Here is a 288,358-nt window from a genome sequence, read left to right as displayed (position 1 = left end):
GTGGCCTTTCTTGTTGTTACTGAACGCTGGGAAAATTTAAGCACTTAAATCTTGGCATTTATGTTTAGATTACTGGTTTTTGTTTTTATTTTGTTTCTTTTTCACTCTTAGATGTACTCTACAGCAGCTTTCCACTACCTCTGTGCTCCAGGAGCCCTTTCACACTAAGCTATTATAGTACTATCATTCCACTTTAAATGCTATGGCATCATCCTATGGAATCCTGGGGCTTGTACTCTGATGAGGCACCACATCTCTCTAGCCAAGAATTCTAAATACTCCACCCTCAACTACAAATTCCATGATTCTCTAGGAAAATGACATGTCAGTTAAAGTGGAATCATAGTGCTATAACTGTACAGTGTGAAGGATCCCACACCATACATTACACTATAGCTTCCACCTTTCTCAGCCTACATCGCTAATGGCCAAAAAAAGGGAGAAGGAAAAGGAGAAGGAGAAGGAGAAGGAGCAGCAGCAGCAGCAGCAGCAAAAACTGGTGTTCATCCAGTGGACTTTGGACACAGCAAGAGAAGCCATGACTCACTAGAAAAGAGAATAATGCTAGGAAAGGTAGAGAGTATTAGAAAAAGAACTATTGTCAAAAGCCAAGGACATAGTCAAGGTAGAATGAAAAAAGACACTAACTGTAGCCCAGTGGCATCCCTGCCCCAGTGTCACCCAGTGTGGGGGTGGGACTTCTGATCCCTGTGTAGGCAGGGATTCCAGGGGGCAGCCAAAAGGACACATTCACCTCTTTTCTGCTGTTGCTCCTCCTGCAGTGCCACTTTTCTCATGAGTAGAGTGACCCCATGGTAGCTGGGTAGGGAAGGCCATGCTCAGCTCTCTCCTTCACTGCCAGGACATTGTTATTTTCAAGAGTAGGGCGATGCTGCAGCTCCAGGGTCAGGTAGGTGCAGAGGAGGCCAACACTGCCATAGCAAAAGATAAGGGGCACACATGCCCCTCCTTACCCCTTAGCAGGAGGAGGGCCCAATCAGGTGTTACCTTGTGCAGGTTGCACCCCCTAGTGACATCACAGCTGTAGCCAAAAAGAAAGAGCAGAAACAAGAAAATTAACACATTTGAGATGTAGTGATAACGAAGAGTGCTGAGGATACCATGGATGGACAAAAAGACAAACAAATGGATCCTTGAACAGATCCTGAACTTTCCCCGGATGATGAAACTGAGACCGTTGTACCTTTATCACATCATTAGAAAGTATGACGCATAAGTAAAGGCATTACTGCTAGGAAAGGTGGAGGTCAGTACAGAGAGGAAGATTGCACACCTGATGGCTAGACTCAATCAGGCAAGTGACAAGCTTGAATTTACAGGACATAAGCAGAGCAGCAGAGCATAGGGGATCTAGATGTCTCATCCACACGGTCACCATAAGTCAGCAGTAACTCATGGGCAGTTAAAAACAACAAAAAAGCTGCACCAGTCAAAGAGTTCCAAGGCACATGAGTGTGAGGCATTGAACGCTGATGTATCCAGACCTCACCTTTTAATATGAGAAGGAGTGCCATGGACTCCATACAGTTTTCAAAGACTTCTGACAACGTGAAAAAAAATGCTAAATTTACTTGCTGATCCCTGCAAAAAGACAAATAGCTAAGAATGACACCCCTAACTAATGTATGTGTGTAGAGATTAGACATCTCTTGTTTCTTTTCCATAAAACACACACAGAGACACACACAGACACATATAGAGAAAGAAAAGATGAAATAGGTGAATAACATCTCTGATAAGTATTATTGAGACAATTCTTTGGGAAACAACCAAAGGCCATAATGTTTTTGTTTTTTTCTATCTTAAACTGATCCATCCTCAGAAAACCAGAGCAAATGAAAACAGAAGAATGAGGAGCTAAACAAGGAGCTAAACTCAGCAACTATTTTGTCTTGTGTCTTTTCAAAGTTTAAATCACTCTTGTTTATGCTTTCTCTATATCTGGATGGTGTGAAAATTCTAGTGAATGCCACAGACAGAGGAGATGTTTGTAAAAACCGCAAACATGGAGGAAACATATCCACAGCTCATTTAGTAAAATGACAACATAGAAGGATTCATCAACTGTTTTGAGCCAAGCAACACTTTTTAAAGACCTATGGCTCTACAGACCCACTGAATAAATTCCTGTATGGTGAGTCAACACATAAGTAAATCCCATCAATACAACAGGTGTACTCTAGTTGGGACTAGAATTTAGACATCAAACACTTGTTCTTTACACATATTTTAATAATGGTAGATTTAGACCTCACTAAAATGATCTTATTGGCTGGGACAATAAGCAGCAAGAATTAGACAGTAGTGTCTAAATTTTAAAAAGCATACTTCACTTCTGAATCAGAGGAATGCATGGTTATGAAATGATTTTGACCAAACTTGGTATTTATAGTGAAGTTGACATCCTGTATATTTTGGAGCAAGTCTGGTCGTGATTCCAGAAGTATTTAATGAGCCAGACCTATAGTATAATACATGCATTATCATAATTGTCTAATCTGTTTTTCCAAATGCAGTCATGGGGAAATCAGGATCGGAGCACAGAGGAAAGGGAGAGGATAGCCCATTCCATCTGTTCCATGTCTTGCTTATGACCATGCCATCAACTGCTGCAAGAAAGAAGCTGGTAGAAGTTTACTATAAACTATTAAAGAAAAGAATGAAAAGAAGGTAATGCAGGCTCTACTGCTATGGAGTACAATCTGAAAACTAATGTCCACATTTCAAAACAATTTCACATGCAATCCATTTCTGCTGGATTACAAAACAGGAGAAAGAAATATAGGTCAGGTTTTCCACATCAGCTACTCCAAGGAAGTGACACCAAGGAAGAACTTGTCTCGGAAATTATTCTATTTATTTCATTAATTAATTTATATCTCACCTTTCACCTGACATGAAAGATTAGGATTAAATTTCAAGTCAAAAGCTGTTTGTGTTGTGATTCTAACTGAACAGAATTAAATTTAAAGGTCCAAAACTGTGTTTAGAAAGGCAATCAGTTACTTTTGAAATACAACTTCTTTATAACTACCTCAACCTCCTAAAAGTAACTTTTGAAGGTAACTACATGTAATTACCTCTAAGCTCAGGCTACAACCATCTTCGTAAAATAAATGCTGTTTTCATTACAAGACACCATCAACATATTACATTTAGACAGAAGTTCAGAACAACATTTCTTGTCTGGGCCCTGATACTATGTAATAAGATCAACAGAAATGATGTGGATTATCACAGAGCTTTTAGCTTTTTCCTAACATTATGACATGATTTGTAATTCTAAAACTTCCTTGGTTATAATTTGTGAAGTGTATTATTAGTAGCATGCTAGAGCTTTTTTCCATAACATGGCAAATTGCTGTATTACAACAAATCAGTGATTTACCCAGACCTTGGCTGGAATCAAATTGGTACACTCTGCTTGTATAATGACCCAATTATGCAAGCAGTGGTACTTTTTCGCCAGGGTCACAGAGCAGACGAAAGAAGATGCTGTCTTCAGGCAGCGTATTTCTCCTTTGCTTTGGTTCTGATGGTGCAGAGAGAAATCCTTGGAGCCTTGGAAACTCTAGGCAGGCAGGCTTAGAAAGTCATCAACCCCATGGCAAAGACAATTGTCCAAGCCAGACTTCCGAATGCATCTTGGTTATAAGTACACCCAAGAAGCCAGGTATAGGAGAGATATCCTGCTCTGGACAATCAGATCATAACAGCCCCTGATCATAACAGCTTTATCTTCATTCCTGCACTGCACCCACAGTCTTTTTCCTTCTGCTACAGCCATGTGACCTACAGCAGTATAGTTACTCAAAAGGATCTTAGCCCAAAGATCTGTCTAGTCCATTGTTGTGTTTCTGCCATCAGCCAGACACAATCAGAACTTGGAAACATTACTTTTTGTAGTACATCTTCCCAGATCCCTCAACCAGCAAGGTCTGGCTACGCTACCTGGGGGATTAAGGGGTTTCAAAAAAGTAACTTTTCTAAGATCTGGCCACATTCTTTTTAAAACAGGGAAGGAAGGCAAGATACTTCCCAGATGTGAGATGCTGTATGCATGGTATCTGACATTCATAGCGTTGACAGCTCTGAGCATGGAATCTCATGGGGTTGGAGTAGATTTAGAGTCAATGTGACCTATTAGTCAGAGTGCTGCATGCGAATTTGGCATATCCAGATTCAAATTCCTACTGAGCTATGCAATTTAATGGATAATCTTGAGTCAGTCTATGTTGGTGTCAACCTGATCTACCTCATTAGGTTGTTGTGACAATAAAAGGGCATGAAAAATAACCATTTTTTATCCCTCTCTCAGAATACAAGAACCCAAGCTGGATCACCCAGTGAACACAGATAAAAGGAAGGCATTCTTCAAACCAAACTTCCCAAAGTGCAATCTACATATGTGGTGTTCACCCACACTACAGTAGCCCCTGCAGGTTTATATGTAAATGATTTATATGCCAAACAGAGTGTACACAACTGTAAGTGAGTGCCAGACTAGGACAAAAGAGTTTAGTTTCCCCAGCCACTGGAGGGGGCCAAGATGAAGCTGACAGATTACAGTACTTGACTACTTCCATGTAAGGGATTAGAAGCTTGTAGCTTTGACCTTGTAGCTCTTTTTGTTGAAATGAAAAGTTTACAAAGATGAAAGCAGTTTCTCATTTTTGTAAACACTAAAGTTTCCCTATGTACTTCAGAGAAAGAACAAAGATGCAGCCTCGAGAGGAACAAGATCTTTGTCAAAACAACCAGAACTCAAAAGTCGTCACAGGCAAATTTCAGCACCCAAAACGTAATCTTTTTATAAGTAATTCTCTTGATCCCCAAAATGTTAATGTCATTTATACATAATTGCTGAAGGGAAGGCTTTATTTATCATCATTGTTATTCAAAATATTTCTGTATTATTTCTCATTTGCACAAACCTCAACCAACACTATACATTTTTAAAATCCAATAAAAATCCAATAATTACAATATAAGAAGAAATTCATATATTGTAATTGTGTTATTCTTGGCTTGAGAGCCAATGTGGTATAGTGGTTTGAGCACTGGAGCACTAGAGAGCCGGGTTCAAATTATTGGAAAGCTGGAAACCTACTGGATGACCTCAAGCAAGTCACACTCAAACTCAGAGGAAGGCAAAAGCAAACCCTCTCTGAACAAATCTTGCCAAGAAAACCCCATGACAGGTCGTAGGGTCTCCATAATTCAGAAACAATTTGAAGGCATACAACAACAACAGTGAAGGAATTCAAAATATCTTATAGTTGGGAGAAAGGCAAGGTTTTTCCAACAACACCTAAATGACCAAGGAACATTCAAGCAAGCTATTTTTTTAGTCAAGACATGGCTGATTCAAGAAGATAGATTGGACCAGATTCATCTGACACAAATACGAAGGTCATTCAATAAATACTTAGCCTACAAAAGAAAAACGAAAATTTTGGAAAAGTGGCAATTTATTTTTCTTTAGCTCGATACACTTGGCCCAGCGATGATCCAACTTTTTCAACCCGTCCGAAAAATACGTTTTCCTGAGGTCTGCAAAATAGACCTCCTTGACGGCAATGACCTCCTCATTCGACCCACATCTTTTCCCGGCGAGTGACTTTTTCAGGTTTGGAAACAAAAAGAAGTCACAGGGGGCCAAATCTGGAGAATACAGTGGATGGGGCAGCAATTCGTAGCCCAATTCGACCAATTTGGCCATGGTGACCGCAGAAGTGTGAGCCGGCGCGTTGTCGTGGTGGAACAGCACTTTTTTCTTCACCAAATGGGGCCGTTTTTTCTTCAATTCGGTGTCGAATCAGCCCAATAAGTCGGCATAGTAGAGCCCCATGATTCTTTTACCCTTCTCGAGGTAATCGATGAGGATCACACCTTGTGAATCCCAGAAAACAGTGGCCATCACCTTTCTGGCTGATAGAACAGGCACCTGGGCGTGGCTCATCAAAAACCAATGTGCGGCCACCAACAAATTTGTTGAACCAATTCTTGATGGTCGCCATCGAAGGAGAAGAGTCACCGTACACAGCATCCAAGCGCTCTTTGATTTCGCTGCACGTTTTCCCTTCCAAAAACAAGAATTGAATCACTGAACGATACTGCTCTTTTTCCATTTTTGTAAAACCGACCGACACGCTCGCTTCCAAAGGCTATCAAAACAAAACAAATGAAGGGAATTGACTGAAACTTTGACAGTAGGCTTCTAAAAGAATGTACTGCACAATGGTAAAACTCTTTTGTAACAGCAGCGCCATCGGGCAGTGAAGCTAAGTACTTGTTGAAAGACCCTCGTATCTCAGAAATAATAAGATCAGTGTAGAGGCAGTTCCAAAACTGGAAGGATGTGGGCAATTGGAAAAAGAAAAAGATGGTGAAGAGTTGAAGCTGGGAAAGAAAAGATGCTGAACTGTGAGGGGGAAAGTGGTTATACAACATTGGAAGCGTCTGTGGAATAGGTTGGAACTGTCTAAGGAGAGAATGGATGTGAGAAGAAGGGCATCTGGCAGAAACCAAATTGGTTTAGCAGGAAAGCATCACCTTATGAAAACAGTGAGGCAACATTGTGATACAGGTTGAGCATCCCTTAGCCGAAATGCTTGGAAGCAGAAGTGTTTCAGATTTTGGATTTTTTTTTCACGTTTTGGAATATTTACATATAAGATATGTAAATATCTTTAGATATCTTAGAGATGAGTCCCAAGTCTAAACACAGAATCCATTTATCTTTCATATACACCTTATACACATAGTCTGAAGGTAATTTTATACAATATTTTTAATGATTTTGAGCATGAAACAAAGTTTGTGTATTTTTGTGTATAACTTGTGGTGTTATGTTGGTGCATAAAACATTTAGGATTTTGGAGCATTTTGGATTTCAGATTTTTGGATTAGGGGTGCTCTACCCGTATTTTAAAGGACTTCATCCATTAACAAGGACTGGAGTGTCAATTCAGCATTATGAAAGCAGGATATAGAATCTTTTTCAGTCATGGGAATCTTTTCAGTAATGGCTGTAATATTATCAAAGGAGTTGATGTTACAGAGAATAGGCTCTTTGGGGGTGAAATTGTTCTAAGGGAACAGCTCCTAGCCTTTATCTGAGCATAGCTTTCATTTTCACCCTCTAAAGCTCTTCTTGGTGGCATGGTGGCTGCTACATCCTTTTATTCACTATTTAAATAGGCCTCCCATTGGAGATTAATCTTCAGGCCTTCAGTGATTAGAAAAAGCTAGCTAAATGGGGTATTTTAGACTGTTTAGACTGGTATTTGGACCACTGTTGTAACAGTCAGCTTATCCAATTATTTTAAGAATAGGGTTTTTTTTTTAATAAACCCAAAGTACGAAGCATGTAACTTACTATTAAAATCAAATAGGTATCAGCCTGGAAAATTCAATTAAATAATCCAAGAAATACAAGATGCTAAAAAGTGTGATGATTTGGTTAATCCATGATTTCATGTCATGATTCCATGACAAATTTTAGACAAATATCTCGCACTAGTTTTCAAATCTATTTTTAATTTGTAAATCAGTTTTAAGGGAACTCATTTTAAAAAGTATGTAATACTTCCACAATGAATTTGGAAAGTTACTTTTTAAAAGGTGTCATTACCATTACATGTTATAATCTTTGTAGAAAGGGATTTACATTTTACAGGTACTCACTAACAGTTTTTACATGACTTGCTAACTGCTTTTTGTTAACGTGAAGTCGAAGGCTTTCATGGCCGGCATCCATAGTTTTTTGTGGGTTTTTTGAGCTATGTGGCCATGTTGTAGAAGCGTTTATTCCTGACGTTTCACCAACATCTGTGGCTGCAGGGACGTAGCCGGGGGAGGGTTCTTGGGGTCTGGACCCCCCTTCCGTTAGAAAAATGAATGGTGTGTGCTGCTGCACCACCACAACCAAGCCCCAATATAATGGTGGCACTTAGTCTGGACCCCGCCCCTTCCTAAAATCCTGGCTACGTCCCTGGTGGCTGACATCTTCTCTGAAGATGCCAGCCACAGATGCTTGTGAAACATCAGGAAGAAACGCTTCTAGAACATGGCCACATAGCCCAAAAAACCCACCAAAAACTATGCTTTCTGTTACTTTTTAGTTCCTTTTAAAAATATCTTTTAAAATCCTTAACTGCCCTCCAAAGCATTTTTTCTCTCTCCAAATCTAACAAAAGTAACAAATACTGTAAGTGTTAGTCTTATATGAAAAAGAAGAGCATTACCAGCTGTGATACAATTTTCAATAAGGAACATAGTTATGCACTGGTAACCTCAGAAGTAAGTTACAGCAGATAACACCATGGCTTTAACATGCCACATCCAATTTTGCTTCCTTTGAAGAAATAATACACTGCACTACATGAATGGTATTTATGAAATATTTCTGTGGTATAGGCCATTGTAGTTAGGCTCAAACCACAAGAGAGAAGTGTTTTTGGAAATGCAGGTATCCCTCACTTAATGAAGTAGATCTGTTCCTGTTTCTGTAACAGAAAGTTTGGTATGAGAGCAGTGGCGTCCCTAGGGTTGGTGTCAGCTGGTGCGGTAGTTCATGGTGTCACCCCCCCCCCCCCCCCATTGACCTCCTCCCATTTCACACCATACAGAATCCTTTTCTGGGCTAATGTTACTATAAATTGTAGTTCTCATATACCAGTGAATGTAATGTTAATAGTTGCGATATAAACAACTAGCAAAATTAAAATTATATCTTCAAATTACAAATATCATATACACAACCAAAATGTATTTACATATACATGGTGAAGAGTTGGTTAAAATGTAATTTTTTAAAGAAAAACAATTAAAATTTTGAAATTTGAAATTTTAATTTTAAAAAAATCTGGGGCATTCTCCTTTCTCCTCCCACTGAGCTTCACCCCACTCCCACCATCTCTTAAAGCATTTAAAAGGAAGCAGATAAATGACACAGTCCATTTCTGCCAAAAAAAAAAATAGGTGCTGAGGAGCAGTGCTGTCACCCCCTCTTTGGGTGCCACCTGTTATAGTCCGCACCCCCCTAATGATGCCACTGCATGAGAAAACAAATAGGGATAGGTCCCTACACCACAAAAAAGATCAGTTCATCATATTTCAGCAAACTCTTTGACTTGACAGCTTCTTCCAAAAAGCATCAAGAGTAATAATAATAACAATAAGCTTTATTTGTATACCGCTTTTCCGTGGACGATCAAAGCGGTTTCCAATATCAGATTAACAATACATAACACATCATGACTCTGCTTCTCTCCCCTCAAGATGGTGGTCGGGAGGAGGGCTTTTCTTCTTGGCAGGCAGAGGTCTGTTGTTTCTTGCCTGCTTCTCTCCCCTCAAGATGGTGGTTGGGAGGAGGGCTCTTCTTCTTGGCAGGCAGAGACCTGTTGTTTCTTGCCTGCTTCTCTCCCCTCAAGATGGTGGTTGGGAGGAGGGCTCTTCTTCTTGGCAGGCAGAGACCTGTTGTTTCTTGCCTGCTTCTCTCCCCTCAAGATGGTGGTCAGAAGGAGGGCTTTTCTTCTTGGCAGGCAGAGGCCTGTTGTTTCTTGCCTTTCTTTCACCAGCTTCCACTTTTCTTATAGTTTCCATTTCGGTGACTAAACTTGAAGATCTATGCTTTTCAAAAATATGCTGCATATATTTGGTGAGGCAAGCTTATCTGCTCTCCCCTTTTATCTCTCTTTTGCTGTATGCATGCTAAGTAAAGAATTATAGAGGCAGTTGCTGTTTAACTTGCCTGTTCTAGGCAGAAACACATGGCTATAGTAGAATCATATACTCTCCAAGTTCAAGCTTTGTGTATTGCATTGTTTTCTGTAGACATACTGCTGCAACCTGGCACCAGACTTCCCAATGCTGCTAAAAATTCCAGCTACAAAAAGAATAAGGAGGAATGAGGGGTGGGCAGTTGTATAAATCTTTTACCGTATATAATGCCAAAGAACCTACAGAATTGTGGTAGGCATAATTCCTTGTGTTCACTCATAAAGATGAATGGAAGAGAGAGTAGAGGGAGGTCAGTGCTTCCAGGACAGATTGCATTCTTGCCTTTCCCCAGGAGATGGTTCCCTTTTTAAAAAGAGTTAAAGTATACTATTTACTTTGACCTGTGGACAAGTCAACCTAGGTTTTTGGGTCAATTTTTTGACTAAAATTTCTAGACTTATGCATGAGTATATACAGTATTTTTATTTAAGAGCCTTCATTGGTAGAAGCTTTTTAAACAGAGTTATGCCTGTATTATTTTTCATTGCCTTCAGCCTGATTTTCCAACCACAGCAGCACATCTTAAGCAGACCCTATTAAACTTATTAATTGGCCACACCGATTTTTCATTTCAATGCACAGAGATGGCCATGAATGGTTTAAAAAGTTGCCTGATGTGTCTCTGGGCAATGTCTGAGAATTTTATCTCACTCTCTAAATTGTATGATCTCTGCACTTGTGATGGCATGTGTTTATATAATAACATCCAAATAGCTGTCAATCCCTCAATAAACAAGCCTGAGATAAGGATCAGCTATGCAGGCTCACAAAGAAAATGTGTTACAAGAGAATAGAAGTGATTGCAGAATCTGAAACAGGTTTCGAAAGCCCTTCTGTCAAAGCCAGCTGGAGGTGCTTCTCCAAGATGTCACATATTTATTTAGTGGTTTTTGTGATAAGGTTTCTTATTTAATGCCCTGCCAAAACTTGTAGGCTCTCATGGAAGATTATCCTATGAGAGCAGCTAGAATGTAAAAGAACTATTAGTAGCCTTAATGATACAGTGACTGTGAAAATCTTTCAAGAATGTCAAACACTGCCTCACTGATTTGGTTTTCAGACATAAAGAAATGATGATGAACACCTCTCCTGATGACACTTGAATGAAAAAAAATATAGACCAAAATATGAACAGAAAATGGAGGCTTCTTTCACCCTTTCACTTTGGAAAGAAACTGTAAATGTAAGAAGCATTTGAAAAGGACTTGATATGAAAGGTGACTGAGAGTCAGGCTCTGTAAGGACTAGACAGGGCCACTAAACTAAACAGAGCTGCTGCCATTTTAGGATTTCTAGGACTCAAGGTGTTTACTGAAGTCTCAGGAAATTGCTCTGCTTACCAGGATCTTCAGGTAGCGAGGCAAATTATCTGTGAAAACCTACAGTGTCCATCTCAAGCATGCACACAATTTTTTGCAATTCTTTCACAAGACCCACCACCTGCCTTCAGGTTTTAGACTTGAAACTGTAAGGAATAGCATACTACTGACTGGCAACCCTAGTGAGCAAGGCCTAAACAGAATTTAACACTAGCATATTGAAAATCTCACTGTTCTATTATTTGCATATGAAATGTTGCAAAGGAGGGGAAAAGCCTGTATTGCATACCCACCTACCTTATGCTAATTCTGAACAGACCTTGAGCTGGCACAAAGAAATAATGGGATACAGGCCAAGATCACCAGTTTTATTAATATAATAATGATTGTGCCCTCTGTTATCTTTTATTAGTGTTTATTAGTATATAATGGCTCATCAGATTTGATAACAGGAGGGAGGCCTCCTTCCAACAATTTGGAAGCTGCTTGAGGGGAAGAATTCTTGGTCCTCTCTTGCTGCAGTATCTATAGTTAGGTTAGGTACAGTGATCAGATTGTGCTCCCACTGCAATACCAGCCCCTGAATATGCACACAGACCTAGGCAAGCAGGTTGAGACAGAAGGTAGGAAAGCTACCTAATGATCCAGAAGAAAAGTATAGACCAAGGGAACATCTAACAAGAGATGACTTATCCTACAAAATATAAGCAGATGAATAGGAACAGAGAAATTTGCATCTATAAATCTATCAATAAAAGTATAGTGTCTAGATCAAGGGAAGTAATAGTGCCACTATATTCTGCTCTAGTCAGGCCCCACCTGGAATCCACAAAAAGGATGTGGAGAAACTGGAGCATTACCAAAGGAGAGTGACTAAAATGGTGAAGGGTCTGGAAATCATGCCCTATGAGGAACGACTTAGGGAGCTGGGGATGTTCAGCCTGGAGAAGGTTAAGAGATGATATGATAGCCCTGTTTAAATATTTGAAGGGATGTCATATTGAGGAAGGAGCAAGTTTGTTTTCTGCTCCTCCAGAGACTAGGACCCGGATGGATGCAAGCTACAGCAAAAGAGATTCCACCTCAACATTAGGAAGAACTTCCTGACAATAAGGGCTGTCCGACAGTGGAACACACTCCTTCGGAATGTAGTGGAGTCTCCCTCCTTGGAGGTCTTCAAATGGAGGCTGGATGGCCATCTGTCGGGGATGCTTTGATTTGGATTTCCTGCATAGCAGGGGGTTGGACTGGATGGCCCTTGAGGTCTCTTCCAACTCTATGATTCTATGATTCTATGATATGCTGGCCTAGTGTGGGGATTCTCTCAAACATAAAACTACCATTTCCAGATGCTTCAAGGACTGGCAAACCCCACTTTTTAGTACTCTGGGGTGCTTGTGGGCCACAAAGAGTCCTCAAAAAGCTTGGGGTGCATGTGGCTTACTGTACCCACTTTGTCCATCACTGTTCTAAACTCTCTTGAATTAACAACTTCATTTATCTGAAAAGTCTGATGGATTGGGAATTTCTAGAGAGAAGAATACAAAACATTTGTCAAGCAAAATGATTATTTAAATAAACTAAAATTATATTTATGTATTTGCTTCATAAATGTACATAGGGCTCTCATACATATTAATACACCCAGGGCAAGTCAAAAGAGTAAAATACCAGCATTGTAAAAATGACAGCAAAATATAAATAATCAATACAATGGGAGCATAAAAATAGACAATGTCTAAAATGCTTCAGATGTCAATAGCTCAGTGGTTGAGACACTGACGATGGCAAGACTGGCAGGTCGGCAGTTCAAAGGCCAGGTGCCACATGACAGAATGAGCTCCATTCACTAGTCCCAGCTTCTGCCAACCTAGCAGTTCAAGAGCATGTAAAAGCGCAAGTAGATAAATAGGTACCACTTTGGTGGCAAGGTTACAGCATTCCATTCAGTCATGCTGACCACATGACTATGGAGTAGTCTTTGACAACACTGGCTCTTTGGCTTAGTAACAGAGATTAGCACCACCCCCTACAGTTGGACACAATTTGACAACCTTGTCAAAGGGGAAACCTTTATACACACACACACACGCACACACACACATTAAAGATGTGTTCTTGGCGCTTAAGACAGTAAAGGCAATCCTTGAGATAATTCAAAAAATAGGGTGTCCTAACCATGAAGACCCAGCTCACTTTAGATTAGGCAGGGGCATCCTGATAAAGGTTAGGATGATTTCAGTTTTTAAAAAATGTTGTAAGGAAATATAGAAGCCTTCAAGTATCCTAGTCATCAGGTCCTCCACACCTTTAAAGGTGCACTTTTAAAGTGATTTAATTTAATTTATTTTAATTTAAATATATTGTGCCTGTTCTGAATACTGTACACTGTGTAGCATGTTCAGTATGTATATGATATATTTCCAGTGTCACATTCCAATAAGTATCCTAGCAACTGTAGCAAATGCATTACCTGAGTATGTTCCTTTCTGTAACCAAAATGGCACCAACCACAGACAAGACAGAAGTATCCAAACACACAGGAGGCCCCCTAGACTAGCAGAATTAAGAGTCAAGAATAGACGGAGGGATAAGGAAAAAAAATTCTATGTCATCAATCTAAAAATACAGCACAATGAAACCTGAACATGCTGATGGCCACAAAAGGCTAACTGCTGGAACAAGGTTAAAACAGAAAATGGAGTTAAAATATCGTGGAAATTGGTGAGGATGTCTGGTCAGATCCTGGCCATTAAAGCTTTACATTGTACTCTACCACAGGTCCCACCTGTTTGCTTTGGCTACAGTTTTGAATGGTCTTTGAAGGTAAACGATTTATAAAATATTGCCTTCCCCACAGTTGTACATCTAAAAAAAAGTTAATGTTACTGAGTCATTTTTAAGAACTGTGGTTCAGAAATATGACACTCAAGTCTTCAATCTATGATGTTTATCACACTATACCCTTAAAGTGCCACAATTCCAGTTTGACTCCTTTAGCTGCCTCCTGTTGCATTCTGGGATTTGCAGTTTTAAGGAGGGGTATTTAGAATTCTCAGGCAGAGAACTTCTCTGCCTGAGAATTCTAAATACCCCTCCTTAAAACTGCCAATACCAGAATGCAACAGGAGGCAGCTAGAGGAGTCAAACTGGAATTGTGGCACTTTAAGGATATAGTGTGATAAACATCTATGCGATTCAATAAGCCAAAAGCAGCTCACCAATCATACTGTCAGAAAAAATATATGGAGAAACAGAATGTTCCCAATTGATATAGGGGTCAGACAGGCTGCATCTTATCACCCTACCTGTTCAACTTGTATGCAGAATCATAGAATCATAGAATCTTAGAGTTGGAAGAGACCGCACGGGCCATCCAGTCCAACCCTGTGCCATGCAGGAAATCTAAATCAAAGCATCCCCAACAGATGACCATCTAGCCTCTGTTTAAAGACCTCTAAGGAAGGAGAGTCCACTACACTCCGAGGGAGTTTGTTGCACTGTCGAACAGCCCTTACTGTCAGGAAGTTCCTCCTAATGTTGAGGTGGAATCTCTTTTCCTGGATCTTGCTTCCACTGCTCCGGGTCCTAGTCTCTGGAGCAGCAGAAAACAAGCTTGCTCCCTCATCAATGGGACATCCCTTCAAATATTTAAACAGGCCTATAAAGGCCTCATTCACACTGGCAGCATTGCTCTGGAACGAACTGGTCAAATTCGGGGGGGGGGGGGGGGCCTCCCGAATCTCTCCAGAAAGGAAGTGCTGACTACCAATCAGGGGCATTTTAACACGAATGCCCTCTTGGAGAATTCGGGTTTAAGGTGAAGGTGCCTGGCTGTCAATCAAAGTTAGTTCCGCGATGGTCATAGGTGACGTTTCCAGCACTGATAGGGGCATCAGAAGTGTGCTTTCCACCCCTCCTTTTTTTTAAAGGACCAGCCACCACTTGTCAAATTTAAAAACCTCTGGGGTGTGTGTGTGTGTGTGTGTGTGTGTGTGTGTGTGTTGTGGGCATTTGGGTCAGTGTTGTAGGTTATGATCTGCCCTTGGCCCCATTTTCAACCCCAAAATGCAAGCTAATGCCATCTCTGTAGCCTGTATCCCACTCCCTTGGCACCCCAGAATGCCTCATACACAGGTAATAATAATAATAATAACAATAATAATAATAACAACAACAACAACAACAACAACAAAATTAATTCCTCACCTCGGAATGTCAGAAAAGGATGCTTTTTTTTTTTTTTTTTTGCTTCCCCTAGGCTACCCCTGAATTCCTTAGAGACAGTAGCAAAAGCTGTATCAATTTGCCAATTTGCCTAATTGGAAAGAGAAGCATTACATTTGAATTGTAACATTCATTCGCATTGCAGCAGTCATTCCAAAGGAAAAAATAGGTTACCCCTGAATTCCTTAGAGACAGTAGCAAAAACTGTTTCAATTTGCCAAGTTGCAACATTACATTCAAATTGTAACATTCATTCGCATTGCAGCAGTCATTCCAAAGGAAAGAATATGCGCATAGACAGCCAAAAATAATTTAAAAAATAAAATCCAAAGGAAAAAGGTCTCTGCCAGATAGCAGAGGCTTTCCTTGCTGTAGCGCCCTGCCCTGCCCTGTATTGACCCTTGCTCCTGCTCATGATCTATCTATATATCTATATATGTATATATCTTTAGCAAAAAGCATGCACATTTTTTGCCAAAAATAATTTTAAAAAATTAAAATCCAAAGGAAAAAGGTCTCTGCCGGATAGCAGAGGCTTCCCTTGCTGTAGCGCCCTGACCTGCCCTAGTCACCCCCTTTTTGCCTCCTGTCACCCTTTGCATCCAGATCCCCCTTTTTCCTTCGGCTCTTTCCTCCTCCCCCTCCCCTCGGATGAGGTGAGGGAATGCTCTGCCCTCTGCCTGCCCTCTGACCTTAATCCCTCCCTGAATTTGCCTCGTTCATGATCGAGGGCAAGTTCATATTTTGCGGAACCCGGGTCTTTTCAGAAAAGACAGATTTTAGCCCGATTCCCGATAACCCGTGGTAAGGGGCATTTCCTTGTAGAAGCCTTGACATGGATTGTGAAAGAATCGGGCCCAATATGAACGTCACGTGGAAGAATCGATTTCAAAACCGGATTAAAATGTAGTGTGAATGGCCCCCATACCAGGCTAAATATTCCCAGGTCCCTAAGTCGTTCCTCATAGGGCATGGTTTCCAGACTTTTCACCATTTTAGTCGCCCTCCTTTGGACAAGCTCCAGTTTCTCAATGTCCTTTTTGAATTGTGGTGCCCAGAACTGGACACAGTATTCCAGGTGGGGCCTGACCAAGGCAGAATAGAGTGGCACTATTACTTCCCTTGATCTAGACACCATACTTCTATTGATGCAGCCTAAAATCGCATTGGCCTTGATCTATCTGTTCAAGTTGTATGGAGAACATATTATAAGAAAATCAGGCTTGGACACAGAAGAAAGAGGAGTGAAAATAGGAGGAAGGAAAATCAGCAATTAAGATATACATTTGACACCATAATACTGGCAGAGAACCTCCCAGACCAGGAACATCTACTAAGGAAGATCAAGGAAGAAAATGCAAATGTAGGCTTACTATTGAACATAAAGAAAACAAAAATAACAACCTTGGAGAATCTACATAAATTCAACCTGAACAATGAAGAAATAGAAATAGTAAAATAATTCTTATACCTGGGGTCAAACATTGATTGGAATGGGGACTGCAGCTAGGATGTTTTCAGAAGAAGATTAAAAATGGGGAGGGTGGCTATGAAAGAACTAGAAAAGATCCTAAAATGCAAAAATATACAACTAAAAACAAAAGTTAAAGTAATACAAACCAGTATATTCCCTATTACCATGTATGGATGTGAGAGCTGGACAGTTAAGAAAGAGGACAGGAAGAAAAAAAATTCATTTGAGATATAGTGCTGGAGAAGAGTGCTGAGGATTCTGTGGACAGCCAAAAAGACAAACAAATGGGTCCTGGAGCAGATCAAGCCAGAAATCTCCCTGGAAGTCAAGATGACAAAATTGAGGCTGCTATACTTCAGATACATAATGAGAAGATACGACTCACTGGAAAAAAACAATAATGCTAGGAAAGGTGGAGGGAAATAGAAAGAGAGGAAGGCTGCATTCTAGATAGATCAGGGGTTCCCAACCTGGGGTTTGCGACCCCTTCTGGAGGGTCGCCAGGTTGGGAATTCCCCCCTCCCCGTGGGTGCCGGTGCTGGAGCAGGCATCGTGCAGGGAGAAGGGGAAGGAGGCGGGGCTCCCTCCTTTCCCTTCTCCCTGAGAGTGCCCGCACTGGTGCAGGCCCGCGCAAGGAGGAAGGGAATGGAGGCGGGTGTCCCTCCTCCTCTCCCTGCCTTCCCCTGGGTGCAGGCACCCACAGGGAGGCAGGGAATGGGGGCAGGGGTCCCTCCTCTTCTCCCTGCCTTCCCCCAGGTGCAGGCACCCACAAGGAGGCAGGGAATCGGGGCGGGGGTCCCTCCTCCCTGCCTTCCCCCCCAGATGCAGGCACCCACGGGGAGGCAGGGAATGGAGGCAGGGGTCCCTCCTCCTCTTTCCCTCTCTTCCCGCGGATGCAGGCAGCCATGGGGAGGCAGGGAATGGGGGCGGGGTACCTCCTCTTCTCCCTGCCTTCCCCCGGGTGCAGGCACCCACGGGGAAGCAGGAAATGGGGGCGGAGTCCCTCCTCCTCTCCCTGCCTTCCCCCGGGTGCAGGCACCCACGGGGAGGCAGGGAATGGGGGCGGGGGTCCCTCCTCCTCTCCCTGCCTTCCCCCGGGTGCAGGCACCCATGGGGAGGCAGGGAATGGGGGCGGGGGTCCTTCCTCCTCTTTTCCTCCCTTCCCGCGGCTGCCAGACAGCCGCGGGGAGGAAGGGACGGTTGGGGATGCCTCCTCCTCTTCTCCCCGTGGTTGCCAGGCAACCATGGGGAGAAGGAGATGGGACTACAAGCCCCAGAGGCCTTTGCGGCCAGAAGTCCCGCCCCTTCTCCCCTGGTGGCCTCCCTAATTGGTTGGGAGGCTGGGAAGGGGCGGGACTTCTGGCCACAAAGCCTGCTGGGGCTTGTATGCAGCCGAAAATCCCACCCCTTCCAGGCCTCCCAACCTGTCAGGGGGGCCAAAGGAGGGACTTTCATCCCCAATGGGGGTCGCGGCCAAACAAAGGTTGGGAACCGCTGAGATAGATGGAGTCTATTAAGGAGGTCACAGGTATGAGTTTACAGGAACTAAGCAGAACAGTGGAGGACAGGGAGTCTTGGAGATGTCACATCCACAGGGTTTGCATGGGACAAGATTCACTGGAGGGTGGTTAACAACAATGTGTGTGTGTGTGTGTGTGTGTATACACACACACACACATACACACATACATACATACACACAAATTTCCAGGTGGGAGATTGTGGAGATTATCACATACAGCTTTTGAACTGCAATTAAAGTAGGAAAACAGTGCCATTGGTGATACTTATTGATGTCAACCTGACCTGTAGCTGCTGTGTCTCTGAAGAGTGATTAGAGCATTCCTTTTTATTGTTGGGGAAAACCTATTAACAATCTTCGAATCACTGCAGTCCCATTAGTCCTAAGGTGTGAAATATGACTGCTATGACAGTTCCAATACTGTTGGTCATGTGGTGCCAGTCTCGCCCCTTCTCTCCCTGTTCCCTTCCCCCCTTGCTATTCCCAAACAAGCTGATTTCCATTATTATTATTATTATTATTATTATTATTATTTTCTATTTCTTTTCTTTTGTTTTTCTTTCTTTTACTTAAATTGCATTAACATGACATTAAAAAGTAATGATAAAAATAAAATTTTAAAAATGCCAAAAGATATGCTGCATAGGGCATAGTGTAGGGACTCGGGGTTAAGTGTGAATGTGGAAGAGAACACACTGGCAAAAACAGCACCAGTCATGCTATTGCAGAGATATGCAATAATGGCTGCTCTCAAACCACTATGTTCCTGTTTTCATTAACTAGTACAATTGTGGTGAGAACAGAGCTTGTGTAGTAATCTCCTGTGTCTCTGTCTCTCTTTTCAATACTTTCTTGTTTCCTCCTTTGGGATGTTGCTGTCACAATAATAAACCGCATAAACACTTTTGTTGCTGAGTGCCCCTTACTTGGTGTCATCCCTTAAAGTTATGATGAATAAATATCTAATCTTATGGTAAATATGTTTCCTTCTGTCATATAAAAGAACATTGGTATAACCCAGGTATCTCCTTGAACTCCAGAGGGTAGGATCCTGGCTTCATGCCTTATCTGGCAGGTGCTTGCTTAGCAGGCATTCTGGGATGATTTTGCTGACTAAAAGTTTTTATCAGAGCTGCTCTGTTATCTTTGTCTTGTTCATGAATTTGATCTTGTTCCAATACTTTCATCTGTTTATTTATGAGGAGTTCAACTCACAAGTGTTCCATATCCAATAGATCTTGTGGAGCTGCTTTTGTTTTAGGGTTATCAGTACAGTGACACTGTAGAGTCACACTGGATATTTTAAAAGGTAAATTCTGCTAACTCAGCATCTACTTCTAGGGGTTAGCTTATAAATAACTTGTGATATCTTTTTAATGATGCTGTATTTTTTTATGAATCAGAGAGATCCTTCCTAATTCTTCATGGTAAATTGTTAAGCCTTTTCAGCTAACCTTTCCTATGAGAAGTTACAATAGATTGGAAAAAAGTGAGTTAGACATCTCTTACTGGCTTTCTCACTTTTGATGATAAGGAAAATCTATCCCACAAGTAGGAACATATGTAGACACCACGTTTTAAATGTTCTGAAGTTAGAGAGAGCTTTGACAAGTAACTTTTATTATTGGGGAACAACATGTTGCACAAACTCTATACCGGTTGCCCTATTATTGAAGAAGGTTCCCAGATCTCAGGACCTGGCACTGAGCCTCAAGGCCTTAGTTCTCTTCGCAGCCCTTAAGGGCCATGAAGAGGTAAGGAATCTCAAAGCAAGAGATTCAAGTGTTTTGAAAGAATAAAGGAATGAATATATGGGCGTGCACATATACACAGGATATGGTCCCTGGTATTTCAGAGCCAGATTTGCTATGGACCTGGCAACCATAGTTGCAAGTACATTTCTGGGCCAGTTCAAAATACAGTTTTTGACTTTCAAATGATTAAACAATTTAGGTCCAGGTTATTTGCAGGACTGCCTATTACCTTGTCTTCTTGCCCATGTTTCAAGAACATTTTTGGAATCCTTGCTTACTGATTTGCAACCAAGATTAGTAAGGCTGGCAAGCACTAGTGACAAGGGACAAGGTTGTCCCCCATGGTCTAGAATTCCCTCCCCAAAAAGATACAATTGTCTCCTCTTTAAGAGCATTTTTTAAAAAAAATGTTCCCTCTGGATTTAATTAAATCTGTTATGTTATCCATTGCTTACAGATTTTATTTCTGGACATAATTATTTTAAATTGTACTTAATTGAAATTGATTCTATTTAAAATTATCTTTAGTATTATTGTATTGTATTTTTTTACATTGTATTTTTATTATTTTTACTATTTATTATTTTTACACTGCCTTGCAAAAACTATAGGCTTGAAAGGGAGCTAAGAAATTGGTAAGATAAAGAAAATGCAAGGAATTATGGACCTCACTGATAGACATTTACTGATGAGTTTGTGAACAGTCACTTTCCAGCCAATATTATAATTGAAGTTATATCTGATCTTAACCTGGAAGGAAGTCAAACTGAAGATAGTGGTGCAGTGGGCCCTTGCTATCTGCAGGCTTGACATCCACAGATTTACCATCCTGGGATGGCAATCCTTGTTGCTTTCAATGGGTGTACAAATCATTTTTTTTAAAAAAAAAATTAAAAAGCTGGAAGTGAATGTCCAGACACTTTAATTTTTGTTAGAAGGGGGTGATGCAGGTCTCAGTGGGCCTCAGGTGAATTTTCCTCCATATCTTCCAAAGCTGCCTACAAGTGTAATTCGTTCTGAAATTTTAAGTATCTGATCATACGTATTTGAGACCTGAGATGGCTTGATGCAGTTGTCTTAAACGAAGAGCAGATGTTCTTTCCAATTAGATTACTCTGCTAGAGCTCAAAAGATTTTTGATATCTTTGGAAAAACAACAACCCAAAAAGGAAAAAAAAATACTTCTTGTTAAAAATATACTGAACCATATAGAATGCCATATGTCATCTTTTTTAATTGCAAAAAAATGCCAGCTGGGATAATAGGGAACTACAGTTCTTCACACTGTTTTAGAAGAAGATTGCTCATACCTGTGACCTGCAAAGCTTTGAGCTTCCATTCACCCTGGATCAAACACAATTCAACATCTCCTGGTTTGGGTAGCAGCTTAATGGCTCACAATTTTTGCAAATACAACCTTTTCCAGAGCTTGAAAAGATTACTTTTTAAGGACTACAATTACCCACTATCTGAGGATATCTGGGACATATTCTCAAAAAGGTAACTTTTCAAAGCTCTCAATAAACTACCAAGTAAGGCTTTTTCTCATGCCATGCAACCATGAATTGGGCAGATGAGATTTCATCTAAGCTTTTCACAGCTGACAGAAAACTTTTAGAAGGAGGTCATGAAAACTGTTTCTTAAAATGTAATTATAAAAACAAACACTTTACTGTATGTAAAGCCCTAAGACACATATCTTACCTCATTATATGGTTACCATAAAAAGTGATTGTGCAAACAAGTGTTGGGTGTTTCATGCCCTCATATCCTTTGGGAATGTTTACCTTGGTGTTCTAGGCTGCATGGAGAGCCTTCTTGAAAAGAAAATCTGCTCTTCTCCAGATGGTCAACCTCCATTTATACAAGTTAATGGAACTGGCACCATAAGAGTCAGAGATATTGGCCATGACTGTCCTATGAGATCACGTTAAAAATAAACAGTATCAATACAATTTGAAATGTTTAAACACTTTACAAATACACACACACACACACACACACACACACACACACATATATATATACTACATTTTAATCCCCCATATATATAGTGTACCAAGAGCCAGTGTGATACAGAGGACTTAGTGATGGACCTTGCTAATCAGAGAGACAGAATTCAAAGATATAGCCATGTTAGTCTGTAGAATCAGAGATGTCGAGACAGCTTGTAGTATTTTTGAGACTAACTGAAAGAAAAAAGTTGGCAGCACAAACTTTCACATACTTAAGTCAACATCCTTCTTTTTAATGCAAATCTTTGGAATATTCTAATGTGTTTGCTGTACTCATTTTAAAAGTCCACAGAATCCAATAGAGAAGTGTGAAGAGAGAGCTGTAGAGCAGAAGTGGGAAGTCTCTGAGGTCTATAGAATGGTGCAAGCTGTAATCTAAAGGAGTAATGTCCTTGTCTCCAAAGTCTGGGAGTTCCTCTACTGAGGGGACTGCTTTCTTCTTGGGCTGCTGAAATACATTCCATCAACGCCTTCTATAATATTTATGAAGTCCATGTAATTTTCCGAACTGGATGAAAAATAGCAGTTTTAATGTTTGTGCAATTTGCATATTCATTTAACAAAACATTGTCCCTGTCAAAAATGCAAATTTCATCTTGCAAATGAATGTGCACATACATTCAGGTCAAGTCTTAGTTTCAAATCTCCTCAGTGAGAATATCAGTGAGAATATCTGCCCATAATGTCACAACAATTACTGTCAGTCTTGAAGTATATTTCTCTCCAGACCCTGTTATCATCTGCACTTTCTCTAAAGAGCAGAACATGCATCCTAGGTAAATGTTAAGACTGACACATTTCCTTAATTTGCACACTGTGCATTCATGTTTGATTATCTGTCCGGGGAAAAGAAGAACAGAAATTAATTTTTGTTCCAGCTGTTGCATTTGTTTTTGCTTCAAGCTAATAACTTCAAAAATTCAGAATGTACCTAACACTGAAAGCAAGGAAGAATGAGTATTTTCATGGGCAAGATGTATATTCATGTGAGAATGCCTTTTTGTTTGTAACACGGTTTGATTTTTTTATTAAAAAGGTAAACAGAGTTTGATGTGACATATACTCAGGAGGAACCATCTTTTTAAACTGGAATGAATTTGAATTTTGAATGAATGTCAGCATGGCTTCTGCATTCAGATGATTTAATGGATATCAGTTTTACTGATCATGTTACTAAATAAGGTAAAGATATATATTTATCTAACTTTCCATGGCTAAAAGTGGTGTTGAGTCTCAAAGTTAAAAAAAAGTCATCCATACCAACTAAGCACTTCCATGTAGAGCTTGAAAGTAATTTGTTATATGTCAAGTTTGCTATTAACTAGTCATAAATACCTAATTATTTGTAATTAACACCTGTCCCCAATAGTTAAGGTAAAACTACATATTATAAGTGTAGCAACAATAGATTACTTTACATCTTATGTAGTGTACCTGTAAGTTTTCCTTAGTTTTGTCTTGAGAACAGAGATCTCACTAAATATTGGAAGAGGAATATTATATGGCTCACATGCTGGCTCATTTGGTGCCTTGTGTTGCTGCCTTATGCTTTGTTGTGGGAACTGAGATAAGAATGGGATGGACAGGAGGAAAGTTTCATACTATAAATCACCAGCTTGTAGTATTCAGGGTTTTTTTTAATAACAGGTACATAGGTAACTATTTTATTTTCGTTGAGATATGAAAAAATAAATACCGTTAGCCCTCCATATCCACAGATTTCTTATCCATGGATTCAACCATCCCATCAGATAATAAGGTCCCACTTTGGTTGGTTGGTTGGTTGGTTGGTTGGTTGGTTGGTTGGTTGGTTGGTTGGTTTTAAAGTAACTATAATACTAACTGTGTCAAGAGGCTTGAAACTGTAGCTATCACTAATTATTTTTAAAACTCTTCAGCGGGGAAAGCATTTCCAAAGGTCAACTGAAAGGTTTGAAAATTCCACAGTACTAAGCAGAAAAATGATGGGAACTATGGCTTAGTGCTAATAGAAGCTAGTGGATCTGATGTCACTGAAATGGTAAATCCACATCAGATTTTAGTCCATGATGGCTATTTGAATCTGTGAATTTCAGACAGAAACCCAAAAGAGGTTCCCTGCTCTACTGATAGCCACCGTAGGTTTGGCCCATGCAACCATAGCAATAATAGTTTGTGATGCTACTTCCAACTGAGTATATTGGTAGAAAAACCTACACCATGCTTAAAAATCTGCTACCATGCTGGGAGAAAGGCAGGATCTAAATTAGATAAATAGGCGGGATACAGACGGGCAGGGGAAGACATCTTGGAGGTGTATTCTGCAGAATACGGAGCCTCCAGACCACCCGCCCCGGGGGCATGGCTCAGGAGATGGGGCTTCCACATGGGGGGCAGTGAAGACGCCTCACCTGGGGCCATTTCTGACCCGCAGTTTCCAAACCGCCGCCTCGGAGGACGCTGCAAAGAGAGAGGCAGCTTCCTCACGGGCGGCCAAAAACGGGGCTTTTTTTTTCCCTTTGCCGGCTGGCGGATGCGCAGCTGCGCAGCTGCAGCACTAAGCAGCGGCGGCAGAAAGCCTATGGGCACATTTAAAGTGCCCAAGCCCCTTTAAAACTTTTTCCCCCGCTCTGCCCAAGAACAATGGTGGTCTCCTGCCAGCTGGTGATCAGCTGGTGTTGGCATCCTTGTCCGCTTGCACTTTGCCAGTGTCACCAGCATCATGGATGCCTCCTCTCCTTTGGTCCCCGCGCTCCTGCTGAATCTGCAATGCGCAGCCACAGCTGTCGCCGCTGCCACCGCTGTCCCCCTGCCATCCCCTATCACCTCCCTTGTACATATGTAAATATTTAAAGTTTTAGCGGTTTTTATTGTTAGGTGAAAATGGCACAGGAATGTGTGTAGGGGTTCACTTTAAAGTCCAAACTTTCCAAGCAGCGCATGCGTACATGTTGCTCTAGGGTTAGGGTTAGGGTTAGGGTTAGGGTTAGGGTTACGAGTCTTAAAATGCGCTGCAGCTGTGCTGCAGCTTCCACACCTGCATGGCAGCTGACGCTGCAATTAAAGCCTGACTGCAAACTGCGCATGTTCCAGGACCCCAACTCATTATGCGACACAGCAGACACGGAGCTTTTAAATGGGCAACTTAAATTAGCGGCGTAGCAATTCTGACGTACCGGTGCAGCAGCTTACAGACAGAGCTGCGCAGCTGCGCATCAAACGGAAAAGAAGCGGAGAAAAGCAGCACCTTTTTAATGCCGCCTCTTCCCGCTTGGGGCGTGCGGGGGGCGTGTTCATGGCGGCATTCAGGTAAGGCCCGTCTGAAGGCTCTACCTTCATGACGTCATGAATACACCCCTTTTTGCCCGTCTGTATCCCGCCATAGTTACTGATGATTAATGACTGGATCACATGCTCCTTCCACTGTGTGGCTGTTTCCACAGGGCTCCTCTGGGAATTGATTATGGCAGTGGTTCCCAAGCTTTGGCTCTGCAAATGGCTTGGACATCAAACCCACAAAGGTCTAGCCAGCTTGGCCAACAGTTAGGAATTTAGGAACTTAAATCCAAAGTCCCTGTTTGTGACTACTGGATTATGAGATCTAATGATCAATGGTAACTTTAAAGTATTGACTGTAGATTATTTATTTATTTATTTGACTTGTATCCCTCTTTCCCAAATAGGACACAAATAATTACCATATTGTGAGTTACTTCACTGGCCCCTTCACCAACTGTGTCTCCTCAACCCCGTCTTCTTAGGGCTCTTCCTTCTCTAGAGCTCTTCCCCGGCAGGGTCTGTAGGACCTTTCAGCCAGTTCAATCCATGCTTGCTCGTGGTCGGGGCCTTGTGGTTCCTGTCTATGCCATCCCTGCGTATACTCCCACCAGGTAGGCGCCTCTCCTGGTACTCTTGGGGTGGAGCATCCCGCGTCGGGGTTAAAGGGCTCCCCTCAGGGCACACCCTCCCAGTGAGGGCTAGCAGGGTGAGATATGCCATGCAGCCCCACTCTTAGGCTGCCGAAGGAGGACGAAAGGTGCCACGCTGCCCCTTCCCCCTCTGAGTTTCCCCAGCTATACACTCTCCCTCCGCCGCCTACCTCACCACGAGCCCTTCTTTCACGTTGTCTCCTCCCCCCAGACGCCTCTCCCTCTTCCTTAAGAGCTACCTCTTGCCCCACCCCTAATTCAGGGGCTGAATTGGCTGCCTCCCACCTAGTCTCCAGCTGTGCTGACTCCTCGTTCCTTTCCCTCCTTTCCTCGTCTGGGTCTTCCTGTCTATCTCCTTCCCTCCTCGCCTGTTCAACCCTCAGCTCCTTTTCCACCTCTCAACACATGTATACTCCAATATAAGTCACCCTCATGTATAAGATGAGGGCAGGTTTGGGAGCCAGAATTATGGATTTTGATATGACCCATGGAATGAATGAATGAATGAATGAATGAATAAATAAATAAATAAATAATATCCCTCTTTTCTGTGACAAGACAATCAAAGCGGCTTTACAAATTTATATCCCAATTTCCCCCCTTAAAACAGGATTAAACAAGTTACAATTTAAAAAATCTATTAACATCTAAGTCGAGGGTAAAACTTAAGGGCATGTAACAAGTCCCATTATATGGAGCAAAGGATGGAGCAAAGGAAAACAATGTCAAAGTACTTACAAAACTCCAGCAGGCATGACTGTTTGTGCTTACCCTGAAAACTGGATGGATGAAATAATAGAGGGAGGTCAATGCTTCCAGGATAGATTACACTCTTTCTTTTCACCAGAGCATGATTCTTTTTTTAAATAAGAGTTAAGGTACAGTACTTACATTGATCCATAGATAGGTCGACTTTTGGATTAAAATTTCTAGATTTATACATGAGTATATACAGCATACGGGTGTCCATCCAAATATGGTGTGCCCTTCTTTTATGTGGGGGATCCATTCCGGACCCCCCCCCCCACGTAAAAAAAAATGCATATATGCTTGAACCCTAGTACAAGTAATGGGGCTCGTGCTCACGGAGGCGTGGAGGCACAGCGGCGCAATGGCGCAACAGCATACACGCACCATGGGCGCATGCACCGTTGTTCTTTCCAGGATATGGCACCACTTTTTCCAGCACTGCTTTAAGCGTATAATGCGGCCGCATATGATGCGGGCACACTGTAATTATTATTATTATTAACCTTTATTTATAAAGCGCTGTAAATTTACACAGCGCTGCACATAAATCTTGTTTAGTTCTATAAAGAACCAAAGCAGTACTGATTGATTGACTGAGGTCCAAAACACACTGCAGAAATAAGCCAGATTGAGACTGCTTTAACTACCCTTGCTCAGTGCTAGGGAATCTTGGGAACTCTAGTTTATTGTGGCACTAGAGCTCTCTAACAGAGAAGGATAAATGTTTCACAAAACTGCAGCTCCCAGAATTCCCTATCATTAAGCCAGGGCAGCTAAAGCAGTTTCAAACTGCATTATTTCTGCAGTGTGTTTTGGACCTGACTAATTGACTGACTAATAATAATAATAATTAATAATAATAATAATAATAATAATAATAAGTAGACTGCTATTCCATGTTGATCATAGCGGTGTACAGTAAAAATTGCACTGAAAAATACAAAATACAGGATAAAAATTGCAATACATAAATAAAACTTATAACAACATTCCAAAAATACACATTAAAACCATACATCAAAACCAGGCCAGCTGATACGCTCGATAATGTTGTACATATGGGGGGGGAGTCCCAATATCAAGGGACATCGGGGAAGGCTTGCCAAAACAGGAAGGTCTTAAGTCTCTTTTTGAAGAGGTCCAGGGACGTGGTGGTGTGGAGTTCCTCAGGAAGGGTGTTCCAGATCCCAGGGGCTGAGATGGAAAAGGCCCTTTGTGAGGTTGACCCATATCTCGTTGTTGGGATCCTCAGCAAACTCTTCCCAGATGACCTGAATGTGCGGGGCGGATTATATGGGGAGAGGCGGTCCTCCAAGTACCTTGGGCCCAAGCCATTTAGGGCTTTATAGGTTATAACCAACACCTTGTATTGTGCTCAGAAGCAAACAGGCAGCCAATGGAGATCATACAGAGTAGGCGTTATATGGTCGGCCCTGGAACGTCCAGTGACCAACCTAGCTGCCATATTCAGTACTAGCTGAAGCTTCTGGGTTTGGTACAAGGGTTGCCCCATGTAGAGCGCATTACAGAAATCCAACCGAGAGGTTACCAGGGCATGTACCACTGTTTCAAGGTCCTCCCAGCCTAGGTAGGGTCGCAGCTGGCGTATCAGCCGAAGCTGATAGCAGGTGCTTCTGACCACCGCAACCACCTGAGAAGTCAGCTGGAGCGACAAGTCCAAAAGCACCCCCAGACTGTGGACTGAGTCCTTCAGGGGGAGCGTGACCCCATTCAGGACAGGTGGACAAATATCCCCCCCCCCCCGGGCTGGGAGAGCCTATCGCAAGTACTTCCGTTTTCTCTGGATTCAAGCTGAGTTTGTTTTTCCTCATCCAGCCCATTACCGACTCCAAGCAGTTATTTTGCGGAGAGATGCCATCCCTAGTCACTACATCAGTCAGAGACACAGAGAAGCATATTTGTGTGTCATCAGCGTACTGATAACAACGTGCCCCGTGTCTCCGGATGATCTCTCCCAGCGGTTTCATGTAAATGTTAAATAGCATGGGGGACAGAATAGCTCCTTGAGGGACACCAGATGTAAGTGCCCTCTTATCGGAGCAAACGTCCCCCAGCTGCACCATCTGGAATCTACCCGAGAGGTAGGAACGGAACCACTGGAGCACAGTGCCCCCGATACCTAACTCCCTCAGGCGTTCCAGAAGGATACCATGGTCAATGGTATCGAAAGCCGCTGAGATGTCCAAAAGCACTAACAGGGACACGCTTCCCCTGTCCATGCCCAGACGGAGATCATCAACTAAGGCGACCATGGCAGTCTCAACTCCATAGCCCGCCCAGAAGCCGGTTTGAAATGGGTCTAGAAAATCTGTTTCTTCCAAGATCCCTTGAAGCTGTAAAGCAACTACTCTCGCGATCACTTTCCCCAGAAAAGGCAGCAGCGAAGCAGGCCGATAATTATTCCGAATCAGGGGGTCCAGGGAGGGCTTTTTTAGCAGAGGTTTTACTACTGCTGATTTTAAGCTTGATGGAAAACGTCCCTCCCTGAAAGATGAATTAATTATACGGCGTAACATAGAAGTTACCGCCGTTCCCCCCCTGGGCCGCCAGCCATGAAGGACAGGGATCGAGAGAGCATGTTGTCTTCCTAACACTTTGAAGAATCTTGTCCACTTCCTCGGTACTAACAAACTCAAAGTGATCCAGTTTAATAGAGTCCACGTAATCTCTGGAAGCCTCTCTTATAGGATCTGAAGAAATACTGGCGTCAAGATCAACCCTTAGCTGAGAGATTTTATCCGTGAAGAAGTTGTTAAATTCGTCACAGCAGGCTTTAGATGGTTCTAAAATAGGGTTCCGGGGGGGGGGCAGTTGTGTCAGCTCCCTCACCACCCTGAACAATTCTGCCAGGCACGACTCCGTGGATGCAATACATGCAGCATAGTACGAATGCTTTGCTGCACTTCTTGCCACTCCGTAAGCCTGCAAAAGAGACTCAAGGAGTGTCTTGTCGGCTAAGTGCTGATGTCTTCGCCAGTTGCACTCTAGTCGTTGCACGTCCTGTTTCCTTTCCCTGAGATCTTCCGTGTACCAGGGTTGCTTGTTGGAAGCAGGCCAGAAAGGACGCTTGGGAGCGATACTGTGTATAGCCCTGGAGAGATCCCTATCCCAGATGTTAGTCAGGGCATCAACAGAGTCGCCGTCAATTCCAACCATATTGCCCTCTAGGGCTTCTTGGAACCTTTGGGGTTCCATCAGCCTTCGAGGGTGGACCATTCTAATAGGTCCACCACCCCCGGGGGGCTTAAGGTGGAAGCCTTGATTCGAGCCTCGACCAGGAAATGGTCCGTCCATGATAGGGCAGAGATATTGAAAACCTCTGCCCACGGAGTATCCATGTCCATACTAAAGACAACGTCGAGAGTGTTACCAGCACAATGCATGGGCCCTGAAACCAATTGGGACAGACCCATGGCAGTCATGGTAGCCATGAACTCCCGAGCCGCACCAATTGGACCATGACTGGCCTTGAAAGGGATGTTGAGGTCCCCCAGGACGAGAAGCCTAGGGGACTCCAACACCAGTTCCGAGACCAGTTGTGTCAGCTCGGCCAGGGAGTCTGTTAGCGCACGGAGTGGACGGTAAACCAACAGAATCCCCAGTCTGTCCCTGGTACTCAGGGTCAGGTAGACACACTCGATGAAGTCAGTTTTACGGACATGGTTCCTGGTCAAAGGAAGGGTTTTCTTATGGACCAAGGCAACACCGCCCCCCCCCCCCCCGCCCACCTAACCTGATCTGGTCCTTAACTGAGTACCCGGCTGGAAAGGCCTGTGCCCACACTGCTTCACTCTCAGGCCCAAGCCAGGTCTCAGTAATGCAATACGAATTCTATTAAATGTATCTGTTAAAAGTTTTACTGTTTTAATCTCCTTGATATATCTGTAGATATGGGGACAGAGTACAACCTGTGAAATTACTTTAAAAACCATTTAAACGGTGTAAATAATTTAACACCATTTAACTCAAACAAAATAAAAACCAGGATGTTGAAACCTGAAAATCAAGTCCTGGGGCAAAAGCCAAGATTTAACTTTCTAAGGCCTTCTCCCATGCAAAGAAAAAAGGAAGAATTTTTGAGGGCCATCTGAGATGTTTGAAAAATTCCCTTATTCCAAGCAGAAACCTCATAGGAAGTATTTTTGGCAATGTCAGGACACCAAAGAGAGGGCCTTCCACCACCAATATCTGTTTAGTTAGGACAGGACTAGGCAACCTGTGGCCCTTCAGATGTTGATGGACTACAACACCCATCATGCTTCTCCATGAGGTATGCTTGCTGAATTTGATAGGAATTGCATTTGAAGAACACATGAGTGCCACATATTCCTATGTCTTGGTTTATGAAAAATTTTACAGATGGCTGTTTAGTTTGGTGTTTTAATAATATATTAGGATGGCATTTTTAAAAATCCAAATGGGAATAAACTGCACACAATTTATAAGTCTATAAAATTTCAATATCCTGTTTTGTTCTAATAGCAATATGAGTGTGGTGCATCATTGTGAAATGTATTTTTGAGTGGCTTTGATCATCATAGCCATTTCTGTTCCAAACAACCAACTGGAGGATAAATGTAATCCAAAATCAATTACTGGGCAAAGAAAGCAGTGTTTCAAAGTTTGTTGTTCTCCCTGATGCAATCCATTACTCCAGTCCTTGGTGCCAATGTTATGTCTCTATCTGTCTAGCTTAGAACCAATTTGATAGTAATGTACATATTTGCAGCTGCATTTAGTTCTCTCCCCACTCTCTGCCCATCTGCTTTATGGCCTGATCTTAAAGAAGCGTACATGAAAGGGTCCCAATTTATTCTGACTGATCTCCAGTGACAGACAATGGGATGGAAGTGGGCAATAATTTATAAAAGACATTTATAAATAGCTGACATTTTGCATTTGGTCGCTTCTGCTTCACAATCTGAAACGTAAAAAAAAAAAAAATAATAACCATCAAAGGTGCAGGACTTTTTTGCTATCTCTTTTGTGAAGAAATTCTTAAATAGATCAACCAGAAAAAAAGCTACAGGAGCATCTGCAGTCACTAACAGATACCTTAGTTTCCAAAAGGATCTTGTGGAACCTTTGAAACTAATAGAAATAGAAAGATTGGTAGCATGAGGTTTCGTAGACTTGAGCCTACTTCCTTCAGAAACCTTAGTTGTTGTTGTTTTATTTTTAGGCCTGCTATTCATCCAGTATTAACCTTGTCTATTATGACTCTAGAAACCGGTGTTCAATTCCCTGCTTGGCCATCAAAACCCACTTGATAACCTTGGGCAAGTCACACGCTCTCAGCTTCAGAAAACCCCATGACAGGTTGGAAATAATTGAAGGCATATAACAGCAACAAATATTAACTTTTTACACCTCCAGTACTTTAGATAGTATATTTCTTGATTACCTTAATGGGTGGGAGGCTTATAATTTATCTACTGTAATTTATCTACTGTTAATTCACAGGTTTAGTAATTCCAATAGTATATTTGTTTAAATAGAGAGAACAGGAAGAATTGATAGCTATAGGAAGCTAGTGGGGAGGAAGTAAGAGGAGGCTACTGGAGGAATTATCCTACTAATGGAAGAACCAGAGATATCTTTCACATGGTTTGCCATGAGAAAAGGAAAGTGGCCACTTCACATGCCAGGTTACACTACACATTAGCCATATTCAGGCATTTCCCTTATCATGTTTGTCAGCATATGAGTAGGGTATTGCATAGCATTGTCTCTCTTTGCTGTCATTTCTCTTATGTGGAAAGCAATGTGGATGAGGAAGAAGCTTTTCCGTTGGAAGTGCAACAACACTCTGAATAGAAAGAATTAATCAATTGGACAGTTTGAGTTACCTACCATGAGTTCCCTCTCTTTCTACCTATTCTGACCCCATATATGATGTAAACTGATACCCTTAAGGAATGTTTCCACTCCTCTTCCCAGAACTCTCTCAACTCTTCCCTAGAGATGTAGCTAGATTAGAATAGCTCCCTGAGTAACTTTCCTATCTTAGCATGGTGTTCCTGTCATAAAGACTTAATTTGCTCTCTAAACCATTGGATCTCTAACACTGCATGCACTCCACTAATAATTCCTGTCCATGTAGAGGCTGTCTGTGTGAGCAAGAGTAATTGAAAACAGATTGTGCTCTTATGAAAAGCCTTCAAATGAATAGGAACCTCTCCTCTTCAGACTTTTTTCTACATGTGGAGATGAAGATGTAGACAGTGGGAGGAGGCACTCCTTCTTTATGGGTTAAAGTGAGATAAGTAACACCAGAATATGGCTATTTTGTCTAGAAATTCTTTTAAAACAAGTGTGGGTGAAATCAATAACTATACTGTTAAAGTGCAGTGGTACGCATGTTTTTGAAGTAGCAGTGTTCTCCTAGTCAAACATGGGGAAAGGGCAACCTATGAGACTACCAACATACCCACAAAAACATTCCCCCCCCCAAAAAAAAAATTTTGCCCCATAAAGCTGCCCATGCCCCCTGGAGGATGAGTGACAATTTTGCCATATTTCTTTTGGAGGGGTGGGCCATTTTAGCCCCCTCTTTTACACAGAAGCTGGACCAGAATTCCTGTTGACTTCCTAATTGCCAGAACCCATTAATACCACATGTACAATGAATTAAGATGAAAATATCATGTATTCTTTTCTCCTCCACAGCACAAACACTACCAACAGCTCCTGCTCTCATAGAACATATTGAGTCAATGATCAAAGATGCTCTGGACCTATGCCAAAGAAAAATAGCAAAAGTAGCAAAAATGACAGTAATTGTGACAGTAACACTTTCTGCATCATGGGCTTGGCCATGTTCACTCTCCATCTTTCCTTCCTCTCCCCCTCCTTCTCTTGATTGGTAACCTTTGCTTCTCCTAAGAACATATCTTCTCTCTGTAATTGGTAAGTGGAGTAAAGAGAATTGTAGAGCAGTAGCAACCAGAAACCAGGGGCAAGTCTATACTAGGGGCAAAGGTATGAATGGAATCCCTGACCTGTTTTGCCCCGTACCTCACTGGGGCCACCCTACTACTTGTTTCTCCATAGGGATATTTAGCAGTTGTCCACATTTGTCCCTGATTCCAGATGCTGCTTTGTTCCATCACTACTACCTTTCCTCCATCAGAGCCAGGACAGATCACTGTCTGGCAGCCACTACCATTTACCTGCAATGTCCAGGTCAGTTCCTGGCCTAAAACGGTTACAGAAAGGTTATTCCCTCCTTGGTGCTACCACTGCTGGCATGCAGTTGCTCACTTTGATGTCATAAATAAGGTGCCAGATCACAGCAGCATCGAGGAGGGGAAAAGCTTTCTGTAACTATTCTGGACTGAAAGGTAGCCTGGATCTTGAGGTAAATTGCAGCTACCCGGCAGCGAAATGTTCAAATTCCCCATCCCACCCCCCAAATCCAGGGTTGATCCATTGGTCACACTACAGGAAATACCATAGTTTCCTGCAAACTCTGCAGAAAACTGTGAGTTTTTGAAACCCAGGTTAAGGTGGTATACCCCAAGATTGGTGTAGATAAGGTTGTACATCATGTGGCATTATTACATGAGATTCAGGGATAAAGCCACACATCATGTGGCCTTATGCCATATTTGGGGAAGTGGGTTCTCCTAGTGTAGACAAGCTCCAGGAGAAGGCAAAGCAGCATATTTACTGGGTGGAAAAGTAATTGATTGTCCATTGTGGAATGTCATTTCCATTCTTTTAAACTACTGTTATGGAACGAAGTTGAATTATGTTGTCAGTAAACTATGTTGCTTCCCATCTGCCCCCTTCTTAAATATACTCCATCTCTTTCCATTACACCGAAGAGACTAATCCTAACTTTATTGAATGGGTACCCCAAAACACCACACAAAGCTAGAAGAGTAATGAGAAAGTTCAGAGCATTATGGCTCTGCATTTCCAAATAGAAGGAACTTTCCCTGGGTTTTACATGTTTTTAAAGATAACACCCTATAATCTCTGATCACTGACCATGGTAGCAGGAATTGTTTTCTTAAAATGTAGCAGTACCAGGTTTCCCATCCTTTCGTACATTGTATAGTGAGATAGTGTAGAAGAAGCCAAATGACTTTATATCTAGTGTCCTGAGTAGGGATATTTTCTCTTTCAGCTTTTTATAAATGCTCTCAGATTCTACATAAACACTCCATTGATTTGTGTCTTTTTTCCCCCAGCAGGAATATAAACTTTTCATTATTTCCTGTTTAGGTGTCTTTGATGTGGTGGTAGCTGTTTCATTTTAATTAATCACTGCAGACATTTGAATTGATGGCAGCTATCAAAAATTCACTTTTAGATTAATGATACCCACTACTGAGTTTTGACTCAGAGCTAGCAAGGTAAAATGCCTAGGGAGTAATTATGACACTGATAATGAACCTCTACTCCTTGAGATTCTGGACTAATTTCTGAGTACAATGGTTAATTAGTCTACATTGTGTTCAGTGGTGGGAATCTCTGAATAAAGCACTAACATGAATGATTACTTGGAGCTCCTCTAAATCATAAAATATTAAGGTTCATCCCCACTGAAGATGTCTAGCAAACAGGAAACCTTCATTTCTATGTTTTCCTCTTGTTGTCTTTCTGAAGTCTTTAGAGTGTGTTCTGTCTCCAAAGAATTAAACTCTAAATGGTTGTAACAGACAAAGTAAGGTGTTGGACTACAACTACTAAGAGAGATAGTTAGGAAAAATCAACAAACAGCACTTTTATTATGTAGAACCTGACTCCTAGAAGCATACTATAAACTTAAAGTAGATCTAATAAGATTTAATAAAATTATTGAAAACAGGTTTGTTTTTTTAAATCATCAAACATTTTGCTTTCCACCTTCCTCAGTGATGTCTGTCAGAAATAATAACTGTGTATGAACACACAGACAAAATGTATTCTAGCAATTGTCTTCTCCAGCAGATACAGCTAATGGGTATTGCCATTAGCCACCACAAAATGCTTTGCATTAGCACATAACAGTATACTGTTGCTGGAACAATCCATTTCCACTCCAACTGCTGAGGGGATTGCAGTTCAATTCAAAAGAAACATTGGAGTTACGGAACATGGAAGAAGGATGATATCATAGACCTTGTTAATGAAAAACTCCTAGGACTCCAGCACTATAAACCTTTCCACCACTGTACCATTTCTCCTAACAGATCTACCCCACATCAGCAATGGTGGAGAATAATTCTGAAATTGGCAGTGCAACAATATCTAGAAGACTACCTTTGCCCCCCCCCCACCCCCAAAGGATTCGTTTTTGTTCTAGATTAGCAAGGTTGGTGAAATGCCCCTGCTTCCCACATAATTTCCCTTTCTTGCAGTCTACTGGAATAGCTACTAGTGATGACAGCTAAGAGTAGAAGCTTCAAGGAGATGGGCTTTCAACTAACTAGTGCTATGGTTTTGTTTGCCACTCATCCATAGCATGATGGAGTGGCTGATGATAATGGCACTTCCTAGAATAATGATGGCAAAATGTTTAGAGGCCAAGTGGCCAAACTCAAAGGCATTCCTGCACAGGGTATTACCCAGTGCCAGGGGGCAGGACTTCTGGGGGAAAGGACGTCTGGGGACTTCCGGGGCTGAGAATTCCCTGGAGACAGCTGAAGGCCTGGGAAGGTGGGAGCAAGAAGAGGAACAGGCATGCTCCTGTTCCTCTTTCTCCCCCCCACTTCCCATGCCTTAGCTGTCTCTGGAAAGGCAGCTAAAGGCACAGAAAGGTGGGGAAGAGGAGGAACAGGTGCACACCTGTTCCTGCTCTTCCCCTGCCCTCCTGTCTCTCTGCGTGCCCTCAGAAATGGCTTCACATGTCAGGGAGGGCATGTGTGACACAGATTCATCACCACAGTCCTAAAACATCCTTTACCCAAAGTCTCTTCCGGCTTTTACATTAACATAGGATAACCGATGAAAGTGAGAAAGATTTTTTTTAATTATTTTTATTATTGTTTTAAACCTTATGAAAAGACATAAAATGACAATAACATCCATACCTGCAAAACATCATACACACCTTAACATCCACATACATGGATACACACCATACACACCATAACTTCCTCCTACATTTTCATTTGAAAGGTTCTTCTGTAGCTTTCCTTCTCCATGCTATTTCTTCTTAAATATCTTCCGTTTCCTTTTGCTGTTTTTCTATATAGTTATCCAACTATGGCCAGCTATAAGCGGCGTCAAGGGAGTCCAAGGTCAAGCTTCAACAGCCTCATGGCTCTCCTCCAGACCATCCAGCCACCAGCCAAAGAAGGAAGATGAACCCAGAGCTCACCTCCTGCCCAGTACCAACTAGGGCCAGCTTACGCGTAGTGTGGCATTTTATTGGTTTTGTATTTTTTTAAGTGTTTAATTTAATCTAAATTGAGGAATTTGCTATTATCTTGCAATGTTTCTGGTGGTCTCCTGCCATTATTGTACTATTACTGTCCTAGTATTTGTATTCAACAGTATTTTTTTCTGCTAGGGGAAAGAGTTATTATTATGTAATGTTTTGGGAGTATATGGGACTATGGTCTCCTGCTGCTATTGTATTATTATTGTCTTAGTATCTGTACTGAACTGTATTATTTGCTGCTAGGGGAAAGTTGATATTTGTTAGTTAGATTAACTATGTTAGGGTATATTTTAATTTATTATGTTGATACCGTGGATTTTGTTCTCTGTATTTTTCTATATATATTTTCCTTGCTTTGGTTTATGTTTTGTATTCTGGCTTATGTTTACTGTATGATTATTTTTTGTATCTAATCTTGTTGTAATCCGCTTTGATTCCATGGGGAAAAAGCGGACTAGAAATAAATTATTATTATTATTATATTTAGCACACAGAGGTTATAATGGTTATAATGAAGAGGCGTACAAGATATGTAACTTGTTTTCAGTTGAATCCTTGTATTTGCTATTATGTTTAGTTGCAGACTATTTAAGTCCTTACATCTGGTTGCTGTATCTAAACATAACTCTATGCCTTCTGTCTCTTAATTAGGTTTATCCATCTATTCATTTAGAAAAACTTTAATGAGCCAGAGTACATTAAAATTATAAATTTATAACATTACTAAGATTTATAAATTAATAACATCAAATTCCCCCGTTCTTTCTTTAAGAAGTTTATCACTTTATACCAGTTTTTCATTAATCTACTTTCTTTCTGGTTTTGCAAAAGTCTTTTAAATCTGTCCATTTCCAACACCTCCAAGAGCTTTATCAGTCAGTCTTTTTTCTCGGGTGTTTTGGGTAGTTTCCATTCTTTCTCATAGATCATCCTAGCTGTCATTAAGATATAATATAAGATTCTCCCATTTTTTCTCTCTAGTTCATCTTCTACAATGTTCAATAAGAACAATTCTGGACAAAACTTCAATTTTACTTGTAATATTTTTGTCCAATATTTTTTAGCTTTTTATAGAGATGGAACAATGTCCCTTTCTCTTTCCAACATTTCCAACATCTTTTGGAAGAGTTTTTTTGAGAAAGTGAGAAAGATTGAGCAGATGAGCTGTGGACCAGTTTGGTCTGTCTTCAAGTGCTAATATTGATGGGTAACCTCAAAGTATTGCCCTCCCTTCATAGGGCTCTTCATATTTAAAATAGACTTGACTGGACACAGCCTTTCAAAGAGAGAGTACTTTCAAATAGAGGACTATCCCCTGTATAGGACACATGAGGTGGGGTACAGGTCATACAGGTTTTAGATAGCTTGACCTTCTTTTCTTTTCTTTTCTTTTCTTTTCTTTTCTTTTCTTGTTAATACTTTCTTTTCTTTTAAGGGATACTTTCTAAGATCAAATAGCTAAACAGTTTCTCAGGTGTAAGGGAATTCTTCATTGCATGTTGCATGGCAATACTCCCACCATTGAAATGTGACCTTTGGAGAAGATTATCCTAAGGCTAAAATAAGAATGCAACATAGTTTGATCCAACAAGCAAAGACTAAATCTCTATTTGGAAGGACTAGCTATAAAGATTTATAATATCCAATATCCACAAAACAGCAGTACCTGTATTGGTCAACCAAAATGCACAAAATACATGATGCAAGCTTTTGAACCTTAACTGCCTTCTTCATCAGGCCAAGGTGGTAACAATCAAACTGGAGGGGTTAAAAATGAAGATGCTGTAGTCATATGCATACATTTTTACCAAAATGTTGTTTTAGTTGTTCTCAGTTAAGATTGCACAGAGGAATATGCATGTAGGCAGAGACCATTACTTCTCCTTGGCCATGCAGGCTCTGGGAGAAAATTTATTTCATGGTAAGATGATACAGATAACCTTCTGTATCATCCTAACAGAAAAACACTATAAGAACATCTTGATAAAACGTGGGCAAATGTAGGCATATAAAGATTTATGTTTATCTAATCAGAGCCAGCCCTTTCGTTAGCCAAAGCCACCTCAAGTGGCAAATGCTGTAAGGCCACAAAGCAGTGGGAAGATATTGGAACACAGAATTGTGCATGCCTTAGATTTCATTCTGCAGTGCATATGTAATCTAACCTGCTGCTTCAGCAGTTCATAAATAATTATTAAAATTTATTTCATTTACTATGAAACTTTTTGTCCATGTTTTTCCTTCCCAAATGTCTTGTGCCAGCATTGTATCCATCTTCTTTTTCTGTCTTACTGCCTCACTTTCTCTCTTTCTCTCTCTTTATTGTCTGTTGCTTGTCTAGATATTGATGAGTTACATGGTGACCACAATCTTCAGTAATATATCATTGCACTGTTAATAGTTTAAATAATTTAATTATTTTCATGTTGATCCTTCATAGGTTTATACTATATTGTACGCATCTAAATTAGTAAATTACTTTGAATTCCAGTTTTAGGGAGAAAGATAGAGTCAAGAAGGAAGAGGAGAGGAGGAGAGGGGAATGAGGAAAAGCTTTGCAGAGGTATCCTTGGTAAAATAACAAATAGGCTATAAATGTTTCCCAGTTTTCATTTGTGCAAAGTTAGGTTTCTCCAATGCTAATCCCATTCTTCTGCTCCTGTACCATCAGAATCACACACTACATCTCTACAATACTGTATTGTAGAACTAGTATATTCCAAATTTCTAACACAAACCTATATTTTACAAAATTAATTATTTTGTTTTCCACCCTATAGCTGGGAGGCAGAAGAAAAGCATTACTTTTCCAAATGTCAGTATAACTGCTGATTCTTCAGAGTGAAATACAGTTTAATTATAAAATGGCTGGGTGAAATTGAATCTTTTCTCTCCAGAGCTGGAAGACAAGTGAGAACATCTGTTCCTGTTTTCCTACTCCTGTTCACAGTGTTTGTCATTTTGTGCCATGTGGCAGAATCGACTGGAGTGCAGGTTTGCTGTTTGTAGCAGTGGAGGTGGAGAGAGTTGCCTTGATCAATAAAAGATGATTTCCCAGCTCTTATGTGGCACGGTCTAAATTTTCAACAGGGGACTGAATCATTTCCTTGGCTCTTTGGGGTCATTAAACTTTAAGCACGAGCTTTCAATCACTTCATCTAGAGTTTCTGGAACTCTTACATCAGCGAAGGAGTTACTGGATCTTGTTTGGCACTAGGGGTGTAAAAATGCATGTAAAGAATCAGAGATTTCGTTTTACTCCTGCACAAGAAAAGGTGTCTCAGTATATAAAGACATACTGTTGAGAAAATGATCCACTCATGTTAGAATTTTTGCAAAAAAATAAAAATAAAAGTCAGAATCATCCCAGCTATTTTGTTTTTTGTGTACACTTCTGAAAGCTGGCAGCTTCTAGTCCACTTTTATTTCCTTTATGATTTCCCTTACTACTTTCCAAGATACCTGGCCTCCTCTACTGTGCTGCTCCTTCTTTTGCCTGTCACACCCCTTAGAGCTCCTTGTCCAATAGCTTTCCACATGTCCTGTCCCTTAATCCTCCAGTCACTGCCAGGCACCTTGGGACTACTTCCATAACATCCTTGAAAATATTATAATACAGATTCCCCATTAACTCTGGAGAGCAAAAGGAAACTCAGCATATTAAGCAAGCACAACAGATTTAAGAGTGGGAGTCTAAATAAAGGATGTCCTTGGAACTAGCTCTGTCTCTGTCACTGTAACCTATTTTTCCTTCTGTTTGGTATTTCCTTTTTTCTTTTTTCCCCCACATTCCAAATACACTGTGCTACCCATTTCTCCTTTACCTGTCATATTATGGAATTCAGCATCTTATCACCACATTCCCCCAGTCCTTCATCTTCCATTTTATTCTAAAACGCTCTAGGTTGCAAATGAACATACATTTTTGCCTGAGAGACACCTTCCCCCACCCATTCTCCAGCATACATCCATTTGTCACAGATGGCAGAATCCATATGAGCTCATCTCATGCTTAGCAGTGTTGCTTAACGTGAAGCTTACAGTACCCTCTGATTTGGCTGAGCTGCCAAAGCATCAAACTTGGCAATGTTGACTGAGAAATTGTTGTCACCAACTAAACTAGAGAAATGCAAGGAAGATAATTAACTAATTTGCACAAGGGGTAGGAGTATGACAAAAATGTAAAAAAATGTGGACTTTTTATGTGATTCAAATCTGTACTCATCACCTTAGCCTATAAATTGTCATGCTGGGTCCAGCCAAAACGTCATTCTAACTCAATTTAACCTTCTGGATTTGGCCATACCCTCTTTCCTCTGGCACCATCACTTTGTCGTTTCCCAGTTTTTAAAGGGATGAAACCGATCTCCTAAGGCTGCAGCCCCCATCATTCTTCACAATTACCTATTCTGTCTAGGGCTGCTGAGAACTGCAGTTCAACATCTGGAGGGTCAGTCATGTCTGAGCTAAATCCAAGTGTTAGTCTCAGTAGAATAGACTCATTGAATGAATAGGACCTGTTTCATCATCATGTGTGGGAGTCCCGTGGAATGAACTGAGACTTTCTCTAATTGGTGCTAATAGCTGATGTTAGCCAAAGGAGAGTAACATCTGGCTGTATTACAATCATTACAAATCTACATCTGTATTTTAGTTACTTATTATATCATCTGACTATCATTAAGAAGCCCATAAGAAAAAAGGGGAGAATAGTCTCCAAATGTTCTATAAAGGGTTTTTATTTTTATTTTATTTTTAAATTTGAAACAAGCCCTGTGCATTTCAGCCTATGTAATCCATCCGATGGCCTTCCATATTCACAGAATTTTTTATCCACAGATTTGAGCATCCATGTTTTGAAAATATTCCAAAAATTATAAATTCCAAAGGCAAATGTTGATTTTGCCATTTTATATGAAGGATACCATTTTACTATGCCATTGTATTTAATGGGACTTGAGTATCCGTGGATTTTGGTATCCATGGGGGAGGGGGGTGGAACCAAACCCCAGCAAATACCAAGGGCCCACTGTATCCTCAGGGGCAATATGTGAAACCAGCAGCAGAAATTTCTGGAGTGGGAAGTCTCTTTTTAATTGCTGGAATGATAAACTCATTAAGAAGTTGCATCTGAATATCATTGGAGTTTCCCCCTCCCCTAGATCTTTTATTCCTTTTGTACAATGTAATTTTAAAATTGTAAGACCAAAGGGAGGAACTATCTTGTTTTCAATACTGACCCAAGACATTTTGCTGCCTGAAAAACAGGATTCCACCCACTTACCCACGAGCATCCCACATATATATATAATCTAACTGAACTGCCAATAGTCTGATGGTGGCATTCTGAGGACAACGGGCAAAAATATGAGTTAAAGGCAGCTACACACAGCTCTGTTGTCTAACCTCTTGACCCCATAATCTATGCCTGTCCCTGCTATCTGCCATCTGAGCTGGCTTTCTCACTCTGAAGTTTATCGCACCGGGGTTAAAACATTCCCCAGTGCATTCTAACATGCCTGCACAGGGGCGCACATGGAACGTGATGGAAACGCGATGGGGCCAAGAACCCCATTTTACCGCACACTGGAACACTGCCTTCGCCGCTGGGCATTCCAATTGGGTTCCCCTTGCATTCCAGAGGGCGCCATTTCTGGAAACTGTTTCTAAGCATCCCCAGAAATGGCGGCCTCGGGGACACGATTGGTATGCCCAGCGGCAAAGACGGTGTTCCAGTGTGCAGTAAAATGGGGTTCTTGGCCCCATCGCGTTCCCATCACATTCCATGCGCACGCCCGCACGGGCACGCTAGAACACACCGGGGAACATTTAGTGAGAAGACCATAGCAGGACGAAGGTTGTGGGTAAAAAGTCCCAGCTGAAAAGAAGATGTTGATTGTACTACTAGCTTGTCCTTTCTTGCTTATGCAAATCTAGTCCTTGCATGTCTAGATAACAGTATGAAAAAAATATGAGTACAAGAACTTTGTGTAGTGAGGTGGGGGAGGATGAGGGAAGAGTTGGTCGGAGCAAGATGAGGAGAGTGAGAGAGGAGGTCCTGGGGGAGGAGCTGGAGGCGGAGGAAAGAGCCCTTGGGGCAGGTATAAAAGCAGAGGGAGAGGTAATCGCAGGGTGGAAGGGAAGACGCGGAAGAATTGGTTGTGGAGAGGCGGTCGGAAGAGGGAGAGGAAAAGTTACCACAAGCCCGAAGAGGGAAAGTCGCCCCGTCTCCTTGGGCTGTTGTGAGTGGGCCCCCACATGGAGGTAAATCTATGGGACCCTAAGGAGGAGGGGGACTTTAGATACCCTCGAGAGGGTGAGTGGAAAGAGAAGGAAGGCAGCACCTTAGAGAAGGAGTGGTGGGACCCAAAAGGGGAATGCTGGGAGCAAGCCCCTGCCCCCACAGAGTGGGACAAGTCGGAAGCAGAGCCGCTGGAGAAATACAGGCCTCATCAGTCAGAAGAAGCGGAAAGCAAACCCTGAAGAGGTGTTGTGTTGGGAAAATACGTTGTTGGTGTTGGGAAAGTTCTTTCAGAGTTGTTCTGTTGGAGTTAGTGTTGAGTAAACTTTGACTGCATACACATCCAGTGTTTGTAAGTTTGTTACTCACGTGGCAGTAAGTGAGAGACTCTTGGGCAAGATGCACAGGCCTGGCCCACGCTTTGCTAGATAGGTCAAAGTTAAATGTAAAAAGACAGAACGTGCTGATACACTAACATGCTGTGTAAAGTTGGACCAGGAAATTGTGTAAAGTGAATAATCAATTACAGAATGGAATGTATAGGCCGTATGTTGAGGCCAACCCTTGTATATTGATGATGTGTAAAAGATCTTGTCCCAGGGCAATAGAGGTTCAGGCTTTGAGGAAAGATCTCTCTGAGACACAGCTGGCTGGAAATAAAGTCTGTACTTTCCATCCCATCTGGGGTCTTGTTCTCAGTCTGTTCCAGGATATCTGCTACATCAGGAGTATCTATTTTAATTGTTTTAGAGAAATGTGAAAGTAAATTGTTGTTTTTAAAATTATAACAATAATGGTAACTAACTGCACTTTGGGGCCTTGGCACTATAACGAATTGCTTTTGAGAACTAATATTCTTAACTCTGTTCTCACTTCTCAGATGGATTTAAAATCAAATTTAATATATACACTAATTTGCACATTTACAAATGGCTGAGAGGGGGATCATATTAGAAATGTGCAGATAGAAAAATATGCATAGAATCATAGAATACAAGGGTCATCCAGTCCAACCCCTGTCATGAAGGAATACACAGTCAAAGCACTTCCGACAGATGGCCATCCAGCCTCTCTTTAAAAAGAGACTCCACTATGCTCCAAGGTTGCATATTCCACTGTCAAACAGCTCTTAATTTCAGGAAGTTCTTCCTAATGTTTAGGTGGAAACTTTTTTCCCCTGTACTTCAGAAAACACTAAAAAAACATGCTTTAGTCAATATATGCAACAATAAAACATGGGCACATTTGAAAAACATGGAAGACAAGGATTGATTTCATCCCATTAAAAAAGCACCTCAACAAGAGTGACAGGGCATGGACTGGATAACGAGATGAACAAAGAAGGAACTCTGGGCACAGACTTTGCAGATGTAGATGTCCCATTTGCAGTTGGCTTTGAGAGTCACATGTCATCCATGCTTGCCTCAGTTGAAACTGTCATTATTTCTCTGTTCCTTGCATTTAGTCAGACCACTGTTTTAGCTGATAGCTCTTGCTTTTATGAGAAAGCTCTCTGAAAATTACAACACTCTGTTCTCAGCTGAGTGTTTCCCTTGAGAATTTATCCTTCCTGCTTAGAGAGCAGGAAGCTTCAATAAATGGATATTGTTCTGCTCAAGGCAAAAATCAATGGAGTCTCCACCGAATGTCCATTGCCTTATTCTTAATAACACTTGCCACAAAGAGGGAAAATGGCCCAAATTTATTTTGGGGAAATGAGCATCAAAACTGCTTTGTACTTTTGCAATCTATGCTGCCATCACTTATATCATTCCTTCAGACTTCTGAATGCCGCCCCCCAAAAGTCATAAGGCTAAGTTATTAAAGTATAGTGAAAAGCAACCATAATGGGTCTACCATTTCCATTTTGTTTCTGTCAATTCTCCCATTCTCTCCCAAATGGCCTGCTGCCGTGCTTTGCATTAGACATTACCTCTTTATTCTTTGGAAATTTGCATTAGCTGGTTTCCACTTTTTGTTCATTACCTTCATATTTTCTTCTTTTTTTTATTGCTCAGCTTGCAAAAATCTATGAAATCCATTGGTAAATTTTACCTGCTTAATAAGTGTCATATATAGAGATCGGAATCCAAGTAGTGTCTCTGATGCACACAATGATAGTGATTAGACTAGGCATTCCCATCCGTATTGCAACAAAGGGTGAAATCTGTATCTCCACTGTGAAATGTCCTCTCAATGGGGGGGACATGTGGGGTTGTTGATATTTTTCAGTGCAGTTCCCAGAATCACCTCAGCCAGCCTCAGTTGGTATGACTGATGGTGCAGAATATGTGAGCTGTATTTCAAAACATTTGGAGGGCCAAAAGTTTCTCATTCTATTATATTGAATATGTACACTCAAACACCTCACAGGTGGCCATTTGGATGTGCATTTACATTTCTACTATTCCAGCAAGCATAAGTATTTGTCCTTGCTCCAAAGGCTGGATTGATGACAGAGTAAAGGGGGTTGGTGATTCTCCTTTCACCAGGGGATGGGGTTTTTTTTATAAGAGCTAAAGTACTGTACTTAAATTGACCTGTGGATAAGTCGGCCTAGGTTTTTACTAAAATTTGGGGGGGAGGGTTATGCAAATGCTGGGAGATGTGACTGGGATATGTTTACATCCATCATGAAGAATAGGTCCTCCTTGTGTTTCAAGATTAATTGTCAAGGGCTGTAGGTCTTGAAATAATTCTCATTCCTTTTTCTGTCTTGCTCTCATTCTCTCTTCCATGAACAGAGTCTTTGTTAACTGGTCCTGCAGCATGTCTAGATACTGATGAGATAACGCTGAAGTGCAACACTAAACAATACAAATACTTCCATGTGATTAATTATCAAGCAAACAGGACAACATTTGCATAAGAAACAAATGCCATAAGCAGCAACAACAAAGAAAGCAATTTTATCTTTGCTCAGCCTATCTGTAGATAGAAGTGTCATTATCAACAATGTTTATGTTTTTAATCAAAAGGTATCCTCATTTTTTAAAAAAAACTTTCCCTTCTCTAGTCTATTGAATTAAGAGTTGTGCCTTAGTGGTTGAAATTGCCTACTAATTTTGAAATATTTGAGATACTGAGTCTTGTGTGCAGAAATGCCTCTGAAACTCTGGAGTTCTTCCTAATGTTTAGGTGGAATCACTTTTCCTGTAGTTTGAAGAATCTTGACGTTGGAAGGGTTTGCATTGGGCCATCTTGCCAACACCCTGCCATGCAGAAATACAAGCATACAGTACAACACTCTTAAAAGATGCCTATCCAACATCTGTTTAGAATCATAGAATCATAGAGTTGGAAGAAACCACAAGGGCCATCCAATCCAATCCCCTGCCATGCAGGAAATCCAAATCAAAGCATCCTCGACAGATGGCCATCCAGACCTCCAAGGAAGCAGGCTCCACTATACTCCGAGGGAGTTTGTTCCACTGTCGAACAGCCCGTACTTTAAAGGTTTAAAGACTGTTACAGAAAGAGAGTTTACCACCCATTAAATGTTCCTCTCAATAATGTATCAGTGAAATGTTTGTTTAGCGATTATTTCAATATTAGAATCATTTATTCATTCACCCGTTGCCATGTATTATCCATTTAATATCTGTCTTAGCCCTTGAATACTTCAGCACACTGCAATCCAGTCCAATGATCATATCTGAAACAAAACAAAATACTATCCTCCTCATTGGTGTGGTCAGTGTTTGATGGCAGCTGAAAACAACACCCTGTTTGCCAGCATAACTACACCAGTGGAAGAGGAGAAGGCAGAGGCAGTGCAGCAACAGAGGGAAGCAGGCATTGAGACTATAGGGAGGCAATTGTGAAACCTCTGCCATCTGGAGATAAAATTGCTCTGCTGGCTCCCAGGCTGCTCTGGAGATGGAAAGGCAGCTGTATCCTCTGACTGAGATGCTTTTGCTAGCATCTCACAGCTGCTGCTACAATTTGATCAAAAAAGGACTTACACAGATAGAAGTGAGAATTCAACCAGTGTGAATCACCAACACAGTTCTAACCTAGGAGCCCTAAAGAAAGGAAATAATAGGTAGAATCCCATTGGGAACATCAACAGATGTCAGTTTCCCTACAAAATGTTGCCTGGACATTTCCCTGCTGAGGACTCAACATATTCAGTCCAAGGTTGTGGATGTGTGGTGACTTTTGTTGCGCTATGTCAAACTGGTGTTTTTGTGGTGCAATATCACAATTTTCTAATAGTGTTGCACAACTGCCATGTAACTCTATGAGCCTAAAGCTATGCTTTACCTCCTGAAGGTAGGATCTAAGTGAATATTTTATTTATACTGGACTGTATCCAGATTTAGATATTTGCAACTGGGCTGATGGAAGGATACTTCCCCTCACTCTCCTGTCCATGGCAGTCTATCCAGCACCCAGTCAATACTATACAGAGAAGGCTGGAGATTCCTGTTGAAAGAAGTGAGTTGTGTAGGAAGAGGACTCCTCAAAATGAAAGTGCCTTTCATGAGCAGACCCCTTCCACCAACAGAACAAGGGAGAGGCTGGGACACTGATACCACATGACTGGCAATCACATAACTGCCTTGGGAGCTATGGTGAAACCTTGGGACTTGTATGATTGTGAGTTCACTGATGGGTTTCAAGGACAGAGCAGTTATGGGCTAGAGGCAACAGTGTCAAAGACGTTTCACCAAAGCCACTTTTTTCCTTTGGTAATTGCAATTTAAAAGCTGTGTACAGTAATGTCCTTAAAACATTAGATGACTTAGATGAAAGAACAGGGAGCATGCTTATCCAATTTGCAGGTGACACCGGAACAGCTAATAGCCCAGAGGACAGGATCAAAATTCAAAATGACCTCAATAGATTAGAAAACTGGACCAAAGCTAACAAAAAAATGAAATGCATAGGTATAGGATGGGGGACACCTGGCTTAAGGAGACTACATGTGAAGGGGATCTAGGATTCCTAGTAAACCACGTTGAACATGAGTCAAGCAGCAGCTGAAAAGGCCAATTCAATTCTAGGCTGCATCAATACAAAAATCAAGGGAAGTAATAGTGCCACTCTATTATGCCTTGGCCAGGCCTCACCTGGAATACTGTGTCCAGTTCTGGGTACCACAATTCAAAAAGGATGTTGAAAAGGTGAATGATTTCTAGAGAAGGACAACCAAAATGGTAAAGGGTCTGGAAACCATGCCCTATTAAGAGAGACTTAGGAAGCTCGGTATATTTAGCCTGGAGAAGAGAAGGTTGAGTGGTGATATGATAGCTTTGTTTAAATATTTGAAGGGATGTCATATTGAGGAGGGAGCAAGCTTATTTTCTGCTGCTCCAGAGAATAGGACCTAGAACAATGGATGGAAGCTATAGGAAAAGAGATTCAACTTTAGGAGGAACTTCCTGACAGTAAGAGCTGTTCGACAGTTGTACACACTCCCTCAGAATGTAGTGGAGTCTCCTTCTTAGAAGTCTTTAAAGTCTGGATGGCCATCTGTCAGGGGTGCTTTGATTGTGACTTCCTGCATAGCAGGGGGTTGGACTGGATGGCTCTTGTGGTCCCTTTCAACTCTATGATTCTATTAATAGGGCTGGGAAAGAAAAGTTGTTAGAACTAAATCAAGAAGTTACTGAATGATGATGATGATGTACAGTTTTCGTCCACAGGAAAGATTTTATAAATTCACCTTAAACATACAGAGATAATTATAGCTTCTGTGGAATCGTTAATGAATAAGGACAGCCACTATAATGAGGCAGAGGACCTTAATTAGAATTAAAACAAACTGGAGAATGGGCAACAAAAGGCAGTGTACAGTTATGAACATGAAAAGATCTTGCGACCCAGTCATCCACATTGTTTGAAACAAGTGGGGGATGTGAAATTCCAAATTGGGCTTTTCTCCCTGCTCCCTTGCCCTCCTTCACTTATCACTGACAGTTTGTGACAAATGCTGGTTGCATAACAATTAGTGATGTTACAGTGCTTGTGGCAGCCCTGCATATATTCTTCAAGACAGAGTATGTGATAACCTGATTTAACTCATTCTTACTAAAATACATGGTAACATGGATCATATTTTCCCCCAGTAACAACATGTATTTTGTCAGGTAGTGATGGGTGGGAAGTACACATGTCTTTCCAAATTAATACAAACCCTCTGTATTTTGTACTTGGCATCTGTTCTTAAGTACAAAATGTAAAGTGAGAATTAGCCCTGGGGACATTTCACCCACTTGTCAACAATTTGGAAGTCTTGCAAAGAATGACATGATGGTGATTTCAGCTTTCATCAAAATAATGTAATTCGGCTTGTCTCAGATGCTAAGGAACATCAAAAATTTTGGGAATGTAATTTGGATTTGAACTATCCTGAATCAAGAATTAAACTGGACAGATTCTGGATCAAAAGTAGGATCCTTCAAAATGAGATACATTTATAACTGAATGCATCCAGAAACTCATTGAATTTGGATTCACAGAGACACAGTGGATCCAGTAGCATCACTGGGGGTGTGGGGAGTGCGGATTGCAGCACGTGACACCCCCAGAAGGGGGTGAGACCCCAGAAGGGGGGATGAGACCCAGCCAGTCCTCCACCCCTATGGAGTTTTCCTGTGGCCACAGGCCTGGTTTATGGGGCTCCCTGTGGCCACAGGCCTGCTCCCTGGGGGTGCATGGGACTTTCCCCCCCCCCCGGGGTCCCGGTGCCCTGGGGTTGCACGTAGCATCTCTGGCCAAGTGCTCACACTACTCCACAGACCAAAGGTTGCACACTGGAAGTCCTGCCCCCATAAGTCCCCTCCCCCATGAGTGGCCACACCGAGTGACACAAACCCTAGGGATGCCACTGAGTGGGTCCACAAAAACTGATAAAATTATCCCAATGTTCACCATATAAATAAAAGACCAGAGTTCAGAGATGAAGGGAATAGCTTTGTGATTGGCAACTTCAGCTTCTATTCACTATAAATGGTTTTATCAAGGCTCTTTAATCTGAGAACTTTGAGGAAAGGATATTGGTAATATATCACAAGACTGATCCAGGATTCAATGATTTTTGCTAGTTCTCCCTCATAAAAGGAGGGATATTGAAATTATTTGGGGTCAATCTATGGGTGTACATTGGGTCCTTGATCAGAAAATGCTGGTTGTCAAAGATGTCTTTCTTCTGCCAATGTATGTTCCATCATTCACTCCATCCTACTCCATTGTCTGTAGTTCAGGTGCTGAGCAAAAAACACAACAATGAAAGCAATCTTTACTTTCTAGTAACTTGCTAAGCTTCTGTGTGTATTCTTCTGAAATTTTGCAGGTTTCTTGGCAACCATTTTGTCATTTGCAATTGACAAATTACCAAAAAAAAAAAAAAAAATCCAGAGAGGCAGAAGAAATGGAAGCAATCCTCCCAAAATATACCATTTTGACACCACTTCTTTACCCCCAAAGTCTGTAGTAACCCTTTTGAAATTTTGCACATCTAAATAAAATGATCCCTCACTATAACTGTTGGCATAGGACAAAAATGAAGCATTGGAATAAATTATCTTGCTTGTGCAATAGAGTTGACAATTATAAAATGCCACACTTACTCATGATCTATATGTCAAAACATTGTACAGTCTATATATTTCCCTAGATAGTGCTTTCTTTTCCTCACTCCCTACCACAAATGTTGCAGATTAAGTACAAAATGAATTTTAGGACTGCAGGAAAATGCTTTGACCTTTACAATAACTTGTAAATTTTAAATGGTTAGAATTGTTTTGTGCAAACATACTGAGATATAAAGATGCAAAACACAAGGGAATGGTTGAACCAAGGCCTCATTTCTTTAGGTTAACAATACGAACAGCAGAGGTAACTATGGGGGTTGGTTCAAGACATTAATACCTAAATGAATGGCAAGCTAATGCCCATCCTCATCCCTACTACAGAAATTGTCCAGGCTACCAAATGAACCTTATCTTACCACTGATGAGTATCATCCACCTCACATAAGTCAAAAGTCCAATTTAGTCACCACAGAACATACAGAGCTCTGCTCTGACAGAAAGCAACCACCAGAATATTCAGAGGGAATAACTAGGAGGCTGCCACCACAGCGTCCAAATATCTGTTGCCTAGCAATAACGGAGCCCAGGCTTTGGGACCAAACCACTTTAGGGTCATGCCAGTGATGAGTTATTCAGATTAAATCTGCCCCTGTCCAGGAAGACAGGGGGCAATTCATTTGCATTGCTTAGCTTAAGCCAAGGATGAGGATCATGCAGCTCTCCAGATTTTGAATGAAACTCCCAGCATGCTTCAGCATTATTTTATTTTTTCTGGTAGTTGCAGAGCAACAACATCAGGAGAACCCTTTGCTTCACACCCATATCCTAAACAGATGCACAGTGTGTGCTGCACAACAAAGGGTAGATAGCTCCAAATGGGATCTGTACCCTTTGCATAGATTCCATAGTCCCCAGCAGCAAGTCTTGGGAATCACCAAGACCAACAGCATACCTCTCAAGTGCTACAGATTTGCCGGGATGATCAAGGTTAATCCTCTGCATTCCCAGTTTGCCTACATTGGCCAAAATACTCTAAACTGCCCTTGCAGTATCCTGGCCTCAAATTCCACTCACACCCCAGACCCCCCTTAATCTGCTCTTTTTTCCTGAAGGTGTTCAGCTCTTGCAGTGAATGAAGGGCAGCTCCCTTTCCACACGGTCCCCATTCATCACCTGGCACCATTGCTGATGTCAGAGCAAAGTGCCCAGCCATGCTATCAATGCTGGATGCCTTGTTCTGACCTCAGAGTAGCTTGCACTCGCAGCAACAGCACCAGGCAGCTTGCAGGGACTACGAGTGAAAAAGCATCTGTTGCCATTGATGCAGAGAGGGATGAAAATATGCAGCAAAAAGTGAGTTATTTAAATGCAAGTTAAAGAAGAAAAGATCAAATCAGGTGTGGACATCATGAAGACAGTCTGCACCCAGTTCAGGGTTTGGGACCTGTGTCATGTAGACAGGATGCGGTAAACCTGGGGGAAATTTGGGGTAAATCACCTGTGTAGACAAAGCCTCCATTTTTCAGAGGGGGCTTAAGTGCCCAGATTCAGCCACCCTCTCCTTAGTATTGTTTACTTTACTTATTGCTGGTTGTCACCATTAACTGCAAACTGCCACTAACTGCAATTTTTTCTCCTCTCTGGTGATGGTGATGCCTCTACATCTTCCCAGTTACAGGAAAAGGAGGAATGTGATGGAGGTAGCAAAGGTGGCAGTGCTACTACTTGTTTATTATGATATTTGCCACTTCATATCCCATGCTGCCTTATTTCCCACTAGCTTTACCTTTTCTGCAGGTGAACAGGAAGCTGTTCACACATTGCTTGGTGAAAGCAAGGGGAGGGAAGGTTCAGGGGACAAAAGGACTACAGCAAAGCAGCAATGATGATAAGAGGACAAGGGTTGCCATCCTTTGTCTGCAGCCGCTGTCTTGCTACTCACTCACTCACTCACTCACTCACTCACTCACTCACTCACTCACTCACTCCTGCCTTCCTTTCACCTCCACTATAACCACATCCAAACCAAATAAAGAAATAGGGCCACTTGCTTCTTAAATGCCTGGTTCTTCAACTCTAGGCCATTTAGAAAGGGGAAGTTTCCCCCTTTCCCCTTTCACAGACCCCTTTCTGAGGATTCCTTTGAGGAACTGCAAACTCCATACAGGAGAACCAGTTGCTGCAGCAGTGGTTCCTCAGTTTTGGAGGAATCATTGCCAAGAGAAAAGAACTGAGTGAGCATTTGTTCTTTCCTAGTTTTCATCTGTGAAAAGAGCTACGTGTGCAATGGCTTTATTCTGGGACAGCAACAGCACTGAAACAGAGGAAAGGATGGTAGAAGATGAGATGGTGTGGCATGGCATGGCATGGCATGGCATGGCATGGCATGGCATGGCATGGCATGCCTAGGCCAAATCCTGGCTCCCTGTGGCAACACCCAAGCTTTCCAGTTACATAAATGTCATCCCCATTCTGGCCCACAAGGCCTAATTCTGTCATTCTTAGTTGAATCTACACTGAAGAAACAATGCAATTTGACACCACTTTAACTGCCATGGCTCCATCCTACAGAATCCTGGTATTTGTAGTTTTGTAAGGCACACCAGCACTCTTTGGTGAAGAAGGTTAAATACCTTGTAAAACTAGACATCTCAGGATTCCATAGGATGGAGCAATAGCAGTGATTTCAAACTGCATTATTACTACAGTGGAGATGCACTGTCTGGGGTCCCTGAACCTCTGGCTTAATCAATCCTAACATAAGCCGCAAGTGTATACTCTCTTCTATATCTAAAATCTAAAGAGGGGTGTGAGGAGGCAGTATAAGTGGATAAGGGATAAATTATGCACTAGGTTAAATATGTATCATGCTACAAAAATCACTTCTTTTTAGCCAAAATTAAAAAGTGTCTCAAACTAGATCAGTATAGATGTATGAGGCAGGTTTCAGTCTTCCTCCATGTATTTGTAGGCTGGCACGCACTGCTACAGGAAGACTGGCCCTATTCTTTTCCAGCTTAAGCTTTAAGCTTAAGCTTTACTGTGTTGTTTACTGCCGACATGCTACTGCAACCTGAGGCTGAATGTCTGTGTTTCTCCCCAAGATTTTGTACAGCAATACTTAAAATTTTTCAGAGGATGATGATCAGTGTCACAGACCAAACCTAATGACTATTCCTCTGTAAACAGATAGTTAGGGTGCTCCACATATTATTTTTAATGTTTTTAATGTTTTCCTATATCCATTTTATGTTTAAACGGATGTCTGTTTTACTTTACACCTTTTCCTGATGAAGAAGCCAGCAGAGCATTGAAAGCTTGTGACATCTGTTTTGTGCATTTCTGTTGTTCCAATAAAGGTATCCCTGTTTTGTGGATTTGGGGTGTTATTGTACTTTCTATTTGGCTAACACAGCTACCTCTGGATATGTTCCACTGAATAAATGAGAGTTAATTACTCATAACTAATTATAACTAATTCAACCTGCTGAGGCTCTGAAATAAGTAAAAGGTAAAAGGAACGAATCACTTTAAACGGGCATCTAAATTCCATGTTCTAATTAGGGAGCTCCTGGGTGCTTAGGAAAGACAACATTCAAATCGTTCTTTCATACTGGGCAGAACGCCCTTTCATATTCAAAGGCTGAGGCCAAGCAACTGTCTGTTCTGAGGAAGTAACAGGCATCTAAATGTACAAGTTTCACAGACCATTAAGAAATGAATGTACAAGTTTCATGCAGTGAATCATTCCAAGTTTAGCCTGAATTTTAAAGGAGCTGTCCACTGTGCTGAACCTATTTTGAACCTGAATAAAATAAAGTTTTGTTATAAATAATAGCTTAACAAAGATAGGAGAAAAAAATCATCTCCAAGCATTTTATGGTATTTCCCCCCTTCATTTTATCACACACCTGTTGGAGGCTTGCAGTAGCACTGGCTCCTATTCTTTTCCAACTTAAGTTTTAAGCTGAAGCTTTACTGTGTTGTTTACGACAGACATGCTGCTGCAACCTGATGCGGAATGCTTTTCTCCCATTCTCCTAATGCCAAGGCTACTAAACAAACAAACAAAACCTTCCAGCTAAACAGAGAATAAGGAAGAAAGGAGGGGAGGGCTGTCTGTGTGTAAAAAGGCTCCCTAAAAAGGAGCTTCAGTGTCAGAGGCTTTGTTAACTGTGGAATCTTTGTGAGGATTTGCATTTTAAAAAGGTAACAAAAACAGCAAAAACAACACGGACATGCTCATGTTATGCCATGCTTAAGTCCCACCATTTAAACATGACTTAGGTTTTTGTCTACGCTAGTGAACACTTTTATTTAGTATTTAGTGAGGCTAGACAGCTTGGCAAACTGATTTTCCGTTGACTCAATCTATCCAGTCATACATACTAATCTTATTCCCATATGCCATCTGGTGGTCAATAGCAGGATTTTCCAGTGGGAAAGAAGTTCCAAGTACAGTGGGGTTGTACCTTCCTTGGCAGATAAATAATTTTGTACAATCTGCTCTTTAATGTATCCCATCTACAGCAGGTCCTCCACATTCACTGGAGTTGGGGGCACAGGACCACCATGAAAGTGGCAAAACTACAAATAAAAACCACTTTTTAAACCTAGGAATCTCTAGGTTCTTCAGGGCAACTCTGTGGTCAACATCTGCCAGGCATTGATCACAGAATTCTGCTGGAGGATCTATAAATGCCTAGAGATGTGTTCTCTCTATGAATCTCTAGGTTCTTCAGCATGACTTTTGGCAGACATTGACGACAGAGATACACTGGAGGACCTAGTGATTTCTAGAAAACAGATTAAGCAAATCCATGAATAATCAAATCCACAAAAGTAAAAGCCACAAATGTGGAGGACCAACTGTAATTTGTGTGTGTATATACACACACACACACACACACACACACACACACACACACAGTACTAGTAACATATTTGGCACATTTTACACAGTCAACATAGCAGATATACTAAACTATACTGATATAGAGTGTCAATCAGATCTACCTCCATCTCCAGCTTTTATTGTTAATGACTCTAACAGGTATTTTTGCCTTCTCCGTGGCATATTTAATTAATCTAGAAGTACCACAACATCAGAAGGCCTTTACTCTAGCCTTCTAGGCAGATATAAGACCGATATAACAAGTTCCCATATTTGGAGAGACCCTATGAGACTGGTCATACAGATCTGCAGAGTCATAGGCCAACACTATAACCACGACACCATGTTGGCTGAAGTATAGGATGTAAATAAATGAAAAATTACAAAAAAAATAGAAACAATAGAGTATGTGTTACTCCAGTGCCTGTACAATAGTGACATCTACATTAGCCTCATCTCCCCTTTTTGTATAAATATCCAGGATACTCGGGGCAATTTTATATTTTCCTGTTGCTTTCACATATTAATCCTGATATAATATACAATGTTGCTGGGTTCTGCGCAGCAGCACTAAAGATTTGTCAGATGGTGATCCGTGTCACAGACCAGACCTAATTACTATTGCCCGTTTAACAGATACTATTTTTAATGTTTTAAATATTTTTCTGCATCCATTTTATGTTTCAAACAGATATTTATTTTATTTTATACCTTTGCCTGACGAAGAAGCCAGTGGAGCTTCAAAAGCTTGGGATGTGTATTTTCTTCATTTCAGTTTTCCCAATATCTCTGTTTTGTGGATTTTTGATATTATTGTATTTTGCTATATGGCCAACATGGCTACCCCTGGATATGTTCCATTGAAATAAATGAGAATTTATTTCACAACTAATTCACAACTAATTACAACTAATTCAACCCACTGAGGCACTGAAATGATTAAAAGGACCTGATTACTTTTTAACTTTCCAAGTTCTGATTAGGGAGTTCTGGGGTGCTTAGGAGAGACAACATCCAATTGTTCTTTCAAACTGTGGAGAACACCCTTTCAGATTCAGAGGCAGAGGATAAGCAGCCATCTGTTCTCAGGAAGTAACAGGCATCTAAAGGCGCAAATTTCATTGACCATTAAGAAGTGAATCAGTGGCTTTCATGCAGTGAATCTTTCCATGTTTAGCCTGAATTTTAAAGGATCTGTCCACTGTGCTGAACCTATTTTTAACCTATTTTGACAAATTAAGTAGCTGCCCCACTGACATGGAAGCCACCAGCTGCCTTGGAATGAAGTGCCTCCTTTAGGAATGCAGACATTTTATGAACAAAGGATGATACAAGAGTGGGCCTGTCTTCAGATGGCTCTGAATGCCTAGAGCTGTGCCCCATGTGAGATCTGAAGGTACAGGCTTAAAATCTTTCAAATTCCAGACAAAGTTACTGAAACAATGCCTGCCTTTAGGTTCCAGATTTTGACACTCATACTTCCTGATTTCAGCTTCTCTGTCTCTGCACTGGCTGAAGTATTGTTGTTGCTGTGTCCCTTGAAGTAGTGTCTGACCTATGGTGACCCTCAGGCAAACCAAATCTATCAGAGAGTTTTCTGGGGCTGAGAGTATGTGACTCACCCAAGGTCACCCATGGCTCAACAAGCAATCACATCTTGATCTCCAGAATCATAGGCCAACACTCAAACCACTACACCATGTTGGCTGAAGTATAGGATCTAAACAAATGTAAAATTACAATGACAGTACAAAAATATGGAGACATTGATAAACCAGTAGTAAAATAAAACAAACACTTTAGCAAGCTAAAGCATGCAGGCTGGAATAGAAATATCTTCACAAATGGGTAAAAGATCTAGAGATGGGGCCACCCATGCTCTAGGGGCCAGGTGTTCCACAATACAGGGGCAGCCACATTCATTTTATAGCCTTTTGTTAAGTGGCATGTTGGCTATAAGACCAAGTCTACTTTGTTGCCTCTAGGTGTCAGTATTTGCTCTTTCCTTAATTTATTTCAAACATCTCATCTGTGATGGCTAGGTGCTCTTTCACATTTTTCTCTACAAGGAGACCACCATAAGGGCATTATTTGTAGCATAATGTATGCAGCTTATCAAGAGGGTTATATTTTGAGGGGGGGGGGGGAATGAAGGCAGAATCCCATAATATTTGATAAAGACAACAATAGACACCACTCTGGTTTTAGAAGATTTCCATTCTTATCAATTGCCTGAGATTATCTCAATGATTCAACTTTGATGAACCGCCCATTGTGCAGGTTGCTATACAACAAGTTACTATGCAATCATTTCTAATGTTTTGTTCAGGGGTGGGCACACACACACACACACACAAATAGTGACTTGAAAATATTGAGTTCCATTGAAAATAATGCACCCAAGGTGTTGGGGGGGGGGTTGCGTGCAGGTGTGTGCCTCCATTTTGTCCCTCCCACAAAGAGTGAGACTGCAAACTCTAAGTCTGTGAAAAGGAAGGGACAACTGTATATGGAGGGATGACTGTACTAAAAACACATCAAACATAATAGAATCATAGAGTTGGAAGAGACCACAAGGGCCATCCATTTCAACCCCATTCTGCCATGCAGGAAATTTAAATCAAAGCATCCGCAACAGATGTCCATCCAGCCTCTGCTTAAAGAACTCCAAAGAAGGAAATTCCACTACACTCTGAGGGAGTGTGTTCCACTTTCGAACAGCCCTTACTGTCAGGAAGTTCCTCCTAAGGTTGAGGTGGAATCTCTTTTCCTGTAGCTTGCATCCATTGTTCCAGGTCCTGTTCTCTGGAGCAGCAGAAAACATGCTTGCTCCATCCACAATATGACATCCCTTCAAGTATTTAAACAGCACTATCATATCACCTCTTAACCTTCTCTTCTCCAAGCTAAACATCCCCATCTCCCTAAGTCGTTCCTCATAAGGCATGGTTTTAAGACCCTAATAAAATGAAACATATTAAAATTAAAAAATTTAAAACTATGCCCACCAGGATTTGAGATGTATCAATCAGTGAGGTCCAAAGGCCTCGAAGAACAGCCAAGTTCATCAGTGTTGTTGCCAATCAGGCCTCCAAAGGGAGGGCATTCCACAACTGGAATGCCATGACTGCAAATATCCTTTCCCATGTCACAGTGTATTGATCTCACATGTGGGGCACGAAGGAAAGCCCCTCACAATGGACCTCAATCCTCAGGCATACATATAGTAGTTTTCCGGCTATCAGTAGCTAAGCCCCCATCCATTCCCTTATGTTGGGCAACAGAACAGAGTTTACCACACTGCCTCTCCTGCACCCCCAAAACTTGCATGCGGAACATGCAGTGGAGTACACTGTCGTTGTCACTGATGAAGTAAAATTCAGTTGCCAGTCCTGTTTGCTTCCATGAACAGAAAAGTGGTTTCCATCTCAACCTTTATCTTTATCTCAGGCAGTAAAATGCCTTGAGATAGTTCTAAGGCTGAGAGTTGCATCCTTGCTCTTTACTTAAGGAACAGAAAATGCACCCTGTCAGCACAGAGGTAAAAGTATTATAGAAATCCAGAGCTTAGAAATGTTACTTTTTGAAATACACAAGTCCCCAAATACCTCCAACCAGCAGGAGGGTACTCTGAGAGTAATAATCAGAAAAGTAACTATTCCAAGCTGTGGAGGAATGAAATAGTTGTTGGGGACTAGTGTATCCATAAAGGTGGATACTATTGCAGAACTAATGCAGAATCCATCACACTACACAATTATGGCATTCTTATACTACTTTAATTGTTATGCTCCATCCTATGGAATCCTAGGATCTGTAGTATCATGGGAAACTTTGAACTCTCTGCCAGAGATCTCTAGTTTAGTAGTTCTCATCATTTAGCCAGCCAGATGTTTTTGACTTCATCTCCCAGTAGTGACCATTGGCCATGTTGGTAGGAGTGTCTGAAGGTTGAAGTACAAAACAATATGGAGAACCAAAGACTAGGAATCCTTCACCAAACTACACATTTCAGGATACTACAAGATGGACCAATAGCAGTGAAAGTAATATTTTTTGTAGTGTGAAAGAGACAAATGTTATTGTGTCATCTCTTCATTCTGGAGTATGGGATCGCATGAACTGATGGAACTCTATGTGGAAATGTATGAAATGTCAAGCTCATAGAGTTGGAAGGAACTTCAAAGGTCATGTGACATTTTCTCTAACAGAAACCAACAAGGCAGAAATTTAGCAAACTGAAATGGCAATGTTGACATTTCATCTCAAGAAAATCCCAAACAAATGGTCTGTTTGGCCTTTTAATACAGTGAAATGTCAATATAAGAGGAACAGCAGTCTGGTATCAAGCAAATAAAAACATCTCCTTCTTTGGAGATCTTTAAACAGAGGCTGGATGGCCATCTGTCGCGTATGCTTTGATTGAGAGATCCTGCACGGCAGTGGGTGGACTGGATGGCCCTTGTGGTCTCTTCCAACTCTATGATTCTATGATTTTATGATCATTCCCACTTTGACCTCAGAAAAAAATAGCTGTATGGATGCTACATAAGTGAATCATCTATTAGAGCTTGGAAAAGTTATTTTTTGTGACTACACAATCCCTCAGCCAGCAAGTCTACTAACCATGCTAGCTGGTAAAATTCTAGGAGATATAGTAGAAAAAAGGGTTTGGGTTTGTTTGTTTTCAAGTTCTGCAAGCTACAGTGTTGACTGATTTAACACTGTTGAAATAATATATACTGTCTTAAGAAAATACTAAAGTATGAAGTTTTTTCTCATTATTAATCAACCCAGTTCTACACTTTTAAAATTCTTTCTGCTTCTATAAAATCCCTGATGTGCTTTGAATTATTTTCAAGGGTGAATAAAATAATTCTGAAAATTCTGTTTAGCATTCACTCAACATTCTGTCTAGCCTCCCAGACAGAGAAGTCATCGCTTTTATGGAAGCAGAAAAAAACATATTTAAGACAGAATGAAGCTGTGGATTTATACTGAAAATTTTTGATGGGATTCAAAGAGATTCCTTAAGCAGCCCAATATTTTGGAATATCCATAAATATTCCTTAGCATTTTCTTCAAATACAGGTCCCATTGTGCCACGTGATAATGATTTTAACTCCTTTTGGTTTTTAAAACCCCTTAGCATGTGATATGGAATGTTTTAGTCTAAAAAACATCTATAGACCTTCAAAGCCATGTGGGACATAATGTTGCGTTATACGAAAAACTGTCACATAAAGTATGGTTACTAAGAAGACAAATCAAAACAGACATATTTACTGAGGACATGAAAGTTAGGTTGTTTAAACAGCCTCCAATGAGGACAGACCCAACTGTCTTTGACAGCTTTTATGTTGCTTATAGTATCGGTAAGAGATAAGTCAGCCTCTTCTCTAAATATTTAATAGGCTGCATTACAGGCTATAATAATTTAGATGTCTACATTCCTCTACAAATTAATGTGTAGAGATGCCTGCTAGAAGTGAAGCAAATAACAGGTTCTAAGATGTTTGATGCTTACTAGAACTATAGCGTAAATATACAAGTTATGTAACTAGACAATGAGATGTCTGTGTTACCTCCCAGGAAGAGTAATGCATACATTTAAGTTCATTTTAATAAAATAGCCTAAAAGTTCATTAGGCTGCTCACTCATTCTCCCATATTAAAAATCCTGAAAGTCCAGTACTTAGGAGTCCTTGAGTGGAGTGTTGATACTAAATTTGTCTGTTTGGACTATACCATTGATCACAAGTTAGAAGCCCAGATAATCAGAAGGTGACAAGAGGGACCCCCAAACAGATGCAAGCTAACTGACAAACAGCAAAGGACCCTCAATCCCTCAATGTAAACAGTCAGAAGTGGGAACTATGTCTATTTCATAGGAAAGACTCTCTAGGCAAGACTTGATCTGAGTTGGTGGATGGACCAATAAACTAATTTAATGTGATGCAGGCTCATCTGCCTGCCTTCTTAGCATCCATTCCCTTAAAATCCACTTCAGTCCAAATCCACTGGCGCAGAAAGGCTTTCCCACTGGATTGTGCCTAATTACTTCACTGAGCATTTACTTTATAAGGATGCAGTGTGTGTGTGTGTATATATATATATATATATTAAAAAAGTAGCTTTATGCCTACACTGTAGTAAATATGCTGAGATGAGACTGGCATAATGAGGTCAGTGTGTTGCCATGAAATGCAACAAAATTGTCAGCAAATATTTGTCTCTTGAGCTTCCTTTGCTTTCATTCTGCTCACCAGCTGGAGGCATAGTGTTTTATGTCATATGCCAGCAGTGGAATGAATGTTAGGGAGAATTAGATTTCATATATTCTAGAAAGAGTCTTAGGCATGGACCTGTATCCAGCTGAGCTGGGTTACAACCTAATACAAAGGTGTGTAACAGCATGATATCCAAATCTGATGCTCAGTTTGTTTTCTATGAATAGCAAATTATTTCTAGGTTCCATTGCGTGTGTGTGTGTGTATCTTGGTGGGCAATGAACCTTGTCTTGTGTTGGGTTGATATAAGTACTTGATTAGATTAGATGCTAGGGAAACGGCATCAAATCCAGTAAATCAGGGGTGGGCAAAGTGCAGTCCTGTGGGGCCACATGTCGTCATCATTATCATCATGCTCCCCCCCCCCCCCCCGATGCTTCTGTGACTCTTGACGTCTCTAGAATCCTCAGACTCTGGTAAATCAAAATAGTGAAGTATTGTTCCTGGTTCAACAATTTACATTTTTTTAAAGGTTGCAAAGCCTCCCTATGCTGTTTAACATTTTTTAAAAAATCTCATTTTGGAGAAGCAGAAGTAGACTTAACTACTTTGGGGTTTAGGGTTTTTCTATAGTTCATGCATCCCCTAGAAGGTCCTGGGGCACAAAAATGCCCAACTGGATTTTGTTGTAGTTGCCCACTCCTGCTGTTAGCATTCACCAGGTGCTTGTTTTGAACACCTAACCATGTGAAGTCGAACTTTAAGTAGTTCTTGCCACCTTAACTAAAAGGACTTGTGAATTCTCAAAAGGAGCCTCCATGTGATAAAACATTTGCATTGTGTACCCACATACCAGTGATACTGTCTATATAGTAGTGGTGAATACACACACATTCTTATTCTTCTTTTTGTAGACCAACCATGTGTGTGTGTGTTTATCAGTGTACGCATGCATTCGTGTGCTTTCAAGTCACCTGTTGACTTATAGGGATCCCATGAATTTCATAAGGGTTTCTTAGGCAAGGAGTACTGAGAGGTGTTTTTCCAATGCCTTCCTCCATTACAAATGAAGGCAGTACAGGTCAACTGACATACAAAGCTCTGTCCTCCCAAAGAGGATAGTGGCAAAGTGGAGCTGGATGACATGGTCAAGGGGCTCCCACTAAGGCTCCCAACATCCCCCACTCTTTCCCAGGAGGTTCTGTTCGCTCTTTTCCTGTTGTTTTCTCACTAACAGGTAAAGACTTTTTTTTTACTTTAAGGAGGCATTTGTTCTGGAATATGTTGCAGCACAAATTTTAGATCACAGTTCAAGGATTCCCCTTGTGACTGTAGCCATTGGATCTGCTGGCTGGGAGATTCCAAGAGCTTTGTGACCCCCCCCCCCCCCAGGAAATATTCAAGCTCTAGATGTCAACACATCCTGAGGTTCCTTATGCTTTGCCTAGCATAGGAAACTAGCTTATACCAGTTCAGATATTTTTACGAGCCTGATTTGCTGGGAGCAGCTCTCCAGAACCTCATGCTGAGATCTTTCACATCACGTAATGCCTTCACTTCCCTGCCCCCCTTAGTTGAAATGCCTTGGAGTGAATCTGGCACTTCTGGCATACAAAGCAGTCCTCTGTCACTGAACTATGATCTCTCCCATGCTACGTTTCCTCATACATAATTTGAGTTTATCTGAAGGATTTGAACCAGAGGTGTCCTATTTGAGCGATCATCCTTACCCACCATACTGCTTCAGTTTTCCTGTGCAATGACAGCTAGAAGATGTGCAAATGATCAAAAGCAGTTTCATCAGGAAGCTGCAAAGCAGCAGAAAAAGTGTATCACCATGGTAACAGAGTAAAGGAAGAAAATGATTTAGCACAGAATCTGGGTCCTTTTTTGTTGTTTGTTTGTTTGTCCATTTCATGCTTCCAGGGGCTGCCATAGCTCAGCTTTCCTTCTACTCTATGGACTTTTCTTTTTAACATCAGTGGTATATTTAAAATAGAAATGTGTCATAGCAACAGAGAATCCTTTTGTGCCGCTTCTTGGGTGCCATCTGCAAAGGGTGAAGAACAGTATTATTGGGACCATCCTGGGGTCTTCCTAAATGATAGCCCTCCCCACCTTCTCAAGTTCAGCCCACATTGCTTTATATTTTAAATTGTTTTGGTTATGATAGCTTCATGTTCAGATGAGACATAAAATCTACAGATCTAGGACCATTTAGGGAATGAAGGACATATCAGGAAGCAGAGAACTTTGAAATGTTACTGGGGGCAGGACTGAATGCCCTCGCCCAGTCCATTACTGACAACAGACACTGGTTCAAACAGTTTACTTGGAATCAGATGGAAAGGAGAGATAGTGCTGGGTATCATCAGCATACTGGTGACACTGCACCCCCAAACTCTGGATGACCTGTCCCAGCAGTTTCATGTAGGTGTTAAACAGCATGGGAAACAAAACAGAACCCTGTGGGACTCTGCAGTCCAATGGCTGGGGAGTCGAACAGAAGCCCCCTAACATCACCTTCTGAGTTCACCTCTCCAAGAAAGACCAGAACCTCTGCTTAACAGTGCCCCAAAATCTCATCTCAGAGAGGTCAATCATAACAAAAGCTACTGAGAGCAGAACCAACAGCCAGCAGAACCAAAAAGGACACACTCTTTCATCCAGTTCCCTTCATAGATTATCCATCAATCCAACCAAAGCTGTCTCTGTTCCATAACCAGGTCTGAAGCCAGATTCAAATTTCATTTTTTACAGCTGCAAGACTCAAAATATTATCTGGCAGGAAATTTTTAAAGGCTTGCTTGCTGTTTAATTATACCATTAATTTTTATTTTTGTTGCTTATGCAGAAAATGCATCTGACATTAACAGTTTGGTTATTTAAAGAAATGGAAAACAATCAATATGCCTTTATGCTGTTCTCTGTCAATCCCTTAATGAGCAAAAGTAAATCACCTCTGTCTCTTCTTGTAAGAAAGAGGCTCCTGAGCAACACAGGTTCTTGGCCTGAAGGTTGAAGCTTTCATAATGATTAAGCTTCTGCTTTTGAATGGTGTCGTGTACAATAAGCACTTATTTCTATCTCCCAGCTTCAGAAGATACAGATAGCACACTGGCCTTCTGTGTATTCTTGCCTTAAGCTCAAAGTGAAATGATAAACCTGGTTAGAGAGAGTGAAGGAAAACAGAGCAAGAGTTACAGAGTTAAGAGGAGAAGGAACAATAATCATGACTGACAAGCAAAAAACATACTGCGGGTTGTATGTCCTAGATTTTTGCATGATTGCTAAAAAAAAATTCTCATAATGAAAAAGGGTATGGATAGAGCTACCAAACTATAATGCAATGATAGGAAACCTCTTTCACCCTGAGGGATGAATTAAAATTGGGAGAAGTTCTCAGAGACAACATTCCATTTGAGATCTAAGATCTAACATCTTCAGAAGATGTCCTTCTCTGTGTCCTACTACCTTCTTGGGCTCATTTGGTGGGAACAAGAAATAGGTCCTTCTTGGTGGGTGCTCCCAAACATATGATTTTTAATTTGTACAGGTTTTAATAACTTGTAAGTCACTTTGAGTCTCATCATTAAGGAAAAGATGGGATATAAATGAATAAAATAAGATGATGGTGACGATGATGATGATGATGATGATGATGATGATGATGATGATGATGATGATGATGATGATTCTTGGGTAGGGTCAAAAGCAAAAGGGTGGGACTAAACATATCAATATATTAGCTTAAAGCTCTTTCTGTAATTAACTAAGGCCCAATTTAAACGGGCGCTATGAGGCGCCCCATCACGTGCGAGGGGCGGCGCTTTCAAACACCCCTCGCACGTGATGGGGGAGTAAAAATGGTGGTGCCCTATACACATGGGTGCTGCCATTTTAACGTGATGGATGCCTAGCGTCCGCATGCTTCGGCGCCTTTATGATGCTGCAAGTGTGCCATTGGCACCTTGTGCCGTCACAACGGCGCCACAAAAATAACCCGCTTTTTGTGGGTACTTTTTGCTGCACGAGGGAGCCACACGGTTTTTTTACTGTGACTCCCTCATGCAGCAAACTAGGGCAGCGGGAGACTGCCCTTTTGAGCGGTCTGTATCCCGCCTAAGTCTCAGGAGAGGCATGAATGGGGGACATAAAAACCCTGGATATCAAGTGTGTGGCTATCTGAAGACCCTCAAAGGGTCATTTTCATTCATCGGATTTTACTACAGGACCTGGGATTCTGCACTTCTGTCACAAGGACTGTGAAGGCTTTCTCTTTGCTCTAGACATCGGGGGTGGTGGTGGTGGTTGTGGTGTCCTCAGTGAAGTCTTGATACTAGGTTTCCATGGGCTGAGTAAATTCCAGTAAATCAGTCCCTTTTTCTTTTTCCTTTTCTTTTTTCCCTCAGATGTTCCTGGAAGGTGGAGGTCACCGAAAGAAAATGATTCATGAATCATCCTGGTACCATATGGACTTTTTGATATTTCAGCTCTTGAGACTAGACTGATGTGTGATTTTTATATTGTAAATCATGTAAGCTGCTTAGAGAACCTCTTGACGCTATAAAGAGGGGAAGTGAGTATTCTAAATAAATACATAATAAATATGTAACATTCTATACAGTGGAATTGCAGTGGGTCATAGTTACTGAAGTGAACAATCTACTTTTTGTCAGCACTGACCTACATTTGAAAAGGCTTAAATAGTAGTCTCTTGCACATATACCTAAATTATTCATGTTAAGGAACTGGATTTCCTTGTGCACTACATTGCTTCCCCTTTTGTTTCTGTCTAAAGCTTCAAAGAGAAAAGAGAGAGAGAGAGAATCTAACAGTATTATTTTCTTGTGGAATGGAAAAGGTCCTTTTCATTCTATCTCCATTTCTTTCTGTCTTCTAATATATGGCTGCACATTGTGTGCATGTCAAATTTCATGGAACCCCAAAACAAGAAAGAGCCTTGTAGCACCTGAAGTAAAGATGAATATTTTGTAGCACAAAAATGTTGAGGAACCCCAAAGCCTACATACTCCTTTCAAGGTAGCAATGCCATCATGTTTGACAGCCAGAAGAGGGTACTAGTAAACAAGCATTCTGAAGAAGTACTAATGTGGTCACCCTTTATGCCTTTCTGCCAAAAATGGAAATAAAGTCAAGTGTATTTTTTTACATATTCATATTTATCACTCCAATGTGTCAAGTATTTCCTGAAATCAATCAGCAAGTCACATATGCAAAAAAAAGGTAGGTCACCACAGCTTTGTAGAGGATTTTACTCATATGCAAAGTTGCCAAGTTCAATACTCTTGCCACATTTGCCTGCCCTTTCTCTAAAGAACTATAGGAAGGATGAATGGGCATGAATAATGATGTTGGTGAATTACTCACACAAAAGTCCATCAATTTGCTGAGGACATCAGTGAAGCATAAATTCAAGTTTGGGAATATTGGTGGGGTTTTGTTGTTGTTGTTGTTGTTGTTTTGTATTACAGTTCCCAAAATGTCTTAATCCATATGGCCAGTCATAATGTGGAAGTTATTTTTTGTTTTATTTTTTGTTTTTTTAAAAAAATACCTTCCCCAGGCTCTGGCCGCAGAGTTTCTGGTTGTATGAAATGTCAGGGGCTTGTTTTTGCGTGAATTTTCAGATGATCTAACAGAGAAACATATTACATATTTGTAGTGTAAAAGTCTCCAGATATTTGTCTGAGTTGCTCAATACTGGCGGGATACAGACTGCACAAAAAGGGCAGTCTGCCGGTGCCTCCTTTTCCTCCAGCGGGAAGCCACAGCAGATAAACTGCACGGTTTACTGCCGGCAAAAAAAGAACCCTCAAAAAGCAGGTTCTTTTTGTGGCGCACTTGTGATGCCCAAGTGCGCCAATGGCACACTTGGGACATCACAGGTGTGCCACGACGTGTGGATGCTAAGTGTCCATCACGTCAAAATGATCATAGAATCATAGAATAACAGAGTTGGAAGAGACCGCAAGGGCCATCCAATCCAACCCCCTGCCATGCAGGAAATCACAATCAAAGCATCCCCGACAGATGGCCATCTAGCCTCTGTTTAAAGACCTCCAAGGAGGGAGATTCCACTACACTCCGAGGGAGTGTATTCCACTGTTGGACAGCCCTTACTGTCAGGAAGTTCTTCCTAATGTTGAGGTAGAATCTCTTTTTCTGTAGCTTGCATCCATTGTTCCGGGTCCTAGTCTCTGGAGCAGCAGAAAACAAGCTTGTTCCCTCCTCAATATGACATCCCTTCATATATTTAAACAGGGCTATCATATCACCTCTTAACCTTCTCTTCTCCAGGCTAAACACCCCCAGCTCCCTGAGTCATTCCTCATAGGGCATGGCTTCCAAACCCTTCGCTCCAGTTTCTCCACATCCTTTTTAAATTGTGGTGCCCAGAACTGGACACAGTATTCCAAGTGGGGCCTGACCAGAGCAGCATAGAGTGGCACTATTACTTCCCTTGATGACACTATACTTTTATTGATGCAGCCTAAAATTGCATTGGCCTTTTTAGCTGCTGCGTTGCACTGTTGACTCATGTTCAACTTGTGGTCTACTTGGACTCCCAGATCCCTTTCACACGTAGTTTCATTCAGCCAGGTGTCGCCCATCCTATATCTGTGCATTTCATTTTTCCGCCCTAAGGGCAGTACCTTACATTTCTCCATGTAGAATTTCATTTTGTTAGCTTTGGCCCAGCTTTCTAGTCTATTCAGGTCATCGTGAATCTTGATCCTGTCCGTGTGTACGGGGTGCCGCCATTTTGATGTACGGAATACATACTAGGGTGAGGGATCGTCTGCATGGTGCACACTCCCTAATCCTACTACCGTCACACCACATTTTGCCTGTCTGCACTGGGCCACTGTTTACTCTCAGTGGCAGAGACTTCTCTGGATCTCAGAATTTCACTTCACCTACCTTGGACCCCAACATGGTCTAGTGATTTGAGCGTTGGACTAGGACTTTGGGGATCAGGGTTCAAATCCCAGCTCAGCCATGGTGACCCACTGGGTGACCTTGGGCAAGTCACATGCTCTCAGCCTCAGAAATGCCCTCTGAAAAAAACCTTCCAAGAAAACCCCATGACAGAGTCGCCTTAGAGTCACCATAAGTCAGAAACAACTTGGAGGCATAGAACAACAACAACCATGGGCTCCATGGGGTCAGGGGACTTGAGCCCTTAAGGTTCAGGTCATGAAATGATCAGGCATGCAGAATAAAGACGCTGTATAGTTTTCTGTATAGTTGAGCAGCACCCTCTCAATCAAAATGTGTCGTCCTAGTTTATAGCCATCTTTATATTCATTTAATAGGATCTGTTTTCCTTGCTATATTTATGTTACACTTTAAACAATTTTATAACATTTCATTCATTATTTTGTCACTGTCTTCATGGCAGTCATGCTGTTAACTCCTTCAGCTGATATTACTTCTGCTAGCTGTATTGTGTGTTTTTACTGCACTACAAAAACATACATTCTGATTTCTGTGTGTGGTTGTGAAAGCTGGGCAGTGAAGTTATATGGTGAGCCTTGCTTAAATAGCAGCAATTTGTACTCAAGTTGGAAAAGGATCTTCAGGTCCTAATCCACTCTTCACTGGGTAGAAGTGGAGGGGGGACTAGGGCTGCATCCGCTCTGGGCCCACAACAAACTCCAACTCCCAGAATTCCATAGCCTTGAGCCAGGGCAGTTAAAGCGGTGCCAAACTGGGTTATTTCTCCAGTGTGGATGCAGCCTAGAAGTCCAAAGCAGCAAAGAGGCCTAGTCCAGATATCCCAGCTGTTGTGTTTCCTCTCCTTTGTAATTTAAATAAACAACAAATAAATATCTCCACCAGGTTACCATTTCACACATATGACTAACTGCTGCTCCAAGATGGCTTACAACAACACAATAAATGTAAAAGTGTTGCAATTCCTGATGTTGTTTTGTCTTGTTCTTGTCTTTGCTTTTTGCTTCAAGTGAACAGGGCTAAGAATCCTTCCTAGAAAGCAGCCTTACATTTGCAGTCAATATATTCCAGTGGTAGAGAGCTAAGCATGGTGTAGTGGTTTCAGCATTGGACTACAACGCTGGAGGTCAGGGTTTGGATCCTGATTGGCCACGGAAACCCACTGGGCAACCTTAGGCAAGTGGCATTCTCTCAACCTCCCTCTGAACAAATTGTGCCAAGAAAACCCTGTGCTAGAGTCACTTTAGAGTCGCCATAAGTCTGAAACAACTTGAAGGTACACAACAACATCTTGGTGATTGGCATACCAGATCATGGTTGTTCCTGGCCAAAACCTGAGACCTAGGAATGTTTACTGGTGATGTCATTAAGTGTTATATATTAAATACCAACCACAGCTGGTTACAACCTATCATTCAGACATGCAGAGAGAGACAGAGAGAGAGACAGAGAGACCATATGTTCCTGTTTGGACGTAGAAACAGAAATCTTAGCTGGGGGCTGTTCTCAGAGCAAACTGAAATGAGATTATGCCTTCTGACATATTTAGGAAGACAGGATAAGGAATGTACAGTATTATCTTCTAGCCTATTTGTTTCCACCAAGGAGCAGAACAGAAGATGAGCCCTGGCACCACAATGACTGGGAAGGAATGAGGAAGCTAAGTAAAGCCATATGCACACCTCCTTCCTGCTCCACAGAGTCTTTGAAAGTTAGAGCAACAAATCACTTAAGCTCCTAGCTAAACTGGAGATTTCTTCTTGACTGGAGTGGAGCCTTCCCAAGTCAGAGAAATTGTGTCTTTGGCACTATCCATACTGCAGAAATAATCCAGTTCGACACCACTTTAATTGCCATGGCACAATGCTATGGAATTCTGGGAACTGTAGTTTTGTGAGACATTTAGCCTTCTCTGTCAGAGAGCTTTGGTGCCACAATAAAATACAGTTCCCAGAATTCCATAGCACTGAGCCATGGCAGTTGAAGTGGCATCAAACCGGATTATTTCTGCAGTGCGGACACAGCCTTTGTCTCTCATTTGGAGATGACCCACAAAACTCAGGACCAGGCACTGAGATTTAGCAACCCTATTCAATGGCTTCAGTTAAAACAGTATTTCTCAGGGGTCTTTCATGCTGCCTTCAAGATGTGAATAAAAGTGCTGCCAGAAGAAGAGTGAGATCAGTTAAGAACAAGAGAGATCTTGTAACAACTTTGAGAGCAACTGAAAGAAAGAAGTTGGCAGCAGTCTACTTCCTCAGATGCATTTGGTGGAGTGGAAGCCAGGTACAGGCATATATAGGCCATTGGTTTGTGAAGATGTCAATACAAATTACAAATCCTTTCTGTATGGACGACATCACACGACTGAAATTGAAATTATAATCCAGTGTCATCCTGAACGGAATCATGCATATTCACGTTATTGCACAAAAGGTTACCACACTCGATTGCTAGCAGTCTGAACGCATTCCGAATGCAATCACGCACCAATCCACACTTAAGTAAATTCGGTGAACCAGCGAAGTCACAAACCCTGTTCCAAGGAACTTTGCACTCAGTGCGCTGTTGTTTGGTGTGATGTGCATGTCTCCTTTAGTCCTGGTTCCGCCGCCACCCCCCCCCCCCAATCTGGAAGGAGGGGTTTCCCATGAAGCCACGCTGCAATTCCACTTCAATTTTGCTTCTGCTTGTCCTTCAGCATTGCTGAAGGGGGGGCTGCTGCCTGCTAATTAAGGTGGATGGACCGGGAGCTATTGGATAACCATTATATTTATGTTTTAACATGACAAGAGTGAATATATGCTTGTTTTAATTTGTATAGTGCATGTTCTTTCAACCATTCTTCCCCCTCCCCAACCTCTTTTGTAAATTGTGGGGTTCCTTGGTTCCTCTCTCTCACTCGCCTAAATATGCTATGCTCCAGTCATCTGGGGTCTCACTGAGCATGCGCAAGGTGCCAATTCGCAATTAAGAACCCACAGAATCTGGGTTGCATTCAGGGAGGCCATTACAGCATATTTAAGGTGTGATAAGTAATCACGTAATTGTGTGAATTTTAGAATTGCCTGCGCTATCTTCTCTTTCAAAATTGAGAGCCTCCCGTCCCATGTGATAAATTCCTATGAATTCCAATAGAGTGTGTCTTTCCCTGTGTGATAAAGTCCTTGTGCTTTCAGCCCCTTGTTGTGCTCTGTGTGTGATAAGCATTAGCGAATTGGCTTGCTTTCCTGGGAGGCCAGCGCTTGCCTTGAACCAATTTTGGGATGGAAGCACATAGATGAAAAAGTCCTAGAAGCCTCTAGCCACACTGGCATACGGGTGGCCATTATAAACGACTTGAAGGCACACAACAACAACAACAACAACCGCTCCTACAGCAAGGCAATCAATCAGTCAATCCATCAATCTAGCAGCAAGTCCTCGTCAAAGATGCCTCCAAAAGGCACTCTGCCGCCACCAGCAGCAGCAGCTTGAGCCCAGCCACGGCAAGGCAAGGCAAGGCAGGGAGTAGGGCAGCAGCAGAAGCAGCAGCAGTGGCGTCTACACGTGCAAAGGCGGGGCGAGAGCGCGGCGGGGCTGGGCCAGGCGGAGGCTGAGGCTGAGGCTGAGGCTGAGGCTGGCAGCGGGAGCAGGAGCCGCAGAGCCCTTGGCAGCAGCAGCAGCAGCAGCAGCGCCCACCAGCCCCGTGCCCCCTCGGCCTCCAGAGGGATGATGGGGCCCCTCAAGGAAAGCAGCAAGGTGAGCTGGGGAGGAAGGGGACGGGGAGGCCTCCGGAGAAGCCCCTCAGCAGGCAGGCTGGCCGGCCGGGGGCCCTCCTTGGCCAGGACACCTCCTCCAGTTCAGCCTTTTCCCCGGGAGGACTTTGTAGGGGGATCAGAGGTCCTGCTTTGCCAGGACCTGTCCTCCATTTGGACCTTCTTTCCAGCAGGAATTCCCAGGCTGCCCAGGCGTCCTCCTTTGACAGGACAGGTCCTCCGTTTCAGCCTTCTCTCTCTCTCTCCAAGGAGGGATCCCCAAAGGCCTTCCGTTTGGAGCAAGACTGAGAAGCAGGCATTGAAGGAGCTTTTTGAGCTTTCCTTTCGGTCACGTCCTCCATCCGCCCGAATGTCCTACATTTTGCCTTGCCTTGGGCACCCTGGGCACCCTGGAATTCCCAAAGTGTCCTCCATTTGGAGCAGGACTAAAGGGCAGGGATTGTATTTAGGAGTGTTTCTAGATTTTGTTTTTGATTCATGTCCTCCCCCTTCATGGGCCTGCCCTCCATTTTAGGGTGCCTGGCTCTCCTTTGAGGTGAGGACACCTGGTGCCCCTGAAGCAGGTTGACACTCCCCATGGCTCTGGCTGGGAAGGGGCTCTCAGAGGGCCTCTGAGTCAGGAAAATATATTTGCATCCCCCTCCCTCCCTCCCTCTTTCTTTCTTTCCTTCCTTCTATCCTTCCTCGCCAGCCCAGAGAGGATGACGAGGCCATTCATTGCCCCCCCTCCAACCCACCCCCAAAATGCCCGCCAAGCAGCAGCAGCTTGGAAAAAGAAGAAGGGCTGTTCCTTTCCTTGGCGCCTGTGACAGGCTTGTGGCATCATTGTCCACTTGGAAGACCTGAGGTGGGATTTGTGTAGGATGGAGGGGGGCATGTTTTGGGTGGGTGTGAATTGGGGAGAGTGCTGAGACAGTAGTGTATATCGACCCCTATGGGGTGGGTTGGGTGAGTGGGAATTGGGAAGGGTGATGAGAAAGTGAGGTTTATGGATCCCTGGGGGCGGGGGTGTTTTAGGTGGTCTGAGTGAGATGTGAACTGGGAAGGTTGCTGAGAAAGCAAGGTGTATTGTAAGGTCTATTGTAATCCCAATAGAACCCTATTGGAGAAGGGGTATAAGGTTTGGGTGGGATAGTGAGAATTGGGAAGGGTGCTGAGAAAGTAAGGTGTATGGACCCCTATGGATGCATGGGAGAGTACATAGCTTGGGTGGGTTGGGTGGTGTGTAAATTGGGAAGGGTGCTGAAAAAGCAGGGAATGTGGACCCCTCTGGAGGGAGGGGGTTTACAAGGTATGGGTGTGAATTGGGAAGGGTGCTAAGAAAGTAAGGTGTAAGGACCCCTATGGCAGGGAACATAGCTTGGGTGGGTTAGGAAGGGTGCTGAGAAAACATGATGTGTGGACCCCTATGGATGGGGGAAGGAGTAAAAGGTTTGGGTGGAATGGGTGGAGTGTGAATTGGGAAGGGTGCTGAGAAGGTAGGGTGTAGGGAACCCTATGTGTTTGTGAGGGGTCCATCACACCACCACCATCACCACCATCACACACAGCAAAGGATGGTTTGCAGAGGGCTTCCTTTTCTTCTCCCCTCATCCTTCCTCCATCCCTGAAAGAGTCTGACATCATCCCTGCTGCTGTTGCTGCTGCAGATCTTTTTCCCATAGGTTTTTTTTTTTTTGGGGGGGGGGGGAATCAAGCTTAGGAATGACGTCACCCCCAAACTAGGGAGGTTCCTCAGTTTCTCCATTTGGCTTGACTCTCCTCCTCCTCCCCCCCCCCCCAGATCCTCACCCTTACCGATGTGCCACAGCAGTCTCTTGGGGGGCTGAAGGGACAGTACATGTGGCAGAAATGTGGATGCGGACTCAGGTAATTGCCTTGATAGACCCTTAGCAGCTGCTCCACTGCAAATGCAGCACCGTTATTCAGCTGGTGCACAGGCTCCATCGTTGTCTGGGTTAGGAAATAATTCATTTTTAATTAGTTAACATCTGCTCAGTCTCTCTCTCTCTCTCTCTCTCTCTCTCGTCCTGAAAATCCACCTCTAAATAGATTTCTTCTTGGTCCCTCAACCAAGTGTGGTTATAACATTGTGGTATTTACTGTTGATGACTGGAATTGTGGACTGTGGTGTTGCAGAAGGGCTGAAATGTGGCAGGGTAGGGATGGGCAACTGTAGTAGGTGCAGGGGACAATTTTATAACCCTGGGACCTTCTAGGGGCTCCTCCAAAAGGTAGAAATGCCCCCCTAAAGAAATGGGTAGAAGTCTACTTCTGCTTTTGAAAAATGAGCATTTTAAATGGTAAATGGAGTAGGCTGTCCTGTTTTCAACAACCTATTTAAAAGGCTGGGGTTTTTTAATCCCGAAAAAAATGGTCTTAAAGGAGCCAACAGGGTTTCGTAGAACTAAGCCACTACTGCAGTACTTGAACACATCCGCACGTTATTATTGAAGTCTCAAAGGACTTTTCATATGTGTCTGTGTTGTGTGCCTTCAAGTCATTTCCAGCTTATAGTGATCCGAGAACCCTAGCAGAGGGATTTATTGTCAAAATTTGTTCAGAGGACGTTTGCCTTTGCCTTCCTCTGAGGCTGAAACAGTGTGACTTACCCAGTGTCACCCAGTGGGTTTCCATCGCTGAGCGGGGATTTGAACCCTAGTTTCCAGAGTCATAATCCAATGCTCAAACCACTAAAACACATTGGCTTTCATTCATTTTCATAAACATTATAGTAAACTTGCCCAGAGCCCGCATACTCTTAGCAGAGAGCCGAAGCCCAGCCCAGCTTTGGACTTATATATTAGATATGCTTGCAGTGATATTTGTTGCATTTGGGAAACAGTGACCCAAAGCACCAGCCCTATCCAAGAGTTAAATGAGTGACACGACAACTGCTGAATGTTGCTTTGCTGTGGGCAGGCCTCCATGCCAGTGATGTCATGGTTAGTGAACAGTGCAGCATATTAACAGCATTGCACAGAACTACCCTTTATGGACTGTGACTCCCATAATCCCCCCAACCAGCATAACCAGAGTGCAGGTTGATTGTGGATTCTAGAAGAAATAGTCCAATAAAGTAACATTCCCAGACTTTTTGTTCTGCATTGTTGTAGGAAAATGCCTCATGCCAAGCAGACAACTCATTCATCTAGTTCAATATTGTCTGGCAGCATATCTCTCAGAGTCCTTTCCAGCCTTATCTGGAAATACAAAGAGATCAGTCCTAGGACCTTCTACATATAACTAGTACTGAAACATATCCCTTTTCACCTCTTTCCAGCTTCCACTGCTGTGTGCGTGTGTGTGCTGTGTTGATTTCATTCATTGCTGCCGAATCACATGGTTAAGTATTTACAACTGGGATGTTAGTCATATGAAGTTCCACCCATACGAAAGAAGCACTTTTCAGTGACAAACACTCTGTTAACATCACAATTTGAGTCAGACCTTTGATGGGACTGAGAGACAGGAAGGTATGACCCATCTTATCTCGTTGTCATTGTCAGGAGCACAAAATGCAGGACAAGGAGATGTGCCGCAGCCGTATCCCTCGCTTGATCCTCAGACCTCATCTCCCCCAGCAACATGCCCATCACCAGAAAGTGTCCCCAGCATCCGAGTCCCCTTTCTCTGAAGAGGAGAGCAGAGAATTCAATCCTCTCAGCTCTTCTGGAGGTTCTGCAAGGACAATCAGCAGCACCAGCTTTTGTTCAGGTATATGATGAAAATGCATACATGAGAATATTGTTCTTCTAACTTGATTTCAGTTTTCATTTTTTAAATATAATTATAGATTTGGAGTAGGAGTTGTTGGTCAGCTCCCTGTTGAATGCAGGATCTGCAACACAGGATGTAATTACAACATCCCTAATAGATGGCTGTCCAACCTCTGTTTAAATACTTCCACTATATGTCTGGCAGTTGTAAGTGTGCAGAAGATGTAGAAAGTTCTTTCTAGAACATATATTAAACAAAAGTCATCAGTATCATACCATGGTACAATGAGGAAACAAACGATTTTCTAGGCTGCACCACCAAAAGTATGGTGTTCATATAAGAGGAGAAAAAAGTATTATCTGTTTTTATCAGACATCACCTGAAATACTGTGTCTAGTTTAAGAGAGATATTAACCAGATGTAATGTATTTAGAAAATAACAATAAAGGATTTCTAAACAAAACCTTTTGAGGAACTGTTGAGTGAGTTGGGCATGTTTAGACTGGAGAGAAGAAAACTGTGAGGTCAAATATTTGAAAGGTTGGCACATATGGAAGAAGGGGCAAGCTTAGAATCATAGAACCATACAGTTGGAAGAGACCACAAGGACCATCCAGTCCAACCCCCTGCCATGCAGGAACTCACAATCAAAGCATCCCTGACAGATGGCCATCCAGCCTCTGTTTAAAGCTTATTTTCTCCTGGTCCAGAAAACCAGTGGGTTCAAATTATAAGAAAAGAGATTTCAACTAAACATTAGGAGGTATTTCATAAAGGTAAGAGCAACAGATCTGCCAACCTTCTTAATCTTAATTGGGTACCCCCTGGCCATGACATTAGGCTAGATATCATGATAGCCATTTCCACACAAATATATGGAATAACTTTCAGAAGGAGTCAATGCTAGCAAGTCTATAAACTGAAACTTGTAAAAAATCACAAAAGCCTTCAACTTCTCACTGTTTTTTGTTTATAATCATTGTATCTATCAGCAGTGTGTCACCCAGTACATTCTGTTTGTACTTTGCTGTATTTTTCTGTATGCTGATTTAGTTATGGCTAGGTACAGTACAGCTTAGAGAAAAACAAAGTTCTTAGTAAAATTCAGTTCTGAACATATTAAAGCACGTGTCTCTGACTGAAATCAGATGTTACTGTTTCAATTGCTAAGTGTTTATCTTAACTGCTGCATGAAAAATTGCCATGGCTGTTTTAACAGAGCTGAGGTTTACATCCTCTGACAGGTTTAAAAGGTTTAAAGTTCAAGGACTGCCAAACCTACATATAAAAAGTCAGGGGTAAGTGGGCTAGGGAATTGGGGACTTAGGATTCCTTTAAAAACAAACAAACGATTAACCATGTAGTCCATGAGTCAAAACAAAACCAGAGTTGAGTACCAGCCTTATTAAAACCACACATCACAAAAGTGTGTGAGCTTACCAATTCTCCATGGTAATTTCCAAAGAGGTAGTTGTGTTTGTTTTTTCTAGCAAAAACAACAGAGTCTAGTGTACATAAAAGACTAATGCATTTATTATAGCATATTGTTTCATTAATCAAGTAATTTGATACTTGAAATTCTGTACAGAATTCCAAGTATGTATGCTTCGAGTGGGACTATACACAGTGAATTTAGGTGGAAATTAATTACAGTGGCAGTAACATTATGTTAACAGTAATCAAACTGTTGCTTATAAAAGAAATCTTTAACTCAGCTCAGAATTCTGATGTTCATGAATCTGATGAAGTAGAATATTGTTCATGAATATTTGTGCTATAATTAATGTATTAATGTTTAAGATTCCAGAAGATTATTTATGTTATGATTTTGTAGGTTTTCTAAATTATCTAAAGTCTTTATCTCATTAATAAGGATTGACAAACTAGTCCTGAGTCATGTAATATTGATTTTCAAGATCGAACCGCCTGCTGTTCATTGCATCCATTGTGTGGGTCAATAGCAAAATTGGAAATTACAGTATACAAATGAAAACACTGGTGCTAATTGATTCATGGAAATTAACAATCTACAGCCATACAATAGCTTAAGAACACTGGTTCAGTATAAGAAAATCTGGAAAGTTGTTTCACTAAAAGACAGTGTACATAACGTTTGCCACCTTGACCACATTCTGATGTTGCTTGATCACCCCTGTCCCAAGTTTCATCTGTGAAATGTTGGAGGGTATGTAGCAGTGATGTATGTAGCAGTGCTGTATTCAAGTCTTTTAGTCGAAGCCTCAAGACAGATCTCAAGTCCTTGCAAGATACTTTCAAGTTGAGTCTCAAGTTTAGTCTCAAATCTGGGAGCCAGCTTTTAACAGAAAAAAAGGAAGCAGGGTGTGTTTTTCAGAGGGAACATTAAGTGTGCCAGGCAATGGGCTTGAAACAGGGTTTGGGATCTACTTGGCAGCCTGTCCCCACATCAGTGAAGCCTCCTAAAGTTTTTCTTTCCACCTCAAGTATATTGCCTAACATATTTGCTGTTCCCTTCCAAGAAATGTGCCCCACACTTTGGGGGCAGGTCTTGCATGCTGCTTGAAGTGAACGGCACTAGCAAATCAGTCACTGAGGGAAAAAAAATACAAGTCTTGAGTCAAATCAAGTCAGTGTGTCATTTTTGCCAAGTCAAGTCCAAATCACCAAAGTGACTAAAGTATGACTTAAGTCCAAGTTAATTGACTCAAGTCTACATCATTAGTATGTAGTAACTGTAGTGGCAGGAAAATCAGCCATAGCTTTTGATTTCTTGCAGCAAGTTCTAAGTAGTCCAATACTGTCCCCTGATTTTAGGCAATTACCCACTTCTGTCTTGTAGAGAAAGACCTATACAGACCCAAATTAAAAGGTAAAAAATAGATCAACTGAAATATGGAAATACAATCAGCCATGTCCATGTGTTCTGCATCCATGTATTCAACCATTCATGGCTTGAAAAATACACACACACCCCTCCAAAAAGCAAACCTTGATTTTGCCATTTTATATAAGGGGCACCATTTTACTATGCCATGGCATTTAATGGGACTTGAGCGTCCACAGATTTTGGTATTCATGGAATACCAAAATACCATTCATGGTAGTCTTGGAACCAAACTCCAGCAGATACCAACAGTCTAGTGTATGTTGACAATATATTATATCATCCTTTCCCAAACTGGTGCCTTCCAGGCATATGTTGGATTACAGCTCTCATAAAACCCAAGCACTGTTGGATGGACAATAATCAGCATTTACTTTTTGTAAAGTGTAGTCATCCACAATATTTTAAAAATACATAGAAATATTTGTTTATTCTTGACTTCGCCAGTATGGTGATTTTCAGATTGTTGGACTACAGTTTCCATAATTAATCAGAATAATAGGCAGATGGCTTATGGAAACTGTGGTCCAACACATCTAAAGAGCATTAGGTTAGGGAAGGCTATATTATACTAAACCAATATTGGTAAAAATAAATGCAATTAACATATATCTTCTACAGCATCAAGTGTGTGTGTGTGTGTGTGTGTGTGTGCGCGCATGCACACATACATGTAGTTATATGTATCCATGCACACACATCTATGCATGTATAACAAAAGTAACATGGAAAGAATAATTAGGTTCCTATGTCACACACATACAGAGATAAGCAGTTCAATGTATTTCACCAGACTTTTCATTCAAAACTAACAATAAGCACATGTAACATTAAAAAGCTGGGTCAAGTGAAGCCTTACATTGGCAAAGAAAACCATGTTGAGCCTTGCAGAGACCACTTGAAAGCCTGTTCCAAAATGTATCTAAGGGCCCAAACAGATAGGCCAAAATAAAGCTGCTTCAGGCCACTTTGGATGTATGCTGTTTGAATGATCCATGCATCCTAAGAGGCCGGAAGCTGCACCAAAGTTGTGCTCTAGTCCTAAGGACTGGAGCGCAGCTTTGCAGCAGCTTCTGGCCTCTTAAAATGTGTGTCATTTAAACAACATACCTCCAAAGTGACCTGAAGCAGCTTTATTTTGGCCTGTCTGTTTGGGCCCTGAGGTAGGTTTTTCTTTCACAAGCTTCCACTTATTAGTTCTATTTTGCTGGCCAAGTAAGGAGCCTATCACTCTGCTTAAACAACCCAGCTTATCTCATCCAAATTCAAGCCTAAATTGGGAGGCAGCCAAGTCCTACTGCAAGGATTTTGCCACCGAAGCTGCCGGGCAAGTACAGCCCAGCTGCAGCCTGGATCCCAGGTGAGCTCCGACTGCCTTATTTCAAAGCCAGAAGCTTTCCGACTTGGAAAAATGGCTGCCAGAGCTTTCCTGGAACTCAAGCTGCAGCCAGACTGTACTTGCCCAGCAGCTTCGGTGGCAAAATACTTGCAGTAGGACCTGGCTGCCTCCCAATTTAGGCTTGAATTCGGATGAGGTAAGCTGGGATATTTAAGCAAAGGGACTGGTTTTTGTTGTGTACCTTCAAGTTATTTCTGATTCATGGCAACCCTAACATGAACCTATCATGGGGTTTTCTGGGGTGAGAGTGTTCCGACTTGCCCAAGGACACCCAGTGGGTGTCCATGGCCAATTGGAGAATTGAATCCTGATCCCCAGAGTCAATAGTCTGATGCTCAAACCACTACATTATGCTTACATATCTATTTAAAAAGTAATCGTGCTTGGAGTAACCGGTGAGGAAGGCTTATCTGCTCTCCCCGTTTCCCCCTGTGTTGTGTTCACTTTGTCTGTTATAGTCAGGCACACATAACTATAGCAGAATTGGCTAGAGTAAGAATTCTGCTGTTTCCTAGCTCAGTTTGTTTATCACATTGTTTACAGTGGGCATGCTGCTGCCACCCAATATCCAAAGTCTGTTTGCCATCAACATCTTCCCAAAGCTGATGCTGCTGAACAAATGAGGAGGAGGAAAGGGGATGGGTGTAAAAAGCCTATGTAAAAAGGACCTTCACTGTCAGAGGTTTTGTTAACTGAAGTATGCTTGTATTAAGAACATGAGCAGAGGCTATTAGAACTTAGCATTCTGGAAGAGCTTGAAAGCTTAACCAATGTCCAGTCTCAAATGTTAAACATATAGTGAAGGAAGTCTCTGAGCATACACAAACAGTCTTCTGGCCCCATTTTTATGCATTCATTTTTATCCCACCCTTACACAAAGGAGATCCTCCAATGCAACAGACACAGTTCTGTGCCCCCATTTTGCCCTTATAACAGCCCTGGCAATTTCAAGGTTGAGTGGGGATTTGAATCTGGTCGTCCCCTAGTTCAGCACTCTTACCAATTCATGCATATAAGTATGACAGGGACACAACTTAGAAAGGTTACTTTTTGGAGCCATGATGGCTGGGGATTCTGATCTAGAAAAGTAACTTTTCCATATAGTGGGAGCAGAGCTTCTAGGACAGATGTCAAGCTGGCCCAATTTATTTTTGCTGCTCTGTTTGTGTCTCATTCACTGCCAGGATGTGTTATGTTATGATCTCAAAAATTGCAGTACTAAATCATCACTGACCAGGATGCTGTTTCCTTATTTTCTCTGTAAAGCTTCCATGTGCTCATTAACTTCATTTTCCCCCATTTCCCTTTGAGTTTAATTATTACACAAATGTTCTTTGAGCAGGAGAATTTCTCCCACCCCCTGATTTTGGAACTATTTAATTCAGATTAAACAATGTTATTTCCCAGAATAAAAGAGTTCTTCTCTGGCTTAAGTAACCTTTAAACTGCCTAAGGTATTTGCATCACTGCAGTGGCAAGTCTGGTACTCATGCATTTTACCACGCCAAGCCATTGTGTAGTTTGTCTCTATTGTTAATCTGACCTTAGTCTGTGAGTATTGCTTCCTGGCATTTTTCATTTTAGAAAATAACACTACTGAACTCTGTAATTGTACATTTGTGTTAGCAGTTATTCATTTCTCCTCCCTACCAAATGATGTCATAGGTGATGTGCAGGCTACAGTCTTTAAAACAACAACAATAATAAGTAGGTATGTTGGTACAGCTCTTATTGACAAATACGGTAAAATATGACATGAGACTGCTTGGATTTCCCCCCCTGCATAATATAATATATGAGCTCCACTCTTCAGCTCCTTTGAACCTATTTCTAAACTATGTATTATGCTAATAAGTGTTATTCAGCTTAGGTGGATCAACTCAACTAAAAAAGCCAAAGCCCTGAGTTTGCAAGCCCTGAGCAGGACTGTTAATAGGGTCTCTTGGATGTCTCTTGTTTCATAAGTTGAAACGAACTGGAAGGCACATAACAGAATAGGACTCTTATTTTCTTGCATTTCAGTAAAGTGTGTGTGACCCTGCTTTGGATCAGAACAGTTGTGTGCACCTGGAGGAGGTTTAACTTCTTATCCACTCCACATGGGAATTAGAAAAAGAGGAGAAAACCCATTGGTGGAAGTGAAGGCTTTAGATCCGATGTGGCGGTGTTTATGAAGTTTGAAAGGATAACCAGCTGGAGGGCAAAAGTTTAAATCCCTCCCCCCTCCCTTTGGATCTGCTGGTCCAAATCCAGACCTGGCCTATGCATTATTTGAATGTAAAAACGAACAACAGAGTGATCCTAAATTTCACATTCCATGTTTAATACTTATCTCCCAATATTTCACAGATGAAAACTGGGACACATGTGGACAAGCAACATCAGAGTGTGGACAAGATGGCAAAATGTATTAATGAGGAAGAACAGACAAGCTAGGGGAGGCTGCAGCATACTGCTTTTGCCTGAGCTTACTTGGAAGGGAAAGATTCCACCTCCTCTCCTCTCCCTCCTGCTGGTTTAGTGCACATGTACACTGTAGAAATAATGCAGTTTTACACCCCATTGTGTTGTAGCTGCCCCCTATGGAATCCTGGGATATGTAATTTTACAAGGACTTTAGCCTTCTCTGCCAAAGAGTGTTGGTTCATTACAAAACTACAAATCCTAGGTTTCTATAGGATGGAGCCATGACAGTTAAAGTGGGATCAAACTGCATTGTTTCTACAGTGTAGATGCACCCATAATTTAGTGCAAGTTACTTTTACACTTTGAACTCAGTGTGCAGAAAATGGAGTAAGCTGCTCATGAACAGGGAATGTGGGAGGAGGAGAAAGAAACCGAGACATCTGAAAAGCAGCTGAAAAAGTGGGATAATAGCAGATTAAGTTGAATTGTCCATGAAGACTGGGATGGAGGGTGTGCTATCACAGGAGCCCTTGAGTTGGACTTTTGATCATAGAGTTGGAAGAGACCACAAGGGCCATAAAATCCAACCCTCTGCCATACAGGGATACACAATCAAAGCACCTCTTACGGATGGCCACCCAGCCTCTGTTTAAAAACCTCCAAAGAAGGAGACTCCACCACATTCTGAGGCAGAATATTCCATTGTGAAACAGCTCTTACTGTCAGGAATGTCTTCCTAAGATTGAGATGGAATTTCTTTTCCTGTAGTTTATTATTATTATTATTATTATTATTATTATTAAGTTTTATTTATATAGCGCCGCTCCATCATCATTATTTTCTCTTAATGAAACTCTGAACTTGGGTGCAGAAGATCCCACAGGAACATGCAACCTGGATGGATGGATGGATGGATGGATGGATGGAGTTACTTTTATATGTCACCTTTCTTCCAGTGTGCCTAAAGCAGTGTATAGAGCTTTCCTCTTCTGTACTTTATGCTAAAAAGTATGGGTAGGTCAGACTGAGAGAAAATGACTGGTTCAAAGATCATGGATCAATGGTGACTTAAAACTGGACCTCCCAATTTCTAATTCAACTCTATAACTATGCCACAGTGCCTTTGCATAATGTTCTGTAGATGTGTAGCAATGAGAACACTGAGGATCCTTCCATTTGTAGGTGGCATCCTTAACAGTACCTTGATACTGAAAATGGATCAGCAGCATGAGAGCAAATCCTTTTGAATTTAGCAGGACTGCAAAAAGTTACAACATGCCATTTTAATAACACAGTTTCTTTCATGTTTATTAATGAGTGGGGACAGGGGGGACCTTTTAAAAATGTGCAGTTATTCTTGCAATTGTGTGTATAGTTCATTAATTCAGCTCAATACAAAACTTCCAGCAGGATGGCAGCATTCAATAAAAATGAAACAATTGCTTTGGGGCATGCTGTCCGTCATCTGACATTGAAACAGGCACCCTCCCTGGTTCCCTCCCTCCCCCTCCCTCTCCTGCCTTTCACCCTTTGGTTTGCATTTCAGCTGCAAGAGTCAGATGTCAAGCCGAGGAAAACATTCTCCCAGCAGCATCAGCTGGCTCATGTGCTGCGGGATTCCTCACATCGGAGCTGTTTTCTTCATAAACAGCACTGCTCTTTTTTTGGAGTGCCTCTTGCAAAGCACGACTGTTATATTATCAATCAGAAGAAAAGAGTATGCTTTAACAAGGGTTAGCCACCCAGTTTTTTTAATGTCCCCTCAGCTCAGTTGTTGCTTCCAACATAGAAAAAAATTGTCCCCCAAAACTCAGGAGGACATTAAACCTTCACTGTGAAAGAACTAGATCTTGAAGAAATTACTGTAAATCTTGAAAGTTCCACCACCATTCCCTCCCCTTGCTGTATCTCTTATCATTTTCTCTCCTGTCTCATTCATTTTGCTTTTTACAGGGCTGGCTTAAGATACTTTGCTGCCTGAAGCAAAGCAGCAAATGGCACTGTTCCCCCAGTCATACCATCTAAAGCTACCAAGTTAGTTTGGCCAGGAGACAGCAATTTCCACAACCACTCCTTTCCATCTAGTGAAAATATAGTAACAGCAGTGAAGAAAATCACTAACAGTTTTCTGTCCCCCAAGACATACAAAATATGCCAGTCTTACTTCTCTGCCTAATGGTAGAGCCAGCCATGCTTAAAATGTCTACAGCTGTCAGAATAGATGAGAAGAATACCAAGCACTGTTACCATTCTGAAACTATCTGTAAATTCTCTGGTCAGCTACTTCACAAAATTGCAAATTTCAGTGATCGGTGTAATTCAGCATAGAAAATTGTGCATGTCTATCCTGACAGGTCTTAAATATTTTAAAGACACCAGATCACATCAGATCTTGGAAGCGAAGCAGGATCACCTCTGCTTAGTTCTTGGATGGGAAACCAGCAATGAATATTAGTTGCAGTGGGCTACAGTTCAGAGGAAGGAAAAGGCAAAACAATGAGTATTCCTTGCCTAAGAAAACCTTGTGAGACTCATAGAGTTGCCATAAGTCAACAAGCAACTTGAAGGCAGATGCACACATATGTGGATATGCACAAAGACACACACAGAGTCTGTATTATCTTATATAAAATGCACATGTATACATCACCAAATATACACATATGTACTGATTGGATATATTGAGTATAGAGTCAGTGTGATGCAGTGGTTTGAACACTGGAAAATAGTTCTGAGGGTTCAAATTCCCACTCAGCCATTGAAACCCAGTGGGTGACCTTGGGCAAGTCACACTCTCTCAGGTTCAAAGGCAAACCCCCTTTGAACAAAGCTTGTCAAGAAAGACCTTAGGGTCACCATAAGTCAGAAATGACTTGAAGGCACACAACAGCAACAACTGATTGGTACTGATAGTTAGCATAGTGTCGTGGTTTGAGTATTAGACTAGAACTCCGGGCACCCAGGGTTTGGGTCCCCACTTGGCCATGAATACCAATTGAATGACCTTCAGGATGTTACACTCTCTCATTCTAAGGAAAAAAAACCAATGGCAAATCTCTTCTGTATAAGTCTTGCCAAGAAAATCCTGCAATCGAGTCACCATAAGGTAAAGTCAAATTGAAGGCATGTAGCAACAGCTGATTGGTAGAAGGGATGGGGAACATGCTGCCCTGCAGATGTTTTTAAATTGGGATTGTCATCATTTGTTTTCATCAGCTATACTGACAGGAAGCTGTGAGAGTTGCAGTCTAAAAACATCTGGAGGGCTGAACTTTCCCCACTCTTGGCAAACAAATGTGTGGATATGTACATATTTGCTTACTTAAAAAAACAAAAACAAATGACACTAGTATTTGGGCTGATGAACAGGAAGAGGAGTGGTGAGTATATGTACAGTCTGCACAGGGTATGGTGGCAGAGTGCAGATTTTGTCAGGAGGGACAGCAGAAGATGACAGTGTAGCCTTGAAGGACATGGTTTTGCTCCAGGCACCATGATAATAAAGGTAAAATCAGTCCTAGCGAGATTAAGCAGAAGAGAATATACCAAGCAGCAGCCTCCTGGGACAGATATACAACAATGTCTTCATAGAAATCAAGAAATATATGTATGTTTTCTGTTTCCCCAACCTGATCCAAATGAAAAGCTAAATGACCAAATATAACAAGCTAGCTCATACCAGATCAGACTGCTTGCCCATGAAACTGAGTATCATCAATCCCATGTTGGAGAACATGACACTTCCAGTTGCTGGGCTACAGCTCCCATCATCCCTAGCCAGCATACTCTATAGTTATAGACCATGGAAACTATACTCCAACAACAACTAGAGGGCTATATTTTCATTCTCCCTTGTCTATCCCAAGTAAAAAGATTCTTCAGGCTCTCTTCAGATTCCTCAGATGTCTTATTTCACACCCATGTTTCTCAACATTTGGCCCTCCAGCTGTTTCAGATTTCAGCTTCCAGAATCCATGACTCCTGGCCATACTAGATGGTGCTTATGGGAACTGAAATCCAAAACATCTAGAGGACTAATGACTAAGAACCACTATTTCACATCTCTTGCTTGCTCCCCCCCTCCCCCCCTTTTTTTACAACTAGAAGTTAAATGTTCTGAACATAAGATTCTATACAGAAATGTGACCACTTCATTCTGGCTGTCATAAGCAAGAGGGTTGAACTATTGTGGACAAGCTAAATTCATAGTGAACATGTGGCTCTCCAGATGTTTTAGTTTAGTCCCCCAAACCCCATGTCGTTGTCCATGGCTGCATCTATACTGCAGAATTGATTCCCATGGTTCCATGCTATGGAATTCTGGGATTTGTAGGCGCCTTACAGACGGGCCTAAGCGGTGCCATTGTTGCGCCAGGAATACGCGCGAGGGGCGGTGCTTCTGGACGCGCCTTGCCCCTCGCGCGTATTCCGTACGGCAAGATGGCAGCGCCCTATACAGACGGGCGCGGCCATCTTGATGTAACGGACGCACAGCGTCCGGACGTCTTAACCCGGAAGAGACGTCGCGAGTGCGCGCTTTGGCACTTGCGATGTCTCTTCCGGGTTGCCGGAAGGAGCGCGATTTTCGCGCTCCTTTTTTACAGCGCGGGGGAGTCACGCGGTTTGGCTGCAGCAGCTTCCCCACGCTGCAACCGGCAGCGGCCCAAGACCGCCCCTTTTGGGCGGTCTGTAATGGGCCGTAGTTTTGTGAGCCCTTTGGTCTTCTCTGTCAAAGCACTCTGGTGCCACAACAAACTACAAATCCCAGGGTTCAACAGTATGGAACCATGACACTGTCAAACTGCATTGTGTATTGTGACAGGAGCCCATGCTGACTGGTTTTTTTTTTGTTTGTTTGTTTGTTTTGTGAATTAAACAAACATGCTTCCCTTTAATTGGGAGGGCCAAAGGCAAAGTCAGAAAATGTCAAGCCTCTACTGCAACCCTAATGTTACAGCAACATTCTGGCTTGAAACTCCTGTGTGACATGAACAGAAATTAATCTTTTATTATTTTGCCTGGCACCTGCAGGTTTGCTTCATGTAGTCTGAACTCTGCTGCTGAGTGATTTTCTTCCTTTCAATGTCCTGTGCACCTGCTTGGGTAGCTGAGCCAACTGACCTTTGCCTCTGTCTTCACCTGCTTTGTCCATCCATCACCATATAGAGCTGAGAAAGAACACTGACTGCACTGTATCCTCATCCTCCATCCACTCCCTCCTTCTGTCAATTTCTTTCTAAATGTACATTGTACGCACAAAACTTGGTGCAAAGGTTTAATCACCAGATTCAGGCCTACAGATACACCCTATTATTCCATTGAAATGATCACAAAGCAGGCTTTTGTGTTGATGAAAGGTTGCAAAGTTCAGTAGACTTAAGATAAACATGCTTCCCTTTAATTGGGAGTGAGCTCTACGGGGCTTAGATCATAGCTTCATTGCAAACCTAAACTGGTTTAATAGGCATTTCCCTGACTTGCCAAGAGAGATGGGGAAAAATAAGACAGTTTTACACTACTGTACTTTTTATTGTTGGGAGTGCAAGGAGAGAGGATTCTTTAAGCCCAAGGGCCAAATTCAGTTTGAGGAAGGATGAGAGAGTATATTCCTGTGGTGGGTGGTGCCAAAGTGAAATGGGTAGGAACAAAATGATCAGCATGGTTTAACTTAACTCTTATTACCAGTAAGTAAGAGTATATCCATACTGCAAAACTATACTGGTTTGATACAATTTCATCTGTTCTGATTCCATTCTATGAAGATTTGTAATTTTGTGAGCTGTTTAGAAGGTACCAAGTGTTAGAAAAATTATTATGGTTTAGTTATTTGTGATTAAATCAGTTGAGTCACCGCTGCTGCAGCAACACAGCAACAGGTATTTGGTAAAAACAACTAGATCTGAGCTTCTGGCAAATAAACAGGATACATTGGTAGGTATAAAGAAACTTACTTTATTGCTACATCTAGGTTCTACAAAAATAACTACTCCGTAGAGAAAACTATACTTGATACAAGAGTCCTCAGAGCTGACTCTCATGTGTGTAAGAAGAAAAACATCTTTAGTAGCACAACCTGGTTTCTGAATCCATGCTTGGTGCGAGCAGAAAGAGGAAGAGAACAGAGAACAAAGGGTAATACACTTTATTGACCCCAAGAAAAGGGAGCAGTATGGGAAATGACCTCTTCCCAAGGACACTGACTAAATGGCTATAGAGATATACATCAGTGTTCCTGCACAGAAAACACCCCCCTTCTCAAGGAAAGAAACATAGATCTACAAAACAAGAATTGATGCCAATACTCACCAAGGTAACCTGAAAAGAGAGAGGAACTGTAGGAAAATTTCATTGGTGGGCAGAATTGAGCAATATCCATGCCTAGGATACTCCTGACTTGGCAATCCTAACCATGATGGTGTCGTGGTGTTGGGGGACCGGAAGGGACAGAATGGAATCTCAAGAGGTCCAGCTTTAGCCTTAGGGCCTCATTTTTCCCACCCTGAGATAGAAGATGGAATTGTGTAGGATATCATACAAACTATACTGTACTTGCTAAAATTTACACAGTCATAAAAAGTGTGGGAACCGTCTCCTTCTTTTCACCTGGCTAAGATGCCAAAAGGGAAATATATCAGGGGTTGCTAATTCTTAGTGTTTTCACCAAGAAAATTTCCCCTTGATTCTGAGGAAGAAATCCCTGACATTCAATTTAAGAATGTCCCAAATTTTCTGTTTCCCTTGATCTCCAGGACAAGGAATTGGTGTATATTCTCCTCTCTTTTCTTCCTCATATCCCAGCTGTGTGCAAAAGGAATGCAGTGATATTCTATGAAACAGAATGCTGCCTGCTGATAGTTTATTTGTTCTGCTAATTCATTAGTTCAATTGGCCTATCATCCATTGAGTTCAAAGTGGTATAATTTATACTAAAAATTTATACTAAAAAACCCCTCCAAAAACCCTGTGAGGTAGGTCATCTTGAGAGAGAATCACTGGTCACTCAAGTGAATTTCGGACATGGATCTCCCACCTCCCTAATCCAAAACACTAACCACTACATCATACCAGCTACTTTCTTTTAGACTGATACACTGAGTGCTCCCTAGCTTTGCCAATAAGAAGTCAGTTTTCCTTGCATCATTTCAAGTGTCATTCTCTTTCTTAATTCATGTATATTCCATCATACCCTCCAACATTTCACAGATGAAAACTGGGACACATGTGGCCAAGCAACTTCAGTGTGTTGTCAAGATGCCAAAAATTGTAAACAAGTGGGAAGAAACACAACCTAGGAATGGCTGAAGCACTGTGCTTTTGCCTAAACTTACAAGGAAGGATAAGATTCTTTTCGTTCTTCTCCTCTTTTCCATGTTGAATTGAGTGCAAACTCCCTTTGCACTCTGAATACAAGTTTGCAGCAACTGAAGTAAGCTGAGAGCAAAAAGGTGAGAGATACGGCGAATTGAAAAGGAGTTGAAAGTGTGAGAGGATAGAACAGGGGTAGGCAACCTTTTTGAGCCGGGGGCCGGGTTGGTGTCCCTCAGACAACTGGGGGGCCGAAGCCGGGGGGTGGAGCTTCCACCCCCCGGGGGCATGGCCGTGTGCCGGGGGTGGAGCTTCCACCCCCAGGGGCGGAGCTTCCACCCCAGGGGCCAGGCCACCTCCTCTTTGCTGGCCCCTGACGGGGCCCCAGGCCCTGTCAGAGGCCGGGAAAGAGCCGGCGGGGACCGCCAGCGCTGGAGGTCTCCCCGTCTTTGCTGGCCCCTGACGCCAGGGGCCCGCTGCCGCCGTCGGAGCCCTCCTGGAGGGCCCCTGCGAGGGCAACTGGCCTCCCAGGGGCCCGCTGCCACCGTCGGAGCCCTCCTGGAGGGCCCCAGCGATGGCAACGGGCCTCCCAGGGGCCCACTGCCGCCATCGGAGCCCTCCTGGAGGGCCCCAGCGATGGCAACGGGCCTCCCAGAGCTCCGGTGCGGCTCCTGGAGCCCCGTTTCAGGGCTCCGGAGGCCGCAGCAGGCCTCTTAATGGGCACCGCCATTTTGCCCTTCAAAATGGCGGCGAAATCTCGTGCGACCTTTTTGGTCGCGCGAGACTTCGCCGCCATTTTGAAGGACAAAATGGTGACCGAAGCCGCTGAAATCGGCGGCAGTTTCGGTGGCAGGAGGGACCGGGGGCCGGCGGAAAGGCGCCCGCAGGCCGGATCCAGCCCGCGGGTCGGAGGTTGCCGACCCCTGGGATAGAAGATTAATTGGAAACGTTGCTACCAAATTGGAACGGTTGAGAATGTACAGTATGTCTCAACTTTTCCCCAAGATGTGATATAGGTGAAGATGTGGGATTATATTTGCTCAAGGGCACCCTGTAGGGTTCAAGAGGAATCAAACCTAGGTCACTCTTACTCATCTTTTACTACTGCACCACATTAGATCTTTACTACATGTGGCTTCCAACCCTTTTTTTTTTCATCCTCAAAGTCTCTAGATCCCCAAATAAGAAATTAAGGCAAAATGTTCTAAAATAGCCCTCCCAAGGTCTCCAAATCACCACCAAATGTAGTAATTTGTTCTTTAATACCCCTCATCCCCACAGTTGCAAGAAAACCTTTTAAATAAAATCAGCCGGAAAAAACAAAACAGTCTAAAGTGGAATTTTGGGGTTGTATTTTCAGCAGATAATTTGGCCAAAAATGTCCTAAGTACCCTAAAGGCACAAGATGCATTCTGAACTTGAAAGCTAAGCAGGGTCATTTCTGGTTAGTACCTGGATGGGAGGCAACCAATTGATAACAGGTGCTACAGGCTATATTTTCATAGAAGGAAGTGGAAAAACCACCTCTGGGTATTTCTTATCTAAGAAAACTCTATGAAATTCATGGAGTCACTGTCAGTCATCAGGTGACTTGAAGGCACATGCGCACACACAAAATTTGTGAGGAGAAGGGCCCTCTCTTTTTTGGGGCAAAATTAGATACAGGTGTAAGAGTACCACCCATGGTAATGAAATTTTCTGTGCAGGAAACTTTAAAGCACGAAACTTTTTTTGGTGAAGAAAACACCATTTTCTACAAAGAAAGTTTGCTATTTTGTGCAGAAAGGGTTGGGGAAATTAGTCTGAGTTATTCAGTATCAAGGTATGACTTGGACCTTGGTGTTTCAGTTGAGTCATCACAGTCATTGACTTGTAATACTAATATAATTGCACAAAAATTATTTTCAATGTGTTTGGGGGTGGGTGGTGGAGGTGAAAGAAATGGAGCAGATCCCTAATTCCCAAGCAACAGAAGCTTTTGAAGCACTTACTCTGTTAAGAGGTTAACTTGAACACATCCTGCCAGAGTAGTCAGCCAAGTTCCAGCTGACGTCTATTAGAAACTGTCTGTAACAGAAGGGTTGGGGGGGAGTAGTATGGAGTGAAAACATTTTGTGCCATCCAAGATTAAGTGCTGCCAAGTGGGGGAAGGGGAAAGTTGACAGAATGAATCTTTGAAAAAGAAATTACACATGCATTTCCTCCCCACCCCATAAAACATACATGGTATGATCAGGTGAACAGAGGAGGAGTAAATACCCATTCTGTGCTAAGCTTGTAGATTGTTCTGCTATCTCCAAGTCCCATCCTTCCCTATTCTGCTCATTTCTTTTCTGGACTACTTCACCCCAGGGAGTTTTTCTCACATAGGAAAATGTTCTGTCTGGTTACCAAAAGAGGACATGGAAATTTCCTGTGTCCCAGCCGTGACTCCACAATCTGGTAATTGCTTCTTTTATCAGCTATAGAAGCCTCTCTTGGATATACCCTTTGATAAACAGAGTGTTTTTATTTTCTGTTTGGGATGAGGGTTTCTGATAAGTTACTGGGTTTGACAGCAGAGATGCTTAGTTGGCAATGTAGGCATGGATAACTATAATCAAGAATCTTCATCTGAGCCAGCAAACTGCTCATCACGATTTATTAGGCAGGAACCTCTGACTTGAAGGACAAATTGTGACCAGGCTGTTCAAGGTAGGCAGCAAAAATGAAAGCTGACTACAGATCTTAACAAGTGATTTTAGAGCTTGTCTTGGGATAAGAAGGGGCTTCTTTTTTGTCTGCTTTCTTTATGAAACTGTAAAAATGGTGGTGGGTCATCAGCATGTCTGGGTTGCAGCTACAGCAAAATGGGATGAGGGTATTTCCTCTGAAATTACGAAATTTACTTTCTGACCCCACATTTCTAGCATTACTGTTTTCATATTCATGTAGTAACTTTACCTGTCCCCTTTCTTTAGATGCCTGAACTTTATTTCTAAATGCGCAACAGAAATTTTCAGTTACAGAAATGCTAGAAATGTGGGAACCAATGCAAACATTTAGAGGGGCAGAATTTTTGGGGATAATGCCATTCTCTGCCCCCAGAGCTACACCCCCAATTTTGTCTCTGTTAGCTGATTCTGACTGTCCACTGCTCACATCTCACCTTGACCATGAATTCAGAATATCATCTTAAATAATCCATTATCTCTCAACATTGGTGTCTTCTGCTACCTCTCCATCTGCAATATGGGGTTAAGTAATAACAGCTTGGAGGTCTCTCATTCATAGAGTCAACATAATGGGAAGTCAACTTGACAGCCTTTAGCAACAAAATATCAGCATATGGTATAGGCCTGTTGTTATTAGCCCTGAAGTAATGCGTATGGAAATTTGCTCAAAAGGTCTTAATCCTAGATACAGTATATCATCGTACTGTATATTTGTTTTGCTACAATTCCTGTCTGGCTATCTTTTGGCTGATTTTTCCCAATGACATGTATTAGTGCAATTAAATATTATTCTGTAAGAATTTCACTTACTTTGAAAGCATTTGTGGGTATGAATTCAGCCAGGAGTTTATGCAATGCATGTATTCCTTCTGAAGATTTTATTGTGCTCTATTTTGGAAGTCGACAATTATCATCATCATCATGATGCAGAATACTTTTATTTATTGTCATAACAACTATTTGCAGAAGAGTAACATAAATGAAATTCACATTCTGCAGAAGTGTGAACTAAGGTTGCAATCCTTTTAACTAAATTTTTGAATTTAGGTCTATGGAATTACTATAATTTCCTTGATAGGAGGCTATCCAGCCTTGGCTTTAAAACTTCTCATATAGTAAAGTTCATCACCTTTTGAGGTGGCCTGTTCCACAGACAACCAGCTTGTGCATTCTGTAAGTAATTTCTAGTGCTTTGTCAAAGTTGCCCTCATATCATTTGGACTTGTTACTTTGGATTCTCTCTGCCAGTGCAATGAGAAATAAATCTGCTCCATCAACCTAATAGCATTTTATTATCATTCTTTGTAAGGGAAACACAAAATAACCACTTTAAACAAGATTTCCTTGATCTCAAACCAAGTTTAATTGCTTCAGTGTTACCAGATGTAACCAGATTTCTGATGAGGTCCGTATACCAAATATTCTTGCTAAATCAGTGAAATTTTTGTCCAGAACATTTGTTCTGCAAAAAACAAGGATTATTATGGCAAAATGAAGTCTAAAGGTTCCTTTATGCTTCACTTTCTTTGGAAGCTGGTCTCTGTGTGAATATGTGTGTGAATGAATACTAAATTAACTTTGGTGGTAGATATGAAATTGAGATTATCCTTCTCATTGTAAGATAATGTGGCATACTATTTAGAGTGTTTAAGCTACTGGGAATGGGAAGGCTGGAATTCACATCTCCACTGAACCTATGAAACTCACCAGAATACCATGAGCTGAAAACAGTAAGAGCTGTTCGACAGTGGAACACACTCCATCAGAGAGTGGTGGAGTCTCCTTCTTTGGAGGTTTTTAAACAGAGGCTAGATGGTCATCTGTCGGAGTGCTTTGCTTGTGTGTCCCTTCATGGCAGGGGGTTGGACTGGATGGCTAACTCAATGATTTTATGATATCTTTTACAATAATCTACCTTACAAGTTTTATATGAGGATAAAAGGGGGAGAGAGAACCATGTGTGTAATTTTTTGCTCTTGGGAGAATGGTGAATAAATATGTAAGCAGTAGCATTAAATGTTCAGTATATTCTGGACTAGCCTTTAAAAGGAGGAAATTCATCAGCAAAAAATAGGCTGGCACAAGGTTTGTCATTGTCGTGTGTGTGTGTGTGTGTGTGTGTGTGTGTGTGTGTGTGTGTGTATATATATATATATATATATATAATCAATAAAAATAAAACAATTGTTGCCCAAGCAAGAATCAGACAAGATCTGGACTGTTCTATTTTTTACTCATATTGTTCTGTGTATTCATACTTCTTAATTTTTTTTCCAGTTTATGCCCCTACTCCTTAAGCTTTTCATTTGCTTTGCCAGTCTGAGACAAGGGGGTGGGCAATTTGACTGATCTCTATGATAGTCTGTGTCCATGAAAGACCGGGTGGATTATTCAGGGAAGGCCTGTTGAAAGAGATCCAATAGGTGTTGAAGTGTGTGTTTAGTGTCTCTCCTCTTGGTGGACAGTATGCTGTTCAGATGCATACGGCATGTCTACTGGGGCCAAATTAATTGGTTTTCCCCTGCCCTTGCTGCAACTTGTCTTCACAACATAGGAACATAGGGCCAATATCCCAATTTGACTGAAGGCAGTCTTCTTGATGTGAGGTCAGTTCTGCATTGAATCTGCTCCATCCCTACCTTAAACTGCATTAAAACGACTTACCTTTTGCTCTATATTTTCCTGGAAAATCCAGAACACTCTGGAATCACACTGGAAGCTGTCTACATACACATATCACTGTGCTGTCCATTGCCACCTGGTGCCACTGCCACTGGGGCAAGTCACTCTCTGAAATCAGTAGTAGTTGCCCAGCCAAGACTGGATTCCTCATTTTTTACTTCACAGAGAGTGACTTCTGTCAGGAGCAGTGGTGCCAGGTGGCACAGTTGAATGTGTGTGTAGATAGCTGCCTGGTGTTGCTTTGGAATGTGGAGGCAACCGGGGAGGGGGGGATTTGGGACAGTTCCAGAGCTAGAATACTCTGGGAGCAGCCTGGAGTATTATAGCTAGTGTAGACTCACCCATAGACTAAGCTCTTAAAAGCTACTGGAAGCTGCCACAATCACCAATACCCACACAGAGTCTCTGCCATTGAAAGGAAGAACGGAAAAAGAGGAACACACGGCAGTATCTCCAGTGGATGTATTTGCTACCACAGTCTTCCTCTTTTCCTCCTTTCTTGGTTTGGTGAGTGCAGAAGTACAGGTGGAGATGTGTGGGCATGCATGCTTATTTATAGGAGGAAGGGGTGCCAACACAAAGAGCAGTGTAAAGGCTGATCTTTGGCTCTCCTTGGGTGGAAGAGGCAGTGGGATGTATGCAAAGGGGACATAGAGGGTGAGAATTTGTAATTTTTGTCTCTGGGCCACGAGCCCTAAGGTTTACTGCTGGACTGGCTGCAAACCTCTAGGTATCAAGTCTTTCCCTTAGCTGAAACACAAAAAGACCATACAGCAGAAACACAAAAGCAATGCACCAGTCTCTATGTCAACAAAGCTGGAAATTCAATTCAGTTGTTGCAGTAAGATTAAAAAAGAGGGAGAGGGTTAACTGAAGGCAAACTGACAGTCATCCCTATATTTAGCCAGTTGTTTGGTTGTTTGTTTTGGGTTTGTTTTTTGCATTATTATTATTATTATTTGCATTTTTACTCCTTCTCATGTTCTCCCACCTCCAATTTTATATAATCTAATATTGAAAATGAGTTCTGGTGACTTTGAAAATGTTTGGAACATACTGGGACCCAATAAAGAAATTATTCAAACCTCTCTTTTACTTCAAAAAGACAGCACCTTCGATGCCCCTTCAGATGAAAGCATCTCATTCTTCAGTAGATAACTTACCACTTAGCCTTACCATTTTCTCCAAAAATTGTTTTCATATAAAGAAATAAAACCTCTATTGTAAGTCAAGAAATGACTTTGCTTTCAGTGATGGACAGCGCTGTGCAGCTGCTAATTTGGGTTACAGTGAAAATTTTGATCCTGCAAAAGACATAGCATTTAAATGTACATCTGATACCTAAATGTGGATTGGGTGAAGTATCCTCTGGGAAAATGAGATGATCATCACAACTGTACAGATGCATGTTTTCCATATGTTTATTTGGAGCATACTCTGGTACTAGTCCTGTTACACTTCGTTAAAAATAACTGAACAGCAATAGGAAAGAGGATTGCAATCCTTTTATTGTCTGCAGCTGATTTCAAAAGCCTGGCTTAGTTATTGGTATGCCTAAAGGTCATTAATGATAAGAGCCAAGAGGAGGAACTGATGTCTGTGCCAAGTTCATTGTGTTCCTGTGATAAGCAGCCTGCTGTCCAAGAGAGCTGGAGAGCTTAAGTAGTTTTAATTAAAATGGAGAAATGGGCTGTGAAGCATAACTTTCAAGGCTGGCTCCAGGTTTGAAAGGGAAAAGTACCCATGGGCCTCCTCATCTATTGACTAGTGCTAGTAATAGACAGCAGTGATCCAAGAAGTGTGATGTGTCTTAGAGTCACCGTTTAAATTCTCCACAGTGCCCTGAGAACTGCTATGTTTGGGAGTTGTGTGAAATTAAAATGGCAGCTCAACCCACTGTCATGTATCTTGGAGACTGTGTGCAGAAAAATGAAAAGGGAGTGGGAGTTAGGGTTGGCATCATTGGTGGGCTTTACTGGGGTTCTGGGATCTGGAAGCTGCCCAAGGGTGCCAGCTGCTGGCATAGGGCCAGGTAAGATTTTTGAAGTATATACATGCCCTCTTTCTTCCACATATGCATCCCAATATTTCCTGGGATCCACTCTAGCATTCATGCACCTCCCAAGGAATGCTTGATTGGAGGAGGTGAAAACATTGCATCAGAGAATGACAGAATCTTGCATTGATCTGTGATACAGACTTTTTTTCCCCACAAGTTTTAAAATACAAAAATACATTATACCTCCTTTGTGGTTACTAGACTGAAAACTGGAAAGAGCTCCTGTACCTTTCATGGTTGTGTAGAGGAGGGTATTTCAGCTGGTGTTGCTTGTCCAAGGTCCTCCAGTGGGTTTCCTGCCCGTTCTGAGAATTGAACCCTGATTTCCAGAGTCATAGTCCAACACTGAAACCCCTAGGCTACAGTGGCTTTTAACCCACTGCGCCAGAAAGTAATTCAGGACAGGCAACAGCTGTCCCTGTTGTGAATTACTTCCCAGTTTTATCGATTTTTCACAGTATAAATTCAATCAATCAATCAATCAATCAATCAATGGAAAAACTTTAATAGTTTCTAACACTCTTAATGGTCCTTTGTTATGATTTTATAAATGTTTACTCATCAGTCTGTCTAGATAGATAGATATAAAACTGGTATAGTGCTTTTGTGAGTTTTAGAAAGGCAGTACAGATATATTTAAAGAAAGAAATGAACAAATGATTGCTTTAAATACTCTAAAAATCTATACTATTTAGAAAATACATACTTCATTTTCCGCTTTAGAAGAATTATTGAAGATGGCTCATTGCATACAATTTAAACAAATAAATCTGTAAAGAAAAGGAAAAAGCAACCATTTCATTACAAGACAACAGTTTCACAGAGATAAGGGTGAACACCCATCCCTCAAGGCAGAAGAAAACCACCAAGCATGGGGCAAATTCATTTATTATATATGCAGGAATAAAGGAGTCAGTCTGCTGAGGAAGCCATGATGCTTTAATGGTTTGAGCACTGGATTAAGACAGATAAGACCCAAGTTCAAGTTCCTCTTTGAGTATCAATTTCACTGTTTGATTTAGGATTAGTCACTGTCTCTTGACCCAACCTAACTCCTAGGATTGTTGTTAAGATAAAAATGTGGACAAAGGCTGCAAAAACAAATGACACCTATCAAATATGCAAATAAATAATATAATTTGCTATATTTCTTTGGTGGTAACAAAAGACTAAAAAAATTATGGTGTAATATGCTGACCTCTTTGTCTAGTTTGATTGACACATCTAGTATTGCAATCTCTCCCCACCCTATGTATGCCTCCCCCCACTGACTGATACAGATAGTCTTCCAGTTGAAATTTTCTTTCAAATGCCTTCCACTCTCCCTGCTGGGATGAGGAATCTCAATTCCCACTGTGAAATGGAAACCTAGAAAATGGGTGTTGGGTTTTGAATGCCTTCCCTTGGCTGATGAAATGCTGTTCCCTGTAATATACTCGCTTGTTCCTAACACCTGCTGCATTCACTTTGACTAAACAGTCTTCAAAGTGCAAAAATGCCTAACTGATTATTCCCACAAACCATTTGCAAAGAATAAGTTTTCTGTAAACTAGGCTGCAGTCTTGATGTGTTCTTTTTGCAGCAATTCAATTCACTGATTGCGAAAAGTATAAGATTTCTGGGTTTAAAACACTTGATAGCTTTTTGCGGGGGGGGGGGGGTTGGATAGAGCAATCAGTGTAAATTCCACCCTTCCTAATATGTCTGGGAGGAGCTTGCTTTTTAAAGCAATATGATAAAGGCAAGTAAGAAGGAATACCTAGTAACCCTTTAAGTCATGGGTGGCGAAGTGTAACCCGTATGGCCCCTTCCAAAACTCCTCCAAACCTTGAAATAAAAATATATCTCCTCCACTGGCAAATTTCACCCCAGAAGCTTGAGTGGCTGGCTGTGAAATCTGAAGTTTAAATATGTATAATTTTGACAACCTGGGGCCCAGGCTAACCAGAAATGACCATCCGGTCACTTCTTGTTTCTAAATCATCCCTTTAGGGGATTTATAATAGACTTGGGGCAAAAATATATTTAAATAGCAAATTGTACACACCCAAGAAGGTTCTGGGATTGCAGTTTGCCATTTTAGACTGGATGGATGGATGGATGGATGGATGGATGGATGGATGGATGTGGGAGGCAGGGTGAAAAGAATGGCTTGTCAAGGTCTGGAACATAACAGAAATGGTCTCTGGATTTAAAATTGCCTACCACTGTATTAAAGAGGGATAGGTTTCAAAGTATGGATCAGTACAGTCGGCCATTCTTATACATGGATTTTTATACATGGATTCAAGCATACACGGTTTGAAAATGTTCAAAAAAGTATAAATTTCAAATATCAAACCTTGATTTTCCATTTTTTATAAGGGACACCATTTTGCTGTGTTATTATATTTAATGGGACTTGAGCATCCACAAATTTTGTTATCCATGGGGGATTTTAGAACCAAACCCCAGCGTATAACAAGGATCCACTGTACTTCAGAATTCATTTACATAACTTCACTATCCATTTCCACTTGTGCGTGTCTAGCTGGTGATTGAGATAGGCTAAAAAGTATTAGGGAAGGGAAAGACCCCTTGTTTTTCTTCCAAATAACGTGAAAAACTGGGGGAAGCTGATAGCTGTGTGAGCAACCTGCTGTCCAACTGCCAAAGAATATCCCTGGTAACAGAAAACAGCCTTTAGGAATGAATCCTCGGCCATCAAGTCTGAGAGGCGGAAGGAAGCCTGCCATTGCTTCTTTCTGGCTTGGAGACTAAACATGTACAGAAACACGGCAGAAATCAAGACAAATCTACCTACACAAGGTTCTTTCAAAAGCTACATTTTCTTGTTGTTGTTTTGGGCCTTCAAGTCATTTCTGATATATGCCTACCTTAAGGTTTACCTAGCTTGTTGTTATTAACTGCCCTCAAGTCAACTTCAACTCATGATGACCCTGCATATGAGATATCTCCAGGCCCGTCACCCTCCATCCTCAATCATTTTGCTCAAGTCTTGCAGGTCCAAGGTTGTGGTCTCCTTGATTGGTTCTATCCATCTGGTATGTGATCTTCCTCTACCTCACTGCCTATTTCCTAGCATTGTTGTCTTTTCCAGTGAATCCTATCTTCTCTGATGGGGCTGAGGTACAATCTCAATTTAGTCATCTTGGGCCCGGTCCGGACGGGACCTTTAACACGTCCTGGCGACATGCTAGGGTTGCCTCGGGGTGTCACTTACAGACGCCCCACAACCCTAGCACATATTCCATACATCAAAATGGCAGTGCCCTGTACAGATGGGCACCGCCATTTTGACGTGATGGACGCTTAGCGTCCACACGTCACAGCACCATTATGACATTGCGAGTGTACCATTGGCGCACTGTGGTGTCATAATAGTGCGCAATAAGTACTTTTTGCTCCACAGGTTCTTTTTGCTCTGCAGGGAAGTCCCATGGTCTGGAGGCTGCCGATTCCCTGCGGAGCAAAACTAGGCGCCAGCAGACCACCCTTTTTGGGCAGTCTGTACCTGGCCTTGGTGTCCAGAGAGAATTCAGGCCTTATCTGTTCAATCACTCATTTGTTTGTGTTTTTGGCCTTCCACAGTATCCTCAGCACTCTTCTCCAGCATCACATCTCAAATGAGTTGATTTCCTTTCTATCAGCTCTCTTCACTGTCCAGCTCTTGCTGATGTGGAGTACAGTGGCTTGGACAATCTTGACCTTAGAATTTAGTTTTATGTCTTTGCACTTTAGGAACTTGTCTAGTTCTTTCATAGCTGCCATTCCCAGTCCTAGTCTTTTTATGGTCAGTGATCAATCCAAAATAGGAGAAATCTATTTCAGTTTTCTCATCAACTACATTGAATTTATGTAAGTCTTCCGTGGTTATCCCGCCCCGCCCCCCCTTAATGTTAATCGTTAAGCTTGTCTTAGAACTCTCTTTGTTTTTTAAAGTAATTGTTCCAAAGCTTTGTAATTTTCTGCTGAATATCTTAGATGGTTGCATTTTCTTCCTCCATTCTTCACTTCTGCTTTCTCCAAGTCTAAATCGGATCTGTGTATGATATTTCCTGCATACAAGTTCAACATGTAGGGTTATGGAATAGCAATAGCAACTACATTTCTATACCGGTTATCAGTGCACTTAAGCACTCCCTAAGCAATTTACAATGTGTATGCTAATTTCCCCCAACAAACTGGATACCCCCAACAAGCTGGAAGGATGCCAGGCTGGGTAAATTCTGGAGCCCCTGGCTGGCATTGAACTCACTACATTATGGCTTGTGTGTGAGTGGCTGTAGTACTGGCATTTAACCACTGCACCACCAGAGGTCCTTGCCTGACCCCCTGGCCCCCCATTGGAAATGGTTTCCAGTTTTCCCCCAGTTGGAAACCATTCTGTTGCACCATATTCTCTTCTCACAGTTGCCTTTTGTCCTGTTTATAGGTTTTGCATCAGGACAATCAAGTGTAATGATACTCCCATTACTTTAAGAGCAGTCCATAGTTTTTTTTGTGATCTATGCAATCACTGGCTTTGCTGTAATATTTAAAGTACATGATGGTGTTCTTTAGTATTTTCTTGGTTTTGGTTTTTTGGTTTTTGAAATTGCCTGGTGTGCTCCATTAACCATCTTATGTTTGCAATGTGATCCCTAGTTGTTTTTTTTGTTTTTGTTTTTTCCTTTCTTGAACACAATTTGCAACTTTGTAATTTCTCTCTACATGTATGGCAGGAGTCTTTGCTGCAGAATTTTGAGCATGATTTTGCTTGCATGGGAGATAAGTGAAATAGTCTTGCAGTTGCTACAACCTTTAGGCCCTATACAGACAGCCAAAATAAAGCTGCTTCGAGTCACTTTGGAGGTATGGTGTTTACATGATGCTTGCATCCTAAGAGTCTGGAAGCTGCACCAAAGCTGCACTCTAGTCCTTAGGACTGGAGCGTGGCTTTGGTGCGGCTTCTGGACTCTTAGGGCGCATGTATCATTGAAACACCATACCTCCAAAGTGACTCGAAGCAGCTTTATTTTGGCTGTCTGTATTAGGCCTTAGTTTCCCCTTTTTTTCTCAAAAGGGAATGTACTGTATTATGATTGTTTCCAATCTGTAGGCCACTGTTTTGTTTTCCATATTTGTTGGCAGATTTTAGTTAAAACTAAAGTTGATTCTGTTTTTGAGGATGGTAGCAACTCTATTGATATGTCCTTTTGTTACCCCAAGGTCTAGCATCCATGCACCCCTCCTTCTTTTCAATATGAAACTGATATTAAAAGGGATGTGTTGCAAATAGCCATGAAGGTACCCCTTGTGCAGGAAACTAGCCATTTTATATAAGGAGATCTGGGACTATAGCTGGGGATCCAGGATGCTCAGAGTGGGAGAAATACCAGAGCACATAGCTAAGGATAGAGGAATCAAGATCGGAATCTGCATTATCCCTTCACTGATAGGAGTGATGGTGGGTAATAGACCTTGTCTTCACAAGTGAACAAAAAGCCAAGAACACTTCCCTCTAGAAGTGATATTCCTTTGTCCAGAGACATTTGCGCTAATGGTCCAGCCATTCACAAACTTCCCTTCCCATTTTTCTCTCATGGAAACTCTACTTTAATCCCAAATTCTGCCCTGGGAAAAGTTTAGCCCACTTCAGCATTAATAATTTGGTCTCACTTGAGGTCAGACAGACTTTTTGTCCATATCTTGCTTGACTCCTCAACATTGCTGGCCACACACAATCCTAAGGCAGTTTGCTGAGCCACTTCCATTTCACTGTGTTCTTGCCCCCCCCCCCCCCCATTGTAGCTCTGCTTTTGGAATCAGTAATGTATTGCTCTCTGCAAACCCTTAAATTGCTATCTGCTACCACCATCTATATTATTAGTTCTTGGATGAGTCCTTGCATGAATGATTCATAAATACAACTATGATTCATAAATAAAACTATTTTAGAACTTGCACTCTGGAGTTCTGTTTCTTGGAATCAGTATACACGGTCTTGATCCCCACTTTGAGTTCCCTGAGCCCTCTGGGCTGCTTTTAATTGAGTTAATAAACTTCCCCTGTTGAATATTAATTGTGGGTGCCCTTCCGGGACCCTGGCATTTTGTTCCTGGTGATTGATTCTTAATTGCTCTAAGTGCAGCTTTCACTTCACTTTCCAAAATTTGGGGTTCATTTTTGTGTCTTTCATTCTTTCATCTCTTTTATATGCGTCTTCTGTGTATTGCTTCCATAATTTTATTATTTCTTCTTGGTCATTTATTGTGTGCCTCTTCTGACATTTCACAGATGAAAACCAGGACATATGTGGCTGAGCTACATCAGAGTATAGTTAAGATGGCAAAAGTTATTAATGAGGAAGAACACAACTAGGAAAGGCTGCAACACTTTTCTTTTGGCTGACTCCACAGGGAAGGGCAAAGCACTTCCCCCTCCTGTACTCTCCCTCCAATGAATTAATTGACCACAAACTACTTTTGCAATTTGAACTCAGTTTGCACCAATGGAAGTAAGCTGAGAACAAAGGGATAAAATGGGAGGAGAGAAAAACTGGGGCATGTTAAAAGTAACCAAAACAGTGGGATGACAGAGGATTAATTGAGAATGTCCCTGCCAAACTAGAACAGCATGAAACCACTGGCCCATTTCCCGAGACAAAGGACAACAGCAGAAGAAATTTTTTCATGGGTTTTTCAGGCTATGAAGCCATGTTCCAGAAGAGTTTATTCCTGATGTTTCGCCAGCAGCTGTGGCTGGCATCTTCACAGCTGCTGGTGAAACGTCAGGAATAAACTCTTCTGGAACATAACTTCATAGCCTGAAAAACCCACAAAAACTATGGATGTCGGCTGTGAAAGCCTTTGACGTCACAACATCAGAAGAGTTTGGAAGTGTTACCTTTATAGTCTGTGACTCTCAGAAGCCTCACCTGAGTTAGGAGATTTTGGGGATTGTAGAAGCAACATTCCCAGGCTCAAAGGACCATGTTGTGAGGGGCATGTGTGAGAGTAATAATGGCTTGGACAAAAGGTCCAGCAAGGTACACTGCCCTTAAGCCAAATCTCCTTTAATAAAGTAATAATCTTACTTTATTACAATTATTTCATTATTGTTACTCCGTATTACAAGCAGACCTTTTTCTCTGTGTCAGTAGAACATATATCATTACTGTATTAAACAGAAGGAGATGAGTTTCAACAAACAGCTTCAATAGGTCTACTTTCATTTTTAAGTCTTCAGTACACTTGAGCAGGTTAAGGAATTTGGTGTGACTTTTTACAGTCCCTAGACATTCAGATAACCACCTCCTAATTGTGCCTCCTGTCTATCTTTAAACAGAGAAAGGAGGGTAAAGAATTGCCTCATGAAAGACAAAAGCCTGATCAACTAATGCAGGGTTTGTGTGCTTTCTTGGAAAACATTAGCTGTACAATGTAATGTTCCCCCCTCCAAACTGATTCTCTGCCCAACCTGGCCAATAACCTTTTTTCCTGCCTTTCTCTTTCTTTTTTTGGTCTTCTATTTTCAGACGACACAGGTTGCCCCAGTAGCCAGTCAGTATCTCCAGTTAAGACTCCTCCTGATACTGGAAACAGTCCAGTCAGTTTCTGTACAGGCAATGATGGAGGAGACTATACAAGAAATAAATTTAATTCAGGAACAATGGGGGACGGAACTCAACAATCGGCTCGATATAAGAAGGAAACAAAGACAAGCCTCATAAAGCCGGGTAAGATCACTTTGGATTTCTGCATGTTCAGATGCCAGCTTTGTTCTTGTTTTGCTTTTGTTTTATTGTCAAATTCTTAAATTACGTAGAACATCCATTTATACTAAATCAGATTACATAGTCTGTATTTACCATTATATGTAGTCTTCTAGATCTTTGTGTTTTAAGATGCTGCCTGATTTTTTAATAATGCAAATTTTTTTAAAAAAAACACAACTTGGAAATGGCATTGGGGTAAGACATAAAAATAAATGAACCATAATTTTATTATTTTTAAAATGATAATCAGAAAGTTAATAATGAACATGAAATGTTTGAATCTTTTGAGGCCTCGATGTAGCTTCTATCAAGCTTTCAAGACTTTGAATGAAATCCAAATTCATTTAAAAGCTACTATGATCTGCATTTTATTTTTGTCATTGTTCTGTCATTTTTACTTCATTTAGGCAGGATTTACTGCAGGGATAAATTTCTCTCCATTTAAAATGGTGCCTGCCAACCAACACATTAGTGCATCATTCATTTTACCAGTGGGTCTAGCAAAGCTTGGGAAGTTACTTTTAAAAAGGAAATCCTTATGTAACTCATTGTGAAGTCCCACAAAAGTAATTTGTTATCACTGAACTACTCACGCACCCAGACGGCTTGTTAGATAACATATTACATCACTTATTTCTTTTCATTTGTTTTCATTTCCTTTGGGGGCAAGGGAATCCATCTATGGAAGAAAATGGTGTAATATTTGAAATACTGTATTTTCTGGCATATAACCCATTTAACCCAGGAAAATCTTCTCAAAAGTTGGGGGTCGTCTTATACGCCGGGTGTCATCTTATAGGGCAGGTGCTGAAACTTCCGAGCCAGACTGGAAAATCTGCAGTCGCCACATATGTAACTGAAGGGCAGAGCAAGCTGCAGGCATCTGAGATGCCCAGGGTATGGAAAAAAGAGCTGTGTTTGCAATACCACTCCGATAGTCTTGGAGACAGGGAGGGCTGGGCAGGCAGGGAGAGCTGTCCAATCCAAGCAGGCTTTGTATACAACAAGTTTTCCTGCTAAGTACCTGCATGTCATGAGCATTTGAATTAAAATTACCATATTGAAATCAAATCTGATGTTTTTTTAATTTTTTATTGGTTTGTGTTGGAAGAGAGGTAGTCTTATACAGCGAGTATATCCCAAACTCTATATTTTAACTGGAAAAGTTGGGGGTCGTCTTATACGCCCAGTTGTCTAATACGCCAGAAAATACGGTATAAACTATTTAAAATGCCTCCAAGGCATTTTCGGCAATCAGAAGTAGAAAAAAAGTAACAAGTTATACAACTTGTGAAACAAAAAAAGTAAGTACATTGCCAGTAGTAACATTATTTTGAAACAATACCACTGTTATAATTCCAAGCTCTAGGTCTAAGTGCTGTATATGTAAAACTGGATCCTGCCTAATACTGTATATTTTATTGGTCTTATGTGCACTGCAGAAATAATGCAATTTGATGCCTCTTTAACTGCTATGGCTCAATGCTATGGAATTCTGGGATTTGTAATTTTCATAGAATCATAAAGTTGGAAGAGACCACAAGGGTCATCCAGTCCACCCCCCTGCCATGCAGGAAATCTCAGTCAAAGCATCCGTTACAGATGTCCATCCAGCCTCTGCTTAAAGACTTCCAAGGAGGGAGCCTCCACCACACTCTGAGGAAGGAGTGTGTTCCACTGTCGAACAGCCCTTACTGTCAGGAAGTTCTTCCTAATGCTGAGGTGGAATCTTTTTTCCTGTAGCTTGCATCCATTGTTCCGGGTCCTGTTCTCTGGAGCAGCAGAAAACAAGCTTGTGAGATATTTAGCCTCCTTTGACAGTAAACTTTAGTGCCACAACAAATTCCAAATCCCAGGACTCCATAGCATGGAGCTATGGCAGTTAAAGTTGTGTCAAACTGCTTTATTTCTGCAGTGCAGGTTAGATCCTTGATATATAGTTGAGTGACACAGTTGTTTGGTTCAGATTTGTTTGGATAGTAAATGTTGAAGAGATAACAAATTTGTTTTCTGCTACTCTAGAGGTTAAAATCTGATCCAGTCGATTGAAATTACAAAAGAGGAAATCATGACTAAACATGAGGAAGCACCTCCTGTCAGTAAAAGTTGTTAAAACAGTCTGCCTCAGAAGGTGATGGACCCCCATTCATTTAGTGTGTTTAAAGGGAGGTTGGTTGGTCATCGGTCAGTTTTAGAATTCCTGCACTCTTAGGAAGTTGGGGTACATGGTCCTTAGAATTTCATCCAACTCTATGTTTCTATAATTCTATGGAATAAAGATTGGATTCTGAATGTGAAAAATGGCCACATCCCACTGACAAGTATGCCACCTTTCCTTTGGCATGCGTTTGTAGAAAGAGCTTGCAATCTGTAGGGTGTCACTTGGCAAATAGTTTTATAAAATGACATTTGTAATAATGTGCTTGGATTGCTGCTTTTTGTTCTCTGTTTGCTGCAAAGATCAGCAAACTGTGGGGGGAAATAGTTTGTGTGCTGTTCAGACCCAGACACAGAATGTACTAAATTGAATAGTGCCTTTGTCATGGGAACAGTTGAAAGGTTTTAGATAATAGCTTTGCACTGACCAGTTGTCACATAAAAATGCTGTGTAGTGCACCCTTACTGGAGGTTAGATTGAAAGATAGCATTGCTCTGTTTTACTGATAAGTTAGACTTTTAGGAGTGTTTCATTTTTATTTTTCACCCCATATGATCCCTAATAGAAAAATCCTGGCCCTATTTTCATTTCTATTGGTGTTCTTAGTGGGCTCTTCTGCAACCCTTTATTTTATAGCATCTCTTGATATGTACAGCAGAATGAAAGCTTTGGAGAAATTATCTGTATGATCAAACATATTCTGGCTGTCATCTGAACCACTTCAGTTGATCTCACTCTGCAGACAGTTTTGCTTGTCAGTTCAAGGTGGTTCAAGATGGGTTGGAGGGAGGATGGCAAGTTCACAAAGTAATGTTTGTGAGAACACTGGACAAGTATTGATCTGAAGTATTAGTGAGAGAATTGGTTACATGTAGTGATAGTGATAAATCAGTTAAAGGAGTATTTCTTCTTGGGCCAACACTGAATCACCATTGGAGTCCCACTGTCCTTCCACATCTATTGCAAGGTATTTGCTTTAGAAACCCAAAATCCACATTAGGATAGGAACTGTAATACCATAAATACATATATACATAATACCCTTGTGTATGTGTGTCAAAAAGGAGAATGGATGCTTCTAAGAGTTGTGACTCTCCACTAAAAGTACAAGGCCATATATCAGTAGCTATGTGGAGAGAATCAGTGGCAGCTTCAAAAAAAGAAAATTCTGGTCGCTTCCAGTTTGGAGTGTGTGTGTGTGTGTGTGTGTGTGTGTGTGTGTGTGTGTGTGTGAAATAAAAGCACATTATTAGTAGGGTCATGTCCTCATATCAGGTGCCAATGTTTCAAAATTAGCCTCTGGACATGCCTATATTGTCATTTCTGCTTTATAAGGTCAGACCAGAGGATGCCAAGAAATGTAAGTTTCTGAGATCTCGAGACCACTTCATCAGACAAGATGCTACAAAGATAAGATTTGGGGGAGGTGTACAGACAGGAGGAAAAAACAACTTGGTGATGATGTTGGCATATAGCCAAAGTCCTAAAATAAGAAGAAGAGGCTGCAGGCATCAAAATTAGGTGCTGCTAGATAATATGGTTGTTTCAAATTTGACCTGGGTCTACCCAGAGGTGTAGAAGGAGGAATAAATAAACAAAATAGTGGTGGTTCTATCATTTTTTGAAGAAAAAAAAATCCATCTGATGCTCTCTGTAGGAGAAAGCCAGGTTTCTTTGCAGGTGAAATATAGAAGCAGAGATAAATGAACTCCTACCACACAATGCTTCTGTGTAGAGGAAATCAAGATTCACAGACACAGCTCCTGTTGTAGAATTGAACCCACACTTCCTGAGATAGAGCACCTAGAAGCAATAGCACTAGATTGGGTCATCAGACAGGCATGCTTGGGAAAGTGTATGCAAATTCTAATCTGTCTTCACTTTGTGCAACAGATGTGTAAAAGTTCAATAAAGTTATGATCATATATTTAACCCATGTGGTGGTATCTGATTCCTCCTACATCTCAATTTACTGTTTGCTCTTCTTGCTCCTCTGCAGAAGATGAAATTATTTTGCAGCCTGAGACAGAACAGCAAATGGTCCCTTCACACAAGCCACGTAATATCCAGGGCTAGTCTGGTTACTTCTGTAATTGAGGCAGAAAATCTTACAAGCACCCTTGATAAATTATGTGTATTTATAAAATAAATAATTGATTGCTGCACTTTGACACCCCAAACTCACTACTTCACCTCTGCTGAGTGATGTGGCTATCCTTGCTTGCTCACCTTTTTTTCCAATTAGACCTGTCCATTTTGCTTTCTTTTATGTCTATTTTTTTAAAGTTGTCATATTCTTTTAAAACCTCAAAATCTCTCTCTCTCACTCTTTTTTTTTTACAATCTCTACAGAAATCATTTCTGTTACAAATCGAAAAAAATGGCATGTTCATACAAAAAAAGAAAATGGATCAAAATTATTACTGTGATGTTGGCCTTCACGACACTGGCCCTGCAGTTTCTAGCCTTGGATCCTGCCACTTTCACCTTAGCACAAGGTCTCTTTTCTGAATCCTTCCTTGGATTTGGGGTGCCTGGGTTTCCAGTCACAATGAACTAGTGTGTGTTTTAGCTTTGTGTTCTTTATGGTAAGCATGACCATCCATTGATTCAGGGTGAAAAAAAAGTCTGAGTTATAGTTAACAAAATAACAAGAGAATTAATGTGGTTTATAATATAGTACAGTGGGGTCCTTGGTATTCTCTGAGGATTAGTTCCAGGATCACTCCATGCATATAAAAATCTATGGATGTTCAAGTCCCATTAAATACAGTGATGTGGTGAAATAGTGTACCTTATATAAAATGGTGAAATCAAGGTTTGCTTTTCAGAAGCTATATATCTTTTGAATATTTTCAATTCATGGATGCTTGAATCCATGGATAAAGAATCCGTGGATATGGAGGGCCAACTGCAAGTGCTTTAACAAGTTTCAGTCCTTAGATCCAACAATGATATTCAACCTGAGTTATGCCGGACCTTACTGTTCAGTCAGTTCAAACAGCCATATGCATTCATTCCTACTGTACCTCCCACTGTGAATTTTGGTAAAGTCTTCTTAGAAACTATGATCAGGTTCTTACATTACATTTTGTAACTCTGAATATGTATGGGTGTGTTGTGTGCCTTCAAATTGTTTCTGACTTATGGTGACCTGAAGGCAACCCTATCATGGGGTTTTCTTGGCAAGATTTGCTCAGAGGAGGTTTGCCATTGCCTTCCCCTGAGCCTGAGAGCATGTGGCTTGCTCAGAGTCCCCCAGCGGGTTTCATGGCCAAACTGGGAATTAAACCCTGGTCTCCAAAGTCAGAGTCCACCATGCCACACTGGCTCCTATATTGCAAAAATGCAATGCAACCATGTTAGTGAATTCTGAAGATGCACATCTATGAACCAGCAAGAGTGTTGCAGTGTGGATCAGGCACCTCTGGTGCACATTGGGTATTTTGATCCACTTTGGGCACTCCTAATGAGCACTGGGTACTTCTGATGCACATTGGCATTTCTGATGTACATCATGTGCTCTGGCGCTTCCTAGCTGGGGTCCTGATGTACATTGGGGAGTGCCCCAATGTAGGTTGGTGCCCATTGTGCATTGGATTATGAGTTACCAGTCACTCCACCATTGTACAATGGATGCCCATACATTGCAACATCATGACAGCTTTTTTTAATTAATATTTTATTAGAGCAAAGAAAAATTATTTAAGTAATTACAACAGATATTTACATTCTATTGTGTACAACAGTTCACATATCAATATCATCATTATCTAACACATCATCTTTTGTTTCCTTTTATTGTATTTTATTATATTTAATATTTTATACTGGTCAATGACCGAATAAAATTTTATTACTATTACTATTTAATATTTTAATTATATTTTATTTTCTCACCTATTTCTTTTTCTTTTCTTCTTCTTCAAGTAATCTAACACGATTCTCCTTTGTATATTATTCACCATTCATTCTCATCATTCCCTTCTTTCTCTGTTCTATTCTATTCTATTTTCTATTCTGTTCTATAACATCATGGCAGCTTCAAGGTGAATACATACATTGTGAAACTACTCAGTTCAGTTTTGTGCTCACATTTTTAGATTGTAAGCCTGAGGGCAGGGAACCGTCCAATTAAAAAGATTGTATGTACAGCACTGTGTAAATTTACAGCGCTTTATAAATAAAGGTTAATAATAATAATAATAATAATAATAATAATAATAATAATAATGTCATTTATGAAGACTTAAGTCCCAAGCAGAATGCCAGCCAAAGTCAATTAAAATTCTCATCTACTTTCAGTTCCTCCACTCTCTTTTTTTTCCCCCAGGGTCATAGTCTAGACTGTAAGCTCCTTGGGGCAGGATCTTTCATTGTTGCTGTGTGTTGTTGTTACCTAAAACAGTAACAATCATATAGAATTTCCATTATTAAAATCTGCCTTCCCCAACCTGGTGCAGTCCAGATTGAAAGATTTGAAACTTAATGAGCACTAGTTAGCACATACAGAGGTGGAGAAGTTTGCTTAGAATGAATGGTTCTGCCTTTTGGCGTCTCCTTTCACGAGGTCTTTGTGATATTCAATGACTTTTCAGCCAATTACAGCTGAACAACTGGAGGAGATAATACACAATAGCCATAACTGAAGAAATGGATATGCCTTCATTAATTAAAAAGCTCTGCTGAATGACAGTGAGTTTAAATCAAAAGAGCAAATCCAAAATTAAGGGACCGTAAACTAAGCCAGCCCAAAATATTTTGCTTACCCCCCCACCCCCAATATATATGTGCATAATACTGAAACCCAGAGAAGATATATTGGCACATGAGACAACTAATCCCACAAGTGTCTCCCTGTGTTGTTGTTAATGTGTCCCCTTCTCCAACATATAGCAGCAGCATTACAGGGTCTCCTTGGCAAGAATAATTGGTCTGCCATTACTTTCCTCTGAAATACAGCCCAGAGTGCCTGGTATTCTCTCTTCCAAATATTAACAAAAGCTGACCCTACTTAGCTTCCAAGATCAGGGTGCCTTCAGGGTATTTTGGCAGTTCTATCTTTCCCTGTATCTGGTAGTCAAAATACCATAGCCACAAACATAATAACTTAAAATTTGCTGCTCCTTATTGATGCCCCAAATTTGCACCCACTTTATTCTATTTCATGGAAGAATCCGACCTACCCTACACCGAGAGGTAGAGACTTTCAAGAGTTAGGCTTTCTGTCATGGATTATACTCTTCCCAATTATAGCACTTTATTTTCTGGAATAATTTTGCTCCTTAACACCAGCTGCATGTACATGTGTGTGTGCATGCACACACACTCAGAGACACACACAAAAAGCTGTTGGCGTCTGATTATATTGTAAGGCAGAAGGTGCTGATTGCTTGCTCTGTTCTTTGTTTCCTCTTCCACCTTCTTAAAATGGATGGTGCCCCTTTTGCCTGAACCAGCCTGCACATCATGATAACATGCTGCACCACCAGTTCCCAAGAGAAGGAGACAGAGAGATGCTGCTCATTTGCTGATAGGCTCCCTTTTACTCTCAAGTCTGTTGCTATGGAGCTGTGTAGGTTTGCTTACTTGACCCGCTAACTGGAGGAGTTATTAAGGGATCTGTCTCCATGGATACACCAGTATGAAACTATACTCTGCAGAAAGCATTAAATACACACATCTCTCTAGAAAAAAGAATAAAAATACCATTGTTTACGTACAGGAGTATAGACTTTCCTCATTCCAAAAGCTTAAGTAAACACATCATCCAAAATGTCAGCAATGAGAGCAACACTCTCTTAAACTTTTAATCTATCTCCTGTTTGCCACCCACCCACCCACCCCCCGACACACACACATACACTTGTTCTCTCTTGGAAATTTAAATCCTGTGGGATGATCAGCATAGACATTTTGATACAAGAATCTCCCTTGTGCAAATGTACTTATGTGTAAGCATCCTATGTATAAAAGCCAGAGCTTGGTAAAATCCAAAGATATTGCTGTGTTAGTCTGGGAAATCAGTATGCAAAGGGTTCTTGTGGCATTTTTGAAACTAATTGAAAGAAAGAAGTTGGTAGCTTGAGCTTTCGTAGACATGAGCCTACTTCCTCAGATGCATGGGGAAGTAGATTCAAGTCTATGAACGCTTATGCTACCAGCTTCTTTCTTTCAGATAGTCTCAAAGGAGCTACAAGATCCATTTGCATACAGAATGTTGGGGGGAGGCTATAAGTAATAGAACCCCCCACTGATCATGGTAACTGAAGGAAACTGGAAAGTGTAATCCAAAGAGTAATTTTTCCAAACCTTGTTAAAAATCAGTCCCAGTATACTGTTCCTGTGAAGCCATAAAATGATCTTAAAATGGGGGAAAGGAATGCATCTAAGCAGACAGAAGAAAAACTGTGCCGATGAAGAGGCAAAGATGTGTAGATCAGAACAAATTCAAATTTCAGTGGCTGCTAGTGAGATATAAGTAACAGGCTCACTCCCTAATAACAAGCTAAAGTAATGGTGGTGCTGACAGATGTAGAACCAAGGCAGAGTCATTGGGAAGCATGAGAGAGGTAGCAGCATGTTTGAAGTGAACTCATAGTCATATTGGTTATCTCTTTGCTCTACCATTGACTTTAGCAGGAGAGAGAGATTTTTCTTTTCCACTGAGATCTGTGGGCCTGATATTGCATAGCTCTGAATGAATTGCAGCCCTTAAATATACTGTAGTTTGTTAATGCTCAAGTTTCCTGAAACTGGCAGGCTTTCACGTGCTCAGGAGGGGGGCAGGAAGGGTAACTGGTGACATGAGATCATTTATCAACTGGTGGGCAACCAGCCATCTAGAGACATACTTGATTTGAAATAGTCAGAAATTGCATCTAAGTAAATATTATTGTTGCCTGCTGGAACCTTAAAAGAGATGGGGCCCACTTAACTTCCTTAGGTCTACTTTGGCCCCATTCCCACTGGCCCATTTGCCCTGGATGGAACTGGACAGATCCGTGTCCCCCCCCCTCCTGAATCTCTCTGGAAGCAAGAGCCCACTATCATTTACCTTAATCGGGGTAATTTACCCCTCCGAAGTTCACATTTGCGGTACCGGTTTAAAATGAAGGCTTCTTTGCTGTCAATCAAATTCACTTCCGCTTTTGTCAAAGGTGATATATCCTACAACCATTGCCCAATGGAATGGGTGCTTTTCCCCCTCCTTTTTTTAAAAGGCTGTGTGCACATATTCTGTCAGATTTAAAAACCTCCAGATGTGTGTGTGTGTTGTGTGTAGCAAAAGCATTCACATATTGCATCAATTTGCCAAACTGAAAGGGAAACATTTGTAACATTCGCATTGTAGCATTCGCATGTTACACACACACAAAAATAATAATAATAATGAAAAGCCTCTTGCAAAGTGAAGTGCCCTGATGGGAGCAAGGAAATGAAAGGGAAATGTAGCACAAGTACACACACATTCTATCTATCTGTATCACCCTGTAGCAAAAAGCATTTGCATAGTCTGTCAAAAAATAAAAAATAAAAAGAGAGAGAGAAAGCTGCCTATGAGAGGCAGACATGTTCCATTCTCGGCTCTCCCGCTGATCATCCCTCCCCTGAACTGGACCCTTTCTCCAGCTCCATCCTCCTCTTCCTCCTCCTCCTCCTCCTTAGCCCTGATTCTGCCCTTGTCACCCTTGTCCGGCTCCTTCCTTCTCCTCTTCCTCCTCCTTCACCCTGATGAAGGGGAGGCATGTTCTGCCCTCTGCCCTCCCTCTGACCTAAATCCCTCCCCTGAATTTGACCTGATCATGACCGGGGTGAAGTTCATATTTTCCAGACCCGGGTGTTCTCAAAAGATACAGCTTTTACTCTGCTTTCAAAAGACCCATGCCAAGGGGCATTTGCCCCTCAACGGGTGTGAAAACCTCAATTTCGCTTGTGGAAGGATCGGGGCCAATATTAACTTCCCACGGTTCATCCGGTTTCTGAACCAGAGTAAAAGGTAGTCTGAATGGCCCCTGTAACTGCCCTGGCTCAATGCTAGGGAATTCTGGGAACTATAGTTTTGTGAGACATGTAGCCTTCTCTGTCAGAGAGCTCTGGTGCCACAATAAACTACAATCCCCAGGATTCCCTAGCATTGAGCCAGGGCAGTTAAAGTGGTCTCAAACTGGATTATTTTTGTAGTCTGCTTTGGACCTTAGTTGGAAAGCCACCCACCAACCTACAAAAAAGAAAATGTAATACTTCCCTGTTCTGTAAAGTGCTTGCAAAAGGACCAGCTTAATTTCCCAGAGTGGGAATTCATGATTCTATGCAAGAATGTGCTTTGATAGTATGTGTGGTACTGTTAAAGGGGACTAAGATATGAAAACCATGTGGTTCATGAGAGGGAAAAATAGTACTTTAGACTGCAGCAACATCCTTTCCACTTCACTGATCTAGGATGACACAGAGCCAACAAAAATATGAAACTGGTGCCATAAGCGCTTCGCACAATCTGCCATTGATTTTGAAATATGCAAAAGGCTGACCCAGAGCATGGCTTTCAGCTTGTCTGTTTACTTCTCTTTTTTCCCATCTCTTTCTTTGCTTCCCCCCCCCCCCCTCCACAGTGCATTCCTTTTCAAGATTGATACAAAAGAAACATTGCACTTTTGTAGAGTACTGCAATGATTTTTTTCTTAATATGGGAAGAATGTGGTTATACTTACTGCTGGCATTGGTGGTTTAAGGCTATGCAGGACCAGCCCAAGACACTTGGCTGACTGAATCAAAGAACTGATTCAAGCTGGCAGTAAAATCTTATGTTGTCTCTGGCATTAAGAGAGTAACCTATACCACAATTAAGGCAGCAGATCATTTTAGGAGGGGCATGCCAGGCACAATTGTGTATTCTAATGCCATAATACAGCTATTACCCCAACATCTATCACCTGAGATAACCTCCTCATTCTTCCTCATAGTAGGGTTAGCCCTGTCTTTACTCATTTTAAAAGCCTATTTGTTGTGGAATGTGAGAGATAATAGTGTATCTCACAAGCAGAAGGTGAGTAACAACTAGTTCCACTGCCACCACACATATTATCCGGCAGAGAAATAAAGCAAGCTTATTCTTCTTTCTAAAATCATATGAAGTAGGTTTACTTGTGTTGTGTGCCTTCATTTCTGTCTTATGGTGACCCTAGGTGAACCTACCATAGGGTTTTCTTGGCAAGACTTGTTCAGAGAATGTTTGCCATTGCCTTCCCTTCAGGCTGAGAGCATTTGACTTGCCCAAGGTCACCCAATGAGTTTCATAGCCAAGCTGTGAATTGAACCTTGATCTCCAGAATTGTAGCCCAATACTCAAACCACTGTGCCACACTGGCTCTCAGGCTTACTTACAAAGTCTAAAATTTTAGATTGTAAGCCTGAGGGCAGGGAACTGTCTAATTAAAAATAATAATTGTAAGCCGCTCTGATAGCCTTTAGGGCTGAAAAACAGGGTATAAATACAATAATAATAATAATAATAATAATAATAATAATAATAAATTTTCATAACATCTCACAGTGAGATGCACTGTAACATGCTTTGCAAACACAGGAAAGAACTGCAAGCTATAAAATGGAGGATATATAAATTGCATTCTGCAAACTGCTGAATAACTGATTCAGGAGGAAAGAGAGTGTGGCTGTGACCCAGAAACAACAAATAATATGAATATATGCTATGACCAGACTCTTAAGCTGCTGTCACACTGCAGAAATTTAGCAGTTTGACACCACTTTAACTGCCATGACTCAATGCTATGGAATTCTGGGGTTTGCAGTTTGGTGAAGCACCAGAGCTCTATGACAGGGAAGGCTAATATCTCACAAAACTACAAATCCCAAAATTCCATAGTAATGACTCATGCCAGTTAAAGTGGTGTCAAACTGCTATATTTCTGCAGTGTGACAGCAGCCTTAGAGAAACATATAGTGGCTACTGAGTACTGGTTGCTACCTCTAACACTATAGAGTGAGTGAAGATGTTTTGTGAAATTCTTTGTTGTGTGCCTTCAAGTTGTTTCTGACTTATGGTGACCCTAAGGCGATCCTATCATGTTTTTGTTTTCGGGGTTTTTTTTGGCAAAATTTCTTTAGAAGAGGTTTGCCATTGCCTTCCCCTAAGGCTGAGAGCATGTGACTTTCCCAAGGTACCCTAGTGGGTTTCATGGCTGAGCTAAGAAACCCAAGTAGACTTTACTGCTTGATTCATTTTGCTACTGTTCTGGAACTTTGCCTGTTTTAACTGGTCTTATGTATTATTATAGTTCATATTTGTGTATCCAATCTGGACATTTTATGAGACGTGGTGTAATTTTATAAAGATGTACATGTGTAAATAAATTCTAGTGCCAGTCTCTACTTTTTCACATATACCTGATGGATAGTGATTGTCATTCCCCTCAAACTGTACAGTAGATGTTAACCTTCCTTCCAAATAACTTTTGCATCATATTTCTCTCTTGGCTTATCCACTTGGCAGAAATGTTCAGAAACTGAAAGGGACTCACCCTTACTATTTTGAAAACTGCAGGCTTGGTTGAGTTAAATTTTCCATCAAATTTTTATTCCACCCTTTTCCTTTCCAGGAAGTGAGGCTGATTTTAGCTCTTCAAGCAGCACAGGCAGCATTTCAGCTCCTGAGGTCCATATGTCCACTGCTGGAAGCAAGAGATCATCATTTTCCCGCAAGTATGTAACAGCATCTTACCCCATCTCTTTCCAATCAATTTTGCTTATATGGAAGATGGCCCAACTTTATTGGCCCAGACTGGGGGGCATATGCACACAGGGTTGGTTGGCCTGGATTCTCTCACCATCCATCTAATTATTTTCTGTACCAGCCTGGTGGTACAAACACAAATCTGATGTCTAGGCAAGTTTTCAAAGAGATATTGGAGTTTATCACACAGAGGTTATCCCATGCAGAAACAGGATTTAAATTGGGAAAATCCTGCAAAAGCGAGATCTTTTTCAGATGATGGAGGGGCATCCTGCACAGCAAGTAGACAAATCCCGCAAAAGCGGGATCGTTTTCAGACAATGTGGGCATTAATCCAACATTAGCCTGCACAGAAAGTGGACAAAATCGCCCACTTTTTACTTTCAGGATTTTGTCCACTTTCTGTATGAATTAATGTCGGATTAATGCTCAGGGACCCTGATCTGTCTGAAAACAATCCTGCTTTTGCAGGATTTAATTCCCATTTCTGCACATAATTTGGGTACTTAGGGGCTGTACAGACTGGCAATTAAGGCCAGCTTGGGGGGCAGAGTTAGGGCGTGGTGTCCACATGACACATGCCCCGACTCCGCCCCCAGGCCAGCGTGATGCCACATGCCACACCACATGGCACGCGGTGTCACAGAGCTCCTCTGGCACTATGTCTACTTGATGCAGTACCAAAGAAGCACGGAAAAGGTGTGTACTGGCAGCTATGGTTATGGAAAGCAGAGATTAGGCCCACAGCACATACATGTCCCAGCCCAATCCAGCAATGAAAGGAGCATCTGCAGGCCACCCATTAGGGGTGGTCTATTGAGCCACTTAGCCTCCTGTGTGATAAACTCCAAAGTCTATTTCAGTATACAGGGGAAGGAAAAAAAGGAGCTTTTTGTGATACTTTAGGGGGGGGGGGGAGTTTTAATTTTTCACAAGCTTCCATCTTTTAGCATGAGATTTCAGTTCTGTTCCCCCCAGTAAATACTTTATTGGATTGGGTATTATTAGGTATTTGGATTAGGCATTATTTTACGTTGGTTGGTTTGCAGCAGAAGAGTATTATTCTATGTTTGTTGTTATTATCATTATTATATCCCACTTCTCCCAAAAACTGAGACTCAACATGGCTCATAATTTAAAAGAATAATGCAATTTAAAATACAGAAAAAGTTAGCATTAAAATAGAATTAAGCCATTGCAGTGTTAAAACAAACTGCATAAGAATAAATTTTTAAGACAAAAGCTCTTAAAAACACTTGTTAAAACATTACCATACACCCCCTCCAGCCTGTTCTTTAAAAACTTTATCTTTTAAAAATTGTATTAATATTAATAAAAGACAGCAAAGCAACTGTGTGCTTGATGGGTGGATTTAACTCTCCATACATATTTGTTTTGAAAGCTAACAAAATGAATGAAAACAATTAGCATGCAAAGAGCAGGGATTAAACTGGAACTGGAGTCTCTTCGCTGAACTCACTCAAAGCAATTGACCTTAGCCCTCTGGTCAGCACCCATTTGTTTCTGTGCAGTAACACTTTAGCAGCCCAGCCTGTGTCTTACTGTATGTTGAACAGCCCCCACACTGTTGTAACATCTGCATGTTAATGTGCAAAAATTAAAGGAGGTGGTGCAGATGGATACTCTGATGAAAGGTTGATAGCAGAGAGCAATGAGTGAGACTTTCTCAGAAGGGTCTGTGACAGCCAATGACTGCGGTACATCACTCTTTCCATATAACTGTACTCACTTCCTCTCCCTCCTCCTAGCAAAGCTCTCAAGCTGAGGCACATCAGTCATTTTATGGTAACTAAATACTAGATCTTCTGGAACTGAAAATTGGATTAATTTGCATTATATGAGCAGCTTGGCAAACGTCTATCAGTTTTCCCTTGCCTCAGAAAGTTAGAATTACAGCCTGAAATGTGTAAATTAAATATATGTCCAAAGATTTCATTTTAAAATTGTTCAAGCAGGGAGGTATAGCAAGGAAAACCACAGGGCCAAGCCTTGAAATTATCCTAAAGCCTCCATAATATTTTTTTCAAATACATCTCTTGAGCCAAATATTCTTTTAAATACAGCCTTGAGTCCTTTACACTTGCCAAAATGCCTCTGCTGCGTAAAATACACAGAAAACTGTTTTTCCGTTTCTCCTTTTTAAGAACCCACGTGTCCACTTGTACTCCAGCTACAGTCATTTGAATGAGGCTTATTTCCAGGTAAAGGAATCTAGGCCTGCAGGCAGAAAGTTTCAGTTTGGCGTTTGTTGCCTTTGCTATGGCAAACTGCAGTTGGGAGAGATTTGTTCACCATGTAACCCCACTTCCATCTTCTTGTATTCACAAGCAAATGGGACTGGAGTTATCCAAACCACAGTCCTGGGACACTGCTCTGCAGCAAAGTCATCCTGCCATCTGTTTGATATAAAGTGTTCCAGGCAAGGAAGGAGGAAACCATTTGAAACAAATTCTAAATTAAGAGCTTTTTGCCTCATGGTTTGCACTGTTTCTCATACATGCACTCTATTTTTGCCTCTCTCCTCTTTCATTTGCTTTCTTTTAGATTTTAAAAAAGAAATTGGCATTTAGGGGCTACATCATCTAGAAAAAGGGGGGTGCATCACCAGTATTAGAATCTTGTCGTGCCACTAATATGAATGTTATTGTTTACAAAATTAGCCTAATTTGTATTTTTCTAGGGAACAAATCTTATGTCACCAGCTACAGTGGCAAAGAATCCTTCCAGTGGCAAGTTCTATTCATTTGGGTTTTTAAAGTAGCTTAAAATAATGAAAAGGACATAGCAATCATGAAACTGTTTTTAAGAACACAAAATAAAGATGGAACATTGCAGCTTATTCTTTTTGAAAATAAAGCTTTTAAATGTCTAATATTTTGAAGTCTTCTTTTTTCTGATCATTAGAAGAGAGAGGCACAAGTCTGATTATGGTTTGTCATGAATTTTGAACTTAGAATATTTACAGCTGTTACTCCATCTCTAGTGGCCACTGCACCAAAGAAATGAGGCTGCTGAACAGATGGAAAATAAATCACGACCATCCCCAGAACTGTAGTTTTCCTGTACACAGACAAGCCTGTGTATAAACAGACACCCATGATTTACATATCAGATGAGCCCTGTTCAGGTGTTCAAAGCCTCACACAATAGGAGTAGAAAGATGTATGCTGGCCCTTTCCTCTTTATCATATCCCTGTTGCCCAACTCCAGTGCCTTCCAGATACTGCTAGGCATAGATCTATAGCAACAGGAGGCCTATTTTATGAACATAGATATACCACTGTGCAAATGACATGGGAGGCCTACATAATTATAGCATAACATTTAGGAAAGTAACTTTTTAGACTACATCTCATAGAATGCCTCAGAATTGTTGACTTCGCTGAGCTGTTGTCATGGTAGTCTACCTGCTGCATGCATACTATCTCTCCCAGCATATAGAAAATGACACAACATTGTGTTGTGTTTAATAATAATAATAATAATAATAATAATCATTTATATCCCACCCCTTTGAGGTCAATCGGGGCGGCTAACAGTAATAAAATACAATACATTATACATCAAAATCTACTTCCCTCCCCCCTTAAAAAGTTATTAAATCAGTTATAATTAAAACCAACAAATTAAAACAACATCAACACATACACATTATTACAAACAAAACAAAACAGTAAACTGCGGTAGCATTCTGCTTAAATTTCCAGGGAGGACCTTAGGGACTCTCATGAGAAGAGGGTTCCTGAGGCCGGGATTATCTATCCAGGAAAGGCCTGCCAGAAGAGATCCGTCTTGGCAGCCTTTTTAAAGCTGTCTAAAGATGTCAATTGACAGATCTCATCTGGCAGGTCGTTCCATAATCTGGGGGCGACAACAGAAAAAGCCCTTTGGGAGGTAGCCAAAAGCCTAGATCTTTGAGGCTGCAGCAAATTCCTCCCAGAGGACTGGAGTGTGCGGGGAGGATTGTATGGGAGGAGGCGGTCCCTGAGATAGTTTGGACCCAAGCCATTTAGGGCTTTAAAGGTGATAACCAACACCTTGTACTGGGGCCAGAAACTAATAGGCAGCCAGTGGAGGGACTTTAATACCAGAGTAATATGGTCCCTCCTCGATGTTCCTGACACTACTCTGGCCGCCATGTTCTACACTAATTGCAGTTTCCGAATCAAGCACAAGGGTAGCCTCATGTAGAGTGCATTACAGAAATCTAGATGTGAGGTTACCAGCACGTGTACAACAGTCTCGAGATCCCTTACTTCCAGAAAAGGGTGCAGTTGGCGTATCAGCTGAAGCTGATAACAGGCGCTCTTGACTGTCACATTTACCTGATTTGTCATCAGGAACGACGAGTCAAGGAGCACCCCCAGACTGCGAACACAGTCACTAGAGGAGAGTGTGACCCCATCCAGGACTGGAGGTTGCAACCCAATTCTTGGTTTCGGGGCCACTACCGTGAGCACCTCCGTCTTGTCCGGATTCAGTTTCAATCTGTTTTTCCTCATCCAGCCCATTACTGCCCAGAGACATTCATTGAGAGAGGAGATGCCATTAGAATTTGAGGCCGACGAATGAAACACGGAGAAATAGATCTGGGTGTCATCAGCATACTGATAACACCCAGCTCCATGACTCCGAATAATCTCACTCAGTGGCTTCATATAGATGTTAAATAACATCAAGGACAGTATAGCACCCTGTGGAACCCCACAGGTGAGCTCCCTTTTACTGAAGCAGCTGTCCCCGAGCAGCACCCTCTGGGACCTGCCCGAGAGGAAGGACAAAATGTGATTAGTGCAACCCATGGTTTGATGTCAGAATGGACAAAATAAACAAGTGTTGGCCTAAACCAAAAACAGAACAGTATGGCAAGCATAACGGTCTAGTAATACATAATAAAGTTTAAATATCTGAAATATTTAAAATATGTGGTTACAATGATTTTCTGGCATCCAGGTAAACAGTATGTGGTCAAAGCAATAAACTGTGCCAGAAAGTAAAAACAAGTAATGTATACACTTCCCGTAAACATACAAAGTTAAAAGTATAAACACTGCCAATATGCATGGAAGATTAGAAATATGAGTTTCCAAATAATATGCAAAATATAAAAATAATCCAACATCCAAAGTGCATGGAAAAACAGAACTATGTGCACTTCCTGAGGACATACAAAATGATAATAAAAATATATCCAAATGCGTTTCAACTTAAAGTCTTCCTCAGTGGAAAATAAAGCGTATAATGGGAAATATAATATAGTTAGTATATTTATTCACAAATGAAGACCATATTGTAAAAAAAATTATCGTTACAGCACAATAATTATCCTATTTCCAGGGAGTCATCCAGTATAAGTAAGGAGCAAATCAAGCAATAAATTCCTGCAGAAAATATACATAAACATGTATATGTTTTAAGTTTGAAAAAATATATTACAGCGCGACTGCGTCATACGCGGGCACACTTTACGCGAACTTGAGCTTACGTGCTCAAGCCGCGGGGCGCACGTGGGGCTGAAGGGGCGGCACGTCCCATTCAATTGAATGGGCGTGCGCGTCCGTTGCACCCCGCGCGCCGCCGCACTGCCACGCACGAGCCCCATTGTTTCCAATGGCGCTTGAGCATAGGCAGAATTCGCCTTAGGCGGAGGGATCCAGAACGGATCCCCGCGTAAGGTGAGGGCCGACTGTAAAAGTTATTGAAGATGTTATATTGATGTCAGTATGGAGCCTAGAATTGCTGGAAGCCTCTTAGGAGTCTCCTTGGCTGAGCAGAGATTTCTACTCTGGCTTCTTCAGTACAAATTCAGGACATTTTCTCCTGCACTGTAGTAGTTTAAGATCAATTTCTGATGTACTGTAGTAATACTAGATCAGCTATTTATATACTCACAATTAGCAAACAGAACCTGGAGCTTTCATGAAGACATTGATGTTTGCTTTTATAGGCTTTTGAAGTATGATTTATTTCACATGTTTTACACTATTTCACTATGCAATATATATTAGAGCAACCACTTATTTTTAAGAAATTGTAGTTGATTCATTATATATGAACTCCCTTGTTCAGCAGCAAGTTGATCTCTTCATTAATTGATTAAATGTGCATATGTTTGCATGTGAATAAAACAATAGCTCTGGTGCAATGACTATTTAGGCCTTTGCCTTTTGAGCAGAGATAGAAAATGTCCAGGAGTTGGTACACAGGATTTCTTTTATACCATTGGGAAATGCATAATCTCTGCCATTATTCAGTAGTGGGTACTGATTTTCCCACAATTGTGGAAGTTCTCTGTGTTTCAGAAAGGTTCCATAGAACCTTTTTAGTTTATAGGGCAGTAACTCTCCATTTAGGAAGGGATGGGGAGAACATGATTTCATGTTTTTTTTCCTCCGGCTTTGTTCAAAATTGGTTTGTTGGCTATGGTACAGGGCACAAAAACCTGTCCTGGAGCACATGCAGAATTTGTGTTGCCTATGCTTGCTTTGGAAGAGGTCCATGGAATATGTTGTACATGTATTAACCATCTTAAATTGGAGATTTTCTCTTATTGAGGGAAGACAAATACTTTGTCTAATATGGTAGCAGTCACACGAAGTAAGTACTTCTAAAATAAATATAAGCAACATGTAAGTCTAATTCCAATGTTTTGTCCCAATTAGAATAGACTGAATCAGTGGGAACTCAATGTCAGTACTTATGTAAATTCTCTTGATTCAGTGTGTCTGCTCTTGTTTGGACTGACAATTGATTTGTGTCATGTATTTCTGCCCAGTTAATTGTAATAGACCAAAAAGTTTGTAACTTATTAATATTGCTCATTAATCACCCAGACGCAATGCTAATGTATATATTGAATGGTGTACTAAAACTCATTTGTTCTTGTTGTCAATTCTAGTCGGGGGCCTCATGGAAGAAATAATGGAACTTCGTCTTACAAGTCTGGGTCTAGCCCTCCTATCACGTCCCGTGAGAAGGACTTCCTGTCAATGTTGTGCAAAAATCAGTTGAGTCCCAGTAGCACACATCAGAATTATGGGGCTTCTTCAGCCAGCAGCAGCAATTCAGGTTCATACAAGGGAAGTGATAGCAGCCCCATCTTGAGGCAAGTGTTCTTCCCCCACAAGTCCCTTCTATCTCCAGAACTTACTGGATGATTTAACTGTAACACAAGAGTCCCCCCCCCTCACATATTATCACAGGATCATAATTCTGTAAGGGTTTTGGTTGCATGCTTCAGCATTTGAGCAGATGTGCTGAGAAAACTAACACCCTTCAAACCAGTTTCTTTTCCTGGGAGGGAGGGAGTTTTGCAAAAAGGCTACTAACTTAATGCATGCATTGACTTTTTTCTTTGAAACCAGATTCTTTGGGATACTAGGTAAAGAAATGGCACTTGCATAAGATCTGAGGAAGCTGCCTTATATCAAGTCAGCCCATTGATCGATCTAACCCAGAATTGTCAGTTCTTACTGGCGGTAATTTTCCAAGGTTTGGGACTGAAAATCTTTTTAGTCCTATCTAGAGATCCCTAGTATTTTAATCAACCATTTAAGCACTAGTCAGACCTGATTCTGGTTCTAAAACCAAATGATGTAGTGGTTACCATTGCCTTGACCTGCAGCTGCTGCAGAAAGAACCCCCAATGTTGTTGCAAAGTCTTGTGTTGCTTTCTGTGTGCTTCCTGTTGGTGTGATAGCTGTACTAGAGGTAAGTGGGTATTGTCTGCTAACTTCACTCTGCTTAGACTGGAGCATAGTCAGCCTTGAGAAATACAGCATGAAGATTGCAGCCATAATGTCCTGGGCCAACACTAACAGTGTGAGACAGAGTGGAGCTGAGAAAGCAGTAATGACAACTATTTCCAAGCCCATTCTTCTAAACATTTCTGTTTCTAGAAGGGACAGAGCTATGTTCATTCAGAGGGAGCAGGGCTATCCTCATATCCTAAATTAGGGCCTGAAAAGACAGGCCAAAATAAAGCTGATTCGGGTCACTTTGGAGGCATGCTGTTTAAATTATTTGTGTCCTAAGAGGCCAGAAGCTGCGCCTCACCCATGCATCTTCTGGCCTCTTAAGATGCGTGTGTCATTCAAGGGAGGCCTGCTAGAGTCTTCCATGGCTGCATGATTATGGTTTACTTGCAGAGAGGAGAGATATAATACCTAGATGGAACAGCTCCAAAGTCTAACCATTTGTTTATTCTAATACCTTTTGGTGTGGGTGGCTTTATTTTAATGGCAAGATGGTGTACGTGGGTGTTTCTGATTCTTTTTAAACAACAACAAAATATTTGCCATCACTTCAAGCAGCAGCTTGGCTATCTTTAACTGTCTAGTGGCATTCCCTTAAGAGGTTAGGATGCAAGGCCCCTTGGGAATGGTGCTAAATCATGGCATTTTCTCAAATTCTTTATGAAGTGTTTCCTCTCAAATTGTCCAAAGGATACGTTGCTCCATCATTACATTCTATATATATTTAATCGGTCCTAAGTCCAGTCGATTTTGTTTATTACTGAAAATATTTCTGCACTATTCCTTAACATGCCCAAGGTGGCTTAACATAACAGCAATAACATAACAGTTAGACACACAGCTGTATCAACCATAAAACAATAAAGAACCAAGGCTTGTTGTTGTTATGTGCCTTCAAATCAGCTTCAAGTTATGGCAACCCAGAATGAGAGGTTTCCAAAATCTTGCTCAGGTCTTGCAAACAGAGGGCTGTGGCTTTTTTAATTGACTCAATGAATCTATAATGTTGCCTTCCTTTTCCCACTGCCTTAATTTTTTGTAGCATTATTGCCTTCTCTATGAGTCCTCTTTTCTTATAAATACATCCAAAGCATGATACTATCAGTTTAGTAATTTTGGCTTCTAGTGGGAATTCAGGCTTGCTTTGCTCTTTGGTGATCCATGGCATCTGTAGAAGTCTACCTCAGCACCATATTTCAGATGAGCAGATTTTCCCTCACTCTGTCATCTTACTTCATTGTCCAGCTTTCACATCAGAAATACCTTGTTGTGGAAAATCCTGATTTTGATCTTGAATGACATATCTTTACACTTGAGGATTTTACTTCCTTCATACTTTACCTTCCAAGTCCAAGTCTTCTTCTGATATCCATTTTGAATGATAACTGAGCAAAGATATGAAAAATCTTTTTACATCTTTAGTTTTTTGTGGGTTTTTCGGGATATGTGGCCATGTTTTAGAAGTGTTTGTTCCTGATATTTCACCAGCATCTGTGGCTGGCATCTTCATCATCATCAGGTTCGGGGGAAGTAAAAATAATAATAATACAGCAGTCAAAAAACATCCCAGAGTTGTTTTTGAAAAACATCAAAGAATAAAGGAATTAGTTAAGTGTATCCTATAATCTACAGGTTGTTGAACTACAACTCCTATCAGGCTCAGCCAGTGGTATACTGATTTCCCCCCCCTAGGATGCCCTGTTAATCTTCTTTTTTCTAGCTTGGCCATGCTGACAGGGAACAATGGAAATGGAACTTCAACTAGGGATGTAACTCTTCACTGTGTTTCTTCTCAAAGATAGAAATGAGTAATTTCAGCATTTTTTTTCCTGCTACAATTGGGAATTTATTGTGTGCAAAATTTGTACATGGTTGTTTTGCAAGAGATTAGCTTTTTCTGCACAGGAAACAGCATTTTCTCCATGGGAGATAATATTTCAATCCCGAATTATTAATTTATGTGGAAAAAAATCCTGCTTTCTGTGCAGAAATTATTGTTTTCTATGCTAATCAACCACATGTGAATTTTATGCAGAATGAAACCTCTTATTACAGTATCTTATTACAGTATTTTCTGTGCAGGAATTAATATTTCTGCACTGAAATATTTTCCATGTTGAAAATGCTTTTTTGTCCATAGAAAAATCTGATTTCTGTGCAAAACAACCACATGCAAATTTTGCACAGAAAAAGTCCTGAATTGCAAAGGTCTTTTCCAGTCCAGGAATATTCTTATCAGGGGTTCTCAACATGTGAAAAACACAATTTTCAAATACACTTTCCATCCCTAACTCCAACACATTTGGTACTGAATAGGAGAAGGCTGTCATATGGGCATTTTATCTTAAATCACTTTACTTGTCCTTGCTGTGAACACAGCTTTGCAGGTACAACAAGGTTTTTCTATTGCAGGCGGCCAGCCAGATACACCTCTTGTGGTGAGAACCATGGCATTAAACCACCCAGTCCAGAGCAGTACTTGACTCCCCTCCAACAAAAGGAAGTGACAGTGAGGCATTTAAAAACAAAACTGAAAGAGTCAGAGAGCAGACTTCAAGAAAGGTAAGTGCTCCTACTGAAAACAGGCTTCATAAAATAACATTAAAATATAGCATTTATTTGGGAAAATGCAGTCTTCAACTTAAATCTCTCAGAAGGTATTGGGCGAACAATAAATAATACACTATAAAATCATAATTCTTAGAAGATCAAGGAATACTGTATCTTTAAAATGAAACAAGACAAAGAAATCTCAGGACAGCAATTAAAAAGTCATGGTAGCATATTTTTTTTTAAAGATCAATAATGTCTTAGCTATACAAACCTAGCGATGGAGTGAATTTTAGTTTTTTTGGGGGGGGAGGGGCACTAGTATGAATGCCCTGCTCCATGATTTTAGCTTAAAAGTGAGGACAATTAGTAGCCTAGATAAAAGTGAATACAGGTGTTTTCCAGACCAGTGCTTTGCGCCAGCCTGGATACACATTACGGTTGCCCGAGGGTGGCGCCACCGCACGCCCCACAACCCTAGCGGTGTGATACTGGCAGCTCCCTGTATACATGGGCGCCGCCATTATCACATCACGCCCACACTGCAGCCAAACGGCGCTGCGCGGGCGTGACATCCCCGCAACGCTGCAGGGCGCTTGGGGCGCCCTTTCAGTGGTGCTGGAAGGAGCTTCGAAATGGTTCTCCTTGGGGAGTGCCTTGTTCCCACAGCCACAAAACGGCTGCGGGAACGAAGCCAGGGGAAAGGGGTCAAGCGGCCCCTTTCTCTCTTGGCAGCTGCTTCACCCTGGTCCCAAAAGGGCTGGATTGGGGCCTCTGGGCTGCTGCTGTGGCTGCCCTGGCCCCAATATGTGGCACAAAGGGGCAGCTGTAGCCCGTCCCAAATGGGTGGTCTGTATCCCGCCAGTTTGTTTAAAAGGCACCATCTCTACCTGTGGATATCTCTAATCTATGAGCCACCTGGAGTTGGAAAGAAACTCCAATTTTCTGCATCTTGTCCATTTGCCACCAGTTATTCAGAGCTACATTTTGGTAACCTTTTGGTAACCTTAAAAAGATCAAGACTGAAATCCTAGATCATGTCCCAACCCTCACTCTTGCTTTACTGGACATCAGCTATTGTGAATGTCAGGGGTCTGTTTTTCTGTTGATCAGAGTGCAGCAGATTTACATTTCCTCTTGCCTCCCACCAGTGATCTTCACATGTGATCAGAAGCAGGATCTCTGTCACAGTTCCTTGCATCAGAGATTGCTGGCAGGAAGGGGATGGAAATGCCAGCCTATTATACCCTGATTGACAGGACATTTGCTGGCAGTGGCTGATGCCTGGTAAAGCAGGATTGACTTATACAATCGTGGCAATAGTGCCATGATCATCGTAAATATGTAGGTCTTGTGATTACAAATCAATTTCAAATCTGTAACTGTTATGAAACTGCAGTTGCAATACTGAATTCCAGATGAGGTTTTTGCTCACATGTATCTGAATCTCATCAATCAGAGCCTGGTTTGGCTAAAGTTGCTGGGACTTCTAGTGCAGCAGTCGCTGGATGACTGCATATTTCCCAACCGTGCTTTTGGTAAACCCATTGAGTAAATAATTGAATGATGCATCAACACCTATAGGTCTACTCTGAATGAGACTACCAGTAGGACTCAGGTGAGAAATTTATGCGGTGTGTTTGTTTCTGTCTTTCCTTCTCCTCAGAGAAACAGAGATCAAGGAGCTGAAATCTCAGCTGGCACGCATGAGGGAAGACTGGATTGAAGAAGAATGTCATCGTGTGGAGGCCCAGCTTGCTTTGAAAGAAGCAAGGAAGGAGATCAAGCAGCTCAAGCAAGTTATCGAAACCATGAAAAACAGCTTGGCTGAGAAAGACAAAGGGATTCAGAAGTATTTTGTGGACATCAATATCCAGAACAAGAAACTGGAGTCTTTGCTTCAGAGTATGGAAATAGCGCAGAATGGCTCTTCTAACGAGGATCAGAGTCTAGAGTATGTGTATGGATCTCCTGATAAGTCTTTATCTCTGAGTACAGCCCATTCCAAAATGGCAGAAAGCATGTTTACAGAGGACCACTCATTGGAGGATATGGCAGATAGTGGTGTGCTACTGAGTGATGATGTGGCTAATGGGAATGATATATTTGAAGAGACAATGATCACTACGACCCCTGAACTTGGTTGTCCCACTCTCTTTACTGCCTCTTCCTTCAACCATCTGGATTTTGTCAAAGACCTAGCAAACACCAAAGAAGAGGATGACAACCGCAGTTGTAGCATGGCAATGGAGCAGGCAGTCCAGGCTGATGTGTTACTGTATAGCAGTAGCATGGAACAGCTTATTCAAAATATATTCAAAGCACAAGATGATTGCTCCATGACGCCATCTCCAGCTTTGAAAGAAATTGATGTATCTTGTGCTGAGAGTGACACAGATTTGCTTGTGGATTTAACTCCATGTGATCCAAATTCTGCTATCCTTTTATCCCCTATGGAACCATTGTGTGGTGATGTGGATTCCAGGTACTATGAAAACCGAGTCATGAAAGAGCTGGATTTCATTGATTGTCACTCTGAAGTGTATGGGAATACTAGGATGTTGTCTGACGGGGCCATTGTAAAAAGATACTGGAGCAGCAACTTCTTTGTAGATCTTTTGGCTGTAGCGGCCCCCATGGTGCCAACAGTAATGTGGATGTTCAGTACTCAGAGAGGAGGAGTGAACCCAGTCTACAATTTTGGAGCGTTGCTCCGAGGCTGCTGCCTGCTAGCCCTGAATTCCCTTCGCCGGATCCCCATCAATGTCCAACCCTAGATGTGACTGTCCTGTATGGTGGCCAAAAAGGCTGAGTTTTGGTGGGTGTAGTGAGGCCATGAAGAAAGGTTGTGTATGTATTGGTGGACCTGTACATTTTGCTCCTTAATGTTTGATTTGCACTATATCTCGTTGAAAACATGTTCATTGTTTGAAGCTGAAAAAAATAAAAAAGGCTCTTGGTGGCATGGAGACTTGTTTCCACTATGTGTAAACACAAGTGCATTAAAGAAAAGCATGCTAAGTGCTCCTTGTTCTGTTGTCAGATGTACGGGATGTTATACCAAATGTTTTCAGGTGTGAGAAGTTCATTCTTTCAAGGGCAGCTTACATAATCCTGGCATGTACTGTCTGTGCTTTGTAGTGGCGCTTTAATGATGTAATCACCCTGCATTCCACTGCTCCTTTATACAAGGGGATTGTAGCCAAAAAGAAAGAAAAAACCATGAAATGCATTATTGTAAATTGGTGGGAGTCTTGAATCTTGTTATTTTATGTATAAATATGGCTGTTAATATATTTTATGAATTTGTTTTTAAGTCTTAAATGAAGTCTTACTTGGAACATAATGATGTCACGCAAGCATATGAAGGACTATTTTAAATGTATGTTGTACTAACTTATTTTTTTTCTTGTTAAATCTTTTAAGAGAAAGAAAGGCCTTTATAATCACAAGTTATAAGTAAAGCATGTTAAAACTGAGCTGGTGTCTTTGTTTTTGTTGTGTAGAATATATATTGTACAGGCATTTGCTGCAGCTTGGAGTCCTGCATCTCATCAGTTTGTCAGGAGAGCTAATGGTTCAGAAGAATAGGAGCTGCAGTCCAACATGATCTGGAGAACCACAAGTTGCTCTGTTCTACTTAGGTTTTGGCCTGTTGTTTCCACCTGAACTGGCAATCCTTTCTGCAGCTCCCTATGCACCTTAATAACCTGATCTGGAAAATCATTTGGAGCAGGTTGTGATGCTATGGAGTGCTACAACATGATGAGAGAGGGAAGAAAGTACCATTCAGTCTTGGTCTACTAGTTGTAAATATACAAGGCAATTCAAAAAGAATGGTACAAACGTGAAGTTGTTCTTACTTGGTTTTGCACCATTCTTTTTGAATTGCCCTGTTTTTCTGAAAGGTTATTTTAAGTCTTTGCTAAAGTCTTACTGGGATCATAAGGAGATCACTCAAAAGATTCAAAGGGAAGAGTCCTCCTAAATCACAAGTTATACTTAAAGCTTATAGCCCTAAAATAAATTTCCCTGAAGTGAATGAAAAATATTTTCAAAACTAACCATAACAGGTGACTATGATTACCACATAATAATAAATAATATTTTTTTATTTATATCCTGCCTCTCCCTACGGATATGAGCCCCCATTTTTGCCATGATTGCACTAATGAAAGAAACTCATAGGTGCCATCCTGGGAGCAGTCCCTATCGCACATGTCTACAATCACTGTAGCAGCCATTGTTGGTCCAGGACTATCTTTCCCAGCATGCTCCCTGCCCTATTGCTTTACGAGCAGGCTTTTTTTTAAAGGAAAAACACAATTTCCTGTGTGATAATGTCTGGGATGCAGTGACATGGTGTCAGTTTCCTCCTTTCCCTCACTCCCCTTTTCCTGCTATTTCAAAGCAACCTGTTTTTCCTTTTTTTAAAAAAAAACTTCCCTTCTTAACCTTAGTCCCATTGTCATAATGCACAATTTACACAATTTAGGCATTATGACAATGGGACTAAGGTTAAGAAGGGAAGTTTTTTTAAAAAAAGGAAAAACAGGTTGCTTTGAAATAGCAGGAAAAGGGGAGTGAGGGAAAGGAGGAAACTGACACCATGTCACTGCATCCCAGACATTATCACACACAAATTTAAGACTACAGCAGCAATGTAGGTAACAGTTGAGGAAATCTCATCAATGAAAAGATGTGTAATCATTATGGATGGAAAACTGACCACTACAATTCAGCCAAGGCGTTATCTGATAAGGTTCAGCCATGGACACATCTATCTTGCTTTAATTACACTTTTTAGCCTTGTGTGATAACCTCCTACACGCCTTGGCAATGCTACAGAAAGCTCCCACCTGGAGAAGGAGGTCACAAAGGTCAGTGCTACATATAAGAGCACTGGCATGGAGAATCTATTTCAGGATAGTTGTTTCTAGTTTCTTCTATGGAAATGAACAGGCTAGAACTGATATACTTTATATGGCATCTCTTGTTAACAGTCCTGTAGTAAGCAGATCAAACAAAAAGGTCACAATACATGACAAGGTCATGACACATTCCTAAGCAAGAAACCATAGGAAAACAATGTCCACCCATGACAGCTGCCCTTGACTTTGACGAATGGCCCAAGAATTGATCAGCATGCTAAATAAAGACATTGAATAAATTATTCCTGGCCTTGCAACTGGCCACCCTCTCCACCACCACCTTTAAGGGAAGCCTGGTTCAAACAGATACATAAGATTTCATGATTTCTGTATTTCTCCTCAAAGCTTAGGCTGTTCAGCACGGAAACAAGTAACCAGGAAATTAAGCTTATCCTCTTGTTTACTTCATGAATGCACTTTGCATTAGATATCCCAGCCTAACTTTGTATGTAAGGCCTAGAAGACACTTCAGCTGCATTGATGGGTTTACTATTGATGGATACAACTATTTATTGAAAGATGCTAGGTAGCTGTTTATCATAAAACTTGATTTCAACATTCAGAGAGATACATTATCAAGTTAAGCTGCATCATCATTGCTGAAATACTGTAAGCTTTGAAATGGCACCTGAAAATTCTGGAGTCTTTCAAAGAAAGCAGGTAGACATCTGTTGCTTCTCTATGCAGAGTGCAAAATGCCCCCTGCTCAGTGTGAGCACTTTTTAAAAATGTATAGATGCCAAAAGTACATTGCATTGGTTCTTGAAGAAATGGAATAAGAAAGCAAGATTTCCACAACTCTACAATGCTTTCAGCAGCCATTCAAAATAAAGTGGGCCCTCATTCAGGTGGGAAAAAGTATGGAAGCTTAAGGCCATATTAGTCAATAGGCACTGACATGTGCATGCCCATGGATACATGCTACCACTGGCTAATATGGAGTGGGCAATTCGCAGGAACTCCAATTCATGGATGGCAAGCCCACCTGTTTACAGAAAAGTAACTATGTACTAGAGTTCATAAATAATGTTTTCTTCTATGCATGATGTTGTCAGTTTCCTATCACCTGCAGCCTGGCTTCCCTAAAATCTACAAAGGGGCACTTACTATTAAAGTAAAGGCAAAGTTTATAAGGAAAAAGCAGGAAAAACACCACCTTCTTTAAAATTATTTAATTACACACCTTTCTGGTAATAAGCAGAATAGACAATAGAGTAGATTGCCATCATTCAATTATTTACATCAGTTTTCCCTTTAGCATCAAAACAGGCAGTTGAAGAGTTTATGCAGTCGTATCTCTTCTTGAAATAGGAGTGATTTGGTATAGGGCTTCTGCAGGAAACACTGTCCTGTCATGGTAGGATTTAGTGGGATGATGAATTTGTTGATTCAACTGTCCAGCTAAAGTTACCTTATGGAAGAACTGTCTCTTCCAAAATGGGTTTTAAAATGAAGCAGTGAGCAGTTCTAAAAATACTGAGATCCAATACAAAATGATGCATATGGTTTAGAAGCTGAATTCTCTCCTCTCAGCTGGCACTGTGAAACCAACACAAGTGGTGTTAAGACAGCTTCACACCAATTTTATTCTGTTCTTTCTTCATTAACCGCTGCGCTTCTTTTTCCATTTTCTTCCTTTGCTGCTCAGCTGCTCGTTTTTCCCTTTCTGCTATTTTCTGCTGCCTGCAATTTCATAGAAGATGTAGAATTAAATACTGAGCCATGACACTTTGTTAGGCAGCCCATTTTCAAATGATCACTTTTTGTCAACAACTTAACATCACACTACACTGCAGTCATTTTGTAAACTCGCTTTAGCCTGTTTAGGCAAGAATACAGACGACAAAACACAGAAGGGGCATGCTGACCATAGTCTGATCCTGCCTATTATGTTTTTTTTTTAAAAAAAATAACAAAAGAATCCCCAGTCTTTTAAATTGCCAAGCATAACACAAGTATCCTGATCTATTACTACAGCATATCTGATCCATTTTAAGTGCATCTCAATGTGCACTGCCATATAACCTAAGCAGCACCTTGCTGGATTAGACACATGTTTAACCTAAACCATCAACCTTTGCATAAGTAGGTAATAATATACCCATTTTACTACATGACAAGACATGAGTATAAACTCAAATCTCATGTAGAATTTTCTGGGCTGTAAAACAGTAGTAGAGAAAAGGCCTTATATGAATACTCAAGAATGTGAACCCTATCACATCATGTTTGTGAAAAAGTAGAATGTGTCCTCCCCCATTTTTTCCTGCCGTTCCCCTTATTCTTTACAAAGAGGGAAGCCGCAGCCACCAAACCACGCAATGTCCCTCCGGCATAAAAGGAACCCAATTCTTCTGGGTTCTTTTTGCGGAGCCCGGGTTATATCGCGAGTGCGCCACTGGCGCACTTGTGACGTAAGTGATGCACAGCGACATGCGGACACTGTGTGTCCCTTCTGTCAAGATGGCGGTTCCTGTGTGGACAGGACGCCACTATTAAACTGTCACCATTACACACTAGGGTTCCAGACCATGCGGTTGCTGCACGCTCCAGAACCCTAGTATCGCTGCCACCACACCGCTTTTGGCCCATTTGTCTCAGGCCAAGTTAATCTTCAATATAGCTTTAGTAACTATGTTTAAGTAACTGCTGGTGTCAATTGTTTTTCCCCCTTTGTTCTCTAGACTGGAAAAAAATAAGAAAAAACATATTTTATGTTAAAACTATAATTACAATCTCTTTATGTTAGCTTTTTACATTATTTTCATTCAACAACATCTGAGGAACCAAGATTTGGAAGAGCTGCTTATGTGATATACATTTCTTGTTGTGTCTCTTCAAGTATTTTCCGATTTACAGCAAGCCTATCATGGGGTTTTCTTGGGATTTGTTCAGAAGGGATTTTGCTCTTGCTGAGAGAATGTGACTTGCCCAAGGTCACCCAGTGACTTTCCATGGCCAGGTGGGGATTTGAACCCTGGTCCCCAGAGTCATGGTCCAATGTTCAAAGCATTACACCATGCTGGCTCTCTAGAGATAATTTTGCAGCACTACAAATATGTTAACTTTGAAATAGCTATTTAAATTGTATTGATTTTCATAGGAACACAAATAAACATTCAACCATTAATTCAGCAATTGTATCTCATTTAAACAGGCAAGTGCAGCAACAACATGTGAAATGTGGGAAGTAAGCTTTGCAGGTTTCATGCAACTATACGAACCTTTAGAATATGCTTTGGATTGTACCTTTTGTGTTCCCTAGATGTTTTCATGTGCTTGGTGGAGCCAAAAGCTACTGCCCCTTCCTTGCTTCAGTGTGAGCAGGCCAGCCTTGCATATAACTCTTTAGATAAATACTTTCCCATTTTCTCTTTCTTGGAAAAGGATTCACAATCTTCCAAATCATGAATTTCCTTTATACAATTATATGGCAGCTAGACTATGCTACCTTCATGGCTGCAAGGGCATCAGCAGCCTGGGAAAGCCTTCCAGGCTGAGAAGATAAATTTATTTATGAAATTTATATGGTTGCCCATTAACATACATGTTCTAGGCAGCTTAACAAGCGAAAAATGAAATAGCAAATTAAAATGCAATATTTAACAGTTAAAAACAGAAAACATTTCCAAGATGCCCTGCAATTCACATTTTAAATTAGAGAAAGGAATGGGAACTGCAGCAACACATTCTTAGGACTTCTTGGATTCATGGATGCAAATGTATTAGCCTACAATATGTTTAATTTTTGCAGCTGAAAATGTTGCATGAAAAGTGTAGCAAATCCAGTGAGACCAGTCATGGTGACTTAACCATCCTTTTTGTTTGTGCTAACTGGAGCTAAACTGGCACAGATTGGAACTTGCTGAGCCAAAAAAACCCCCCAAATTTTATCCAAACATTAGGGATAACTTTTTTTAAAGATGTTTGAAAGTGGAATAGATTACCTCGCAGGGTGGTGGACTCTCTAGCTTTGGAGGTCTGTAAACATACTTGGAATGAATATCTTTCACGAGTACTTTAGTTGTGTATTCTTCCATGGGAGAGGATTGGACTAGTTCAATGGTTCCCAAATTTTGATCCTTCAGATGTTTTGTACTTCAGTTCCTACCGTTCCTCACTGTTGGCCAAGCTGGTTGGAGCTTCTTGGAACTGAAGTCCAAAACATCTGGAGGACTAAAGTTTGGGAACCACTGGACTAAATGGTCCTTTTCAACTCTATAATTCTAGGTCTAGGTCAAACAATGCCAAATCTGAATGGGATAGAGTTTTTTTAAAAATATATTTTTTAAAATTTCCCCCCAATATATACAGTATATACAACATTGTAGTTTCACCGTACATTTATAAACCACAGTACTTTTTAGTTCAATGTCATACACACGTAGGTTGCTCTTCTCATGGTTAAATAATAAAGAATCAAAGTAAATTTCTTTCTCCACTCGGTCCCTGAGAAAAAGAATTTATCGTTTATGGTAGATTTCCATTTTCTAAATGGACCACTTTTCCCTGATTTTTTCTCATCCTCCCCCCCCCCCCCCCCAGTTATGATTATACAGTTAACTGGGTATTCTTCTGAAACCAGCTATAAAATAAAAGCACACAGTAAATGTCGTTAAAAAGAATATTTTGTCAGGGATGATGGGAGTTGTAGCTCTTCACCTCTGGCTCGAACTCACCACCTTGTTACGCACCGGCGCTGACCAGTTTTGGCCAGTGGTTAAAGCTTTGCTCTAAAGCAGCAGAGTTACAGAGAATAGGCTGAAGACCCTGACAAACTCTCCAAGCCTTCTCACTCTTGCTTCCACAGAAGTCTTCCCACTTCTTCAGGATCCAGCTGGCTCTTGTATCTTCACTCAAGACACCAGACAACTCAGTGTTCTTATATAAAAGATCTACTTTATTCTACTATATACAGCTCCAAAACTATCCAACACAACTCCTCATTACTCCAATACTACCCACAAAATACATTGGGATTCATAGCCATTATTATAGTCATTTGATAATACCACCCACTCTTGTCAGTTTCCACCCAGTGGGTGTGTACACCATTCTCATTGGTTCTCTTGGTTCAACCCACAATTAATGATTTCATCATTTCAGCCTTGACCACTTAACAATTCTCAGGTGTGTTCAATTATCCACTTTGCATTTCTGTCCTTGGCATTTAGGACTTGTTAATTACATTACCTTTTACACCTGTGTGGCTTCTAATTGCTTCTGCTGAGTCACCCTGACTCTCACATACATGTTTTATTTCATTCACTGTATATCCCATGTTGCTTTTTCCTTAACATATTTTGCTCAGTAACACAGCCTGTAAAAAATCAGGGTACCTACATGGGGTAAAAACATACTAATAAAATAGAATTTTGTGTTCTAATAATAATAATAAAATTTATTTATATCCCGCCCCTCTACAAGATGCAATCGGGGCGACTTACAAAGATTAAAGATTTTAGCCACAATGTGTCCTTTCTACTGATCGATCGATATAGATAGATTGATATAATGAATAGTTCAGGTAAAAAAACAAAAACAAAAATTCAGAACAGTTCTGTATTTTGACTCTATAGAAGTGCTTCATTTCCCAAAAATAATTCCAGGTGAAAGAGTGTGACATTCCTGTCTCTTACTTTGCTTCCAGTCTCCTACAAACTGAAGTTGGGACTGCTTTGATAGTCCTCTTGATGTCATTTTTGAGATGCCAAAGATAAAAAGCAATTTTCAGAAGCAGTTGTTGCTGCTTTTCAGACTAGGGATAGGTGTCCTCCCAGCCTCGACCATAAAAAAAAACCCTTTGTGATTCATTAGTGAAGCTAATTCACTAATGAGTTAAGCTCAACATATATTTTCACTCAAGTAGCTAATGAGTCTCCCGATATACTTGTATTTACAAAGTGACAGGCATACATTTCTTTTTCAGTTAGTACACAACAAATGAGGTCTGTGAAGTGAAGGGAAGTTACTTAAATAAAGTTTTATATAATACAGTTATTTAGCTTTCTTCTTTATTGATGAATGATTTCATATTTTCTGTTCAATGCTGCAGCATTAGAACTGGTAGATCACAAATTCCCATGTACACATACAGGAGAGTGAATACAAAATAGAGCAGGTATAGTCTGGTATGAAAATCTCTGCAAATAAAAAGCTAGCCTAGCACAGAAACACTACTGGTTTTCTATATTTGCAAGGGGTTCTGAATAAGATCACCCATCTGTACTTGAGTCATTTTGATCTGGATTTAATACATGCGCGAATATCAGAATGGTATTTAAAAGAAACATTTACACAAGCACAGCTGATGTAAAAGGGTTACTTCTGGAGTTTTCAAAATCTCACAAACATCCAGATGAAATTTAAAGAAATGGATGTGAGGAAGGGAAGGTTCTGTGTAAAGACTTTGCAATACACAGGGTGTGTATAAACATAATGGTCCCCAGGCACAAAACCAATGGGACATACTATGAAAGATAATCTATTTAGGAACAATGGTAAGTGCGACTGTATATAATGAAAAGTTAAGAAATGACACAAGTTGCTAAGATATTGTGGATATGTTATCATAGAAATGAAAAACTCAGTATAACAGTAGTAGGCTTTTCCCCTCCAAGTAAAATATTATGTTAGGAGAAAAGGCATAATTTAAAAATAAATAAAAATGAGGCATCCCATTTTGACCATAATGGAGGGGGAAAAGCTAATCTCTATGAGATTCACGGCACTAACAGGAACAATAATCTTCAAGTAGTGAACAGACAGGAGTAAGATTTGATAAGCTAGCTTAGTTGTGTACAGGGCCCTCTGCTGGCTAGGTCAAGATATTATTTTGTAGATTCACTAATTCCACAACTTGCAACACCACTTTAGACAACTATGCCCTTCAAGATCTTGTTACTTTCAAATCAATGGAAGATAAAAATAGAACAAAATAAAAGCTAGTATACTAACAGACAAATTAGTGTAGTAAAATGTAAATTCCAGTTAAGGTTGTAATCCTACATGTTCCCTTAAAAGCCCCCTGAAATCAATGGGTTTTGTTTCTGGACAGATGAATAGGACTGAAATGTCAATGAGGACACGTTTCTTACACATCCTACTTTGTTCCCAGCATTGCTACAGAATCACTACTATCAAGCAGATCTGTTTAACTCTAAATTGGGAAAGATCCACTAGGAAAGCCAGTGTGGCTTAGTTGTCAGTGCTGAATTAAAACCTGGAAAACCAAGGGTGAATATACCACTTGGCCCCATCACTTTTTCTCCTCTGAGCCTAACCAGATTCACAATTGTATGGTGAATAAGGCAACAACATATATTTCCTGAGCTTCTATGAGCAAGGGTGAGATAATAATCAGCAGACTGAAGACTGAGGGTAGGTTGAGAAAAAGGCACTTTCTTAGCCAAACCAAGTTTTTGTCCATGCTTTAACAAGCACCATCCTAGCAAATAAAGGTTTGGGTAAAAAGAGAAGCCATGACCAGAAGCAGAAGCAATTGACAAGTGGAAGACAGGTTACAGCACACTAATACCAAATCTAGTAGACAATATTTGTCTCAGTTATGAGTCGAGATTTTGACATCAGATGGAAATGCTTGAGCATCTGGCTAAACAGCTTGTGTGCCATCTACTAACAATGGAGGTGGATAGTACTGGAATCAGTGTCTCACTAGCTGGTAAATTGTGCTGCCATAATTTTTTTAACACAACATTCAACCTGCCTTCTTTCATCTAAATACTAATTCCATGCAAATGGATTAACAGAATGTTAGCCACTTTTATACACTTGTTTTCCTTTTATGCATTTCTATGCCTGACTTACACTGGATATATTTTGTATATACCATTTATATTCTTGTGTTGATTGTATACCATAGGAAATATTGGAGAAGTTACTTCTAAGGCTCTGTAGCTCAGTGTTAACGTGGAGGGAACTGAATAGTCTAGTATTTGTCCAAAACATATTTCACCTGCTCTATGGCAGATATTATGATTTTCCAAAAATAAAATAAAAAGTTTATCACCAAGACCAAAATTGACTTTAAGAAAATTATGCACACTAAAATGTACAACTTAAAAGCTGCCTCAGAAGAGCAGCATACAAGCAACAGCTAAAATCAATCAAATATCTTGCTGGGTACTGGACTGGCACTCATTATTGAGCAGCCCTAGGGAGAGCATTCCATAATTACATCTGAAATGGTTTTGGTCCATTTCATATTGAAAGATTTTATGGTTATGATCATAGCATCTATTTTATGGTCTCTTTACTCCTGTAATTCCATTACAGGAATGAACCCAGCGAACCTCAGGATGTATGATCCCTCCGCCTCAATGTGGATGCGAACAGACTGATAAAACAGTGTTTCTGATTAATGGTAATTTAGCATCATGTCCAATGCTACAAGTGTGCTCAGCTTTAACTATGATTTACTGAAACAAGATAAGTTCAAAACTTTCTGAATATCCAATGAACTGAACATTAATGGAGCAGCATACAAGCTAAGACCTGCTCATTCCTACAATTTATCACTACATCCAAAATCAGGCACAGTACATTCTCGCACAAGCAACATATTCAATTACACAGCTGTGTACAGTTACCTGAGAACTTCTTCTGCTTGCCAGGAGGCATCTTCCTCCTCTTCCCAAGCATTTCTGTTTTCCTGCCACGTCTCCAGGTCTCCCAATTCTGGCTGATAAAAAGGAAAGAATTCAAGACACAAAATTATCACCTGAAAAATTTGCCAGATTTGAGAACATTATTTATCTACATTAGGGATGACCTACCCTATCAACAGCAATGTAATTCTACATTCAGGTAAATTTTACTTTTACAGTTTCATATTTATCCATCCCTGGGAGAAAGCTTACTGGACACAGATATCTGCTGAACAAACTAACAACTAAACATTCAAGAAACCCACCTGCTTTCAAATTCTAATCAAAAACTTCATTAATTATGTATACAACACTCCTTCCATGTTCCATGATATCTGACTCCATACCTGACTCCCAGCATTTTCCCTCCCAAGTAATGATTACATCACAATTTTTCTACACAGAAAGTGACAAGAAGTTTTCTTCCAATTTTGAAATACCCCTACACCTTGCTTTTGATCATTATGAAATTATGAGATTCACCAACTGGTCCTAAAAGGGGTCCCATCCTTTAAGGATTGTGTTCGCAGTCTGGGGGTGCTCTTAGACCCATTGCTCCAGATGTCAAATCAGGTAAATGCAATGGTCAGGAGTGCCTGTTATCAGCTTCAGCTAATATGCCAGCTGCGTCCTTTCCTGGAACCGGGGGACCTAGAAACTGTGGTGCCTCCTTCCGTATAATCCACCCTGCGCACTCAAGTCCTCTGGGAAGAATTTATTGCAACCTATAAAGACTAGGTTAACTGCAACTTCCCAGAGGGCCTTCTCTTCAACCACTCCAAGATTATGGAATGGCCTGCCAGAGGAGATCTGTCATATTACCACCTTGGACAGCTTTTAAAAGGTTGTCAAGATGGATCTCTTTTGGCAGGCCTTCTCTGAATAGCAAACCCAGCCACCAACCAAATCCAAATCTACCATCCCAATGAGTACTTGTGTCTGTTTCCGATTATTTTAATTGTATTGCTTTTAATGTTTAATCTGTTTAATTGTTGTTTTAGGGGGGGATTGATTGAGATATGAGGTATGTACTTGTTTTAATTGTAAGCCGTCTCGATTGTCTCCGACAGAGAGGTGAGGTAAAAATAAATCTTTTATTATTTTATTTGTATTATTATAGTTCGTGTATTCCAGGAACAGCAATTCCCGCCACAGCACTGATAAATTATGACTGTTCTGCAGGCAAGCAGGGAGAGATTGCACTTTGCAAGATTTGGAGACAGAATGTGGACCTTGAGCCACATGATTCTCCCCTCTGTCTTACAGACACATGTAGTTCCTTAGCAGAATCTTCACTGATTCGGATTTTGAGATACATTTATATATACTGTTATTTTGGTATTCTACTTGCATGTATTTTCAGACAAGCTTCTAGATTGACCCAAGACCGCATCTACATTTTCAAACAGATTTGAACAAGCACAAAAGAGCAACACTTTATTCTCTGTGAAAAAAATCAAAATGATCAGTATGGAGAAGATACTTACAGACTGGTGAATAAAGGGAACATCTTGTGTAGCTGCTAATCTACTAGAAAATCCTGCAGTGCCATCCTGGTTACCAAAATTTAAGGGTTCACGTTTTTTAATTATAATCTGAAAAATAAAATTGAAGGAAAGAAATCGCAACTAATTACAAACACTACCATTACATACAACAGAAATTTATTCAGTATGTTAACTTACTGTTGCCCACAACAATTGTTGCCTCATGAAAGTGCCATCTCTGCCTACTTCTTTACAAAGGTCTGTGACAACACTGCACAGTTCTGCTTCTACTTCTAACACAATGGCCTGTTTCAGATTCACTATGTGAATTTCCTCTGCTTATTCATTCCCTTTTGTAGTTATGAGGCTATCAGAAGAATCTAATTTCACTTTTAAACAAAATGCATTTCTCCATTGCCTTTGAACTTCGGAAACAATGATCTGTTTAAACTGTAGTTATAAAGAACAACCCAGGATCTAACTGTAGGCCTGTTACAGACAGCCAAAATAAAGCTGCTTCGAGTCACTTTGGAGGTATGGTATTTCAATGATACATGAGTCCTAAGAGTCTGGAAACTTCACCAAAGCTGCACTCCAGTCCTTAGGACTGGAGCGTGGCTTTGGTGCGGCCTTTGGACTCTTAGGACGCATGCATCATTGAAATACCATACCTCCAAAGTGACTCGAAGCAGCTTTATTTTGGCTGTCTGTAACAGGCCGTAGTTTCTGATCTTGATCTATCCCCACAGTGTAGAGTTTAATCAAAACAGTTTTGCAAATCAAGACATAATGGGAAATTGTGATTTCTAAGTAGAAACCATTTTTTTAAATCTTGTATCTACAAAAGAAGCAGGAGGAGCTTATGAGAGTTTGAACTTTGTGCACAATCATTCAGTTCTGAACTAAGTCAATATTATTTTGGAATGCTTAATTGCATTAACCCTTTCAACAGAATACTCCCAGGAAATGTTGGGAAAACCCTATCCTTTTGCATTTCTCTTGGGCACGCTTTGTGACATTTGTATAGCTCACTCAATCACAAATCAACAACAGTCTATCTGTGCTAGTAGAAAGCAGTGCAGCACTCGTGCTGTGATGCACAGCAGTTTAAAGATGTAAATCCAAGAGCATATTGCAAACTGTGTCTGCCTGCCTGATGGAATGAGATGAGGTTTTAGTACAAATAATCAAGAAAATGTTATCATTATGAGTCTGCATACAACTCAGTCCCATTCAATCCACATAATGTATATACCCATGTGTAAGTCTAGAAATTTTAGTTTAAAAAATTACAATACTCAAAAAACTGGGTTGACTTATCCACGGGTCAATGGATGTACACTCATCCCTCCACATTTGCGGCTTTGACTTTTGCAGCTTTGATTATTCAGATTTTATTAATATGTTCTCTCTAGGAATACCTAGGTCCTCCAGTGCAACTCTATGGTTAACTTTAACCAAACGTTGCACTGAACGACTTAGAGATTCCTAGAGAGAACACTCCACTATGCATTTGTAGCGCCTACATTTCAATTCTGTTGTCAATGTCTGGCATATGTTGACCACAGAGTTGCACTGGAGGATCTAGAGAAGTGTTCTCTCAAGTAAAAAAATAATGTTTTTGTTATCTGTGGGTTTTCCACATTCACGGGGGTCCTGTGCCCCTAACCCCAGAGAATGTGGAGTAGAATGGCAAATGGTGAGAGGTTAGTCTACCCTGGGAGCACCCAGGATCAACTCTCTCTACTCTTTTCCCTGCAACACTGTTTCTAATCATTTTGAGTGCCTGGGCCAGAAAATGGTGGTGGGGGCAGCTCTTTGGCAATTCTGCTCAAAGAAGTACCAAGAGGAAGCGGGCTTTGAAGATAATGTGCAGATGAGAGAGAGAGGCTTTTTAAGGGCCTATCACCCCCTCATGTAACTCTTTTGCCATAAAGGTAAGGGGGTGGATGTAAGACTTAGTTACTGTAATATGCAATGTTATGCCACAAATGAATATTACAGGCCAATGTGCAGCTTTGTGGGCAGTGACCAAGCCCCAAGTACATACAGTTATGCCTGCTAGGATTTTGTAAGTTCTTTGGCATCATTTTCTTTTGCTTCATCCTTTACATCCTTTGTTACAAGCCCCTCAGTTTTCCTTTCAATTTATTCATGGGTCATATCAAAATCCAAAATCTCAGCCCTAAAATTTGACCTCAACTTTGAAGCCCATTTATGGTCAAGTATATATGATAAATTCACATTAACTAGACTTGTTTATAGAGCTTTAATCACCTTGTGATTTTATTTCTTATAACTTCTTTTTATAACTCCCCCCATATGGCAAAACTGACAGGGAAATAATATAAATATGTGATATAAAACAAGAAAGAGCAAATTCTTTCTGGAGTTTCCAAATCTGGCTCTCGAAGCAGCAAGGCAACTATCCATGCTATTAAATTTGAAGCAACTGTGGTAAGCAAGAGATCAAGATGAGGCAACACAAAACTCTACATCAGATGTGATCAAGTTCTGTCAGTACAAAAGCAAACCAGTGCCACTGATCCATAAGTCTGTATGTAGAATCCACTTTCTGTGCACAAAATACAGCTGCTAAATCATAATCATTACCTCACAGGGCACAGTGAAACATTTTAAAACATAATGAATGCTAGTAACATACTTTCTGTGTTTTCCTTATTGTTGGTGTCATATCCTTAAAGTAGTCTGGTTCCATTTCTTCCAAACCGTTTTGCTGGTTGGCAACACTGCCATTGCCACCTTCAATTTTCACACTTGTAGGTGCATCTTCATCCCACGAAGTCCAATCTTCAACTTCTGACTAAAGAGCCAACAACAAATCTTTAATCTTCTAGTTCAGAATAAACATTCATCATTGATCATCTGTATTTTAATGTGTCATTTAGCAGAGCTACTGTTTAATCACTGACATCTAGATATATATTACCTGTTTTGGAACAGATGAATAGTCTACAGTAGTTGGCAATGTTATTTGGTCTCCACTAAGCTTTCTCCCCCTTCCAGTCCTGAAAAAGAAATGCAGGATTCCTTCTAAATTTAAAAATATCAGCACTATAGGAGCTGCTGTAGAGGCAAAATACATTTTAAAATGAGTGTAAAAGCTAATTAGATATGTCACAACCTGAGAAAGGCCAATAAATTAGAGGCAGCTTTTGTCGTCTTGGTGAATGACCTACGCAGGGAACAGGACAGGGAGAGTGCATCCCTGTTGATCCTGCTAGACCTCTCAGTGGCTTTCGATACCATCGACTATGATGTTCTTCAGAACCGCCTTTCTGGGATGGGACTTGGAGGCACTGTTATGCAGTGGTTCTAGTCTTTCCTGGAGAGGCTGATCCAGAAAGTGGCATTGGGGAATTCCTTTTCAACCCCTTGGCCATTTGCCTGTGGGGTCCCACAAGGTTCTGTTCTGTCCCCCATGTTATTTAACATCTACATGAAACCACTGGGAAAGGTCATCTGGAGTTTTGGGGTGCAGTGTCATCAGCATGCCAATGACACTCAGCTCTATCTCTATCTCCGTCCACCATAATCCAGAGGGAGAGATGGGCAAGCCAGCTCCATCGGGCCTAACCAGATTAAGAAGAAGTGCCCTCCCTCCAGTCCATCTGCCTTGGTTCAGACCTCAGAGGGAAAGAAGATCTGCTGGACTTGAACCCCTTCCCCACTGCCATTGCCTTCTCCCTTTCTGTCTTGTCTTTTTAGATTGTAAGCCTGAGGGCAGGGAAATGTCTAATAAACAATTTCTAACTGCTCCTATAGCCTTTTGGCTGAAGAGTGGGGTATAAATATTATCTATCTATCTATCTATCTATCTATCTATCTATAAATAAATAAAATCTCTCCTTTCCATCTGATTCCAAGGAAGCTGTCTCTGTACTGAACCAGTGTCTGCTGTCAGTAATGGACTGTATGAGGACAAACAAATTGAAACTTAACCCAGACAAGACAGAGGTGCTCCTAGTCAGCCATAAGGCAGATCAGGGAATAAGGACTCCACCTCTGCTGGAGGCTCGCAGCTTGGGTGTGCTCTTGGACTCCACTCTGAGCCTGGATGTCCAGGTCTCAGCAGTGGCCAGAAGTGCATTTGCAGTTAGAACCAGTGTACCAGCTGTGCCTGTTTCTTAAGATGTCCGATTTGACTACAGTGACACATGCCTTGATTACATCTCATTTGGAATACTGTAATGCACTCTATGTGGGGCTGCCTTTGGAAACTGTTCGGAAACTCCAGTGCGTGCAAAATGCCACAGCGAGAATGCTAACTGGGGCCAGTTACAAGGAGCAAGTAAATTCCTTGTTGGAAGAGCTTAATTGACTACCACTTCCTTTCCGGACACAATGCAAAGTGTTGGTTATGACTTATAAAGTGCTACACGGCTTAGGTCCAGACTATCTGAGAAACCTTATCTCCTCATATGAATCTACTAGAGCTGTAAGATCTTCCAGGGATGGCTTTCTCTTGGTCCGTGAACCGTGAACATAGAATTTGATCAAATGAATAAAAGATCTAGTCACTACTGATGACATGTTCTTTTGACAAAGACAATGGAATCTAACTGTTCTATTATCATCCATTCTTTGATTTTTGGAACTTTTAAAAATATATCTATAGACCCACACACCCACAAATATAGACCCACAAGCACACTACCTATTAGAACTCATTTGAGTACCTCAGAAAGAAATTAAATAAAAACTTTATAACACAGTAAGTGTGTAATTTTAGAGACGTCACGGGATTGTTTGTTGCTTTTGAAAAATAGCATTTCTAAGTTTCCGAACAGTTTTATCATGTTAATAATTTCTCCCCTGGTTTCAAACAATGTCTATACTGCTAAAGATCCTAACTTCTCCCCAGTCCCAGAAGTTTCAGAAAATTTTATCTAAACAAAATTAAAAGGGAAAGTTAAGCAGGTGCATTTAAATAATCAAAATAAAGCTACAATTTCTACACACATACAAAGGTGAGTTACTGATATCAATCCAATTAAATAACATGCAGTGTTCAGATTTTTTTAAAAAAAGTTACATGATTCTGAACCTTCACCTATAAAAAAAGCTATAAAAAGAACTTTTAGGACAAAAACAGGTTACATTTATTGCTGTACAAGTTATGAGAAACCTTTAAAACATTGGCTTAACACACACAGACTCCAATTAAAATGTAATACAAGCTTCTTTAAAAAGGAAAAGGAAGAAGAGAAAGTCAAAGAAATGTTCCAATTAAACCAAGGTCTCAAGCAAGATTTTCTATTTACCTGCATATTAACCGCTTAAAAAAAGACAGTACTGCTGCCAGACAAGTACAAATTTTAAACAGACGGAACTGTGTAATGGCCATGATGAAAGTCTTTGTCTGTAAGAAGAAAGAAGAGTATGCTTACAAGTATAATACATCTTTGTATCAATGTACTACGTTTACTATCCAATGCTGGAGAAAGTCAGTGCATATACATTAATACAACTAGGATCCATAGGCATGGTCTGAAGGCATCCAAAATGTGTATTTGCATAACCAGGAACATTTTTTAAAGTAGAAAGCTATGTACCTTTGCTACGTCAATAACAAATCCTAGTTGATATGTGAAAGCCAGAGCAAATGAACCCAAAGAACACAATCACTTCTTTTCTGGGAGCTTTGGGACTTTTCTCAAACAAAAATAGCAGTGATTGTGGATTTTTCAAGTACACTTAGTGGGAATGCAACAACAGCTTGTAGAGTATACATACATCCAATATGATATTAATCTACTGTATTTACTCTCTTATTAAAAAAGAAAACATCCCCAAGTAATAGGCAAGAATATGATCTGATTTGGAAGCACTGCCCACCCCCCTCAGCTCTCTCAGTCATCTAGCTTTTAGGGTGAGCACAAAGAGCTATGTCTGCTGGGATTTCTTAAGTTCTTTGGCACTGTTTTCCTTTCCTTCATCCTTAAGATCCTTTGTTACATGCCCATAGGCTTTACCCTCGACTTATCCATGAGTCGTATCAAAATCCCTAATTTTGTCCCCAAAACTTGCTCTCAACTTTTACATGAGGTCGATTTATAGTTGAGTATATACAGTAGGTCCAACCAGTAGTTAATAACCATAGGCAATAAAGAAATGGGCCCATACAGACAGGCCAAAATAAAATTGCTTTGGGTCCCTTTGGAGGTATGCTGTTTAAATGCTGCATGCATCCTTAGAGGCCAGAAGCTGCGCCAAAGCTACGCTGCAGTCCTTAGGACTGGAGCATGGCTTTGGCATGGCTTCCAACCTCTTAGGACTCATGCAGCATTTGAACAGCATACCTTCAAAGGGACCCAAAGCAGCTTTATTTTGGCCTGTCTGTATGAGCCCAAATATTTCCATGTATCTCAACTATGGCTCACAGATTATTTTGGTATATATGCTGCCATGTAAAAATACAAGTTTATTTTTCAGAACTTTTCAATTTCAGTTGCATTTAAACAAAATGACTAGACTAGAATTCAAGTATATGGTTCTCCTCTATGATCATTAATAGTTTAAAATAGGTGTCACGCCAAAAAAACAAGATACTGCATTAAAGTGAGGGAGTCACGCAGAATCTCAAGATTTTTTGTGGGTTTTTCAGGCTATGTGGCCATGTTTTAGCAGAGTTTCTTTCTGACGTTTCGCGAGTATCTGTGGCTAGCATCTTCAGAGAATGCTTTGCATTTTTCCAGACAAAGCATTCTCTGAAGATGCTAGCCACAGATGCTGGCGAAACGTGAGAAAGAAACTCTGCTAAAACATGGCCACATAGCCCAAAAAACCCACAAAAAACTATGGATGCCGGCCATGAAAGCCTTCGACTTTACAATGTCAAGATTACTAATTTATCTACTATGTGTCTATGGGCTCAAACAGACAGGCCAAAATAAAGCTGCTTTAGATCACTTTGGAGGTATGCTGTTTAAACGACACATGCATCTTAAGAGGCCAGAAGCTGCGCTCTAGTCCTTAGGACTGGAGCATGGCTTTGGCGCAACTTCCAGCCTCTTAGGACACATTCAGCATTTAAACAGCATACTTCCAAGTGACCCAAAGCAGCTTTATTTTGGCCTGTCTGTTTGGGCCCTATGTAAATTATTGCTGGCACACGGACAACCAGAAATAAGAAAAGAACCAACTGCGCTACCCACTGAGACCTCAAAGCAATTCTTATTTGCCACAGACTATCGAGTACTATGACTCTAGAGACCAGGGTTCGATTCCCAGCTCAGCCATGAAACCCACTGGGTGACCTGGGGCAAGTCAGCGGAAGACAATGGCAAACCTCCTCTAGATAAATTTTGCCAAGACAACCGCATGGTAGGTTTGCCTTAGGGTCACCATAAGTCAGAAATGACTTGAAAGCATGCAACAATCAAGTGGGTAGATTTAAAGACTTCCTTCAAAGGTGCTTTACAAGAGAATCTTAAAAATGTAAGTAAAAACGAATTAGTCCCCATGGGCTTTCCTGAGGCTGAGAGTTTGTAACTCACTCAAAATCACTCAGTGGGTTTCTGGTCTCCAGAGTCCTAATCCAACACTCAAACCTCTACACCACGCTGGCTCTCTAGTCCTATTTCCCCCTTATTCAGAAGATCATTCTTTCAATTCAGTGAACAGTACTAAGGCTCTTAATGGAATCATGCTCATAAAATGGCTTGTGCCAAGGGATATTCCTAAACTATGAGCTTTTTCCTACAATCACACACTCAAAACACCCCAGCTATAACAACTGCCTAATGAAAGCCAGAGTGATAAGTTATTATACTTCAGAAGACCCCAATTTACTTGCACTGGGCAACATTAAGACTGAAATCATATGTGGCTTGATAAGGCCCTTGCTTAAAGGGGGAAAATGTGGTTTTGAAGCAAAATAATACTTTTTGCCACCAAACATCAGCAGCAACAGTAAGAGGTCCTCGAGGAGCTGCAGAATGAGACAGCACTTTGCATAATGTTTATGAGTTGTACACTGCTATACATACTTACCTGAAAGGAAGCACAGCACTGATTTACAAATTACTGCTTAGAAATAATTTCAGAGATAGAAAAATGTTCTTATACTGTTGGAAAAAACCCAACAACAAAAATAATGACCACCACGTTTCTTAAACATTTGTCTAACAACTTGAATTCAACTGGGACCACTGTTCAGAATAATAGAAAAATAATTAAAGGAATTTATGTAGGAAAGGGCTTAGAAACAAAGGCTACAAGTATGAATATATCTCAGTTAATGAAGTACAGTAGATGTGTTCCTGGACATTACTTTTCTAATAAAAAAAATTGGAACCGGGGCAGAAAAAATTGGAAAGGATAGGATGCTGCACCACCAAAAAGAAGAGCAATTCAGTAAACTTCATGTTTAAAACTAACAAAATGCATGCATGAAATGAAATAACCAGGTCAGATAAGCCTGACGTAAGTAAATAAAAACATTTTGAACCTTTGAGAGTCCACCTGAACCTTCTTTTCAAAAATGATTTAGGGAGACATTTTTCTTTTAACAGGCTTCACTTTTCTTATGGTTTCCTTTTTAATGGACACAGTTATAATTTTATACTTTGTAAAATGTTGGGAGCTTTCTTAACTGCTGCTGCTGCCGCCACATTGCAGAATTAATGCAGTTTGACACCACTTTTAACTGCCATGGCTCCATTTTATGGAATCTGGAGATTTGCAGTTTGTTGTGGCACCAGAGCTCTCTGACAGAGAAGGCTAAATATCTCACAAAACTACAAATCCCAGAATTCCATAGCACTGAGCCACAGCAGTCAAAGTGGTGTCAAAACTGTATTTATTCAGCAGTGTAGATGTAGCCTGGGGCATGTCTACATTATGCATCAGTTGTTCAAAGACAAACACATTTACTTCAGCACACACTGGCTGGCACTCTATTAGGCACACAGACATGTGTAAGTCTTTTTCTCCTTTAAATAAAAGGAATTATAAACATCTGAGGGGGGGGGGACTATTTTAGCGCTGTTGTGTAGTACAGCCATACAGTTCATGCAGGAAAGTCTGTGAAAATGGAACAGCTGACACAGTTAACCCAGGTATCTTTAATATGTCCTACAAATTAGGGACAAATTCAGAATCTTTCATAGCAAATACCCTGCAAATCCCAAAGCTCAGGAAGAGTTCTACAGAGTTTTAGCAAGCATGAAACTGTTCAATGTCAATAACCTTTCTCAACTAACAGGTTTTACCAGCTGCAGCAATGTGCAGTCAATAAAAGAAGGGCAACGGGCAAATCACATAATAAAATATGAATACTTAACTTCAGAACGCTCAAATATTACACAGAGCTGCTTCCCACCAATATAAAGTGTCAAGAATTAGCAAATAAGTTATGTCTGTAGCTTTGCAAGCAACTAATATTTCCAGTTTCTCATTACAACTAAATAGTTGTTGAATCAATAAGACCAATGAGCATTTTATTAACAAATTATAACCAACAAATTATGGTTCAGCCTGGTAGTCAAGCATTTCTTTCTATCAATCAAGTGACTGGAATTCAAATTCACCATGGCAGCACAGTGATGTTGCATGAATTTATGAGGCAAGATGCTGGTTGAGATTCTGCACTGGGAGACATGTAGCACCCCTCCAAGTGACATTCATGGAGCACATCCTGCTAGAGGAAAATAGCTGGAAGTGGCCCTGTAAGTCCCTCTGTTCTCCTATGACACAGAAATGACACATGAGTGCTATGCTGTTTTTACAAGGTTGATTTTGCAAAGGATTTTGGCTATTGTACGGTCAGAACAACATGCAAAACTCCACAACCAAAAAAGTGAGCTGCAATATGGTAAGTCTAACTTGCACAACTGTAATTCCCAAAGCTTTCACCCTAAAATATATAATGGTTTTCATACAAGTTCAACTATAAACATCCATAAGGCTAAATTCTGGTGCATCTACAAAATCTTGGGCAAGTCAGTAAGAAGTGTGCATGGCAGTATGGGATAACAATGAATTCTCCCCACTGTTCTGCCAAATTCCGTGTACAGAGTGCTTTCCAAGCAGGCAGGGAATGTGAAGAATTTAGACAAGCGGTGACTATGGTGCGTTACAGACCGCCGAAAAGCGGTGGCCTGCACCCGCCCCTTTCCCCGCCGGATCGGGGCCTCAACGGCCAGAGAGGCAGCCAATCCGGCTTCAAGCCCCAAGGACACCTTGCGGCGGCGGGGAGAAAGGTTGCGCCCAGCGACGCAAGACCAGGAAGGAGCTCCGTTTCAGAGCTCCTTCCTGCTCCAACAAAAGGGCACACTAAGCGTCATCGCATGGCGCAATGGCGTCATGTCCGCGCCGCCTTGTTTGGAGGCGGCGCGTTCGTGACGCCATCATGGCGGCCCCCATGTAGATGGGGCGCCACCATCTTGTACGTCCTCGGGACGTATTAGGCTTGGGGGTGTCAAGAAGTGACGCCCCTTTTTAAACCTAGGATGTCCTGAGGACGTCCCTTATGGCGGTTTGTAACGCGCCTATGTCATGTTTTAAAGGAGAATCAGTCCTCCTAAGGGCTTGAAGATTACCTTTCTAGGTATGGCAACTCTCATTTATTTATTCATTTTTGATGGATGAGAAGGAACTGGTTGCCTGGGATGTAGCCCATGGTCAGCCTGATTCTGGAACAGAAGGGCAGGTCTTGATGGGAAAAGGTCATTACGGCTTCTTCAAGGTAAACCCTACTTCAGGAACCATTCAGAACTCTTTTGAGAATGTCAACTATCTTGTTTATCAGCAACATAATCTCTATGTAGAACGATGGAGAAAAAGGCAATCAAGATGACCAGGGCATGGGAGACCTTTCCTAATGAAGGAAGGTTATTGGTTACTGTATTTGAAGCTGTTAAATTTAGGGATTAGACAAGTCAGGAGTGGGTATGACAAAGCATGCATAATACGAAGGGGGGAAAGTTTCACCCAATTTCCCCTGTATTTGTTGGCTGGACTGAAACAAAGCAAGCGTCCACCAATTCCCAGTGTCCTTAATATGCCACAACATAGCAGGACAAGACCATCTGACAGGGTAGATGAAGTGTGGCTTCTCAGACACTGGGTGAGTACATCTCAGATGCATCTAATGAAATATGGGTTGGTCTGCAGCCAGATCTAAACAGGTCCAGCCCAGGGACTTTTCTCTCTCTATGGGCCTGAACAGACAGGCCAAAATAAAGCTGCTTTGGTTCACTTTGGAGGTATGCTGTTTAAATGATGCATGCGTCCTAAGAGGCTGGAAGCCATGCTCCAATCCTAAGGACTGGAGTGCAGCTTTGGCGCAGCTTCTGGCTTCTTAAGATGCATGTACCTCCGAAGTGACAGGAAGCAGCTTTCTTTTGGCCTGTCTGTTCAGGCCCTATGTGACGCCTCCGCTCCAGAGCAAATCTCAGATCTCGTGGGGAAAAACTTTTGAGTGTTCCCAAGACAAGATACGCAGCGACTGCGCAAAGGGCTTTTTCTGTGGTGGCCCCTGAGGAGCTCCGCTTAGCCCCCTCCCTGGAGTCATTTAAGAGAAACCTTAAGACTCATTTATTTCGACAAGCCTTCCCTCACATGTCCTGACTGTTTTGCTCCTGCATACTATTTATTGTATTTTTATATTGTTTTATTATTTTGATTGATTAATGATGGATTTTAATGATATATAGTAGTATACGGTTTTTTTTTTATGAAGGACTTTAGCTGTTAATTTTGATTTTTAAACTCTGATTTTTATTGTATTATATTTATAACCTGTATCGTATTGTATCTTATTCTGTTTGTAAACCGCCGTGATCATAGGAACGGCGGTATATAAATAAAATTTCAATCAATCAATCAATCAAAAATTCTCCTGATCATAACTCTGTGAGACTAGAACGGTGGTTCTCAGCCGGTGGGTTGCGACTCCTTTGGGACCCTTTCACATATTTCTGATGGTCTTAGGAACCGAGGCGAAAATAATTTTGCGGTTGAGTGTCACATGAAGACCTGCATTAAATGTCTGAGGCATTAGGAAGGTTGAGACCCACTGGACTAGAACCTGTCCAATATGTGTCTGCTAGCCCAGCGCAGGCTGTTTACTTCAAGGAAGCTCCAGCGCCATCCCTGGCCGGTCCTGAGAGAAGGGGGCTGAGGAAAACCCCAAAGGGACAAAGAGCGACATCCATCAGAGAAGCGTTCCAAGCGTCATTCTCAAGGGGCCCCTGAGGAGGAAAACATCGGTGCATCTGCCCTGCAGAAGTTAATGCAGCGTGACTCCACTTGAACGGGCTTGGCTCAATGCTGTGGGGTTCTGGGTTTGGAACCATAGAGCTGGAAGAGTCCAACCGCATCCCTCCATGCAGCAGGGACTCTCAGCCAAAGCACCCCGATGACAGATGGCCGCCCAGCCAGCCAGGAATAAAGGGGGATGCTTCTGAGGGGAAAGAGCGAAAGGCACAGGAGGAGAGGCCACAGCCTAAAGCCGCCTCCTGAGGAACCTGGAGCGACTGACTCAGGCGCCCTTTTCTTGCTTTCCCCTCAGGAAGAGAGGTCCGCTCTAGGAAGGCGACTCGACTCCTCTGGAGGACTGCGCCCTCTCTCTCCCTCCCTCTCCGTCTCCCTCGTTCCTTCCTTTCCTCACCTTGCCCTCCGACGAGCCGCTTCCCTCGGCGACGGCGAGCTCCCTTCATTCAAAGGCAGGCGCGGCCTCCCGCTCTTCAGCCGCTGCGGTGGGCTTGGCCATAGCCTCCCACTCCTAGGCCACCGCCTCGCTGTCGCCGGGGAGACCCGCTGCTTTAGCCCCGCCTCTTCCGGCCACGCGGGTCGGCCATTTCCGTCAACCGAAGGGGGAACATGTCAGGAAGTGGGCTCTTGCGCATGCGCACACAGGAGACACCTCTACCCGCCTCCTCTTCTTCTCGGGCCTTAAAGCAGTTCTCTTTATGGGATTTTGGACTTCAGCTCCCAGAATCCCAGGCTATTGACCAACATGGCTGAGGCTTCTGGGAGCTGAAGTCCAATAGCTCTTAAAGGGCACAGCCTTAAAGTGACACTACACTCTTGCTGCTGTTCCCCTCTATGGCCGCCTCCTGTTGCATTCTGGGCTTTGTAGTTCAACGAGGCCGAAGGGCTCTCCGGCTGAGAATTCTAAACGCCCCTCTCCCTAAACTGCAAATCCCATAATGCAACAGGAGGCAGTTAAAGTGGAAATAGCCGCATCCTAAGAGTGCAGTGGGGTACTTAGGGAGACTGTAAGGCAGTGCTTCTCAATCTTTGGTCCTCTAGATTTTTTTTAAGACTTCAATTCCCAGAATTCCTGAACAATGAGCCTACTGACTGGGACTTCTGGGGACTGAAGTCCAAAAGGTTGAGAACCACTGCCCTAAGGCCACCCTATGCTGGGGTTTCCTTGGCAAGTTTCTTCACAGAGGGGTTTTGCCCTCTGAGGCTGAGAGAGTGTGACTTGCCCAAGTGGCAAAGCCAGGATTTGATCCCTGGTCCCCAGAGTCCTAAACTCAAAACACGCTGTGGAAATAATCCAGTTTGAGACCGCTTTAACTGCCTTGGCTCATTGTTATTATTATTTATTTATATAGCGCTGTAGATTTGCACAGTGCTGTACATAAAAACAACACACTAGGGAATTCTGGGAATTGTAATGGCAACTGTTACGTGGATTCATAATTGGTTGACTGGCCGAACCCAAAGGGTGCTCAACAATGCTCCTTTTCATCCTGGATAGAAGGGACCAGTGGGGTCCCACAGGGCTCTGTCCTGGGCCCAGTGCTGTGCAACATCTTTATCAATGACTTGGATGACAGAAGTAAAATTTGCAGATGACACCAAATTAGGAGGAATAGCTAATACCCCAGAGGGCAGAATCAAACTTCAGAATGATCTGAATAGACTTGAAAGCTGGGCCAAAGCTAACAAAATGAAATTCAACACAGAGAAATGTAAGGTACTGCGCTTAGGGCTAGGGTTGCCATAAGTGAGGACCTCCAAACCGGGACAAATGTAGGACAAATGTAGGGCAACATTTTCAAATGTAGGACACATTTTTCTAAAAATGGAGGACGTGCAAAAAATTGAGTGTTTTTTTAAAAAATGTTAATATAAATGCATGTTTTTAGGCATGATCAAAATGGAGGACATTTTGGCATTATTCTTAGACAGATGGCAGAAATGTACTTGCCCTCGGGTTCAACTGTACTTCTCAGAAGTGTGTACTTGGGCAAGGGACTGTGGTTTTTCTTCACTGCGCATGAGTTTGTAAAAATCACAGCAAGTTACACTGGCCGTGCCTCAGAGGCTTGTTGATATCAATATCATCATCATCATCATCATCATCATCATCATCATCATCACTATAATTAGCCAAGAAAGGCAGACTTGTTAGCATTCAAAGCACCATAAATACACAAAAAATGCACTTGCATATATTTAATAATAAAAAATAATGAAAAAATAAATAAAAAACAAGGCAGGGGTGCATATATTTGATAATAAAAATTAATGTAATAAAATAAAAAAACAAGCAATAATAAAAATTAATAAAATAAAACAAAAACAAGCAATAATAAAATTAATGAAATAAAATAAAACAAGCAATAATAAAAATTAATAAAATAAAATAAAAACAAGCAATAATAAAATTAATGAAATAAAATAAAACAAGCAATAATAAAAATTAATGAATTAAAATAAAACAAGCAATAATAAAAATTAATAAAATAAAACAAAAACAAGCAATAATAAAAATTAATAAAATAAAACAAAAACAAGCAATAATAAAAATTAATAAAATAAAACAAAAACAAGCAATAATAAAAATTAATAAAATAAAATAAAACAAGCAATAATAAAAATTAATAAAATAAAACAAAAACAAGCAATAATAAAAATTAATAAAATAAAATAAAACAAGCAATAATAAAATTAATAAAATAAAATAAAACAAGCAATAATAAAAATTAATAAAATAAAATAAAAACAAGCAATAATAAAAATTAATACAATAAAAAATAAAAAGCAATAATAAAAATTAAAAAAATTAAATAAAATAAGTATTTTATATTTTAAAAAATAATTTAAAACCCCCAAAATACCAAGGCAGACCTAATGGCCACTGACTCAGCTTTCCTCTTCCTCCTCCTCCTCCTTTTGTGGCCCAATTCTGCCCTGGCCTTCAGGCACCCTTCCTCCTGCTCCTTCCTCCTCCTCCTCCTCCTCTCCCCCCTCCTCCTCCTTAGGATGCCTGGCGCGGGAGGAAGGGAAGCGGGGCAAGCACGCGCGCGCGGAGGGAATGGGGCAGGCGCGCGCGCTGCTACTGACCCCTACTGAGGCCTGGGCAGCGCGCAAGCTCTCTCAGTGGGGGCGCGGTGGCAGCGGCGCTTCTGCCGCCGGCCTGCCGAGGAACAGGAGGAAGGTGGAGCCGGAGGAGGAGGAGGAGGTGGGTCGGCGCCGCAGCAGCCGCATTAGCGGCAGCGGCAATGGCCGGAGCGGACCCCCCAAACCGGGAACAAGGCACGGGTGGGGGCCCAAACCGGACCGTGACCGGGAGGGGCCCCCCAAAACCGTGAATGGCACGGGGGCCGCCGGGTTATGGCAACCCTACTTAGGGTGGAAAAATGAAATGCACAGATATAGGATGGGTGACACCTGGCTGAAAAAGGATCTTGGAGTCCAAGTAGAACACAAGTTGAACATGAGTCAACAGTGCGACACAGCAGCTAAAAAGGCCAATGAAATATTAGGCTGCGTCAATAAAAGTATAGTGTCTAGATCAAGGGAAGTAATAGTGCCACTATATTCTGCTCTGGTCAAGCCCCACCTGGAATATTGTGTCCAGTTCTGTGTACTGCAATTTAAAAAGGACATTGAGAAACTGGAACGTGTCCAAAGGAGGGTGACTAAAATGGTGAAAACCATGTCCTATGAGGAAAGAGGGAGCTGGGATGTTTAGCCTAGAGAAAAGATGGTTAAGAGGTGATATGATAGTCCTGTCTAAATACTTGAAGGGATACCATATTGAGGAGGGAGCAAGCTTGTTTTCTGCTGCTCCAGAGACTAGAACGCAGAACAATGGATGCAAACTGCAGGAAAAGAGATTCCACCTCAACATTAGGAGGAACTTCCTGACAGTAAGGGCTGTTCGACAGTGGAACAAACTCCCTTAGAGTGTAGTGGAGTCTCCTTCCTTAGAGGTCTTTAAACAGAAGCTGGATGGCCATCTGTCAGGGATGCTTTGATTGAGAGGTCCTGACTCCTCCATGGCAGGGTGTTGGACCACACCTTTGGCACGGCTTCTGGCTTGTTAGGACGCATGCATCATTTAAACAGCATACTTCCAAAGTGACCCAAAGCAGCTTTATTTTGGCCTGTCTGTATGGGCCCATAGTCTTGTGAGGCACCAGCACTGTTTGGCAGAGAAGGTAAAGACCTTGTAAAACTGCAAATCCCTCGGTTTTATAGGGTGGATCCGCAGCACTTAAAAGTTTGAATAAACTGCATTATTTCTACAGTGTAGATGCACCCTAAGAAAGGGGTTACAGTAGACTTTAAAAACAATTTAATACACTGATGTGAAACAGAAAGATCCACTCAAAAGCAATTAAAAAATCCATAGAGTATGGAAAGAAATTGAGTAACAAATTGATTAAAAATATTCAGTTTTGAGAAAGTACTGTGTGATATATTTATTGTGCTTTTCAATTCTTTCCCACCTAGTACTCTTATTTTGCTGTTTGCATTCCCTTAGCAACTTTGCTTAGCTAAATTTTTTTGGGATACCTAAATTGTATTTCCAAATGTTCAAATGGTTTTTAGTTCCTGCAGTTATAGAAATTTGGGCAGTAAAGGAAAATGTCACGAGAGGAAGAATTTGTGGCAATAGAGCTCTCATTCGCCTTTCTTTTGTAGCTACACCCCTGGAATATGTATTTGTTAGTATCACTATTGGAGTGTTATAGGAAGACATTTCACTCTCCTCTCTACAATCTCCAGATAAAACAGGTAGGTATGTATATCTACAATATATACATACACATTTATATGTGTAGCTATGGTGTTGTCCAATAACTTTTAAAAGATGAGAAAAGGGTAAAATTGGGAGTTGTTCCCACCCCACAAGCATAGGTTCTTAGGTTCACACACACTTCACTCATACACTGTGAACTGCTCAAAACAAACATTAAAAATGTCATAGGTTGGGACTTGTCCCCATTCTTCCCTAGCAAAATGGTTTGAAATACATGACTGCAATCCTGACCACATCAAGAACTTAACCTCATGTGTCTTCACTCAGAGTTGAGTTCAGTTACCAAGCCAAGGTATGTAAGATTTCAGGCTTTTAAGATTGTCCCCATTGGACCATGTCAATGCTAATATTTTTTAAAAGAAATTAAGAAAAATTAAAAAAATTAGCCACAATCCCTTTTCTTGGTCACAAAAAGAAAAAAACTAAAACCTACAGATGTACTTATCCCAGTAACTGCTGTTGGGAAGAGGCAATTCAGTTCTTCATTACAGTTACTTCAATTTCATTTCTGTTTCTATAGAGACAGAAATACATTTGTACTCAGCTCTGTCAATTGAGTATATCTAATGCATCTTTGGACTCTATTACAAAGAAAGGTTGCACTGCACTATAGCCTGAATCTTGCTGATAATATAAAATAGAGTAGATCCACTGAATCAATGAGAACTACCTATGTACTAAGATTGGAAATATTGCAGCATTATGCTCACATATCTGGCAAAGCCGAGTATCTCTTCACTCTGAACTAAAGCTTTTGGAATTGCAGCTGGATGCTGTCTGGGTGCCTATTTACTAAATGTTTGCAGGAACATGTCCCCTCATTGGGAAGATGCCTTGTTGTGGGGGGATATTAAATATCTTCTCCCAAAATGTCCCCCAAAATTTCATAGGGTATGTCACCCACAGGATTCTGGTCGAGGTAAACAGGATTGTGGACTTGTTACGTTTTAAAGCTTCTGGGACACCAGGACTCAAACACACAACTCTTTTATCTAAATGCCCCCTTGGTCCTGGTGACACAGACCTTGAATGTTAGAGAAAGACTTGCTTTCTGAGGTCATTTTCCAATCTGTCTTGAACACAGGGATAACAACTTAGTGAATGGCTAAAAATATAGTGCACATCACAGAATCTGGCTTCTGTTGCCATAGCAACTCCACATCCCTTCGAATCTCATTGCTTTACTTTAGAAAGGCCGCTTTAAGTTCATCCTTACCCAAAGTACTAATTGGTAAAGACAGTAACTGTCAAGAGGCTGAAAACAGACAGAATCTGGCAAAAATGCTGAAATGTAAGATATTTTCCCCCATGCGCCCCTGTATTCTGTGCTCTTGACTGTCTCAAAGACTCAGTTCTTTTGTCTTACTCTGTTACTGTACTATTTTGTAATTAAGCCCAAACAGTTAATCTAACAAGTGTTGTACTGCTACCATTTCTGCTGGTGCATTTTGAGAATCTTTGAAAGAAATGGGAAAAAATACAGATACATGCCAGTTGTGTTAACCCATGCAACATCCTTTTAATGGCAAGAAATGCAATTTCTTTCCAACATACACCCCAAAGGTTAATTTCATTTTTTTATTAAAATACCAAGATTAAGAAATCAATGTAACAAAGTATGCTTCCAGTAACTGAAAATTAAAAAAAAAGTGAACTTTAACCGCAAAGCATGGAAAAAATGTCTTCCAGTTTCTGGCATAATTCACTCAAAAGAATACAGTACAACTCAAATGGAAGAATCAAAGGCTGGCATGCTGGGCAAGGAATGTTCTTATTCTTTGTAGAAGTTCTTTCTTTACACTGTCAGGTACCAAGGCTGAAAAATAAATAGTAACGGGGTGAGTCAAAGGTGTCAGAAATGCAATTCCCACACGTATACCAGAAACCCAAGCTAGCAATCCCAAGAGAGCAATAGCAAGTACATTTCTATACTGCTTATCAGTGCACTTAAGCACTCCTTAACTGGTTTACAATGTGTAAGCTAATTATCTCCAACAAGCTCAGAAGGATGCCAGGCTGAGTCAACCCTGGAGCTCCTGGCTGATATCAAACTCACAACCTTGAAACTGTGAATGAGTGGTTGTATTATCGGCATTTAACCACTGCACCACGCATTTGGTCAAGAAAGCTTTTTACAACCTGTGCATAACAAGCTGTACACACCCCAACAGAAATATGTTGAGGCCCATTATGTACTTGATACCTTCTGTTTTCCTGCCTGCCTGGAAAAGCAAAAATAAAAAGGCAGAACTGTCAAGCACATGATAGGTTACAAAAGGCAGTCAGATTGTGGCTGAATAGGTTCATGAAACCATATTTGGAAAAGTTTCTTCCAAGAGAAACCCACAAATATCAATTTCCACAGCTATGAAATAAAGTCTAAAATACTTTCATGCTGTGAAATCACAATCTGGAAGAAATGTTCCACAACAGAAGCCCTGCATGGAGTAGAGCAGGGGTTCCCAACCTGCGCTCCAAGGAGCCCTTAGGGCTCTTGCATGCACTTCTCAGGTGCTCCGCTGCTGCTCCGAGAAAATGAAATAAAAATTGAACGAAATTAAAGAGTAAGACTATATTATAATATATGCTCCTAAACATCATTAGCTTCTATGACATAGGGTAGGCCTTAGGGGTCCACCATAGAAATAAGGGCTCTATGAGTCAAAAGGTTGGGAACCCCTATTGTAGGGGACCAGGACTGAGGAGATCTAGGTTCAAAGCCCCAACTCAACCATGAATCTTATTGGATGAAGCTGGGATAGCCATTCTCCTGAAGATATTTATTGTCAAAGTGAATTGCTATATTTACCACCTTCAGCTCCTTGGAAGATGAATGAAATAATATAAACATAAATATGTGTAGCCACCAAAGGTGTACATCTACATACATCTCCCTGTACAGAACACAAGTGTCACCTGGTTACTACTGAACAGGATACATGGTTCTTCCAACATGACTGAAGATGCATACTTGGTTATCCGTAACTAAAATTATATCGGTGCCACTGTTTTAATTATTTTATATTACTTATTATTTCTTAGTATCATATGTAAGTTTTCTTTTTTTTTCTTCTTCTTTGCAATAGCATATGACTGATGCTGGCCAAAAGGGTTTATTTTATTTTTTATTTATATCATTCCCTTTTCTCAATATGGGACTCGTATTTCTTAGCCATTTAGTTGACAAATATATTTTAACAATGCATCAAAATGAAAGAGAAGATTCTGAGAACCTGTTTATAAAAAGCTCTGTTCATCACATAGATGCAATAGTAAACAAATTTAGCTGAAGTCCAAATTCCAGAACACAGTGTAAATGAATGCTAAGCTGCACTGTAGGCACCTGGATATGAGTCAAATAACCAGAGGACAGACTTCTTGGGAACTCAGTGCATACCAAAGTGCGTTGTATGAAGGGGAGGTGGGGAGCCAGGATCAAAGTTTGGGAAAATTATTTTTTTGGACTACAACTCAACAATCATGATCAATGAATACACTGGTTGGAGGTTCTGGGAGTTATAATAAAAAGTAACTTTCCTCAGCTTATCCAGGACATAGATAACATACAAACCATTGATGTATGAACCTGAGATAAAGTAATGTTATTTTTCTTACCTCTGCCTTTCGGAGTGATTTCTGCCACCAAATCATCAACTGTGACATGCTCTAATCCCTTCTCCTTGATAACATCTAAGCAAAGTCAACAGAACCACATACAGGTTTTTAAATGACTTGAAATAATAGGCCTATTCATGTCATGTATAAAATAGAACTGGGGAAGCTATAGCCCTCCAGGTGTCACTGGACTACCATATCCCATCAGTTCCAGCCAGCAAGGTTAAAGTTCAAAGGTGATGGGTACTGAGAGTCCAATAACAACTGGTGTGTTGCAGCCCTCTTCCCTTCCAGCATATTCAACGTACTGGCAGTGATTCCCAAACTCTGGTCCTCCAGGTGTTTTGGACTGCAGCTTCCAGAAGCCTCAGTCGCCTTGACCAGTGGTCAAGGATTCTAGGAACTGAAGTGCAGAACACCCGGAGGAGCAGAGTTTGGGATCCACTGAGTTAGAGCATATTGTAATTACAAGCAGCATACACTATTACAGTACATGTAACTCAAACAGGGATAGTGAACCCATGATCTTCCATACATTGAATTACAACTCCCATCATTTCTCACCTTTGGCTCTTCTAGATAACAATAATGGGAGCTGCAGTCTAGCAACATCTGGAGAACTAGGAGAGGTTCACCCTTACATTAGAATTTACTCCCTATACTAATCTGTGCCAGAATCCCTCCCCACTGAAAAAATCAAAAGAAAACATGCTGTCACCACTTTATTCCAGGCATTCAGAATATGTCTGAACACCTTTTTGAATACCAAGATGCTTTCAATGGCCTGTTACAGACTGCCAAAATAAAGCTGCTTCGGGTCCCTTTGGAGGTATGCTGTTTAAATGATGCATGGGTCCTAAGGAGGTCGCGCCAAAGCCACACTCCATTCCTAAGCACTGGAGTGCAGCTTTGGTGCAGCTTTCGGATTCTTAGGATGCATGCATCATTTAAACAGCATATAGTGGGTCCTCGCCTTACGCGGGGATCCGTTCCGGATCCCTCCACGTAAGGCGAATTCCGCCTATGCTCAAGCCCCATTGTAAACAATGGGGCTCATGCATGGTGGCGCGGCGGTGCAACGGGCGCACGCACCCATTCAATTGAATGGGACGTGCCGCCCCTTCCGCCCCGCGGCTTGAGCGCGTATGCTCAAGCCACGTAAGGTGCGCCCGCGTATCACACAGGCGCGCTGTACCTCCAAAGAGACCCGAAGCAGCTTTATTTTGGCAGTCTGTAACAAGCCAATGTCTTGGTGAAAGGTTCCTCAAATTTAAATCAAAATCTTTCTTGGTTCATACTCTCCATTTCCATTCCATTTTTTCAGCATTAATTGCATATTGTCCATCTGTCCTGACTCAGCAGGACTGATCTAAATTAATCCTCTATCATCTCATTTTTCCAGATATTTTTTAAAAGGTCCCGGTTTCTCTCTCCTCCTTCCACTTTACCCCTTTGTCCTCAGCTTAAATTCAGTTTCTGCAAACTATTTTCAAAGTGCAAAAGCACTTTGCATTTGATTAACTCGGCCGAGAGAGAGGAAAGGAGGGGCCAGAATTTTGCCCTTGTCTGTAGTAGAGTCAGGCAAAAGAAAAGCGCTCTGGCCCCTCCTAGCTTGTGTATTCTTCCTCATTAATGATTTCTGTGATCTTGACCACACGTGTCCCAGTTTTCACCTGTGAAATGCCGGAGGGTATGTAACTATGGTTTGCATGACCTTCAGGGTACATGCGAACAATACACAAATACACAAATAATGCTAATAATACACAGATAATACAAAAGAGAGATAACTGACGGCATGTTCCCTGGACATCCCTGACTTAACCAGGTTTAAGAGACCAGAAGCATTATGTGTGCACTAAACCTATACAGAATGTTTAAAAAAAACAACCCAGCAACTTGAATTATTTCTATGTCTACATAGAAATAAATTCCACTGAGATTAGTGGGGCTTACTCTCGGGTAGCTGGACCACAAACTCAAGGTGCTCCAATTTTAGTTACTTTTATAATTCTGTGAAGTATTAAATGAGGAAGCTTAAGCCAACACAATACTGATATCCTCACAAAATATTACTGGATTTATCAATTAACATGCAGTTAGTACTGCTCCCATCCAGATACAGTAAAGAAGGGAACAAATTATCATTTTTAAATATGGAAATTTCAACTGTATTTTTTGTTCTGATGGATAGAGATGTAAATTTTGCTCTGCAAAGTACTGGCTCTGCAATCCTTTGCAATGCCTTGTTTAGCCTAAGGGCTGGATATTAATTTTGTTAAAATGCATAAATATATAATAAAAATCTTGATGTTACAAGTTCCACACACATTGTATTCACACATATTGGACTGACAAATTCACCAGTACTTTTGAGATTGAGATTAACTCAGAATTACCTTTGCAGTGTGCCTTCAACTGGTCTTTCCAACCACATTCAATTAATTTGGCTCTCAGTAATTCCTTAAGGCTGTAAAAAGACATTGAATTAGAGATTTATTGGAGTCAGTTAATATATGCTGCATGCAAAAGTTAATAGGACAACTTTAATTTGCTTTCTAAAACTACTGAACCATAGAAATAGAAACTTCCATACCTAAGAGGTATTATCCTAAACAAATGCTTAAGATGTGGAACCTACATACTAAACTCTAGTAATTAGGAAGCTAAGATCAGTAAGTGTTAGCCCTACCGTGTTAATGTTGAAGCATTAAATAAATTTAATTCTATGACCATAAACTGTTTAATTTGTTAACATCAATCTTTAAATGTGTTATTTACAAAGTAATTAAATAAAAGCACTAAATAAAAGCACTTACAATGAAATTAAAGATCCAAACCCTTCCCAAATTATCCTCACTAAACTAATGAATTAAGATGTGAAACATTAATTGGTACTCAGAAATGTAATACCACTGGCACTGAAGTAACAAATTTTATTTTTGAAAATGTTAATGAATTAGAGCCACCATATTCATTTATAATAAATTATTTACAACATGTGGTTAAAAAGTAGCTAGTGAGACAAAATAAAAATGGTTGCTATTTATATTTTTTTCCGGGAGTTCACATCTGCATGGAAAGTATCCAGTTTTATCCTCACAACAATCCTGATAGTCCAGTTCCACTCTGATCCTATGCTCGAGCATGTACATATAAACACAAAGCTATATTATATTTCATGCATCTGTGATGGATAGTAATAAATGAAGTTCATGCTAAAATAAATCTGTTAGTCTAGAGTTCCCACAATGTTCTGTTGACTTATCCAAAGTCACCCACAAAATTTCATAGCTGAGTAGGAAGTCTGAATTTAGGTCTGCATCTGCACTGCAGCTTTAACTGTCATGGCTTAATGCTATGGAAATCTGGGACTTGAGTTTTGTGACATTTAGCCTTATCTGTTAGAGCACTCTGGTGCTACAACAAACTGCAAATCCCAGGATTCCATAGGATGGAGCCATGATAGTTAAAGTGGTGACAAACTGCATTAATTCATCAGTGTGGCAGCAGCTGAGATCCCTTCAGTCCTAGCACTCTAACCACTGCTATACTTGTTGCAGGTGATCTGAAGGAGACATTTTTACTTATAGCATACTTGTTGTTTAGGTCATGTAATTCTTTGGTCCCCAACACATCTTAACAGCTGCACTTATTGCAAACTCTTCTCTTTCTCAAACTGGCTTTGATATAAATCTAACAAACAGTAACTGAAAATCCTGAGTGTAAATGTTTTCTACTCCCAATGTTTCTGTTGTATTCTGAAAACAACTGCAGTCTCCTTCAGTTGTAAAGCTTCAAGGGTGTGGAATTGGTGGTTTTCCAGATGTTTTGGATTCCTAATGACTATTTGCCCCAGCTAGAATGGCCCCAGCTAGCATGAATAGGGGCAGAAATAGATCAACACCCAGAGGGTTGCACATTTCGTGTCTCAGATTTACATACTCTTGATTTGTTAGAAAGAGGTATACCAGATCAAACCTGAGAACTTTAAAGAGGGAAAGGAAAAAAGATGAACTTCTCTGTGTAAATTATTATTTGTGGATGTTTATGGAAGATACTGCTTTTGATCCTAACTGTCCATCTGTAAACAGTTCACCTGACAGTGTTTTTTCCTTCATCCTCTGTTCCTCCTTCAAATTTGTTTCTGGATGTTGGGGGACAGCTGGGAATAGTGTGGGCTGCAAGTGGGGATTACAGAATTTAAGGATGATCAAGGCAAACACCTTCTGTATGTAAACACAATAGCCACTAACAGCACCATCTTATACTTGTCTACTCACTGTCCACTGAGTTAAATCAGGCTTACTCTCAGAAAATAAATACCACAGAGTTGAAGAACCTGTGTCTAACCATTGGGCACAACTCCCCCTACCCCACAAATACCAACAGACCTGATACAAATAATGCAATATACTGCTGTTGCTAGAACAGGAAATAATAATAATAATAATAATAATAATAATAATAATAATAAACTGTTTATTTATAGTCCGCTTTTACTTAATAGATCAAAGCGGGTTACACAGAAGTACAGCGATGTACGATTTTACAAACAGTATCATATAAAAACAATACAATAATACAATTAAAAACAAGATAAAAACTTACAGATTAAAATCACAACAATAGCTAGCCTAAAGTGCAGGTGCAACGGTACAGCGGGGAGAGAGCAGGTATTACATTGTCTGGGGGAAAGCCTGTTGGAAGAGGAAGGTTTTTAACCTCTTCCTAAATAAGTCAAGGGAGGTAACCGAGCGGAGCTCACCGGGAAGAGAGTTCCAAAGCTGCGGGGCTGAGCTGGAAAATGCCCTCTGTGCAGTCACAGAATATTTCGTATCTGGAACCCTCAACAGTTGCTTCCCGGTCGACCTGAGAGCGCGGGGTGGATTATATGGGGAGAGGCGGTCCTCCAAGTACCCTGGGTTCAAGCCATTTAGGGCTTTATAGGTAATTAAAACCTACTTACCGTTCTCGTTCTCCTGTTTCAATCAGCTTTTGGTTAATAGTTGCTCTCATTTGTGCATCTTTGTTCATTTTTTCCCCTAAGGCCAAACACAATCAATCTATTTAAAAAGGAAAGGAAAAAAAAAAGGGTGAGGAACACATAGGTGTGTCTTATTTTCATAGAAAACATACTTTCCATCTAAGCCAGGTAGGTACAATTTGGGATCCAGGACTAAAGCTAGAGAAGTTTGGATTTCATATCCCAGAATCCCCAGCCAACACAACTATTTGTAGGTTGGGGGATTCTGGGAATTGCAATTCAAACTCTCCCAAGGATACTGACTGCAAACTGATTACTATGTAAGGTTGCTTGCCAGAAGTTTGCTAAAAGAGAGGCTATCCAGCATGGGCAGCCCAAAGTTCACAGCTGGATGGCCTGTATGAATTCATTCTAAGCCTTTCGAATGCCTTATTCATTGTATTTCCCCCCAGCCCTATCAAAATAAAATTATCCTTCCACAGGCCCCAGCAGTGGAACATCAATGCTTGTTGCCGATTCAAAGAACCACAAACAATGCATTTATAAGCCAGAATAGTGAGGTCATAAGCAACTAATGTGTTGTTCTTCTTCTAGCTTTTACCAATTTATATCACACTGTAAATATGAGTCATTGTTCCCTACGTTTTGATCTAATGCTGATTCTTGGCACATTTACTTGCAAATAAGTCCAAATTAAGAAAGTGGACTTACTCTCAAGAGCATGAGTGAGGTTGTGTGTGTATCCACAACACAGATTAAAAAAGCAATTGAACAGCACTGTTTTCCAGTATATCCTGAGATACTATAAAACTGAAATACATCTAATAAAATTATTGAAAACAATTGCGTTTGCCATTGCCATCCTCTGAGGCTAAGAGAGTATGACTTCCCCAGTGTCACCCAGTGGATTTCAATTCAAAGAATGGTGCTGGAGCTAAGAGGGGATTTGTCCTCTGAATTGGTGCTACTCAAAGTGGTGATCCGTGGACCTGCGCTGGTCTGTTCGCCATGCTGATCCCAAGCAGATGTCTGGGAAATAAAGAAATAATTGTAGCCAATGGGAATATGAAACCTGTCTCCTCATATTTGGGCAAGGGACTGCCAGTCCACACATCTGATAGCTTAAGCAGCACTACCCAAGCTATCTTTTAGGGCAGCAGTTCTCAACCTGGGGGTCGAACGACCCTTTCACAGGAGTCGCTTAAGACCATAGGAAAACACATATTTCTGATGGTCCTAGGAACCGAGACAAAAATAATGTTATGGTTGGGGTCACCACAACTTGAGGAACTGTATTAAAGGGTCGCGGCCTTAGGAGGCCATAAGGTATTAAGACTGAAAATCTAGAAGTCTTCCCTTTTGTCAAATATATAATGTATCACCTGGTGTCTCCCTCCCTGGTTAGAAATTTGTACATTTGTTTTTTTAAAGGAACACAGAATCTTGTTACTGAAGATTTTTCAAGCACATGTGATAAAAATAAAGGCCAATGACTTCCAAACTGTTACTTGGAAAAAGAGAAAATTCAGTTTTAAATTCATAAATCGATCTGGGTATTTCTGAGGCAGTGTGGCACAGTGGCTAGACTACAACTATGAAGACCAGGGTGAGGGTCCCAGCTCCTCTATGGGAAACCCACTGGGTGACCTTGGGTAAATCACATTCTCTCAGCCTCAGAGGATAGCAATGGCAAAGCCTCTTTGGACACATCTTGCCATGAAAACTCCATGTGAGGTTCCCCTTTGGGTCGCCATAAGTTGGAAATGACTAGAAGGCAAACAACAGCAGCAGCAGCAGAAGTTGGGGAGTTCACCATCCTCCGAGGCCATCTACCCACTTCCACACTGCAGAAATAATCTAGTCTGATGCTGCTTTAACTGCTCTGGCTCAATGCTAGGGAATTCTGAGGCTTGTAGTTTTGTGAGACATTTGGTCTTCTAGGTCAGAGAGCTCCGTTGCCACAAAAAACTCCTACAAATCTCATCGCATTGAGCCATGGCAGTTAAAGCAGTGTCAAACTGGATTATTTCTGCAGTGCAGATTAGGCCTAGGTTCAACGCACTGTTTTACAAGCCCCAGAATTCCATAGCATCCAACCACGGCAGTTAAAGTGGTGTCACCCTGGATTATTTCCATAGTGCGGATGCAGCGCCCAGATGAAAAACATCCTCTTGTAAAAAGATACCTTAAACTCTGCAGTGGTCTACCTTTTAGTTTAAACTGTATTCAAAGGAACATTTTGAAAAGTCCCTTAAAGAAGGAGAGCGGTCGCATGTCATATTCTAGCACTTTTAATGCAGTTTGATACTGCTTTAACTGCCACGGCTCCATGCTATGGAACCCTGGGATTTGTAGTTTGCTGGGGCACCAGAGCTCTAAGTATCTCACAATATTATTATTATTATTAGAAATCCCAGAACTCCATGGCTGCATCTGCACTGCAGAAATAACCCAGTTTGGCACCACTTTAACTTGCCATGGCTCAGTGCTATGGGATTCTGGGAATTGCAGTCATGTGAGACATTTAGCCTTCTCTGTCAGAAGAGGCTCTGGTGCTACAACAAACTACGGTTCCCAGAATTGCATAGCACTGACCCTTAGAAGTTAAAGTCGTGTCAAACTGGGTTATTTCTGCAGTGTGGATGCAGCCGTGGCCAACGCCATGAGTTTGTGGGGGACTAATCTAAAACATCTGGAGAGCCAAATGTTCCCCATCTTAACTCAGCTTGTTAAACCGGTACCAAACCGCATTAATTCTCAGTGTGGATGCAGCCAAAAAGACTTTCCCAAGCAACCCAGCGGACTAGAAATGGAAGACAGTGACCGAGAGGCAGAGAAACCCTCCGTCTGGAGGAGGAATGACCCCAAACCTACCTCCCAAAGACCTCCTCGGCGCTCCCGGCTCTTTGCTCAGAGGCTGCAGGAGCCAAAGGAGCCTCCAAGGGCCAGTCGCGCAGCCGCAGAAACGCCCACGGCTGCCCCGCCCCCTTCGCAACGTTCCATTCTCGCAGAGCGCTTCGGGAAACGTAGTCCTTCACCAACCCTTTCCCGGCCCTGAGCGCCTAAAGCGAACTACAAGTCTCAGAAAGCCGTCTTCTCAACCCATCATCCCCTCCTAAGTCTCCATCTCCAGTTACCTCACAATGAAACTACGACTCCCATAATCCCATTCTGTTACAGGGGTTAGGATTCAGAGATTTATAGGTGTGATAGGTTGCCGCCGCAAGGCAGAAATGATCTAGTTTGTTGTCACCACTTTAGTGTCAAAACACACTGTAGCAATAATCCAGTCTGAGACCGATTTAACTGCCCTGGTTCAATGCTGAGGAATTCTGGGAACTGTAGTTTGGTCACAAAACTTATGTGAGGCATGTAGCCTTCTCTGTCAATCTGGTGCCACAGCAAACTACAGTTCCCAGGATTCCCTAGTTCTGAGCCAGGGCAGTTAAAGCGGCGTCAAACTGCATTACTTCTGCAGTGCCGATGTAGGTCCAAAACACACTGCAGAAATAATTCTGTTTGAGACAGCTTTAGCTCTCCTGGCTCAGTGCTAGGGAATCCTGGGAATTGTAGTTTATTTTGACACCAGAGCTCTCTGACAGGAGGCTAAATTTCTCACAAAACTACACTTCCCAGAATTCCCTAGCACTGAGCCGTGGGCAACTAAAGCAGTCTCAAACTGGATTCTGCAGTGCGTTTTGAACCTTTGGTTTCCAAACTCCACTCCTCCAGGTGTTTTGGATTTTAAGTCTTAGAAGCCCCAGTTAGATTGGCCAACAGCCAGGAATTTGGGGAGCTAAAGTTCAAAGTACCCAGAGGACCAAAATCTGAGAGCCAGTGTTTCACACAGGGCTGCGGACTAAGGAGGAGTAACAGGTTTTTACAGGAAAAGGAATAATATATCGCTATATAATATATATATATATATATATATATATATATAGAGAGAGAGAGAGAGAGAGAGAGAGAGAGAGAGAGAGAGCAATATTTTATATAAAATTGCTCTCTCTCTATATACACACACACACACACACACACACACACAGCGGCCATTTTCTAATCCAAGAGCAGAGTAGTTCTGAAAAACTACCTTTCCCAGCGTGCCTCGCGGTACTACTTTACCCAGAGGCCTCCGCGGCCGCCTCTCAACCTGATTCGGGTCAAAGAGAGACGGAAGCATCAAGCGCCTGAGTCAAAGGGAGGAGGGAATGGAGGCGGCGGCCAACTGCTCCTTGAGGGTCCACCGCCCGCTTTTGGACCCCAAGTTCGAGGGCTACAAGCTGTCGCTGGAGCCTCTGGCCTGTTACCAAGTGGCACTGGACGCCCGTAAGTTGCTGTGACTTGGGGGAGCAGGAGAAGGAGGAGCCACACTCTCTCAGCCCCTGGGGAAGGCAAGAGTGTGTACACACACACGTGTTCCCAGAGCGAGCCTTGGTTTCTGACACTTTATATCAAGGACAGCATTATATTATGTTGTTGTCTTTAACAGATTTTGCTACTACCACAGACATCCCTGGAATCAAACCTCCGCAGATACCAAGGGCCCACTGTGTCTCATAGGGTTCAACGATTCAAACCGGCACCCTTGGGCATGCTCAGTGGGGCTCTGGCCTCCTTCCCTGCCCCCTCCTTAGCTGTCATCCTTCATCAAGGTGAAGGAAGAGGCAGGGGATGATGGGATCGGTGGCAGGTTGAAGGAGAGGAGCAGATCGGGGTCTAGGATAATTTTTATAATAATTTTTAAGGGGGGAGAGGGAATTTTGATCTATAATGTATTGTATTTTATTGTTGTTAGCTGCCCCGATTGACCTCAAGGGGCGGGATATAAATAAACCTTTATTATTATATTATTATTATTAGGAGCAGTCAGGGGATGATGGGATAGGTCGCTGGGGGTCCCTGGGGCCAGGATCAGGAGCAGTCAGGGGATGATGGGATTGGTGGCAGAGTGAAGGAGTGGAGCAGATCGGAGTCTAGGAGAAGGCAGGGATGATGGGATTGGTGGGAGGCTGAAGGAGTGGAACAGATCGGGGTCCAGGAGGACGCAGGGGACGCAGGGGATGATGGGATCAGCTGGTTGGTAGAGAGAAGGAGATGGCATGAAGGAGGAGGAGGGGGATGACAGAGCAGGACACAGGGGCCAAGAGGGGTGGCATCAGAGTGCTTTTCCACACCAGACCAAATCGCAGTGCAATCGAAGGCAGCCTGGAAGCGAATTCTCTGGAGTCACTTTTCCCCCGTTTTTACCAAAATGAGGGGTGACTTCAGAAACACTGCTGAAGCAATTCGCAAGCAGCTCCCATAGAAATCGATGGCGTCTGATAAAACAGCCAGTTTATGACATGAAACCGCATCATTGGAAGTGCAATCACTTCGGAAGTGAGCTGGAACTGAGCCACAACACCACCAAAAAGCTCCATGTGATATACTTTCTTGAAGGATCTTAATATTCTATTAAGCATATAGACCGGGGGGGGGGTGGGGGTGGGAGATCAGTTTATGATTCAAATAGTGGGACCTGTGCTACAGATAGTGGAAATGGGAAATATCTGTGATACAGTGGTACCCCGGGATACAAATGCGCCGCCTTACGAAATTTCCGGGTTACGAAAAAAATCCATTGAAAAAAACATTTCCGGGTTACGAAGGTTATTTCGGGTTACGAAGAAAAATTTGGTGCTTTTCGGCGCGATTTCACACGGAATCGCGGCTTTCGCTATTAGCGCCTATGGGCTTTTCGGCTAGCGAAAGTTTCCGGGTTACGAAAGCGGCGGCGGAACGAATTAATTTCGTAACCCGGGGTACCACTGTATTGCACTTTACTAATCACTGTATTTATAGCTATGACATATTTTATCCACAGGGCGTCACTATAAAGTGATGAATAGTCTTTGGAAGCATCATTAATGCTCTAGTAGTTTATGCTAAAGAATAGTTGAGAGAGAAAATTATCCATTGGTGTGTCTTTGTGTTTTTGTCCAGGGTAGCAATGTTGGCCATATAGCAAAGTACAATAACACCCAGAATCCACAAAACAGTGATACTTTTATGGGACCAATCAAAATGCACAATATATAAGTTGCAAGCCTTGAAGTTCCACTGGCTTCTTCACCACACAAAGGTGTTAAAATTGCACAGGAGGGGGGGAAACGATGATGTTAATCATAGGCCTGTTACAGACTGCCAAAATAAAGCTGCTTCGGGTCTCTTTGGAGGCAGGCTGTTTAAATGATGCATGCATCCGAAGAATCTGGAAGCTGCACCAAAGCTGCACTCCAGTGCTTAGGAATGAAGTGTGGCTTTGACGTAACCTCCGGACTCTTAGGACCCATGCATCATTTAAATAGCATACCTCCAAAGAGACCCGAAGCAGCTTTATTTTGGCAGTCTGTAACAGGCCATAGGCTTGCATTTTGTGCAGATGTTGTGGTGGTTGTTCTCAGTTCAGATGGCATGAAAGGGTATTCATGCAGAAAGATCCCTTCTCCTCCTAGCCATGTGGGTACTGGGAGATTAAAGTCCAGGAAATAAAATTTAAATTCCATTGGCAAGACAAAAAGACACTCCCTGTGAGATCCTTTCATGAGGCTGCTGGTGGTGGTGTGTGCCTTCAAGTTGTTTCTGACTTATGGTGATCCTAAGGCAATGGGGTTTTCTTAGCAAGATTTGTCCAGAGGAGGTTTGCCATTGGCTTCCCCTGAGGCTGAGAGCATGTGACTTGTCCAAGCTCACCCAGTAGGTTTCATGGCCATGCTGGGAATCGAACCCTGTTCTCCATAGACCAATGCTCAAACCACTACGCAATGCTAGTTCTCTTTGTGGGGCTAGAAGCCTCTTTGTTAGGCAGAGAACACTGTATTTCTCAGGAAGCTTCTATGCCTTTGTATCAGGAAAACCTTTTAGGTGTTACAACAACAAAAAAGTAAAACATGCTAATGCTGCCCCAATTAAAAAAAACCTAACAAGCCATCCTATATTTTTTTTTAACAAGGAGTGGAATGTTAAAGGGTCATAAATTGGGATGTATTCAGCACAAAGTTAGCTCTGTTCATGGGCGGCAAGTTTATGTAAAATGACTTCCATGAACCACAGGACAACATAAGTGAGCATCTGGTCCCATAACCTGGTTAGCATAATGTACTTACTTTACAAGTTGACTTGACATTTTTTTTCCGGGGTAACTGGAATACTTGGGGCTACTCCATTTGATAGGTTTAATGGTTAGAAGGGATTGTGTATCAACAGAGCTATGAGAACTGAACAATTAATATATCATTTAATTTTAAATATGCTATTTTCTGTTTCATTCTAACAGTTGTAAAATGCACATTTATTATTATGAACTGTTTGTTGATTTTGTGTGCCTTCAAGTCATGTCCGCCTTATGGCAACCCTAAAGCGAACCTATCATCGGGTTTTCTTGACAAGGTTTCTTCATAGGTTTGCTATGGCTGTTCTCTGAGGCTGAGAGAGTGTGATTTGCCCATGGTCATCCATTGGGTTTCCATGGCTCAGCTGGGAATAAAACCCTGGTCTCCAGAGTCCTAGTCCAACACTCAAATCCCTACATCAGGGGTAGGCAACCTGCGGCCCGCGGGCCGGATGCGGCCCGGCGAGGCCTTGGGACCGGCCCCAGCCCAGTCCTGCCGCCAATTGCCACCGGGGCCTTTGGCGTCTCGCACAAGGGGCATGGTGGGGCAATTGTTTATAGAAGCCTCAGAAACATGCATTTATCTTAACATTTTTTAAAAAATCAGCAAATTTTTTCGCGTGTCCTCCATTTTTTATTTTAAAAGTGCTCTCCATTTGAAAATTTTGTCCTACATTTGTCCCAGTTTATTTATTTATTTAATTTTTAAAAAATTATTTAATTATTTATTTTTTGGCTTCGGCCCCCCAGTTGTCTGAGGGACAGCAACCCGGCCCCCGGCTCAAAAGGGTTGCCTACCCCTGCCCTACATCATACTGGCTCTGATCTGCACTCTTTTAAAAATGGTTGATGTACAGTATATATAAATTGGGTTTGGGATGTCAGTGAACATACATGCCCAAATATCTGCAATAATTTGTTATGTCTGAATCTGTAAAAATACCATGGATAAGGAAGCATGATTTGTTGCCAAATGGAAAACACTTAAGATCTGCCAGCCTTTATTTAATATGGCTCTGTAATATTATTCATTGCCAAGAAAATGAAATCCCTGAAGACAATAGGTAAAAGTCTCTAAAATATTTACCAACTTACGTCTTCTGTAAATGCAACTTTTGCCATAATCAGCAGGTGGCACTCTGGTATTCCTTTTTAAGTTATTATGTACCAGTTTCAAAGTATTTGTGTGTTTTAAATGCTCTGGAAAAAGTTTATATTAAGCAGAACACAATTCCTTAAAAGAAAAATCTAATTTTTAGAGCATCTCTTATTTTTAACTCTCAGTGACAAAGAATGGTTCTCTAGTAAATATTATAATTATGACAGTTAAAGTGGTGTCAGTCTAGATTATTTCTGCAGTGTGGATGCAGCCTCATTTTTATATACCACTCAACTTAAAATAGGTATGCAGTCTCATATTGTCCCTCTATGTGTGTGTGTTTGTTCCCTGCAGCTGTAGCAGAAGTCAAACTTCGAGACGATCAGTATACCTTGGACCACATGCGTGCCTTTGGGATGTATAATTATTTACACCTTGATTCATGGTACCAAGATAATGTTTACTATGTTGACCAACTTGGAAGAGTGATGAATCTAAGTGTTACTCTGGTAAGACTACAATTAAAAAAAAAAAGATACCTGAAGTAGGATTGCCGAAGGTGCAAGGATTCTACCTGTTACGCTTCTTCGCAGATAATGCAGTGCAAAAAAAGACTTCTGCCTTTTTAATGTGGCAATTTCTGTTTTGTTCTGCTACTTTCCAAATATAACATGAATTCTTTTTAACTTGATTAGCAAAAAAATCAATTGCAGTTTGCTCAGAAGCTTGTTCTTTTCTTTTCCCTCAATTAGTTGAACAATCTCTGTTCATTTTGCCTAGCAATTTCTCACACTGATGAGAAAAAGGGAGGGAATGCCATATAGAAGTGATCGAGAGCAGGTTTTCTGTACAAAGAGTTAGGGGGTGACAGGGAGGAAAGGCTCAGTATTTCAGTTAGTGTCATGTTAGTTTTAAGTCATAGTTGATGATATTTTTTTTTACTTTAAAGAAAGGGATATTGTTGGGATTCTTTGTTGTTTTAAAGAAATGAACCCAAATGTTCTTTGTGGTATCTGTGCTGGTCATTGTACATATGGACCTCCCAGCTATAGGAGGTTAAGAAGAAATACTCTTCTGCTAGCAGAACCCTCATCTGTTGTCTCATCTCAGAGATCTGCTGCCAGTGCAGCTTGCCAGCAAAAGTGTTTTGCTGGCTATGATTTGCTGGTATGAGAGCCAAAACGTGAGTGGAGAAGGAGTGGAGTGAGTAATGACATATCCAAACCACTTACACTCCAGGAACACAGCCACCACCCTGGCACAAGTGTAGGCCATTGCCTAAGGGTAAGCCTAAGTAAGTTCTAGTACTTGTAAGCTGGTAGAATGTTTGGATCCAGTAGGCTTCAACCATCCTGGGGTGAACTGAGCTGGCCATTGGTCATCTTGGCTTCTCAGGATTGCACTGCTATTCATTTCACGGACCAATTCATAATTTAATGGAGCATTTTCTTTCTTATTTCTATTTTGAAAAATAGACTGCTATTCTGCTAATTACTAAGATAAATAGATAATTGTCTATTCTGCTCATTACTAAGATTAGTACATTCAAACACTCCCAGAAGACAAGTGAACATCATAAATTCCACGAATTTATCATTCTGTAGTTTTTTTTTATTCCTAGAAGCTTTGTTTTAGCAAACATGCTTACGTATGAGGTATTAATATTCTTCTAAAACAGAAAAGTGCAATTCGTGGCCCTCTAGATGTTGTTAGGCTCTACTTTCATCAAGTATTGGGAACATAGCTAATGATGGGAGATCATGGTAATTGCGATCTAACAGCTTCTGGAGGCATACATCATTTCCAACCCCTTCAAAATTGTGACAATTAAAAAAATGTTATATTTTTACAAACCAAAATGGAGGCCCTCCCCAACTTCATAGCTAAGGTAAAGGTGAGGAGGCAGGTTTTGGTGGCAATTGTCTGAACCCCAAGGCTTTTTACAGTGCTGTTCTTTGTCTTACTGTGTAGGGCTGTGCAATCCCGGGAAGAAGGAGAAAGAAGATTTAGTATTGTTAAGCAGGCATGATGGTTGAAGTTTGCCCAATTGACGCTTGACAGAACTGATATACAGTAGTCTGCATACTACTGTAGCCTGGATGCAAGAGGCAGGTAGAAGAAGACACGAGGGTAGAAAAGTAAAGAAAAGAAATGGAAATAGTTGGACTTCTGGGAATGAAACTGATAGGAAGCAAATACATAAGAAAGGATATTCTGCCGCTTGGTGGGATCTGTGTGGTAGGAGAGCCAAAGAAACAAATACCAAAAATGGTCTTGGAACTTTATATCTGGGTTGGATCAAACAGCAAATATAAAGTTCATTGTTATTATATAACATCCCAGTAGTGATTTTCAAAGTAATGTGATTAAGAATTAAGACAACTAATGAGGACAGTGACAATAATCCTGTCCTAGGATAGTGAGTGGCAATGGCTTTGTAAAATTCTCCTATGCAAAAAAAGGGATTGTCAATGAGAAGAATCTATATCTGCAGAGAAATCAAAAATATTGTAATTTTTTGCCAGATAGCTTTCTAATAAGTAAAAGGAATAAAATATAAAATGGGATGTTTGTCTGAACCTTTTAGATGCAATACATAGTCTGATTTTCCTCCTTCTCCCTGCACATATCACTCATGTCTCTGAAAAAGAGGCTGCTATTTTTCTTTCACTTTCAAAACATGATACATATGCTTCTAGCCCTGATGATGTGAGATTTCTCCTCATCATGTCTGCTATAGACTTGGAAATTACAGCTCTGAGTGAAGTGCTGCCCCAGAATTATTTGTAAGCCATTAAAAAAAAGGTCAGAAAGTCATCCTGTGTGGGTATGTACCAGAAACCTTCCACTCATAGTAATGCTTTTGCAAAGTTGTTGCCTAGGAGACCATGATATGGAAATACTTCTTGGTCCCTGAAAAATGGGAGCTGACTTCAAGATGGAGCTCGATATTTTAAGAGAGTGGGTGGGAACTTGTTCAGGAGCTTGTCCTCAGACCCATCCATAACTGAAAGGGACATCTTAAAGAAGGTAGTATTCCTATTCAATTCTTTGGTTGCTGGAACTGGAGCAAAATAGTATGGCCAAGATCTTTCATCAGAGCCAGTGGCACCTAACTTTACAATGGTGAGCTACATCCCCGACATGATACATAACCCTACTAGTGGATTGTGATGATATGTACAGGGGCATCTCATGAATTGTCCCATTGTGCAGTGGAACCGAGAACAATATGATGGCCAACATGCAACAGGATCCATAAGAGATGGTTAAGAGGTGGTATGATAGCCCTGTTTAAGTATTTGAAAGTGTGAAGGTGAGACTCACCCACCTAACTACTTTTCTTGGATGGCAGCCCAATGGGTCTTTTAGATCCCACCTCTGCCGTCAATATGTAATAGGATGGCAACTAGCCCACCAGCTTGTCACCTGATTTGTGACGCGACACTTGAACTCAGATCTCTACCCTCATGTCTCCCACACTGTAACTCCCTTCACATGCTAGCCCTCTGAGTTATTAAAATCCCAACAGCTTGGCACCAATTATTAATAGATAACTACACACCCGATCTCTGATGTGTCCCAACTAATAAAAGTATTTTCTCTCTATTGGTAGCGTTTTGAATATGTTTCCTTAAGCACTTCAGACAATAAACAAAAGGACTTTATTTACAAATCAGGTTGAAAACAGTATCTTAGTGGATGGCATTCAGTATGGATACAATGTATAAATACTTTAATAATTACACAGTTTAACAGTTTCTTTAGCTTATTTTTGTAAATGTTTCTTTATAGCCTTATAAATGTTTCTTTATGGTCTAAGTTCTCGCAGAGCCTTTATCTTCTGGTTTTTTTCAACCCTTTCAGTTATCTGTGACTCCACTAGTCACCAAGCACTATATCTCCCTCAGGATACTACCACAACAATTTAATTGCAAACTTTCCTCATCCCTATCTTGGATACCTAAAAACTCTTTCCAGCTGCCCCTCACAGCAGCCTATCCTATCCTCAGCGGCTCTTAACTCCTCATGGTACAATAAACATGTCATCCCCATCTTGAGTACATAAACCCTAATAGACCACAAGTTGAACATGAGTCAACAGTGTGATGTGGTAGCTAAAAAAGGCCAATGCAATTTAAGGCTGCATCAATAGAAGTATAGAGTCAAGATCAAAGGAAGTAATAGTCCCACTTTCTTCTGCTTTGGTCAGGCCTCCCCTAGAATACTGTGTTCAGTTCTGGGGACCACAATTGAAAAAGGATGCTGACAAACTGAAGTGTGTCCAGAGGAAGGCGACCAAAATAGTGAAGGATCTGGAAACCATATCTTATGAGAAAAGACTTAGGGAGCTGTGTATGTTTATCTTGGGAGAAGAGATGGTTAAGAAGTGATATGACAGCCCTGTTAAAGTATTTGAAAGGGTGTCATATTGTTTCCTGCTGCTCCAGAGAATTGGAAACAGATCAAGCTACAGGAAAAGAGATTCCACCTCTATCCAGATAAATAAGTTAATAGAAAGAAAATGTTAGGAATATGATGGTTCATATTATGTCACTGTTTGTAACATGTTTTGCAATAGTAACAATTTAGAAGGAGAAAATAACTTTTTAATTTAACGGGTTTTACAGAATCAGTCTATAAATAGAACAGGAAATCAGTTAGAATGAATGAAGTGAAACGTACATGTTTGTTACTGTATTTTAGACACTGTGATAAATGGGAAGGAAGGACTTCATGTTTGTAGATTAGTAATTGTTTGGTTTGTGTTTATGCTTGATTGGCCTGTTTTTGTTTTTGTTTATTGCATATTATGTTTTATAAGTTGGTGTTTGTTAAAATAAAATATAATAATAATAATAATAATAATAATAATAATAAGAGGAGGAGGAGGAGGAGGAGGAGGAACTTCCTAACAATAAGAGCAGTTCAACAGTGGAACACACTCCCTCAGAGTGTGGTACAGTCTCCTCCTTTGGAGGTTTTTAAACAGAGGCTCAATGGGCATCTGTCAGGGTGCTTTGATTATGAATTCCTGCATGGCAAGGGGTTGGACTGGATGGCCCTTGTGGTAACTTCTAGTTCTATGATTCTTTGATTCTAATCCACTTGTGCAGCGGTCCCAAAGATGCAGCTAGATTCATGCTCCCCTCTTGATAATACAAATCTTGCAAATCATTGTGGTTCGTTGTTGGTATTGTGGTGGTGGTGGTGTGCCTTCAAGTCATGTCTGACTTATGGCGACCCTATCATGTTTTTTTCTTAGCAAGATTTGATCAGAGGAGGTTTGCCATTGCTTTCCCCTGACACTGAAAGCATGTGACACACCCAAGGTTACCTAGTAGGCTTCATGGCCAAGCTGGGAATTAAACACTGGTCTCCAAAATTGTAGCCCAACACTCAAACCACTATCCCATACTGACTCCTGGAATTCATCTTATATGCTTGTAAGTCAGTTTACACTGATAGAAATACCTAACAGCTTGGTAAGCAATGTAATACAGTCCTTCTCCAAGCTGGCTCTCATTTTATACTGTCAGTGGTCATGCTGGCTAGTGAGAAGAACCATAGTCCAACACATCTGAAGAGAGTTATGATGGATAGAGGCTAGTAGATTGCCTTCTATTTTGCTAGAACCATAGGATCAAACCAAGTTTCTATACACTCCAGCTTTCTGATTTGAGCACTGGCTGGCTACCTAGATGCTTTTGAGAGAGAGGACATGACGTCTTATCTTGTATCTGGCGATGAGGCCAGAGTTTGGAAAAGTTACTCTTTTGGCCATGCTGACTAGGGGAATTTGGGAACTGGAGACCAAAAGGGATTTTTTTAATGCTCTAGATAGGAGGGAATAGAAAATAGGCATAGTGATATTTTTAGAGCAATATAAATTCTCTGTCAATTTTAGTAATGTCTGTTCTGTCATTGCTATTTAACAAGGCTTAATCCTAAACTCAAATAGATGTTAATTAATCCTAGACAAAAATACACATTTGAAGAATATGTAGTACCAGATTTCTTAAAAGAAGAGTAAAAAAAAAAAAAAAGAATCCAAATCAAAGGTACTAATAATGACAATGAAGCCATTTCCTTTCTCTCTGAAAAAAGTACATCATGTTCAAATTTATATTAACCAGGGCTAGAAAAAGTTACTTTTTTGGGCTGCAGTTCTCAGACTGTCCCAGCCAGCATGACTGTTTTGTTGTCTCTAAAAGTAATTTTTTCTAGTTCTACTCTTAAAATATTTATGCCCCTCTTTCAATGTAAGTGCAACATGTACAAGAGTGCTTGCAAAACATGCACATGTACACACATACAATCCTAGTATTCCTTCTAAACATGCTAAACTGAATGTTTATATGCCAATCTTGTTTCCTAGATAGCATGGAACTTAAAGCTTCCTGTCTAAGAGTGCTGAAGTCACCTCTAGAATATTTATCTTTTACTGATAATTTTTAAATTCCTTTGAGTGTAATTTAGCTGTAATATTTTCTTTAAATGCAGTGCTCTTTGTAGCATGCATTTCTTATGGTTCTGTTGTTCTGTTCATAGATTGTCCTTCTTGATACTCTTGAGATGGGGTGGAGGATTCTCTTCTCACAGTCCAAATTATATGTGAATACATTTGCAGATACATGGAAGGGAAAATAAGAATATGGAAAAAGTACTTCTTTGGATTATAGTCCCCAGAGTCATCCAGCCAGTGTCCATATTGGTTGAGGAATGCAAAAATGTAAATTTTCCAAGCACTATGTGAACATTTATTTCACACACACAACAATAGGCTCAACAACCTACTTCTCATCAACGTATGCGTGTTAGTTGTCTTGCTACTTCAGTTCTGTGTTCTAATTTCTTCCTACAGGAAACTGCCTTTAAAAAGGCAAGAGAAGTGTTCAGGCTCCCTGCAGACTTAACAGCTTGTGATAATCGCCTGTGTGCATCGATACATTTCACTTCTTCCACCTGGGTTACCCTTTCAGATGGAACAGGAAGGTTGTATCTCATTCGGACAGGCAAGCGTGGCAACGACTCATGTGAAAAGTGGGAAGTAAGCATTGCAAGTTTCTACCAGCTATATAAACTTTTAGAATATGCTTTGGATTCTATCTTTTGTGTTTTTGAGATGTTCGAGGGTGCTTGGTGGAGCCAAAAGCTACTGCCTCCTCCTTGCCTTAGCATGAGCAGGTCAGCCTTCTTGCATGTGCTTGTAATAGCTCTTTGGATAAGTATGTTCCCTTTTTCTCTTTCTTGAAAAAGGATTCACAATCCTCCAGATCATGACTTTCCTTTATACAACTACAGTTGGCCCTCCCCATTTGCAGCTTTGACTTTTGCAGCTTTGATTATTTACGGTTTTGATTAATATGTTCTCTCTAGGAATCTCTAAGTCCTCCAGTGTCATTCTGCTGGTTGTTGATCATTGAGTTGTGCTTGAGAACCTAGAAGTTCCTAGCGAAAACACTTCCCTAGGCATTTGCAGGTCCTCCAGCATGATTCTGTGATCAGCCTCTGGCAGATGCTGATCATAGAGTTGCACCAGAGAGCCTGTAGATTCCTAGAGAGGTATTCTCGTAGGTAAAAAGAACAGTTTTTTTTTATTTGCAGTTTGTCCAATTCACAGGGGCCCTTTACCTCTAATGCTAGCGAATGTGGAGGGCCCACTGTATATGGTAGCTAGGCTATGCTATCTTCATGGCTGCAAGGGTATCAGCAGTAGCAATAGCATTAACATTTTTATACCACGTGTCAGTAAACTCAGCACTCTCTAAGTGGTTTACAATCTGTCAACAGCCTGGGAATGCCTTCCAGACTGAGAAGATAAATTTATTTATGAAATTTATTTGGTTGCCCATGAACATGTATGCTCTGGGCAGCTTAAAGAACAAAAAAATTGCAATGTTAAACATTTTAAAACAAAACAACTTTTTGTAAAGCTATGACTGTGTGTGGAGAAGACAGATTCAGTTATAAAACTAGGAATGTGGAAGAGAAAAACAGACTGTGATAGAATGAGAACTGTCCTGCTGAAATGGGCTAAGGAGGATGAAAGATGCCTTGTAATTTCCATTTTAAATTGAGAGAATGGGATTGGAACTGAAGCAACACATTCTCAGGAGTTCCTGGGTTCGCTGGTGCATATGCATTACTTTGCAATATGTTTTATTTTTTGCAGCATGTTCCATGAAAATTGTAGCAAATCCAGTGAGACTAGTCATGGTGACTTAACCAAGCTTTTTGTTTGTGCAAAGTGAAGTTAAACTGGCACAATTTCAACTTGCTGAGCCAAGTAAAGAGATTTCTTCTAAACATGAGGGACGACTTTTTTATTTTGCTGTAAGAGCTGTTATTGCCTCGCAGGATGACGTTCTCTACATTTTCTGAGATCTTTAAACAGTGGCTAGATAGTCATATTTCACAGGTGCTTTTACTGTGTGGTTTTGCAGGGAGTTGGACTAGAAGGTTCTTGTGGTTCTTTACAGCACTATGATTCTAGATCAAATGTACAACATTCAGTTTCCAATAGGTGCCACTGAGGTTTGTTGTTTGTTATTTTATGTGAGTATTGATAGACTGCCTTTTGGAAAATAGTCCTTGCAAGACCATTCCCATGATGGTAAAAATAAATATCACCAAACCAATTTACAATAATTAGAAAGCAGTACAAAAACAATGGTTTAAGCATTGGTCAGTTAAAATATAACAAAAAATACCTAACAAACAAAAATGTCAAAGCTCTGTATAGTTTATTAATGTTAAAATTAGAATTGAAAAACTTAGAGCCTCGACAGACCAGTCATAAAGGACAGCATAGGGGCAGAGTGGGAGCATGGCATCTGCATGACGCACGGCCCGACTCCGCCCCATGCCAGCATGACACCAAGTGCCCCACCACACGGTGGACAGCTAAACAGACTGACCCTTTTAGCGCCAGATCGGCGCCATGGCAACTACATGTCTCGGCCCTGATCTGACGTTTCTGCGGTGCAAAAAGGAGCTGCAAAAAGCACCATAGCCGCTGGCACCACAGCTTTTCAGCGCTTCTCTGGTGGCTATGGTGCCCTTTCCACAGTTTTTTGTGGCTCCTTTTGCACCGCAGAAAGGCCAGATCAAGGCCGAGGCATGTAGTTGCCGTGGCCCCGATCTGGCACTAAAAGGGGCAGTCTGTTTGGCTCTTTAATTTTCAAACAAAAATCAATCCAAACTACATAAGTTGAAAAAATATGTGTGAACCTACATAGAGTTGAAGCCATGCACAGCTCAGGGTTGAGGAATTTCCATAATGCATGTGAAGCTTACTAGAACAACATATGGCAGGAGCCACTCACTGTAGTGTCACTCACTATCTAGCATTCAGATATACAACCTCTGATTGGGCAAATTTCATTTCAACAGGGAGCCAGAGGCAATTTTATTTTATTTTTAAAATTCTGAACCTTAAAGAAAGGTGAACAGTCTCCCTCACTTTGTACTGAACCTCAGAGAGCTCAGGAACTGGAGCAGTGTCTTTCAGGGAAATGGAGTGAGTCTTTATCCTTCCTTACACATGCCAAAGTTGGAATTGGGAACTAGGTTGGGGGGCTTATTCACTCCCAGAGTCCTCATAGGCCCTTGGAGTCCCTCTACACAGCAGTGTGATATCATAGGCCCAGAACAGACGGACCAAATGAAACAACTTCTGGCCGCTTTGGGGGCATGGCATTTACATGACACATCCCCCCCCCCCCCCCCCAAAATGACCTGAAGTTGCTTCAATGCCGCACTCCGGTCCTTTTTGACTGGAGCAAAAAGGAGCCAGGATAATTCAGCTCCCGGCAACCTGGCTTGAGTCCTGGGGCAGCTGCCCTGTTTGGGAGCATGCTTTGCCGTTGCCACAATCCCGGGCCACCTGTAGCTGGAGCAGCCTCAGGCTGCTCATTCCCGCCCGTCTGCTCCTGCCCACAGTCAAGACTTTGCAGGGCTGCTAACATTTGCACTGGATACTGAGTTTCTCCAAATGTTCTGTGGTCTCCTATTTAGCTGTTGGTGTTGTGTGTGCATAGTGAGGTTAACTGCACATCTGCTTAGTAAATACAGATATATGCAGATGACTCAAATTAGAATTTTTACTCAGTGGACCTGAATGCTGTTGATAGTCTCAGTTAGGGAAGACGTATTGAATCAACAATTGAATGGTGAGTCAACACTTATTAATCCCACTGATTCACTGGATCTGCTCCAATAGGGATTAACAATAGAGTGGAGACCATAAACATAGCAAATAGAAAGTCTTTTACTCAAAATGATATGTTTACATATGAGGCTACCTTCTTCTAAGTTAAATAGATATCTCAGTATTGCCCACTCTGGCTAAGAGCACTTCTTCAGTGTTATGAGTAGAACCTTTGCATGTAATACTGCTGTTCCTCTACTGACTAGTGGCCTCTCCTGTTACATGTAATGGTACTAAGGGGCTCGACAGACCTCCCCTTTCCTAGCTGGATCGGGACCATGGCAACCTCATATCGTGGCCCTGATCCGATCTTTCAGGGGCGCAAAAAGCGGCTCCTTTTTGCACCTTTGGAAGTGTGCCATAGCCACTGTGGCATGGCTGTCTGGTGCCCCTTCAGCGCTGTATCATCTGGACGCAGCGCCAGAGGCACACTATGATGCCGTGTGGAGCATCGTGCAGCATCAGGGTTCCCGGGGGGGGGGGGGCAGAGTCAGGCATGCATTGTGAGGACACTACGCCCCGACTCTGCCCCCATGTTGGCCTTTCAGGCCAGTTTGAAAAGGGCCTAGGTCAATTATTTTGTGACAAAGCTGTACTTGACAAGAAATGAAGCAAATTAAAAGACATTAAATGTAAAGGATTATGAACCTTAGAAATAAATTCTAAGGTGTCTGTTATGGTTGATCTTCTTTGAAGTGTGCCTTTCAGTGTGTTCTGTAATTTAGTTGTTTCTTGAAATGTGAAATTTGATTTTGTTCACACATCATAAATTTGCAACTGAACTCACTGGGAGAATTAGATATTAATATATACAGCAGAAGTAATTTGTGAATATCATATTAACATACATTGAATTTTGATGGCACTGATCATAATAGTATCCCAGAAGTAGTTTTATTGAGCATTGACAAATCCTCTTTGCTTGTCTTATTTCCCAACAGCCTAAATTCTCTGAGCAATTTCACCAGAAATGATTACCTCAACCATTTCTTGGAGAGAATAATACAAGACAGAAATTTTAACTATTGTTCTTCCTTGCTTCACAGCGAGAAACCTAGTAGTACTTGTAACATGCAATGCTATATAATGCTTTGCAGAGTTCAGTGAGCTTTGTGTTTATTATTTACTTTACAGTGTTGTATAAGTCAATATTTCCTCTCTCTTGAAAATGGGAATTCAGAGAAATTATACAGTGTTGTGCCTAAGCCCGCCTTGTGGGTGAGCTGAAATTTGAGGAGGAAACACTATGTCAATGTTACTACATTTATATGTTGGAAGCTTGTATAATACTGAGCAGTTGAACTTCTTCCACTGAATAAGTTGAGCTGCTGGTAATATATTCATTAAAGATTCACAATATGCCTTGGGGCTGGATTAGTACAGTGGACAAGAGACTTGTAGTCAGCCCAACCAAGCAAAGCAGAGCTGGGGAAACTCCTCCCATCTATGTTTTGGCCTCCCAACACCCTGCAGCTTCAATTAGCATGGCCAGTTGTAAGTTATTATGGAATTTGTACTCTAAAATGTCTGATGGGCCAATCCCATCCCTTCTGTAGAGCATTTTAGGATAGTGTGAGCATTGGCTCTGGTAGGCTGGTTATATTTCTGGATGTTGAGTGATCTTGGTGAATTTTTCTTTGAGAAGATTGTTCAGATGGAGTTTGCTTTTGACTGGAATAGCATTTTCCTTCCGTCAAAAAAGGTTTCTTTGAATGATGTGTGTGGGCTAGGTTACTAAGCATCCTTTTTAGCAAAGCATGGGATACTTGATTCTCCATGGAGCTCAAGCATTAAAGGGCTTTTATGGGTGGCTGAATGACTAGAAAAAGACTTGAGACAAGTCCAATTGGAAAGGGGATTAGAGGCTATCTGACAGTGGTAAAGGAAACCAAAACCATGCTCTTTGCTGCTTACATTGTATCCATTTAATATCATTCAGTACAATTGCTTTGTGTGGCTAAGAAGTTATGTTCTACATAGAGTTCATTCTGGAGAGGCGCCTTCAGAAACTCTCTGTGATGAATTTCCAAAACATTTTAAAAGAAAACACTTGGATCCATTCTGACCTGGAGTCCACATTAAGGGTAGATTCTAAGGATGTAATTGAAATATGAGCTTGATGGTTGAGTTTCAGTGTCTTCAATTTGATGTGGACATACTGCTTGGTGTGATGCCAACCACTTGTTCACTAAAGCTATATGTCAGATTGGAAACTCTAGCAACAAAACATTTGTTCCATGGGGAATTATTGTGGCAAATTACTGTTAGTGAACAATTGCAGCCAATTCTACCTATGTTGACATTAAAGCTGGTGATACCTCAGGTTTCATTTGCAAATCCATAACCTGATTATGGAAAGGAAAATGTGGATCTATCTGTCAGTGTTACATCTTTTCTGTTGCAAGTCATATATTGCCTAGTAATTCATTATATATTTGGACTAACTGAAATTAATCTATGTGTGAAATTCATAAGAACAAATTGATCACATTTTTTGTTTAAAATGTAGGTGTAAAGTCTATGTAAAAATGGAGCAGAGATAATAATTTAGGATGAAAAAAATGGCCAAGCATGGTAAAATTTAAGCAAGTTTTAAATGCCTCAAATAATCATCCTCATGGCCTGCCTGGGTATCTTAAAATAGTTACTACGGTATGTACCTCATCAGTATGACCCCTAAAAGTAGTTAATCACCTGAAACCTAGGTTGAAGTTGGGCAGTATGAGCAGGCACAAGGTTGCTATCAAAGCATTCTTGACAACAAACAAACTAGAAATCTGGGATGTCATCTTTTTCTCTCTGTAGTAGTATAATCTTCTTTTAACCCTGAGTTTCTTGTTTGATTGGAAGCATGTGTTGTGCATTCAGAAACTTCAGTAGCTTACAAGAACCTTTCTCTCCTCTAGATACTATTCAGTGGAGAATTTGAGACTCCCTTCATTATAGTTCACAGCATCTCCTTCCTGCAGTCAGATGCACATTCAGTGAGTGTGTTACTTCTCCGTGTTGAAAAAGATGAATTGGATGTACAAGGCAGTGGTTTCCACGTTTCCTTGGAATGGGTTACAGTTGTGAAAATGGCTAAGGAGGGTGAGTATTTCACTTGATTTCTTGTGTAAGGAAAAACACCTCATAAAATCATACATATTTATAAAGTTGCTATTCCACTGATTCTGGTTAGGTACTGGAACAATGGGATGCGGTGGCTTAGTGGTTAAGATGCCAGTTCTGACAATTGTAAGGTTGGCCGTTTGAGGCCCAAGTACCACATGATGGGGTGAGCTCCCGTCACTAGTCCTAGCTTCTACCAACCTAGCAGTTTAAAAGCATGCAAATGCAAATAGATAAATAGGTACCACTTTGGTGGGAAGGTAGCAGTGTTTTGTGCAGTCATACTGGCCACATTACCAGTGGAGTTGTTTTCAGACAACACTGGCTCTTTGGCTTAGTAATGGAGATGAGCCCCTGCCCCCTGTAGTCAGTTACGACTAGACATTCATGTCAAGGGAAAACATATGCCTTTACCTTTTTACTGGAGCAGAAAAGCCAGGTATGCTGCCCAGTGAGTTTCCATGGCTGAGTTAGAATTCAGACCCTGGTCTCCAGAATCACAGTTCAGTGCTCAAACCACTACACCATGCAATCTGTGCATTTTTAATTCAGAATTCCAGAGGCAAAAACAGGACCGTAGTGTCCATAGTACAGATATTTTGATAATTCCCATCACTGTTACTACCATCTTTCTTTGAATTGTACTTAAAAAACAAAACAAAACAGAGTGCATAGCTCCTGTGCATCTCACATAGAAGATAACCAAGATCAAAGTAGTGTTGATCTGACTCCCCCATTCTTATGCCTTCAGGCACCAGTTCTTGCTGCCTAGAACCGAGTTTCTCTGTTGCTGGGGAATTGTCTTGTAAAATAGCTGACCTGCTGATACAAGGAACCTTGGAATAAAAATTAATGCTGTCTTTATATTTCTGTCTGGCAGCTATTGTTGGCATCTGATGTTACACATTTTCTTAGCTCTTTCAGACACAATAATGTTTACTCTCTCAAGAATGCACTGAAAATTATTTTAATTACAAACAATAAATGTAAAAAGGAAAAATCCAGCAAACATCTAGCAGACTGAGGTATTACTATTTTTCTTTAGGGGCAACAAGGTTATTCTGGCTTACTGAAAGAGCTGTGTATCGATTTCTTTAGGAAGAAAACAATTTGTGCAGCTAGCCTTTATCAATCAGGCCTCTTTGTTCTCACTCACAAAGTTTCATTTTCACTACAACATCTCTATGAGGTCATCCAACTTTACAGACTGCATTCAGCATTAATGAGAAAATGTAGGAGTATGAGACTCCTCATGCATTTGGTGTGCACACAGCCCTGGCCTGGAAACTATTGGATGGAACACTGGGGTCAAGAAGTACTTGACCATTTTATAACTACAGCCATTTACGTTGCATCAAATGCTACACTGTAGGATCCTTCAACCTGTCAAGGTGCCTTCCTGAGTGGTTTAAGAGGTTACATTGTGATTACAGAACTGCCTCTCATTGTAAAAATGAATGTAGATGTCACAAAGTTGTCTGCAAATAGTTTAAGGCCACACTAACTGGACATGTCTGGTTATCATCATAAATTAGAATATTTAAGGAAGCTTTTCTTTTAATTTTTGATTGACAACAGAGAGTTACTTCTCAGATTAGTTCTGCTGATCTTTTGCAGTAGTCCAAGGAATCCACTTTGGAAACAAGACAAATCTCATATTTCACTAGAGCAGAGACACCAAAATTTAATTTGCCATTTAATAGAAGTTTAATATTCTAGTTTTAGCATGGATGCCAAAAGGATGGGTGGGGAGGTGTTCCATGTATGCTACATAGTACTAGTCACCACCAAATAAGAGTAGCTAGTACCCCAGAGTAACAAGATGAGAATTCAAAATGACCTTAACCAACTGGAAAGCTGTACCAAAACTAACAATTAATTTCAACAGGGAGAAATGTAGGATACTACACTTGGACAGTAAAAATGAAATACACAGATATAGGATTGGTGACTCGTGGCTTGATGGCAGTACATGCAAAAGGGATCTCTAAGTGTAAAGTTGAAGGCTTTCATGGCCGGCATCCATAGTTTTTTGTGGGTTTTTCGGGCTATGTGGCCATGTTCTAGCAGTTTCTTTCTAGAAAGAAACTCTGCTAGAACATGGCTACATAGCCCGAAAAACCCACAAAAAACTATGGATCTCTAAGTCTTAGTGAATCACAGGCTGAACATGAGTCAGTAATATAATCCAGCAGCTAAGAAAGCCAATGCAATTCCAGGCTGCATCAATAGGAGTACTGTGTCTAGATCAAGGGAATAGTGCCACTCTATGCAGCTTTGATCAAACCTCACCTGGAATACTGCATCCAGTTCTGGACAACATAATTCAGAAAGGATGTTAACAAGTTGGAGCATGTCCAGACAAGGGCGACCAAAGTGGTGAAAGGTCTGAAAACCATATCCTATGGGGAGTGGCATAGGGAGTTAGATATGTTTAGCGTGGAGAAACAAAGTTTAAGGGATGTCCTGTTTAAATATTTGAAGGAATGTAATATTTAGGATGGAGCAAGCTTGTTTTTTTTCATTCCAAAGAATAGGACACAGAGCAGTGGATTCAAACTACAGGAAAAGAGATTGCATCTAAACATTAGGATGAACCACTGACCATAAGAGTTGTTTGATGGTGGGATATACTGTCAAATAGTGGGATATACAGAGAGTGGTGGAGTCTCTTCCTCTGGAGGGTTTTAAACAGGCTAGATGGCCATCTGTCAGGAGTGCTTTCATTGTGTATTCCTGTATGGCAGGACTGGATGCCGTTGTGGTCTCTGCCAACTCTGTGATTGTAAAATATAACAGAAAGAATGAATGTTCAATAGGTTGACTCCCATTTATTGAGTGAAACAGCAGCCCATTTCAAGCTTTAAAAATAACATCAGTGCTACTAGGTGGGAACAGCACAATTACTCTGGAGACCATTTGCATAGAAACAGCCCTCCCTGTAACCCTGCAGGTGAGGGTCATAAGAGTTCCAACACTACCTATGTGCAAAGATGGCTTGAGCAGAATAGACTAGGGTGGGCAGGATTTTCAGTTTGTTCTTTTTTAACCTATCCTGGTGGATGCTGGTACCACGAAAAATTGTAAGTTTTTTTAAAAAAAATTGTAAGAAATCTTTTACATTTCTTAATGCAAAGAATATTGTGTTATACAGGGAAATTTAAGACATTTCTTTCAGTATCTGTGCACTGACTTTGACTATGATCAAGACATTCTAAGTTAAGCATGGTGGGAAAACAAATCAATTTCTTCAATGAATATTTGCCCTTTTAAAAACAGGATAATCAACACATTCAAATTGGGTTTGTTTGTTTTTAATCAGGTGATCAAGGCTATGAAATCTGCAAACAGAGAGTACTTCAGGGAAAGTCAGTTCCTCATTATGCGGCTCTAGAACCGAGTGGTGATGGACTAATGGTTATCTCTTACAAGCCTTACACACTTGCACAGGACAGTGAGAGCAAGTATGATGAAAGTGACAAGGAGAAAGCAGAAGAAAATAAGAAAGGTAACTTTGCATTTGACCATAGCTGTTTTCTTCCATTGCCATCTCTTTTGTCCTGAAGCTGCCATGTAGAAAACGTGTTTACAATCAGATGACATTGAAAAGGTTAAAAGTTTTTGTGTCTCCCTATCTTAGGCCATCAAAACCACCTTCCAAAAAGTATTCTGGCTTCAGAGTTGTGGCCCTAATTTGATGTACTTATTTTAAGTTTAAGTAAAGGTTACTGATGTACTGAACTCCACAGTCTAATCTCTCAAATACTGATTGATTGGATTTATATTCTCTCTTTTGCTCAAACATGGGATTCAAGGTGACTCACAGTAACATTAATTAGAAAGATACAATTTATTACACAAAACAAACAATTAAAATTAAATTAAAAACAGAATTGAAAATACACATTACAAGGAAAAGTAAGCATTCAGCTGGTAACAGGTCTTGTCCTCAGCTATCACCTATTGTCAAAAGCCTATTTGAATTAAAAAAAAAGTATTCTATATGATGATGGAAAGACTTCAGGGCTATGATGGGAAAGAGTTTTCCAGCCGAACCTTCCTTGGTTCAGTATTCTAGACATGATAGGCTCTGTCAGTACAAGGCTCTACAGTGGGCCCTTGGTATCTGCTAAAATTTGGTTCCAGGACCCCTTGTGAATACCAAAATCCAATTAAATATGATGTCTCATTAAATATGATGGCATAATAAAATGGTGTCTCTTATTTAAAATGACAAAATCAAGGTTTGTTTTTTGGAATTTATATTTTTTAAAAATGTTTTCAAGCTCTGGATAGTTGAATCTGTGGATAAAAAAAAAATCTATGGATGGGAAGAACCGCCTCTATATGCCACAATCTATAACAAGTAAATCCAAAAAACTGTAGGGAGACACTACACAATGTTCAATTAGTAATTCAAGATCTTCCTGTTAATGGTGAGGACACATTTTAAAAACAAATAAATAAATGTACTTAAATTGACTTTAATGTGTTACTATTAACATTGAATTAAAAGTGACTGTGATATTGATTGATCCATAATGCATTTATTTCCCTTCCCCATTAATGGAATACATTTAGCTTATAGTTGTTGTGTGCCTTCTGGAAGTCATTTCCAAAATACGGTGACCCTAAGGTGAATTTACCACCGGGTTTTCTTGGTAAGATTTGTCCAGAGGGGATTTGCCTTTGCCTCTGAGGCTGAGAGAATGTGACTTACTCAAGGTCACCCAGGGGGTTTCCATTGCTGAGCAGGGGTTCAAACCCTTTTCTCCAGAGATGTATGTAGTTCAGTGCTTAAACCGCTACATCACAGTGGTTTATAGATTGTAGTGCATTTTTTCAGCAAACTCTAATGTCGTTAAAATATATATATATAAACATTTGTAGGGCTCTGGAGGCCTGCAAATAGGACTTGGAAAGTCCATGCTACCCACAAATTGCACTTTGCCCACACCCAATTAAATTATTTATTTGTTACAATTTTTATTAGGGAATCTGAACAAAGTCATACATTAGTATTAAAATTTAGGGCATTGTGCATTCATTGCAGTTATTCACTTTTAGGAGAAGGCTTTTAAAGTTACCTATGCAGCAACCAACTTCAGAAATGAACAAAATACTTTTTACTTGAATGAAAGCTGAGCAGCTTGATCGCCATTACCTCAGGATATAGCAGACTCTTACCCCAGGATATGGCAGATTAACAAGGCCATGCCTGAAGATATAAACTGATAACATGCAGGGGGGTTAGAAAAAATTACTGTTCCCTTTCTCCACATGCACAGCATTTCATACAATTGATTAGAAGAAACAGTGTTGGCTTCTAAAGCCACAGGGAGTAGTTGGGATGATAGTTTGACAGCACAACAGGATAATCCTGCACAGATTTGTTTTATGTAAATTGTCTCCTCTAAATTTTGGCTTTTTTGCTTGTCCACAAATGGTAGAGAGTAGAGGTATGTATGTGTCTTACAGAGCTTTAAAGCTACTTCACAATCTTAACAGAAGTCAGCATTTGGGGCTGAAACTCAACTTGGTGCATGTAAGAACAGTTGGCCGTCCGTATCCACCAATTCCTTATCCATGAATTCAACCATCCACAGCTTGAATTAAAGCAAACCTTGATTTTTCTATTTTCCATAAGGGACACCATTTCGCTAAACCATTGTATTTAATGGAATTTGAGCATCCACAAATTTTGGTGTCCATGGGGGTCCTGCAATCAAACCACAGCAGATGCCAAAGACCCACTTTAGTAACATGCATTTTAACCTCAATTGCTTCTAAGAGGGTAAATCTCCATCCAGCTGACTGAGCTATGGGTTTTAGTCCATGGCAAGGCCTATGAATTATGATTGTGATTTTGTGCCAGGCTGTAACTGGGAAGGGCCATAGTTTAACAGTATAGCAGCATGCCTTATTCATGTGAAAAGTCCCTGATTCACTCCTTCGAATCTCCAGACAAGGCTGCAAAAGACTTTTGCCTGCATCCCGGAGAGCTGCTGCCAGACATACCGGAAGTTGCTGACTTCCATGTTATATCATTTTGACATACTAGCCAAATCTGCTAATGAAAGGCCTTCTCCATAGCTGTTCCCAGGTTTAGAACTTCCCTGCAAAGGATGCTAGGCTGGCTTGTTGTCTTTCTGTAGGCAAGCTTTTGGCAATTGACAGCGTACTTCAAGAATTGCTTCCAATGGGTTGGTGTACTTATTTACCGATGTGTCTTTGTTGTTGTTGTGTGCCTTCAAGCCATTTCTGACTTATGGTGACCCTAAGGCAAACTTATGATGGGATATTCTTGGCAACTTTCATCAGAGGGGGGTTGACATTGCCATCTTTTGAAGCTGAGAGAGTGTGACTTGCCCAAGATCACTCAGTGGCTATTGCATGGCGGAGTCAGGATTCAAACCCTGGTCTCCAGCGCTCAAACCACTACACCATGCTATGTCTTCAAACTGCTTTTAATTCAGTTGTTTTTCTGGTATTTTCTGGAAGCACAGGATGTGGTCTGCATGGTGTGAATAAATGCTTGTCCCATGTATCAGAGCCAATCTCTGTTGTATGAGTGACCTCTCATACTAGCAGGAAATTTCAGTAGTTTTTCTGTTTCTCAGGCACAATTCTTCTAAAGTTGGAATTGGCAGCATACAGATAATTGCAGTCAAAAGTGACAACTGTTCCCCATTCTGTAGCATCTGGTATGACTTGGTCATGCCCTTAGTTTGTGATGTGCATTCCAGTAGTCCTAATGATGTTTATGGATGATAATGTACTATAGGCATGGGGAAGATAGTGATTTCAGGAGAGGGGGGGGGGGGGAGAAAAGGAAGGAACACTGCCATTCTTGGATGTCCTAGTCATCTGCAAACCTAACCAACGTTTGGGTCACACAGTATAGAGAAAACCTACACATACAGACAGATACCTGCACACGAACTCCAACCATCACCCAGGACAAAAAAGAAGCACAATCAAAACACTGGTAACGCATCTGTGAAACCCACCCACCCCCTTTCTTGGAAGATGAATTAAATCACCTTGAACGGGCTGTAGAGGCGAATGGTTATTCCAGCTCAGACATCAGAAGGGCTGCCAGACCCAGAAAAAACCAGAGGAGCGAAGATAAGCAACCACCCAAAGGGAAGGTATTTTTACCATACATCAAAGGAGTCACAGACAGAATAGGGAAAGTGATGAGGAAACACAAACTCCAAATGGTTTACAAACTGACCAAGAAAATACAGCAAATGCTACGCTCAGCAAAGGACAGGAGAGATCCTCTCACAGCCGCAGGAGTTTACTGCATACCATGCAGCTACAGACATGTCTACATAGGGACCACCAAATGCAGTGTTCAAACATGAGTCAAGGAACATGAGACACACTACAGACTAGGTCAGCCAGAAAAGTCAGCAGTAGCAGAACACATTATAAACCATATTGGGCACAAAATGTTGTTTGAAAACACTGAAATTCTGGCCCGTGCCAACAACTATCAGGTCAGAATGCACAGAGACCCTTAAAGTAAACAAAGTTTGGCTACCAGTCCAGCAAAATAGCAAAATCAGCACTCACCAAATGCAAATGAGAAACCACCCAGGGTCAGGGGCTTTCCCAGTGATCACCAATTATCAGACACTAATCCTCTTTTGCATATCCTCCCACCCTGAGGCCCTGCCATCAACAACAGAACAATACACAGATTAATATGGGAATCACTCCTCCTTACCCAGGATAACACAGTAAATACAGAATATATATATATATATCCACTCTCTTCCAAGTCAGCCACAGATGCTGGTGAAACATCAGGTATAAACTCTTCTAGAACATAGCCACATAGCCCCCCCCCCAAAAAAAAACCCACAAAAAACTTCGGGATTATTGTTGATCATAGATTGAGCATGGGCCAGCAGTGTGATGCTGCATCAAAGAAGGCTAATGGTACTTTAGCCAGCATTAGCAGAAGCATGGGTTTCAAGTCAAGGGAAGTAATAGTTGACTATATTCTGTGCTGCTTAGGCCTCATCTGGAATATTGTGCTCAGTTCTAGGTGCCTCATTTTAGATATGAGTTTAGAAAAGAGCAATAAGGATGATAAGAGGTATGGAGGGTTTTTGTAAAGGAAAATGAATAGGAGAACCATCTGCAGTGGTTAAATGCCTGTACTGCAGCCACTCACTCAAAACCATAAGGTTGTGAGTTCAAGACCAGCAAAAGGGCTCAAGCTCGACTCAGGCTTGCATCCTTCCGAGGTCACTAAAATGAGTACCCAGACTGTTGGGGGCAAATTAGCTTACAGTTGTAAACCCCTTAGACACTGCTTAGGTAGTATGAAGCTTGTTTGTTTATTTGTTTGTCTGGTGTGAGGAACATGTACTGTTTTTTCTCAGCATGCTAGGGACTGATACCATATTTGTTCCCATTGGCTACAATTGGTTTTTTCATGGAAACTCACAAAGGACCACATTTCATGGACTGGCACCCCATCCATAGACCATTTTAAGTAATACTGATCTACATCACCTTGACATTATTGGAGAAAAGACAGAATATAAATGTAACACACTCCAATAACTACTATTTTCTAGTTGCTTTTTTCTTCAATGTGAAAACAGCTGGTTTTATTAACATACTTCCACAGATAACTCTTGCAAGTATACTTAATTCATATTTCATCTGGAACCTATTTCATATTTACTTCTTATGTTTCCTTGTGTAGAGCCTCTGTACTATTGGCAACAGACTGAAGATGATTTGACTGTCACTTTTCACCTATGTGAAAACTTCACCAAAGATGATATCCAAGTGCATTTTTCTCCCAATCGTCTTAGCGTGTCGCTGAAAGATCACCCTGTATTAGAAGGCTCCCTTTTTTCACTGATTGACCATGAAAGCTCCACATGGCTCATAAAAGAAAATAGGTAATGAGTGCTGTTTAATTAATTAATTAATTAATTAAATGGATTAATTTACAAATAATTCATTTATAATTCATTATTATCCATAATAATTAATAAAAAGTTAATTAATTAATTTAAATTATATGCCATCTTTATCTCAGCACAGGATTGAAAGCAGCTCATAACCATTTAAAACAAGGTACAATGTGGGGAAAAACTATTACTGCAAAAGTTAAAAGAATTAAACCACAGTTCTGTTTAAAATGCACAAGTTAAAAGCAGCTTAAAAACATAGTAAATAGAAATACGTCCCCTATCTGTATCAGGTGCAACAAATTAAAAGCCAAATGCTTGCCAGTGGAAAGACAGCAGGGAGGCAACCAGTCAGACTTCCTGTGGAAGGGAGTTCCACAATATAGAAGCAGCCACTAAAAGGATTATATTCTGTTCTAACCAAACATACCTGTGATTGTGACGGAACTGAGAGAAAACCCTCCCTGGTACTACATAATTGATCTAGTTATTAAAGTTAAGCCTACATGGCCAGTAAAGCAAAGGTAGAATTGAATTCTAGACACACCAGTCAGCTGATAATTTCTGAACATCCGATCCTTTGCACTGAACAAGATTTTAACAGTTTGAAATTATGCCTTTTTGTACCAGAGCTACAGAAGCCAACAGCACTGTCTCCTTCCATGGCCACTTTTAAGACAACTACAATATCACTGCATATGCCTAGAATAAATCCTGAATTCTTTGTCCTCTCCTATGTGAACACCTTCCTAGCAAGCAAAGCTGCCTTTGAAAATCAGGAAAGTTTCAAAAGCACTGTGTTGCAAAATAATGGGAAAATGGGTTGGATCTAATGCTAGTTGGAGAAGCTTTGTGCAAGTAAGTCATCTGCTTCTTACGATATTCTCTAGATGGCCTTAAGAAGCCTCTCCTGGGTGCTAGGAAACCTGTACAGTGGTATGGGATCAGATTAGTGCCTGTTTTTTTTTTTTTTTTTTGGGGGGGGGGGTTGCTTAAATTGACCATGATTCTTTTTTCCACAAGCGGAGGCTGATTTTGATGGATTTTCCCTATCCTCTAGTAGCATCCCATACTTCATTATGTGTAATTGTCACAGGTCTCCCATCTTGTGAAATAAGATTTACAGGGGCTTCCAGCAGAAAGAGGAGATGAAGATTTCCTTCCTGTCCTGCTAGCACAGGATCTGACCTTAAAAATCTTCCTCAAAAGAACAAAAACTGGTATCTTGGTTTAAGGCAGCTCCCTGAATTTTCATAAATGGTTTTAATTAATATAGTAGTTGTCCTTCATCCTTATAAAATACTTGTACATTTTCACTTGCTCTTCATAGCTAATGTACTCCTGCATCTGACTATAATGAGCAACTTCTTCCCAACTTTTGACCTGCTGAACCAGGAGGTGTTCATTCTGGCTGTTGTACAGTTCTTCCCTCTCCAGCTCCAGCTTTAGAAGGGAGCTTGGTTTACTTGGTTTGTTGCTAAAATTCTTCTGGTGCCCTGGCCATAATGGCCAAGATGTACAGCGTGGCTATAGGACGCATATAACTCCCTTGCTGAAAGAGCTTCACTGGCTGGTCTGTTTCCAGGCACAGTTCAAAGTGTTGTTGTGACAGTAAAGAGGAAATTAGTCTTTTGGTAGTCTTCATGAATGACCCATGGCTAACCATCTTTTAATGCTGAAAGACACTTTTTTTTTCTTAAAGAAAAGCACAATTTTTCCACTACTAAGCAAGCAGGAGTATACTTCTTTTGATTTTTCTTTTCCTGGAAAGCTGGCTCTTTTTCTCCCCAGAGTGATTTTTGGAAAGAGAGGTGGTCACACAAAGCCTAACTTAAAGCTGATTGTTTTGTTGCCTTAGAAAGAGGATGGAATTTGACCAGAGTTCCTATAAAGGCTAAAGCTCTTCCAGGGTATTTGTTCTTGGTTTGGAATTATTCATAAAATATGTCCCTACAGTAGGAATATAATTATCTTTTTTACTTTTATGCTGGTTGGTACAGCAGTCCCATTAGTGTATAAAATAAACAGTCACAATTATAAAAATTCAAACCGTAGCCATCTAGGAACTCTATTAGCTTTTGTCCTTCTGGCTAAGATTAAGCATAGGCTATTTCCAAAATATTTAACATTGCAGCCAGCTGTTAACTTGAAACTCGATTTGTCTCTCAGTTCAGCAATTCCAGCAATTTGCATCCCTCAGGCCAATCAGGCATACATTTTTAGTAGCTTAAGGACAGAGGAAGCTGCCTAATACTGCATCAACTTATTGGTCTTTCTAGCCTGTCTGACTGTCAGCCATTCTGCAGAGTTTCAGTAGGATTCTTTCCTATTCCTGCCAGAGATCCATGCTATTCAAGAGATCCTGGACACAGATAAAAAAAAAAATCAGAGGAAGAAGCATAGGAATGTAGGAAGCTGCCTTTTAAATCAGACTATTGGCCTATCTTATCCAACACTTGCTCACCAGGGCTCAGAAGGGATTCTTTCCAAGCCCTAAGTAGAAATGCCTGATAATATAGGTTGAGACTCCATTATCTAAAATGCTTGGGACCAGAAGTGGTTTTGATTTTGTATTTGGGGTGTGGGTGGGGTTTGGAATATTTGCATATACATAAGGACATATTTTGGAGATGGAGCCCATATCTAAACATGAAATTAATTTATGTTTCACATGTACCTTATACACATAGCCTGAAAGAAATGTTATACACAATATTTATAATAATAATTATCTCGGTCACTCCTCAACCAGCTGTTTGGTTGCTGCTCACTTTGCACTCAGTCACCCTGGGAAAAGCAGCCAACCAGCCAGCCAGCCTTCTTTTTGCTGTAAGGCCAGCACAGGTGAGAAAGAGGTAGATGCCACTGGACAGCTGGTTGCTGAACAAGCAGTAAAGTTAATATCAAGAAATAAGCATTGGGGCAGGGACGTTGCCGGGGGGGTTGGGTTCTTGGGGTCCAGACCCCCCCTTCCATTAGAAAAATGAATGGTGTGTGTTGCTGCGCCGCCGCACCCAAGCCCCATTATAATGGTGGCACTTAGTCTGGACCCCCCCTTCCTAAAATCCTAGCTACGTCCCTGATTGGGGGTATTAGGGTTGTCGCCCAAGAAGAAAGGGACCGGTAGCCCAAAAAAGCTTGGGGACCACTGGTCTAGAACCACTCAGGTAACCTATGGCTGAACAGATGGTGTGACTAAAATTATCCAGCTTCTGCATTCTGACTAACTACTGCTAGAATGTTGGTGGAATTTATCACAGTGAGATTGAATATATCACTTGGAGTATGCATTCTCTTAAAGTGTGATCATCTGAAACATGGAAAATGAATAATACTTTATTGTAATTGTTTTGCTTACAAATCACTTTATCTAAATTCACTTGCTGAAAGTAATAGTATTTTAATGCTGTTCATGTCACCAGTATGTCTCCTTCAGCTGTCAGTGTTCCAGTATAATTTGGCTAGCTTTTGCTTTCAATACAGCCAATTATGCCATTTGTGAGGATTAGCTTTGACAACAAACATGCTTTAACAGTATTTCCCGATATAACCATTCGAAAATAAACGTGTAGTAATGGTTTTTCATGTTTAGGAACTGAAGAAAGTGTCTGGTATTCAATGCCCAGATTTCTAAGTAGGGCTAGGGATGGCCACTGTATGACACACTGCAGACTTTGGGGATGCGAAAACTGGTCCTCCAGATGGGTCTTCTAATTCAGTATAAGTCAGTTTCATGAAATGGATACAGCACTGAAAGTTGTTATGGTTGAAAGCTTATACTAAATTAGGGTTCTTTTCATGTGAACTTTCAAAACAAATCAGTTTATGTGGTTTTTTTCCTGTGGTTGCATGCATTTCATATTTTCCTCAGTCTATTTATCAGGCAAGGAAGCTTATCCACATATGCAGTCACATTTGGACATTCTAACTCTACAGGCATATTAGCAACTGATTTCAACATAATTTCCAAGACTGTTGGGTACTGCCAAGACTGTTAGATAGTAGAGACCACTCTCTGCTTTGGACTTCCTTGCATTTTAACCGCTGGGTGAGATCATTTGGAGCAGGGATAGGCAACCTTTTTGAGCCGGGGGCTGGGTGTCCGGGAAAGCAGCCAAAGGGCTGATAAGGCAGCTAGTTCTCAAACAAACAAACCCCCTCCCAGCACAGCAAAGTCAGTGTAAGCTACACAGTCCTGGAGATTCACAGTAGTTCTAGCAAAAGGGATTACCAAGAGAATTGTCAGACGGTCCGAGGTTCAGGGTAGCAGATAGGCAGGTCGATGAAGCAGTCCAAGGTCAAGGTTTCCAGGTAGTCAAGACAAGAAGCCAAAGGAGCCAGAGACAGAGTCTTTCCTCTAAAAGAGTCAGATATCCACTGGCAAAGAACCACACATGCTCCAGGTGCTTAAGAAGGCAAGGAGCCGGCCTTCAGCTGTGTCTGATTACGAACACGATTCTGATAAAGCCTCCGAGATCTTCGAAGGCCCTCTCTTTCTGCTTGACACTCATTGAAGGTAGGCACACTGCCCAGATCCTCCTCCATGTCCACAGCCTCGGCACCAGGCAAACTTGGCTGTTGAACCTCTGGAGGGGCCATAGACTCTGCTCCAGCAGAACTAGGGCCAGCCTCTGGCTCCTCCATTACAGGTTCAAGCCCCAGGGGCTCTGGCTCCTCCATTACAGGTTCAGGTCCCAGGGGCTCTAGCTCATCCTCTGAGTCCTCCAAGCCATCCTCCAGGCTGGGCATGACACTGGGTTGCTGTCCCTCAGACAACTGGGGGGCCGAAGCCAAAAAATAAATAATTAAATATTTTTTTAAAAAATTAAATATATAAATAAACCAGGACAAATGTAGGACAAAATTTCAAATGGAAGATACTTTTTTAAAAAAATGGAGGACACGCGAAAAAATTTGCTGATATTTAAAAAAAATGTTAGTATAAATGCATGTTTCTGAGGCTTCTATAGACAATTGCCCCCCAAAGGCCCCGGCGGCAATCGGCAGCAGGACCGGGCTGGGGCCGGTTCCAAGGCCTTGCCGGGCCGCATCCGGCCCACGGGCCGCAGGTTGCCTACCCCTGATTTGGAGACATGGGGTGTGGTGTTATCAGTACGCTGATGACACCCAAATATGGTTCTCTATGGCCCAATCTAGACGGACCTATAGTGCACCCTCATCACATGCTAGGGGTTGGCCGAGGGCGCACCACCCATACGTGCCTCACCCCTAGCATGTGACGGACACGACGGACGCTTAGATCTTGCAGACTCGGGGCTGTGGCTTACTCTTCTCATGATATTTCCAAAGTATGACAGTCTCAGTTTAGTCATTTTGGCTTCTGGGCTTCATTTATTCTAGTATCCATTTCTTGTCTTTTTACTCATCCTCGGTATCTGTAGAATTGTTCAGCATCACATTTAAGATCAGTTGATTTTCTTCCTATCAGATTTCCTCAATAGCAATAGCAAGTACATTTCTATACTGCTTATCAGTAAACTAACATTCCTTGAACAGCTTACAATGTGTAAGCCAATTGCCCCTAACAAACTGGGTACTCATTTTACCAACATACAAAAGGAAGAAGGTTGAGTGGACCGTGGAGCCCTGCCTGGGATCAAATTCACAATCTTGTGACTGCAGTACTGGCATTTAACCACTGCACCACCAGGGCTCCCTGGTGTCCTGCTTTCACAATCCAGCTTTCGCAGCCATATGTAGATATTGGAAAAATGATGGTGTTGGACAATCCTAACTTTAGTACTGTTTTTTCCTACCATTTTGATGCCTTCTTTTTCCAAGTTTAGTTCTGCTTAACATATATGTTCAATGTACAGGTTAAATAGATAGGGCAGTGATGGTGAACCTTTTTTAGTTCGTGTGCTGGGGCGGGGCTTCTACCCCCAGGATGGGGGCTGGGTGCCAGGGGCAGAGCTTCTGTCCCCCTTTTCGCTCCCCCCGGCATTTGCCGGCCTCTAAGGGTCCCTTTGGGACTCTTGGAGACCAGCAAATGGGCCTTGGAGGACAGCACCCAGCAGTGGGAGCCATTGGGCTCCGTCCTCTGAGGTTTGCCAGCCTCTGAGAGTCCCTATGGGGCTGTCAGAAGCCGGCAAACAGTCCTTGGAGAACTGTGCCCGTCCTCCGAGGTTTGCCGGCCTCTGAGAGTCCCTTTGGGCTGTCACAGACCGGCAAACAGTCCTCAGAGGAGGGCACTCAGCGGCGGGAACCGTTGGGCTCCGTCCTCCAAGGCTTGCCGGCCTCTGAGAGGCCCTTTGGGGGAACCCATCCCAGGCCCTTCCCTTCGGCCTCCTTTCCCTTCGGCTGAACGGGCTCCAAGGGGCCTGTTTGGCCAAAGGGAAGGAAAGCCGAACGGAAGGGCTTGGGCACCCCTTCCCTTCAGATTCCTTACAGTCCCAGATCTCTCTTTGGAGGGAGGTCTGGGGTTGGAAGGGCTGCGACGGAGCCCAGGACCCGGCACGCCGCCATCCTGGGCTGTTTCACGGCCCTTCCAGCCCCAGACCTCTCTCTTCAGAGGGAGGTCTGGGGCTGGAAGGGCCACGACGGAGCCCAGAACCTGGCACGCCGCCATCCTCGTCTCTTTCATGGCCCTTCCAGCCCCAGACCTCTCTCTTTGGAGGGAAGTCTGGGGCTGGAAGGGCCGCGAGCGAGCCCAGGACGTGGTACGCCGCCGGGAGAAGGCTGGGAGAAGGAGCCATACATGCGTGCCTCTGGCTCCTTCCCTCCAGTGCCATTTTCTGCCTTCCCGCTGTCTCTGAGAGACAGCGGGAGGTCCGAAAATGGTGGGGAGAAGGAGGAACGGGTAGGCATGTGCCTGTTTTTCCTTCCCCTGGTCCCTGTGCCCGGCGAAATGGCCTGGAGTGCCACTTCCAGCACACGTGTCATAGGTTCGCCATCACGGAGATAGGGTGATAATATGCAGCCTTGCCTGACCCCCTTGCCAATTGGAAACCATTCCATTTCTCGGTATTCTGTCCTAATGGTAGCCTATTAGTACAGGACAAGGATAATCAAATATTGACAATCAAGACATTAGGAGAATCAAATATTGTGGCACAACCATTTCTTTATGAGCAACATTAATCAAACATTTTCTAGGGTTGTGGGGCATAGAAAAGGTTGGGAATCACTATTCTGTAAGGATGTTCATTAAGTTATATTTTGGCATGATTGTTGGTTTAGAGTTATTTTTATTTTTATTCTAATTTTTTAAATTGACATTTCATTGTCTTTGCCACAGTCTGCCCCTGGTCATGTATTTGCATCTCTCCTCACTAATAACGCCACCTCATTTCTTCTTAGATTTTAATTTTCTGAGTAAAACACTGTGTATACCTTCAAACAATGCCTTCATCGATTCTAACTTTAGTGCTCAGTTGTATAACTTCACTCTTTAGCATCTTGGCTAGTTCTTTCATAGCAGCCCTTCCCATTCCTACTCTTCTTACTTCTTGATTGCAATCACCATTCTGACCAGTGTTTAATCCTAGATATGGGAACTCTTTAACTATTCCTATTTTCTCATGTAATGATTTCCTCGTGCAGTGTTGTTTACATTGCAGTAATTTACTGGTCTGGCTTGAAAACCTTTATCTGTTTTGCTCACAGAATGAATTCTCTTTCCAGAACAGAGCTTTCTTGTCTTTTCCTTCCCTCTAAAGTTGCTTATGCACAAACTTCCCATTACACCCCACCCCTCTTTCCAGAAGAGTGTGATTTGGGAAGATGCAGGAAGAGTGAAACAGGTGTAAATCAGAGGAAAAATATGTTTAGACACACTCAGGTTTGCAGATTTACTTTCTGCATATGGATCACAGGCTTTCATTTTTTTTCTAAAGTAAAGCATTTTAATTTAACATATAGCTTCACAAAAGATTGCTGATTTGTATTCTATATTCCCAAGAGCCTCCCAGATCAGGTCACACACTGTATTGAAATCTCTCTATTGAGCATACATTATTTAAACAAAATAAAAACAAAAAGTACACACTGTGTAGATTGGGGTGAGGAAACTTGGGGTTTATTGGATTGTTTATTAGAACCCCAAGCCCACCAACCAGAGCCAGGTGAAAAAGGAAAACATTTAATGTGTGTGTATGTGTGTGTGTCACAAAACAGTTTTCTTAGCTGCTGCTGTTAAAACACTTGGAAATCAGAAACTCACCAATTTACTGGAAACTGCCTAGGGGTCTGTCAATAGATCCTGACATTTATTCCTGCCTAGCTCGCATAGATGCTATACTAAAAAAAAAATAACATTCTGATTGTGAAGATTAAAAGGAGAAAAGCTGTGCTCTTGGCATACCAGAGTACAGTCATCCCTCCATATTTGCAGATTTGATATTTGCGTATTTGATTATTCACAGATTTCATTAATATGTTCTCTTTAGGACTGTCTAGGTCCTCCAGTGCAACTCTGTAGTCAACTTTAACTAAAGGTTGCACTGAAATACCATTTGTAGCTACTCCAGTGCCATTCTATGGTCAGTGTATGTTGGACATTGACCACAGTGTTGCACTGGAGGACCTAGAGATTCCTAGAGAGGTGTCCTCTCAGGTAAAAACAGTGTTTTTGTTATTTGCAGTTTTTCCATATTCACAGGGGTCTTGTTCCCCTAACTCTAGCGAATATGGAGGGACAACTGTAAAGCTATTGAATCAGTGGGACTTTGGTGAGTCAACACTAAAGTAAATTACATTGATTCAATGAGTCTAGTTTAGTTGGAACTAACAGTTTGCTATTATACCGATAGTAAACATTTTCACCTTCCCAAGGGGATTCATGTTTTATTACAAGATATTTTTACCACTAAATCTGAAATTCAGATCTGAATTCCAGTTATTGGATGCAAACAGCGAAGGCAGGCTCTTGACTGTATGCTTACTAGATGCATCTGGCTTTACACTATACCAAACAGCATGCTTGACTTGATGGCTTTCTTTCTCTTCTTATTTTCAGTCATTAAATCTAGAGTGCAGCTGCAAAAACTAAGGGACTAGAGATGGTTTGAATAATGGGGAGTCAGAAGGAGGAGTAATGCTGGGTCTAATTTGGCAGCTGAGATGAAGATGGGTAACTAAGTGGGAAGGTGCATATTAGAGGACCTATCTTCCTTGTTTTTAGATTTCTGTTCATGTTACCTGTTAGAAGTTTTCATCTTGTTTTCATAACTGATTTGGAATTGTTCTAGATTACCAACATAGTACCAATCATGCTGCAGCTGTGTTTTGCCCATTCATAGTAATTTTTGTTATCATACCTTTCGGTTTCTCCTTTTGCAGTCCCATGAAAAGTGGGATGTTTGAAAGTTTCTCTTTTCTTCACTGCCAGTATGAGAGTTAACAGATGAAAAGCTAGATGCATTTAAAGTCCTGTGATTATTTTTATAATGGATGTGGGGAAGGGAGCATAAGAAGCTTATCTAAATGATGAATTTACATGTAAAACAGAGTGGCTCTGTAATGATCAGGTTGTCATGAAGTGCCAAGTAAAGTATTTTTCTTTGCCATTAAACAAGTCCCCATCTGATGGTTCCATTGGATCAATGTGTCCTTAAGATTTGGAGTACAGTGAGAGAGGCTTTCTTCCTCAGTGGAAAGAATATGTTTATTAACTGTTCCTAGCCTCTGTTTGAATGCAATCAAGTGGTACTTTTTCCCTCTTTAAATATTAAAACCTGCTCATGGTGTTTGAGATCTGAAACTCCACAGATCTCTTAGGGCCTTGTGGACTGCTGTAAAATCAATCACATTTAGAAGGATCCTTGACACTGTGGGGCAGAGGTCGGAATACCTCTTGTCTGAAGTGACACACAGTCTGTGCAAGTCAGTATAGACAAGGGTTAGCTAGATAAAGAGAGGTTTGTATTTAAAACAGAACAGCTTCCTCTGTTCTTGCTGTTTAATAGTGGTATGAAGGTGGTTAAACAATATTTCCAGTTAGAAAAAGCCTCAGCTGAATGTTATATATCTGTATGATCTTATGAACGAGGGGAAAAATTTCCTGAAGGGGGTCGGAGGAAGCATATACAGGTTGGTCTCGCTTTTCCGAAATCTGAAATATTCCAAAATCACCCAGATGGATAGGTGAGATAGTGACACCTTTGCTTTCTTATGGTGTAGCCAAACTTTGTTTAGAGCACAAAATGATTAAAAACTTTGTGTATAAAATTACCTTCAGGCTATGGTGTATAAGGAGTATATGAAACATAAATGAATTTAATGTTAGACTTGGGACCCATCCCCAAGACTACTCATTATATGTATGCAAATATTCCAAAATCCAAAACACTTCTAATACTAACCATTTTGGACAAGTGAGATTCAGCCCGTATCTTTCTTTTTACATGAAACATGCATGTGTCCCTGCTGGCATATTAGAAATACTATTCCTTGGATTTTTTTATATCTTCCTCAGGAGAAAATACTGCTTAAAGTTATGCTTACAATTTGAATGTTATGAAAGTGTTTATATTTTTAAATAAAAGCCTGCTGACTGATCCTATCAATCTAAATATTTTAAGTTGCCCAAAATGTCTTGGTGAGATTAATCATCTTGATTGACTAAACACTGCAGACCTCAGTAAAAGACCCATGTTTCTGATCTTCCAACTTGTCCATCTTTTATCTCTTCCCAGTTTGGAGATTTCATTGATTAAGATGGAAGAGGGATGCTTATGGCCAGAACTGATCATTGGTGACTCACAAGGGGAATTGATCATAGACCCAACCCAGAGTGCTGCAATAGCTGAGCATCTGATGCATCTTACCTCTGATGAAATGGTAAAATGATAATAAAATAAGACTTTTGATTTTTAAGAGAAAACTGCAGACATGCAAGATAACAGTTCAGTCTTTTGCATGTTTATTACATAAGCATAGTCTGCAGAAATAGCTTATTATGTCACTGTGCATCTTGTTTCCTAGTAATTGTGGAATCTAACATGACTCAGAAATTGACGTGTTATTGATCTTACCTATTGGTATGCATCTTGTAAACATGAATCTGTTCTATGGGATATATCTATCCTACTTTTATATATCAAGCAAAACAGGGTAGAATTTGATGGGATGACCACAAAGAGTGGCTGAAAGCAACTCCTCTGTCCATGATGTATGGTAATGGAAAGATGTAATTGTATCACTGCACTGCTCCTTCCACTTTTTCTTGGTGTATTATGTGGAGTGCAGGTGGGGAATGGGCACACATATTTCTATAACTAGCCCAGGTTAGGTGGGCGGGGGGGGGGGTGTTGCTTTGGTCCACAAGAACACCTTGTCTCTCACCAGGAACCACATCCGACAAACTTCTTTTATCGAGTGTATTTACCTGACCCTGAAGGCTAGGGACAGTCTAGGGATTCTGTTGGTGTACCGGCCACCCCGTGCGCTAACGGACTCCCTTAACGAGCTGACACAGCTGGTCGCAGAGCTGACGTTGGAGACGCCCAGGCTTTTAGTCCTGGGCGACTTCAACATCCCTTTCGTGGCCAACTACATTCCATCCGGTGCGGCTCGGGAATTCATGGATACCATGGTGGCCATGGGCCTGTCCCAGCTGATTACGGGTCCAACGCATTTTGCGGGTAATACACTGGATTTGGTTTTTTGTATGGATGTGGAAAATCCGTGGGCGGAAATAACTAATATTTCCCCCCTGCCATGGACGGATCATTTCCTCGTGGAGGCAAAAATCAAGGCTTCTACCCAGATCCCCCCCGGGGGTGGTGGACCTATTAGGATGGTCCACCCTCGAAGGCTGATGGAACCTGAGAGGTTCCAGGAAGCCTTAGAGGGGCTCATGGTTGGAAATGACGGCAACTCTGTTGATGCCCTGACTGGTATCTGGAATACCGGTCTCTCTAGGGCTATACACAGCATCGCTCCCAAGCGCCCTCTCAGACCTGCTTCCAAGCGAAAGCCCTGGTATACGGAAGATCTCCGGGTGAGGAAGCGGGTCCTGCGACGGCTAGAGCACCGCTGGCGGAAACACCTACGCTTATCCGACAAGGCTCTCCTAGACCGCCTTTTGGAGGACTATGGAGAGGCGATACGAGCAGCTAAGAACTCGTTCTATGGTGCTCGTGTCGCATCCGCGGAGTCGCGTCCAGCAGAGTTGTTCAGGGTAGTCAGGGAGCTAACTCAGCTCCCTCCTGCCCTGAACCAGATCCTTGAACCTTCTAAGGCCTGCTGCGACCAATTTAACAACTTCTTCGCGGATAAAACCTCTCGGATAAGCGAAGGTCTTAACGCCGGCATTAAAGCAGAACCTAGGGTAGAGGCATCCAGAGCCTCCGTGGACTCTTATTAAACTGGATCAGTTTGAGTTGGTAAGTACCGATGATGTGGACAAGATCCTTGGAAGTGTTCGGAAGACAACCTGTTCTCTCGATCCCTGTCCCTCATGGCTAGCGGCTCAGGGGGGACCGGCAGCAACTTTATTGTTACACCGGATTATTAATACATCCTTGAGGGAAGGGCAATTTCCAACTGATTTGAAATTGGCCATCGTAAAACCTTTGTTAAAAAAGCCCTCCCTCAACCCCCTGGTACATAGTAATTATCGGCCAGTCTCGCTGCTGCCGTTTTTGGGGAAGGTGATCGAGAGGGCGGTTGCAATCCAGCTTCGATCGATCTTGGATGAAACGGATTATCTGGACCCATTTCAAACTGGCTTTCGGGCGGGTTACGGGGTTGAAACGGCCACGGTCGCCTTGGTTGATGATCTCCGTCTGGGCATCGACAGGGGAAGCGTGTCCCTGTTGGTGCTCTTGGACATCTCAGCGGCTTTCGATACCATAGACCTTGGTATCCTTCTGGAGCGCCTGGCAGAGGTGGGAATCGGGGGCACTGCGCTCCAGTGGTTCCGGTCCTACCTCTCTGGGAGGTTCCAGATGGTGCAGCTGGGAGATGAATGCTCCGATAAGAGGGCCCTTACAACTGGGGTCCCTCAAGGAGCTATTCTATCTCCCATGCTTTTTAACATTTACATGAAACCGCTGGGAGAGATCATCCGGAGACATGGGGCGCGGGGTTATCAGTACGCTGATGACACCCAAATAATCTTCTCTATGTCTCTGACTGATGCAGTGACCGAGGATGGCGTCTCTCCTCTCGTGGCCTGTCTGAGGTCAGTAATGGGCTGGATGAGGGAAAACCGACTCAGTCTGAATCCAGAGAAAACGGAGGTACTTGTGATAGGTTCCCCTGGTCCAGGAATGGCGGTGGTTCCACCTGTCCTGAACGGGATCACGCTTCCTGTGAAGGACTCCGTGCGCAGTCTGGGAGTGCTTCTTGACTCGTCGCTCCACCTTACAGCTCAGGTGGATGCGACGGTCAGGAGCACCTGTTATCAGCTTCGGCTTATTCGCCAGCTGCGCCCATACCTGGCCCAGAGAGACCTTGAAACGGTAGTACATGCTCTGGTAACCTCTCGATTGGATTTCTGCAACGCGCTCTACATGGGGCAGCCCTTGTACCAAACCCGGAAGCTACAGATGGTACAGAATATGGCAGCCAGACTGGTCACTGGTACCTCCAGGACCAGTCATATTACACCTGTACTTAAAGATCTACATTGGCTGCCCATCCGCTTCCGGGCACAATACAAGGTGTTGGTGATAACCTATAAAGCCCTACATGGCTTGGGCCCAGGATACCTGGAGGACCGCCTCTCCCCATACATTCCGCCCCGCACCCTCAGAACATCTGGGCAGCAACTTTTGAGGGTCCCAGGGGCTAGACTGGCCTCCACAACAAGGAGGTCATATACCATCGTCGCCCCGACCCTCTGGAATACGCTGCCCTTAGAGCTCCGCTCAGCCACCTCCCTGGCCCAGTTCAGGAGGGAGCTAAAAACCTTCCTGTTCAGGTTGGCGTTCCCTGAAATAGATCCCAGCTAGTCTCCCCCTACCCTTCGACAGCGATGGCAGCTGGCTGTTGGGGTTTTAAAGTCGATGATGTGTTCAATGTTTATTTTAATATTGTTATTGATATATGTATTAGTATTTTATTGCATTAGCTGTTGTACACCGCCCTGATCGCTGGAAGGGCAGTATATAAATAAAACATTATTATTATTATTATTATTATTATTATTATTATTATTATGCATTGTAGAGTAGGTTGGGGAAGGCTTACTGTCTTCAGTAGCCTCTATGTGTTTGTCATCATATCTAATTCTGCCCACAGAAGATAATTCACTTTTGCTTAGTCTGAGCTGGTGAGGAGATGAGTGTCTTTTGATTACAGTGCTAAATTACAAGAAGTTTGTGCTGATTACTTTCTTCTAAGAGTTGTAGGGACAGCAGTTGAAGCTGTAGTGACTGAGCACAACACGGCTCTGCAGTAGTTTTGATGTTGTTTCCTTCTTCAGTGATTGCTTTATTGCTTGAAAGGCAATTTAGGTTTTGTGTTTCCAGGGCTTCAAGCAATGCTGATAGTGCTGTGAGAGCCTCTCTCATGGCATCTCTGAAAGGCCAGCAAATCTATTGTGGCATTTAGCTGTTGTGGCCCAGACGTCTTTTTCATTGCTTCAGGAGATGAAAAGATAACTTAGCTCCAACATTTAACAGATAGAGATAGGAGCATTTTCTTTTAAGAAAATGCAACCTTTATGCAAAAATAAAAATAAAAAAATAAAAAAAAAATTCAATAGCTGTATCATGCTTCCCTTCTCTCTTCTTCATTCTGGAAGCGTCCGGAGTAGAAGAGATAAACTAAAAAGACCTAGGTATGAAATTAATGGTACAAAAGCTTTTTCTTAGTGTTAGTTAGTTTAGAAATTTTTCATTGAAGTAGCCATATGAATATGTTGCCACAAAACCAACAACAATAACTCTATCAGTACCTGAAAGTCTAACCAAGTTTATTTGGCATAAGCTTTTATAGATGCAACCTAGTTCATCAGAAAGGTTTTCCAGATTAAAAGCAACCAAGAGTTTTAGTAAATGTATCATGATTTTCTTTATACCCTGCCTATCCCCCAGAATGTGAGTCAAATGGCTTATAAATTAAAATAAATACCATATAGGCCCAAAGCACACTGCTTTAACTGCCCTGGCTCAGTGCTAAGGAATCCTGGGAATTGTAGTTTATTGTGGCACCAGAGCTCACTGACAGAGGAAGCTAAATGTCTCACAAAACTACAATAACCAGAATTTCCTAGCATTGAGCTAGGGCAGTTAAAGCAGTCTCAAACTGGATTATTTCTGCAGTGAGTTTTGGACCATAGTTAAAGATTTCAGCATTAAAACAGAATTAAATCACAGTCAGTCCTCTTTATCTATGGATACTTTATCCACAGATTCAACTATCTACAGGTTGAACTCTATCTGTCTGTCTGTCTGTCTACACACAAAGAGCAAATCTTGATTTTGCCATTTTATATAAGGGTAGGGTTGCCATAAGTCAGGACCTCCAAACCAGGACAAATGTAGGACAACATTTTCAAATGTAGGACACATTTTAAAGAAATGGAGGACACACGGGGGAAAAAATGATGATTTTTAAAATGTTAATATAAATGCATGTTTCTTAGGCATGATCAAAATGGAGGACAGTTTGAAATTTGACAGAAGAGGACATGTCCTGGAAAAGGAGGAGGACGTCTGGTCACCTTGTCTCTGGTCCAAAATACACTGCAGAAATAAAACATAGCTGGACTGAAATGCCCAGAATTCCTCACTAAAGCTGCATCCACACTGAGGAAATAATCCAGTTCAAGAGTGACTTAATTGTCCTGGGTTAGTGCTGGGGAATGCTGGGAATTGTAGTACACTGTGGCCCCAGAGCTATCTCTGACAGGTAGTCACATAACCCTCCAAACGTAGTTGAACTGCAGTGCCTAGAATTCCTGCCCAGGTGCATCCACACTGAGGAAATAGTCCAGTTTGAGACTGCTCACTGCTGGGGAATCCTGGGAATTGTAGTCTATTGTGGCCTCAGAGCCATCTCTGACAGAGAAATCTCAATGTCTCCCAAACACTAGCATTCCCAGGATTCCCTACCATTGAGTTAAAGCAGTCTCAAAGTGGGTTATTACTCCTGCAGAGTGTGAGAGAGATATAAAGGATAGGGACTGGATTCATTCATTAACTCACAAAAGGAGGATATCTGTGTCCAAAACACACTGCTTTGACTGCCAGGGCTCAGTGCTATGGAATCCTGGGAATTGTAGTCTATTGTGGCCTCAGAGCCATCTCTGACAGAGAAATCTCAATGTCTCCCAAACACTAGCATTCCCAGGATTCCCTACCATTGAGTTAAAACAGTCTCAAGTGGGTTATTACTCCTGCAGTGTGTGAGAGAGATAGAAAGGCTAGGGACTGGATTCATTCATTAACTCACAAAAGGAGGATATCTGTGTCCAAAACACACTGCTTTGACTGCCAGGGCTCAGTGCTATGGAATCCTGGGAATTGTAGTTTATTGTGGCACCAGAGCTCTCTGACAGAGAAGGCCAAATGCCTCACAGACACCAGAATTCCTGAGCATTGAGCCCTGGCAGTCATAGTTAGAAAAAATACACAGGGGCAAAATAAATATTGAAAATGGCCACACACCTCTTCCTCCTCCTCCTCATCATCATCATCCTCGCCTCGGTGCCAAAGGAAATGGCCCTCTCCCCTCTGCTGCCTTGCTGGGACCGGTCCCCGTGGGGACCAGAGGAGGAGCTCCTCTTCCTGAGTCTGGCAACCTCCTGTTGCCAACAAGCCTCGAAGATAATTCCCCAAACGTTTGGCCAAAACTCCCCAAATCCCCCCGTATCTCACCAAATATTCAGTCAAACTCCTATAATGTTAATATGGCAATAAAATGTAGCCCTAATTGAATAAAAATAATTGGAACTTATTTCAACTCTCAAAATTACCATTAAAACCAAACATCCAAAATCACACCAAAGGCTCTGAAAAGTACCCATTTTGGTGTGAAAGTCACCAGATTGGCAAAGGCCGGGAGTCAAGGAGGAAACTGTGCAGGGACGCCCTCTAGTGGTGAAAAACCGGAATGTCCCGCCAGCAGGAGGGTTATGGCAACCCTATATAAGGAGCACCATTTTACTATGCTTTTGTATTTAAAGGGGCTTGAGCATCCATGCATTTTGGTATCCAAGGATCCTCCTGGAACCAAATGCCAGTGGATACCAGGAGCCCACTATATCAACAATATTACAAGGAATTTATTATATCTATGAAATCTGTTACTGACCTTAAATATCTTTACACTGTTAAAAATAATTATTGAACCATAGCAATGTAGTGATGCCAAAAATGGCTGATCATGTAAATTAAAAGTAAAGGACAGAATTGTTTCTTGCTGTGTGTGTGTGTGTGTGTGTATTTCAGCCAAAGCCATGCCCTCCTTGTGTCTTATCCAGTATAGTAAAGAAAGAAGGAAAATATTATATTGTCTTTCCTGAGCTTGTCTTCTAAATTCTTCCTTCAGCTTTAACTTTAGTCTTTCAGTCTGAGTTAATCTCCTTTGGCCAAGTATCTTTTCCTTTTACAAGAAATTGTTTTCCATTTTGGAGCAGTTGAGAGTAATTCAGAAAGCTACACTCTTTTAGTAAATATCAGGTGCTGGGTAAGTGCATTCTCTCCCCCCCCCCCTAGCACTTTTGTATAAAACAATGTAGGTGAAAATTCTTGTCTTACTTATAATAGGCCAGCCAACATTGAGGGTAATGAAGTTGATTTAACCCAGTGCTGAGGCAGTTTGCAAAGTTTGGGGCCAAATTTTACACTCTGCCCTTCCATTTTGTGCCACTGAAATTTGGCAGCGTGACATTGGAAATCAATTCCCAGTTTGCTGGAAGCTTATTTATTTTTGCCAAAATGAGGTGCTCAGAGTAGATGCCTTGTCTTAGAGTATAATCATACTATCCTTGAAAAAAAGATACCTTTTTCCTCAACATCTTGTTCAAATGAGGAAGAAAAGCATGGCTTCTTTTACTAACGTGGTGGTATGCCATCAGATTTGGAAGTGACAGAATTTCATGAAAATGGCCAGGGAACTGTATGTGGATCTCATATCACCCATCCCTGATTTAAATCTTAAAGTTTCCTGGAGCCCTAGGTACTCAGAGAAGTTTGCATGATAAAGACAGAGGAATAATTCAGTAAAATGAAAATCAGAAAATGAGTTGCATGTGTAATGCAGACACTTCCACTGGTGCAGTTGTACACAGGGTGACAGAGTTCATGACTGCACTCTCAGACATGGCTGTGAAGGTTATATTTGATGACTGGCATCCACCCACACAATCTTTTTCAACCCAGGTACAATGGATCTGTCATAGTTGCCTGCTTTAAAATTACCGAGACAAGTATAAAATGATACTGTAACTGCCTATTACTATATAACCTTTGAATATTCAGATAAGGTAAGCATGGTAAGTGGTAAACAATCCAAACAGTGTTGATTTTTATTCACATTCCTATTCTGTTCATAAGCAAAATTAGAATATTATCCTTTTTAATGTCAGTGTGAAGAGTCTTACTGAAGCGTTTAAATGTCAGCTACACTTAATGCGAATCATTATACACATACAGAGTGAAAAATGTAACCATTCATTTAACAGCTGATTGATATGTTCATGTGCTGTTGTTAATAAATTGCTCATTGCTCTAGCACAGTATTGTATCTTTTCCCAAACTGCTATATCATGGTGAAGGGTCTGGAAACCATGCCCTATGAGGAAAGACTCAGGGAACTGGGGGTGTTTAGCCTGGAGAAGAGAAGGTTAAGAGGTGACATGATAGCCCTGTTTGAAGGGATGTCATATTGAGGAGGGAGCCAGCTTGTTTTCTGCTGCTGCAGAGACTAGGACCCGGAACAATGGATGCAAGCTACAGGAAAAGAGATTCCACCTCAACATTAGGAGGAACTTCCTGACAGTAAGGGCTGTTTGACAGTGGAACACTTTTCCTCAAAGTGTAGTGAAGTTTCCTTCCTTAGAGGTCTTTAAACAGAGGCTGGATGGCCATCTGTCAGGGATGCTTTGATTGTGATTTCCTGCATGGCAGAGGGTTGGACTGGATGGCCCTTGTGGTCTCTTCCAACTCTATGATTCTATGATTCTTCTGTAAACCCATGGATGTGTCCTCCCTGTTCTACACATGGTAGGTTGAATCTGAGTTAATATTTTGGACATTGCAGATAATTTTATGAATTGTATTCCATAAACATCTGGAGGACCATGGATTGTCCATTCATAATGTATACCATTATGTAAACTTGGGTTTCATACCATTTAATTGTCCCAGCTTCTGCCAAAGAATCTATTGGATTGTAATTTGAGATGCAGGATATTCTACATTAGAAATCCATTATTCATGTTGAACAGGAACGCCTTGAAGAGAAAAAAGGACTCTTTAGCTACTTTACCTTTTTTTCCAGCTATGACATCAAAACATTAATGCAGCACTAGCAGTGAAAGCAAGTGATAAGTTTGATCATTGCAGTTAATTAGCTGGGGCAAACTGCAGAATGTGTTTTGGAACCTTAACAAGCAGTTGTCTACATCACTTTTCTATCTAACATCCTTTTTTTAAATCTCCAGTTTTGATTTTTTATTTGAGTACTCTGTTTTGACAACATAACATTCGAAGGTGGCTGGTTGTATTGCAACAGAACACCTTTGTTGCTTGCAAGCAGGCAAAATGCAGCTCTGCAGGTGCTGCTGAATTTCAGCTTCTAGCATCCTCACCATTGGCTTTGCTGACTAGGAGTTGCAGTTCAGCAACATCTGGAGGGCAGCATTTCCCCCACTCTAGCACCTTGGTAGTACAGTGGACCCTTGTTATACACTGGGGTTTGGTTCCAAGATCCCCTGTGTATAACAAAATCCGTGTATGCTCAAGTCCCATTAAATAGATTGGCATAGCAAAATGGTGTCCCTTATAAAAATGGAAAATCAAGGTAAATTTATACTTTTTTATGAACATTTTCAAACCGTGGATGCTTGAATCTGTGTATAAAAAATCCGTGTATAAGAAGGGCTGATTGTATAATCTGTGGGCAGCCATGGGCCACGGTAAGATGCTGCATCACGTCTGCTTTTATAACCATGTTTTTCAGTCTTCTGCACTTTTATGTGCCAAAATCCCTGTCTGTTTTGCACCAACTGCTTGCTTACTGTTTTGTCTTGAGAATCTAAACTGTCTAGTCTTAATGGAGGTGGGTATGCCTTTGTATCCTGCAGCAGCATTGTGGTTTGAGTCCTAGAAAACTGGTCCCTAGAAACTGTAGATATAGCCTACTGTTGTAACTCTTGAATTCAGAATTTCACGGGGAGCAATATTTTCTCTGTGCTCCCATTCTGTATAATAGAAGACGTGTGTTTGGAGTTTGTTCTCCAGCTGTGAGTTTTCCTTCAAACTTGGAAGTATCTATAAAACTGAAATTTGCAGAGCTAAGATGACATAATTGCCTTCCCAAAATCATGACTGAAAGCCAGGAGTGGGAAACATAGGCCTGTTACAGACTGCCAAAATAAAGCTGCTTCGGGTCTCTTTGGAGGTATGCTGTTTAAATGATGCATGCATCCTAAGAATCCGGAAGCTGCACCAATGCTGCACTCCAGTGCTTAGGAATGGAGTGTGGCTTTGGCGCGACCTCCGGACTCTTAGGACCCATGCATCATTTAAACAGCATACTTCCAAAGAGACCCGAAGCAGCTTTATTTTGTCAGTCTGTAACAGGCCATAATCAAACATGTGTTACTACAGTACATTTCCCATTCAGGCCCCACCCCACCTTTCCTCTGCTGCAGCTCCCCAATATCATGTTCATTTCCTGGCCAAGAGATATGGTGTGGGAGAGAAAAGTGCCAGCTATTTTCCTATAGCTGAACACACAGCAATTGACATCATCACCAAGGACCTCCAGAACAATCCAAGGCAGTCTCAGCTCATTGTCTGCTCCCAGGGTCAGGGGTTTCCCAGCAGACAATGAGCACTAATCAAGCAGACACTAATCCTCTTTTGCAGACCCTCCCACCCTGAGGCCTGCCATTAGCAACAGAGCAATACACATGCAAAGCACTGCTGCCTTCCCAGGTTCACACAATATATATATATATATATATGTGTGTGTGTGTGTGTGTGTGTGTGTGTGTACACACACACACACACACACACACACACACACAACTCCTTTCCAGGCAAGCATTCTCTGAAGATGCCAGCCACAGATGCTGGCGAAACGTCACGAATAAACTCTTCTAGAACATGGCCACATAGCTCGAAAAACCCACAAAAAACAAAAGAAGCAATTGTCTTTCGATCTTCAGCCTGAAATGACATACCCTTAGGAAGGGTTGCTGTGTATTTTCTTTGCTCATTTTGAATCAATCCTCTTTCAAAAGTGATTATAAAAGAACTTGTTTGACCTACATTTGAAATATTTAATTAAGATCATACCATATAATAATAAGTGTATATGTTATCATAATGGCTTTACTGTGTAGTTCTTCTGTTTTTCAGCAGTGTTACCTTCATGCAGGTTTGGAGTGCCTCAAAATCTAAAGAGCATAAATTTCTCATTTCAGAATCCAGACCCTAACAAAGAAAATCCTCCATGTAATGCCCAGGAGCTGGAAGAATGTGACATTTTCCTTGAGGACAGCACAAGTTTGTGTAGATTTGATGGTAATACATTGAATGTCACTCATGTGGTAAGTATAAAATAACATTCTTAAACTTCTTAATAACTTTGGTCTCTCTTGTGCCACTAATATATTGTATTCACTTGGCAGTCCATGGCCAGGGAATGAATGCAGTGAAATACAGCACTGCTCCTCTGGACATACCTTTGACTAGAGTGGGCTGGGCAAAGGTGTCAAGGAAATGCAACTTGGGACATGCAGTTATAGAAATAAAATATGTATGTGAGAGTCAGAATGACTAAGCATGAACAATTAAGAAATCACACAGGTGTAAAGGATGATATAATTTAGAAGTCTTGGGAGCCAAGGACAAAATTAAGGAATGTACATTGGTAACACCTGAGACTTGTTACATGTACAAGGTGATCAGATGATGTTCATGGGTTGGACTTGAGTATGGGATGAACAAAAGTCAACCAATCATTGTGAATGTACACACCCACTGGGTGATAATTGTCTAGTGGGTGGTAACAAACATTTGCTATAATAATTGCCAGTTTTGCTAATGTAACTTGTGGGTAGTTGAGGAGTATTGGTAGAGTGTAGAGATATTGTGAATTGTTGGGCATATAGAGATAGTAACTGTATATAGTAGAATAAAGTAGATCTTTTATCTAAGACTACTGAGTTGTGTTGGTGTCTTGAGTGAAGATACAAGAACCAGCAGAATCCTGATGGTGTTTGGAGACATCTGAAGAAGAAGAGTGAGAAGGCTTGGAGAAGATTGTCAGGGTCTTCAGCCTATTCTCAGAAAACTCTGCTGCTTTGGGAGAAAGCAATAACCACTGACCAAAGCTGGTCAGCTCAGCTTCATTAACAAGGTGGTGAGTTACAGCCTGAGGTGAAGAGCAACAACTCCCATCATCCCTGACAAAAGGTTCTGCCTGTTAAGACTGGATTACTTTCCAGTTCACATCTTAAAAGTGAAATTACATAAGAATCATGCCACTCCCTCTGGCTGCATAGGAGTCCCTTTTTATATGCAGAGAGAGCCATGGACTGATTTTCTGATGCCTCTCTGTTTGTGAAGAAAGGGCTTGGCCCTTCCTCTATACAGAGAAAATCATGAACTGAACACTCCAAGCCTTTTTGTGCAGCAAATTTGGCTTTTTTTCTCCATTAAGGGTCAAATATAATATATATCTAGTATGTATTTAGAAGAGATGCTCCCTCAAGTGTGAAAGAACAGTTTATCGTAATGTGTTTATCATCACCTATATATCTTGTATTAGCATGCATTTGTAATTGATCATTGGAGGATGAACATAGGCTTAATTTGGAAATGAATGCTGAGGCAAGAGGGAATATCAATTGATCAGAGGAAGTATACATTCTCTTTAATATCTTGTTTCACCTGCAGAGAAAGGTGTAAAGCAATTGTTCTCTTTGCATAGAGGACCAGTTCTTAGCAAAAAAAGAGAAAAAAGAATAAGACTACCATTTCTAGCACTAGAAGTGGAAATGCTTCTTTTATTTTAGTTGATTGATCAGAAGTAAGAATGGAGATTCTACACCCAGTGATAGAGATTTTCTCTAATTGGTGGGCCCTATGAAAACAGTGGTTTTCTTATAGGCTGGGCTAGAAAATATGGTTTTGCTGTGACTCTAGCCCTTTCTGGAGGGACAAGATTAGGTGGTACTGGGGTATTATTGTTCTATCTCATATCCAGAGATCTTTGGAATTTTGCAGGTTTCATTTTATCCCCCATGCCTTTAGCGTCTACATAAAATCACTGGCAAAGCCATCTGAATGACATTTTGTTCAACCTCTTATCCTCATCTAGAAGTTCAAATGAAAACATTGGAGACAATTTGGGGAGGAATAAAAACAAATAATATGAAACTTAATCTATATAAGTGGTGGTAGTGTGGGTTAACAGCTCATCTGGGAGGATTCTTGCCACCAAATTTTGATAGGATTATGCTCTTCACAGAAGATCATGTTCCCAGCTTGAAGATCCTCATGGGTTCTGCTCTTTCATTAGAGTTGCAGAGGGCATTGGTGAGCAGAAGTGTATTTTATCAATTTGCATGGATTACCAGCCTGTAACTGGAGAATGTGTACCTTCCTTGCCAGACGCCCCACAACCCTAGGACGTCACCAGGACATCACAGCTGTGCGGCGCCGTATACATGGCACGCACAGCTGTGACATCAGATGGGCGCATGTGGCAGCGATGTGCTCGTGCCGCTGCAGGCAGTTTGTGGCGGCACTAAAAGGAGCCGCTTTTTAGCTGTCTTTTTGTTTTCACGTAGCTGCACTGCGCAATTTGGTTGCTGCAGCGCTGTTATGCAGAAAAGAGAGGTGGCCACTGGCCGCATCTTTCTGGCGGTCTGTACCCCGCCTATGTAAAAGAAAAAGAAACAGGGCCATGTAGTCCATGAACAAAATCAGTCACCATGATTGAGGAATACCTTTACTTGACCATTAAAATATCATTAAAAAGGCCATTTTCAAAGTCCTTCCGGGTTATCTGTGACTCTGAGAATGGGAGAAACAACAAGAGTCCCAAAATCCTGATGTTGAAGCTGTAGGGTTTATTGTTAGACTAAAATTCAATGATAGAGTTTAGAAATTTGAAGAATAGCTTAAAGTGTGCTGGTTTCAGGATTCACCTGAGCACAGAAATTAGGTCTTTCAAGTTGTGGCCTCATATTTTATGGAACTCCCTCTCTAGACAGAATATGGTTCTTTATCTATTGGATCTTATGAACAATACACTTTTTAAAGGGATTTCTGTTTCACAGTGTTTTAAATAACCACATTAATGTGGTGTGCTTAAACAGATGATATTTTAGTGTCTTTCTTAATGTCATATTTTTAGCTGCATTTGTTGATACAAGTAATGTTGATACTGTTTTGAACTGCTACTGTGGCAGTATTTTTGTGGTGTCTTATTGTTATGGTTTTGTGCTACATTGTGATTAATTTTATGGTTTTAGTTTGTCATGAGCTACCTTTGAACTGTTGCCCTAAAAGGCAGCATAGAAAAGTTGAAATTGATAGCATATAAATAGACTGTATGGCTCTGTAAATGAAATGCTATGTGTGTCGAGCTCCTACAGGCTTTTGGCTCTGGACAAAGAGAAATGGCACGATACTACTACTTCAAACACTCCTTGTCATATTTTTGAGCTCATTGTCAAACAGTAGGGAGAAAGCAGGTGTTCCCTTCATTTGTCAGCATGTATTGATTGGCAATTCCTGGAGTTGGTGAGATGGTTTTTGATTTTTATGGACTGTTACCTTTTTGGAGCTGTTCGTCTAAGGTTTGGCCCATAGAGGATTGTACTTTCCCATTAATATTTTATCTGCCTACAGCAGTCCCAAGACATGAACATAATCAGCCAAGCCATCTGTTTTTAATTCAGTTTAGCTACACTTCAGGACACTTCACTCCTTTTTTTCCTTGATTGAAAGTGGCTCATTTTCAGCCCGGGCTAGCATTGCACCTTAACACCCTCCTAATTTAGAGGCATGCTGCATTTCCACAATTAATCAAAGCCCCTTGTGCTCTATTATGTCCATAGTTTTCTGAATAAGATACACCTGCTATCCAAAAGTAGACTTCTTCTTTTCCACACCAACATCATTTTTACAAGACTTTAGTCAATGTCTTTTTTTTCTCTTTTTGTTTTGTTAAGTAGTTGTATGTGAGAATAACACCTCTTCTTGTTTGCATCTAAGCCAAAAAGGTTGTTGCCATCATTACTGGGGGGAAAACCTTATGTAGAAAAATCATTAACTGCAACAGAAACAGAGAGGCGCTGACATGGATAACAACCAGTGCATTTTCATAAGAGAAGTGAGCTCATCTTTTAGCACAAGATCAAATAATTGCCATTTAGCAACCAAGGAAGACCTGTTTGCTAATTTTTCAGAGAACACAAATAGGCTCTTTCCAAGCAAGTTGCTTAAAGTGACTGATTCTAATGGCATTTGCTTCTCTTAAATTGTGTAGGCAAAACAAGGGTTCATAGAATGCAACCTTACCTTTTCCCAGGTAAGCACTGTTAAGTTCAGTGAGATGTACCAGTCAATCACTCAATCTTTATTTATGATCAGTAGACCTGTCAAGGCATACAGTAACTTAGATCACATAAATGGAAGGTTGTGTAATATATAAATTAATATATAATAGAGAGATTAGGTTAAAATACATTAAAATACCATAGGTTAAGAATAAAATTAAGTGGTCAGATTAGATTACAGCATTGGAGATTGTTTTGATTATGAAATTATACATCTAGGATATAGATCCATTAGTCAGACACCTTTTAAATAATTTCTTCTCTGTAATTTTAACAGCCAATGGTAACTGGGACTGGTTACAGGGAACATACAACCATCACGGCTATTTCTGAGCTGTGGAGCTCCCTCCCGTGGGGCACTAGGTTTGGCCACCTCTCCTCTCCTTTAACCAATAGGCAAAGACTTTTTTTTATTGAGATAGCCCTTTGGCTATTAACTGGTTGCTGAAAAAGAGTCTTTCAGTGGGGATTGCAGACCTTTCAGCTGATGTTGTTTAAATAGGATAATTTATTTCATTTTTTCTTTTTTAAAAACCTATTTTCATTTGCTGTTCCAACTGGTTGTAATTGTTATTAGTTTTAATATTGCAGAGCATGAATACTGGGGAAAAATATTTTTACTATTTATTTTTATTAAAGATTTGCATAGAACAGTTGTAAATTATCCCTCCCCCACCTTTCCCTCTCCTTCAGGCAACATTTCATGAATTCAAAATTCAGTTAAAAAATCACAAGCAAAACCAGGTAACACAACCTGGCTGCTATCCAAAAGTGCTAACTGTGAAAGCTTCCAGAGCACCATATCTTTTGATGTTGGACAATATACGGAAATTGCAAGAGAACCTTCCCCATTTGTTTTTACCAGAAGTTACATGAAGAATGAAAGGAGGCAAAGTCTCACGTGCTATATGATGGTCAAAAACTGTTATTTCTTAAAAAGTCCTATGCATTTCAGCCTTATCACCAATTGGCCTTCTTCAGGGGCTATTCAGTTTTCAGAAATTTCTGGAGTTGCAGTCTGCACTCTGTGTTCTAGTGGACTTTGAGTAGAATAAAAAGTTTATTTCTTCTAATAATCAAAGGTCCACTTGCAACCCCAAAAATTTCTCAGTATTGAATACCCCTTGGAAAAGGCCAATTGATGATAAGGCTGAAACACCCCTCAGAGTGTGGTGGAACCTCCTTCCTTGGAGGTCTTCAAACGGAGGCGGGATGACCATCTGTCAGGGATGGTTTGATTGTGGTTTCCTGCATGGCAGGGGGTTGGACTGGATGGCCCTTGTGGGCTTTTCCAATTCTATGATTCTATGATTCATGTCGTGCTTTTTAAGAAATAAGTTTTTGACCATCATATAACGTGTGGGACTGTCTCCTTTCATTCTTCCACTGTGAATACATTTTAATACAAATGGTTGTCATAGAATCATAGAGTTGGAAGAGACCACAAGGGTCATGTGAGCCCCAAAGTATCTTTAGCTATTCTGCCTCTAGCAAAGAAAAGTTTAAAAGTCTACTTCTCCAATCATGTAACATTCCAGACTCTATCAAGGTACTGGCACATGGATAAACCCAAATTCTTCCAAGTCCTTGCTATCTCTATCTCTGCTGCATACAGTTATGAGAACTATGACACTGTATAGACAGCCCCCTGAAGGGTCAGCCTGCAGCTGCCTCCATTTTCCCCGGATCGGAGCCACGTCAACCACATGCTGCTGATCTGGCCTTTGCAGGGTGCAGAAAGGACCTGCAAAAAGTGGCTCCTTTTTGCTCCCTGCAAAGGGCGCGATAGCCACGGCATTGCAGCTTTACATGGCTCCTTCAGTGCTGCATCATGATGATGCAGTGCCTGAGGAGCACCGTGACGCCATGTGCCATGGTGTGCAGCATCACATTGGCCTGGGGGCAGAGCTGGGGCATGTGTCATGTGGACGTCATGCCCCGACTTCGCTCCCAACCTGGTTTTTCCTGCCGGTCTGCACAGCCCCATAGTGTTGGATATTTTCATTTTCATTGTCATTCTTGGATTATTTTGATAACCCTGCCAAGATTAATAACAAATATTTGTCCCTAACACGTAATAATTGAAATTGAAATTATTTTATCTCTGGACTTAATAGTGTTTGAAGCTGTTATAGCCAACTGTGAATAGAATGTTCTTCTGTAGATGTCTCTAATCTTGAAGGGAGGGGTTAAAAAATAAACCAAATATGTAAGACTCAATCACTCATAGTTCATATACCTTACAAACAGACTTTTTAACATTAAGCATCAGCAGTCTTGTATAAGCATAGTTAAAAGGGGAGCCTACTACTTCAGAATCAGCTCACCTTTGGCATAGAATATTCTCCAGTGTGTGTCCAACATACTCTTGTCAATCCAGGTTGGGTTTTGAAAAAATATAAGAGGAGAGCTTTGACAACCTTTTATTAGTAGAATAAAGATTTGCCACCCCAAAAAGTACTGATCGTATGAAACAGCTGTCTTATACTGTGAGTGCACATTCACTGAAGAAAAAGAACAAAAATTAATTCAGGATACTATGCATTATTGCTACATATGAGGGATCCCCAGTTAAACCATTCCATATTTTAGTTTGGAATTAACTTCTCAACAAAAAAACCCAAACAAAACAAAAGTAAAGGTGGAAATATTCCCACTATTAAATGCATTAGGCATAGCAAAATACAATTAAGTTGTTGATGCAGTTAGCAATTAAATGGTGTGTGCCTCAATTTAAAGACCATTCTTAAAAAAAGAGAGTTTAGAGGTAATTGAATTTATTCAGCATACAAGTTAATTGATGTTCCGAATAGAAAAATTGTGCAATTATGTAATCTTAACTTAAAAGATAGCTTTACTCATCTATACCTAGCTATCCTTTTGAGTCACAAGGGAGCAATTGTAAGATTTTATCTTGTCCGGACCAAATACATACATACATACATACATACATACATACATACACACATACACAACAGATATCCCCATTTACTGAGAGATGAAGGGAAATAGCTGTCATTAGTGGCTGTATGGGCTCAGGCCCTACCTGCCGGGTACTCAGTGAAGGACCAGACCAGGTTAGATGGGCGGGGAGGGGGTGTTGCCTTTGTGCATAAGAACACCTTGTCTCTAACCAGGAACCATGTGCGTCAAACTTCCTATATTGAGTGTATTTACCTGACCCTATATTGAGTGTATTTACTTGACCCTGAAGGCCAGAGACAGTCTAGGGATTCTGTTGGTCTATCGGCCACCCCGTGCGCTAACAGACGCCCTTAACGAGCTGACACAGTTGGTCTCGGAGTTGATGCTGGAGTCCCCCAGGCTTTTGGTCCTGGGAGACTTCAACATCTCCCTTGCGGCCAACTGTGTTCCATCCGGTGCGGCTCGGGAATTCATGGAGACCATGACAGCCATGGGCCTGTCACAACTGGTCTCAGGGCCTACGCATTCTGCGGGTAATACACTCGATTTGGTCTTTTGTACGGACATGGAAATTCCGTGGGCGGAAATATCAAATATTTCCCCCTTGTCATGGACGGATCATTTCCTGGTGGAGGCAAAAATCAAGGCTTCTACCCAGATCCTCCCCGGGGGTGGCGGACCTATTAAAATGGTCCACCCTCAAAGGCTGATGGAACCCAAAAGGTTCCAAGAAGCCCTAGAGGGGTATACGGTTGGAACCGATGGCGACTCTGTTGATGCCCTGACTGATATCTGGGATATCAATCTTTCCAGGGCTATACACAGTATCGCTCCCAAGCGCCCTCTCAGACCTGCTTCCAAAAGGAAGCCCTGGTATACGGAAGATCTCCGGGCAAGGAAGCGGGTTCTGCGACGGCTAGAGCACCGCTGGCGGAAATACCAGCGCTTATCCGACCAGACTCTCCTAGACCATCTCTTGAAGGACTACGGAGAGGCGATACATGCAGCTAAGAACTCGTTCTATGGTGCACGTGTCGCGTCCGCGGAGTCACGTCCGGCAGAGTTGTTCAGGGTTGTGAGGGAGCTAACTCAGCTCCCTCCTGCCCCGAACCAGATCCTTGAACCTACTAAGGCCTGCTGTGACCGATTTAACAACTTCTTCGCGGATAAAATCTCTCGGATAAGCGAAGGTCTGGATGCCAGTATTAGAGCAGAAACCAGAGTAGAGGCGCCCAGAGCTTCCGTGGACTTGGTTAAACTGGATCACTTTGAGTCTGTAAGTACTGAGGATGTGGACAGGATCCTTGGGAGTGTTAGGAAGACGACCTGCTCTCTCGATCCCTGTCCCTCATGGCTGGCGGCTCAGGGGGGACCGGTGGTAACTTCAATGTTACACCGGATCATCAATACATCTCTCAGGGAGGGGCAATTTCCATCGAATCTAAAATTGGCCACTGTAAGACCTTTATTAAAAAAGCCCTCCCTTGACCCCCTGATGCATAATAATTATCGGCCTGTATCGCTGTTGCCATTTTTGGGTAAGGTGATCGAGAGGGCGGTTGCGATCCAGCTACAATCGATCCTGGATGAAACGGATTATCTAGACCCATTTCAAACCGGCTTTCAGGCGGGCTACGGGGTTGAGACTGCCATGGTCGCCTTGGTCGATGACCTCCGTCTGGGCATTGACAGGGAAAGCGTGTCCCTGTTGTTGCTCTTAGACATCTCAGCGGCTTTCGATACCATAGACCATGGTATCCTTCTGGAGCGCCTGGCAGAGGTGGGAGTTGGGGGCACTGCGCTCCAGTGGTTCCGGTCCTACCTCTCTGGGAGGTTCCAGATGGTGCAGCTGGGAGATGTGTGCTCCGACAAGAGACCCCTAACATCTGGGGTCCCTCAAGGAGCCATTCTGTCTCCCATGCTTTTTAACATTTACATGAAACCGCTGGGAGAGATCATCCGGAGACATAGGGCGTGGGGTTATCAGTACGCTGATGACACCCAAATAATTTTCTCTATGTCTCCGACTGATGCAGTGACCGGGGATGGCATCTCTCGTCTCGTGGACTGTCTGGAGTCGGTAATGGGCTGGATGAGGGAAAACAGACTCAGCTTGAATCCAGAGAAAACGGAAGTACTCGTGATAGGTTCTCCTGGCCCAGGAATGGCGGTGGTTCCACCTGTCCTGAATGGGATCACGCTTCCCGTGAAGGACTCTGTACGCAGTCTGGGGGTGCTCCTTGACTCGTCGCTCCACCTTACATCTCAGTTGGATGCAACGGTCAGGAGCACCTGCTATCAGCTTCGGCTGATACGCCAGCTGCATCCCTACCTGAGCCGGGGGGACCTAGAAACAGTGGTACACGCTCTGGTAACCTCTCGGTTGGATTTCTGCAATGTGCTCTACATGGGGCAACCCTTGTACCATACCCGGAAGCTGCAATTAGTGCAAAATATGGCAGCAAGACTGGTCACTAACATACCTAGGACCAGTCATATAACACCAGTCTTAAAAGACCTACATTGGCTGCCTATTCGCTTCCGGGCGCAATACAAGGTGTTGGTTATAACCTATAAAGCCCTAAATGGCTTGGGCCCAGAGTACTTAAAGGACCGCCTCTCTCCGTACAATCCGCCCCGCACACTCAGATCCACCGGGCAGCACTTGTTAAGAGTTCCGGAGGCTAGATTAGTTAATACCACCAGAAGGGCCTTTTCCACCTCGGCCCCTACCCTCTGGAACTCGCTGCCCATTGAGCTCCGTTCAGCAACCTCCCTGGTCCAATTTAAGAAGGGGCTGAAAACGTTCTTCTTCAAGCAGGCTTACCCCTGATTCTTTGCCCTGAGAGCCCCCTCTCCCCCCCCCCTGTTAGTAGTTTGTGATTTGGCACAAGTTCTTTTATTGTTTTAATTGCATTGTTTTTAATCTATATTGGATGTATGTTGTTATTGTTGTTAACCGCCCTGATGTTTCGAAGGGCGGTATATAAATAAAGTTGTTATTATTTTTATTTATTTATTTATTTTCTTCCCCCTTCCATGGAGATCAATGCATTCATATTGATTGCTTCCATTTTTTCCCTCATGTCTCAAAAATAGGCTATTACTTTCTTGTGTATAACTGTATATTTGCAGACTAGCTAGAACATTTTCTGTTTCATAGAACTTCTGTTCCTTAGCTAGAGGCTTTCAGCCCAATGTTTCATTTGATAAATTCCAGTTGCAAAGTGGCCTGCCTTTTCCTGTAGGTTGATAATCGTGTTTTCTTCTCCTGTCCCTGGTGACAAGCTCCTTCCTTCTTTCCCATCATTCTGCACTCCCTTGTACATCTGCACCTCATTCTATCTCCTGTTTCATGTCCCTCATAAATATGTCTAAATAAGACAGGCAGTCCGGTCTGACACCATATTATGTTCATTTGTACAGTATTTCTCGCATAAGGAAGAGAAATTGCATCAGCATGGCAGAGGCGAGAAAATAGGCCCCCATGAACTCTGCCTATTGAATATGGTTTTAATCACTTCTGCTGTTCTACTACACCACCCTTCTCTCTTTCTTTCTGATGGATTCAGTTTCCATGGCAGGACTTCACCATCATCACAGTCAAGATATTTTTCATTGTTTATCTTATGTCTTGTCTGTTTTTTTAACCAGTTGAAAGAAGAAATGAATGGGTTAAATTGAGGTAATTCAGAGACAACATCCCATTAAAAACGTTGATCACCCTATAGTTTACACTACACACACAATACATTGTTTCAGAGTGGCATCTATCAGGGGAGTCACATTACACAACCCTTATATTGAATACTAGCATAGTACAGTGTTTGTGGGTCAGTAGTCAATGTACATGGCTAGCAAACTATTGTGGAATTGTGTAAATTGCTTTCACAATTTACTCTGCATACTTAAAGTGCTACTACATGTACAATGGTTGCATGTCTTATGGATACGACTATTGTGCATTGTGCAAAAAATTCACTCTGCACAGGGTGACCAGACATCCTCATTTTCCAGGACATCTCCTACATTTCAACCTTCTGTCCAAGAGGAATTTCAAAATGCCCTCCATTTTGTGCATGACTAAGAAGTACAAATTTACATTTCTATGAGTGCTTCTAGCTTTTATTTTGGTATGTCCTACATTTCTCTTGAATGTCCTACATTACACAGTGAGTTGTCCTCCTTTGTGGTTTGGATGTCTGGTCACCCTGACTCTGCATGAGTAGTGTTACTTAATGGCTGCAGATGTCAGTAACAAGATGCCAGACTATAGCTTATGGAAATATTATTACTGTGGCAAAGAGAAATTTTTGCTGTATACCCTCATGCAATTCTAGAACATAGGGCAAGATGTAAATAGTTTAATTAATTAATAATAATTTATAATGTTGAAGTATTACAGGGCCATTGCAAGATGGCATTGTTGCTTAAGTCATTAATTGAGTTATACTCTAGCAATAGCAAGTCAGCTAAAAGCAATCTGCTTATCTAATGTTGTGTTTTTTTCTCGTTGTTAATTTGGCTTAAAATTGACACTTCAAGAAATAGTGTGAGCCTTCTGTATCCATGAAGATCGCATGTAAATTTCTTCATTGCAAATAGCCTCACTGATATGGGGGCATCCAGGCCAACATTATGCCCAGCACTTGGGTGGTCCACTCCCCATAATCAGATTTTAATCCCTTTTTAAATACAATCCATTTGTGCATAATTTCATCACAAGTCTGAAAAGATCATTCTTTTTGCATCCTTTTAAAAAAAATATAAATACTGTACTTTGATGAATTTGCTGTTCTCAGAAAAGGCTGGCTAATTTCCAGCACATATATTCCTGATAAAATGGGGTGAGAGAGTGGGTGTAAATTTTCCACTGCTGGCTGATGCGCTATGGCACTTTTTTCCTGCAAAGAAGCTCAGCAGGCTTGTTCTGCTGTTTATCTTTAGGAAGTCAGACACATTTTCTTTTTCCAGCATACATGGAGAGGTGACTTTTACTCTGCAGTTTCTTCCCAGCCTGTAATATACTGTTCTATGCCTTTCTGATTGGGTCTCTGGTTTTAATCCCTCTATTCATACTGTGCTTTTAGTTATAAGCTGCCCGGAGGGCTTACTAGAACCATGTAGTGGGCTACAGATCCAAACAAATAAATGCATGGACAGAATCTGAAGAATCTGTTTATCCTAACGGCTGTATTGCAGAGAAGTAGCTCTGTGTGCTGCCTCTGCTCAAATTCTCTTGGTCTTTTTCTAAACTTAACAGTAGCAGTGGCTATGTATCCCTCTTTCACACATTTGTAGTTCCTGATTTTGCCCAAGTCTTGTCTTGAAGGCAGAAGAGATTTAAAAATTAGAACAAAGTTCAAATTGGCTCTTGCATGCTCAGCAGGTACCCACATTGCATTCTAAGAGACACTTTTCCAATGAATTAATTGTGGGATTATTCTTGTAAAAGATTTGAATTTGTGATTACTTTTAGAGAATAGGTCAGAGAAGAAAATTGGAATGCTGGAAAAAATTATTCTGCCTTCCTGAATCGCTCAGTAGTGAAAGTAAGAGAGAGTTTGTTGTGTGTCATTTCCAGCTTATGGCGACCCTGAGGCAAACCTATCATAGGGTTTTCTTGGCAGATTTTATTCAGAGGGGGTTTGCCATTGCCATCCTCTGAGGCTTAGAGAGTGTGACTTACACAAGGTCCTTAAAATCTAATAAATTGACTCTTAAGTAGCTAGAACCACTTCATAATGTTTAAGCCACTGTAAGGCTCTGTTGCAGCAAAAACTATGAAACATTGGAATAATCTGCAAACAGTCAGGTGTGCTCTTTCCGAGAAGCAAAAGTGATTTTGTCAATGCAGGATACTCTCTTGAGCTGACAGTGAAAGTGCTATAAAAATTAGATCAGAGTGTACAACATGTCTAGTTGTGTATGTTTTTTCACATATGTACCTTCAAGTCATCTGTCAATTTATGGCTACCCCATGAATTTTTCATAGGGTTTTCTTAGGCAACAAATACTTGTCTAAATATATTAAGAAGTGGTTTTGCAAGCTCCTTCCTCTGAAATATACAGCATCTGGTTTTCATTGGTGGTCTCCCATCCAACTACTAACCAGGGCTGATCCTACTTCATTTCCAAGACCAGACAGGATCCTGTGCCTGTAAGGTATATAGGCAAATACCTAGAACCAACTTTTTAATAGTTTTGTAAGTCTATCAGTCACATTTCCTGAATCCTTTTTGAACTACTATCTTTATTCAGCCTATTAAATTCTTTCTGTGCCCTACCTTGTGAGATCCAAATAAAATATTGAACAGATTCACCTCATTTGATATCTGGTACTGGAGTAGAGTTCTAGGGATACTATGGACTGCTAAAGAAAAGAAAAGAAAAGAAAAGAAAAGAAAAGAAAAAGAAAGGATAAATGCTTGTGAAAAAAGAAAGGATAAATACATAGGAAAATCAAGCCTGAACTCTCACTAGAAGACGAAATGACTAAATTTAGACTACTGTGCTTTCAATGCGTCATGAGGTGCCATGACTTGTTGAAAAAGGCAATAATTCTCAGTAAAACGAAAAGCAGTAGAGAAAGAGGAAGACCTCATTACAGATGGATTGATTCAATCAAGGAAGACACAGCCATGAGTCTGCTAAATCTGATCAGGAGTCCTGATGATCAGGGCTCTTGGAGGTCTCTCATTCATAGGATTGCCATAAGTCAAAGCCAGCTTGACAGCAAATAACAAGAACAAATCTTTTTTTCCTATAATAATCCTGAAGTGTGAATTAAAAACACATTAGATCTTTTCAGAAGAGTCCTTTTACTTATATTCCACTTTTCCTTTGAAAATCTTCAAGGTGCCATACCTGGTTCTGCCCCTCCCTTGATTCTTTTCATTAACCCTGTGAAGTACCTTTAAGCAAAGAGACAATCACCAGCCCAAGGGTAAGTCGTTTCCGATTTATGGCAGCCCTAAGACAAACCTATCATAGTTTTTTCTTGGAAAGTTTTGTTCAGAGAGGGTTTGCCAATTCTTCCCCCTGAGGATGAGAGTCTGTGAAATTCAAATCTGTTCCTCCCACCACCATCGATTCTTGATCGACTACTGTGTGCAATATACCAGTCTGGCTCTTGGGACTTTTTTGAAACTACAATTAACTGCTTGAAATTAAACTCCATAGTTTTATAAACTTCTGTAGAGGAAATAGATTAAACGGTTCCCTTGATAAATGGCAATTTTAAAATTTTATGCCAGGACTTGGATAATTAGTCTTAATAGCACTTCTGCCCCAAATTGGGGACCTTTAACATCAATAATAATAATAATAATAATAATAATATGTTTTATTTATAGACCGCTATTCCACAATGATCATAGCGGTGTACAGTAAAAATTGTAATATAATACAAAATACAAGATGACAATTAAAGGAGGGAGAAGTCTCGTCCTTCAGGCAGTCCCTGATGTTGCTGGGTCTGCCTGGTCGCTCCCTCTGAGGCCGAGATGACAGTTGAGGAGGGAGGGGCCTCTTCCTTCAGGCAGTCCCTGATGTTGCTGGGTCTTCCTGATCGCTCCCTCTGAGGCCAAGGTGACAGTTAAGGAGGGAGGAGCCTCTTCCTTCAGGCAGTCCCTGATGTTGCTGGGTCTGCCTGAAAATTTTTTCTGTGCGGACGCAACATATATAATAGGTTCTCCTTAGCATAGTACAACTTTTTCTCTGTACACTGATGCTCTCTGTAACATTTCTGTACCTGGTGTATAAAAAAAATCTTCATAACTAATGTAAGTCTGGGAATATTAAAAAGAATTAAAAGGAGGGCTCTAACAGCACCTTAGAATCAGATACATTTATCTGTTTTATATTTGTCAGTTATATCCTTCCCTCTCTCCTTCTTAAGTTTAGGTGAAAGTGCTGTAGAACTTTAGGGGAAGCTTCTGAAGAATTTAGAAGAAAGATTGAGAACAGCAAAATGGGGAAGAACAGTTAGAAATCAAAGATATAAAGAGTATTTCTGGAAGGAGACCAAAAGGGAGTTAAAGTATGCTGTGGCTACCATATGTTGTTTCTTTATGCTGTTCCTTTACAGTGTTGAATCTCTGGTAGGTCCAGTCACTAATAAAGGCACCATCATAGTAGACACCATAACACCATGAACACAGCAGAGGTCTCACACTCCATGAATCTTCCATTCTACAGCTGGGGATGGTGGACTTGAAGATGGACGCTATGTTTCCACACATGTAATTCCTCAAGATCTTATTGGCTAGCCAAGGGAATGATGAGGTATCACTGAAGAGAGGGATATCCACAGCTTTAGCGAATATGTCAAGTCCTCACTCCCACACCATCACTCATTTGTGTTCTACTTCCTCTCCACCTCCTCCTATCTACCATATTTTCCCCCTCTTCCCTGATTGGCAGCTTGTTCCTTAGTGTCTTTACTATCACGCCAGGGAATTCATTGTGCTTCTTGAAACAAACAAATGAAAAATGCATGGCAACCAAAGAAGAAACATGTTTCAGAAGCAAATGTTAAGAGAAGCCAAAAATTCTTAATATTCAGTACAATTGGCCCTTTTGTAGATTTGATTATTTGTGGATTTCAATTAATATGCCCTGTCTAGGAATCTCTAGGTTCTCCAGCGCAACTCTGCTGGAAGTTGATCATAGAGTTGCACTGGAGGACCTAGAGATTATGAAAGAAAGCACTTCTCTAGGCATGAAGGTCCTCCAGTGCAATTCTGCCAGAGGTTGGCCATAGAATTGTGCTAGTGGACCTAGAATTCTTAGAGAAAACTCTTCTCTAGGCATATGTATGTCCTCCAACATGATTCTCTCATCAACCTCTGACAGATGCTGATCATAGAGTTGCACTGGAGGACCTGGAGATTTCTAGAGAGGTGTAAAAGAATGGTGTGTTCCCCCCCCCCCCCACATTCATGGGGATACTTCAACCCTGACCCCAGCAAATATGGAGGGACCACTGTATAATGAACCAGTCCCAGAGCAAATGAGTGCTACAGTATTCTTTTTTCTCTGGGCTTAACAACGTGCCCTTCAGAACAGATTCTTTTCAGGGTTGAAGTGACTGCCCTTTTCCTTAAAACTATCTGCTGATGCTATAGCATTTGTTTCTACCTGAACTACCTGAACTTAGATCCTTCTTCACATGCAAGACAGGATGATTTATTTCTTATACTATTAAGCCTGAAAAGTGGGAATGTGTTTAAATTGGTTTAGATGCGATCTTGACACAATATTATTTCTGGCAAAAGTAAACAATAGTATCATGATTATAATGCTCTTAAATGTATGTAGTAAGTTTGTGTGAGATGCTAATGGGAGATTCTGATGTGTATGACTATTTTTAAAGGGACCTATGATGACATCTCAGTTTCATGAAGTTTAAGCAGCCATTGTGTTCTACAGTATGCTCCAGAAAATTCCAAAACATACAAAACAAAAATTCAGAGCAAAAATACCAAAACTAAGTGTATGAAAATAATGGAAATGTGCCGATGATTTTTTATGAACAATTAGAGGGTTTTTTTTCCACCATTCATCTGAAGAGCCTGGGCAAGCTTATATATTATCTTTATTAATTTATTTAGCATTTTCACTATACATGGCCCTTTACAGGTAAAAACAAACAAACACACAAAAACAGTTCCCTGCTCTCAGGCTCATAATCTTAAAACAGCCTGGTGATGAAGAATACACCTAAAAATAGTGATCTGATGTCCATGTGGAGATTTGAACATATTTCTCAGGTTCTGCTCCAACACTGAAATCACTCTACCACACTGGCTCATGAAGACAGTATTTGAACAAGTTTGGAACCACCAAGATAAAATCTAGTGTTAAAACATTTCTAGGTATAAATGATCTCGCTTTCAGGAATATTCAGATGACAGCTAGGCTGATAGTAACGCAAAATTTAGCAGCCTAGACTTGGACTATTCTGGACCATTTGTTTTTCTGCTATTTTGTTCAAAGATGAAATTAATCCACTAGTGGTTGATGTAATAAAAAAGATGAATTTGAAATTGGTGCTGAATTTTGTTTTATTTATTGTTTTTATTGCACAGGTAAATCTTGGAAGCAACCAATATCTTTTCTCGACAGTGGTAGATCCCAAGGAAATGCCATGTTTCTGCTTACGCCACGATGTTGATGCTCTTCTCTGGCAGCCACGCCCTGATCAGCAGGACAAATGGGAGCACGTTTCTACTTTCAATGCACTAGGTATGGAAGGAAGCCTATGTAGTATTTCTCTTCCTTATCAAAATACAGTTCAATCATCCTTGCTCTCGTTCATCAAAGTTCTGTGATTTCAGAAGTTGCAGGGACAGATTAGACTAAAGATGAAACAATGAAGAACATAACCAATGTTAGTTTTTTGTTTTGTTTTGTTTTGTTTTTTGGATTACATGACTATAAATACAGACACATAATTTATGGAAATATATACGTATACGTATAATTTTCTTTATTTTTGGTTAGGAATACTCTTGTTATAGATTACAAGCATATATTAATGTATAATCCTTTTCCTCCCTTTCCCCCTTTTCTTTTTTGGAGTTGTCTATTCTTTTTCCTTTATGCATTATATGTAATAAAATCCAATAAAAATTATGACAAAAAGTTCTGTGATTTAAACTTGGTTGATTTTGTCACTAGGGATTGTTTCATTGGGTAGGATTCAGAATTACTGAATCTGCTTTTAATTTGCTGATACTTGTCTGTAGTTGAAGTTGCCAGTACTTAATATTTTATGTCATTATATTTGTGATATTTTATCTTTGGAATTGTTTATTTTAAACTGTAAACTGCTTTGGGGGGTTTAGTGGGGGAGGTTGACACAGAGAAGCAGTAAGAAATACAGAAAATAAGTAAGCTCAGATTTTGTAGGTGGCCTTTTAGTATGCTTTTTTATTATAAAATCATTAGGAATTCTGTTAGTTTGCAAATAGATGCAAAGGAATCTGAGGTTGGAATCCTGGTTGCAGTAGCGGTTAGCCTTTAACAGACTGGCTTAAGAAGGTGTCTTGTACCCTCTTATTCAAACAGTTCCCTGCTTGCAGTGAAGTAAACACATAGATACAGTGCAAAACACACAAACCCATCCCTCATGACCAGAATAGTCACTGTTTGGCTCCAGAATGCACTGGGAAGCTACCTGCCAAACTGGCCTTCCACCATCACTGTTGATTTTTTCCCCCATTACCAGTTTAAGTTTGCTAGTGAAGCTTTTAGGCTCCCCTGACGCTCTCATACTGGATTCATTTTAGTGCTTTTCAAAATGTAGCATTGCTCTCCTACTTGGTTCCATTTTGCAATCATATAAAAATAACACTTTCATGTTAATCTCCTTCAGTTACTATTTTCAGAGGAAAACATGACATCAATTTAGCTGTGAAGAACCAAACATTAGAAACACTTTGCCACCTGTGTAAAACCAGGGCTTGCCAAAATGTAGCAAATATAAAAAATGTATTTCTCTTAATATGGGACATCTCTTTGACTTTTTGTCTACCTTAAACTAGAATGTGGACATATTTAAGCAGTTAGTCCTCAAAAAATTCAAATGGCACACTCGAAAGCTGCAGAGGTGCATTTGAGACATGTGGACATTGGTATGATATTTTTCTGACTGCTCTTCCCTATCAGGGTGCAAGTCACCACATTGTCCTGTCTCCAGTTGTGTATACAATGTATTATTAAAGGGCAGCACTACCTGCAATGCATTATAGGAATCTAGTCCTGAGGACACTATAAATATTTTCTGTGCTTTGGTGTCCTGAAGGCTAGATTCCTTATAAGCAACTCTGATGCCAAAAGTGAGACTTGCAGACTTCTAACTCAGAAAGGGTGCAGCATGTTTTAACTATGTTGTTGTGTGTCTTCAAGTCTTATCTGACTTATGGCAACTCTAAGTCAACCCTGTAATAGCGTTTTGTCATCCAGATTTGCTCAGGGGGGATGCCCTTGCCCTTCTCCGAGAAAGTGTGACTGGCCCATGGCCACCAAGTGGATTTTCATTGCAAAGCATGGATTCAGACCCCGTCTCCACAGTCATAGTCCAACACTTAAACTACTAACCCATAATGAATGTGCTTTTATTGGCTTTTTTTTATTCCAGGTTATGTGCAAGCGTCAAAGCAAGACAAGAAATTCATGGCCTGTGCCCCAAATCATTCTTATTCTGCCCTGTGTGAGTGTGTGCGGAGAGTGTTCATCTATCGGCAACCAGCTCCTTTGTCTACTGTTCTCTACAACAGAAAGGAGGGAAGACAAGTCGGGCAAGTTGCTAAGCAGTTGGTAGCAACTCTGGAAACCCATGATCCTGTTTTGGGATTTCAGGCAACAAACGAGAGATTATTTGTTCTCACAACAAAAGTCTTGTTTATAATAAAAGTAAGCACCGAGAATTAATGACTAAATACATCCTATACGCAAAATTGGCTGAAATAATGACTGTAAATTAGTAGGAAAGTGCAGAGGTGTGCAAAAGCAACATGTCATATGTACCCTTTTCTGAAGTTTGATGAAAATGTATCTTTACATTTGCCTATACTTAAGAAGAATAAAGTATGTTGCTTTATTTTAATAAACAGGTCATAATTTGTGCAAACAGTTCAATTCTATTGAGAATATTAAGCAATCCTCCCCTTCCTTACTAGGTACTAGTGGTAGAATTTGCCTTTATGAAATAGTTAATTTTCTGTGTTTCAAAATATTCTTTTTTCTACTTCACAGTTTTTTCAATAGTACGTCTTTCAGTTTTTTTAAAATTTTGTCATGCTAGTTTCTGTCTGGCCTCCTAACTTAAATCTGTTCATAGTTTTTTATGGGTTTTTCGGGCTATATGGCCATGTTCTAGAAGAGTTAGTTTCTGACATTTCACCAAACAAACTCTTCTAGAACATGGCCACATAGCCTGAAAAACCCACAAAAAACTATGAATTCCAGCCATGAAAGCCTTCAACTTCACATTAATTCAGTTCCTTACTGGGTTTTTTTGTAATGGAAATTTACCAAATAATTAAAATCTAATTTGCAGCTTACTAATGACTGTTTTTAAATTTGGGTTTTCATTTCCTTTTAAATGCTTTCATTTAATTCTTGCATTGGCTCATTGGATAAATGATGCTATGAACATTTTCTTTTCTCAGGCATACATTTAATGTAAGTCTCCGGGAAAGCAGCCAAAGGGCTGATAAGACAGCTAGTTCCCAAACAAACAAACCCCCCTAGAACAGCAAAGTCAGTGTAAGCTACAAAGTCCTGAAGATTCACAGTAGCTCTACCAAAAGGGATTACCAAGAGAATTGTCAGACGGTCCGAGGTTCAGGGTATCAGAGAGGCAGGTCAATAAAGCAGTCCAAGGTCAAGGTTTCCGGGTAGTCAAGACAAGAAGCCAAAGGAGCCAGAGACAGAGTCTTTCCTCTAAAAGAGTCAGATATCCACTGGCAAAGAACCACACATGCTCCAGGTGCTTAAGAAGGCAAGGAGCCGGCCTTCAGCTGTGTCTGATTACGAACACGATTCTGATAAAGCCTCCGAGATCTTCGAAGGCCCTCTCTTTCCGCTCGACGATCCTTGAAGGTAGGCACACTGCCCAGATCCTCCTCCATGTCCACAGCCTCAGCACCAGGCAAACTTAACTGCTGAACCTCTGGAGGGGCCATAGACTCTGCTCCAGCAGAACTAGGGCCAGCCTCTGGCTCCTCCATTACAGGTTCAAGCCCCAGGGGCTCTGGCACCTCCATTACAGGTTCAGGTCCCAGGGGCTCTAGCTCATCCTCTGAGTCCTCCGAGCCATCCTCCAGGCTGGGCATGACAGTAAGCTAAAGACTCTCATTATGTGCAAATGTGGTAATCATATGTGGATTGTGTTCCTTATGAAAATCTATAAACATTTTAGAAATAAAGTGGGATTCTTTTTTTAAAAAAATGTTCCAGTGGTTTTCTCCCCTGAAACAGTGAGACTGAAGTTCATATTTGGAAGTCTATATCCTTTGAAGTCTCTCAGTTTTGCAGTTGTTAACACTCTTGGAAAGGTGTGAGGCAATTAATTTAAACTTTACTGTAGGTGAGTGTAAACGTGGCATATTTGAAAGAGCAATGTGCAGACATCAGAAATATATGATTTACAACATAAAAGCTATACAGGCTGAGTCTCCCGTACCTGGAATTCTGAAATCTGAAATACTCCAAAAACCAAAACATTTTTCATGGGTGGCTGAAACAGCAAAACCTTTGCTTTCTGATGGTTTCATGCACAAAATTATTAAAATTATTATGGTATGTATAAAATAACGCTTCTGGCTATGCTTATAAGGTGTATATGAAACATGAATGAATTTTGTGTTCAGATTTGAGTCCCATTTCCAAGATATCTCATTAAAAAATACAGTCAGCCCTCCACATTTTTGGTTTTGACTTTTGCAGATTTGATTATTCATGGATTTCATTAATATGTTTTCTTTAGGACTCCCTAGGTACTTCAATGTGACTCTGCCAGATGTTGACCGTAGAGTCACGCTGGAGGCCCTAGAGATTCCTAGAGAAAATATTTCTCTAGGCATTTGTAGGTTCTTCAGCACAGTTCTGTGGTCACTTCTGGTGGAAGTTGACCATAAAGTTGCTCTGGAAGACCTAGAGATTCTTAGATGCTCTGAGGTTAAAAAAAACAACAAAGTTGTTATATGCCCTATTCTGCTCTGTCCTTTTACCCCCTTCTACCCAGAATTACTGTCAATTAAACCTATCAGTTCACATTCAAGTTCAAACTTAAGTTCCCGCTTCCCAAACATCCACTAGCCAACTTTATGAGGTAGAATTCAAAGATATAACCATATTAGTCTGTGGAATCAGTATGTAAAGGGAGATCTTGTAGCACCTTTGAGATTAACTGAAAGAAAGACGTTGGCAGCATGAGCTTTCGTAGACTTAAGTCTATGAAAGCTTATGCTGCCAACTTCTTTCTTTCAGTTAGTCTCAAAGGTGCTACAAGATCTCTCTACATATTTATCTATGAGAATTATTGCACATTTTTGGCACATATATATTTTGCTTTTATGGTTATTATTTATTTTTATTCAGTGCTATTTATGTATATGATGCACTGCATAGCAAGAGAAAAAAGTTCTTGCCTTAAGGATCTTAACAAGATACATTTCAACCAAGTAAAAGAAAGAGGGAAGAGTAATATTGGGAAGAATATACATGGATGCAATTAACCTGTTACGTAACTTTAGTTTCTGAAGGGTTGAAGTCTGAAAGTTTACAGCAGAGTTTATGGAAAAGATAGATGAAGAACACTAAAAGAGAATAAATGAGCTTCCGAATTCAAGCTAGCTGTATGTTCTTCATCACATGGTGTGGCACCAAACAGTTGTGGTTGTTCTTCTCAAAAGGGTGTAGTAATCCATATCTAGAAAATTTATTATATCTCATTTTACATCCTAAAAAATTATAGTTTGTAGATGTAATGCATGGAAGATCAGCTTCTACAGAACAAGTAAAACTCAGCATGTCAGCTTGACTAGCTGTGAAACTAGATTTCATGATATGGAAAAAAGTTCCAAGATAAAAAAACAATTCATTTATTATACAACAATTCCTCTTTGTCTAGAATTGCATTTATATGTCAGGAATTGTGGAAAGCTAATTTTCTTTATCTCCTGTGACAGATTAAACACAGCAAAGCAACAGTCTATTCTTTTTTTCACACAGTTTTTATTATATCAGACAATAAAGGGAAAACACAGTAAATGTACCTTGACTTCAAAAGGAAGTTACTGACAAAGCACATCTAAACAGAACTGGATTTTCTTTTCTCTTAATGATATTTCTGCACACTTGTTGAGAGTGGATATGTAGTTTCAATGAATGATGGTTTTGCAATGTCTCAAAAGTGTGCATCTCCATATGTTGTTCGACTGCAACTCCCAGTAGTCCTCGTGACTGGCTTGTTAGGACTGATGGGACTGACAGTTCAGTTGCATGTGAAGGACTGCTTTGTCCCCCCTGAATCTAATGGGGGGGATACCAGTAGTTCAGTCCAAGTTTTCCAAGCAAACTTAACTCTACACCATGCACTAAATTTCACTGAGGAAAATATGGAGTAGTCACATTTCCAAAAGCTCTTTAGCCACTTTATGGGATAGTTTAGTAAAGCAAATTGAATCAAGTGATCTAAAACACATATTACAAGGGAAAGTAAGCCCTACCTTTGGACATTTGGCAAGCTAGGTACAAGAAATCTGTGCCAGTAGGATAATGCTTATTTAATTAATTATCATTTGTAATACCATTGCCCTTGACAGGATGCAATTGGAAGTTGTGGATGACCAGTGAATAGGCTGCCACTGAAAATTTCAGTCATATTTCATGTCCAAGAGGTGAATGCAGGCCTGTAAACTAGACTGAAGCCAAGGCTACAGACAAAATACACTATGTATGCTGTAGTACAATCTTGAAATTAAAGTGTTGATCCTTGAGATTCTTTCTTGCAAATATTTAATATCTTTATTGCTTTCTACTGCAAGACTACAGATGCAGCCACACTGCAGAATTAAAACAGTTTGGCACCACTTTAACTACCATGATGTTATGCTACAGAATCCTGTGATTTCTAGTTTGGTGAGGATCATCCGGTTCTGTCATAGAGTTCTGATGCCATTGTTGTTGTTGTATGCCTTCATGTCTTTTCTTACTCTATCATGGAATTTATTTTTTTTTACCAAACTACAAATCCCAGTGTTGAGTAGTATAGAGTCATGGCAGTTAAAGTGGTGTCAAATTATCTTATTTCTGCAGTGTGGATACACCCTAGGATAGCTGGAAACAGGAGGTCTGTAAGCAATTTGTCTTTCAAAAATCAGATAAATAGGACTTAGAATGTTTCTCTGCTAGAGAAGCTGTCGTCCCAATTGTGTTCTTCTAGAAACAATGACCAAAAAGAAAATTTCATTTTGATTTAGCATCCTTTTAATACATAAACTTGTCAGGAGTCATCTCCCTTTGGTCCTTCTGAACACTACATAATTTCTGATCAAATCTTTTTGGATCGGTTTCTTCATGTAAAGCTTGATAGTACAGTAACTGTTATTAGACATTCTCTATTTCTCACCTGTTGTAAACCTACTGGCTTTTTAAAGTTGTTATTCCAATGTGTTTCACTAAAAATAAATTTAAATGAAAGTTTTTGTGGGTTTTTCAGGCTATGAAAGCCTTCGACTTCATATTAAAAGAAAGTGTTGCTTTCAGCAAACCTTCAGCAAATACCTCAAAATAGAAACCAGGCAAATTAGCTTATAAACCCAGCATATTGGGCATAACAGTGTACTGTGGCAACACTGAACAAAAAAGAGAGCAGGTTGTGTCTGGTGGAGAATGTTGGACTGGGATATGGGAGATCCAGGATCTAGTTCCCACCAAATTTATTGAGTAAACTTCGGACAGTCTTTCTCAGCCAGTCCTATTGTTTTCCCCATAAGGTTGTTGCCAATATAAAGTATATACTGGCCCTGATCCATTACACTTGCATTAATTTTCTAAACACAGCTGGAATGTTTGTAATCATTAGCTTGTATAAGAATTACAACAGCAAGTGGGACGATAAGATGGACAGTGGATTGTTACCCCCAAGGTTACCATGCACCCTCTCCTTTTCTGATACATTGGCATCAAAAGGCTGGCTGAGGCACGTAGCCATGGAAGCACTCTCAGCGCAGAGGAAGCCTCCTTACTGTATAGAGAGATCCAGGACCATATTTGGCACCTGGAGAAATCAGCCATGCAGAGCCCATAGCCAGGAAGCAACTAATTAAGGTTGGAATCTGCATAGTCCTTTTATATATGGGTGTGGTCCTCGGAGCTGACCTCTGTGTTTACAAGTGAAACAAAATCAGAGACTCAGGAAGGGATATTCTTTTATCCAGAGACATCTGCATGGATTGCCCAACCATTGCTACCTCCCTTTTCCATTCTTCCCTTTTGGAAAATCCATTCAACTGAATCCTGTGCCAGCTTAGTTTTTGCACTACCAATTTGGTCTCGCTTGAGGTCAGAAAGACACTTTGTCAGTATCTTGCTTGACTCCTCAGCATTGCTGGCCACATCACAATTCCCAGGCAGCTTCCACATCACAATGCCCACCCCATTGGAGCTCCACATCTGGAAATGGTACAGTGTAGCCCCAGCGACCCCTTAAATCACTGTCTGCTGGCAACTTTTATACATTTAGTTCTTGGCTGTGAGTGTAAGAGAGTGTCATTGCATGAATGGTTGATTCCCTTTGATTCATAATTTATTTTGGGACTTGCATTCTGGAGTTTTGTTTCTTGGAGCTGATATACACAGGCTTGATCCTTGCTTTGAGTTGCCTGAGCCTTCTGGGCTTCTTTTAATTGAGCTACTAAAATCCCCCTATTTGAATATTAATTGTGGATGCCCTCTGGGTACCCTTGCATTTTTGGGTAACAGGGCTCAGAAGGGACAAAGTATTTGGGGGTGAAGCGTGGCACTTTGTCCCATCCATTAGTTTTCCAAAAGAAGAAGACAAAGAACAAAGAAATGGAAGGATGGTTTTTTGTTAATGAAAGTTTTTTCCCTGCTGCTGCTGAGTGTGTCTGTGTGTGGTGCATGTGAAAATTTGCATTCAAAATTGTGTTTTTGATGGCTGTCATTGGCTTTCAGAGAAAAATAGGTTTCTTAAAGATTGCGGGTCATTCCCTTATCACATGTAGTTGAACATTTGTTTGATAAAGTTAACTAATTCATATGACATTGTGTTAATTCCATATCTTCAATATCTGAGCGAATCTGCAAGAGAGAGTCATTTTTGCATAACAAATGTATTTTATAGCTTGTATTAACATACAAATTGCAGTTGTTTATTAACAATATTTTTATTTTACCTTCTTGCATCATTCTTCTGCCTAGCTTATAATAAAAATGAAAACAAATAAATACAGACATAAGACTATTAAATTTGACATAAAAGCAGCAGCAGGAAATGAAATCCAGTACAATGAAGCACCAAACTGTAATTTTAAAACTCCAGAAACTCCCAAAGGATGTAAAAATCATTAAAAGGGGTCTTAGAAAAGTCAAACTGGATCAGACTGAAGTTCTGTCTAGTTCTGCATTGTGCAAGAAATTGCCTGTGTAAAGACATCCTGCAAGACAAAGTCTTTGGGTCTCCATTTTACATTCTGCAATAAGTGTGGTATCTATTGCTTCTGATTCTGGGGGTGAGCTAAAGGCAACCGCACTAGTTGCCATTGGTATCGTAACTGTTGTGAATTTATCTAATCTCTTTGAAACCAGTCCAGCTCAACAGCTATCATTGTCCTGTTTCAGGGTGATGAGTGCACTAGATCGCATACCTGTCATTCAGGACAGCAAGCACTGGAGACAAGGCAGAAGAGAGTTAAACACAGAGGTCCAACCAGACATAGTGGAATTGTTGTTTTGCAGCAAAAAGCAAGTCTTGCCTATGCTAATTTAAAACCAACTGTAAATAGCATAGTCAGACTAATTAGATAATTGCCTTTTTGGGGCACACTAATGTGAGTCCTGCTTCTTTGTTCCTACTGCTTTAACATCTAGTTATCAAAAGAGTGTGTTATCTCTAACTTCTGCTCTTTGGGGTCTACATAGGATTATCCAGATTCCATACCCTCCAACTCTCCTGATTTGGCAAGGACAGTCCCAATTAACCACCCATTCTCTCTCATTTTCATCTTGTTTTAAAATGTCCTACTTTCTCTCTCCTTCTTCCACTTTCCTTCTTTGTCTTCAGCTTACTTTCATTTGAGTTCTTACCTCATAGAGTTCTAATGCTGTATCTAATGATTAATCTAAGTGCCTCATTGCACTACAAATCTCAGAATTCCACAGGATAGAGCTATAGAAATTAAAGCGGCATCAGACTGCTGTATCTGCAGTGTGGATACATTTTCTAGTTTTTCACACCATATAGCTCTACACACTTAATTACATCTACCTTTCTTTAAGGCTGGAAAAATGAAAAGATGTTTTATTTAGCTCCAAAATTATTAGAGTGTGGACTCCAAGGAAAGTGTCCTGTCTCTGAATGACAAAGTGCAACCAGGGTGCCACCTCTCAAAAGGTCCTTTTGTTGCCATCTGCCACATTTTATTTGGCAGGGACACCCAGGAAAGGGGTTCAGAAGGCAGGCTTAAAACCAAAAAAGGAGACTATATATTCAGATCCCATAACTCAAAATCCCTTATTTTAAGATATGGAAGAAAGTGATCAACTGTTTAAAGTTAAAGCAGTTGTCTCACCTTTATTTTTCTATAAATTGTCCTTTTGGCTTGTTTAAGGCCATGTAGAGACTTATTTCATGATAGAAATTAGATGGGAAACCAGGGACTTTTTGCCTTATTGGTATAGCCACAACAGCTCTTCACAACTCTGATAAGTGCTTTCATTATGTGAATTTTTACTTTATTTCCAACCAAGTGGAAATAGATTTGTATGAGTGGTTAATGCTATTAGGACTATTTTTCAGGAACTGCCACTGAAAAAGAAAAGTGGTTCCAAACCCATAGAACAATTTAACTTACAAGGCAAATACTTTACAACAGTGGTCATCTGCTGCTTTTTACAGAAATGGAAAGAGACAGATGGAATCCATTTTCTGACACCTTCTGTGTAATTTGGTTAGTTGGGATATATTGAATAAATAATAATCCCTTCAAATCTTAGCTTTTTGTGCTTCCCAAAGACCCTTTTTGAAACAGCTAGGAAAGTGTCAAGATACATCTTGTATCGTATCATCAAACTCACATTCATGCAATTTAGGGGGCATATCCAAAAATATAATGCTTCTGGCAGAGCATGCTCTAATATTAGCCAAGAGTGGAAATTGTTTTGTCCACAGAGAGCCCTGGAATGGGTCCAGTGCAGCCCTGAGGATTCTCAGAAAAATCTCTGAATGCCCTGGCTGAGGAAAGTCAGGGTTTCTTGGTGCAAAGAAGTGGATTAAAATGTTTTCTAAAAATCTGTGTGGCTGTTACATGCTGTTTTGGGTAAGGGGCTCCCCATCTTGGACACACAAAAAGAAACAACTCCTAAATGGTCTAGGAAGGGATTAGAAGTGCCAACATTGTCACTTCCAGGTGCTCAAAACGGTGGTCATGTGGCCCTCTGGAGCTCCTGAGGAGTCAACAAAGGAGAAATGGCGTCCTCTGGGCTCCAAAATATGCCAAACCCTGCATTGAGCAGTAGTAGTGGGAAACTATTCCCCCACCAGTCTTGCTGCACACCTTCCTTGTGTGCATTATATTGCACAGGTTGCCCTAAACCACCCAGTGGTAGAATGGAGCATGCTATCCTGTTGCCATTGTTGAGGTAAAATTCCAGTACCAGTCCAATTCATTTCTGAACATGGAATGGACATGAGAAGGGTCTCTTGCAATGGTCCTCATGTACTAAAATGCTTTGGGCCAAGACTGAATTGGGGGCAGGTTTATCAGGATGCCTGCGTCAAAATACTGGAACAGCGAGTTCATATTTCCACTAATTGAAGTGAGTGCATAAAAACAAGCATTTCTGAACAGCAGTTATTGATAGCTTCTGTTTCAATGCAGTGGTGAATCTACCCTGTCCAAAGGAGGTATTCAAGAAGGATATGGATAAGCTGCAATGTGTGCCAATGAAGGCAACCAAAATGATGAAAGGACTGGAAAGCATGCCGTATGAGAACCAGCTTAGGGAGCTGGGTATGTTTAGCCTGGAAAAGAGAAGGTTAAGAGGTGATACGATAGCCCTCTTTAAATATTTGAAGCTATGTCATACTGAGGATGGAGCAAGTGTGTTTCCTGCTTCTCCAGAGAATAGGACCCGGAGCAATGAATTCAAACTACAGGAAAAGAGATTCCACCTAAATATCAGGAAGAACTTCCTGAAAGTAAGAGCTGTTTGATAGCAAACATGCTGTGTGTAGAAGAGCCTCCTTGTTTGGAGATTTGTAAACAGAGGCTGGATAGCCATCTGTCGGGAGTACTTTGACTCTGTGCTCTTGCATGGCAGGGGGTTGGACTGGGTGAGTCTTGCCATCTCTTCCAATTCTATGATTCTATTCTTCTACTGAAAGTTCTGAATCCTGTTTCTCAAATAGGTTCAGACTCTGCCAGCTTGGATAGCTATAAAGATCAAACTAAAACCCATAGTGGATTTATTACCCCACTGGCATGTGAACCACTAGTCAGTACTGTCTATAAATGGTATAAAGAGCTTATTATGTGATTCATAATTGCAGTTACATATCATGTGGAAGGTTAATTTGAGAGCCACAAGGGCGGCATCAATTAAAGTGTGCTCGAAGGAGACAAAATATTATACCAAAGGAAGGGGAGGCCTGCAGGATCAGACGTTCTGATGATTTCTTAGTCATTTGGTTTACATTTTGTGACATCTGCAGGAAGCAATGGTTTTCAGGCAAATGATGTTGTCGGCAACTATTTCAGCTTCAGTGTTTTATATGTGCTTGGGCCACATCTTTACTTGGCAAAAAAGTTATAAACTATGCACCAAAACACCCAATTGGGTTTATTTAATATGGAAATGTTACCCTGCAGTTGGCAGAGCTGCTATCTATTGTGAAATATGTCATACTCAATTTATATCAAGCCTGCTCATTTAACTTTGCTAATGGCAAAACATAGACTGTGTTTGGAAGCTGAACAGTAGTACATCTAGTCTTCCCTTGCAAGATATTATCCCTCTGCAAGATATTAAATCTGGGGATAATGGAATCCTGAAATCTGCATTCTGGGCTCTAACAACCCTGAAATGAGGGAGGCAGATAAGGACACTGGCAAGTCAACCCCCTAACAATTGGCTTGCTCAAAATCTGGCAAAACTGGATCATAAAAACACTTATATATTCTAAAGAAAATAAAGCAATCATCATTATAGAATCATAGAATGATAGAAAGGCCGTTGTCCATGTTTCTGCCACACAAGAATACACAATGAAAATACTCTCAAGAGATGGCCTTCCAACTTCTCTTTAAAGACTTCCAAAGAAAAAAAGCCAAAAAGACTACTATTCTTACAGAACATTGAGTGCCATTTTGAAAAATAAGGGTTATGGTTTTAGTCAAGATAGCTACATGTTATCTCAGCTGTCAGACATGGACCTCAGTACATGGGGTGCAGAAAGGCTCATTCTTCTCCCCAAAACTAGGCTGGGGCTGCTGACCTTCCCTTGAAATGATCAGGCAGCATTACACCACCAAGTCATCTACCGTATATACTCAGCTATAAGTCAACCTCATGTATAAGTCAAGGGCAGGTTTGGGGGCCAAAATTATGGATTTTGCCATGGCCCATGGATAAGTTGAGGGTAAAACTTGGAGGCTCCTTCAGTGTGTGTATGTGTGCATGTGGTAAGAGGGACTCTCATTGTGACTTTTTTCTCCAGTGTTCAGCTTTTGTTGCAGCCTTCAGATAGAGAGGTGTGTGGGCAGGAGAGAGACTCTTAAACAAACAGCAATTTCCATCAGTCACCCAGGACTCTCTGCCTGGCTCAAGAGAGAAAGAAACTGCATAGAAATCTGAAAGAGCTGTTAACACATTACCATAGTGACCCGTAAATAAGTTGACCTGGGATTTTGGGGTCAATTTTTGGGCATACATTTTTAGACCATAGACGAGTATATACAATATGTATTTGAGACCCCTCAGGAATTATCAATTGGAAAGGCAGTAAATGATAAAGCTCTAAGAAATACTAACTTAGCAACTGTTAGTGAACCCCCCCTGGAATAAGAAAGGCTGCATGAAATCTATTTTATGCACACTTACTTGGAAGTAAGCTACACAGAACACACAGAAAGCCCTTCTGAGTATGCACTGAGTTTGTAAGATTCTTCATATTTATGGATGTTGGCATGACATTTGATCAAAAAGTAATTTGTCTTCCTGCAAGTAGGCAAAATCTATAACAACCTATCTGCAAATGTTGAGCTCCTCAACATACCTTTAAAACAGTTGCTAGGACCCTTTGACTTAAAAACTCTTGCCTATATAATACCTAAAATCCCCCAAAATGACCTTTGTCCAATAAAGTAATGCCTGCACTTGAATCTTCTCAGATGTTTTTCTCTCTGATTCCTTTTCTTTTATTGCTTCTTTTTGGATGTGTATCAGGCTCATTACTGCCTAGCGCTATTCAAGTTGTAGACATTTTATCAAACCCACCATTAAGCCTATTTATAAACTGCAGACAAACATGTTCTAGCTGCTTCCTGAGAGGGCATGCATTGTAATGGAAGTCCTGAGGGCAGAAAAAAACAAACATGTAAGGCAGAGGCCTTGAAGAGAACAGAGACCATTACAAAATAACCTCAGCAGTAGGTATAATTTGTTAACTGTGTTATTAATACTCTTCTTAATGGCTGTTGCCAGGCAGATGGCAAAGGGTTTAAAAAGACATGGGAGAAAGTTGTTCCAACTGGTGCCTGCTAAACAGGGTCATCCCAGGATGGTTTGTGGCCTCGGGTTAAGGACAAGAGGGTACTCATTCCTCAGTCTATAGATGGAAGCTAACTAGACTGGTAATTCATTGAAGACTGCAGAGCATCACATTTGAAGCAACATCACAATCTGAGTCAGATTGGTTGCCATACACAGCCCTGTCCGCCAACAGGGAAAAACAGCTGGGAAGTTCTTGAAGCTTCCTGTGCTGCCCCCTAAATCCGCTGCCTGAGGCAGTCACCAAACTCTGCCCAGTGCTAGAGATCTTGGTAATGCTAAAAAACTCAAGGTTTCTGGCTACTTTTAAAATGGATGGATGGCCATCTGTCAGGAGTGCTTCGACTGTGTCTTCCTGCATGGCAGAGGGTTGGACTAGATGGCCCTTGTGGTCTCTTCCAACTCTATAATTCTATGGACAATTAGGAGTGAAATATATTTTTCTCTTTGAATCAACATATTTCACAATTCCTGCTTTTTTAATGCTTAATTTAGATTTTACATCTGCAGGTAGAAACATCTGTCTTCTTTGAATTATTTCTATAGGTCATGATGCATTTTGGTAGCCTAGTTATCACTGGAGAGCTGTGCACTCATACAGATACCAGTTTTAAGAGATTAATCTTACTTAACAGGAGAGTGATGGGCTTGGCCAAGGTACTCTGAGATAATTTGGCTCTCTGTATTCTTTACAGGTTCAAGAGCTCACTTGCTAGCTGACAACAGTGAGCAAAAGGAAGTTACTCACAAGAAGTTCTCATTATGCTGAAAGCCAGTTCTCCTATATGTGGTTTTCCACATACAAAAATTTCTGTCAGGGCTAGCTGAAGGTATAGAACTATGATCGGTAATGGGCTGGATGAGGGAGAACAAACTCAGTGTGAATCCAGGGAAAACGGAAGTACTGGTGATAGGTTCCCCAGTTTCTGGTGGTGAGATCTGTCACCCGGCCCTGAATGGGGTCACGCTCCCCCTGAAGGACTCGGTGCGCAGCTTGGGAGTGCTCCTTGATTCGTCGCTCCAGCTAACATCTCAGGTGGATGTGACGGTCAGGAGTGCTTGTTATCAGCTTCGGCTGATACGCCAGCTGCGTCCCTACCTGAACCGTGGGGACCTTGAAACTGTTGTACATGCTTTGGTAACCTCTCGATTGGATTTCTGCAATGCGCTCTACATGGGGCAACCCTTGTACAAAACCCGGAAGCTGCAAATGGTGCAGAATATGGCAGCTAGACTGGTCGCTGGTAGTTCCAGGTCGGACCATATAACACCCATTTTAAAAGATCTTCACTGGCTGCCTATTCGCTTCCGAGCTCAATACAAGGTGTTGGTTTTGACCTATAAAGCCCTAAATGGCTTGGGCCCAGGGTACTTGGAGGACTGCCTCTCCCCATATAATCTGCCCCGCACTCTTTGAACATCCGGGGCAAATTTGTTGGAGGTCCCTAGGTCATATTTTGTGAAGACCTCACAGAGGGCTTTTGCCATCGCTGCCCCTTTTCTTTGGAATAAGCTCCCTGTAGAGCTCCGCTCTGCCGCTTCATTGGCTTCTTTTAAGAAAAATTTAAAAACGCATTTATTTCGGTTGGCCTTCCCACCTTAGTTAATTGTTCTTTCTCTGCCCCTTGTCCTTTTCCTTTTGACCTCGGACCATTGTAAATTGATTTTTCCCTTTTCTTGCCCTTGACATGTGTATTTTATTGATTCCTGTTCCCATTTTTTGTAGCAATGTTTTTAACCTTATATCGTACTGTTTTATCTTGCATTGTAATGTTTTTAACTTTTGTAAGCCGCCTTGATCATTTTTATGGAAAGGCAGGGTAAAAATAATAATAATAATAATAATAATAATAATAATAATAATAATTATTGTTTCAAAGCTGTAAAATGGCATAAAAGTCAGACTCTGAGAACCTTTCAGTTGTCTCAGTTTGCAACTTTCTAGATGGACCTATTTCTGGATAATAAACTTTTCCCCCTATACTTTGCTCATGTTGCTTCTATTAATTTGGACCCCTCTGCCAGCACAACAGATCTCATTCTTATGACAGAACAGGGGTGGGAATTACATGGCCTTCCAGATTTGGTTGGACTGCAACTCCCATCTGGCCATCATAGTCAATGGCAAGGAATGCTGTGATTTGCAGTCCAAAAAAATTTGGAGTATCACCTGTTTCCCACCACTGGTGTAGAAGGTATTGCACATCATAGCATATCCACGAAGCTGCCTTGGATGGGTGGGCAACTGCACTGTGGGGAGACAGTTTTTGCTGCAGGCCACACCTCCTCATTTTAAGCCTCAAAATCTTCTAATTGCAAATGGAAGTGTTGACTAGTTGTGATTTCCAGCTTTTTTGAGTGGAGGTGTAGGAGTTTCAAGATCAACCACCATACCTTAAAGCCTCCAGGATCAGTAGCTGGCCTTCTGGGGAGTTGTTTCACACACATTTTTTTAAGGATATGACTGGGTGGCACAGGACAAGCCTGGGATGGTACAACAATGAATTGGGGGTCTCATGTGTTTTCCTCAACCAAGGGTCAAAAAAATGGTTGTTCTATCATCTGATATAGCCAACTGTCATCTCATATACCCAGTTGCAAACCTGGCTCCAATACATGAGACCAGAACAGGCAAAATAAGAGAACATCTCTGCCTCTTATGAACTGAAAAAAAAATGTATCAGAATTCTTCCTTTTTCCTCCTTGGTTGGCTTCCCACAGGCATGAATGTGAAAACCAAGTAAAAACCTGTTCTGGATCAAACTCAAATCCCTAACTCTTAAGGGTCTGGCTATTTATTAGTTTTAAGAAAGTTCCTTTTGAAACGGGCATTATTTTCCCCATCCCATTGCCAGATGTCAGCTATTTCTACGTTCTGTTTGGGGTCATCCCCATTATGGACAGCTGTGCACCTAAACTGTGAAAATGGCTAAACCAGATAGGCAAAGTTACTATCAAAACTCCTCTTAAGCATTCTTAAATATTGGACTTTCTGTATATTTATATGGGAAGTGTGCAGAATCTTTTGTACTCTTTAGGCTATTTATATATACAGTGGGGCCTCCACATACGCGGACTTTTTATAAGCGGCTTTGAGCGTACGCGCTCAAGCCGCTGGGCGCACGCGGGGCGGAGCGTCCCATTCAGTTGAATGGGCGCGTGCGCCCGTTGCGCCCCGCGCACCTCCGCGCCGCCATGCACGAGCCCCATTGTTTACCTAACTAGAAAGTGAAACTGCAGGCAATAAAGAAACAAATGTGTCAAGCACTATGGCCTCCCTCAAATAAAGGCTGATGCCTAACTTCTGAAGAAGTTGCTGCTGCAGTGATACAAACTTTTCAAAACCACTCCTCAGTTGTGTCAGTTACGATAAATTTCAAGGTTGGAGAAGAACCATTTATCACAATGCATGTTTACAGACAATGTTTTGCTCAAAATCCATTGTCTGAGCTGGTGGAAATGATTAACCAGGCACCCTGTGAAGTTTTCTAAATTAATAAAAATCAAAGTTATTTAAAGTTCAAGGTAATTATAAAATAGACAGCCACTGTGTGTAGTGGTTTGAGTGTTGGACTAGGAGTCCAGGAGACTAGAGTTCAAATCCCTGCTCAGCCATAGAAACCCATTGGGTGACCTTGTGCAAGTTATGCTCTCTTCACCTTAGAGGAAAGCAATAGTGAACCTCTTCTGAATCAATCTTTCCAAGAAACCCCTGTTTGCCTTAGGGTCTGCTGTAAGTCAGAAGCAACTTGAAGGTTCACAACATCAAAACTGTAAAATGTTATATTACATTGTTAATTTGCATGTTTTAATAACTAATCTTGCACCATTGTTAAAGAAATTAACAAAGAAGCATAAGTGACAATCTTGGTTTAAGTCAGATGTTTTCTCTGGGGATCCTGCCAGGTACCACTGCAGCAATGCACCTAGACATGAGCTCAAAGACAAAAGACACCAGGATCATTGTCTGGTAATGAACAGAAAAAGGGAGACAGAAAAACACAACAGTGATGAGAACGAATCCACAGGTACTCTGATAAAGTTTGGATGCTAATCTGGGTTATTTAAGGTCTGAAAATGTAAATAATGGCCCTTTACAAACAGGCCTTTGCGGCGCCCCCATCATGTGCTAGGGGTTGGCCAAGGACCTAGCGTCCATAAACATGGGCGCCGCCATTTTGACGTATTGGACGCATAGCATCCACACGTCGCGCCCCGGATGTGACGCCGCGAGTGCGTGAGTAGCGCCTCACGGCGTCCCATCCAGGGTGCAAGAAGAAGTGCCATTTTGATGCTTCTTCGCTGCATCCGGGAACTGCGCGGTTTGGCTGCTGCGGTTCCTGGACGCAGCAGCTGGCGGCAGTGACAGAGCGCCGCTTTTCGGCGGTCTGTAACCCGCCAATGAGTTCAGGAGATAGCTGAAATAAGATCTAAAATAGAAAGCAGGAAGCTATATGTGTTAGAAGATGTGTTACAAGTTGACTCTCCTTTATACAAAACGCTTTGGACCAGAACTGTTTGGGATTTTGGATTTTGTCAGATTTTGGAAATTTTGATGTATCTTGGAGACCCAAGTCTAAGCATGAAATTCATTTATGTTTTCTATACATCTTATATATACAGCCTGAAGGCCACTTTATACATAGTATTTTTAATTATTTTGTGCATGAAACAAAATTCTTGTACACAGGACCATCAGAGAATAAAGGTGTCACTATGTCAGCCACTCAGTAATGTTTTGGACTTTGGAGTATTTTGAAAAAAGGACACTCATCCTATAATGGAAATAAAGAGACATCCTAATCCTGGCTAGAGAATCTGCATTTCTATTAACATTGAGATATGAGCAGATTTGACTACTAAAAAAGCAGGTATAATGGTTGATACAATCAAGATGGAAGGCAGCCAAAAGCTAATATCTAGCTCTACCTCAGTTTGTGCAGCTGAAGGCTTTCATGGCCACCATCCATGCCACCATTCTCTGAAGATGCCAGCCACAGATGCAGGCGAAACATTGGAAATAAAGTCTTTCAGAACACCGTCACATAGCCCCAAAAAACCACAGAAAATCTATCTCAGTTTGTTTATATATCTCCAATAATCTGATTAGTCCTTCTTGGTTTCCCAAACTTTCCATTAAAAATAGCCTTGTCTCATGTTATATTACATTTCTAAAGGAGAAAAAAAGTGATTATTTCATAGGAATGCCCCAGTCTGACGTATAAGGGAACAGAACTTTCCCTTAAATAATTTATATTGATTTTGATAAGAGTTAATTTTCAAGAGATCTTGTTTAGGATTGCAGCCTTAATTTCCAGTTTATAGTTTGGTTATAAATACAAGATGCTGACAAATGTGTGGGTTTTTGTAGTAAATAGTAAAAGAAAAATCAATTTCATTTGCTCTCAGAAGTGCTTTCAAATCTATCTGAGTAAGGGAACTTCTTAATAATCAGCTGAATTATTTTTCCCAGTAAGTCATTTCCAGTTTTGTAAAAAGCTCCCTTAGCCTAAAAAAACTGGGGGGGGGGGGGGGGAGACAAAAATGCTCTCATATTCCTATAGGGGTGGGGGTTGTCTATTAAAAATAGGTTTTGTTTTCCATATCTGTTGACAATTTTCAGTTAGAAGCAGGGTACATTCTGACTCTGTAGCCTGAAACAGCTCCATTGGTGTGCAATCTGTTCCTGGTTATTTCTCCCAAGTGCCTTTCTAAACACTTTCTAAAATTGTGGGTTCCTATCCAAATGGCTCTTCTTGAATGAATCTGACATCCTTTCATCTTTTATATAGTTTTTCAATGTATTGTTTCTATCTTCTTTTTTATTTCTTCTTGATCATGTACTACATTCTCCTGGTGTTCCTCAGGGAGCTATCTTGTCCCCCACTTTGTTTAACATTTACATGAAACCGCTGGGAGAGATCATCCGGAGACATGGGGCGTAGTGTTATCAGTATGCTGATGACACCCAAATATGCTTCTCTGTCTCTCCGACTGATGCAGTGACTAAGGATGGAGTCTCTCCTCTGAACGCCTGCCTGGAGTTGGTAATGGGCTGGATGAGGGAAAACAAACTCATTCTGAATCCAGAGAAAATGGAAGTGCTTGTGATAGGTTCCCCAGGCCCGGGGAAGGAAGTTTATCCACCTGTCCTGAATGGGGTCACACTTCCCCTGAAGGACGAAGTTCACAGTTTAGGAGTACTTTTGGACTCGTCTCTGCAGTTGACATCTCAAGTAGATGTCAGAAGTGCTTGCTATCAGCTTCGGCTGATACGCCAGCTGCGACCCTACCTGGGCCAAAGGGACCTTGAAACTGTGGTACATGCCCTGGTAACCTCTCGGTTGGATTTCTGTAATGCGCTCTACATGGGGCTACCCTTGTACCGAGCCTGGAAGCTTCAGCTAGTACAAAACATGGCAGCCAGATTGGTCACCGGTGCATCCAGGTTTGACCATATAACATCTATTCTGAAAGATCTCCAATGGCTGCCTATTCGCTTCCAAGCACAATACAAGGTGTTGGTTATTACCTATAAAGCCCTATATGGCTTGGGCCCGAGTTACTTGAGGGACCGCATCTCCCCATATAATCCGTCCCGCACACTCAGGACATCCAGGAAGAACTTGTTGGAAATTCCATTTTACAAACATGTTTCTACCTACCGGATGGCCTATTCAGTGGCGGCCCCACAAATTTGGAATGGTCTCCCTGAGGAGCTCCGTCTTGTGACCTCCCTGGTAACATTTAAAAAGAGGCTCAAAACCTTCCTCTTCTGTCAAGCCTTCCCCCCTGTAAAATGAAGCTGTGTATTCCCGTTCCCATCTATTCTCTGCCTTACCCTGTTGAATGATTGTGTTCAGATTTTGCATTATTTGTATTAGTGGATTTTATCTATTTTTATCTATTTTTATGAGATGTTTTTAATGGTTTTTATATGGTCTGTAAACCTCTTTGATCTATGGAAAAGCGGTATACAAATAAAATTTATTATTATTATTATTATTATTATTATTATTATTATTATTATTGACCATACAGCGCCATCACTTGATTTAAATTGTCCTTTGATTTCTCAGATGTTGCAAAAGAGGCCTCTTGTTAATACCTTTTTCTTGTCTTCTTTTTATCTGTATTAGCTATTCCAGTATAGTGGTCCCTTGTCTTACGTGGGGGATCCATTCTGAAACCTGCCATTAGGCAAGTTCCACCTATGCTTGAGCCCCATTGAAAATAATGGCACTCATGCACGTGGCACGCCATACAGGAAATGGCATGGGGCTTTCATCATAAGCTGAAAGCTGCAAAAATGATGCAGTCACACTGTAGTTCCCTTTGTCCCTGTACACAAGTTGCTGAACAGTTCTGTTCATGGTTCTGATCCCATTTCATTTTACTTTTGGTTCTTTTCTGACTGTTTAAAGAATTTCATGTATCATCCAATGAGACTTTTCTTTCTTTTTAACTGCAGATAGTATCTTTTTGCAATCTTCCTTCACAACATCCCCGATTTCTGGCACATTCTTCTGACTTCCAGTCAATAAGGCTTAATAGTGGATTTTTTTGGGGTTTTTTATTATTATTATTTTCTTTAAATTCTACAGGGATGTTATTCAGGTTGCATTTTGACATTGTCATCTATTAATTTAGTCCTCTTCTTTACCTTTTCTCTAATTTTTGATATTAGTAGTTCATAGTTGGTGCCACAGCTGCTCCTTGTTCTTGTTTCTTGGTCTTATTCTTTGCAGAGAGAAGGCAGCTTTTCCATCTTCTGTTTACAATTAGGTAATCTGATGTGAAGGCGAAGGTTTTTATGGCTGGAATCAATAGTTTTTTGCAGAGTTTTTGGGCTATGTAGCCATGCTCTGGAAGATTTTATTCAAACTGGTGCAGACGGGATGCCAGGCAACACAGCATTGTCCCCACATCTCCCTCAGTGCCACCACCATCAACATCAGTTCCACTGATGTCAGAATGGGATGTCTGTGTGATCAACAAGATGGGCATAGCATGACCCCTCCTGTTGTTGGGGCACCCCGTTCTGACCTTAACAGAAGAGATGGCAACAGAAATGCTCTTGCAGGGAGCAGTTTGGCCTGTGATGTTTTAGGCGTGGTTAACAGCACCAAGAGGAACTGGCCAGTGAGGACATAGTGGTGGATGTGTAGATGCATGGTCAGCTGAGTCAATCCAGATCCATCCCCATCCAGGTGTCCTCAAGTCCAACAGACCAGGGTTCCCTCCAGAATTTCCTGGAAACTCCAAAGTATATAATGTTCTAAACCAGATTAACAACTTAAAAAGAAGATTCACTGTATGCATCATGAGAACTCATCACATTGGATACAGGGCCACCTTGAATCCAAATCTGGAATATAAGTAGGATATAAATCCAAGAAATACATGAATGAAAATGAGGGTGAATCTGTTTTTTTTTTTTTTTACCAGTGCCTGAGTACTTCTTGCCTAAGAAAACTCTATGAAATTCATGGGGGCACTTTAAGTCAACAGGTGACTTGAGGGCACACACACATACATACTCTTCCTTTCTTTTTGGTCTTGCTGAAGGAAATTCCAAGAGAAAAGGGAGGGAAGAGAGATAACAATATGAGCGTTTGCGTATCAATTCGTTGTTCCCCACAGATGAGCAATTCTTTCCTTTTGTTGTACATCAATGTCTCCCTTTTGGTCTGCCACTGGAGAGGGATCTCTTGGAGGTCTCTCATTCCTAGGGTCACCGTGAGTCGATAGTCAGTATGATGGCAAACAATAAGTCCAGAAAAGCTTGTGTCAAAACTTCTTAGTCTTTGAGGTGCTTAATTGTTTTTCTCATTACAACTGTTAACACAAAAAGGGTGGCATCATCCCTTTTGTGAAGACACTGTCAATTTTACTTTGAATTACACTTAGAGCTTGGTTTATGCAAATAATGAACTTTATAAAGAGCTGATTCCTGCACAGTGAATGACCAAGCAAATCTTGGCTATCGAAGCCCAGAAAGATATAGCCTCTCATAGCAATGTAGGTAATTTAAAATGGCTGAGCCAATTTAAACGTTCTTTTCAAAGAGCAAATTACCTAAAAATACAAATGCCAAAGTACCTGAGGGAGGCATTTACTACAGCTAGATTTGACCAGCTTGACACCATGGTAAGATATGGAAGATTCAATGGTATTCCTACAATGAGCGAATCTGTATCTGTGGAGACTGAGAAACTGAGGATTTAGCTCATATTTTATTCAAGTGTAATCTGTACCAATGGGAAAGAGCTTTTGGGATACTCATGTCAGAATCTCTTACTTCATGAGTGGCCAAGATTCAAAAATATCTATTATCACAGCTCATTTTTTATGTAAAGCTATACAGTTGAGAGTTAGATATGGGAAGTCAATTGGGGTAAATTGCAGAGGTGATGAAGAATTCTGATGTGTGATGCTTCATGTTCAATTTTATTACTTTATGTATTATCATCTTAATGCTACAATACATTCGTTTGTTTGTTTTTTTACCCATTTTTGTATCTTGAACCAGTGGTATAGATTTTTGTGATCAGTTTTATAACTATGTCTCATTTTTAGGTACTGTACTTCTAATGTACTTATATTGTTTTACATTTATATGCCAGCCGTACAGTACTGTCATATACATTTTAGATTCTGTGTTATTACATTTTAGTTCTTTTCTAATTCCTATAGAATTTCTCTAGGATTTTATCATGTGTTTTACTTGTTTTAGAGTTATACTGTGTTATTTTGAAATGGCCTAAGGGCTAATCAATAAACATCTTGTGCCTAGAGCTATAAGGATATGGTCTTATTAAATGGTGGAGAGTTCAAGTTCTGATTTATGCTGATCCTCATCCTACTCTGTTTAGAATTTTTTAAAAAGTAATTAAATATATTTTGTTTTAGTTATTTTAGAACATGGGAAAAATGAGTTAATTTTTAATTGTAAGAAAAGCAGTACCTAACTGCTTTGAGGTTTGAGGGATAGTGATAATTAATACTTTAAAAATTAAATTTACATGCTCCAACTACCCTAGGATTTCTCACTTTACCATGTATTTGTGTAGAGGACTGATTCAGATTTGTAGTATATACATCTTTCCCTCATGGAGCTATTGTATTTCATTTATGCATTTCATGGTCTGTGCATCATCTTTGTTTTGCGGTTCTACTGAAGTCTCAGCCAAACCAACAAACCTTTTTATTTCTGCCAGTAGAAGCTGCATTAAAATTTTATCATTCAACTTCACTCTGCATATTTGAGGCTTTGAAAAGAGAAGTGAGAGGAATTTAATACCATTAAAGCAGTTGTTTAGCAGCAGAGGGGTTGACGTTAGCTTGGTTTATCCCATTCTGTAGATTATCATGCAGCAAAACAACACAAGAGTATCAGGAAAGGTTTAGATTAGGGTTTCCAAAAACTGTCAGTTTGACAATACTCTTTGGCAGCTGTACTCTAGTCTATATTTATAACTTACAGTATAGAACTTTCCACTTGACGAACGATGATTGGCATGTTGAAAGGGCATGGGAGACTGCTGTGGATATTTCTATGCTTTCTCACTGTTGGAAATGACTGAGAATTTCATTTCATTTCATTTTTTCCCCCACAAGAATTGTGAAACTGTAAAATTTACCAAAATGTACCCACCAAAAGATTTTGGTTAAAAAAAAAATACCAGCAGGTTTTCACCACCACCCCTTAGTCAGGACTGAAATCATTTGAGAGCTATTGAAAGCAGTAGAAAGTAGAGCTGACAGTGGACTGGTGAATCCACTCTGGTGTTTAGTGTGATCTTTAAATGGATTTTTCAAGGTGCTGAATGATTTCCTGCATGGCAGGGGGTTGGATTGGATGGCTCTTGCGGTCTCTTCCAACTCTATGATTCTATGATTCTATTTGGAGATGTCTCTGTAGTTTGGATAGCATCTTTAGAGTTTAGCCTAAAACCCAGAGTGGATTAAAGGTCCTGCTAACGTGGAAGCCATCAACTGCTATTGTTAAAAGGTAAAACAATAAACAATATATTTGTTTGTTTATAGTATTTATACCATTCCCTTGAGCCAAAACGAATCATTGGATATCAATTTGACAATACCTTGCCATCAGATTTGCAATTTAAGTAAGACATGTGGTTGTTGTTGTGTGCTTTCAAGTCATTTCCAATTTATGGAGATTCTAGGGTGACCCTATCATAGGATTTTCTTAGCAAGATTTGTTTTGGGGGAGAGGGGAGTTTGTGGTGGGATTTGAAGTCTCCAGAGTGATAATCCAAGGCTCAAATCACTATACCACATTGGGTCTCAAACAAGACACGACACATGAGGAAAAAGGGAATGGCACTGAGGGAGGGAATAAGTCCAGCACATACTGCTGCTCTTCTCTCCCCCAGAGGCCACAGCCATGGTAGCCCCCCCAGCCACTGGAGCAAAGCAAAATGGAGCTGTGTCTAGCTGATTTCCATATCCCTCAGAAGCCTGAGCAATGGCAAGTTGGAACATGGAGGGAAGAGTTCTCCATGATCCTTTAGCCTGGACCCAAGCCATATGTCTTATTTGTGGGTTTCCCAAAGATGTCTGCTTGGCCACAGTGGAGAGAATGTGCTGGATTAGATGCTCCATTGGCCTGAGACACCAGGGTTGCATCCACACTGCAGAAATAATCCATTTTGGCACCACTTGCCATGGCTCCATGTTATGGAAATCTGGGAATTGTAGTCTGTTGTGGCACAAGAGCTCTCTAAGAGGCGGCTAAATAAGACTATAGTTCCCAGATTTCCATGGCATGGAGCCATGGCAGTTAAAGCAGAGCCAAACTGGATTATTTCATTTAATCATAGAATCATAGAGTTGGAAGAGACCACAAGGGCCATCCAGTCCAACCCCCTGCCATGCAGGAAATCTCAATTAAAGCATCCTCGACAGATGGCCATCCAGCCTCTGTTTAAAGACCTCCAAGGAAGGAGACTTCACCACACTCCAAGGGAGTTTGTTTCACTGTCAAACAGCCCTTACTGTCAGGAAGTTCCTCCTAATGTTGAGGTGGAATCTCTTTTCCTGTAGCTTGCATCCATTGTTCTGGGTCCTAGTCTCTGGAGCAGCAGAAAACAACCTCGCTCCCTCCTCAATATGACATCCCTTAAAATATTTAAACAGGGCTATCACATCACCTCTTAACCTTCTCTTCTCCAGGCTAAACATCCCCAGCTCCCTGTCTCTCATAAGGCATGGTTTTCAGACCCTTCACCATTTTAGCCGCCCTTCTTTGGACACGCTCTAGTTTCTCAATGTCCTTTTTTAATTGTGGTGCCCAGAACTGGACACAATATTCCAGGTGGGGGGGGGCCTGACCAAAGCAGAATAAAGTGGCACTCTTACTTCCCTTGATCTAGACACTATACTTTTATTGATGCAACCTAAAATTGCATTGGCCTTTTTAGCTGCTGCATTGCACTGTTGACTCATGTTCAACTTGTGGTCTACTTGGACTCCTAGATCCCTTTCACACGTAGTCTCGTTCAGCCAGGTGTCCCCCATCCTCTATCTGTGCATTTCATTTTTCTGCCCTAAGTGCCGTACCTTACATTTTTCCATGTTGAATTTCATTTTGTTAGCTGTAGCCCAGCTTTCTAGTCTATTCAGGTCATTTTGAATTTTGATCCTGTCCTCAGGGGTATTTGCTACTCCTCCTAATTTGGTGTCATCTGCAAATTTGATAAGTATACCCCCAATTCTGTCATCCAAGTCATTGATAAAGATGTTGAATAACAGTGTGGATGAGGCCCAGGACTCTTCTTATGTACAGAAAGTCAAGAACATACATCAATTTATTTTTAATATTCTACTAAAAGCTATTCATAGCCATTAAATTCTTGATGCATTGCAGTACATGTAAAGAAAATCTTGACAACAGGACTGTTCATGTGGCTGTTCAAAGGGCTGAAATACTAGTATAATTTTTTAAACCCTAAGAAAAAGCCACTCATTATTTGACAGCATTTAATGTCACACATTTTTAATAATTTGGGTCAGCCAAATAGCTTCATTTGGAGGAAGCCCTTTCCATCTTTTAAAATTGACAGAAGTCAACGGGGGGGAACAATGAAAATCAAAATTGGCCTTGGAAATTATTCTCCAATAATCTGTCTGAAGTTAGAATTAAAGATTTATTTTGTATTTTGTATTTTTTTTAAATGATGTTTTTCTTTGAAGTGCTTTCCTGCCTCTAAGGAAATGGAAATGGGAAAAAATAATCTAGAACTCTGAACGATTAGTTATATTCAGTCAAGATATGTAGCAATATTAACTGGAAATGGAGGAATGGAATATGAATGAGCTTAGAAAGTGAGTGCTTTGAAAGCTCTGTTGTACTTTATATACACATTGTGGAATACTCAGTGGAGGATGAATTTGTCTTTGTTATGGAGGCAGTATTGTGCTGACATGAAATTCTTGTTGCTAAGTAAAGAAAAATAATTAGATTTGTGGAGAGCAATAAACTAAGGAAATACTTTCAGAAGAATCTCCATTTTCAATAACTGAATTATAGTGTGGTGTAGTGGTTTGAGTGTTAGACTATGAGTCTGGAGACCAGGGTTTGATTCCCAGTTCCCTTAGGGTCACCACAAGTTGGAAATGATTTGAACATACACAACAACAACTACTACTGCTACTGCTGCTACTACAAACTATGTTCTTTCAGGCCAGCTTTCCTCAGTCTGTTGTCCCCTGATGTGTTGAACTGTGGCTTGTCAATCTCAGTCACTGGCCATCCTCATAAGAATTTTTAAAAGAGGCAAGCAATTTCAGACCAAAGACCAGTCTAGTCTTGTACAGCCTCAGGCTACAGTTCTGTACACATTTACCTAGGAGTGCGTCTCTCTGAACCTGTTGGGACTTATGTTTGTGTATCTATGTTTTATGTTTGTATTGTTAATGTACATGGAACATTTATGTGCAGAAAAACACAAAACCCTCCTCAAGGTAAACATTAAAATATCCCCCATATTCAGCCTCTTCAGGTTATGGGGTCCTCTGCTCCCTGTATCACACTGTTCAGTCCTGGGACATATACAGAGCATGAATAAATCAAAAGGAAGGGATCAAAAGAAGAAAGCCAGTAAAACTAAACCTTAAAACATGAGGTATCAAATAAAATATGAGGTATAAATTTGTATAAATCTCAACAAGAAATAAAAATCAGGACTGAAAAGAGGAGGGGGAAAATTCAAACCAGGAACAGTCCTCTGAAATACTGACTCCTACTTTAATGAAATTAGAGGTAGTGATGATGAATCAATCCATTTGTCTATGAGAAAGAGAAATCGAGAGAGCAGGATTGCTGCACAATCCTGAGGGTGCTGTAATTTAACTGCAATTTCCTAAGGAAAGCTCCTCTCATTTGCTAGGGATCTCCCCTTCTTCTTCTTCTTTTTTTTTTTACAAGATTTGTTTATTTCTTTTGTTTGCCTCAAGAAACAGTATAGAGTCACTCAGCACAGGATACTCTGTTCCAAAGCTAGGAGAAGCTGCAAAAGTTTGCTTTGGCATGAACCTACTGGGGAGGGCAAGGCTCTGTTTCTGAGAGAACTGAGTGCAAACTACAGTCCTCCCTCTGTTCTTGCAGTTTTAAAACTCACATCCCTTGCTTATGTGCGAGGGATGAACAGAGGGGGAAACAATGGGGTGCGTGTCCGCATGCTCTCGTGGTCACGCGCCTATATCCAAGCCAATGGAGCTTGAATATAAGTGAAACTCCATTTTCACAAGGGGGTCTGGAACAGATCCCTGTGAAAAAGGAGGGGTGACTGTAATTTTGTACTCTGAATGCAGTTTGCAGTGTTTGGCTTTTAGTTCAAACTTTTAAGGAGCTATCCAACATGTTGAACTATATCTCTCAAACAGGAAGTTTCTTTTAAATTTTGAGGAAAACTTGGAGAGGATTTACTTCCCTACTGATACAGAAGCCACTAGACACCTCTGCAACAAACCACACCTTCCTCCAAAAAGACACTCAGTACTCCCCATCCCTGTTTTCCATTTTGCATTTTTAGTTCAAATTTAGCATTCTATAGACACTAGACTACCTATGTAATAATTAGGTTGAATTGTGTGTGGGGAGAGGACTGGATTTCCCCTCTAGAGTTATTTAAAGAGAAAACCTTGCAAGCTTTGAGGTTTCTTGTTGTTGTTGTTGTTGTTGCGTGCCTTCAAATCTTTTCTGATTTATGGTGACCTTAAGGCAAATAAGATTATTTTATCAATTTGGCTTGCTTTCTATCAGCACTCAGCAGGGAGTGATGGGACCATATTATTACAAAAGTAGAACTTTTATCAAGGCACACTTGCAGTCCATGTAGCCATTTCTACTGTTGCATTTCCTCCTCCTACAAGGAATATTGGTGTTTTATTAAGATATTAAAAATGAAGTATAGAAATTCAGAAATACAATAAGATACCTGCTTAGTTGGAAAACCTCTTTTGTCATAAAGTACAACCTATTGTCTTCTCTTGTAGGATTGTGGACATGAATGTATCTGGACCAAATTGAATGCATTTGGACAAAATTCACATACCATACTGTTCTCTTCATTTTCTGTTCCATTCTGTTCATCCTCTATACTGGCTTTCCATTCTCCTTTTCTAATTTATAATCATGATATTTGTTCAGCCCCCACTGCTGGGGAGAGAGAAGGGTTAGGTTGTCTCTCTTCTTTTCCCCAGGCATACTGATACCTTCCTCTCATTTCTCAGTTGACTTCATTTGGAGTTCAGTCCTTTCAGCTCTCAGCTATAAAAAGGAATGAGAAGCTTTAAGCTGTCCAAACAGTCTACTCAGTGCTCTTAAAGTTCTGCTCAGTGGCTCAACACTGATATTTGATATAACTTCAGGCAATTATTGATATAGCAGCTGAAAGCAACTGGGAACAATTCTGCCCCCCTACCCCCCCCCCTACTTTTTCAGAGTAACAGCTGGTAAATGATACCAGCAGCTTGTGAGTGAAGACAGATCCTGTTTTTCTTGCAAGCATTTCAGGGCGAGACACCTCCACTGCCTATTTGAATCAAGACCCACCCCTGGCAAATGTTCCATGAAAGCTTAACTTCCCTTGTGCTGTGTACTGGAACAAAAACCATGACTGAGGGAAAGGAAGAATGTTTAGCCCATGATAGAGTGCCAGAGAACATTTGCATTCACAAGTTTAGTTTGGTTTGGTTTGGTTTATAACCATGCCTGCTAATTAATTTTTCAGCCTGGGATGAACACTGCTAATACAGTATATGGACTAGCTGCTGCAAAAGCTGAAGAACAAACCAACTATTCAGGTGCACCTTTTCTGATGTATTCAACTAGTCAATGCTGCAGTACTGAATCTGCTCAAAGGAGAGTCTTCCCTATTGCTTTGGCAAGAGGGTCATGACCCCTCTTCTCCTAAACTTGCATTATTTTAAACAATGTTACGTAATATAACTGTTGCATATATTGTGTAACAAGGTGCCAGATCTCTCTCACAGAAACACAAAGAGAAGCACACAATTTATGTCCATAAAAACATGCTCCCTCACATTGATATAGCACTTATAAACTGTGGTTTATAAAAGATAATTTCTCTTCATCTTGAATCAGACACTCTTTAGAGACAGAAGCAACTACTAGACATATTGTGTTGCCTGTTTTCCCTTTTGTTGAAAATAAAGCAAGAGTGATTTTTTTTTCTCTTTGCTACCTTGGAGACATGGAGACAATTGATTTGTATATTGCATTTATGGTCAATGGAGTCATACAGGGGCTCAGTTCTGTACTATCCAGGCATTCAATGTTTGAAAGAAGCCTTTCATTTTTCAGAGATGAGAATTGATTAGATTTTGTTTTTCTCCCCAGATTTAAAAATTTGTGTATTTTCAAAGGGGGAAAAAAGCAGTAGTCCTACCTTGTTGAAGCATGGAGAAGGACTGAATAGTGTTTGTGCCTCAGTGACTAAGCAGGTTGAATGAACAGATGGCTGGATCCTAACGTATGAAAAATGTTTAAGATATCTCGGGTTTATAGGAACAATGACAAAATAGAAAGACTAGAAATACAGTTGCTGAGCTGTGGAACAAAAGGACTGGATTTGGCAGGATGTGAGTGAGCACTCTACAAACAACCTATCAAGGTTAATTTCCACTTTAAATAATCTAAGGAGTTTTTTGCATAGCTAAAAAATGTAACTTACCTTTCCTGGTTTGAATCCTCTTCCGAGATACAACTGGATATTATCGCTTGCATTTTGCTGCTGATGCCACCTCCTACCTAACCCCCTCTTCCCCCCCCCCAAAAAAAAACCTGGCTAGAATCCGAGCTCAGCGGACTGATTTGCAAAGCCGGGAAGCTCCCAAGTTTGCCAATCGACCAGTTGAGCATGGCTTCTAGACAGGTTTTAGGCAGGAGGTGGCATCAGCAGCAAAATGTAAGCGATAATATCCAGCTGCATCCTGGAAAAGAATTCTAACCAGCCAAGGTAAGTCACATTTTAGCTATGTGAAAAACTCCTAAGATTTGTCACCTGGAAAAAAAAATGGTTTGTGAATGGAGAACACTTAACAGAAAGCTTTAATTTCTTGGCAACTTTCTTGGAAATATATAAGTACTTGCCAGTGCAGGTTTATTTGCAAGCATCGAAAGGCAAAATGCCTTAAAACATAGAAACTGAATTTTAGTGTAGGGCAGGGGTGTGGAAATACAAGCCCTGAGATCTGATCCAACCTTGTTGGGATCCTAAACTATTAATCCAGGTTTCCTGAAATGGTTATGCCCAGTTTGTCATCACACCATCATTTGATATTTTTCTAACTTTTGTACATTTTCTCCACTTTGAATGTCCAAAACGTCTCTCCTAAAGCCCAGTTATTGACAGCAAGAGCTTTAAGCTAAAATACACTGGTAACATTTTCTCCCAGGAACCAGCATGACATAGTGGTTTGAATGTTGAACCATGACTCTAGAGACCAGGACTCAATTCCCACTCATCCATGAAACCCATTTTGGACAAGTCACATGCTCTCAGCCTTGGGGAAGGCAGTGACAAATCTCCTCTAAACAAATCTTGCCAAGAAAACCCCACAATAACATCATCTTATGGTTGTCACATGTTAGAAACAACTTGAAGGCAACACACCTTTTCGAGCAGGCATACCCCTGACTCCTGACTCCTGACTCCCGATGTGCTCCCTCCCCCTCATCAGCATTGTTGAGCTGGCATGAGATGTGGTTTTACTGCTGTAATTTGTGCTTATATGCTTTGCATTTTGATGGTCTTTTATATTGTATATGTATATGTTGTTAACCGCTTTGATTTATAGAAAAGCGGTATGTAAATAAAAATTTATATATTTATATATATACAACAGCAAAAACTCCCCCCCCCCCCCATTCTTATGACTTTGGTCCTGCTCCCACCCCATTGGAATACAGCCCCAAAAAATGTCTTTGAAATTGAATTTAGCCCTCAAGTTGAATGAGATTCCCTGGTCTTTGGGTAGGCAAATAAGAACATAAGATAAACTGTGCTAGGTTGAATCAAATATCTTTCTGAGATGGACAACTTGTTGCCTTTCAAATGTTATGGAGCTCGAAAAGCAAACCTATTGCATGCTTTTCTTAGGTGGAGAGTATAGTGGGCCCTTCCCTGTACACGGGGATCCATTCCAGACTCCCCTGCATAAGGGAAATCTTGCATATACTGGAGCCCCATTACGTCTTCTGGGGGGGGGGGGCGCCATGGCTTTTTCTGGCACTGCTTTCAGCGTATGCTGAAAACCACGTATATTGCACCTATGTATGTGTGTGTTACTTGCTCAAGGTCACCCAGTGGGTTTCCATGACCAAGGGGGAATCAAACTTTGGCCTCCAGAGTCCTAGTCCAATCACTATGTGTCACTGGCTCCTAAATTCTTCCTAGTAAAGGTTTAATTAAATAGAAGAGGAGCAGGAGTGTCTTGGCAAAATGAGATCAATTTCAAACCCATTGGATTTGTAGGCTTTGGGGCTTCTGTTCTATGCTGTTATAAAATTGTGCCCAGTTGACCTCTCTTAGTGATCTAGCAGGCAATCTGACTCCCTGTCTTCAACATGCAGTTTCATGTCTTGCATTAAAATCCCCTTGGTTGCACTTCATAGCAGTTTTTATCTACTCTACAGCTGTTCATGTAAGAGATAAACAGCTGTACTTTTTGCCCAAGGCATCAAATGGAATTGATCGTTTCAATAATCAGCTGAATGAGACTTAAGTATGTGGGGCAGAGGGAAGGAATGGAAGACAAGAGCTGCATATTGAAAAGGGATCTAATTGGATGAGGTTTTGAAATGGCATTAAAAAAGTGGGAGAGAGAATCATCTCATTTTATTGCTACTGTGTCCAATGGTCAAGGCATGATAAAGGATTTAATTTCCCTTCTTGGAAATTTTTGCCATTCACTTTGATGGAAGAGGTAGTTCTGGGCATAATGAGTATATTTATTTTCAACAGGCCATGGAAATCCCTTCATGGTTCTTTTTGTGGGTGCGGATTCGTTTCTAAGACAGAGTTCTTCAATCAGTTGCTTACCAAATCTGTGGACTACAGCGCCCATTATTCCCCCAACACCAGGCTGAGGAAGGTTGCTCTAAGGAGTGGCTATGAGATGTCCCAGACTTTGGAGTGAGGCTGAATCCTAAGCACTGAGAAGCTCCTTTTTGGTGCTTCTCAGCCTCTCGCTAGCATCTCTTTTGCAGTGTCAGGCACTGATCAGAAGAAAAAACAGACTTTAGTGTTAATTACTGGAGATACTTGAGTGTGGTCAAGATGGTTAAAGTTATTAACGAAGATGAACAAACTAGGACAGCAGCAGTTGCATTTGCTTGAGCCTACTGGGAAGGCCCCCACCGGCTGAGTTAACTAAATACAAATTACTATTGCACACTGAATTCAGTGATTGCAGAAAACTATGACAAAGGGGAAAAGTGGGAGGAAGAGATAGCAACTGGAGGACAGGCTGAGAAAGTGGAATGGCAGAGAATTAATCAGGATTGTCTTGCCAAATTGGGACAGTGGGAGAGCCATGATGCTGTCCAATGGTATTGTGGGATCTACAGTTTAGAGAGGGATACTAGAATTCTCAGCCGGAAAATGATAGTTCTTCACCAAGCCTCAACCCCCAGGATTCCATAGTATAGTTAAAGTGGAATCATCACACCATAACTGTGTGTTAGGAGCCCTGATGGTGCACAGTGATTAAATGCCTATTCTGCAGCCACTCACTCAAAACCATAAGGTTGCGAGTTCAAGACCAGAAAAAGGGCTCAAGCTCAGCTCAGGCTTGCATCCTTCCGAGGTCGCTAAAAGGAGTACCCAGATTGTTGGGGGCAAGCTAGCTTACAGTTGTAAACCACTTAGATACTGCTTAGGCAGTATGAAGCAGTATATAAATGAAGCTTGTTTGTTTGTTTTGTTTTTGTGTTGTGAAAGGGCCCCTTGCCAAATGGACACTGAATGCAAATGCCATAGCTCCAGTAGAACAGTCCAAATTGAACTGGCACAGTCCTTAACTTCAAATGGGCTCTACGTGGAATTGGGGCTTAATTACACCTTCGCCTACCACTTTTGGGGATGTAAATTCTGATTAGATTAATCATTCAGTGATTTGTGTGAAAAATTGTGTTGGGTGGGGATTCTCCACAATACAGGATGGCAAGATTGGTTTATTATTATTATTATTATTATTGCTGTATTTTCCTCAAATAAAATTTGCTAATTTCCTAGGTGTGTTTATTTTGCATGTTTGGTAAAATATACAGTTTCAGTAAATGTGACAACTGTTAAATGTGACAATATATTATGTTTAACATGTTTTTAGCTTTTTAAAATATTTTTTCTTCTTACTTGATCATATGGATTTTATGGGACACTGTGCAGAGATCTTTAGACAGAGGGTGGACAGTTAATGAGTCAATGAATGCATGAATCAATAAATGTGACATAATACCTCTCACTCCCATTCTCAGAGCTCACATATCCTATCTACATGCGTCTGCACTTGTCCTGACCACAAAGCTTATCACTTGGGCAAATAAGCCGGCTTACTTCTTCTGGCTTCACTTCCAGATATTATTATACCTAAATTGCCACCAATCTAGTCGAGATGCCACAGCCCGGATGCATCCTGGGTCGAAGCCTTGCTCAGCTGGCCAATTTTTGGAGTCGGAAATTCCCTGACTTTGAAAAAGTGTTGGCTGAGTGAGGCTTCGACCTGGAATGCATCTGGGCTGTGGCATCTTGGTGGTGATTTAGGTATAATAACATCCAAGATCCAGAACTGAAGCTGGAAAAGGTAAGATGGATTATTTGCCCAAACAATAACCTCCCGCATCTATGATCTTTGAATAAGTTCTTCTATGCCATGGGTGAGGGAGATGTGACCCTCCCAATACCTATGGGGTACGCATCAGCCCTACTCAACATAGTAAATAGTGAGAAATTTTGGGAGATGCAGTCAAAAACATCTGGAAGGCTATATGTTCTGCATCTTTGACCTATGGGAGCAGAAGCTCCCAGTAGAAGTGAGAAAACTATACAAGTGCAGTCGGCAGGATAGGTGAGCACAATCTAGTCCTCTGCATGCTGTTAATGGTTGTGGCTACTGGATTTGGCCAGTGCAGATGGGTGACAATTACATTTGGTCCATTTTTCATAAATACTTTTCAAATCCACAATTTTTGAACTTGAAAACAAACAAACATGGAATGAAGTAAACTGTATCATCCTAAATATGCTTGCCTGGTCTCTAATATTTTTGTGGGAGACCTTTTCCCTCAGCCCCACGTCACCTTTGGTGGGACCAAGGAAGATGGTCTTCTTAGTGACTGCTCCCAGGCTTTGAAACTCTCTTCCTAGGAAGGCTTAATTGTATTAAAAGCCTGCCTTCTTGCTGTCCTTGCACCAGCAAATGAAAATGTGATTCTGGCAGACTTTTTGAAACTGATTGCAATGGGCTTTTAGTGTTATACTGTTTTGCTGATTTTTAAAAATTGTCTGTTGTTTAACATATTTTTGAATTAGTACATGGAAAGATCTTGTAGCACCTTTGAGACTAACTGAAAGAAAGAAATTTGCAGCATGAACTTTCATAGATTTCAGTTTACTTCCTCAGATGCATTTGTTTCAATTCTATTGATGCCTTAATTGCATTTCAAAATAACTTATTTGTTCTCATCAATATCTTTGCATGTTTTTAAATTTGCAGTTGCTTACATTCTTCTTTTTTTTTTGGGGGGGGGCAACTTTGAGTCTCATGGCTGGTCTACACATGTGTATTTTATGTGAATTGGTGTAGATTTTTGCACCTTTGAATAAATTCTTATTGTATACACTTCTCCTGATCTCATTCCTGCCTAATCACAGGTAAGCCACATGCAGCACTATCATTATTATTGTTGTTGGTTGTCAATCAAGGATGTAGACAAACACACTCCTGCTTCCATTGTCATGTATTCCTTCTCCTCCCCTCTCTACAGGTTAGCATTGTACTACACCTACTTTCTGGATCCCTTTAGTTACTGAATACTTCAGAGTTTCCTTAAGTAAGCTTAAGCTTAAGTCATCTCTACTCCCCACCCCACCCCCCAAATTTGAAAGAACCAAGGCAAGCTTTTCATGTAATTAAGTCTTCCCTTTTCCAGGCAGTTGGTGAGAGGAGATGCTTCTAGGAGGGCTCCAAAGTCTTCCCTGCCATTACAAGAGATTGAAGGAACATTGGTATGTTTCCTCCAAAGGACCTTTAACTGTTTAAATACCCATCACTTTCTGGAGTGGGAAGGAAGAAGTGGAAATAAAAAACAGTTTCAAAAGTCAATTCTAGTCTTAAAAAGTTATTTAAAATATAAAATGCCAGCGAGATTAGGCAAACTCTATATGTACCTAAAACCAAGAAATCTGTTAGCAGTAATGCCCATCTGCCCACCATCTGCCCACCATCTGCCAAGTGAAGTTATTCAAAGAGGACATCCACACAACTGATAATGCACATCCTTCACGGTACTACAGTAAAAAGTGTGATACCTTCAGAGTTTGAGGACTTTATGGCTTCCCCTTTCAACAAAAGTGTAAAACATTTGAGTCACATATGGCTGAATCATATACTACTTGCATTCTACCATGAGAATTTTCATTGCGTAGACCAGTGATTTCCAAACTCTGGTCTTCCAGGGGTTTTTGGAGTTCAGCTCCCAGGAGCCATAGTCATCTTGGTTAGTGGTCTTGGATTTTGGGAGTTGAAGTCCAAAATACTTGGAAGGCCAGAGTTTGAAAATCACTGGTGTAGACTGTCCCCCAGTTGCTAGGGAACATGAGCAGGAAAGTGCCATTGCCCTCATGACCTCCTTGTGTATTTCCCAGACGCATCTGGCTGGCTACCCTGGGAATAGAATGCTGGGTTAAATAAATCTTTAGTGTAATCCAGGTATGATTTTTCTTATAGTCATAAATAAACAAATAAAAAGAGAAGGAAGAAACTAAGGAAGCTTTAAAACTTTGAAAATAAAGCACAGCTTCCTGACCTGTCTAGCAGTGGTGGTGGATTGTCCCATTTGTCCGGCTGGCAAAGCAATTGTTTGTGCACACAAACACACACCTCTAAGCAGGGGGATTGAGAAAGAGACTGAATGAGAACCAAATTACAACCTGATAAAGTGGAAATCATGTTAAAGTTATTATTTATACTACGGTGATAATACCCACCCAGCCCTAGACAGCATGAAACCAATTAGTTGATAGCTGGCAAGTATATTGCAGGATAAAAAGCACAGTGCCTACTTTTCATAAAAAAATCAAACTGATTTTTCCCTTCTTTTTTGCCAAATGCCCAAACCTTTCCATTATTCCACAACCTATTACAATAGAAACAGGTGCAGCTGAGCTCCTGGATTTGTTTTTAATCTTTCCCAGCTCAAACAGATGGGCTCTCTGTGGAACATGGTGAGTGTTTAAGAAACATCCCTTGATTCTCTCTGACTTTGATTAATTTAAAAGGTTAAACTTCAGTTACATGGATACACTTTTTCATCTGAATACTTCTGAGACTCTAGTCCAGTTACCTTCTTTGCTTGTCAGAGTCTCTGAGACTGTAGTGTTTAAATGCTTTCTAAATTGGGCCCTGAGTAGGCTGTATTAATCACATGTGTGTGTTGGGGGTGGGAATTCAATTCTAATTATTACACAAAACATGAAAGAGCTCTTGGCTTCAAGCGATCAGACAGTCAGCAGGGTTGATTAGTTATCCAAGTGTAAGGTTCATTTGCTTTGATTATTCATCCTGTTTTCAGGGGGAGACTTCCAGCTTTAAAGGGGGAAAAAATCAATGTTTTCCTGCAAGTGAAGAAAACAGTTTTCAATATGAGGACAGTGTGGACCAAGGATTTGTCTCTCCTCTCGTGGGAAAAAAAGACAATGGACAAATTGCTCTCAGTTGTTGCTCTAGGGAGATGAACTGTCTCTGTGCATGTATTCCTAGGGCAGAATCATGATTTCTAGTACATTTATGTGGGCTCACTTCTAAGGCAGTGCAGAAAGGTATTTCAATGGGGAGTGCATATTATATTGTTATCTTTCTAGTTAGCCAAAATCCTATGTTGTGCTTGGGTGGCATCAGTGTACACTCATGTAGTTAATTGGTTGCACTGTTCTACCCTTCTGCTGAATACCAACATTGTGCCACCAACTGAGTATCTGCAAGTGGGTTTGCTGTTTATGTAGTCCCAGTGAATCATGTGGTGTGGTGAAGGCACTGGCAAGTAGTTATGCACCATTAAAGAAAGCACTACTGCATGTGGAAAAATTACATTGCAGAACGCAATTTGCTGTTATTTGCTGTTTTTATCAACTTTGAATTTTGGTAACCCTATGAATGAGAGAGCTCCAAGTATCCTGGTCATCAACAGCTCTGCTTCAGTCTCACATACTCAGAGCCCTGGCGTCATTGGGTTTATTCACCCGAAATGAAGTCTTCTTCTTTTCCTACTGCCTTCCACCTTACCAAGCGTTATTATTTTTTCTAATAAGTCATGTTTTGAGGCCCAAGTATGACAACATCAGTTTAATAATCTTGGCTACTAATGAGAATTCAAGCCTCATTTGCTGTAGAACCCATTTATTTGTCTTTTTAGTAGTTCATGATATCCATGGTCAAAACAACCACATGTATGGTGCAACGTTCATGTGTATAAATGATCAACAATACATCAATTTGTTATGTTTTCAGAATGTTTTATACCATTTAAAATTAGTGTCTTAATGTTTCAGTTGTATCTTGTTTTAAATTTGTTTTAAGTTGCCCAATGTTGGGTAATGGTGGGATATTAAATACATACGTACATATATACATACATGCTTTACCTCCTACTTGCTGGTCTTTAAGATGTCATTGCTTACCTTTACGTATATTTTGTGTCATGCTTGGAAAGTTAGAGGCTGGGCAGACCAAAAAAAAAAAAGCTCTGTAGCAGAGCAGAGGTTTGCTTTCAGAAAACTCCCAGTTAAACCTCTGGCATTAAGGAAGAATCAGGTAGTGAGTGACATTAAGATCCCGGAGAACAGCTCCTAGGCAAAGTAATAATCAGATCAATCAGATCATGGAAAAGTTGCTATACACTGAGACACAGGCATAGTGAGGATTGTAACAATAATGGACTGGGGTAACAGTTCCTGGTCACTGGCACAGCAAATGATTCATGTGACATTTTCTCTTTTTATTATGATCCTCATTATAGAAACTAGATTCTGAATCCTTTTAGTCATTCTTCCAAAAAGATGGTGTTCAGTGCACACCAGTGACCTTTACAATGCTTTGCAAATTAATTAAAGACACGTCCTTATATGTCTCTGTACTCCTGCCTTTTTAGCATGCTTGGTGAGGAGAGAAGACCATTGTAAATGCCTACTTTGGCCAAAAAGGGGGAAAAATAACAAATATTAATTACTTAAGATTCAAGAGGGAATAGTTTGTCCAGTTTTATTATTTTTTGTTATTTTTTGTCATCACTACTCCTAAAATGACTCCCTTGGTGATCCACTGTGGGATAAGAAGTCCAGGCACAGAAATTGGTTAAATAAGGGTGACTTTATTTAAGCTAATACTTATTCAAACTGTGTTGAATTTGGAAAGGTACAAGAGGGGCGAGCTGCTTAGTGTGAGATCAGCAGAGGGAGGTATTACCTCCTTTCCTGGCCAAACCACCTGAGTCCCAAGAGCAGCCCAAGAGCTGTTTTTCCCCTGTCCAGCCTCTGTTGGAAGGCAGACCCAAGTCCTGAGACATAGGCCTGAAACAGATGGGTGAAAAAAGCCTGGTTCCAGGTGGGTTGGGGGCATGGTGATCACATGACACATGCCCCCAAGCCACTTGAAAGCTGCCACCAGGCCATTCCAACCAGGAAAAGCTGCCCTGAAAAGGAGCAGTTAAAAACCACTCCTTTAAAGAAGCCACTTTGAAATCGCACATACGGTTGCCGCAGCTCCAGGGCAAGCAGCTCTGGTTTGGCTCTGATCCACCCTTTTTGGGTGGTCTGTATAGAAACCATGGTCTGTATAGAAACCATGCCAACAAAGGACTCTCTGAGCCGTGCAATTGTTGCAGTGTTGTTCAACCCAAGCTAGTTGCATAATGGCAGGCCTGTGCCTGGCACGCTGATCAAGAAATCATATTAAAACCACAAACTAAGCAGCTCTGGATTGTGCAGCAGCCAGGCCCAAAACTTGTTCTGATGCTGCTCAATCCAGCCCCTACTGCCAACAAACCAAGGACAGTAATGATATACACTACCACACTATAAAATATACTGATCCAACAAATTCCATGAAGCAAAGTTCAGCAAAGTTGCCCACTTCAGTTTTCTGCCATTAAGAGGGTTCAGAGCTCCCATGGTTCCACCTTCTCCACACTTGATGTCATGATACCATTGTGTCTGATATTGCAACCACTCTTTCCATTGCAGGCCAGTAAAGATGGCTTCTCCTTCACAGTGTTTCATGCCATGTGAACATGAAGCCACATTCTCTTATTGATTAGTGGCATTTAAACCCAGCTTTCCAAAGTGTGCACAAAACTCAATGGATGCCCCTTGAGTCCATGATTCACAGAGCTGTGAGGATAAGGTGTGGGTGAGGACAGTCATGTTTTGTGACTTAATGAGGGCTTGAATTTGGATATCCTAAATCTCAGTCCAACATTGTAACCGCTATACCATATAGATTAAATATACATTGGCATTGTTTGATTTGATATTCAGACATAAATTTATAGCTGTGCTCAAATGCATATACTTATTTTCAAAACATCTAGTTTGTGCCCTAAAGGAGAACAGATTCTAGTTTATATGATGCCCAAAGTAGTCAAGTAGAATGCTGTATTCTACAACTTAATGATAATGTTGGCAGAGGAAAACTTTGGTATTGGTTGTATAGAACTCAATATCCTTCATAACACATTCCATTTCAGTAGCAGAAGCAACAACAATATCCCTAACACATGAAAGATAAATTTTATATCCCAGAATTGGATTGCAGTCTTATAAAATCATAGAAACAAGTAGAAGATATAGGCAGAGGTCAGGCATAGTTCTCCTTGTATAGCTCTTTTGTGCCTCCCCATGACTAGCAGGTTTGGGTTGCGTCCTAGTACAGTGTAGTGGCTATTAGAAAGAATTGTGAATTAGAATGTAACATATAGGACTGTCTGTTTCTACACGCAGATGCTATGTGCTAGGTTTGAGGGCAGTAATGCATCTACAAATTCTGAAAGAGTATAGTTTAGCTCTCTTTTTGCACCTTGATTATTAAAGGAGTTAATAATATTGATATATCAGTATCAATATTGATGTATCAGTCAATGTCAACATTGCCAACCACCTGCAGGGATTAACGGGTGCTTCACACTCCCAGAGCTGTTTTCATTTAAGCTCCACTCTGATTCCTGCAGCAGATAATAGGATTTTAATACACTAAGTCACGAAATCTTAAATACACTTTCCTGGTCTCTTTATGGATAGGTCGAGTGCTTGTATAGTGTAGCAGCTGTTGGACAGAATTGTGGACTAGAAGTTATCATAAATGATTGCCCACTTTTTACAAACAGATGACCTGTGCTAGTCTGAGAAACTGATGTGGCTTTGTGGATTTAATAATGTGATTTCTACAACACTTTATGGATTTTGCACAACCCCCAAAATACCACTGCTGTCACTGTCTTAATCATCACTGAAAATAGTATGAGCAAATAAATAATACTCCGTTTTGTTTATTTTAATGCAATAAAACAAAATGCTCTTGCTTTCAGCATCATATTGTCCATATTAAACTTTACTTGGTATCTGATCAGAAGGATTTTATAGAATTATGTTTATTACCCACCTCACAAATGGGTGACAGCGGAAATGGCCATCAGATAAACATGTCACAAGCATCAAAATTATCTAGGCTGTGAGGCAACTGCAACTTTTTTGAAATGAAGCACTGTCAAATTTATCTGAAAATAATGCTATCATTTCCACACACAAGTTGTGCCAGAGGTCTGCAGTAGCATCTGTCAATGCTGGCATTTTGGTGTCCTTCCAAAGTTTTGCTGGTGCTTCTTGATTTATCTAGTTAGCAAGCAAAAGTTGGGTTTAACAAGTAAAACCTGATAAGTGGTAGATGACTCAATTTTGCTTTCTCTTACAGTAATTAACAAAATCTGAAAGATTTTCTTTCTGTTTATGCAGCTATTTGTAGTTTTGGACAAGTTCTTATCCAAAACAACTTGAATGAAAACAACCTGGATGAAATTCTAATGGAGATGTGAGACTGGCAAGGTTGAGAGAAAAGGCCTTCTTAGTTGCTGATACGTGAATCTGGAACTTCTTTGAATAAGTGCCAAGGGAGGCTAGGTTTGCTCCCTTCAGAGGCAGGCAAAACACACACACCCTTAAAATTCAGGCAGGCATCTATCCTGTAGCCTTCCTGAGGCTGAAAGTAGGTCTTCAGCAAGTTGAGTGTGCAACACAATTGCCGTGTTTTTAATTGTTCTTTTAATGTGCATTTTATTATTCTTAACTGCCTTGATAATCTTTTTTCATGGAAAGATGGTCTATAATTCAAGTCAGTTAGTATGAAAGCTATGTTCCCATCCAACTGTATTAGCCAAATTCAATAGATATGGCATACAGAGAACTGTACTGCCTTGCCTTTCTAGAGCTGTGAAAGATTAGGAGCCTGTCAAAAAAAAAATTGTTTCCAGATATTTAGATCTGTAAAAACTATTCTTTACCGTTGCTAGCTTCCAATTACTATAGACAGGCAATCCTTTGGTATTCAAAGAGATAGTAATAGATTTTCATGCATTAAAAAAGATTTCTCAGAGGGCTGTATCTAGGCCAGAATGCTTCCTATTCTGGTCCTAAAAATTTTGATTAATAGACTTCAAAATCAGACAGCTTTATGATACTTCAGCCCTTATTTCTGGATTTATTTCCAATGGTCAGCTCACATTTGGCCTTGGAAGTAAAACACTTCAAACAACAAATTATTTTATTTTTTTCCTTTGTCCAGTATCGGGATAAAATATTGTTACACTATAATTATAACATGCTGAGGAATAACTTCACTCCATTTGTAGTGTAACTGTGACAATTTTTCTCCTTCTAGAAGGCATTGGTCACACTAAATGGTTGAGGAAGTCATTGATGGCTTGTGCTTTGTTATGTTGTTCTATCATGCTTTTAATTTGTTGCATAAGAAGATTAGCTGTGATTGACCAGGTGATACGAATCTATGTGGACTTCGTTTTTGGCTGGAATAATTTCTTTCTAAGTAACTCGCAAGTTCTAACCAGTGATTGTGCTAATATTTTCTTAGGATAACCCCTAGTTAACAAGGGAGGGGGCGATTGCATTTCTTAAAAACTGACCATGGTCTTATCACATTGCATGGTAGGTGTAATTTCTCTTGAGGTGTAACAGCTGAGAAAAAGATAAATTAACTTTTAAGGAATGGGAATGGCAACTTAAATAATGTAAAATAGATCTCATGCTCTGTCAGTGTTGATGTTCATGAGTGACAAGATGCATGGAGAGTGGAGAAGAAGAGCCAGAGATAAAGGGAGAAGGGAGAATGAGAGAGAGATTAGAGAACCAGGAGATGAATAATGGTTATTATATTTATGGTCTCTTCCTCTTTTGATAACTATTATTCCTGCTTTGGTTTTCTAATCTCTCTCTCATTCTCCCAGCATTCCTGGCTTTTTCTCTCTACTCTCCTCCATCCATCCATCTATCCATTCGTGTACCTCAACACCCACAGAGAATTAGGTAGATCAACATAAGACATAGTGCAAGCCATAAATAGCTTCCACCACCAGAAGCATTTATATAATGTTTCAGACTGTGTGCCACTGGATCCTGTGTATCTTCACCAAGTAATACTTCATCACAAAGTTCTTTTCTCTAGTGGTTAAAAAGTTTTGTTTCATCTATCCTGATTTAGGCTGCAATCCTGTATGGCTCAATGTTGCCTAGTAATTTCAGACATGAATCTATGCTAAATAGAGCCATATAATCATCAGACTTACTATACAGAACAACTTCTAAAGACCCCCCCCCCTCCCCAAAATCCCTCATGGCTATTCCATGCCTTGTAGAGAGTGGTAAGGCTTGGAAAAGCATCTGGCTATATATATAAACTTATTACGATCAACCGATCAGACATCAAGTAAAACATAATAAAACACAAATAAACATCAGTCAACAAACATCATAATAAATCATCAAATTATAAATGTAAATAATATTATTTAAAATCCAATTACAATTATATTAAAAATAAATTTAACAATATAAATCATTATAGGAATATAAAATCATAAAAATTTTAAACAAACTAAAAGACATTCAACATGTTAAGATTAGCATCTGGCTATATCCCCATAATGCTAAGATTCACTGGGTCCTCTGTAGGTCTCAGCAATGCCATTTTTCATCTGGCTAGTCGGACATAGCCAGACTTTTCTCTGATCTTGCCTGCTCACCATGAAGCCTGGAATGGACATGTGTGGGTGGGGGATTCAGAGGCTTTGCGTGTTGTGAAGGAAGGGAGAGCATACTAACTTCCACTGTGCCCCCCAAAAAGACATAACACAGGCATAAGAGGAGCTATGTGTGCATATGCCACTAACAGGATGCCAACTTGAATGTGTTTAATAGGTTTTTAAAGTTATGAATAATATGATGAGTCACAAGTAGTGTTCATGTGAATGAGGGACTTTTGGAGGGAGACTTTGTAACACATTATAAAAAAATTGAAAAAATAGCATCCCAAGTTTTGCTTCACCTTTCCAATATGTGAGAATATCCAAAGTGGGTTAAGGAAGTTTAGGAAGGAAAAGCAGTGGTCTGAATTTTCTGGGTCAGTTTCAACTAAAGTTGAATGGGAAGACGACATTCAGATAAACATCATTGATTCAGTGAGTCTCTCTGGTTAGAACTAGCAGTAGGATCCAGGCCATTTAATACAATGAGGCATTGGAAGATGGTGGCTCTAAAATTTGGTCTCCATCTGGAGTGGATTTGATGTGTCAGTGACGTGGAAGTCACCAGATTGTACTGTGAGGAAGATGTCAACAATTTGATTTCTTCCAGTGGATCTTATGTACTTTCACCAAGTGTTACTGCAGCACAATATCCTTTGGGCATCACTCATTGTAAAGTCGAAGGCTTTCATGGCCGGCATCCATAGTTTTGTGGGTTTTTCAGACTATGTTGCCAAGTTCTAGCAGAGTTTCTTTCTGACATTTCGCCAGCATCTGTGGCTGACATCTTCAGAGAATCTGAAAGATGCCAGCCACAGATGCTGGCGAAACATCAGAAAGAAACTCTGCTAGAACATGGCCACATAGCCCGAAAAACCCACAAAAAAAATCACTCATTTTTTACGTAGTCAGTACTTTGTCTTCCATTCATGATAACCATCAGACCTGTGCAATACGTCCAGGAAATATGGTGCATTTTTCATGCCCTTTGACGATTCTTGTTGGCTCACTTCCTTGTGAGAAATATTGTTCAACCATGGCAAGCTGTCAGAAAGAATGTATTTATTTATTTATTACATTTATTTGTATCACACTCTTTTCCCAGGACTGGGACTCAGTTTATGTAGAACTCAGTTTATCATTTGCAGTTTCAGATAATTACATCACTGCAAAGTTTATCAAGGGAATGTAATTTCAACACAAATAAAAATAACATGCAAACAGAATTGCAATTGATAAAAAATTACCAGTGAGATTGGAAGTAGGAATTGAGACACACACACACACACATAGGCATTAAACAAACTTGGAAATTTCTGCAGTGGCTATTTATTACTGCAACATTTTCAAAGACATTTGCATGTTGATAGGAGGGAGAAGGAAAGCTGTATTCAGCAGTCAGCCAGAAGGCACCCAGTGAAGGAGGGAGAATTGAATTGAGTTACATGGTCAGAAACCAGCACACTGATGAACACACAGTACATGATACTTTTTAAAAAAATAAAATAAAATAAAACCCTCACAAATCCTAATTCAATATCAGTTCAAGAAAATACTTGTCCTTACCATGCAGTAGAATTATTTCAGATGTATAAACTGGAATATTTTTTTCAGGTGTCTGCCCATTATATAATCATATCAATGCATGCTTGCACAAGGGGGAACATCTAGTAATTCCAGGCAGGAATGTGACTTTTGCAGCTGTCCCCAGAAAAGAATGGACCGCCCTGAACATATGGATGCATGTACCATGTTGATATGAGGGGGTAAGAGTAACTGTCCTCCTACTCTTTGTAATAAAATGGTAAAATACTAACAGATCACAATGGAAAGACAGAATGGCTCAATACCTATTTTGCTTCTCCCCCCCCCCAAAAAAAAAAAAAAAAAAGAGAGGACGGTGTGCAGCAGAAACCTTGACAAGACATCTGGGTTGTACATCAAAATTGATAAGGAGTTAGTTAGAAATCACCAAGTTAACCTAAGTAAGTTCAAACTGTTGTTTCAAACTGTGGTTGGCTGAATTTGTGGGTGCAAAATGCATGGATACTGAGGGCCTACTTTAGCCCATGATTTACCACATGAGGACAAGCAATACCAGAGTTTGGTCAAGATGGCAAAAATTATTAATGAGGAAGAACACACAAGCATTTAAACCCAGCTTTCCAAAGTGTGCACAAAACTCAATGGATGCCCCTTGAGTCCATGATTCACAGAGCTGTGAGGATAAGGTGTGGGTGAGGACAGTCATGTTTTGTGACTTAATGAGGGCTTGAATTTGGATATCCTAAATCTCAGTCCAACATTGTAACCGCTATACCATATAGATTAAATGTACATTGGCATTGTTTGATTTGATATTCAGACATAAAAATTTATGGCTGTGCTCAAATGCATATACTTATTTTCAAAACATCTAGTTTGTGCCCTAAAGGAGAACAGATTCTAGTTTATATGATGCCCAAAGTAGTCAAGTAGAATGCTGTATTCTACAACTTAATGATAATGTTGGCAGAGGAAAACTTTGGTATTGGTTGTATAGAACTCAATATCCTTCATAACACATTCCATTTCAGTAGCAGAAGCAACAACAATATCCCTAACACATGAAAGATAAATTTTATATCCCAGAATTGGATTGCAGTCTTATAAAATCATAGAAACAAGTAGAAGATATAGGCAGAGGTCAGGCATAGTTCTCCTTGTATAGCTCTTTTGTGCCTCCCCATGACTAGCAGGTTTGGGTTGCGTCCTAGTACAGTGTAGTGGCTATTAGAAAGAATTGTGAATTAGAATGTAACATATAGGACTGTCTGTTTCTACACGCAGATGCTATGTGCTAGGTTTGAGGGCAGTAATGCATCTACAAATTCTGAAAGAGTATAGTTTAGCTCTCCTTTTGCACCTTGATTATTAAAGGAGTTAATAATATTGATATATCAGTATCAATATTGATGTATCAGTCAATGTCAACATTGCCAACCACCTGCAGGGATTAACGAGTGCTTCACACTCCCAGAGCTGTTTTCATTTAAGCTCCACTCTGATTCCTGCAGCAGATAATAGGATTTTAATACACTAAGTCACGAAATCTTAAATACACTTTCCTGGTCTCTTTATGGATAGGTCGAGTGCTTGTATAGTGTCGCAGCTGTTAGACAGAACTGTGGACTAGAAGTTATCATAAATGATTGCCCACTTTTTACAAACAGATGACCTGTGCTAGTCTGAGAAACTGATGTGGCTTTGTGGATTTAATAATGTGATTTCTACAACACTTTATGGATTTTGCACAACCCCCAAAATACCACTGCTGTCACTGTCTTAATCATCACTGAAAATAGTATGAGCAAATAAATAATACTCCATTTTGTTTATTTTAATGCAATAAAACAAAATGCTCTTGCTTTCAGCATCATATTGTCCATATTAAACTTTACTTGGTATCTGATCAGAAGGATTTTATAGAATTATGTTTATTACCCACCTCACAAATGGGTGACAGCGGAAATGGCCATCAGATAAACATGTCACAAGCATCAAAATTATCTAGGCTGTGAGGCAACTGCAACTTTTTTGAAATGAAGCACTGTCAAATTTATCTGAAAATAATGCTATCATTTCCACACACAAGTTGTGCCAGAGGTCTGCAGTAGCATCTGTCAATGCTGGCATTTTGGTGTCCTTCCAAAGTTTTGCTGGTGCTTCTTGATTTATCTAGTTAGCAAGCAAAAGTTGGGTTTAACAAGTAAAACCTGATAAGTGGTAGATGACTCAATTTTGCTTTCTCTTACAGTAATTAACAAAATCTGAAAGATTTTCTTTCTGTTTATGCAGCTATTTGTAGTTTTGGACAAGTTCTTATCCAAAACAACTTGAATGAAAACAACCTGGATGAAATTCTAATGGAGATGTGAGACTGG

At 41.0% G+C, this 288,358-nt stretch overlaps 4 protein-coding genes across 11 annotated transcripts; 2 read left to right on the top strand and 2 right to left on the bottom strand.

Annotated features, from left to right (window-relative positions):
- Positions 1-72,706: 72,706 nt before the first annotated feature.
- LOC149317581 (syntabulin-like) lies at positions 72,707-132,439 on the top strand. Of its 5 annotated transcripts, none has more exons than XM_089517852.1 (7): positions 72,707-72,800; positions 76,327-76,534; positions 105,485-105,685; positions 118,502-118,604; positions 125,555-125,662; positions 128,823-128,972; positions 130,627-132,439. In XM_089517852.1, exons 1-7 carry the CDS (start codon positions 72,771-72,773, stop codon positions 131,735-131,737), a joined length of 1,911 nt encoding a protein of 636 aa, XP_089373978.1. In that variant the 5' UTR covers positions 72,707-72,770; the 3' UTR covers positions 131,738-132,439. The 5 variants fall into 5 exon arrangements, with proteins under 5 accessions (XP_089373978.1, XP_089373976.1, XP_089373977.1 ...); XM_089517850.1 differs by having other exon boundaries at positions 125,555-125,761; XM_089517851.1 differs by lacking the exon at positions 72,707-72,800 and adding an exon at positions 73,610-73,664 and having other exon boundaries at positions 125,555-125,761.
- Positions 132,440-135,050: 2,611 nt separating this feature from the next.
- Positions 135,051-156,863, bottom strand: LOC149317580 (receptor-binding cancer antigen expressed on SiSo cells). 3 transcript variants are annotated; one of them, XM_089517848.1, is made up of 7 exons: positions 156,682-156,863; positions 149,330-149,427; positions 146,995-147,073; positions 146,710-146,868; positions 144,045-144,152; positions 142,501-142,592; positions 135,051-135,574 (listed from the first exon to the last, which is right to left on the bottom strand). In XM_089517848.1, the coding sequence occupies exons 2-7, from the start codon at positions 149,410-149,412 to the stop codon at positions 135,454-135,456; spliced, it is 642 nt and encodes a 213-aa protein (XP_089373974.1). In that variant the 5' UTR covers positions 149,413-149,427; positions 156,682-156,863; the 3' UTR covers positions 135,051-135,453. The 3 variants fall into 3 exon arrangements, with proteins under 3 accessions (XP_089373974.1, XP_089373973.1, XP_089373975.1); XM_089517847.1 differs by lacking the exon at positions 156,682-156,863 and adding an exon at positions 154,610-155,226; XM_089517849.1 differs by lacking the exon at positions 156,682-156,863 and adding an exon at positions 154,610-155,244 and having other exon boundaries at positions 135,462-135,574; positions 142,501-142,588.
- Positions 156,864-162,643: 5,780 nt separating this feature from the next.
- LOC149317579 (transcription and mRNA export factor ENY2) lies at positions 162,644-173,828 on the bottom strand. Of its 2 annotated transcripts, none has more exons than XM_089517846.1 (5): positions 173,772-173,828; positions 169,664-169,760; positions 167,094-167,164; positions 164,695-164,769; positions 162,644-162,895 (listed from the first exon to the last, which is right to left on the bottom strand). In XM_089517846.1, exons 2-5 carry the CDS (start codon positions 169,729-169,731, stop codon positions 162,819-162,821), a joined length of 291 nt encoding a protein of 96 aa, XP_089373972.1. In that variant the 5' UTR covers positions 169,732-169,760; positions 173,772-173,828; the 3' UTR covers positions 162,644-162,818. The 2 variants fall into 2 exon arrangements, with proteins under 2 accessions (XP_089373972.1, XP_089373971.1); XM_089517845.1 differs by lacking the exon at positions 173,772-173,828 and adding an exon at positions 172,556-172,659.
- On the top strand, positions 173,826-243,756 carry LOC149317578 (nudC domain-containing protein 1-like). Its single transcript, XM_089517844.1, has 10 exons — positions 173,826-174,007; positions 178,285-178,439; positions 184,796-184,981; positions 191,050-191,233; positions 194,577-194,762; positions 199,983-200,184; positions 210,852-210,996; positions 221,765-221,890; positions 238,930-239,086; positions 240,984-243,756. Exons 1-10 carry the CDS (start codon positions 173,890-173,892, stop codon positions 241,274-241,276), a joined length of 1,752 nt encoding a protein of 583 aa, XP_089373970.1. The 5' UTR covers positions 173,826-173,889; the 3' UTR covers positions 241,277-243,756.
- Positions 243,757-288,358: the final 44,602 nt, after the last annotated feature.

The sequence above is a fragment of the Sceloporus occidentalis genome, unplaced genomic scaffold, assembly GCF_023333645.1.
Source record: "Sceloporus occidentalis isolate IW3139 unplaced genomic scaffold, rSceOcc1.0.p SCAF_3, whole genome shotgun sequence".
NCBI lineage: Eukaryota > Metazoa > Chordata > Lepidosauria > Squamata > Phrynosomatidae > Sceloporus > Sceloporus occidentalis.
This window is presented reverse-complemented; position numbering and strand designations above follow the sequence as displayed.

Excerpts from the sequence above, each read along its gene's own strand:
- LOC149317581 (XM_089517850.1), top strand. The coding sequence starts at position 72,771 with ATGATGGGGCCCCTCAAGGAAAGCAGCAAG. Across the intron at positions 76,535-105,484 it reads CAGCACCAGCTTTTGTTCAG|ACGACACAGGTTGCCCCAGT; the intron begins GTATATGATGAA and ends TTCTATTTTCAG. Across the intron at positions 128,973-130,626 it reads GAGAGCAGACTTCAAGAAAG|AGAAACAGAGATCAAGGAGC; the intron begins GTAAGTGCTCCT and ends CCTTCTCCTCAG.
- LOC149317580 (XM_089517847.1), bottom strand. The coding sequence starts at position 154,633 with ATGAGAGTTGCCATACCTAGAAAG. Across the intron at positions 147,074-149,329 it reads TTTAAGCGGTTAATATGCAG|GACTGGAAGGGGGAGAAAGC; the intron begins GTAAATAGAAAA and ends TTTCTTTTTCAG. Across the intron at positions 135,575-142,500 it reads CAAGCAGAAGAAGTTCTCAG|GCAGCAGAAAATAGCAGAAA; the intron begins GTAACTGTACAC and ends ATGAAATTGCAG.
- LOC149317579 (XM_089517846.1), bottom strand. The coding sequence starts at position 169,731 with ATGAACAAAGATGCACAAATGAGAGCAACTATTAACCAAAAGCTGATT. Across the intron at positions 164,770-167,093 it reads GTTGAAGGCACACTGCAAAG|ATGTTATCAAGGAGAAGGGA; the intron begins GTAATTCTGAGT and ends GACTTTGCTTAG. Across the intron at positions 162,896-164,694 it reads AATCACTCCGAAAGGCAGAG|CCTTGGTACCTGACAGTGTA; the intron begins GTAAGAAAAATA and ends TTTATTTTTCAG.
- LOC149317578 (XM_089517844.1), top strand. The coding sequence starts at position 173,890 with ATGGAGGCGGCGGCCAACTGCTCCTTGAGGGTCCACCGCCCGCTTTTG. Across the intron at positions 184,982-191,049 it reads ACTCATGTGAAAAGTGGGAA|ATACTATTCAGTGGAGAATT; the intron begins GTAAGCATTGCA and ends TCTCTCCTCTAG. Across the intron at positions 200,185-210,851 it reads TGGCTCATAAAAGAAAATAG|TTTGGAGATTTCATTGATTA; the intron begins GTAATGAGTGCT and ends ATCTCTTCCCAG.